At 39.5% G+C, this 280,756-nt stretch overlaps 3 protein-coding genes across 4 annotated transcripts; 1 reads left to right on the forward strand and 2 right to left on the reverse strand.

Annotated features, from left to right (window-relative positions):
- Nucleotides 1-2,916: 2,916 nt before the first annotated feature.
- PAWR (pro-apoptotic WT1 regulator) lies at nt 2,917-60,978 on the reverse strand. Its single transcript, XM_070947145.1, has 6 exons — nt 60,464-60,978; nt 30,510-30,638; nt 24,725-24,759; nt 8,211-8,352; nt 8,017-8,121; nt 2,917-4,145 (listed from the first exon to the last, which is right to left on the reverse strand). The coding sequence occupies exons 1-6, from the start codon at nt 60,923-60,925 to the stop codon at nt 4,059-4,061; spliced, it is 960 nt and encodes a 319-aa protein (XP_070803246.1). The 5' UTR covers nt 60,926-60,978; the 3' UTR covers nt 2,917-4,058.
- Nucleotides 60,979-77,635: 16,657 nt separating this feature from the next.
- PPP1R12A (protein phosphatase 1 regulatory subunit 12A) lies at nt 77,636-227,008 on the reverse strand. 2 transcript variants are annotated; one of them, XM_070947963.1, is made up of 25 exons: nt 226,574-227,008; nt 173,720-173,850; nt 133,483-133,601; nt 130,347-130,506; nt 129,588-129,732; nt 127,406-127,480; nt 120,199-120,287; nt 119,885-120,042; nt 116,569-116,687; nt 112,744-112,956; nt 111,006-111,223; nt 109,826-109,993; nt 107,944-108,117; nt 105,284-105,374; nt 103,131-103,334; nt 102,852-103,005; nt 101,729-101,847; nt 100,445-100,510; nt 90,882-90,898; nt 88,043-88,169; nt 87,519-87,623; nt 85,196-85,243; nt 82,792-82,822; nt 82,092-82,142; nt 79,576-79,660 (listed from the first exon to the last, which is right to left on the reverse strand). In XM_070947963.1, exons 1-24 carry the CDS (start codon nt 226,808-226,810, stop codon nt 82,111-82,113), a joined length of 3,000 nt encoding a protein of 999 aa, XP_070804064.1. In that variant the 5' UTR covers nt 226,811-227,008; the 3' UTR covers nt 79,576-79,660; nt 82,092-82,110. The 2 variants fall into 2 exon arrangements, with proteins under 2 accessions (XP_070804062.1, XP_070804064.1); XM_070947961.1 differs by lacking the exon at nt 82,792-82,822 and having other exon boundaries at nt 77,636-79,660; nt 226,574-227,007.
- Nucleotides 227,009-274,499: 47,491 nt separating this feature from the next.
- Nucleotides 274,500-277,904, forward strand: RPS16 (ribosomal protein S16). The gene is made up of 6 exons (XM_070946652.1): nt 274,500-274,579; nt 274,692-274,744; nt 276,038-276,139; nt 276,817-276,913; nt 277,459-277,506; nt 277,710-277,904. The coding sequence occupies exons 2-6, from the start codon at nt 274,697-274,699 to the stop codon at nt 277,853-277,855; spliced, it is 441 nt and encodes a 146-aa protein (XP_070802753.1). The 5' UTR covers nt 274,500-274,579; nt 274,692-274,696; the 3' UTR covers nt 277,856-277,904.
- The last annotated feature ends 2,852 nt before the right edge of the window (nt 277,905-280,756 follow it).

Raw genomic sequence — 280,756 nt, forward strand, 5'->3', positions numbered from 1 at the left:
AGATTTAACAAAATTTATTAGTCATTGTAGGATTTATACAGACTTTTTTTTGGTGAATTTGTAAATCAGAATAAAAATGTGCATATTTAGCAATAGCATTAGCGTTTAGACTTATACCTTTTAGCCAATGAAATATGCATTTTGAGCTTTCCAGTATTTTGCAGTAACGAAATAAACTTAACAGCAGGATATGACTTTGTTTTTTATGCCGTAATAATTTAAATTTCTTTAGGAATATGGGTAATTCACAGCAAAATACTTTATAAAGGATAGTTGGTGATTTTTTTGCATTTTTGTTTTCAAAAACTTTTATCCAAGGAGACTAATTGGGCATTGAGAACAAAGATATGTACAAAAATTGTACAAACCTGCTTGGAGTCTTTCTAGAAAGATTCTAGTTGATACATTGCAATTTACTGGGATGCAGTGTCACCTGGGGATGATCTTCATGGTAATATCTTGCTGAGTTGTTGAAATTTATTTAAATGAAATTCTATGGCACAGAGAGATGAGATTCCTTTAATCTGAATCCCATATAACCTTCCCAGAGTTTAAGAGACTCTTAAAATAATATGTTATACTTATTACAAACTTTTTATGAGAAGTTGATTAGTTTCCCTTCCTATTAACTTGCCTATTGCAGTTCTTCAAACATGAATCACTATAACTGATGAAATCTACATAGTTTAGGAAGGGATGATTGCACTCAGTTTAAGCTACTGGAAACTACCGTGTTTCCCCGAAAATAAGACTGGGTCCTATTTTCTTTTGGTTTCCAAAATAGGTACTAGGGCTTATTTTCAGGGGGTATCTTATTCCCCCCCCCCACAGGCCCACTTCTTCTGCTTGCTCACGGTGGGGCAGGAGGCTGACTGTGCAGGCACTTAAGTAGAGCTTATATTAGGCACATACATAAAAACCATGCTAGGTCTTATTTTCAGGGAAACAGGATACTATAAACATCTTGCAGAAACGACTTGAGTATCCAACCAGGTTCTTTATTTAACTATTTTAATTGTAAGAGATGCCCATCCCAGAAAACCTAAAAAGTAAGTTTTTCATCTGAATAATTACTTTTTGCAGACTGTAGGGAAGCTAGTTTTTTGAGCAATACATACATTTTATTTGGAGACATATATCTTTAGAATTCTACCAACATCTCAAAATAATACATTTAAAGACTTTTACACTGGGATTTGAACTTATTCTGTCTCATCCTATTTTGTTTTATTAGTTATTTTCCTGATGAGTATCTTAGTTTAGAACTACAGATAGTTCTCAGGCTACAATGGCAATTAGGACCAGAATTATCATTAAACGATGCAGCGGCATAGTGTGATATCATGTGACCATATTGCTTAGTGACGGCAATTCTAGCAGTCCCATTTGCTGTTACTAATCAAGGAGCAACTGGTCTTTAAGGAAGGACTTCACATTATTGGGACTTCTGACTTCCTACCAGCGTTCACATTGATTTTGCTTGTGGGAAGCTTGTCATTGGAAATTGAAATCATGTGATTGTGTGGTTCACTGTGATGCTATTAATTGTAAGCCAGGTGAAATGTGCCTTGAATGCAGTCATGTGAGCGTGGGAATTCTGTGACAACCAAAATTATGAATAAGTACCATTAATTCAGCCCTGTTGTAACTCAGAATGGTTACTGAACAAATGTAATCTTTCCATTTATTCAAATTGGGAAAATTGTGTACGAAAAATTAAAAATGTATTTGATAACTTTGTTAACTTCATTTAATAATTAAAGTTTATGAAAGAAAAGACATGTCTTAATGTGGCTAGAACTGGAGGGGAGGGTAAATCCTTCAGCAGGCTGCAAAAACGGAACTGAAATTGTGAAGACTTCAGCTTTATTCCTGCAGCCCCACAAAGGATTTCCTTTCCATGCTTGGAGGAGAACTGAAATCTTCCAGCCGCATGAAGGAGCATTCAAAAGCAAAAGGGGTATCTGACAGGAAGATTTTGCTCCACCTGCTTAATAACCAGTGAGATCACTTAATGATTGCAACTGGGATTGGCAGGTACTGGGATTGCATCACTGACAAAGCAGCCATGTGGCATTTCACTTAAGGACCGCTTCACAGGAAAGATTAGAGTCTCAATTGTAGTCATAAATCACCTATGTAGCCTTTTAAAATACAAAAGGAAATCTATTTTGAGTAATTGATATAGTTGCTTAGCATTGTGATCTACCAATAGATTATTTCTGGTATGCTGCATCTACAACTGCAGTCATTAAAGAAAAAAAGGTATGGACAAATTGATGCATTTTTTCAAATAGTGTGTCATGGGGGAAAGTTGATTACATTAACTTTGTTCAGTGGAGATTGTCTTTTCAACAATAATACACTTTTGCTACATAAACATTGGTATTAGGGAACAACTAAGGATGCCTAAGCATTCCAGTGCTACTTCTGAGGTCTGGTTGACAAAATATTTTTCAAGGCTATATAGCTGATTTCAAAACAGAAAAGGCTGGGTCATTAAAAACACAATTTTTTCAAGCAAAAAGAAAGGTAGCTGTGTTACTCAAAAGAAAAACATCCAGGATCCCAGAGTAAGACTATCTGAAAAATCAGAAAGAGTCTGTTTGATTTTGAGTTTTTCTGAGCTCTTCATCAGGGGAGTTGATTATTTTTCCACTTTTCCTTCCCTGCTTTTTTTCTATTTTCTATTTGCCCGAGAAAGCAGTGGAGGAATTTTGAAAGCTTAAATGTTATATTTAAGTTTCCCTACTAAAAATTATGCTCTAAAATGCAACTTTGGATTTTTTTAGCTCATACGGAACAGACAATTGTTGTGCAACAGTGACACAGACAACAGACACTAGACTGTAATAGAACATGCAACATACTTTATTTTAACAAGCACTGGTGTTATTCTAGATGTTTTCTATAATACTTTTAGAGGGGTGAACAATCACAAATTTCGTTTGTAAACTATATCAATTAAAACTTTTATCACAATTCAAAAACCATTATGATTCATATAAGAACTTGGTGGATCGTAGTCTTGCAAATTGAACCCATTATACTTATTTTGATGCTAACCTGATAAATGTATCTTGGATGAAGTCCATTCATATAGGCATGGTTTAGATAAACATTTTTGGTCTATAGTCATTTGGCCAAGAACAGTAATATTTCCCAACCAATGCAAAGGTTATATGATTTGTTAAATCATTGTTAAGCAATGATTCCCATTGTATTTAGATCAGAAAACTGCAACTTAATATACAAAATCAGAAAGACTTTTCTTAGTCCAGTAAACTGTGATTGTAATGTTTGAAGTAGTTCACAGTATTTATAAATTTCAAAAAATGGCACCCTCTGAATTCTTCTTCCTGTGGAAACATAAGCTCAGTGTGGTAGTATGCAGCATACACATTTTCTAAAAACTACTTATTAGTTGTGATAATTATTGGTGAGTTATTTATGATTTATAAAACATTTTTATCAAACAGCATCTGTACAGGAAAATACTATCTATTACTGTAAGTACTTCAGATAAAGTATAAAATAAAATCAAAACATACAAGATTTTTGTAGAGTAACACTCTGTAAAATGTTTTATATCAGTAATGCACTTGCACTTTACACCTGTTCAAATAAAAAACAAATATCTCCCAAAATAGTTATTTTGACCCTGTGTAAACAAATTTTATTCCTATTTCTTCTATTCTTAGAGCAGGAAAAAGCCCCTCTCCTACAAGTAATCTCCATATAGACTAACTGTGACCTTTGTAATCAGGAATTATTTAAAAAGTATAACTGGGTCATATATATAGAAAGACCTAATGCATCTCAATGAGCATCATTTGAATCGCTTTGGGAAATTTAAGGGAATGAGCTTAGAAGTAACAGCATCATGTAAAACATTCATCATTTCTCCCTGCTCCTTAATAATAAATACAAAGACAGTTGCTTTGACATATTGCCACAAAGGAAATATCCTAGTCTTGATCCTTAAACATTCAAATCAGTAGTTTCGTATTTCCTTCCTCACTGAGGCTTCCATCTTCTATTTTGGCAGCTTCCATCTTCTACTTTGTCAGCTGTCCAACAACTTTTAACAGTGTCTTATTTTCCTGCTTTAATTGCTCATTTTCGTCTTCTATATCATCTAGATCCTTTGAGAGAGAATAAAACAAGATACTTAATTAATAGAAGTTCTTTTTAGACATTCAGTTAATAATTCACTCTGTAATACATGATATAAATTTTAATCCATAAAAGCAAAAAATGGTGAACTGCAGACTGAGATGGCTAACAAACTGGTTGGGAGCTACTTATCGCAGTAAACTTATAATTTATATTCTGTAACAAAACATTTTACTCTGATAAGAACGCTTTATATAGTTTATTTAACTTTATTGTGGCTGTTAACCAGCACAGGAAAATTGGTATCCAAAATATCCAAAACTAAATTGACATTGTCAGGATAATTAAGAAAAATAAACATAGACAAAACAAATGGGCTAAAACCAATTATTAAATCAAAATATGCTAAAGCACTTGGTCAGGCTACACATATGTAACAAGGAGAAAAAAGATTAAAATTAGCAAGATAAATTTTGAGATAGCAGTATAATGTACAAATATACTATCTATACACAACTACAATAAATAAAAGAATAAAGTTAACAGAAGGGATTTAAGAATTATAAATTCTCTTACAGAAACCAGTCAAACAAGATATGGTACAATAGCTGACATGGCATGTCCACCCCAAACCTAATGGTTAATATAGAGCCTAGCTTCCAGAGGTGCTGCTCTGGAGATAACCAAATATAGGCCTTGGAAATCAGATGGGATTATGGCTAGTGTACCAACCTCCCTGCTGCATAAATACTTTCTTACTGTGCCATTTTGATGGTTATGTGAGATATGATTCTGCCTTCTCCCAGCCTGGGATCAAAAGTAGCTCAAGATATCTTTTGTCACCATGGCAACTGTGAAGCTGATCCAGGGGAGAGATGGTCTGACTCACTGGAAGGGTTTACGCATAAGATCTGTTTTCTCCCCCTCCTGAGGCAGTGGTGACATGATCTAAAGTTAGGGATATTGTCATCAATCCATTCTCACATACATATCACTCTGTACTAGCCTTGATCCCATAGATCTTCTAGAAAGCCTTGAGGATCTGGCTTTTTCCTCACGCCCTGGTATCAGGATGTTAGTAGATCCCTGTACATGTGTTTTGCTCTGGGTTGCAAAGCAGTTTTGTGAAGCCTTGATTATTTTTAACTATGCATCATTTTATGGCTTTACTTTATGCATGTGCATTGTTAGCAACTGTGACTAAGATGGCAACTATTTCAATTCCTAATTTATTGCCCCTTTCTTTTTGAAATGTTATCTCTGGTATTTGCTCTTTGCAGCAGAAATTTTAGGCATCAGGATAAATTAAAAAATCTTATCAAAACTGATTGTGCGAACTCATCTAAGAATACATGTTCAACAGCATTTTATTAAGCAACACTGAACTTGTCAGCAGGATATTGTTTTATTATTTAAGCAATATAGACACTTCTCATTTGAAAAATGAAGTAGCATTATCAGGATACAATTTTGAAGTCCACCATTGTTTTTATTTAATGTCTGAAAAAAGTATGCACCATAACTAGGATTTTCAAATATCAAGAAAGCTACAATTTAATTTTACTTTTGTCTTTCAAGTGGATGTTAAAAGTGTATATCAAAATAATTGTTTTAAAGCAGAGACAGAAACATTAAAAATTTACTCAAGATTATACATAAACACATTCTGGAATGTTTATCTAGCACAACTAACATTCCAAAATGATTAAAAGTATGAGTTACTTGGACTAGGTCCAACCACAACCTCTGGCTGAAATTTAAATATTCAAACAATTAAAAAAAAAACCAAATTAATTGCAAACTGCATTTACGAAGCAATGCCATGTAACATGCAATAAAATTCAAATAAGAAAACATTGGGCACCTAGAACAGCTAGTCTTATTATAATTAAAGAACTCATGCTGCACTTCTCAAGAGTTGTTCTTAGAATCCAACTAGAATTGGCCATTTTTATTTAATATTTCTAACATGTTTCAACTGCCTAACAATAAATCAGTAATGGTTTATCCATTTACATGCATATATTCATACTCGTAATACTACTCCTTCTGACCATAGGAAACCTTTTCCAAAATGCAAAAATTAAGTAAGAGTAATAAGCACAGGAAAAAAGACATTAAAAAAGGAACTGCATCCACAGCTACTTTAAACCAAGAACACTCATTCATTATGTTTCGCCATAACTTTCTATTCTTGCAAACATTCACATTTCCATCACCACTGTGAACAATTCCATATATTGCTTTTTGTTAAATGTTACTTTTGTGGTTCTCATCTCCATCCACAAGTTTCCCACCCTTCCCCTTCTTTTCAATCCATTCACTCTTCTTCTTTGTTACAATTTGACCCTCATTTAATTCCTCTATATAACCTAGCAATCTCAATATACTTCTTTCAGTTTTGTACCAAATTAATTAATTAAAATTAGTTCTATCTGCTCTTGTTTTACTTTACATACTTAAGTATTCCATATCCAATGAGTTCAATTAATGCTTTTTCCTAATAAATTCAATTTTCAAGTTTAGACGACAAAATGGACAAAGCATACTCTTTTATACAGCCATTTACACTTATTTCATCTTTCTTTATTCCCATTATTCTACCTGCATTTTCCCATCTTTGAATTTCTCTACCCATTTCCTTATCTTTGCTAAACCATTTTCCAAAATACAATTTTTCACTACTAACTGTAATTTGCATTCACTCCATTCTTTTGTCAAATACAAGTATTATTTTTCAGAATCATTGTTCTTTCATTGCATTATACAAACTATTTTTTGGTGTAATCTATTCAGTCCCTCAGTCATCAACTCTATATCTGCATGTAAAAGTACACATACATACTTCTAACATTCTATTTATTCTCATTAATTTTTTGCTTATATCACATACCATTTTGATATCATTCAGAAACAACTTTTAACTCTACATTCACAAACAATGTTTACAAATTGTTAATAATTCATCACTATTCACTCTTTTAACCCCACCTCTGCTGCATGCTACAAGTATTGCTCTTTGATGAACTTGCTGTACTTTTTCCTTTATCATTCTGCACTGCTCTCAATTATCTTCTGGTCACCCTGATTCCTTCAATTATTACTTTCATACCATTCCTACTTTCACCTGTACCCACAAAAGTCTAGTTGACATATCTACAACATATATTCCAAACCACAATTAAACTTGCACATTCATCCTTTATATATATTCATCAATGCAACTACATAGGATCTTCTATCAGAACTATTACATCCTTTCCCATTTCTTATCTTCACAATAAACAACACAGATATGTTTTATATTTTCCTTTTAATCCTTAATTCATACTCTTCATCATTTATCCCCATTACAAACTGAGAAGCAATCTTCCACATGCTACGGTCAATACCACGAGTTCATAAATACGGATATCTGACACACATCATGCCTTTGGCTAATTGAAGCCTTCCCATAATGCTTTTTAGAAAAATAGAAAAGGAGTACGATCAGAGCACCAGTCTTAGTTGTCCTTCTGCCACATGCAGGCTTTCTTGTTAAGAATTGTACCAGGTGCTTTTGTCATATTTTAACTTGCGGTACACACACAGCCCAAGCTCAGTTTTACTCCAAGCATACTCAAACTACTTTATTTAAGTTAGGCAAGATCTCTAATTTTGGCAACTGAGTGTTGGCTTGCAAATGTAGTTTAAATTAAACACTGAAGAACAGCAAGTACACTTGTCTCTTGGATTCTTTGAAAAAAGAAAGAATGAATAAAAGAGTGAACAAATAAATGAGCATCCATGTGCTGTATTATGCACAAATGTAAATACAATTTTTGGCGGGGGGCAGGGGCGAGGGAATGTATGACTTGTACAAAATTTTAGGAAACACCGCTAGATTGAAACAGCACTTACCCTATTTAATAAATCAATTTCCTCCTTTAATTTCCCAATCAACTCTTCTTTGTCTTGGGCTATCCTCACAAGCCTCAGGTTTTCTTGGCGCTCCTTTGCTAGATCCTTCAAAAAAACAAAATATAAAATACTTCATTTAAAAACAGTCAAAACAATAGACATTATATTGCAGCTTTTAGATTTATTATGTTTACCTTTTCAAGATCGTCAATCTTCTTTTCCAAAGAATTAGTTGATACAAAGTTTCCAGAAGAATTTGCATCCCTGTTGAATCTGCTATAACCTGTCCTGTCTGTACGTGAACATCTATTAGAAACTTCATCCTCTGGTGTTGTGCTGTGAAAAGTACAACTTACAATTTAACATATTTGATGCATAATAGAATTATCAAAATTATTTCCATGTTTCCCATTTCAGTTGTGGCAATATCAATACTAAATTACTGAAGGCAAATAAATAGCAGCTGGTGTTAAGCTACTTGCAACAAGCCTTTGGAATGGCTGTGCTAAATTATACCCATCTTCTTTATTGTAGCATGCCCATAAAGCAATTCCACATTAGATCTGTTTCAGATCTATTAATGGATCTGAACATCAATTAATCCAAACAGGCTATAAAATATTTCAGTCTTCCAAATGTTCAACAATTTACATAGAAAATTGCTATATTTAGAATGGATAGGTTACATTTGATGCACCTGATTCTTTTATTTTTGTTTGCATTAATTTAAACCAGGATACAGAATACATGTGGCTGTTAAGCCACAGTCTGAATATGGACTTCAAATTCAATATACAACCCCCTGGAATTTTAAAAACACACTTAGTTTTAGGGACTTTATGATGTGAGAAAGTGATTACCTACTCTTTCTACATTTTTTTCCTCCCCCCTCCCCAATGTATTAATTAAAAGATGAGGGTGTGTACTGTGAGGGACAGAATAAATAACTACAGAAGAAAAAAATAAAAATAATGGATAAAAATGGCAGTAAGTAATCATTTTTCTGGATGCAAAAATCATAATTTGAAATTTGATCTCACAATGTTATCTCTCAAACAGAGATAAAACTTATATTAAAATCTTGAATTAAATTCGATTCCTCAAAACTTCATAAATGCATACACACAACGCTATTGGTAACATGTTCGCAGTCAAACAAACAAAAACTTTGTTTCTGTCACTGACCAATAAAAATACATTCAGTAAAACAAAGCAAGCAAAGTTCGCCCCTAATGTCAATGACAACCATTTGTGAGCGAAGCTTACATATAACATAGTGAAACTTTACTCTTTTAGAAAAACAGATTTATCCTGGTTATTTAACAAATACTGCAAATAAAATTTATTGGAGTGCCTAGAATGGACGTTGTCTTACCTGAACGTCCCTTTTCTGGGCGCTGCGTACACTATCCATGGATGGGTTAAATGCTTCAGCCTTTGGCAAACAATTGAGTGTTACTTTAAGAAAAAAGCAGGGACTTCCCTTTCCCCGTTGCCCAGCCACACCCCCAATCCCATGATACCCCAGTCTGAGCGAAGGTGTGGCAAATGACCATCGACAAAAGGGTAACAATAAACATAACTTTATTAACAAACCAATTTCAACTTGGAAAACATGGCCCGAAAACCACAGCCGGGCAGGAAGCCATAGAAACGGGTGGGAATGGATAGTATATGCAGCGCCCAGAAAAGGGACGTTCAGGTAAGACAACGTCCCATTTTCCTGTGCGCTGCTCCCACTATCCATGGATGGGATATACCCAAGCTCAAACCCCATGGGCGGGAGGCTGACTGCCCGCAGAGTCCTCTCCAGCCACGACCCGTTGGAATACCCAGTGGCCAAACGCCGCCTCGGCTGAATTATAAGCGTCTATCTTGTAGTGGCGAAAGAATGGTGACAATGAGGACAAGGTCGCTGCTCTGCAGATGTCTGCTACGGATGCCTGTGTAGCCCAGGCTGCTGATGTGGCTGCACTTTGAGTTGAGTGAGGAAGGATCTTGCCCGGTAGCGGTTTGGAGTTCAGTTCGTAAGCTAGTGCAATGCAGGCCCTGATCCATCTGCTGACCGTGGAGGCCGAGACCTTCTGGCCCATGGAAGCTGAGTTGAACGAAACCAGGAGCGCTTCTGTGTGGCGGAAAGAAGATATTCTGCGTATGTAAAGCCGAAGAGCCCGACGGACGTCCAGGGTGTGCCAGCGCTTCTCCCTGTGGTCCCGAGGTGATGGGCAGAAGTCTGGCAGGATGAGTTCCTGGGCCTGGTGAAACCAGGAGTTCACTTTTGGAATGAAGGCGGGGTCCAGACGGAGAACCACTGAGGAGTCTCTGAATATGCAGAGATCCTTACGAACAGATAGAGCCGCTGTCTCCGATACTCGCCTCACCGAGGTGATTGCTAAGAAAAAGGTCACCTTGAATGATAAGTACTTGAGGGCGGTCGATTCCAATGGTTCGAAAGGGCCCGAAGTACTAGAGATAGATCCCAAGACGGGTATCAGTGAACTATAGATGGATTTAAGTTCGTAGCCCCGTGAAGGAACCCTTTGATGAGTGGATGGTGCGACAGTGCCTGGAATGGTGCGCAGGAGATGACTGTCGATAAAGCTGCAGCCTGATGCCTTAGGGTAGCCAGGGCCAGCCCCCTGTCTAACCTGGCCTGAAGAAACAGTAAAATGTCCTGTATCGTTGCTGTGGTGGGGTCCATATGGTGACGAGCACCCCAGCTGCAGAAGGCCCTCCAGGATGCCTCGTAAATACGGGCTGTTGAAGGTCGCCTGGCCGCTTGAATCGTGCTGACGACGCTATCAGGTAAGTTGTCCTTCAGGATGACCCGCTCAAATGCCAGACGGCTAATTGGAGCCACTGAGGTTCTGGGTGCGTGACCTCGCCCTGGCACAGCACTACCTGGTGCGGTGGGATTACCCACGGTTGCTCTACCAATAAGGCCACCAGGTCGGCGAACCACAGCCTTCGAGGCCAATTTGGGGCCACCAGGAGCAAATTGGCCTTCTCTGCCAACAACTTCCGTACCAGGCGTGGGATCAACGGAATTGGTGGGAACGCATATAGAAGTCCTGCTGGCCACTTGTAGTGCAGGGCATCATGATTTTCTGCCTGTAGTGTCGGGTAGCGTGACACGAAGCAAGTTAGCTGGGCATTGCTTGGAGACCAAACAGGTCCACTACTGGTCTCCCGAATCGAGAGGCGAGCTTCCTGAAGAGGCGGGGGTGGAGCTGCCATTCCATCTGATCTATCGTTGTTCAGCTGAGCCAGTCCGCTCTTACATTGGCTGACCCCGAAATGTGGTCTGCCTTGATCGAGAGCAGGTGCCTTTCCGCCCAAGCGAACAGGGCCTCGGACTCTAGCATCAGGAGGCGAGAACTTGTGCCCCCCTCCCTGTTCACGTGCGCCTTGGCCGAGATGTTGTCCGTCAGGACCAGTACGTGCCAGCCCTGAACCGCGGCTTGGAAGTGGCGCAGGGCTAATCTGATCGCCTGGAGTTCCAGCAGGTTGATGCTGCTGCATTGTTCGCATCTGGACCACTGGCCCTGTGCCACCATGTTGTGCAGGTGTGCTCCCCACCCCCGAAGACTTGCATCCATGGTGAGGATCAGCCTGTCCGGGTCCAGAAATTCTGAGCCCTTGAGGAGTGAATTGGAGGTCCACCATCTGAGGGAGAGTCGCACCATGGGGGTGAGGTAGACCTCGTGCTTTGAGTTGGCCCTCCCTGATCGTTGGAAGGGGAGGAGGAACCATTGGAGTGCTCTCGAGTGTCTGCATGCCCACGGTACGATGCTGAAGCAGGAGACCATTTTCCCCAGAAGGCATGATAGTTACAGGAGAGTGGCCTTCTTCTTTGTCAGGATCTGTAGGGCCAGTTCCTGGAGACTCTGAGTCCTGTCTGGTGACAGGAAAACCTGTCCCTTGGTGGAGTCTATTACTGCCCCCAGATGGAGAATCCGGAAGGAAGGTTGAAGATGGCTTTTCTCGAGGTTGATTGTAAACTCGTGGCTTCGTAACGTTTCGAGAACTAGTTGTAAGTCTCTGACTGCCAGGTCGTGAGCTGATGAGAGAATCAGGATGTCGTTTAAGTAGCAAAGGACTCGGACCGGGATGGCCCGCAGTTTGGCTGCCACCACCGCCACCAGCTTGGTGAAGGTGCGGGGTGCTGACGAGAGTCCGAATGGCATTGCCCGGTACTGAAAGTGTTGGTATTCGAACCTCAGGAACTGTCTGTGATCTGGGTGAATGGGTACGTGTAGGTAGGTCTCTCGGAGGTCGACTGACTGGAGAAGGTCCCCCTGTCTCACCCCTGCTAGAATTGATTGGAGGGAGTGCATCTTGAACTTGTGGTATTGAACAGACAGGTTGAGCTTTTTTAGGTTCAGAATGGCCCTCCATCCACCCGAGTTCTTGGGGACGAGGAATAGGCTTGAATAGAACCCCGAGCCTTGGTGGATCGGTGGTACTGTTTCTATGGCTCTGACCTCCAGAAGATGGGTCAGTTCCTGTGTCATTAAGTCTTGTAGCTCGGTGGACCGTGGGACTGGGCAGCACACGAAGCGATGAGGCAGCGTACCTGCAAATTCTATTGATAGTCCAAATGAAATTGTGCGCCTTACCCACGAGTCCGACATCGACCGGGCCCATTGCTGGTGGAAGAGGAGAAGTCTTCCATCTATGGGCCCCTCGGTCTTGGAGTCACTTCCCCCTCCTGGCGGATTTGAAGCCTGCCCCCCAGAAGGGTCTCCTGGACTGCTGATTCCTGCCTCAGTCATGGAGCTGTTGTCTGTCATGGGATCTGTCGCTGCCCTGGTAATTGGAGCGGTGCAAGAAGGACCCCCTGGGTCCTGAGCTAGGTCGAAAGGGCTGCTGGACCGGATATGGCGAGTATCTCCGCTAGTAGCAGCGATAAGACGATGGAAGCACTTTCCTTTTGTCCTTGTCCTCGACTAGGACTGGTTCCAGGGCCGCTCCAAAAAGATCCGATGCTTTGTATGGGGCTGCGGCCAGCTTCCACTTAGCCTTGAGGTCCGCCTTCCAGGGACGTAGCCAGAATAGTCTCCTAGCCGTGACAGTGTAGGGCTCTCGATGCGAACTTTGCCAAGTTTAGTGAGGCATCTGAGGCATACTCGGTGGCTGCAATAATTTTATTTATATCTTGCTGCAGCCTGGTGTCCTCCGGAGGGAGCCTTTCTTGCATCTGGCGAAGCCAAATGAGGGTAGCTCTGTTGAAAAAGGACGTGGCTGTGGATGTTCTGATTGCCCAGGCCACGGCCTGGTGTGCTTTACGGAAGGCCCACTCCGTCCTTTTATCCTCTGCCTTGAGTCCATACAGTGCCTCTGTGGATACTAGTGAGGGGGATGATAGCGCTGCGACCGGCTGCTCCACTGTCGGTAGAGGCAGCAGGTCCTCCAGTTCTGGGGCCGAACAGTACAGCTTCTTGTCCAGACTACTGGGTGTAGTTAGTGAAGCCGGTTGCCCCCAGGCGTTTTGGATCATGTCAGTAAACAGTTGAGGACAGGGGATGTAGTCCTTTTCCTGTTTGGACGATTTGAAGAGGGCATCGTGGGGCCCCGCGCAGAAGCTGAGGCTGTCCTCACCTCCCCCGGCACTCCCAGGTTAGTTGTGAGCCGCGCCTTGTGAAGTAGCGACTTAAAAAGTGCCGGTCGAAACAGTCCCGTGAAGGCTGGTGTGTCTGGGCTCAGGCCTTTGTCCTTTGAGAATTCGACATCCTCTGGTCTCTCCTCTGCTTGATCTGACTCCTCAGAGGAGGATTCTTGTGCCTGGGGGGTGCGAGTCTGGTTCTGGTGTTGAGACCCCTGGGGCTGTAACGGATGGGGTGGTGGAGCCGCCTGCTGCCAACTGGCAACTAGGAAGGATGATAAAGCCGAGGAGAACATGGCTTGGAAGTCCAAATGTGAAGGCGGCAGTGCCCCCCCCCCCCCCCCGTGCCCTTGCGCTTGGAGTCGGGCTGTGAGTTGGGCCCGCTGGTAACTGACGCAGGGTCCTCCTGAGTAAGGGTAGGAGTTCCATCCAGTTGAAGTCCCCTCTCGGCCAAGACCGGAGTCGCCGGGGTCTGAGCCAGATCCGTCAAGGTAGCGATTGCTGAGTCTGACTCCCTAGATGTAGAAGGAGCAGCGCTTTCTGGTCTTGGCCCCCTGGTGGGTGTCATAGCCAGTGCCTTTTGGGCTTTGGCGCACTGCCTCTCGAGCACCTTATGGCGTCTCTGTGCGTCCTTGTCCTGGAAGGAGGGCCCCTTCCCTGATTTTGGACTTGCGGCTGGAACCTTCAGACCACTTCCGAGAACTCTTTTTGGCTGATTTGGCCCCCTTGCGAGGTGGGCTCAATTCCAGCTCAGGGTCTGAAGAGAACAGGGAGTCAGACATGATATGTTGTCAGAGGAAAACACCGCTCCGCTCGGTGCTTCGACCTGATGTGGGCACTTCGCCCCGTAGGACAAGTAACGGCAGCTAAGAGCCCGGAGGTCTCACCAGCTAACCCCTGTTGCAAAGGCACCGCTGTAAAAGGGGAGTTGGCGCAGCTGAGCCCCCACGAGCCAAAGACCCTGTGCAAATCTGATGCCAGCTGTAGAAAAGAGGGGGCTCCTCAAGTAAACAATGGCTAAGATGGCGGCCCATGGGTCCTTCAAGATGGCGGGCGCCACGTGATGCAGAGATTGGGGAGCCAGTTGTACGCAACGGTCTTATGCTGATGGCCCGACGGTCCGCAACGGTCTTATGCTGATGGCCCTGCCGTGCTTCCCTGCCACTAGACAAAGCCCCTTTTTCCGTAGCGTAGCGGTGGCTGGCAGGGCTAGCCGGGCGAACCGCGGCTGCACGCTGCCTTGTCCTGGCCCGATCGGTGTAAAACCGATCCGATCGCTCTCCTCTTCGCCCCGCGAAGCAGCTGTAGTCTGTTCTGGGTGAGGCTTGCCGGCTCTCAGCAGATTTGAATCAGGCGCCAAGGAAGAAAAACGTCACGTGGGCGGCCCGGAGCTCCGGCCCCGACGCCCAGCTGATTAGCGCTGCCGCTGCTCTCGGCAGCAAAAGCAAAAAGCCGACAAAAGAAGAGAACAAAAGAGAAACAAAAGGAAGGCAACCCCGGGGAAAGGAAATAATCAAAAATAAAATAAAATCCTAAGGATCCTTGAGCAAGGGAAGAAACAAACAGAAACGAAGGGAGCAAATACCTTAAGGACAGGAGCTCCCAAAAAACACTTCAGCATTTGCCAACAACTGAGCGAAGACTGGGGTATCATGGGATTGGAGGTGTGGCTGGGCAACGGGGAAAGGGAAGTCCCTGCTTTTTTCTTAAAGTAACACTCAGTTGTTTGCCAAAGGCTGAAGCATTTAACCCATCCATGGATAGTGGGAGCAGCGCACAGGAAAAAATGTGGATGAAAAAGGATCAATCCACTGAATTCCCTGTAGAACTGGCAGTTCAAAAAAACATGGGCTATGGTTTCTATAACACCTGTGTCCGAGGGACAGGTGTTATACATTAATACACTTATGTATTTTAAAGAAGAAAAAATTGCATAAATAAAATTTTTAAAAAAGAAGTTATCCTATATTTCCCTTCCAAAATGGGGAAAGCATCACACTAAGTTATAGATAAAATTCTCTTGAATTTTGAAACTGTGATTTAATATAAATACGAAGCTGGTATGGAATTAAAATTTATTTATTTATTTTATTTTATTAAATTTCTCTACCGCCCTTCTCCCGAAGGACTCAGGGCAGTGAACAGCCACAAGATAAAACACATAAATACAAAAATTTAAAATAGATTAAAAACAAATTAAATAATTTGGCTGAATTTAAAATACCCCATAATTTAAAACAAATTAAAATTTATATTTAAAAGGGGAGAAGATTTAGGCCAGGCCAGCTTGATGAAATAAAAAAGTCTTAAGCGTGCGACGCTTAAGTAAGATTGAAAATCTAGTTTGAAAGTAAGATTGAAAATCTAGTTATTTTCAAGTGTATTATGAGAGAAAGCAACAATTACTATTTGGCCTTCGATGTATGAAATCCTCTGCCTTAATATTGATCTACCTTGATCTAGCTTTATAAGACAAAACAGCCTCATTGGAAAGCCACAGTGGCTCAGGGTTTTTTTAGATAACTGTTTCCCAAGACAATTTAAAGTTGTTTGTCAATGTTACATAGTCAGTTCACCAGAACTGGGGTATACTTTTTGTCAGTAGAGATATTTATCCAGTGATTGGACTCAGGTTTACTGACTCCTGCTTCCCATGTCCTCAGCTCTAAAAGGGATAGAGCTCTCTGCTCCTTTGCTGCTAGTTACTGGCCTTTGGATTTTTGCAGCTCAAATATGATAGCAGTAATTACATAGTACAAATGATAGCACACTTAAGCTGTCTGCTGCACTTACCTGCAGTTTGCTTCCAATTGCCATATGCTGATATCCTCACCATACATGCCAGAGATTGTGACCACGAGGTGGGGAGGGGGAATCAATTTTTATATTATGCTAGCACTAGCAGTGGTGTAATTTTTACACTGCCAACCTTACCTCTTTTGTTATAACTATCACAAAACATGAATAGTTTTGGTTACAAATTCTACCTAGATGTTTTCTTTTTTTTTCTTCTTTCTTTCTTTTTTAGATTTTTATCCAAAGATTCCCAGATAGCTGAACATTATTTCAAGGATTCCTTCAAGCTAAAGCGTTATGAAGGAGTGTCGTAACATATTCCACAGAGTCTTTTTTATAATGAAAAAAAAATCAAATAAACCATATGTCTGAAGTATTACAGTGAATTGTTTTGTGGATGTAGCAAGCCATGAGTTGCAGGATAAACAAGATTCTTTCAAAGTAGCTTTACACAACTTGGAACTCTTTAACATGGACAACTTTTACTGCCCTCAATCAATAATAGCCAATTCTAGCCAAGCCACCTTGGCTAGAAATAAAGGAAACTGAAGTCAATATATGTATAAGGATGAATGCCTGGGGAAGGGTGTTTTTAAAGCATGATGACAGAACTGTAAGGAATTTTGCAGCTTAATACTATTACCATATTTGGCATTCCTTGTTCTGGACTTTATTATCTACAAACAGGAAGTGTCTGTTGCAACACTAAACAAAAAGTTTGTAATTCAACTTTTTAAAGTTTACTGAATTCATACTTTGTAAAAGACCTGTTCAGTTGTTATATGCACTTCACATGATTTAAGTTTCCCTGTAAAAAGTGTCTTTTGCAGTTCTCCCCACAAGCAGTCACATTTTTGCAATAAACTAACATTCTTGACTCACTGCTATTGACTTGCATTTTGCATAAAACCTAAAAGGGCAATAAGCACCTGAATCATCTAGCAAAATTAATGTTTTGTAAGTAAGTATTCACCGTTATTTAAAGACAGGATTCTTGTATTTTATGCGGGTTCATAATTAGCAAATTATAAGGATAACATCTATTTGAGTAAGTTTTTTATCTGGCCAGAAAAATGAAAGCATATTCAAAATACACAAGGATATGCAGGACTTTCCTATTTATAGGTATTTTTTTAAATCAAATATACATAAGAAAAGTACAATCCTTGGACTAAAGATGGGTCTTTGAAAAGCAAAACTGGTAACTGTGGCAGCATGAAGAGTCAGTGAGTAAATCAGCTCTTCTGTTATTCCTCTTTAGGCAAGGAGAGGACTTGGCATCACCCACCAGTGTTCCAGATAGCTGTTCTTGTGAGGAGACTGCAAGATAGTAGTCTCTGAAAGATTAAGAGCTCTGGGAGATGAGGAATAACCATCTTGCTGAAACCGTGATCAACTCCTCTGAAAGGATACTAGGTTTACATAATTACATTTCTAACTACTTTCAGAAATTGCTTATTAATTGCTTTTCAACTACTGGAAATTTTTATACTGTATTGAGAGATCTGACAGCACTAGATAAATATCCCTTCAATCCTTAGCAAAAGAAATGTTTAACTATAAGTTAATTATTTATTTGAATAAACAGCAAAACGATGCTTAGAACTTTGATTTTAGAAGTTTATAAATGGACTAAGGTTCCGGATAAATTTCAAATGAGATCTTAGAATTGATTATAAAGAATCCTTCCCATGGGAAAATGCTTTTGTTTTGAATTTAAAAAATCACTAAAGGGTAAGATTGTAAAAATTGAACACTAGAGGGAACTAAAGATTACAAGTAAAGGAGAAGAACACTCAAACTGAACTTACAATTATAGAATGAAGCAAAGTATTTTAACATTGGGCATACTGAAGGACATTTTTGAACAATGGATCCAGAAGTTAATTTTAATAATACCTGCCTCTGGCTGATGTCTTAATAAATAAAAAGGATATAGACAAAACAAGAGACAATGACCTGAGTCATTTACCCTATATTGAGTTTAGAAAAAAGGCTTCTTAAAACTTTGAAAATTTTTGTGAAAAGGGACAAAGGAAAAAAATTGAAAAGAAATCAAGTTCCATGATATTATTTGAAGGGGCTAAAGATTAAGATTGTTAGAAATAAAACGAATATAAAGTTGGTGTACTTGATCAAAGTTAAAATTAACTATGGTAACCCTTAATGGACTGTTCGTGACATCAGAACCAAAATGATAATGCTTTATGAATTTGTTCACAGATAAAGAGATAGAATATGGGAAGAGGATATCATTTATTGTATTTTAAGAGAAAATGGTAAATTACTAAAATTGTTTATAGTTGTGATGAATGTGGGAAATCATTTCTTTATAATTTTTTTAATACATTCTTTTCTTTTTTCCTCCTTTTCCTTTTTTTCTATACCTTCTATTCTAGTTTTCTACTTATATTAGTTTTCACTGTTGTAATTAGATTATTTAATAGAATTACTATATAAAAAGGAATTGGCAATTGTATATCAAAAGCCACTACTAATACTAAGAAGGTCACACTTTCCCCATCTAGGTCATGATGCAGGTCATTCAGTACAGTGACCAGTGCAATCTCACAAAATCAGCCCTTAACCCTGACAGAAAAGGGCTCAGATAATCCACTTTTACAGTGCTGAGAATTTGATCCATGCAAAATCTACAACTGAGGTCATTAAAACCTTTATTGATAGGCAATGAGATGATCCGCTTCAGAGTATGGCATAGAACCATGATGGCTGACTGACTGAACTGACTGACTGAACTTTAAATCACTCTCTCCAACCTTGGGACAACCATTGTGGCAACCACTGAGGGGGTCGTTTCTCTTACATCATGAATTCACCACCGGATGGATGGAGCATTTCTATCTCTAGGGCTATTTAAGGGCCTCCCGCCGTGAGAGGGCGGGCTGGATGTCATTCTCCGTTTGGCTGAAACTGTGAAAGACCCCTCAAACTGTCGTGAGAGGACAGTGTATTTACCAGTGGAGCCTCATGGCTGTGTGTTACATCTGATTTTGGGATTACCAAATGGACCCCTGATTACGATCTCCGCCTCCCTCGTTGTAACCTAAGATGTATACTACCTGTGATCTTCTTGCGCTGTGAGATTCCCCCCTCTCGCAGATCTGGCCCTCCACATTATCGAGGGCCTACCTCAAGGACGGGTTTTGGGACCCAGAGAGGTGGCATGTGAAAACCAGGGGGTTGAGGGATTTTTTATCAAATTTTTAATTAAACTTTTAAGGGGTCCCAGGGAGGGGGAGGGTCGAATTAGAACTCGGGTTGTGGGTTTGGAGAAAAACCCACAAGGGGGAGGGTCGGGTCTGGCCTTGAAGTGCAGCGAGGGGGGTGTGGGACCTGGGGTCGAGGGGGGTGTCAGAGCTCATCCGGATAGTGTTTCAAACATCAATACTGTGGGTGGGAGGGGTAGATATGGCGGGAGCAGGGGGCCATATCGTGTTAGGGGAGCGCGCACCCGCTGTTTATGAGCGATGGCGTGCTCCGGCCCCCAAGGCTCCACCCATTCTCCAGGTTGCATAGACCCTCAGGGCCCAAGCCTTCAGCTGATGCTATGCAATGCCAGGTCCATAGTAAATAAAGCCCCCCTCATTTGTGATCTTATTCAGGAGGGGGGTGCGGACCTGGTTGAGCCAGGGGGGGTTCCCCTCATTGAAATGTGCCCACCAGGTTTCCACGCATTCCGTCAGCCAAGGTCACAGGGGAGGGGCGGGGGAGTAGCGGTTATCATTAAAGATGGTCTGAGACCGAGGGAGGCCACTGTTCCTCAGACGGCCGGCTGTGAATCCCTCCTTGTGAAATGGGGTCACGGGGTTCAGAGGGGTTTGCTGATCACGTACCTGGCTCCCTGCCACGTGGCAGCAGCCCTGCCTGAGCTACTCAACGTCATCGCCGCGGTGGAGGTTGATACCCCTAGGCTTATGGTCGTGGGGGATTTCAACCTGCCATCCGTGGGTGAGGCGTTGGAGGTGGCTCAGGAGTTCATGGCTTCCATGACAGCCATGGACCTGACCCAGTTAATTCATGGCCCTACCCACACGGAGGGAAACATGCTGGATCTGGTTTTTGTCTCTGGACAGTGGTTGAGTGATCTCGAGATAGGGGATATAGTCACCGAGCCCTTGTCATGGTCTGATCACTCTCTCCTTCATCTCGACCTTCGAACCGCTACACCCCGGTAAGATGGTTCCACCCCAGGCGCCTGATGGAACCTGACAGGTTCCAGATGGAGCTTGGGCCATTCCCTGAGGCTCTGGCACATGCCTCGACTGGAGACCTAGTGGCCGCCTGGGATAGGGCGGCCGCTGGAGCTCTGGACCGGGTCGTGCCTTTGTGGCCTCTGACCCGGCGCCGATCTCATTTAGCTCCTTGGTTCACTGAGGAGCTGAGGGAGTTGAAGCGCCGGAAAAGACGCCTAGAGAGTAGTTGGAGGGCCAGTCTTTCTGAATCTGACCGGACACTGGTAAGATCTCATATTAGGAATTACCTAGTGGCGATAAAAGCAGCGAAATGTAGCTATTTTGCTGCTCTTATTGCGTCATCAGATAATCACCCGGCCACCCTCTTTAGGGTGACCCGCTCCCTGCTCCACCAGGAAGCGCGGGAGGACCCCTTGGAGGGTAGAGCCGAGGATTTTGTTCAATATCTGTATGACAAAATCACTCAGATTCGGGAAGATCTGGACTCTGACTGGGTAGTCTCAGGGGGAGGGACTGGGGCAGGTCTTGAGAATGTTATCTGGGATGAGCTTGATCCTGTGACCCCTGAGGACGTGGACAGGATTCTGGGTAGACTGAACACGACCACTTGTTTATTGGACCCGTGTCCCTCTTGGTTAGTGCTGGCTTCTCGGGAGGTGACACGAGGCTGGTTCCAGGGGATTATAAATGCTTCGTTGGGTGAGGGTGTCTTTCCTGCCGCCTTGAAAGAGGCGGTGGTGAGGCCTCTCCTCAAGAAGCCTTCCCTGGACCCGGCAATGTTGGTAAATTATCGTCCGGTCTCCAACCTTTGTTTTGTGGCGAAGGTTGTTGAGAGTGTGGTTGCGCAACAGCTCCCCCAGCACCTGGATGAAATGACATATCTGGATCCGTTCCAGTCGGGCTTCAGGCCCGGGTACAGCACAGAAACGGCATTGGTCGCGTTGGTTGATGATCTCTGGAAGGCTCGGGACAGGGGATGCTCCTCTGTCCTGGTCCTGTTAGATCTCTCAGCGGCTTTTGATACCGTCGACCATGGTATCATGCTGCACCAGTTGGAAGAGTTGGGGTGGGAGGCACTGTGTTGCGGTGGTTCTCCTCCTTTCTCTCTGACCGGTCGCAGTCTGTGTTGACAGGGGGACAGAGGTCGACCCCGAGGCCCCTCATATGTGGGGTGCCGCAAGGGTCGGTCCTCTCGCCTCTCCTGTTCAACATTTATGTGAAGCTGCTGGGTGAGATCATCCGTGGTTTCGGGGTGGAGTACCATCAGTACGCTGACGACACCCAGCTGTACATCTCCACCCCGGATCACCCCAACGATGCCCTTGAAGTGATGTCCCGGTGCCTGGAGGCCGTACGGATCTGGATGGGGAGGAACAGGCTCAGGCTCAACCCATCCAATACCGAGTGGCTGTGGTTTCCGGCGTCCCGATATAGTCAGTTGACGCCATCACTGACTATTGGGGGCGAATCATTGGCCCCCACGGAGAGGGCTTGCAACTTGGGCGGCCTCCTGGATTCACGGCTGTCTTTAGAAGAGCACTTGATGGCCGTGACCGGGAGGATTTTTCATCAGGTTCACCTGATTTGCCAGTTGCGTCCCTTTCTGGATCAGGACTCGTTACGCACTGTCACTCATGCCCTCGTCACCTCCCGCCTGGACTATTGCAATGCTTTCTACATGGGGCTCCCCTTGAGGAGCACCCGGAGGCTCCAACTGGCGCAGAGTGCGGCTGCGCGGGTGGTAATGGGAGCGACATGGCGCTCCCATGTAACACCTCTCCTGCGCGAGCTGCACTGGCTCCCGGTGGTCTTCCGGGTGCGCTTCAAGGTTTTGGTTACCACCTTTAAAGCACTCCATGGCTTAGGACCTGGTTATCTACGGGACCGCCTACTACCACCAATAGCCTCCCACCGGCCAGTACGCTCTCATAGAGAGGGACTCCTCCAGGTGCCGTCAGCCAAACAGTGTCGACTGGCGGCCGCTAGCAGGAGAGCCTTCTCTGTGGGGGCACCTACCATCTGGAATGAGCTCCCCCCGGAGATATGGAGGATCCCGGATCTGCGCACCTTCTGCCGCGCTGTGAAGACCTTTTTATTCCATCAGGCGGGCTTGGCCTAATCTCTTCCCTTTTTTAAGTATGTAAATTTTAATCTGTTTTTAAATTATTGGGGTGTTTTAATCTGTCTGGGCCAAAATGATTTAATTTGATTTTATCTGGTTTTTAAATTTTTTGTATCTATGTATTTTATTGTTTGGCTGTTCACCGCCCTGAGTCCTTCGGGAGTGGGGCGGTATACAAATCAAATAAACTAAACTAAACTAAACATGGCGAACTGATGGCACGTGTGCCACCTAGCCATATCAGTGGGCATGCCAGCTCAGCTCTGGCCCGCATGCACGCACCGGCCAACTGATTTTCGGACCTTCTGGCCCCACCAGAAGTAGAGAAACAGGCTGTTTCCTGCCTTCGGAGGGCCTGGGAGGATGGGGAAGGCTCGTTTTTCTTTCTTACCTGGCTCCAGATCCTCTCTATGCATCTGCGGAGGGCAAAAACAGCCTTTCTCACTCCCTCGGAGGCCCTCCGGAGGCCTGAAAGGGCCCATTTCCCAACTCCCAGTGGGACAAGAAGTGACGGTTTTTGCTGTCCCCAGCCTTCAGAGAGGCTCTGTAGGCTGGGGACAGCCACTCCGAGGGAGTGGGAAAGGCTGTTTTCGCCCTTCCCAGACACATAGAGAGGATCTGGAGCCAGGTAAGAAAGAAAAACGGGCCTACTGGGCCATCGCATGTCAGAAGCAGGGGGGAGGGGGAGTTGCACACACATGCGCAGGGCAGGACGCATAGAATTATGGGTGTAGGCACACACACGCGCAAACCTCCCCCGCCCCCCCCCCTTCCTGGCACGCGATGGCAAAAAGGTTAGCCATCACTGGCATAGGATGTTCAACTTTCTAGAGCTAAAGGGAGAATGTTGGATTTTCTGAGAATACTTACTTAAAGTGGAATGAAACAAAAGGAAGACTCAACTTCTGTCATGTTAATGTAATAAAACCATATCTTTACAACCCTGAAAGTTATGTTTCTTGAAGATATTATGGAGTCCTCTTAGGAACGTAATATTGTCATTGTATAATGGCTAAACTTTTCTTTTGCCCTTCCAAATCTTTTGCTTAGATTGGTTATTTTCAGTGTCATAGTTTCTTGGGCATTACCTACCCAAAAAATAGTAGAAAAGGAAGATAAAAGGGTCAGGCTTTATTGCCATCACTTTCTCTTTATGTTTGAAAAAATAAAGTTATGTAACATATTGTGCTAATTTGCTCTCTTTTGGATGTCTTTATGAGATTGTACCCAAGAAACATCTACTCCCATAGAAGCAACATTGCTTTACTCACAATTATTATTCATTACTTTATAATAAAAATAGTTATTGGAATGTTTAGCTTCTTAAAAACTACTAAATATAATTACAGAATTACTGAAAAAATAGTATCAGTAAAAGCAGACTTTTTGTTCCTACATTGATGGGGCTTACAATTTTGATAGAGTGACTGTTGGGTGATAATGTACAAATGAGTACCACTAACTGGGAAACAATAGATTAAGATTGGTTTAGTTGAATAGGAGCACTTAAAAGCAGTAGCATACATATTAGAAAGGTGACCCTGTGTGTCCTGAAGTGGATATGACTAAAAAGCACCTATATATCTAGGGAAAGCTGTGTAATCTATTAGTTCTTAGGTATTTACATCTAATTTCCTACAGAACATGAATTATTTTCTTGAAAATGTCATTTAGTCTCCCATCTTTTCAATTAATTTTTTTTAATGTTAACATTTATTTTCCACTTCTTTCCTCCAGTCCAAAAGGCTATAGCTCAGTAAGCTATAGCCTCCATTAAGTCTATTTTTGGGTCTCACTATGAGGTATACAAAACTAGTTAATAAACAGTCTTAACTTGCAATTCTAGGTTTTATAGAGTTCAAAAGACTTTTATTATTAAACAAAGAGCTTTAGTACCAAATTTGAATGTTTGCTTTCAGTAGAGTTGTAGTTATACTTCACTGATTAAAAATCTACTAAACAATTCCTTACCTTTTGTATCTGTTTCCAATAGTCCTAGAGGTATCCTGTTAAAATATATTTTAAAAACACAATTAAGTACCTAACATTTATAATTGCTGATTTATAATTATAACTCAAAACAATTAGAGATGTGTGCCTGACATGAGTCCAAATACCATTCTTCAGTTAATATAAAAATCCAGCAAAAACCGTTTACAGTGAGAAACTGCTTCACAATCATGAAGGTTTTTACAGTAGGATCCAGTACATTTTGGACCATGGAGCCCAATGGAAATTCTGCTGAGAATTGTATCTACAATTATTTATCCATAGTCAGAGGACTTTATATGGTAGAAATATAGTGAGCAATGAGCATAAATTGTCAGCAGCTTTGAAAAGTGGTGTTAATAAGAAGTGGTATTGCATAAATGAAGAAGGGAATAAATATAACTTATTGTTGTTCATTTATATCCCAGCTTTGCCTTAAATTACACTCAATGCAACTTATGAAAACATCCCCAAATGAAAAATAGATAACAAAAATTAAAACAACAAGGGATATGTCATTTAAATATATCATTTATTATTGATTATAAACAGACTTCCAAATTGTTCAATTTCAAGTCCGATCATCATTCCCCTGCTAACATGACCAGAGGACAAAGCTTCAAGGACTAAAGGAGATCACTATTGCGCCTGATATAAATAATTACAAACCATTTTAGCCACTATGTCACCACTTTACATATGGAAACTCTCTTTCTGGAAATAAAAAAATGGGCAAAGAAGCCGATGTGTCCGGTCACAGACATTCTTGCTAGAACCTGTTTTTTATCTTGCTATACTCCACAGCGCTAAGTACAAGTATTATGAAATCTGAAATTATTCATATATATATATTTATATATATATAATAAACATTAGTGCTGTTCTAATATTATTCACACTTCAGTGACTACCATCTAGTTCTTTGACTTTTGTAATAACAGAATGAAACAGAAGTAGGGAGAAAAAAAGCAAGGAACAGATTTTCTTCTTTGGTATTTTATAAAGCAGAATCCTATACAATTTGTTACAGCTTGTTTGGAAGAAACATTTGAAAATTAACATGCAACCACAAAGATTTTGGGAAACAAATGTCAGGCAAGCTTTCAATTCTGCTTATAATGGGAATTCATCAAATATCTCAGCATTCCCACACAATTAAATAGTCACTTGAGATTTTCATTCTAGCTTTTATGTTGCTGGTACAATATTTTTACTGAAAGTTTCATTATTAGCATCATGGAATGGCTTCTGAGTACACAGACACACATACCCTACTATATGAAACAATGTGATAAATAATGAGCAATGTTTTATTTTGCTGTGCACTTATGTTAAGGTAAAATGTGAAGTATTAAAATTATCTATTAGTTCAGGGATAGGAACTGAATTCTAGATGTCAGAAAAATATTGCAAAATTAGGAATTTTGCATATTTGAATATTACTGAAATAATACCCCATGAAATATTTAACTCTTGCAATGAATAAAATGAACAAGTTTTTTGTTTGAACTGTAAAACCCCAATTTTCATAGTGAAATATTCAATAAAGTTTGTAGCTTTTTATATTAAGAAAATAGCAGATTTCACTTACATAGGACTAAGCCCCTTTGAACCAAAGGGACTTTGAAGGTGCAATGTATTGCAATGAATGCTTACTAGTTCTATTAAACAAAGTCCTTAGTAGTCTAAGTAATTATGAAGAGAATTCTTTCATGGAAGCTGCTTGGGTTAGATTTTTAGCCCCCAAAGATGGCTAAAATTTTTCTAAATGTAATAGTAAATGTAATGTAAATGTAATATATTAAATAAATATGGCAAATACATACTATTGTACATGATAACTAAAATTAATTATGTATAGATATTTTTTTTTTTTAAAAAAAATGAACATTTATTTAAGGGATATCAGTTTTAGGTGTTTTTCTGTAGTATCTGGTAATGAAAAGCCTATGTAATGATAGGGGAACTCCAATACTGCAAATCATTATTTATGGGGGGAAAAATGCTACTGTAGTTAACTAACTAAACCCATCAGAGTTTACTTATTACAAAACTCTTTGAAAGAAATAGTTAAAATTAAAGATCAAAACAATTAACAATATTATCTAGAAGACAATGAAATTGGTTTGGCTGACTGTTTTAATTTCAACAGAACAAATCACTGTCATTGGATATATACTTGGTCAAACTATTTACGGAGAGTCCTCGACTTACAACAGTTTGTTTAGTGACCATTCAAATTTACAATGGCATTGAAAAAAGGAACTTAAGATTGTTTTTCAAACTTATGACCATTGCAGCATGCCATGGTCACATGATCAAGATTCAAATGCAGCTGACTCATATTGTGACAGTTGCAATGCCCGGGGTCATGTTATCACCTTTTTCAAACTTCTGACAAACAAGATGAATGGGGAAGCGAGATTCACTTAATAACCATGCTCCTAACTTAACAACTGCAGTGATTCATTTAACAACTGTGACAAGAAAGGCCGTAAAATGGGCCAAAACTCACTTAACAGCACTCTCACTTAGCCACAGAAATTTGGGCTCAACTGAGGTCCTACCTTGAGGACTACAATATTAACATATAGAAATTCTGAGATTACAAATTGAAATGCAAAATAGTGTATACTGGCAATAAGGGAGGGCTCTAGTAAGGCTGCTGTTCTGGGTTATAACAGTTAACAGTTAACTGATTTGTATTCCTGTGAATTCTGTTAATTCATGTTGGTCTGATTTTAATCAGAATATTTACAGATTGTACTAATAAATGTAATAGTTAAATCCTGGTGTCGAGCCCCGGATGGGTCTTGCCATTGTTGGGGAGGAAGATGAGAAGGGGCCAAGCGGCTGTAAACTCCAGTGACGTGCTCCCAGCTGTTTGGAGGGACTTTGCCGCTCAAGCACAAAAGAAACGAACGCGTTCATTGGAGCTCAGTGGAGCATAAAGCTTGCGAATGGCGCCTCCTTGTGACATAACAGGAAGCGCGCCCTATCATCGAGCAAGCTAGTGGGAAGGGGGGTGTGGTGTTAACTGTTTGATTGCCAAATGGTAAATTACTTGTTACTAAGTATATAAAGAGCGCTACACAGCGGCTGCGTGTAGCACTAACTTTAAACGTCGATGCCGGCTTGTGCCTTACTCCTGCCTGTGTTGCTGTGCTTAACCTGATTAAAGACGCTGCAAACCGCTTCGTTTCCTTCTGGTTGTTGTTTGCTTCCAGAGCGGTTGGGTAGACAAGCCGAGAAAAAGTTAGCGCTCTCCTCAATCACCATCCCACCTTTTCTAGCGGTGTTTTGTGTGTTGGAGGAGTTTTGCTATGGCTGAGGGGACGGCGCCAGGAGCCTCGGAGTTGGAGGTACCTCTACAGGCAGGTGTGGAGGAGATGCTCGTGGAAGCGGAGAAGCTGCAAACCGCACCCCCTGAACAGCCGGTGGTCAGACCCAAACTGCGCCAGCTATGTGAGGAGGATTGTTGTGGGCCGGCTGGTATGCAGAGTCAGGGGTTTGAGCATTCTGGACAGGCTTCCGGTGGAGACTGGTGGCCCAGTTCCACCCACACTGGTTCTAAACTGCCAACTGTTGGGTCCGTCTTTCAGGGGCTGGAGGGAAAGGCGCTGGACAGATGACGAGGAAGCCGATTGGGCATTTGCAGCCAGTGGCTGATCCTAGTTGTCCGTGGGAGGAGGTTGCGATGGACTTTATAGTGGACCTCCCTTCTAGCAATGGATATACCGTCATCTGGACGGTAGTGGACCTATTTTCGAAGCAAGCGTCCTTCATACCCTGTCGAGGTTTGCCGTCTGCTCGACGGTTGACAGACATGTTCATCCAACATATTTACTGTCTTCATGGAGTTCTGAAGCGAATTATATCAGATCGGGGTGTCCAATTCACCGCTCAATTCTGGAGATCTTTCATCCACCAGATAGGATCTACCCAGGGATTAAGTTCAGCCTTCCATCCCAGTACTAACGGGGCCGTAGAACGGACTAATGCCGCAGTGGAACGTTATCTCCGTTGTTATGTTTCTTACCAACAAACTGACTGGTCTGCTTTGATCCCGTTTGCTGAAGTCGCATACAATAACATCAGCCATCGTAGTATGGGCTTTTCTCCTTTCCAAATCATCTACGGGAGAGAATTCCCTGCCATACCTGAAGTAGAACCTCCAGCTACAGATGTAGCTACGCCTTCCGGCTGGGCAGACAAAATCCGACAAACGTGGCCAGAGGTTAAGGCTGCTCTACAAAAAGCAGCGAGTGAATACAAACTGTATATTGACAAAAAAAGAGCAGATCCAAAACCGTTTTCAGTGGGGGATCAAGTTTATTTATCAACCAAATATTTAAAACTACGGTTGCCTAGTAAGAAATTAGGACCCAAATATATAGGTCCTTTCCCTATAACACACGTGATCAACCCCGTCACTGTAGTGCTCAAATTACCTTCACTGTTAGGAAAAGTACACCCTGTTTTTCATAGCAGTCTCCTAAAGCCCGTCAGTGGGGATAGAGCTACGACTCAGCCTGACCCACCAGGACTGAGCCATACCGCCAGTATGAGATAGATAAAGTGTTAGATTCCCGACTACGCAGGGGCAGGCTGCAGTACTTACTACGTTGGAAAGGTTATCTGTTAGCACAAGCGTCTTGGGTGGCAGCTCCAGACGTCCATGCCGACCGGTTAATCTGTCGGTATCATCGCCAACATCCAGATAAACCGGGACCCAGTGGGTAGAGTATCTTCTGTAACTAATGTCTCTGTTTTACCTCCTGCAGGTGGACTCCTGGTAGAGGGGAGCCGCCTGTCGAGCTCTGGATGGCTCTCACCATTGTTGGGGAGGAAGATGAGAAGGGGCCGAGTGGCTGTAAACTCCGGTGACGTGCTCCCAGCTGTTTGGAGGGACCTTGCCGCTCAAGCACAAAAGAAACGAACGCTTTCATTGGAGCTCGGTGGAGCATAAAGCTTGAGAATGGCGCCTCCTTGTGACGTAACAGGAAGCGTGCCCTATCGTCAAGCAAGCTAGTGGGAAGGGGGGTGTGGTGTTAACTGTTTGATTGCCAAATGGTAAATTGCTTGTTACTAAGTGTATAAAGAGCGCTGCACAGCGGCTGCGTGTAGCACTAACTTTAAATGTCGATGCCGGCTTGTGCCTTACTCCTGCCTGTGTTGCTGTCCTTAACCTGATTAAAGATGCTGCAAACCGCTTCGTTTCCTTCTGGTTGTTGTTTGCTTCCAGAGCAGTTGGGTGGACAAGGCGAGACCTGGTCTAAGACCACAATAACATTTTATTTATTCTTTTATTCTATCAGAAAGTAGTTACAAGTCTATGTATCTGTGCATTATTTCCACCTCTACTTACAGTATATTTGAGCCTTGATATCCCGTTCAGTTTATTAGAAATTTCTCTGTCTTAACTTTATCCAAATTGACCTACTCCTTAAAGAATTTGCTTATTGGACATAGCATACTCCAAAAATGGTGCTAGGTATACCTGATTCATCCTATAACTATCGAGTGCTATATACCACTTTATTTTATCCTTCATGATAGTACATAAATGGTTGTTTGGGTTTTTTACAGACAAAGAGTTGCTATAAAATAATCCAGAAGGCAGAGGCAATAGCCAAAGTTATGAGGACAAGTTATGATTTCTGTATCATATTATTGAATGTTAATCAATAATGCCTGATCAATGTAACAGTGCACTAAAATCATAAAAAATTAAAGGTGTTTGTAGATATGTATTACAACATCTCACCTGCAATATATATGAAGTATTTGGATCCGAAACAGTGGATTCATTTTGTATTGTATTTTGTTGTGTGATTGCATCTTCTTTTTTCCGTTCTTTTTGTCCTGCTTCATCATCATCATATTCATCCAAGCTCTAAAACAAAACAAATCAATGTTTTCCAATTTGCACATTAAATCTGAAGTACCACATTCAGCAGACTTTGGCTATTGCAAGATTTATATGGTCTGTTGGGTGTTAACAGACACCATTTGCCCCCTTAAGCTGCGTATAATGAATGAATGTATTGGTTAAAGATTGCCAATTATTTGCTTGGTTAAATGCAATATAATATTTCAAAGGAAAAATGTATATAGATATGTGATCTAGATTCAATGTAAGAAAAGTTCTGAACATATGTTTTAAAAGAAAGGAATTGTTCAAGAGCAGACATTATAGAACCTTTTAATTAAACTTTGATTGTAAATTTAAAAAATCATAACACCAATCCAAAAAAAAAAAAAAAAAGATCAGAGGAAAATCTCAAACTAATAATTAAGTCTTCATACTGGTATTCTGGTTGGATTGTGAAGACATCTAATGCAGTCTTTCTTAAGCTGATGACCTTCATTGTTTATTAAATTTAAGTTATTAAAATTACATAGACTACATAAAGTTATTAAGTTATTAAATTTAAACTGCTAACTCCAACTCCCATCATTTTCACAATAGGATGCATATGTTTCTATCCAACATGCATGAAAAGCACCAGTATAATTGTAATTGTTTTTACATAATGCTGTACCAATAAAATTATAACAAGTATTAAAAATAGATTAAAAGGGCATTGAAACTGACCTATGGTTTTAAAACAGTATTTCTGTAATAGCAAATGTACTTTAAGAACTGTTTGCTTGCTGATCTGCTGGATGTTACTTGCTCCTAACTCCCTGCTGCCAAAGACACATCACTGACAACTATAGATAAAGTGACAAGGATTTAATTTAATAGAGGAATAACCATAGGAAACTTCAGCTGCCAATCAATTTTTTGGCCAAGACAGATGAAATGGAAAACATTCTATCACATGTGTATGTCTTGACCTTTGAGTGCAATATTAATCTGAGATTTCTTTAAAGTGGCGTATCTTTTTTATTTTGCCATTTCTAACAATAGCCTATAGGTAAGTAATGTGCATTTTTTAAAAAATGTCTTGAATTGGTGCTGGGTGCCACCAAGACTTGAAATACAACACCAACACCTATAAGTAATCAATCTCTAAATGATGTGCTGCTGTCTACTAAAAGAGAAAAGAATAATTGACATGACTTAATCTTTATAAGCAGTGGTTCTCAACCTGGGGGTCGTGACCCCTTTGGGGGTCGAACGGCCATTTCACAGGGGTCGCCAAAGCCCTCTCTCACCCCCCCCCACGCCTTCACTCACCCTCACTCTCTGCTCTGTTGGAGCGCTGGCCGTTCGTTTACCCCGCCCACTCTCAATCTATTGCTGCCTCCTGAGTCCCAGCTGATGGCTAGAGGAAAAAAAACTGTTTAAATTCTTGCCGCGGGGTTTCAAAGGGCTGCCTTATAGCCAGTGGTGAGATTCTGCGTTTGTTAAATTGCTAGCTTGCCCCGCCCCTCCGCACCACTATTTATTGCCAATAAATAGTGGTGGGCAAGGGGCGGCCGAGCCAGCAATTTAACAAATGGTTCGGTGTTTTTTTGTAATTTTATTGGCCCGCAGAGCTTCAGCATAGGCTAATTAGCCCTTGATTAGATCAGCTCCCGACTCTCAGCTGATTTGCTCTCAGCTGTTTTGCTCAGGGCTCTGCTGCTTGCTGGAGAGATTTCTTTTCCCCTAGCTCTGCTGAAACACGAAACTGAAAGTAAAGCAGGCTGTTGGCTTTGCTGTTGCTGCAACGTTGGAAAATTAGGCAGGCAGATTTTTCTTTTCTTTTTCCTCACCAAAAAAGGTAGGTGCAAACAATGGGAAATTTAGGGGAAAAGAGGAGAGTTCAAGATTTTAAAACACAAAAGAAAAAAAGCTCTATTTAACTAGGGAATTGTAATAATTGAGATACTATTAATTGTATATTGTGTTGAAAGCAGAAATGGTTAAGTTGTGGTTTGGAGGAATATATGGGGGAAATTATTTGGTTTATTATTATTGGTAAATATAATCAATTGATTTGTAAGAAATTGGATTGCATGGAAATAATTGGAATATTCATGTTCATATTGATTAATATACAAAAAAGGTAGTTATATAACTAATTGATTTATATTAAAATGTTGAATTTATATTAAACAACTGTAATATTACATAATTAACCAATGTGAGGATGGATATAAAAATAGATGACAATGGGAAGGGGTATAATATAGAATAGAAGGGAAAAATTGAATTTGATTAAGATTAGAGATGAGGATGAAGGGTAATATTGGTTTTTTACAAAAATAGATGAGGAATAAATATGGTAAAAAGGAAATATAGAAATTGTAAATTTAATTGAAATGACTAAACACTGTGTTGGAAGAAATATCCTTCTGGGTTCTGCTCCAAGTGGGGAAAAAGACACTGGAAACATGGAGACTGCTTAGAAAGATGGTTTAATGGTGGACAGGATCACATGGCTTGAGTTCCTGAACAGAAAAGGGGAAGATACAGTAAATCCTCGGGTTTTTATGCTCTCTCTGGCTCTGCATTTCTTGGGGCCCCGAAAGAGTATCCTGATTGGTTGTCAGACTCCCAGGGGGTGGGGGTCTTAGCTAGCCTTGCTGGCTGATGGTCACATGTGCTTCCCAGGTCACATGTGGTGAGTTTCTGTTGCTAGATGGGTAGAGGGCTAATCCTATCTTTATTGGATCTTTGGCAATTCCTACTATGGCTCTGCCTGAAGGAGGTAGATCTTTGTTATGTAGAATAGACTGGCCCAGGCCTTAATGGCCCATTGACAAAGGGTGGGGGCAGGAAGATGGGAGCTGCTTCAAAACATGCTTATCCCAGGGAAATATAATATTCTGCCTTTTTCATATTTCCTAAAATATTTCACTCTTCCAGGAAAGGGGTGGGTGCTAACTTCCTACAAAAGAAAATACATTGTATGTTTGTATGTGTGTTTCTAATTATTGCTATTTATTCATATTTGTTCTCTTTTATTCTTTAAAGTTTAACAATTCATTCTTTATCTTAATATCTTTATATTTGTTGGGGTTGGCTTTTTTCCCTTTCATCTTTTTTATTGTACAGCAATCTTTCTCCTCAAACCTACCACCTTTCTCTTTTCTTTCCTTCTTACTTTCTCTTCCCCCCCCTCTTCTTCTCCTCCCTACTTCCTCTTCCTTTCTCCTTCTCCTCCTCTCTTCCTCCCTCTCCTTACCCTCACTCCTACTCTAATTTCCCTTCCCTTCCTTCATCCCTCTCTATTGCTGTATCCTTTTATGCATATGGACTACTCAGAGGGCTGAAAAAGTTATTTCTGACTGGTCCTCGCACTTTTGACCAGTCCTCGAACTTACGACTGTCCTCACATTTTACGTTTTTGCCCTATCTTGTCACCATGGTGAAGAGAAGCAGTTGTGAAATGAGTGACATGGTTGTTAAGAATGCTGCACGGGCATAAATGTGAGGATGGTCATAAGTGTGAGGACCAGTCAAAAGTGCGAGAACCTGTCAGAAATGACTTTTTTCAGCCCTCTGAGTAGTCCCTATACACATAGCCATGGCCACCTGGTCACATGACCAGCTAGCCACGCCCACCCAGTCACATGACCTCCAAGCCATGCCCACAAAATAAGCCACGCCCAAAGAACCGGTAGTAAAAAAATTTAGAACCCACCCCTGGTTGGGGGTCACCACAACATGAGGAACTGTATTAAAGGGTCGTGGCATTAGGAAGGTTGAGAACCACTGTTTATAAGCTACAAGCATTACCCATTATAAATGATCAGCTGCTTGGTTTACCAATATGTCCAGAGGTGAGAAATCTATGATTTGAGAACTTTAGAATAGTTAAATATAGCTTAAATCCCATCTAAAGAAGCAGTTAATTTAACACTGAAAGCAGAATTATTTACTGCCTCCGAGTTGTTAAAAAAATAAGACAATGAAGGATGTTGGTTACAGCTTGTTAACCTCATGGGAAACATGGGTATTTCGTGTAAATCAAGTCATGGCATTTCAGAATTCTGATACTTCTGTATGCTTTGAAGTGTACACAAATTAAGGAACAAAAAACTGCTACATAATGTAAGTTATTTAGGCTCTTACTTTTCCTTTTTTTACATTATTTCTTTAGCAATGAAATATACAGATAGTCCTCAGCCTATGACCACAAAATTTATGTAGCTGAGTGAGAAATTTGTTAAGTGAATTTTGGTCCATTTTACAACTTTTCTTGACACATTTGTGAAGTGAATCACTGTAACTGTTAAATTAGTAACATGGTTGTTAAGTGGAACTGGTTTCCCCATTGACTTTGCTTGTCAGAAGATTGCAAAAGGTGATCACATGATCCCGGGACACTGCAACCGTCATAAACAGTAGTTGTTAAACATCCGAATGTAAATCACGTAACAATGGGGATGCTGCAATGGTCATAAGTGTGAAAAATGGTCATGTCACATTTTTCAGTGCCATTGTAACTTCAAATGGTCACTAAATGAACTGTTGTAAGTCGAGGACTACCTGTAATAAAGTCCTTTCAATTGTCAGCAGGGTGGATAAAAATCAATGATTTTTTTAAAAAAAATCAAATTTTTTTGATTTAAATCGGATTTTTTTGATTTAAATCAGATTTTTTAAAATAAAATGCTTTTTGAGGAAAATATATTACCATCCAAAGGTTATTCCAATATGAAATAAAGATTAGTTTTTTAATTATGTAGAATAAGGCTGTATATGTTTAATTTTTTTGGTAAATAAATTCCATTAATCCATTCACAATGTCATGCTCTTCCAGAGGTTTTTGTAAGATTATTGGGCAGTTTCTCTGCCTACAAGATATTATCACAGATGGTTGGTTTACTTTTGCAGTTCTCAAAACTGAATTTGACTCAGCAGAGATCACATGCCTCTTCTTCACAGCAAAAATGTTATAACATGAACAGAGTTGAGAAAAAGACCTTAATCCTATTGTTCTACAAACCTATGAATACAGAATCAACCCCTTCAGTGCTAAGTTTCAAGAAGTTCAGTGAATAGAATAGAAACAATATTTTTCTGATTGTTTGGAGTGGAATAGATCTGCACAAGAAGAAAGTGAAATTAAGTGTGAGGAGGAAGGGCAAGCAGACAAGCAGTACAAAATGAAAAGTGAAACTTTCTGAGCACAATACTGCACCGCCACAGACAGACAAGTCTTTAGATCTTTTTGTGTGTATGACCTGAGGTTTATCACATTCTTTCCTTGGAGGAAAAAACCTATAATGGCAGCAGGCCGTAAAAGAGACCGAGTTTGGCAATATTTGAATGAAGTTCCTTTACCTATCGGTAAGGCAGGCATGCGTGCAAACTGCAAACACTGCAACAAAGAAATGCAAGGCCTGGTGGCCCAAATGAGGCAACATCATGAGAAGTGCTGTGATGAAGATGACCAAAGAAACACATTTGAACAGGCAGGATCTTCAGGTTGGTAAACATTTTTATTGATTCATATTTCTAAAGACTGCCTTGAACTGTCATGTTTGAGCAAAATTATATTTCTTATTATTACTGCATGTTACTGTCATTTGGTACAGTTATGAAGAAAAGCAAATATTCCTTTTGGGGCAGTGCTGTGTACAATAAGCAGAAATTGTATAAACAATAAAATAACAGCATTGACTTTTTTGTTTAGGGGAATTCATGGATTCTGGTAACTATCCACCTTCAAGATCACCATCCTCCTGTTGTACAGTTTCAGAGTTATCCATTCAGGATAGTGCTTCATTAGCATCATCATCATCAGACACCCACAGCCACATATCACTATCACCTAAAAGAAAGAAAAAACCCTTCCCTCCTGGAACCACCATAGATAAGTTTGTGATAAAAACTAGCAGATTAGAAAAAGAGTTAATTGATGAAAAAATTGCCCAGTTTGTTTATGCAATGAACTCTTCTTTCCATCTGACTGAGAACGCACATTTCATTAATATGGTTCAGTCACTGAGACCAGGATACAGTCCACCCAGCAGAGCAGATGTTGCACGGAAACTGCTGGATAAAGTGTATGACAGAGAAATGGAGCAATGTGCAAGAGCTCTGGAGGGTAGAATTGTTAACCTTAGTATTGATGGGTAATGTCCACAATGATCCTATTGTATGTGCTTGTATAACAACAGAAGAAGGGAAAGTCTTCCTTGCACAAACAATTGATACGTCAGGAAATGCACACACAGCAGAATACTTACAAGAAGTGGCAGTAAAAGCTATAACAACATGTGAACAAAAATTCAAATATCTAGTATGCAGTTTGGTCACAGACAATGCTGCAAATGTATCCAAGATGAGAAGAAATTTAGAAGAGCAGGAAGGGAATACAAAGCTAATAACATATGGTTGCAGTGCTCATTTGCTGCACCTCTTAGCCAAAGACTTAAGTGTTCCAGAAATAAAGACTAATGTTGTTGAAATTGCTAAATACTTCCGTAACAATCATTTTGCTGCTGCAGCTCTGAAAAGGATGGGTGGAACCAAGCTAACGCTCCCACAAGATGCTAGATGGAACTCTGTAGTGGACTGCTTTGAGCAGTATATCAAGAACTGGCCTATTCTGATGACAGTTTGTGAAGAAAATTAAGATAAAATAGATGGCACTGTCACGGCCAAAATCCTAACATTGGGCTTAAGAGAAATGTTGAACATATGCTGAGCATTCTGAAACCCATCTCTGAAGCTTTAAACAAAATACAGAAAAATAGCTGTTTTATTGCTGATGCTGTTGAAATTTGGAAGGAACTGAGTGAACACTTAAAAACAGAACTACACATGGACAGAATTAAATTACAAGCATTAAAAAAACGAATGGGACAAGTACTGTCTCCAGCTCATTTTTTGGCAAATATTGTCAATATCCAGTATCAGGGTCAAAACTTAAGTGCTGATGAAGAGGAGTTAGCTATGACATGGGTATCCAGCAATCATCCATCTGTAATGCCAACTATAATAAACTTCAAAGCTAAGGGGGAACCATTCAAGAAATATATGTTTGCTGAAGATATTTTAAAGAAAGTCACACCAGTGAACTGGTGGAAGTCACTTAAGCACTTGGATTTAGAGACTGTTCAAGTAATGATTTCACTTTTAACAGCAGTAGCTTCTTCTGCAGGCATTGAAAGAATATTCTCTTCCTTTGGACTCATTCATTCTAAATTGAGAAATTGTTTGGGATCCGATAAAGCAGGAAAGCTTGTTTTTCTTTTCCAGATTATTAACAAAGAAGAAGATGAAGATGATGAGTGAGCTACAGAGGACAGTATTTAAGTTTTTCATGTGTAGGCTGGGCTGACAGTCTAAGTTTCTTAAAATATATATATATATATTGTTTAGCCAAATTAGTTAACAAACATGGATGTTTGTTTAAGCAAATAACATATGCTATAATGTTATTGTTTCAGTTGAATAAATCTATTTAAATTGTTATTATTAAGGTAATGATTATTTTTCTCCTTCCTAAGTACAACAGAAAAGTTGTCCAAATATGAATGATTAACCTATTAAACTGGGAATAAAAAAACTAATATGAAAAGTTGTTATTCTAAAAATCTTCATCTACTTGCATATTAAAGTTATACCAGCAAGAATTAGTCTTTATGTAGAAAACTATGATTTAAATCAAGCCTTACTGACTAGTGATTTAAATCATGATTTTTTCCTAGAAAGTTGATGATTTTAAAAGGTCAATAAAAAAGTCAAACTCCATAATTAGGAAGGCTAGTACTGAGGGACCGGGAATATGCACCATCACTTTGGGCAACACCTGTTCATCATGGCTTTGGTGTTTGTATCTTTTTTTTTCTTTTCTATTTTTTTTTTACCTTTTCTTTTAGCTCTCTTTGATTTTTCCAATCCTTGTCTTCCTTATTCTATACAAGGGGCCCGTTTTCCAGGCTTCAATCGTTTTTATGGCTATTTTTCCCGTTTGGCCAATAATCAAGGCAGCTGCAAAATTGAATGTATGGCCTTATTCACTGCAATGTGAGACTACCAATGAATCCAGGTCTCATCTAACTGCTCACTCATGCTCTCGCAATCTGGTGTTTAGCCTCCTCCCCATCTGTCCCACATAATGGCAGGGATACTCTATGCAGGGAATCCAGTAAATTATATTTGAAGTTTCTCCCACCACCAAAAAGTCTTTGTAGTGCATGATTTGTCTTCATACAGTAGAAAGAAGATGGCCGTATACTTAAATATACTTAAATTTCTGAAATTAGCTAATTATCTTGCGAAAGAAGCAAACAACATTTGGCTATGGTTTCTGATATTAGATAAAAGACTGATCTAAATTAGAAATATATGAATTACAGGGAAAGAGACTGTTAGGTTTAATCAATACCAGGTGATCACTAAGCTGCCTTATCCCAGAGAAGAAATAAATACAATTTTAAATACAAGCATTCATACTGGTTGACTTTGCTTAATAACTGCCTTGTTTAGCAACTGTTGAAGTTACAATGGTGCAGAAAAATAACTTTATAACCAGTTCTCACACTTATGACCATCACAGCCTCCTTGTTAAATGATCAACATTAGGGAGCTTCACAACAGTGAAGTATTTACAACTGTTGCAGCACCTTGTGGTCATCCAAGTGTCATTTTCACACTTCACAACCAATTTTGAACAAGCAGAATTTATGGAGAAACTGGCAGAAAATTCATGGTCATGTGATGTTTTGCTTAATGATCAATGTTAGCTCGCCTAATGACCAAATGACAAGGGATATCATAAGTCCATTGGAATCATGTGATGTTTTGCTTAGCAACTGCATCACTTACTGATGAAATTGCCAATTCCAATTGTGATTACTGTATGTGGACTAACTATATGCTATGTGTGCCCCAAATCAGTGCACAGGTAGCAATGTAGTCCAAGATCTCTGTCACATGCCAATTCCAGATTGCAGCCAAGCCTCCAGCCAAACTGTCCTCTAGATCCTTAGAGAAAACCTGAAGTTTCCTCTGGAATCCAACTGAGTTATCTGTAACTCCTCTTGGATTTGAGGCTCCTCATTAAAAAGCCTGTGGCAGTTGTGGCCAGCAAGTATTTTGCACAACTCGATCTAGTGTACAAATTGTGCTCATTCCTGGTCCAGAAATCAACACTCACCGTCATTCATGCTTTAGTCATTTCTTGACTGGACTATAATGCTGTCAAAGACTATCTGGAAATTCCAGTTAATTTAGAATGTAGTGGCATATAGTTAAGGATGCATCTCAGGAAGTTTGCCCAGGTAATACTGTGTGTGCTGCACTAGCTCTACAGAAGGATATCTATTCAGAGCCAGGATATATTATGTCATAATTTGTCAATAAATCAGAATTGATTCATCCAGATAGAATGTAAACAATGATTTACAATAACTGGAGTCATACATCATTCTAAGCCACATCTAAACCACTAGACCAGTGTTGGCTAACCTTTTTGCCATCGCTTGCCAGGAGAGGGGGGGGCGGGGGAGGTTCGCGCACATGAGTGTCCACACCCATAATTCTATGCACCCTGCCCTGCATGCGCAACCCCCCTCCCCCCCCACTCCTGGCACGCGATGGCCCAGTAGGCCCATTTCTCTTTTTTACCTGGCTCCAGATCTTCTCTGTGTATCTGCGGAGGGTGAAAACAGCCTTTCCCACTCCCTCGGAAGCTCTCCAGAGGCCTGAAAGGGCCCATTTCCCAACTTCTGGTGAGACAGGAAGTGACATTTTTTGCTGTCCCCAGCCTCCAGAGCTTCTCTAGAACGGGACTTCCCCCCCCAGGCCCTCCAGAGGCAGGAAACAGCCTGTTTCCCTACTTCTGGTGGGCCCAGAAGGCCCGAAAATCAGCTGTCCAGTGCACACATGAACGCCAGAGCTGAGCTGGCGTGCCCACTGATATGGCTACGCGTGCCACCTGTGGAACACGTGCCATAGGTTCGCCATCATGGCACTAGACCATAGTTAAGATCTATGCCTGTTACTCTAATCACGTTGAATAAAGGATGTGAATTAAACATCTAAAATAAAAGCCAGACTTCAAAGCATGGAGAAATTTGAGCATACAGAATTTTGCTTTACTTATAGTTATTTTGAAAATCACAAGTTGCTTTGTTTTTCTTTTAAAAAAAGATACTTCCAAGAACTTTATATATTTTCCAATTTGACAGGTAGGAAACGTGAGAGAGAAAAAGAAAGAGAAAGCTAGGTGTAATAGGGTCAGTTTTGTTTCCCTAATATTGTGGTGTCTTCAAGTCCTGTACTTTGTTTCCATACCAGCAAACAGAAGCATATATGACAGCTTATTTGAGGAAAACTAAACTATAAGTCAGAAACCTTTTTTAGGAAATGGGTTGCACAGTATTGGACATGCTGAAAGAAATAAACATTAAAGTAAAAATATAACTGAAGCTTTACAAGATTTCATGAAAAAACATATACCCTTCAAATTTTTAATAATTTTAAATAATTGTTAAAACTGATTTTAAAAATTCAGATTCATCCAGGATTGTTGCAGGTACAGTGCTGATTCCCATGCTAAACTCATTCCTAAACTGGTTTTGATCAGCAAGCTCTTCTCAAATTATTTCAAGTTGTTTACTTTTGCTAAGAGCTACTACTAATAGGTATTCCTGTGAATTTTTGTTTATATTAAAGAATTATAAAAAATAAAATTGATTCAACTTGTTTTTATTCCACATGTACAGATTTTTCAGCTGCTCTTTCTCCAAACAATACTAAGTGGTCAAAGTTACATTTCTGGCTTTATACTGGGTTTCTTGACTGCAATAAATGTTCTAGTATTACATTTTTGGTTTGAATCAAACTGATGACATCTGATGGAAAACATTAGCAAAACTATGATACCAAGGAGCATACAGAACCAAATTTCCTACTATTGCTTTTTAATCAGTTACTTTTCATTTTCCTTTCCTACATATTTTTTATGAGATATTTCTGGCTGATCTCCAGGATAAAAGAGCTTGAGGCTTAATGTAGCTTACTAAAAGATTATCATTTACATTGCTGTCTGTATATTAAAAGATAAAACAAATTCAATATCTGCTGTCTTCATGGACACAAACATATAGGGATTTTTTTTTTGTAACACTGAAATGGTTTTCTATTGATTTCTTCCTCCCCCACTTTCCAGTGTTAAAAGGCTTCAAGCTTATAGCCTTGTTATTTTCTGTAGGTTTCTCATCCAAGCACTAACCAGGCCTAAGCCAGCTTAATTTCTGAACACAGATAAAGTTGGCAAGTTGTTGCTACCTGGTCTCTGGTATAATATAGCTAAATTTCAAGGGATTAACTCATTTCTATATACTGCCGACAAAACAATATGAATTTAACTATTGAGTCCAAGGTTCAATACTACTTTACAGCACCCACACCTCTGCAAATAAACATAGTTAATGCAAAACAGTTTTAGAACTGTCACTGTGGTTCTGCAATAATCAAGCACAGTCACATATTCCATAATAGTAAGTGCAATCAATTTTTTCTGTCCAGAGTGCTTAAATTTTTCAAATGTACAGAATATACTGAAATAATTTCTCTTAGAAGAAAGACAGCTGAACCAGCATCTGGGGGTAAAAAGGAATGTTTTCACAGGCAGAGTTAGTAAATACCACTGGTCTTAACATTCTTCCTTAAATGGAAGCTAACACTGACTAAGCTAAAAAAAATATTTTCCTACAATAGATGTTGCAACCCAGTTATTAACCTTTGCAACACCTTCAATCAGAATACATGAAAGCTATACACTTTGTAATTTAAAAAATATATATATATTTCATGTCATTGTTTGAAATATTCTGTCATTTTTCATTTCTATGTGACAAAGAAAAGCTATGGTTTTGCTATACATATGTTATCAAGGCAAAAACAGTACATAAATGAATTTACATAAGCACCAATCTTACATTCCTGTATGTATAGCTATACATACTAAATGTATGAAAGAGAACACACAATCCTTTAAACGTAACATCTCTAAGTGTTAAGATCATTTTCAAGGAATTGGAAATGAAAATTTAGAATGCTAAAACCAGTTTTAATATATATAATCCAGCTGTCTTTTAGCATTAGACTATTTTAGATAGCCATGTAATTCAAACCAGTAAGAGAAGGAGGAGATAAAAGACAGAGGTTTCCAAAACCGGTCTTATTGTTATTGTTTTATATTTTTATATGCTTGAAAGTGCCTTATTTAGGGTGACCCTCTGCTGCTGGAAGGTTCTTTAATCTGGCAATGGTTTATGTCAGTTGAATAGGGTGGGAATCTGCTACACTTTCCAATATGCTATCAAAAAAGCCTGTTCCATTTAGTGGATAGGATTGTGAAAGTTGCATATAAGGTAAGGGAAGTTTAAGCAAAGAGACAATCAACAAACAGGTTTTCCTTCCCCATTTTACTGGGAGAAGCTTCAAAAGGCCTCTCATTAATAATCTCCAGCACCAAGTAGAGTTTATTGCTTTGTATTTCTTTACTGCACTACTAGTGACAAATGGATTAAAATTTAATTGACAGAATTTGGCAAAACATTATTATCTGAGGTTAGTTACAATGGAAATTAACCTAGAATCTCCCTAGCAAGTTCTATCTTGCTAGGTGAAGCAGGAAGATTAATTATAATTTAGCATGTCAACAAAACCAGAAAGTGTTGTTCATCTTACTGTTAGACAAGAAAGGCCAGACTCAACACCAATATTTAAATCCTTGACTTGCACCCACAACTAGGACTGAATTGACATTATTAAATTGAGGCAGTCATAAAGTGAGATACCACATGATCACATTGACTTACAATGGCAATTGTGGCATTCTCCACTGCATTTGGAAGCAAACAAATGTTTGCTGGTTCTTGCTGGGCCAAGCTGGGAATTCATGTGGGGCTGGGGAGAGAAGGCAGCTGAGAGAATGAATGCTCTCTGGCGCTTGCTAGGCCAACTGAGATTTCTCAGGACGTGGCAAGCTAGCCCAGAGCCTCAAGTTCTAGATCTGATTGGAACCCCACAGGGTAGGTTAACAGCAGTGGTGAAATCCAATTTTTTTTACTACCGGTTCTTTAGGCGTGGCTTGGTGGGCGTGGTATGGCTTGGTGGGCGTGGCTTGGTGGGTGTGGCAGGGGAAGGATATTGCAAAATCTCCCCCACTCTGGGGCTAGCCAGTTCTCCGAACTACTCAAAATTTCCGCAACTGGTTCTCCAGAACCTGTCAGAACCTGCTGGATTTCACCCCTGGTTAACAGGCAGTAAAAAGGCATAAATGGGGAGGGGAAGATAGGTGGGTGGGAGTGGAATGTCCCTGTAATTTAAGTATGAACAGGCTGCCAAATGCCTAATTTTAATCATGAGTGTAAGGATGCTACAATGGATGTAACTTTGGGTACAGATTGTAAATCCATTTTTTCATCACCATCGTAACATCGAATTAATGATTGTCACTGAATAAATGACTGTGTAAATTAAGGACTACCTGTAATTTAACCAAAAATTCAAGTAAAGGTAACAAGTCTGGGTAGAGGCTTTGTAACTTTTCATTTTTGTAACTTTCAGTTGCCTTTTAGAAGCAAATCCTTACATGGTGATTTATTTCATATAAATATGTAACAGGAAGTCATGTTTATTTTTAAATAAAGGCATGCTTCTATCACAGAAAACAATAGCCAAAAAAATCCAGTTAAATAGCAATAGCATATCAGTAGTCATCAATTAACAACTGCCCTGTTTAACAACCATTTGAATTTATGACAGCACTGTGTCATGATTTTCTAAAAGGGAGAAAACAGCATTAGATACAATGTATAGAGATAGTAATGGACTTATGACCACTCATTTAGTGGCTGTTTAAAGTTACAGCGGCACTGGAAAAAGTGACTTATTGGTTTTTTACACTTATGGCCATTCCAGCATCCCCATGGTCATGTGATCAAAATTCAAGTGCTTGTTAATTGGCATGTATTTATGACAGTTGCATTCTTCCAGGGACACGTGATCGCCTTTTGTGACCGTCAGAGCAGCAAAGTCAATGGGGAAGCCAGATTCACTTAACAACATTACTAACTTAACAACTGCAGTGAATTCACTTCACAACTGTGGCAAGAAAGGTCATAAAATGGGGCAAAACTTACTTAACTGTCTTGTTTAGCAACAGAAAGTTGCCCTCAATTATGGTCTTAAGTTAATGATTATCTGTATCTGCAATATACTGTGGTAGCAAACAAAATATAGCTGAAATGCTTCATAGTGCACATTTTTAGTGTGCAGATAACATGCTTACAGGGTTTTTTTTCAATTTTGTTTTAATTTTTACTTTAAGACTGTCTTTCATCACTGGGCCTGCCGCACCCAAATGGGACACTTAAGATAATAAATCTGTTTTAGGCATCCAAATTATATTTGCTGATACTGTCTCCTTCCTTTCAGCCAGGATTACAGAAAACAAGACCAAAAGAATGAAAACACTTTTCCCTTTTTGCTTGAATAAAACAAGGGTAACTTAAAACAGGTCAATTTTCACTTATTAAATAGCTTGTAACAAATACAGATTGCCAGCTGGACCTAACCAGGATCCACCTTTATTGCTAGTGAATCCAGTAAGTACTCTGATTTCCCTAGGCAGCGATGGCTAAACTTTTTTCCGTTGTGTGCCAAAAGCGGGGGTTGCACGGGGGTGTGTCATGTGCTTGCGTGCCCACACCCATAATTCAATGCCACACATGTGAGTCCCTTGCGCTTCCCCCGCTTTTGACACATGATGGCACAGTGGGCCCATTTCTCACCCTCCCCAGGCTCCAGAGGCTTTCTTGGAGCCTGGGGAGGGCGAAAACGGCTTTCCCCACCCCCCGGAGGCCAGAAATGGCCTGTTTCCTGACTTCCAGTGGGTCCAGAAGGCCTGAAAATTAGCTGGCGCACTGGAGCTCAGCTAGGGCAACGCTTGCGTGCACACCGATATGGCTCCACATGCCACCTGTGGTACACATGTCATAGGTTCGCCATCATGGCCCTAGGGCATACCTAACTTGAAGTCCCTAAAGACTGGAGCCTTTACCCTACCCTCAGCTCTCCTCGAAAAGCGATACAGGAAGATTCCTTATCCAGAAAGACAATACCCCTGTGACTCTGGACACCCAGAAACAAGGGAGCATGTGCTTCTCCACTGCCAAATACTACTGAGATATCCATACCAGCGTCATCTTATCATTACTGAATAAATACCCACAGCACACAAGACAGTTCTACATCTCCCTGCTGCTTTCAGATATCAACTGTGCTACAACATGCAATGTCGCTACCTGATACCAACATGATACAACATGCAATGTTGCCAAGTTTATTTATTCATTTATTAGATTTGTGTGCCGCCAATCTTATCTAGAGTTCTATACTGCAGTGCTCAAAATTCATCAGATGATGACCTGTAGCCAAAATTAGTCTTAATGAGCACCTAGTTTGGTAGGTGCTACCAAAGGCAGTCCTCAACTTAGAATTGAGCCCAAAATTTATGTTGTTAAATAAGAAATTTGTTAAGTGAGTTTTGCCCCATTTTACGATTGTTCTTGCCAGTTGTTAAGTGAATCACTGCAGTTGTTAAATTAGTAACGCAATTGTTAAGTGAATCTGGTTTCTCATCACTGTTTATTGTTGCTATATGTTCCTCCTGAGCAGTGTTCCTTCTTAAAACAGTATATTAATTGTGCCAGTTTGTGTTCTGGGACTTAAATTCAATGTAGGTATTAGGTAATCTAATTCCATGGCCATAATACTATTAGAGGAAAAATAACAGAGATCAAAACTTAATGTATTATTCATCATACCAACCCACATACTATTCTAATATGATCACTGACTGAAGTAAGTAAAATCTAATCTAATCTACACACTATCACTGTTGGTCTTTTGTTCTGGTGCAATGTAATGGTTTTAATCCCTCAGGTTTAGCAGGAATAGAAATTCATGAGTTGCTGCCCTTTTCTATAGCATGTGATAAGATTTATTTTCAAGGGATCAAGCACTATACAAGAAATGGAAAGCAGAATCAGCCCCACAGTTCTATTGATACCCAACTTCATTTGATGGAACTTTTAAGATCTGGTATCTGAACTTATTTGGAAAATAAAGAAACATGCTGGAGCAGACCAAAGACCTATTTAGAGTGTTTACTGCTCTAGTGTTTCATTTCACAATTAACTAATTTGATATATCGGTACATCAGAAGACCACAAACACTATTTGAACAGTTGGTAATGACTGGAGTGCTGTTTTAGGTTCTTTTTTCATATTAGACATTATTGTAATTAGGAATATCTTCTAAAGTACCCTCAATGTTTTCTCTACTGTACCGATATTCAGTTTAAACTTTCTATCTTTGTTTGGCTTTCTTGGAATCAGTAATCTTTATTGGAATACTTCAGCATGCCATTTCAAGGTTGGAACCTCTTTCTACTGTTTGCTGATCTTGTGTTTTTGTGCCCATTTCCATCTACAATGTTTTTACAGATGTCATTGTAATACTTCTTCATGTCTCTTTTAACAGCTTTCTGAAATTCTTGTTAAGTTGCTTCCTGAAAGCTTTGTCTTTGGCTTCTCTTCTTTTCTTGGCAATTTCTGCCATCAGTTCTTACATCTAGTTTGCTTTCTTGGTCTTTGGCAGCCTCTTTTTTCATTAATCCATAACAATTATTTGATACCATTTAATAGTTCCCCTGGTTCCTTATCAATGAAATTCAGGACTCAGAATAAATCCTGATGTTTTCTTTGAGAATTGTAAATATAAAATGAAGCTCATATTGTGATTGGCTTTCTTCTACTTTATCTTGACTTGAAACTTGCATGATTTCATAATCTGTTCCACAGTCAGCCTCTTTGCTTTATAACTCAGCCCTTCAAACTCCCTGTACCAATAGTATAGTCAATTTAATTTTGGTATACTTCGTCTAGCGATGTCCATATATATAGGCATCGTTTTGCTTTTTTTAGTCATGGACTATTTTTTTTTAGTCATCAATAGGTGGCTTTCCTATACTTCTAAAACTCTATTTCACATGACCTGTGTGAAGTGTGAGTTAATTTGTAATAATCCTTCTAGCCATTAAAGAGGGTATGAAGCAGCAAAATTAATTACTTCAGTTGTTGTCATTATCAAACATCTTTTGGATACTTTATAAAATTGACTAACATTATCTTTTCAATTTTAAATATTTCTTTTTAACTGAATTTCCTGATTTATTCTGCTATACTAATTCATTGCAACTAAACAATCACCAACTGTTTTATACTTTAATAAGTTCCATCAAAGCCTAGGGATTTTTAAAAACCTAAAATATTCATCTAAATAAAAAAGAAGGTGGAAGTACTACTTGTTGCTACAACATGTAGAATTAATTTAAAAAATTACAAAGCCTTGAAAAACAACTTAGTAAAACATACACAAATCAAGAAATGTTTGTTACTGCATTCAAGAACATAATACAGTATTTGCAAGATGACTCAAGACCACATTTGAAATACTGAAATACAGAAAAAATAAAAATTAATATAAATATTCTTCAGTTAGCTTAATCTGAGAAGATATGGCAAGTGCTCTGCAGTTAAACAATTAAGTGTTCATTTGAGATCAACTCTCATGACTTCTGGCAGTGTTTATACATATTTTGCTAGGGTATTTAGCCATGTTGGAAAGAAAAAAAACTGGGTCCTACACGCCTTGTATAGGCAGATGAAACTTACTAATTCAAAGTGAGGAGCAGATGTTTAATAGCTGGCAGTACAGTTAAGAACAAAAAGCTCAATGTGATCCAAATAAACTAAACATTATCCAGTATTTAAAACTTACTCATACAAATTTTATATAAAAACCCAAAAGTTTCCACCAGAAACATTTTAATACAATTGAGGTTACTTGATCTAGAAGTTGATATATTAAGATATAGCCAACATGTAAGAAGTGACTACCAATTTGAAAATCTTTAACCTTTCTTTCATTATACTGCCGTTAGGTTTTTAAGAACAACAATATTTCAACTACAGTGGCAGCAATGACAAAAATATATTTTTCAAGTTGGATATTCTTAAAAAAAAAGATGCAATCAAGTACTTTCCACGTTTATAGTCAGGAGAAAAAATAAAGGTTGTATCAAGTTACCAGATTCCATACACAGATACACTGTATTCTTTCCTCAAGATTTTCACCATGTAGTTAGATCACATTTGAAAACGTACAAAAAATACCTTGTTTTAAGTTCTTCAACCTACAGTGATAAAGTGTGATGTACCTAATATTATAAAGTAGGAATCAATACTATAGGCGGCACTGGAGATGCCTCACTGATATTTCAAACATTAGATAGATACCAGAGTTTTACAAAACCATTTAAAACTAGTAACTTATTTCAGAATCTTAACATTCTGTTAAACATGGCTTTCATTCTAGTCAGAAGTCTAATTTGTAACAACATTCCATTTTCTATTTCAATTTCCAAAATTGACTATTATTATTGTTGGTCCTTTTGTCTTCATGTTCACATAACAATAACAATAACTCAAGAATTCTATTACAGGTAGTCCAATTGGGACCAGTGACATGGTCATTAAGCAAAGCAATTGCTAGGTAAAAAAAAAATCATCAAGACTATACTTACTTTGTATATATTTTCTTCTTTGCTTTACAGCATCAGAAAGATATAATCCTAAACAGCCAGATGAACTCAAATAGTTGGGGACAGTTTCTGGAACTTGAGTCAAAAGGAAGCTAGATAAAAGGGCAAAGCTTATAACTCTTTCCCCACTCTTCCTCCCTTTGGAATGCTTACCCTGGGATAATTAGCAACAAGCAAACTACTCTACATTCTACTCTACAATTGCTCTACATTCATTGTAGAGGAAGGAATTTCAAGAGAGTAAACGCACATGCACAATTGTATTAGCCTAGCCCAGGGGTGGGCAACTGTGGCCCTTTTACAACCTGTGGACTTCAACTCCCAGAATTCCTGAGCCAGCTTGGCTGTCTCAGGGGCCACAGTTGCCCACCCCTGGCCTAGCCACTTAGATGACAAAAATGCCTATAGTGTGAAATTGATTAGGGTTTTGTCATTGTCAGGCAGCAGCACAGCCTGCTGGAGGATTCTAATCAATTAATAAAAGTTACAGAGCACTTTTTAAGATAAGGACAACTCAGGAAGAGATAGGTTGTTTAAGTAAATTCTTCACTCCGTGAGAAGAAAAAACAGATCAGGACCAGGACAACAGGTGCTGATTGTAACTCACTAATGTGATTGAGAGATGCTGCAAAGGTCAGAAATGCATACATTGATCAGAAAGTTACTTTTTCATCACCATCATAACTGCAAACAGTCGCTAAACAAGGACTAGCTTTACTTTATTTGAAAGTTTTCTATAATATCCATCAGTTTAAGGAGTTTTTAGAGCTGTTTACAAGCAAAATAAAATATGGGTGGAAGCCATGACTCACAGGTGTTAAATATAAAGTAGAATAAATATTATGTTAATAAAGCATCAATATTTGTGTAACTTAATGCAGTTTTCCTTACATATACAACTTGTTATTCTGTCCTATTAACAATCTTGTTATACATGCTCTCATCTCTATTTCATCCTAAAAACTTGTAAAATTGTCCATGATTCTCCTGCAAGTTTTATTTCTAGGTGGGAATTTGAGGGTAGGACTTATTATATGTAAACAGCATCTTTTGCTTCTAAACACAAAGAAAAATAGTCAAGTATTTTACAATAGAATTTCATATCCTTTGAGAAGGAAGCACTGAATCATCATTAATAAAACTGGTAACTGATTATCCAAATTTCTAACTTTAAACTAGTCATCACAGGCAGTAAAAACAACTAAGGTAAATAAAGTTGAACTATAAAGTCCATCAGTTAAATATTTTCAAATTAAAATAGTGACCTTTCTTCAATTAATCCCATTAAACAAGAGGACTCATTCTGCAAAATATAAAAAAGATATAGCCTTTCAGAAACTGAATAAACTGATCAATAATACATTGTAATACTGAATCTCTGTAAAATGTCATCACTTCAAATAACTTGCACTGGGCTACAGTTAGAACATGTTTAATTACATTTAAATAAACAAGAGCATTATGACTTTAAAACAATATTTGATTTCATGCTTGAAAGAGAAATATGTCTAGTAAGAAATGTATTTCATTAGTTCATTCTGAATTGTAAGTTTACTTTAAAATGCATTTTCAGGACATATATATTTTAAAAAGTAGCATGGAGGACAGAAAGATGCCTAGCTTTGATTTAGAAGCTCACTGAACTGCTGATAAGGACAATTTCCCCCCCCCTCTCTCCTCAGCTAACAAGTGACCTATGATCATATTGCAATATCTCAGCCTTTTGAAAGGTTGACTATAGAGGGCAATTGGGTAATGTAGGAGCTGACTGGCACAGTATAAAGGATCTTAGTCAAACAGTATTCACAGATTATTGTAACCCTGTTACAATCAAAAGAGACAATTTTCTGAATAAGATTTCTCTAACAGGTCTAGCCAGACTCTGAAATGACTGCAGTCCTACCTAGAACCACTTCTGTGATGACTCAAATTAGGCCTTGAAAGAAGAATGCAGTATCTAATTTCCTCCTCACACAAACTGCTTTGTTATTGCTCTAATTTTTCACTGAGCCTTGAACTAGTAAGTCTACACAGTAGCATGATGGAGGAACTTAGTCTTGAGGCTCAGATTGGATAAATTCTAGATAACTGGCTACTGAGAAGACAGATGATTAAAAAGGGTAATATCTCTGTGGCAATGGTTGGATCTCAACCACTTTAAAAAGAGAATAAAGAAAAACACACAGCCCTAAAAACTTTTAACACTACAGAAAGAATTATCCCTGCAAAAATTGAGCTCAATTTCTTCAGAAATCATATTTCAGGGCAGAAAACAAGCCAGTAAAAGGTATGTGAAGCCAATACAGAACATTTAATTATTATTACAAAGTATTATTAGAGGCCTGAATCTGCCCTTTGAACAAATCAGGCTGTCTCAGTACAGTGCTATGAACTACATTAGACTCATTTTATAACTGAAAAGATCAGTTATATTTTATAAATATTTTGTTCTTACTTACACCTCGTAGTAACCCTACTTGAAAACACAACATTCAGAAGCACGGTAAACAAATAAAGTATAAATAATCCATCTATTGGCCATATTTTCATTTTGCAAAGAATGGATAAGTAGTCAGCATTTTTTAGTTTGGCCTTAATTACAGTAAGCGTAGACCTCTTTTTCAGGCATTATACAAAATGATGCAAGTGCCACAAACCCTTTTTAAATAATTAACTGAATTCTCACAAGAATGGAAGATCCCTCCTGTAAAATAGCTTTACACATCTCTCTAGAGCCATGAGTGACCAACCTTTTGGCTGGGTGAAGAAGAATTGTCTGGGGCTCCATATAAAATATATAATATAATTAATGTATATACAGTAGATCCCATAATAATGTTAAAAGTTTACAATCTTATAGGGCCTGAATTTCTAGCTTTCCAGGACCACATACAATCCATGGCTCACAATTGGCCATGCCAGCTTTAAACCAAATCAAACAACCATATTTAACGATAGCATTGTATATAACACAAACCCATATAAAAATGAGCTGGCCAGTGAGAAAATTGCTTTTATGATGTCCAACAACTGTCTGGGCAATAGCTGTTCTTATCAGCTAAGTCTGTCATTCCTATATTTCACTTCATCTTGACTACACTGTTTCAGCAAGCCCTCAAATACCATAGACACTTACTTCCAACCCCCATCCCTTCATGAAATACAATAATGTGGACTGCAATAAACAAAGGTGTTAAGGATGTCATAAAACAACTGCTTATAATGCAACAGACTAATATGACTATAGCTCTGGAAAACTATTTTTGTGTTGAGTTTGACAGCCATGCATGTTTGTTGACAGTTTTTTGAGGGAACTAATGAAGAGTCTTTTTGCATCTGCTACTTTAGTTCTTAATTCAAAACGCTGGCTTTGATCTCTGAAAAACAGAACAAAACCCATCCATCTTAATAAATAATTATCTGATGTACAGTAGGTGGCTGAATGTGCTTTTGTGATCATTTATCGTGTTGTGATGTTTTTCTGGTAATGTTCAATTGCCTTACAGATCCTTTTGAAAAGAAACACAAGATATAAATATTTAGTTAAGACTGTTTGCCCAAACATTTGTTATAGATAATTTTAGTACAAACGAATAAGCAATAAAAAGAGGGAAAAAGAAGCATGTCCATCCTACCAAAGAAGATGTGACTGAATATTTATTAAAGTTTAGGAAACTAGCAAAATAAAGTAAAAGGTATTAATGCCACCAGAATGAACTTGTTAAAATGATGGATTGCCTCTTGAGTTATTTCTGACATTAAGAAAGCTCAGCTGATTATTTTATTTATTATGCTGCATTGTTATTGAAAGAAAACATTTTCCACTTCTCAGGTGCCAAAATAACCTGGCCAACTTTTAATATTATATTCACTGGGGAAGCCTGAAGGGAAGTTATTTGCTATTGCTCTATTTTTTTCTAAATCTTCCACTATTCTTTCTCTTTTTTAAATTAAATAACAGATATACAATCAAGAACTTCTCCACAAAGATATTAATGTATTCCTTTTCATAAATAAAATGCGGATAGTTCTGAAAAAAAAATCTACATTTTCAATAAGAATTTGGCATTGTTTCATAAGATGTGTTTGATTTTAGGCTTAATTTCTCATCCCTCCTAACAGGGATAATACTAAATGATCTCACATTTGGACAAACTGAGGAATGGACTCTATTCTTATTCATTTAGAAAATGTGACTGCACTTAGTTGGATTCTGCTCTCGTTTTTAAACCTACACTGGTCACCAGTTGTTTCCAAGTGCAATTCAAGGTGATGGTTGTCACCTTTAAAGCGCTACATGTCATAGGGCAGATATTTGAGGGCTCATCAGTCTCCTATGTTTCCTGTAAAAAAAAATTGACTTGCTTTAGGTCCCATCAATTAAGCAATATCATCTAGTGTGAAACGGCCTTTTCTCGGTACATATCCCCCAAATACAGTTTCTTGGGGGGTAGGAGGGGGAATTCATTATTATTCCTGTTTAAGGAGGGCATTAAAAACATGTATCTTTCCCCAGGCCATAACTTAGTATATAAACAGAGGATCTTTTGTTGCTGTGGATTGGAGAGACCGTTGGTTATTGTATTATCACTGATGACACTATATTTGCGACTTTATTTTTTGTATATTTAAAGCTGTCAACAGAATTTGGTGGGCTAGATATATGACTGACTGAAAGACAGTCTGACCCCAGTGGCTGGTTTGCAAATATTAAATCATTATAGATCAGGAGTCTCCAAAGCTAGCTGAGGAATTCTGGGAGTTGAAGTCCAAAAGTCTTAAAGTTGCCAAGGTTGGAGACCCCCGTTATAGATGGCAAAGGACAGAAATACAAATTACTGTTGTATCATATAATCTCTATTTCTTGAAGATACAATACCTTAAGATAGAGTCCTTTAGAATGTTTTGTTCTGGAAATCATTATAACAATTCATTATAAAAGTTATATAAAAAATCAGGTATGCCTCATTAATAATAATTAATTAATAATAATAATTGTATTATGTGTATTAATAAAATCACTATTATTTGCTATATAGCAAAAATCAGTTTAGTGCAAAATAATATTATCAATATTTCCTTCAATTTTCTTTGATAGCTTTTGTAGGATACAATCAGGATCGATCACCGGGACCAGAGGTTTAATCTTCTGAACTTTCGGACTCGTGTTGGAGCCCATCCTCAGGGAACTTCTCTCTACCAGAATGTGTACTTTGGGCTGTTCTATGTGTAGTATTTATGTGGTGCTTGGTTGTGTGTGGCTTTTTTGGGGTGTTGATGGCTAGCTATTATGTCACTGGCTGTTGTTTCCTTGTGCTTGGCTCCTAACTACCTGATAAGCTGGTGGTAAATCAGCACTGTTGAGTGACAAGGGGCCCCATTTCCCAGGCTTTAATCACTTCCCTGGCTATCTTTGTACCCACTCAGCCAACAATGTCATACCTGCTTAGCCAACAAGGCAACAGTTTAATTTTAAAAGAATAAATAAATTTAAAGAATAAGTTTAAATCTATAGTCCCAGAGTTAAGGTTTACATTTTTCAACTAACTTTCTCAAATCATCATCATCATCATTTTAGCCACTGTCTATTCACTGCAGGATGAAGGCCTCTTCCGCATGTTTCCAACCTATACGGTCCTGAGCTCTTTTGTCAATTGGGCCCACAATACTTGCTGATGTCATCGATCCATCTTGTTTTAGGTCTCTTCCATGGACACTTTTTATCAAGTGGGTTCCATTCTATGATTGCCTTGGTTCACTTGCCATCAGTTTTTGCTACGTGACCAGCCCATTTCCATTTCAATTCTTTTACTCTCTTGATGATATTGTATACTTTCCATGGCTCTTTCCACTAATCATAGCTAAAGCTTAAGCTTTCTCAAATATCAAGTGCTAATTTACATATCAAATGTATTTAGTGAGAATATATGGCTTAGCCCTACCTATACTCTTAGTGGTATTTTTATTCACAATAGTGGGGATATATAAAATGAGCAGTTCAAAGTCAACTGTTTTTTTAGTTGTTTTTTAGTTGTAATTTTATAACCAAATTGTTTAATAGAAACAAGCAAACAAATAATCACACATACTTATTATTGAGTTCCTGAATGGTAGTTTTAAATTTTATCAAATTGACAATAACAGAAATCATGTAGCAGCTCATGCCAATATACCGCTAATTATAACTGTTAAATATCTGAAGACTGAATTATTTATTTTATTTATTAAATTTGTATGCCATCCAGCTTTCTAACAAACAACTCTAGGTGACTAATTTGAAACAAATATGCATGATAAAGAGATAGACAACTGAATAGGAATTTATTAAAATCCTTTTTAAAACATTGAAAAAAATAACAATATGTCAGTAGCTATTAGTTGTATACATAGCAAGAATGTATTAATGAAGCTCCCCAACATGCTTGTATTTTCCCAGTCACCTAAACGTTAAGGAATATACCACCTAGTCTCTGCTTAGCTTTAGCAAAAAAAAGTTGATTCATATGTCCTTATACCACACCATTGGATTTTCACATAGAAAACAGGTTGTTTTTTATAGAATTAATTATGTTGTCAAAAATAATCAATAGCAGGTTATTTTAATTCACAAGGTGGAATTTCCCAAAGTGGCTATGAAGGAATGGGTTTTTTTAAAAACATACTTTAATCTATGAACTGTGATCCTGCTTCTCATGTAATAAATTAATACAGGGAAAACTGTACACAAAATATACAATATAGTGTACTTTAAAATTCCATGTTGTCTGTATACAGAACAATATCTAGAAGAATATACTGAAGCTTCTAGAATATCTGGTTAAATCCATAGTTCTTACGTGTAAATTAAGATGTATGCGGATAAAGTGTTTATAATTTACTTGTTAAAACATATTGCACAACATGAATTGCTTCCAAGAAGTGATAATTAAAGTTCTACACAGAATATTTTAGCTTGTAAATATTTCAATCAATATTTTGAAGTTTATTAATACTTCAAATATAAATTATATAGTGAAAAAGTACATATAAACAAATATGCTTAATATGTATAGCTGCCAAGCAAGTTCATCATCCTTTATATATCCAGAATTTACAGACTCAACTCATCTAACACATCCATTATTCATACTACAAGATGCTCTATAAGCAGTCTTCAGCTTTCATCCATTCATTCAGCAACTATTCAAACATACAGTGCTGCTGAAAAGATGAACATACAAACTGATCCTTGAAGTTCTGGCAATCACAGCACCCACACAATCATATGATCACAATCTGGGCACTCAGCTCATGATTATGACATAGCAAGGAGCTATGATCGTCATTTGTAACCTTCCCTGCCAGCTTTCCACAAACAAAGTAATCATTACAGCAATTTGTTCCCACCCATAGCATGCACACACCTGGCCTCCATAGCCTCTGCAGGTCCTCCCTAACCCTCTACTTGTGTACGGTTTGCACTGGGTCTTCCAAATCCTTCCTGGCTTCCCTCGTGGCACCTTTTCACTCATTACCATCCATTGTAACCTAAAAATTATCTGAAATCAGAATCCTTTCTCTGGTTTTCTATACACCTTTTTGTTCAAGATCAAAGTCCTCATTTTACTTCATCAATGCACCTATGTTTTCCTTTTCTAACCTTTACTTTCTATTGTATACATTCCCTTTCATGGCATTCAGTTCACCAATTCTACCTCCCTCAACTATATTAAAGCTTCTGATCTCATTATATAAAAAAGGCTACTTCTCCCCATTAGAGGCTATATTCAGAAGGATATCTTAGTCTTATAAGATTATATATATCTTATACTAAATATGGAAATATTCCATATTTCACCTGTTTTGTTTCAAATTGTCCTGCAAACCTATTTGAAGCCCATAATAACTCCAGTATTTCTGATCTCAAAGGCCACATCTCGGATTGCATCAGGGAGCAGGCATATATCTGTGCATGCACACATAACCTTCTTCATTCAGATTTTGTTCTAAATCTGTTACAATTTTAACAATGAAATAATGCTCTAGATTAGAACAACCCACTAAACAACTAAGTTGGTAATCTGAACAAGTGGAGCCCAGTGTCCAATATTCCATGTTTAGTCAAACCATAAACAATGCAGTGGTGTTGTGGCTCCAAAAACATTAGTAGGAAATAGATTATCAAACCCTTTTTAGTGAGAGATTAGGTCTGTATTTGCTACAGAAAAGCTAAGGTTACCTGTCAGATAAGTTACCTAGAGCAAACTATGACTCTATTGATACCACTAGGTATATCAGTGGCCTTTTTTGCCATTGACAGTGGTATCTTTTTGGAGCACCTGAGTAAGCTGGGAGTAGTATTTTTGTTTCTACCCTTATTTACAGGTAGTCCTCAACTTACAACCACAACTAAGCCCAAAATTTGTGTTAAGTGAGAAATTCGTTAAGTGAGTTTTGTCCTATTTTACGATGTTTCTTGCCACATATGTTAAGTGAATTACTGCAGTTGTTAAAATAGTAACCTGGTTGTTAAGTGAATCTGGCTTCCCCATTGACTTTACTTGTCAGAAAGTGGTAAAAGATGGCCATATGACCCCGGGACACTGCAACCGTCAGAAGTGTGATTCAGTTGTCAAACTTCTGAATGTAAATCACGCGACCATGGGGATGTTGCAATGGTCATAAGTCTGAAAAATGGTCATGTCACTTTTTTCAATGCCATTATAACTTTGAATGGTCACTAAGTGAAAGTTGTAAGTCAAGGACTACCTGTATTTGGGTGCTAACAAGAGGTAATGCCTAACATCTGCCTGGCCTCCAGAATTTTGAGCTGCATTTTGCAAAGTTCTGTCCTGTTTCTTAAGTTATTACTATCTCTATATATACTCTTCTTTAAGGAACAGGGGGTCCTCCTCCTTCCAGAGCTGATACTGAATAAAAGTTCCCCTTACTGCCTCTAGCTTTGACTGATTAACCACCTATTCCTCCATCACTTCCTTTCCAAGCCCAATTCAAAGGGATCATTTTGGTGTATTATGGAACTCATTTTTGGAATAAATTGCTACTGAATGTGAAACTGGCCCTTTTGGGGGCAGGGGTGCACTTAACACTCCTTTTACATAAACCTTTCTCCAATTTTGAAGATTTGGACAATTAATTTTAGAACTGCTTCAAAACTTTACAATGCTGGTAAGATCTATTAAAGTAGGCATAATATGGCATTCCAAATACCAATTTAAACTAATGGAAAGCAGAAGAGAACTAATAAACAGGACAATAACAAAAATTGTTTTACCTAATTCAAGACTGGAAAAACCAGTTAGCGGTAGGCAAGAGAAAGTTATATCTTAGTCTATGTGTTCAAATTATTCATGATTTGTAGTTAATAAAAGACATAATGTAGCTATCTTCTAATTGCCGTATCAGTATTTTCATAATAATGAGGAAACAAAACTCTGATATATCAGACATGCTGAAAAATATACAAAGGAAGGATTGTGAAGTCATATATTCAAAGAAGCCATGCCTTCTATCTTTCAAACTCAAGTCAAATCACATGCTAGAATAAATAACTAAACAAAAATGTCTTTTGGAGGATGGGCAGAAGGTACTGAACAGTATGAGTTATTCAATGGCAAAAAACGAATTGGTTTTCCTTTGAAAGAACTGCAGAAATAAGATGAACTTTGATTATGCCTATTTTCCCAATAGATTTTCTTAAACTAAAGATTCATATAGATATTTTGCCCAAGATTGTTGCAAGTTCCTAAACAGCTGCTCTTAGCAGATGCTAGCATGAATCTCATAAAAAAAGTCAAGACTGTTTTCATCAACAGCATCTTCTAAGAGTCTCATTAAGTAGCTGTGAAATAATTAAGCAGTTGTGAAATGAAGTATTAGGTGATTTCAGATGTTACATTCCAGAAAAAAAGGACAGCAATATTGTTTTACATTATTGAATACTAAAGTGGATTGTTAATATCGTTTTTTCTAAGTTTTCTGCTTTTCCATTTAAAGAGTTATTGTCACATGTTTATAACTTTTGGCAGCATTTTAAATTAATGCCAGAATACATGTAAGTTTTTTAAAAAGACAGCCGTATTAGCTAACCAAAATGTTATTTTCTCCCTTTTAAGCCACTGCATACGTTGGTATTGTAGAGGAAAAAAACTATATTGAACTCTATACCATCTGTTTTTAAATTGTCTTAAAAGATGTCGGTCTCTGTTAAAAACAAGATAATAGAGATGTTATAACCAATACTGTGAAGGGGAAAAAAAGTTCAGTATCCGACAGTAACAATATTGGTTATAACATCTCTATTATCCTGTTGTATTTAACAGAGACTGACATCTTTAAGACAATTTAAAAACAGGTCAACATTTTTGAAACAATTAAAAAATTCAGAGTAGGTTTTTTTTCCTGGAACCTATTAATTCAGAGCACACTATACGGATTTATTTCAATCATATTTTACGACAATTTTCTTTTAGGCCTTTCTTAACACATTATCTTCAGACACATCATATACAAAACTAAGGTCATGTGTTATTCAACAGTTAACTATACTAATCCATAGTGAATTGTTTTAATTTCATTAGAAGTTATTTTCACTTTAAAAAAAAACTCCTATAGACTACCGTGATTTTTTTTTTTTTTTAAATTAACCCAAACTCCACAGATCTACGGTGACAAGCCTGTGAAACCTGCAAGTGGACCAAGTAAGGCTGTTCCGGATCCAAGCGGTTTAAGTAATTTCATATACACAGACTAAAAACCAAGGCTACCTTCTTTAATGGGAAACAACAGCCCCAACTTTACAGGCGCGCTAAGTCCAGTTCGATCCATTTAGTTGGATTCGACTGCACTTCTCAAGCCACAAGGACACAACCACAGAAATGAACGAAGCACTCTGTGGTTTTAGCGCCTCGAGCAGTTTCATTCCAGCGGCCTCCCACTGCCCGCGAAGCAATTTGTAGGCATCCAGCCTCACGCACCACCGAGGCAGCCCAGGCAGGCCCGAGAGAGACGGGGAGGGGCCGCCGTCTCGCAAGCCGCCAGGCTCCTCAGGTGCAGCCGAAGGGAGAGGCGTGGCTCCCCCCCCCCGGGCTGGGCCGCCCCTTCCTCCCCAGCGCCGGCCCTCCTGACCCAGCGCCGACTCACCTCGGTGGCCGGGATGTTCACGACACCTGTCGAGCGTCTTTTCTCCCTCAGCTTCCTTTTCTCGATCTGCCCTTTTCCTTTCCGGGCGCTGGGGCCGGAGGAACCTTTGCCCTTGGGAGCCACTTTCTCCTCCTCGGGAGAAGTTGGCGTCGCGCTGGTTCTGCTCCCTGGGGGCTCCGCGCCTCCTGCTCTGGTTCCGGCTGTCGGCTGGGGCTCCTTCGGGGTGTTTCTGGCCAGAGGGATACAATTCATGCCGCCGCTGCCATTGTTGTTATTAAGTTCGGCGGCGGTGGCGGTGGTGCTGCCGCCAACGCCGCTGGTGGCAGTATTGGTGGCAGCTTTGCCATCACTCACCCCGGCCGGCGGTGTTTGTTTGGCCCGCATCTTCTCCCGCTTAGCTTTCCACTCTTCCAAGAAATCGGTCGTAGCGGCGCCGCTGCCCCGATAGCCCCCGGTGGCCATGTTTCAGGGAAGCTGCCGATTCCTTGGCGCCTTCCCAACGAGCCCCGACGTGGCTGCTGACCTTCCGAGGTTTACTAACCGAGCGGACTGGCAAAAGTTGCTGGCCGACCAAAGGAGAGTCACCGAGCGGGGTGGGGAGGAGGACTCCACGCAACCCTCTGCAGGAAACAAAAGGGAGCGAGTGAGGCGAGCGCGCTGTCTCTAGGGAGGTGCTCCTCCAGATCCCCAGGGCAGCCCCCCGATTGGGTCTCCCGCAGCCCCTCGAGCTCCGCTCCGCTTCTCTTTTGGCCCGCCCCCCATCTCCGTTTACCAGCAAATCTGGATTTTTCTCGGCTACTCAAACCCCAGCCAACTTTACACGCTGGAATGGCTGTAGTTCTCACACTCTCTACGCGCACATCTTGCGAACTCTTTTCTTTCTCACGCGCGAGAAGCGCCTATAAAAGCTGCTCTTCTCGGACCTCTCCTCCCAAACCAATGTGAACGGACGATGGGAAGCCTCGAAGACAGGCAGATACCCCCGTCTTAACCTAACTTTACGGAACACGCGCGTTTCTCGCCTTCCCACGGGGTACATAGCTCCCCCACCGAGCAGTTTCCTTTCTCCAACTCCCGGCGTCGGCGAAGTTTTGCGTTCAGAGCGCCCTAACCAGCGCCGTTAAGCGCCGGCGCAGGCTCCAGCTTACCCTCTGATGCTGCCTAGTAAGGAGGCTGCGGAGGCTGCGGCTTCCCCAGGTGAGTTGCCTGGTTGCGGCGCGGAACTCCCGAAGCGGGTCCCGGAAGACTCAACAGCGCTCCCGAAACTTTCCGACTTTCTCCCATAGGGCGGAGGGTAACCAGGCGAAAGGAGCCGAAGCGAGAGCGGAAACTGCCGAGGTGGCCCTGACAATGGGTAAAGGGGCGTGGAGAAGCCTCCCTAACCCTGAATGCCTGGAGAAGTAACTCCCTCCGAGCCGGTTGTAAGTTGAGCGCAGCGGCGCCTGTTTGTTCGTACGACGCCCGGGATGCCTCCCATGACTGCCCAGGTGACAGGCAGCTAATACCTGCGTTCTTCTAGGATAGCATAATTTCTTCCGCCTGAAGTAAGACCAGTTCGGTAGAAATACATACCAGGCGTACAAATATTAGCGTTGTTTTATTAAGACGTGTACTGTACAAAGCCTGTTTTAGGAAACTGAGGTCTGCCTCTTCCTCCATTTGCAAGTTTAACATTTCAGTATTAACTTTTGGGGACAGGATTCTTATGCGAGCTAAAGTTCTTGAAATTAGGCTTTCAATACAGCAGTTCACAGTAGGGGAACCCAGTCTTCTTTTACACCTAACTTTCTTAATTATGTTTGATACAACTTTTAACAACCGAAAAGCAAAATCTCCCCGAATAAACTATTTGTCACAGGTTGGATACTTATTTTATTGGAAATTGATGAATAAAGGGCATGTTTACAATATTATGTAGCTTGAAACAATATATTCTTCAGTATATTCTTGACACATGTCATTAAGTTTAGAAATGTTACAGTGAAATTAGAATGGATAATTGAGTACTTGTTGGGGGGGGGGGAAATCAGGCCAGACTTCAATAAATGCTGCTCAGCAAAAAGAACCTGATTAGCATTGATGATTGCCTTATGAATAAGAGAAGCAAATAAATGTTTCATTAATTAAAATTGAAATTTTATTTGTAAGAGTCTTCTCTTCTGATTAATGATAGTGTATTATTTGTTTCACAGATGAACTATAACTTTCTCCTATCTCAAAAGTTACATGGGAATTGATACTGAATTGATTTTATAGACATTTACTAAAGTAAGATTGAAAATCCTATAGTCTTTAGATATTCCTCCTTGCTTGATTCTGTGCTGACTCAGAATCTTTTTGTAATTAGAAAACACCCAATGTTCCATCCTTATATTTTCCCCACATTAGCATCCTTGTGATGGAGATTGGGATGAGAGAAAGTACAGGTGGTCCTCTGGTTGTGACTACTCAAAGTTCAGTGACTGTTCAAAGTTACAATAATGCTGAAAGATGAGTTTAGATCCCATTGCGACACTCCATGGTTGCGCAATTGTGATCCAGGTTCCCAGCACCTCAGGTGCTTTTTCACAATTATGATGTTGAAGGAAGTCATATCATATCATCACAATTTCCAGTGTTCCCTGCTGATTTCCCAAAAGGTAGGTCAGTGAGGACGTAAGTTGCTCCTGGTTTGTTTGGGTTTTTTTGCATCTTTCTATAGCTCCTACCCACTGCACCTCCACTGGCCATCAGCATCCATGCACCCATCTATACTTCTAGTGACTGCCTGTGGTACACTCCTGCAGTACCCACACACCTGCAGCTGTACTCCATAGCACCTGTCCACAGCACCCACCCAGTCATAGTGCTTACCTGCAGTTCTCACCTATCAACCTGCTTGCCTGGGACTCCTGCATCTTCCTGCATGGACCTGGGAGTTACAATGGCAACTCAGACTCAGGGATTGACATTGTACTTTATAACTGCATCACTTAGGGACAGAAATTCTAGTTCCAATTGCTGTCATAACTCAAGCATATAATTGGTCTAAGTCACTGGGCCAGGTTTTATCCCTAAGGGAAAATGAGAATTTATGGTTTTCTAGTTTCTGATCCAGCAGTCTAATCAGCACACCAAAGCCAAGCAATCTGTTTGGCCAATCTCATTTTTGAAATTTATTTGGAGAATATAGTGACAAAAGTGTTCCATTCCTGTTTTCCTTTCCTGTTCACAAAATGACTATTGTGTTATTGCGGTATGGCCATACATATAACTTCAGAAATCTATTCTATTGACTAAGTTCACATACCACAGAAGTCCAACAATACAGTATATTGCAACCATGATAGGTATTAATAAAACATTAAGAAATATTTCAATAAGAAAATGCCTAGCAGTATTCAGAAAGAGGAATTGATCATCATCGAGCATAATAATAGTGAGTAAAAACACACACTAGGCAAAATACATTATTCAGCACTTTATTTCCTATTTACGACTTTTGGAGAATAAACGACTAACTCTCCCATTGATAGTCATCAGACTTAAAATTACTTCTTAGCATCAATAGCGTTGAGGTGGCAATAATACATATTCATGGTTTTTTGTGGTGTATTTTAAATGTATGTTCTAAGATATTTATACAATATTTTCTTCAAGGTAATTTTACACAGAACAGGGATGCAAAATGTGTGGCTGCATTTTGCAGTTTGGGAAGATTTAAGGAGAAAAATTGAATCTTCAGCAGCCTGGCTAATGGAGGAGATGAAGCCCAGATACATGTTCTTCCCCACCCCCTAAAATCAGGCTGGTCTTCTGGAATAAGACAGTCCAATTAGTCTCATATGTACTTACCTTTCAGAAACAGCTAAAAACAGCTTTTCCAGAAAATACTTGGAGGCTGCTTACCAGAAGCTAGTAAACTTTGTATTTTTTAATTTTATCATTATGTATTATAAGGCATGAGCTGCCAAGGATCTGCTTACGATTTTGGCATGATGTAAATAAACAAACTCTTCAAAGATGTCAGCAGTAATTTGAATATAAAATTAAAATTACAGTCTCATGACATCCTAGGGGTTTTTTTTAGCCAGTAAACAGGCATTGGATCAGATTTTGTGATTCTTTCCTATATCTGAGTTCCATCATTATATCTGCATCCATCATTGTAGATCTTTCCCAACACTAAAAAACAGCATATTTTAAATTCCAAAAACAGTCACTGACCCCATGGTCTGTTATTGATTAACTCAAGTTCTGTTGTGGTAAGATTGGTGAAGTGCCCATTGCAAAAATGCTGACTTAAGATGTTTGCATTTCAGTAGTGGTATCTCTTAATGGGAGCTTTTGGGGATAACTTTTAAATAAATGTAAATATAGGTTTTCGTGCTCTTTTCACCCACTTCTTAGAATAGTGGAATATATTTCCACTAACTCTTATTATGTTTCCAGTTATAGTAAGAAAACATCTTGCCCATTTCAGAGGGGGATTCATTCCAGAAAAAAGACAGCGCTACAGAGAAGGTGCACTTCCTGGGATTTAAAAGATGGCACTGTTTAATCAAGGAGACTTAGTCTGCCAGATCATACCAAATAGTCATAAACCACAGAAGACAAGAATAAATCTTAAATCTTATCCAAATGCACAGTGGCAACCATAGGTGTACTCTAGCAAGTCCATAACTCCACATTCTGCCACATTCTGGACTAGTTAAATCTTCCAAGTGATCTTCAGAGACAGCAATGTGCAGAGTGGATTGAACCATGAGGTGACAAGGGTGTGAGTCTAGATCGCTAGTGAATGCACAAATTGCATATCACTCCTAATTGGGGAAGTGCAACTCTATCCAGAAGTAATGTCAGAAAGTCCCTGGGTCTGAAAGGTTCCAACAATCTTGGCAGAATTCAACTGGAGGCAGTTTTTCCCCATCTAGGCCTACGCAGCTTTGCAACATAGCGTCAAAAGCCTTATTCAGTCAGCCTGGGAATGAAAAATAAAATTGAGTGTTACTGATGGAGGCTTGTAACTAGAGTCAACTTTGAGCTGTGTTGATTTGAGAGGACAGATTTGATTGTATTTGTCCTCCAAATGGCAGCATTATGTAATCCATATATACTTTATATAATATTGCTATATGCTATTGTTTTCTTAAAAAGATAAATGTAAATCTAAGCCTTTTTCTAAAGACATAAATGATACTAATACAGAAAGTAGTGAGGTGTTTTTTCTGATATTTAAAAGGACTGGATCATTATGATATTGGGTACTTTAATATCTTGCTTATTAGTTCCACATGAATATTGTACAAAACTTGGAATGAAATTTTATATAATTTTCATGGAAATAAACCTCTCTTAAATATACAAAGGATCACATATAAATACTTAATGTTCTTTTTTCTAGCCCTTAAGGCTACAATAGTAAATTTTGACATAAAATATCACAAACAAAAGAACAGGCAAAAAAGGTTGTTATACCCTTGTATTTGATTAGCGAATTAAATTTTATGAATCAATAAATACAGGTAACTTTATTTAATATGCAAAATGCTGATAACTGAAATAATTATCAAAATTCATTACTATTATAATTTCAAGATAGTCTTTTGGACATTTTGAGGGAAAGTTAACATAATATATAACTAAATGAACAAAAGATTCATTATTAGACGTAAATACCACTTTTAAGCAAATTAAAAGTTTTAACCTTTTAATAGTATCAATTCAACTGAACAAAATAACTGTTTTAGGATTAAGAACTCGGTTTCCTAAAAAGTCATTGCTAACTGCATTCCTTCCATTTTGTGTTCCTCCAAATTGTCCAAGACTATTCAAATGGCCTTGCACCTTACAATTTATCAGTGTATAACTACAGGGTCTGAAAACCAAATTCTCCCTTATTAATAGATAATTGCATTTTCTGTGAAGGTATTGTTGGAATTGAAGAACCATATACAAAATTTTTGAAGTGTTTATTTTCTGAAAATATTTTTGAGAAATTTGAACAGAATTCCTTTCAGAATATAAATTCATTTGGGAATAATATTCATTTTGAGAACATTCATCTTTCGAGTTGCTGGTCCCAATTGTAGTTGCTCAGCAAGGACTACCTGTACTTCCTTGCTCAGAAGTGGTCTAGAATTTGGGAGTTCTCTTAGACTCAAGAGTTCCTACTTGAAAAACAGGTGACATTTGTGGCTTGGGACAGGAATTTTGCAATTATATTTCATGTATCAATAGTGATTTTTCCTATATCAAGAAGCCCTTCTCTCAGTCACTCATGCCCTGGTCACATGTAATGTGAAGATCTTTCAGAAGAAGCTTCCATTGGTTTCAGAATTGTAATAGCCCAAGCAATGATGGATTTATTCTGATATACTCTGATGATATTACTGCTTTAGGAGATGCATTGGTTACCAGTAGGCTTCTGGATGCAATTAAAGGTGCTGGTTGTTACCATTAAGTCTGTACAAGTCCTTGTTTAGTGAGTACCTCATTTAGTGACCATTCACAGTTACAGTGATGATGAAAAATTAACTTTACGACCATTTGGGGGAATGGATGCATAACATTAAAGTAACAACAATAATAAATAATAAGCTAATATTCCTATTGTCTTTGCATTCATTTTTAATACACTTTCCTTTGTATCAAGGAACAATAGTATTTTATCAATTGGCAAGAACAGATGTAAACACATGCCTTAAACAAATTTCACAGCCACTGCCTAAGCAAATCACATCCATTTCTGAACCTCATCTATCTATGAGGTTCACCTATGATCATATACATTTTTCTTATGGATTGAACTCATTCAGAATGCTGCAATTTTCCTCAGAACTCATCCCTGAGTTTTCCATTATCATCATTCACTAGGGAATAATGTATCTTATCACTAACCTGGATATTCCTACTTTCAGATATGGTTACAACAATCTAATGATATCAGTTTGTCCTTTCTGATAGCTTTTTCATATTTATATTTAAACCTATATTTTCATTTCCATGCATGTATTTATTAACTCTACAAGATCAGACTATCTTCATTCAGATCCATTACCTTTTTCACAATATTTTTTAGTTTCACAGAAATGTGTTTATTATTCATCAATTCATAGATTTAACTATTTTATCCCTTACATCCCAGATTGTCATTTTCCATATTCCTCAGTTTATATGAGCTAAACCCGTAAGTATTGACATTTTCTACCCATCATGGTATTAGTTAACTAAGGCTTGCATATAGATTTCTTTTAGTAAAATAGAAACATAGGCTTTATACAATAAAAACCACTTTATTGTTTGCTTTATTCATTCCTGATAATTGAGGTTTGGCACAATTTGGGCTAGTATGTTCCTTTCCTGGTGATGCTTGGATTGTTGCAGCATGTTTCTTTCCACAAGTGGTAGGATCCAGTTTAAGTTCATTTGCCCCATTATTGTTTTCAGATAGCTCTGAGAGTTTTTTTTCCTCCCAAATCTGGTAGATCACCTTTTTGCAACTGGGATGAGATTTGAAATAATCAGCATTAGATATTGTGCCTTTTGAGTATTTTGTGTCCCAAAATTAAGCCTGTAGTGCTACATGGCACAAAGAGTTTTTATAAATGATGAAACATAAATCAAGAATCTTGAACCATATCTATGTACACAAGGATGAATATGTCAGGATAGAGTGGAGATACCATTATGAGGCTTATGCTATAACAGTGACAGTAACAGAAAACAAATTCCTCCCTGGTTGCATTCATGGAGAACCATGAAAGGTCTGTTGTGTGGATGAAGTACTGCAAAGCACTTCAATGCTATTTGAGCTCCATTGTGAGGAGTGTGATAGTCATTTTGGAAAAAACCACTTAGTTTTGTCCAGAGTTTTTAATCATATTGGGCAATAATATACTTAGAGTGTATACCATTTAAAGCTTGATTATGAATGATTTAATATTTTATTTTTTACTCAGCTTCCTCAGTGTATTGCTTTCTGTATTTATTTATTTTAAGTGTTTTAATCCCCTTAAAAGAGTTTGGGTTATTCTGAAGAAAGCTACCAGGCAGAAATCTAGGGATTCAATGAGGGTAAAGAAGTATATAGTTTCACCACTATTACTGCTATTAAGTAGGCCTGAACATGGACTATCCAATGAATTCCAAGCCCAGACCACATATAAAATCCAAAAGTTCCTGATGTGAAAAGTTGTGAATAGTGAGAGAGGCACCATACTGACAACAGACCAAACTTGTTCCTGTGGCCCAAATTCATATGTAACCAGTTGCCTTTGAGACTGTGTTACTGATCATTGCTGGAGTGTTCCTATTGGGCACAAATTTTCCTTTTCAGTCTTGGGCTCATGGTTTCTGCAGTACCTGGAACCCAGAACAGATCACCAAAGGGTCAGCCTCCCCATTTCTGCCTGACTAGATCTCAATATTACATGCCAGGTATACTTGTTCCTCTAGCAACGAATTATAGATTCTATCTTACTAGTTACAGACCCAGTGTTCATCAGCAACCTGTGTTTTGTAGCTGTCCTGCTTTCAGTGTTCCAGTATGTAGTTTTACTGCATCTTTATAATATGCCCAAACTCATTAAGAGGGAAGGTGTCATATAGTGGCCTATGAAAGATTTTGGAAATAATATGTTTTTCATCTTGAGTTATTTGTAAAAATAATAAAAGTGAGGTTCAAATAATAAAATAATTTATAAAGTTAGTAACAAAACATCTTCTATAAAAAGAAGTAATTATTTCCATATGTAAGGGTTACATTGTTTCTAATTTGGCGGGTAATTATTTTGCTCTGGATTATAGAACCTAATGCCCTTAAAAGCAATCTAACCACATGTCAGCATCTCATTGCATTGTTTAGTGCCAAAATTAGTGTAGCCCAAATATCTGTTTTTGTGATATAAGTCAATAGCTATTCTTTTTAAAGACAGAACTTTCTAGAAGAATTTGCTTGCCAAATTCCAAGTACCAAGCAAGGGAGCTATTATTTAGGTGTGTTCTAACTTGTTTAATTGCCTCAGCCTTAGACATCACATTCCAGCTGTTGCCACCTTCTAGCTTCAAAGATGAAAATGCCCATGATATTAATATCAATCCAACAGTTATTGGCTCATTTTCAATTTCCATTAGAATCATGTTTTTACAAGTTTGTGAACACTAACTCCTCCATCTCTTTCACCCCCACCCCATTCCAGTTAACTGCTCTTGGAGCTTTCACATTTTTGTATTAATTTTTTGGTAAGTTCCTGAAATTTTTTTTTTATTAAGTTAAAGGAACAGTTAAATTAATCTTGGCTAGATCTACCTTGTAATGCTTAGCCATTAAACAATTTAAGCAAGATTGACTAAAAATGAAAACAGTTTGGGACAAAAACATATAGACATGATCTTAGTCAAATTCATGTTTAAACAAAGCTAAAAATGTATATAGAAATGTGAAAAGCCAGTTAATGTTAGATGCTTAAGTTTAAGTTTGTATCTTTGATAAGAAAGAGTGTCGCTTTATATTAAATAGGAAATTAAGTTCGGTAAGATAATTATTGTTTAAACTTTGCAATTATGGAAATGTGAGCAGTAGAAGAAATATAAATACAAGGTTGCTTTTAGTCTAGCATACCCAAATTTCTTCTCTGAAAACTGATTAAATTACAATGGATAGCTTCATGTAACATTCTAAGCCTACACTACGTAAACTCCATTATAATTTATCATGATATAAGAACCCAGATTCGGTCTCGGTATTATTACTTGATATTAGCAAAAAAGAGTGTTTCTGAGCTTAGAACTATGCCAATTAAATAGATAGGCGTATGTAACCGCTACAATGCACAATCAGTCTCCTACTGAGAAGAAGCCTTCTCAGAAACAAAGTCCAGATTCCATTTTAGACATTTATGGAATGTCATGATTAATTCATTCTTAATGTTTATTTTTACTGAATTACTACTTCTAATACTACTACTTAATTGTGTATAATATGCACATATACACTGTATATGACTGAAAGGTTACAGTAAAACAGGTCCCCTTATTTTAGTCAGCTATTCCTTGCTTGTTATGAATAACTCCCTAATAAATTGGGCTAATTATTGCTTTGTCTTACCATTCACAAGTGAATCTTTTATGTTTGGCTTCAGGGTAATATTTCAAGTGTAGTTATAGGCCTATCTTGTTTGGATTAAGCAAATATTTCCATCTAGATCTGTGGAAATAATCTATTGCCTTAGACATGAAAGGCTAAAATTGAAGTCAGACAGTCCATGTTGGATGTAGACTATTTCATGTAATAGGAAAATTACCTGCTAGCTGTGTAATGTTGTCTATGAACTTACTGAAGAGTTTTTTCTAGATAAATTTCATTAGTTTAAACTGCATTTTGGGAGGGATTCTTTTTCATCTGTGTTGTGCTAAATATTGATTTTAAATAAACATATTACATGAATAAATATTAACTACTTACACTATTCATTGCTCCTGGTTTTATTCATTTGTGGCATAATGGCTCATATAAAGATATGGGATGGGGGAGGATAGCATCTACATGAAGCCATCAGAGCAAAATAAAAATTGTAATGGATCTAAACAACTCAGAGAAGAGTTAATTATACAAGAAGATACAATTCAATCAACATAAAAGTAAGCCAAGAGATAGCTGGAAAAAAAGTAATGACAAAAATTCCCAGACTTGGAAGAATGCACCACAAAGAAGTCCAGTAGGATTAACTTTGTACAGAATAAATATTAGCAAAACTCAGACAGGTAAGGCAAATGAAGTAAAATTCAGTTGCACTACAGATGTACTTCTCAAAATGTGACTAATAATCCCTCTGAGTTGGGGGTGGGGGAGGATTAATTGCAAAACAATGGATGGTGAGAGGTTGCATCTGAATGGTCCTCTAGAGCAGCACTTATCAACCATGGCAACTTTAAGATGTGTGGACTTCAATTCCTAGCATGTTGGCTGGACAATCCTGGGAACTGAAGTCCACGTCTTAAAGATGCCAAGGTTGAGAAACTATGCTCTATTGCAAGCTTACTATTCTGTGTAGGAGTATGCAAAATACGACAAAGTGTAGTGGTAAAGGTATCAGGCTAGAAACTGGGAGGCTGAGAGTTCTAGTCTGCCTTGGGCACAAAATCAGCTGGGTAACCTTGGACTAGCCACTTTCTTTCTGCCCTTGGAAGGAGGCAGTGACAAACCACTTCTGGAAAACCTTGCCATGTAAATTCCAGGGACTTGTCCAGAAAGTCTCCAAGAATCAGACACAATTGGATTGAGAAGAATTTAAAAAAATGGAAATGAAATTTCCATAAATTTAAATGAACACCAAATGTTTGTTTTGGCATTTTAAAATATATTGCACTCACTTTTTAAAAGGAAGACTAATCATGTCTGGAGGGCATGAGGCTCTATGTAATCTCTGATCATCTAATATGACCTTCAGTCTGCAGAGGAACTTCTGATGTAGGAGCTGTAACACTGAAGCAAGCAGGGAATTGCAAAAGTAGGGCTAAAGGTTTGTAATACCAACCTCTAGGCTTAAAGGATTTATCACAAGCATCAGCTCTTCCAGTGCAGCACCAAAAGCAGCTTATCACCTGCCAATGTTTTGCAAATTGCAGCATTTTAACAGCAGTTTAAGTGAAACCAATTTTTCTCATATCCATGGTCCAGGCAAAGAAAGCATTTTTTAATATATTTTTCTCTGACTTTAGGAAGTGAAAATAATTGTTCATACAAATGAATTAGATTTGACTATCACTGACTGGAGTCAGCCACTGCCTATACGTATTTATCTTTTATATAACTACAGCATATAATTCTTGTAAAAATGGCTTTGGCTTTTCTTTTTTGGTATGAAAATAAGGTAACTATCTGCAGAAACATTACGATTGGACAGCGGTGAAAAAAGAAGCTAGTTAAACTAGAAAATGTAGTTTTAAATGTGAATGTTTTTATGAAAAAGTTTAAGGTTCTGTAAGAAGTTAGCATCCACCCCTCTCCTAGAAGGAAATATTCTAGGAAATACTAAAAGGCAGAATATTACACCTCCCTGGATGAGAAAAGGAGAAACATGCTCTTGGAAAGTAGCCCCCACCTTTGGTAATAGCCCCAGAAAGACTGGTGCCAACCTATCTACAAGACAAAAGTCTGGGCCAGCTTATCTACAACACAAAAGTCCTTCACCCTCAGGACATAATAGGATAATCTCACCACATAGCCCCTGGGAAGATTACATCACTGAGCAAGATTCAACCAAGCCTGGGACTCAAGACAACGTACAAAATTATTCCTGCATGGCTCCATGAGAGTCTGACCACCAATCAGAATACATTTCTTTCACAGGAACAGGAAGTAAGTTCAAAGCCCAAGAGAAGGTATAAATATATCTCACTCTCCACTCCATGTGATCCAGGACTTCAAACCATGTGGTCCTGTCCACCATTAAACCATCTTTCCAATCAGTCTCCATGTTTCCAGTGTCTTTCTTCCCACTTGGAACTGAACCCAGATGGACATTTCTTCCAACAATTCTATTGCTATTTTATTTGAAATATAGACTAAAATATGATTAAAAATAAGTGATGTGTGCATCTCATTCCAATCTTAATTTATTTTATTTGTCTTGGTGAGGTGTTGTACAAATTCTTGCAACACCTGGAATCATAGTATCACCCAGTTTGAAAACCAATGGTTTAAAAACCTCATTTGTATTTTCAGTGCAGCATCTAGAATTGTGAGGGTCTTTGCAGAGGAGAAAAAAAATCCATCATCTAGTGCATATCCTCCTACATGTAGTTCCCATATTTTTCCTCTGAACTGTTACAGCAGATCAGAAAATACAAGGTTTCTGGTTTGGAGACATTGGGACACACATGGACTTATCAAAGCTTACTTCAATTGAAATCAGTCATATCGCCATAAAGAACAACACTGTCCTGCCAAAAGAAATATCTACTCCAGAAGTGATATCCAAATGAAAATGCCTCAAGAATGTATAAGCTTATGGCCACATAATCAGCTTTGTAAAGATCAGATGACGCTACATCAGAAGCAGAGGACCAAGTAATGAAAAGTAATGAAAACCAAATACTGACCTTATATTGGCAATCTCTTCTTGGATCTCTCATACCACAAAAATAGATAGGAAGCCTGAACAAATAACTCCACTGTGTATTCTACCTAATCTTTTATAAATCTTCAGTGAATGAAAGACTATTCAAGACAATTAGAAGACAGTAAAAAAGAAACTTCACAGCACTACAGCTAATTGATTCAGCAAGTATTTGGTGGAGGAAAATATATTGTGCTAAAGAACCAGTTTATTACTATAAAATTGTAATATTGATCTGCTTTCAAGGCATATAACTCGTGAGAGAAACAAGCACAGGAGATAAAAGCCTCCAAGAGATTTCCAAAAGTAACTGTAGTCAAAAACCTCAGAATAAATAATAAAGACCAGCATTTAACAAATGGTTATAAGATAGTTGGCTATACAAATGTTTTAAATAAAATACATAATTATAAGTACATATTCAAAATATCTGTACATATGTACAGCAAATCAATGTTAAAAAATAATTTGAATAATAAGAACACATGAATATTTGAATAGCCTTCCCTGCCCCCCTTTCAAGAATGTTATCAATAAGTAAAAAGTAGGAAGTCTGGTGAACTTCAGAACTCACTAGACAACCTCCAGAGGTAACAGGTCTCTAATGACATTCTTCTGGCACCTGTTTGTATGTGGTACACTCATTATATACTGTAGCCAGAGAGATAGCTCAAGGAAAGATAGATTAGATTTAAGAGATGAAATAATCCAATACAGAATCATAGCTGCATTTGGAGTTTGTTAAGCATCTACTGTCAAGCATAGGAAAATGGCAGTTCAAATGAATATAAAGGTTTATTGCAAGCTTATGCTCTCTACAAGAATTTGAACTACTAATGGTCAAAGCAAATTGGCGATAGATAAGAGTCAATGGATTTCAAGGTGGGCTAGGCTTAGAACTCATGGGCATGAAGGGACTCCAGACGGATGACACGTTGGGACCGCTCCTTCGGGCTTGCCCTGCTCATCTCCTAGCTCTTCATGGATACAATAAGTAATTCGCAATTTCTTCTTTGGTTCAAAAAAGAAAATTGCCAGTTAACTTGCCCAATATTGATAGAAGGCAGATATCAGTGTCATAGGTGGAATTACTTTGGATAAGTAAAGCAACATGACATTGTGCTGCATGCTTCACCCCCCTTTAGTTGTTCATGGATTGTTGCAGTGCAGATAGAAAAGGAACAAGGCTAGTGTCACAGCACTGCTTCCATCAGTTTGTCGCCCCCCTCCCCTTTGCGTTCCATGCAGATGCCATTGCTTTGTAAATACACACTACCAATCAGGTAGTTATGGGGGAGGAGGAGGAAAATCATATAAATATCTTCACTGTTGTAGAAAACAGTAACACAAACACCCACATGCAAATACTGTTGCTATAATAGTGGTTTGAACTGAAGCAAGAGGTGAATTCATAGCCAAGAACATGCGCAATGATAACTTCTTACCAAAAAGTTTGTGCAGCACTAGGATTTTTGCTCTGTGCAGGAATGTGTATGAAGCAGCAAGATTATGAACTTGCATGAAATTTGTTAAAATAAATGAACAATAATTAAGTGCATAGTTGAATGAAAGGTGAAGGAGGTGAATGCAGAGTTGAGAGGGATGGAATATTTTCTTAATTTGCCAGTTTCTCTAAATTCTTGTTTCTTTATTCCAACTTTATCCCATATTTCAAACATGTTTGAAATGAAAGTTTGCAGATAAATTGGATTGGAGAAAGGAGGGCAGGGAAGGGTATGGGTAGCCCCTTCTCTAACAGTTCCAACAATGATTTTTCCTTTAAAAAAAAAAAAAGCACAACTTCTGGCTTCCAGAAGACATATTTTCATGTAATGTAGAATTAGGACGAGGGTAAGAAAAACTGCTATTCTGAAAAAAACAAAACAAAAATGTTCTGAGTTTACAGAGACCTAAACTCTCTAGCCAACAAGTCTGCGTCATTAAATGGATTGAGTAGGAGAGAATAACATACACAAGCTGAAATACTACTGGAGATAGCAAATAAATTTTTAGTGAAACACAAGCCATGCCAACTAGCAATTCTGGAAAATGTAGTCTTAACACCAATGGAGAAAGGGTTTTATAATACATTACTAATTATTGCATCTACTGAGTCTGAAAACATACTAAATTTCAGAACATATTATTTATGCTGTAAAAATGAACGGCTGTTTTTGAGAAAAAAAACTATTTTGATAAAGCATACATAAATACATTTGCTTATGGTTACTTTGAAACATCCTTTAGTGATATGTAACTACTTTTAAAAAAGGAAGTTCATGCATGCCACCTGCTGTCCCAGTTTAGAATACCTTTCTCTGCCACGATTTAAAGTTACTGAAGGGAATGTTTGTTAACAGCAGCAGCTACAAGAGCAATTTAATTTAGTTGTATGAAGTGCAGGAACAGAAATGTATCAAAGGCTAAACTACTATATGGAATGTCCAAACTCTTCCAGAAATATTCAACTTCGATTCATTCATATATTTTTAATGATGAATAGTTCTGTTCTTTAAGAACCAATCATTTATTTACGTAAAGACAGATTGTTTCCCTATGTGACTTAGTATCTAAAGCAGAGGAAGAACTCAGTTTTGGCAGGATATGATCCATATTTTAGAATCATATGCTCATAAGAGGAGGAGGGAATTGTTTGTCACTCAAGACCTGATTCACTTTAAAGAAATGTATATAATCATAGGGCATATAGTAAATTGTTAAAAGGCAAAGTCAGGATTATTCCACTTAGTCCATCAATGTCTGACTATAGCTTTCTTCTTTGCTTGGTTAAGGAAGGCTTATAACACAACCATTTAGTTAAGTAAAACTGCTTTTGAACCAGATCAGACTTTATATCAATGACTCAGTTTAGACTGGGGTCATTTATTTAAGAGGATTTAAAAAGTTTGGGTAACAGATGAAATTTATCTCCCATAAGTGTTGCATAAAACAATTCAATAGTAATACTAAAAAAGTTTGTTCATTATTGCCGATTTAACTTTTTGTTGCTGAAAAAAACAGAGGGTTTTTTTTCTTGTTTTGCTTTTTCAAAACAAAAATGCTTTGACTTTACTTAATTAAAAAAGGCCCACTCTGTAGCTTTAGTGTTTTTAGAAGAACAATTTGTTTACTGCATACCACACATGTGCTGCTACACTGGTTTTAAATTATACAGTGCTCACAACTATGTTTTCTCCCCCTACATAAGGACAATTTTCCTCCGAAGCAAAGTTTCTGACCTTGTGTTCCGACTACGGCATTTATCAGCAGGCGTATTGCCCAGCATAACATTCCCACAGCACAGCATTTGAGACTTCTTATCCACTACTGCTTCTTTGCAATACTCCACTCCTTTTAGCTGATATATTAATAAAACCATTTTTTCCACTGAAATGATTATGAAATTCAATTCAATGCAATTGCTATTCAATGTACAAGCTTTTTTTTCTATGTCATACAAGCTTTTTAAATATTAGCCGCATGAAAAGTTTACTATTCACTATGGTTTGGGAAAAATGCTACATAACTTGTGTTTTTATTATTTAAGAAGTAGAGATAACAAAATATTATTTCCTCTGAGAAATCCAATGTAATCATAGATTCGGCCTTTACTGATATGTTGGAATAGAAAGGGTGCTTAGTGTAGATTAAAATAATCTATATAAAGCCTCTAATATATTCAACTACAGAAGAATTCAATAACTTAATCAAGTAGGACTGTACGTTTTTTACCATTAGAAAACATAGAAACTTTTTTGCATGGTAGCTTCTGCATGCAGGCAGAATTATGTAAAATTCTGTACTGTAAACCCTTTCTCCAGTTGCAACAGATTACATAGAAATGGCTTCACCTACATGCTTATGGATGCGCAAATACATACAATCTCTGAAAAGTGAAACAATGAAAAAGATGTCCCCCAATAACTGGTATTATAATAGTAAATAATATTAAACTCACATCTTTCAAATGTATTTTCATTAAAATTCACACATTTGAAATTATTTTATTCATTTTATTTGTATATGTCAAAATACATTTTTTTTTTTGCAAAATAGTGGATTTTGCAAATAGTTTCATGCAGATGCAAGGTCTGCTCAATACTACCAATAAAATCAATGCAACACAGTAGCCAGTTTTGAAAGAATAAATAACCTATATATAAAAACACTAAAATATTAGAGACATATTTAATCATTCACAGGCATCCAAAACATTACCAAATATAATCCACAGTATGCCCAACCAATCCACAACATTTCTCAGTGTGTCACAGTTGCTCAGATGGAACAATTCTCTGCTTGGTTTGTTTATTAGCTTAAGAGCATGAAATACCATGTCCATCTTTAAAGTTATAAAGACCTAACCTGTAACAAGATACCCCAGAACTATCCTCGTACTGTACCTTAGAATCAAGAATCCTGAGCTTGGTAGTAAGAGCAAAATGTTACAACATCTTCAAAAAAAAATCTTCCCATTCTCACCTCTGCCCAGCCCACAAAGGGGACTTAGGTCAACCCGATCCTTCTTCTTTCCACCCCAAAATGAAGTAATTCCCCAAGAAGTAGGCAGTAGAACACAATGACCTTTTAAAATGAAGGGGTACAAATTCACATTTAATATAGTATACAATCAATAATACAATAGCTACTACAAGCTTTACAATGTACAATTTATTTTAGTGGTAGAACTGTTCAGTGATTTTTAGGCATTAGTCTGTAGGCCAATAAGACAGCTGTATTTAATAGTTTTAGAGAACATATAAAAGCTGTTTTTTTCTAAGAAAAGCTATCATCATTGGAATACTTTTTAGAAGGCCACTGAAATGTATAAAATGATCTAACTTGATGATGGTATAAACCGAGGTCCTCTTCACGTGGCAACAGCAGTGCATGTATAAAATAAAAGGCTGGGCTTTCAAATGCCTTTGAAGTTTACTTTGACTAGCACAGCAGGTTTGGATCTACTCAAATAACGATATGTGAAATGTAATGAATATGTTCTATTTAAGTTTTATTAAAGTGAACACTACTCAATTGAAAATTGGGAATGAAAAGGCTTTTGAAGAGTGGCTCCATAACTTATTTTTCTAAACTTTAAATCATAAAAATGAATATATATATTCATTTAATATGGGGCAGCCTAATTTACTATATTTGCAAATAGAGAATTTTTATTCAAGCATATCATGTGGGTCTGAAAAATCCAAACAATATACATTAATATATACAGCATCACTCAGTACCTACTAAAATTAATGTGAAGGTTACAGAACCTAATGTTTTGCACTACAGTCTGTTTTCTTTTCTTTTGAAAAAGTGACCAATTGAGGCTAGAGACAAAAATTTTCAAATAATCTATTTTCAGTTGACTTTTTAAAGCATCTTTCATAGAAATAAATGCATATTGCACAACTGTGAAAGCAAAGGTTCCTTGAAACCATTTTGGGGTGGATGACTGAAAAATACAGGATTAGTTAGTTACACTGTAGTATTTCTAAAGGATGTGTGTCTCTGTATATATAAAGCTGTGAGAATACTGTACAAAGAAAAAATCTGGTACATGAATAATTAGAAGGGAACACACAAATCCAAACTTAGATATTTTTTTTTAAAAAAAAATCAAAATAAGGGGAAAAAACCAGAAACAGTGACGAAACAACAAAATAAAGTAACTGTGATAGCAGAAAGCTTTTTTTAAACATGTTTATGTACAACTAAGGCTTACTGGTTAAATATCTGAGGCTTATCAGGCCTTGAACACTTTCCTTATATGCAGTAGCTGTAAACAAGATTTCTCAGTCATTTTGTCTTCTCAGCAGCTGCTTTAACACATGAAAATATGATCCTGGTTTAAAAAACACACACCCAGGTAAAAGGGCTTTTGGCAGAATATCTGAAAACAACAGTTTCCAAGAAATCTTCCCAGGCATCCAGTGACTTCCATGCTATGGTCCACTGGAGTTACTAATTATGTGCAATCCCATGATTCGCTGATGAGAGTAAACAAATTCTATTTGGAAAGCTTGCTGATCACTCTAATCAAGGCCCCATTTTCATCCTTTAGCCTCTGGTTATCAGCCTTCAGATCTGGTAGCATCTATAAAAGTAAAAAAATAGGACTATGATATTTTTAAAAAAACCTTTTTTTTTTCCAGAAACAAGTATCTTTATAGATAAATATTATATAATCCGATCATCTAATAAAAGTTCAAAGGGCTCCTTGGTGTTCTCTGAGCTTAGTTGTTCTCTTACAGACATTTCATTACCCAAACTAGGTAACATCATCAGTGCTAGTAAGGTTTGGGGTTTATATTCTAATGTGTTGCCTCCCAGTGTTGGTCTTGGAGGTTCTTTGGTTGGGCTGTTTATTATTAGCTTCCTTGACTGTGGTATTGTTCACTTCTTGACTGTTGGCCTGATTATGCTAAATCAGCAGCCCCCAACCGCCAGAGACCAGTTCCATGGAGAAAGGTTCTTCTGTGGATCGGAGGCGGTCTGGTTTTGCGTGCTGCCTGCATAGAGTGGATGTGGCTTTGCTTGTTTGTGCGGACCGGTTGCTAGCATGCCATGGACTGCTGCCGGTCCAGAAACTGGGGATTGGGGACCCCTGTGCTAAATAATCTATGTACAACTTAAAAGGGCATTAGCAAAAGCTATGGTTTCTTAACAAATAGGTAGTTGGATGTCGTGTGAAAAGACAATTTGTTCTTTGGTAGAGTTATTTTGCTCTTTTGTTGAGAAGGCAGGGCTAAGAAGGCTCTGCCTTCTCAGAAATGAGAAGGGCAAGGAAGGGAGCAAGGAAGGAATTAAATAACCAACCTCCTTTATATACCATATGATGGATTTGCTGCACAAATATGGGATTTTGTTTATTCTTAAATTCACTTAATGCATTTTAAATTATTTTCTGATTTTGTCTTATTAATACTGAATTTCATCTACACTGAAAGCTCATTTGGAAGATTATGCCTCAAGCATTCATTCAAATGCACAAGGCAGTAATTCAGATTTTGTGTTTTTGTATAATTTAGATTTTAAGGTTGTTTGAGATAAACTGAAATGCAATATAATTACTGCTAAGTATGGAAAGATATGTATTCATACATTGTTTTTAAATGAACATTACTATTTATAATTTTGAATTCAATGTTGGAGAAATTATAGGAAGGTAACTTTGCCAACTCTTCATACAGCTTCTTTTCAACTTGTGGCCTTGGAGAATGTGAACAGGGTGAATGAAAAAATGAGGGTCCGCCATTTGCTTGCCTGATTCTTGCTTATTGTTGAACAAAAGTATTGAATGTATTCTATCTGCTTAAATAGCCAATTATAAAATCTGGACTGAAAAAGCTTTCTATGGCCATAGAATCTCTATCATTAAAGCTCAATCTTTATCTTAATCAGAAGTTTTATCTGGGATATGGCACTGATAATGCTATGACCACCTTGGCAGATGATTGCTGGTAATTAGATGGGAGTAGGGATGGAATTCTCAGCAGCTTTTAATACCATTGACATGGTATCCTTCATACTGCTTAGTAGGACTGGGTATTACGAGCACTGCTTTACAATGGTTCTTGTCCTTCTTATCAGAGTGTGTCCAGAAAACAGACCTGGAAGACTATTGCTTGATACTCTGATCACTGATCTATGGTGTCTCACAGATTTCTATCTTGTTAATGCTCTTTAATATTTATGTGAAACCACTGAAAAAGAAAGAACTGAAAGAACTGAGGAAGGTCACCGAGGACACTCAGCTTTACTACTTCTTCCCTCTAAGGAAAGGGAATGTTTCCCTTCGAGGAAACATTCCGCATTTTACGCATTGCCTAATGGCAGTACCAGCAGGATAAGGGAGAATGAAATGCTCTCCAACAGGAGATGACTTTGTACTTCCTCTTCTATTATTTAGGAAAATGATAAGGAGGCATCTCTTTAGTCAAGCTTTTAACTGTAATTGATGCTAATGTTATTGATTATAATTTCAATATGTTGTATTTTATATCCTGTTCTATTGTTCTAAATGAGCACTTATATGAGTAGAAAAATGGGGTAAAAGTTTAGTAATAAATATAAAAATAGCTGAAATATGGCTCATTTGTCTCCATGTGGACAAGAGTGAAAGAAAGAGTAATGCAGAGTATTATTTTGAGTTTTCTTGGGAATATCTTTTTTTTTTACAAAGTAAGAAATAAAAATGACTGACAACTGTCAACTAAACTTCCCTTTTTAGTAGCTTTGGATTATATGGGTGATTTAAGTAGAGTCTCAAGGCAATACTCCAAACATAATAGCTTATATTTTTCACAATTGGAATAAAACAAATCATCAGTACTATTTTTAAACTAAGCTACAAGAATACATTTAAGAATTGTAAGTCATAGTGCCATAAATGAATTTGTGTGGTACAATATGTCACTTAGAAAAGCAGAATTATATTGGATTGCACTAATATTAGTTATGATCATGGTATATGGATAATTTTTTTTTTAAATTAAATTTGGAGGAATTTAAGAAAGTACATTTACCTTGAGTTCTTCTTCCATTTCAGATATTCGCCTTTCTAGAGCTCTTCGTTCCTATAGTGAAACATTTGAAATAATGAATGTATAATTTTGATAGATAGGTCTCATTTTATTGTACTACAGTCCAAGATGTTCACATTTAATCAGAAGCATGGTGAGGGGAAATTTGCAAGGCCAGTGATGTGTAAAAAACTAAGTCCACTTTAAAACTAAGAAAATGTAACAAAATATTGATCATATTCTATACATTCTATTCAATAAATTATTTGTATTAATGTATACAAGCAATAATTTTATATTGTAAGTTTACTATTACTCCTTTAGCTAAATTTTAATTTATATTTTAAAATACAATAGAGGTAAGAACTCAGTTAAAAGAAGCACAAAGCATAAGCTATCATAGTCAAGCAAATGTTAGTTCACACACTTTAGTGTACCAGTAATATTGCATGTGAGTCCTTGACTTATTCTATTATAATTGGTACCAAAAACAAAAGCTTTTATAGCTCAAATTTTGGTTGACAGTCTGCCAGAGCTGTGAGCCCAGTTAAAAAGCATATGCTAAAACCTGTGTTTATCATTCATTTCAAATGTGAAAGAGAAAAGCAAGTTATTGCAAAGTGTACATTAACATCTGCATTCTACAGTGTTATGCAAAACAAGCAGCATCAGCTGAGTGTGTAAAACTCTGGTTAGATCATACCGCCCCATGGATACTGACTCTTGTCGGTCACCTTTCAGATACAAATCATTTGAATTTAGTTTAATCATAGTTAAGTGAATTTGCTGGCATATTTTCCCCAGTTTTAGAAAATAACTTAAATAATATAATACAATAATGATTTATTATTGGTTTCTAAATTTGCTGGTTACTTAACAAACTGGTAAAAAATGAGTTACTAAAATATGTTCATGTGTAGCAGTGATAAGTTAAGTAACTGTGAGTTAATTGGCATAAGCCCGAAAAAGCTACAAATTTATAAGGCTTATACTACCCACAGCTATCTTGGAAGGGAAACATAAGCAAATCCATATTATTTATTATTATTAATTTTATTTCTATACCGCCCTTCTGAAAACCAATTCTGCTTCTGTGATTTGGGTACCATAGCTTTTGTATTTAAATCTTTTATTTAAATTTCTGGAGCCCCCTGATAACTTTTAGTTAAGTTAAGTTAAACAATCAAGATACATTTCTTTCTCTAAAAGTAGCAAACTTTTGCTACATAGGATATAAGCTTGGCCCACAAATAGTTGCTAATAAATTGTTGTCAGGGCTAGTTTCTTGTTCGTTTTATTGAATATAATTTTATTGGTCAATGGCTGAAATAAAATTTGTCTTGTCTAGTATTTTCTATATTAATACATATTGCATATCTCTAGGAAGTATAAATGGAAAACATTTTTCTAGGCTAAAAAGCTATCATATCCACCAGGTATATGGAACCTTGCATATTGTACTGGAATTAATTTTTTAAAAGGTTCTATATTGCAATTATCTAATCCAGGATTTTCAAACTGGGTTCAAAGAAAATTTATGGGTTCCACATGAGGCTAAGAGAAAAATATGAAATATATATACCACATATACACCACAAGCATAAGCTCTGCTTTATTGCCAGTTTCTTAACACTGGACACTTGCCAATTGATCATCGGTCCTGTTTTATAACAACAGGTGCTAGAGCCTGAAAAAGTTTTAAAATCCCTGGTCCAGCCCACTGTGCTTTTAAAAATCATGCTGGTGACTGTAACTTCCCTGTATGACCATAGCTGTGGCTCTATATCTGCTGATATTGATTGCTTCATGAGACTTATTAGATGCGAGTTGGCCAAAATCACTGTTCACATTGAATTTTATCCAAGTGTAAGCAAATGCTTATATAGTCTGTAGAACGCAAATGCAATTGACAACTTCTATACATGGAAATCCTACATTAAGCTACGTTCAGAGTATTTCAGCACTCTGTAATTATGGTAAGAAAATACTTCATTGGGAAATAAATATTGTTCACAAAGTTTCTAAAACACTAAATTTTTAGAATTCTGAAATAATAAATTCCTAATTAACATCATCACAAAATTATCTAGTTATGATATCTGAATAATTTCATACTGTTCTCTAGGGAATTGAGCGAAATCGGGGGGGAAAACTGTTTTGAACTTGGAACAAATCACCAGGTTCTTAATGTCTTTCAAATCAGTTCATGATTCAGGAGAAATGAATTATTTGGGATTTCAGACAAAACGAAATCTGGATAGGGTGAATCCTGGTGCTTCATCTTCTCTCTCCCTTCAGAAGCTGCCAAAGTAGCATATACCACAGCCACACTAACTGCAACCCTCTCTTCCTCTCAGCTGTGGCTATTGATGTTCCAGTGCAGCGTATTTTACCAGTTTATCATCATCATCTTCTTGTTATCTTTCCTTCCTTCCCCCCTCCATAAGTTTAGGATGGTATTGGCCATATCACAGAATGCAGTCTATATTCATTTCAGCTAATAATAAAAGTCAGCAGGAACATTCCAGGTTGAGAAGTAGTGTCATGGAAGAGCCTCTTAGTGTGATGGATAGGAGTTCCCAGCATTCAACAGGGTGGAGATGATGAAAAGTGCACTGGAACATCAGTGCTAGCCGAGGGGAGGAAAGGAGGAACAGGAAGTCATTAGGAAAAGTGTGGGTGACCATATCAGTGAAATATTTTACACTGGGGTATCAGTGGTAGTGACAGATAAAGAGAAGGAAAAAGGGAATGCACTGAGAAGATGAGGGAATGGGGAAAAAAGGGGGAAATGTGAGCAGCATGTACTTTGTCTTTTCCCCCTCAAACATCTCAGCACTGCAGCTTGGATTTTTCCTCTCCTTCCATGAACTGCCTCTGCCTGGAACACATGGCGGAACAGCCATGTTCTATTCCATGTATGGACCAAAACACCTAAAACTGCAGGTTTCAGTTCAGTCACAGATCATCCAAAAGCAACTGTTCAGTGTACAGTTGATGAATGGAGCATTTTGTACATCCCTATTCTTTTATAATTCAAATTATTATTTTATAACGTTTACACTATAGCAACAATAAAGATAAAAATTAAAATTAAAAAAGCTTACCCTTTTTTCCATTTCTAACAGAGATCTATCAGCAAATCTTTCCTGTCTCTGAAATACATAAGCGATTGCATGCTTTCACAACAAATTTCAGTTGAAGAGAAATCAGGGAAAATTAAATCAGTTGTTGTATTACTATTATTTTTCACAACTTCTTGTGACCAGTAGCCTGGTCACCAGAATTCCAGGTGGACACTTCCCATATGGCATTAACTGCTGCTTAGGAACCAACATAATGGCTTGCCCTTGGAAGGACAGGTAGGTTCAAATACACTAGCAACAATGAACTTCTCCTTCCAAAGGCCAATGTATGCTTATTTCTGAATGTAGAAACATTCTTATGTATGGTAGGTGAGTATTGAATACTATTCATTCCTGTTAGTTTTGCGCTCTGGAACAAGAGTTATATGCACAATTCTTATATTTTAATATCGTGTCACTTGGAGCCTACAAAGATAAACTCTGTATTTGCTATGAGAATTACAAATGACTATTTTAATGTACTGGTACAACATTTAAAAATATAAAACTTTTTTTTAATTCTCACATACAAAAAGAAGGTAATGCCACCTAAAACCCTTCCCCTATCAACTTCTTAAAGGAAGATACTGAAGAAACAAGATGAACAAGCTCAACTTAGAGAAGATTCTAGAAATACCTGGGAATTAAGCCACATAGGCTTTTACATACAGAACTTATACTTTTCTCCTTCTGAGCTGATGTACAGCTATTCTTTGTTTAGAGGCTACTCATTTAGTGACTGTTTGCAAGTATGATAGTAATAATAATAATAATAATAATATAATAAGCTTAAGAAACTGTGGACAAGAAGACTGCACAGACCGACTACAAACAACAGCATTACAAAGTAGCAATAATGGTGCTTTAGAAGATCTGCAAGAGATACCATCTGCCTGCAAACAAGAAATGATGGCACCATAAAATAAAGAAAGTAATTGAAAATGAAGACACTAAAGTGCTATGGGACTTTAGAATTCAGACAAACACCTCTGCCACATAACACTTCAGATTTAATAATTGTTGATAAGAAAGAAAAAAACGTCTGGATAGTGGCCATGGTAGTATCTGGAGACAGCAGAAGAGTAGAGAAAGAACTGGAGAAGATAACAAAATACAAAGATCTGCAAACGGAAACAGAATGACTGTGGCAAAAGAAAGCAAAGGTAGTAACAATAGTAATAGGCACCTTGGGTGCAATCCCAAAACAACTGGAGCACCACTTGAATTCCACCCGCACTGACAAATTCACCAGCCATCAATTGCAAAAAGCAGCTTCATTCAGAACTTCCATCCTGCAACAATACCTATAACACTATCAAACATCCACATCTGCCTATCTCACATTCTTGGGAAGGACTTGATAGATGGATAAAAATGCCAAATCTAGTCTGACCATCTGGCTGACTGTGAAATGAACCATAATAATAATAGAAATCATTTCCCAAAAGACCAATATGCGTATTAGGACCAAATTTTATGCCTGACAAGAACCTTCAATGTAAAATTCACTAAGGTCTGGTCAGTTTCAGGAAGCAGTACAAGCCCACTGGAGGGTTCTAATCAACTAAGGTCACAGAACTGAACTTATTAACTTGCAGTTGGCAACACTGGGCTGTAGAAAAGAACTGCTCAGGACAAGATAGCTTGTTTAAACAATCTCTCTACCCTGGGAGGGGTAAAAAAATGGGTTAGGTACAGAACACTGCATGAGAGCAGCTTATCTAAATGAAATGGCAGCAACTAGTGATTTTTGCAACATTTCTCTCTGTGAGTCATATATTCCCTTAGCAACCAGTATCTGATTTAAGGAATAAATTGCAGTCACTAAACAAGGAGAGGCTTATTTCTCATCTTGTCTTCCATTTTCCCCCCAACTTGTCCAAAATGGTCTGTCCCAAGGATTCATCACCATGCATCCTCATTAATTCTCTCAATCTTTAATCTGTAATAAACTCAATATATTTTCAGATTTACAAACTTTCTATGCCATGTGAACTTATAAACAGACTTATGAATAAATAACATATACAAAAGTAAAGCCATTTATAAGATTGCCTAATCATAAAAGGTATTTAACTATTTGTGTTTTTTTCTTTCAAATCAAATGTTGATATTCCATGCAAACAGAGTAAAGCTCACTTTAACTTTTCTGATATGTTATATGCAATATACTGAATTACCCCTCCCCACCAAGCAAGCTTAAAGCAATACAGGATTTCATTAAAAATGCTGTTCATTGTACTGGTACTACTCTATATTTGATTCTGCCCAATATATTTACCAATTAAAGTTTAAATGTACAAACCTGGGTTGCCTTTTCCAACTGCAGCTTAAGGTCCGTTAATTCCATGTTTGTATCATGCAACTGTGCTTTCAGTTTTTCATTTTCAGTTATAATCTGTTCGTAAAGCTAAAAAGTACAGATTTTTAAATAAAGTATTGTTTCAAACTTGCAAGCTAATTCTATATTGCCTGAAAGGAAGACTAGAGTTTTTTCTAAAATAATTTACATAATATACATTATTATATAATAATAATATAATTTAAATGGCAAGGACATTTTATATTAAGAGTCCATACTTAGATCATATCATATTTTTTGCAATTCTCTTTATGATAAACAGTATGTGCAATTCTCCCTTGTATCAAGTAAAGTAATGCTATCCCCTCACAAATAACCAAATATCTTTTCTTCCTCCAAATGTCCTTATTTTGATATAGTAATTTACTTTAATTTGGAGACAGAGTATACGTGTATATCAAGCAATATAGAATTATTTCAGAACAATGGAAAAGTTATTGTGTGCTACTACTATCACAATCAAATACCTTTTTAAAGTCAGCTGTATCTTCTTTTTCTAGTTTACTGGTGTATAATTTGCGATCTTCCAAGTAACTGTAACCGGTCCGTCCTAGTACTGAATCATAACGATCTCCAGATGACCCTGTGTCATATCTTTGAAATGAAAAGAGAGACAGTTTTGGTTTAATGGTTAAGACACCAGGCTAGAACCAGGAGACTGTGACTATGGAGATTCTCAGTTATCCAGGTCATGGTTCTTCAGAGCTAAGGAAGCTTCTTGGATGAGAAGCAAAACGTCTCCAAAGAAAAACCAGAAAGTCCAATAGCCTCTTGAAAAAAGCACCTTTGGGACAGGAAACTCTGAGTTCTAGTCCAGACTTATGCATGAAAGATGACTGGGTGACTTTGGATCAGTCATTCTGTCTTAGTCCAATCTAAATCACCAAGTTGTTGTTGTGAGGTAAATAAGAAGAGGAAGGCTCTCTGCCTTGAGTTATTTATAAAATTAATAAAGTAGAAATTTAAAAAGTCTTTTAAAATATCGAAGTATTCACAGCTGAATTCAGGTATCACAAAGACCCGGGGTTTTCTTTATACGAAACACAGTATGTTCAGGTTTTTGTGCTTATTCCTAGCTAGCATGCTGAAATGATACCCAGAAACAAATTACCTTGTTTTATTGCAATTAATACAACGAAGTTGTGTTGCCTTTTGTTAGCAGAAGAATAGCACAGATGCAGATGTACTTCCCATTGCTACCTCTCTTTTTTGGGAGTGTTTTCAGAGAAAATACAAACTGAATAACACCAGAAATGAAAGGTAAAGGGTTATTTCATTCATTCCCAATTCTTTGTCTACTTGAACTCATATCTAAACTGCTTCTATCATCAAAATGTTAAACTATCACCTGAAAAGAAAAGCAACACAAAGGAAACAAATTGATCAGGGAAATTAATAAGGAACATTCTAGTGTTCCTTTCTTTTCTCCTGAAGTAATGTATAGTTATGTTATCTTTAAAAAAATACTATTTTTTTCCTTTGCACTATCTAGATATACTGTATGCATACAATATACTTTATTATCACCAACTTTTAAGAAAGCCATAAAACGCTGCTTGTTTACCCAATATGGCTTTTGAATGTGGCTTCCTATATTTCTTGGGGTCTGAGTCAAAATGGGAATTGATTTTAATTCTTATGTTTTTGCATTTAATTGTGCCAAAATAAAAATATTACGGTAATACCCTCCTCAAGTCCTACAACCAAAAAGCAAAACCAAAAACATTCCTGAATGAATGCAGAATTATAATTATTATTACTCATATTTATATGGCCATCCATCTCATGTGATGCAATTGTGTTGGGTGTACAAACAAACCATAAAAACAATTTAAAAAACATTCAGGAAGTACAAAAATTAATATCATTATAAAAAGGCTAAGACAGAGCAGCAGATTACAAACAACAGAGCCATCTCATCAAATGACGGTTCCCTTCTGATCCTAGACTTGTTAACAAAAGGAACTTAACAGATTTCCAGAAGGTCGGTAGAGATGGGGCTAATCTCTGAGATGCTGAACAGGATGAGTGCCATAGCAGTCTTCTGGGTCCTGCCAGATGTAACTCCTTGTCATACAGAACCCACAACATACTTCTTCTGCTGATGCTGATGAATGTGAAGATGTAATTGGAAAGAGGTGGTCCCTCAAATAACGCCCTATGATGGGCTTTAAAGATTAAAACCAGCACCATGAATTGGACTTGACAACCAATGCAGCAGGCAGAGCAAAGGTGCAATGGGGACGATTCTAGTGGCAGATATAACTGCCAATGAAGGTGTATTTGTATTAGCTAAAGCTTCTGGACACTGTTTAAAGACAGTCCCATTATAATAGTCCACCTGGGAAGTGACCAGGGCATAAGTGATCATGATCAGAGTCTTGTAATCCTGGAACAGGCTCAACTGCTGCATAACACAAATTTTTAGAATGGCCACCTGCTCTTTGAGCAGGAGTTGTGAATCTACAAGGACTATGAAGTTATGCACAGGATCCGTTTTGAGGTACTGCAGCACCATCCAGTATCAAAGATGGCATAGTCCCAGAACTGGCAGGCCCAAATCCAGAGCCACTCAGGCTTGACAGAGTTCAGTTAAAATCTGTTGTTCCCCACTCAGCACCCAAATGCTTCCAGGCATTGGGATAAGCATCAATTGCACTAATTAATTTATGAGGGACAGAGATGTACAAATAAATAGAGTATCATCAACATATTGATAATACCTTATCAATGGCAATAGATGAGCTCATTCGGTAATCTGATGAAGATGTTAAATATGAAAGGACAGAGAATCGATCCTTGTGTGGCACCCCACACAATAAAATGAAACATAGTCAATTGGAAAACACAATTGAAACAAGACCATCTACAAATTTTACAATGCAAAATGCAATCCATTTATTTATTTAATTCATTCTTACCAGGAAATAAGACTAATTAAAGATATACTTTCAGACCAAGTAAGTATGTGTTGTATCAGACAACTATAGGTCTGACCATGTTTGATAGCAATAATTAAAATCTTGATGATTTATGTATAATGAACTACTGTTATCAGATTTAATTAATCATTTTGCTTGGTATTAATAAAACATTTTATAATCCCTTGAAGATTTTGATCCTACAAAGGAAATGTCTGTATTAGAGCATAATAATATTGCCATGTTTAAATTAGATGGATTTATTATATATGCATAATTTAAGTTTGATTGAATATGTTTCCTTAAAGCTTTTATACCATTACAATACAATATAATAATTTTATGATATTATGTAATAAAGAAATCCAAATATGAAAATCCATACCTTGAATGGCTGTCGCTCTGAAAAATGAAGAAATAAAGTAAGTTTAGTACTGTAGAACCAGTTGAAAAAAATATAGATTATATTAAACATATACCATTTAAGTAAGATTAACAACAAGAACTGTTTGAACAGTGGAAGAAAGTCTCTGGGATACCCAGTGATATCTTTTTACTATCTATATCTATATCTATATCTATATCTATATCTATATCTATATCTATATCTATATCTATATCTATATCTATACCTATACCTATACCTATATCTATATCATCTATATCTATATATAATAAAATACTTCTTGACTCAAGGCAAAGCATTTTTTTCAGTTTTCCAATCCAAAGTTAGTTCGTCATATAGCTCAGAAAGTTACTATTTAAAGGATCTAGGCCCAAAGCATCCTTAAAGATCTAGAACTCTAGTGAACATGAACTTCCTGGATAAATTGAACTCTGCATCTATTGTGATTTTTTTCCATGATGGTGCATATTGTAGTACTGAATAGCAATAGACAGGACACATGCCTGGCAGACTCCAGTGAAGACAGGGAAAACCTCTGAAGATGAATTACTGGCATGGATTTCTTACTAAAGATTGAGGGTAATTCCATGGTAGGGTTTGCATTTATAGTGTCTTGCTCCCATGTGCTTGGTATTTGCTCTTGTCCAAATCAATTGAATTAGCAAGCACAGTTGCCACAGCAAAGAGTTACCCCCTGAATTAGTATTATTAGATTTTTATCCTGTCTTTTAAAAATACATATTTTGATCGATTCAAGACAACAAATCTTTTTATTTATCAAATAAAAATTGATAAATTTTCCCTTCTCACAAGAAATGATTCCGGGTAGCAGAGAGAGAGGAGAGAGGAGAGAGGGGGGGGGGGAGAGAGAGGGGAAGAGAAAGAGAGAGACAGACGATATAAAAAAGTAAAAGTATAGGAGAATATTAACTGCAATAGTGAATATTATTAACTGCAATAGTGGAGCCATATCCAAAACTCCCGGCTTTTGTGCAAGTTGGGCTGAGAGAGAGTATCTGGCCCAAAGTCACCCATCTGGTGTGTAAGACAGACCTAGAAGTTATAATGTCCTGGGTTCTAGGCCAACACTTAAACCAAGCTGGCTCTGAATCCTGTGTTAAAAATGTTTTTTTATTTATATTCTTTGGCATCATATATACCGAAATTATACAAATTTGTGATTTTAATTCAAATTTTATTTAAGATTTTTTTGATGCTTTGGTACATTTCTTTCTAGTATGTTCAGAAATACCACATGCCATGGTAACTATGAAAGTTATGATAATAAGCATTTCTACTATGAAGATATATATCCATTAAATGGAACGAAGAGGCATATGCAATATGTTTTGAATTTGAACTATCCACATTTCAGAGCCATCTTAATATTAAAAATGCTTTGAACATGAAATAATTATATTTTTAGTATAAAATACTTCGTTTTAAACTTAAAATATTTTTCCAAGGCTTAAAATATCTCTTTAATTTAAAATTGGGAAGTTTCAATTCAGAAATGGGATATTTTCAATTTCAAGCGATTCAGTTCAGAACATTTTGTACATCCCTAAAACCTCTTCACAATCTGTTCTAAGACACTATAATTCTGGTCCAGATGGTATGATAAGGATTGCCAACAAAAGGAAACAGGATAAAGTATGTGAATTATGCTTAAAAACGAACATTCCTCCTGGGTCTTATATGGCAAAAAAAATATTTCCCAATTTAACTGTTATCCCAAGAAGTGAATCAGATAGTCACATTTGACTACACTATTGACAAAGTACTGTAGAATATATATTTTGGTTGTCTGATATATTTGTTTAATTATCGTTTCCAATTTATGGGATAGTTATAATAATATTTGACCTTAGTTAACTCATTATCTACAATAGTTAGATTAAAGATTAATCAATTAAGAAATCATTCATAGTAAAGTTAGATTAAAAGAGAAACAGAATACACATAGTCCTTGACTTACAATCACAACTGAGCCAAAAATTTATTTTGTTAGTCAGTTTGCCCCATTTTACAATCTTTCTTGCCACAGTTGTTAAGTGAATCACTGCAGTTGTTAATAACATGGTTGTTAAGTGAATCTGGCTTCTCCATTGACTTTGCTTGTCAAAAAGTCACAAAAGATGATCACATGACCCAGTGGTGGGATTCAACTTTTTTAACAACAGGTTCTGTGGGCGTGGCTTATTTGGGGGTGCCGCTTGGCAATCATGTGACTGGGTGGGCGTGGCTAGCTGGTCACGTGACTGTGTAGGCATGGCTAGCTGGTCATGTGACTGTGTAGGCGTGGCTATGTGCATAGGGACTACTCAGAGGGCTGAAAAATGTCATTTCTGACTGGGCCTCGCACTTTTGACAGCTGATCATTTATAATGGGTAATGCTTGTAGCTTATAAACAGTGGTTCTCAACCTTCCTAATGCCACGACCCTTTAATACAGTTCCTCATGTTGTGGTGACCCCCAACCAGGGGTGGGTTCTAAATGTTTTTACTACCGGTTCTTTGGGCGTGGCTTATTTTGTGGGCATGGCTTGGAGGTCATGTGACTGGGTGGGCGTGGCTAGCTGGTCATGTGACCAGGTGGCCATGGCTATGTGTATAGGGACTACTCAGAGGGCTGAAAAAAGTCATTTCTGACAGGTTCTCGCACTTTTGACTGGTCCTCACACTTATGACCATCCTCACATTTATGCCCGTGCAGCATTCTTAACAACCATGTCACTCATTTCACAACTGCTTCTCTTCACCATGGTGACAAGATAGGGCAAAAACGTAAAATGTGAGGACAGTCGTAAGTTCGAGGACTGGTCAAAAGTGCGAGGACCAGTCAAAAATAACTTTTTCAGCCCTATGAGTAGTCCATATGCACAAAAGAACTACCCAGAGGGCTGAAAAAAGTGATTTCTGACAGGTCCTCGCACTTTTGACCGGTCTTCGCACTTATGACTGGTCATCATTTATGCCCATTGTAGCATGGACTTTCTTACCCCGGAGCTTGGGACCTGGCTCTGTCTTTCGTCCTGTCTCCTGGCTGTATGGAGGACAAGGCAGTTACGGGAGGATGGTTGGAGCCAGTTCCAGACTACGTTCGCCGCAGATGGGATGCTCATCTTTCCAGGGCCAGTAGGGCCAAACCACCGTGAGAGGGTGGCTTTGGACTTTTCTGACTTTTTCCATCTTGCCTTGATTAGGATGGCCAACCACCGTGAGAGGGTGATTGGATAATTCCCCCAGCGGGACAGAACGTGTGGACTCCTACCCATTACTGTGAGAGGGTAGTGGTGACTCTTCCGATTAACTTAGTCTTGCTTCCTGGACATTGGAAACCATCATTATAGACCCCTAGGCCATGTCTAGGCCAAACTTGTATTATCACTCTAGTGTTTTAAATGTATTCTAGGGCAAAGCTTCTTGCGCTATGAGATTCCCCCCTCTCGCAGGCCTGGCCCTCTATGTTATCGAGGGCCCACCTTAATGACGGATCTTGGGACCCCGAGAGATGGCATGTCGCAAAAAGGGGATTGAGGGATTTTTTAAAGACATTTTTAAATAGACTTTTAAGGGGTTCTGAGGGGTGGGGAGGTTATGTGGGTTTGGGGGAAAGCCCACGGGGGTTGGAGACTAGTCCGGCTGCTATTAATGGTGCCATAGGGGGTACGGACTCTGGGGGAAAGGGGACTGTTAGAATGCCCTCTAGTGAGGGCTTCTCTATTAATACGCTGAGTGGGAGGGGCAGGTATGGCGGGAGCAGGGGGCCATATCATGTGGTGGGGACACGTGCTCGCTATCTCCGAGCGATTGCGTGCCCCGGTCCCCTTAGCTCTTCCCGTTCCCCAGGCTGCTTAGAATCTCAGGGCCCGAGTCTCCGGCTGATGTTGTGTAATGCCAGGTCCGTAGTAAATAAAGCCCCCCTCATTTGTGATCTTATTCAGGAGGGGGGAGCGGACCTGGCAGGTATCACGGAGACCTGGTTGGGCCATGAGGGGGGAGTTCCCCTCGTGGAGATGTGCCCATCAGGCTTCCGTGCATTTCATCAGCCGAGAGCTCAGGGCAGGGGCGGGGGGGGTGGCGGTCATTCTAAGAGAAGGTCTTAATCCGAGGGAGACCACTGTACCTCAGATAGCCGGATGTGAATCCCTTTTTGTGAAGTGGGGTCGTGGGGTGCAGATGGGTCTGTTGATCACGTACCTGGCTCCCTGCCACGTGGCAACGACCCTGCCCGAACTCCTCAATGTTATAGCCAAGGTGACGGCTGATACCCCCAGACTTGTGGTCATGGGGGATTTCAACCTGCCATCCATCGGTGAAACATCTGAGGTAGCTCGGGAGTTCATGGCTTCCATGACGGCCATGGACCTGACCCAAGTAATTCACGGCCCTACTCATATGTGGGGACACACTCTGGACTTAGTTTTTATCTCTGGTCAGTGGTTGAGTGGCCTTGATATAGGGGATGTAGATATTGAACCCTTGTCATGGTCTGACCACTCGCTCCTTTGACTTTTCTGACCGCCGCACCCCGTCGCAGGGAGGCGGAGCCGACCAGGTGGTTCCGCCCCAGGCGCCTGATGGACCCTGATAGGTTCCAGATGGAGCTTGGGCCATTTCCTGAGATTCTAGCTCATGACTCGGCTGATGACCTGGTGGCCGCCTGGGATAGGGCGGCTGCCGGGGCTTTGGACCGGGTTGTGCCTTTGCGGCCTCTGACCCGGCACCGAACTCACTTAGCTCCTTGGTTCTCCGAGGAGCTGAGAGAGATGAAGTGCCGGAAAAGACGCCTAGAGAGCGGTTGGAGGGCCAGTCGTTCCGAATCTGACTTGACACTGGTAAGGTCTCATATTAAGACCTACCTAGTGGCGATAAAAGCGGCGAAATCTAGCTATTTTGCTGCTCTTATCGCGTCATCAGATAACCGCCCAGCCGCCCTGTTTAGGGTGACCCGCTCCCTTCTCCATCTGGGAGTGCGGGAGGACCCCTTGCAGGGCCGAGCTGAGGATTTTGTACAGTATCTGGATGATAAAATAACTCAGATTCGGGAAGACTTGGCCGCCAACTGGGTTAGTTCAGATGAGATGACTGAGGCAGGCCTTGAGAGTTTTATCTGGGAGGAGTTCGATCCTGTGGCTCCCGAGGACGTGGACAGGATCTTGGGACGGCTGAACGCAACCACATGTTTATTGGACCCGTGTCCCTCCTGGTTGGTGCTGGCTTCCCGGGAGGTTACACGAGGCTGGCTCCAGGGGATTATCAACGCTTCTTTGAGTGAGGGTGTCCTGCCGGCCGCCTTGAAAGAGGCGGTGGTGAGGCCTCTCCTCAAGAAGCCATCCCTGGATCCGGCTGTTTTGGCTAACTATCGTCCAGTCTCCAACCTTCGCTTTATTGCGAGGGTTGTTGAGAGTGTGGTGGCGCGACAGCTTCCCCAGTACCTGGATGAAGCTGTCTATTTGGATCCGCTCCAGTCCGGCTTCAGACCTGGGTACAGCACGGAAACGGCATTGGTCGCGTTGGTGGATGATCTCTGGAGGGCCCGGGATACGGGTTATTCCTCTATCCTGGTCCTATTAGACCTCTCAGCGGCTTTTGATACCATCGACCATGGTATCATGTTGCGCCGGCTGGAGGGACTGGGAGTGGGGGGCACCGTTTTGCGGTGGTTCTCCTCCTATCTCTCCGACCGGTTGCAATCCATGTTGACAGGGGGGCAGAGGTCGACCCCAAGGCGCCTTGTTTGTGGGGTGCCACAAGGGTCGGTCCTCTCGCCCCTCCTGTTCAACATTTATGTGAAGCCGCTGGGTGAGATCATCCGTGGTTTTGGGGTGGAGTTCCATCAGTACGCTGATGATATTCAGCTGTACATTTCCACACCAGACCATCCCAACGATGCCTTGGAAGTGATATCCCAGTGCCTGGAGGCCATGCGGGTCTGGATGGGGAGAAACAGGCTTCGACTCAACCCTTCCAAGACCGAGTGGCTGTGGCTGCTGGCGTCCCGGTATAGCCAGCTGACGCCATCGCTGGTTATTGGGGGCGAATCATTGGCCCCCACGGAGAGGGCCTGCAACTTGGGTGTCCTCCTGGATGCACGGCTGTCTTTAGAAGGGCATATGACGGCCGTGGCCAGGGGGGCTTTTTGTCAGGTTCGCCTGATACGCCAGTTGCGCCCCTTTCTGGACCGGGACTCCCTACGCACGGTCACTCAAGCACTCGTCACCTCTCGTCTGGACTATTGTAATGCTCTCTACATGGGGCTCCCCTTGGGGTACACTCGGAGGCTCCAACTGGTGCAGAATGCGGCAGTGCGGGGGATTATGGGAGCGACGGGGCGCTCCCATGTGACTCCTCTCCTGCGCGAGCTGCATTGGCTTCTAGTGGACTTCCGAGTGCGCTTCAAGGTGTTGGTGATCACCTTTAAAGCGCTCCATGGCTTAGGGCCGGGGTACTTACGGGACCGCCTTCTGCCACCAATAGCCTCCCACGGGCCGGTTCGCTCCCACAGAGAGGGCCTCCTCAGGGTGCCGTCGGCCAGACAATGCCGGCTGGCGACCTCCAGGAGGAGAGCCTTCTCTGTGGTGGCACCTACCCTATGGAACAATCTACCCCCAGAGATACGAGTGATCTCCGACCTCCGGACTTTTCGTCGGGCCCTAAAAACTTACTTTTTTCAGTTAGCCGGTCTGTCTTGATTTTAGGGTTAGTTTTAAAATTTTGATATTGATTTTAAATTGACAAGTTTTAAATTACGGGCCAAATTTATTAATTATTTTAACTCTATTTTTAACTGTAAATGTTATGTATAGATGTTTTTATTTTGGCTGTTCACCGCCCTGAGTCCGAAAGGAGAAGGGCGGTATAGAAGTTTTAATAATAATAATAATAATAATAATAATAATAATAATAATAATAATAATAATAATAACAACAACAACAACAACAACAACAACAACAACAACAACAACGTCACTCATTTCACAACTGTTTCTCTTCACCATGGTGACAAGATAGGGCAAAAATGTAAAATGTGAGGACAGTCGTAAGTTCGAGGACTGGTCAAAAGTGTGAGGACCAGTCAGAAATAACTTTTTCAGCCCTCTGAGTAGTCCATATGCACAAAAGGACTACCCAGAGGGCTGAAAAAAGTGATTTCTGACAGGTCCTCACACTTTTGACCGGTCTTCACACTTATGACTGGTCATCATTTATGCCCATTGTAGCATTCTTAACAACCATGTCACTCATTTCACAACTGCTTCTCTTCGCCATGGTGACAAGATAGGGCAAAAACGTAAAATGTGAGGACAGTCGTAAGTTCGAGGACTGGTCAAAAGTGTGAGGACCAGTCAGAAATAACTTTTTCAGCCCTCTGAGTAGTCCATATGCATAAAAGGATACAGCAATAGAGAGGGATGAAGGAAGGGAAGGGAAATTAGAGTAGGAGTGAGGGTAAGAGAGGGAGGAAGAGAGGAAGAGAAGGAGAAAGGAAGAGGAAGTAGGGAGGAGAAGAAGAGGGGGAGGAGGAAGAGAAAGTAAGAAGGAAAGAAAAGAAGAGAGGTGGTAGGTTTGAGGAGAAAGATTGCTGTACAATAAAAAAGATGAAAGGGAAGAAAGCCAACCCCAAACAAATATAAAGATACTAAGATAAAGAATGAATTGTTAAACTTTAAAGAATAAAAGAGAACAAATATGAATAAATAACAATAATTAGAAACACACATACAAACATACAATGTATTTTCTTTGAACAGAGTATTTGGCCGGTTCACAAATTTAAACAGTGTTTAGTCATTTCAATTAAATTTACAATTTCTATATTTCCTTTTTGCCATATTTATTCCTCATCTATTTTTGTAAAAAAACAATATTACCCTTCATCCTCATCTCTAATCTTAATCAAATTCAATTTTTCCCTTCTATTCTATATTATACCCCTTCCCATTGTCATCTATTTTTATATCCATCCTCATATTGATTAATTATGTAATATTACAGTTGTTTAATATAAATTCAACATTTTAATATAAATCAGTTATATAACTATCTTTTTTGTATATTAATCAATATGAAGATGAATATTTCAATTATTTCCATGCAATCCAATTTCTTACAAATCAATTAATTATATTTACAATAATAATAAACCAAATAATTTCCCCCATATATTCCTCCAAACCACAACTTAACCATTTCTGCTTTCAACACAATATACAATTAATAGTATCTCAATTATTACAATTCCCTAGTTAAAGAGAACTTTTTTTCTTTTGTGTTTTAAAATCTCCTCTTTTTCCCTAAATTTCCCGTTGTTTGCACCTACCTTTTTTGGTGAGGAAAAAGAAATCTGCCTGCCTAATTTTCCAACCTTGCAGCAACAGCAAAGCAGTTTCAGTTTCGTTTCTCAGCATAGCTAGGGGGGGGGAAAAAATGCTCCAGGACTCTTTGCAAAGAAGCAGCAGAGCCCTGAGCAAAACAGCTGAGACAAATCAGCTGAGAGTCGGGAGCCGATCTAAGCAAGAGCTAATTAGCCTATGCTGAAGCTCCGTGGGCCAATAAAATTTCAAAAAAACACCGAACCGTTTGTTAAATTGCTGGCTTGCCCCACCCTCGCCCACCACTATTTATTGACAATAAATAGTGGTGCGGAGGGGCGGGGCAAGCCAGCAATTTAACAAATGGTTCGGCTGCACCACTGGTTCTAGGGCGGCCCTTTGAAGCCCCGCGGCAAGAATTTGAAGTTTTTTTCCCTCTAGCCATCAGCTGGGACTCCGGAGGCAGCAATAGATTGGGAGTGGGCGGGGTAAGCGAACGGCTGGTGATCCAACAGAGCAGAGAGTGAGGGTGAGTGAAGGTGTGGAAGCTGCTTTCTCCATCCTGCTCTCTTGCGTCCGGAGCCGGTGGGGAACCATGTGGCAGCCCACGTGGATCCCAGGCAGCGGAACTCAGGCTAGGGAAGGGGTGGGCAATTGTGGCTCTTTTACAACCTGTAGCCTTCAACTCCCAGAATTCCTGAGACAGTCCACAGGTTGTAAAAGAGCCACAATTGCCTACCCCTGGCTACGGTAGGCTGGCGCCGCGCGGGTGGGAGGCGGGGCGGGGTGACGGGCGGGCGAGCCAGCAATTTAACAAACGGTTCGGTGTGCTGCGGGGCCAATAAATTACAAAAAACACCGAACCGTTTGTTAAATTGCTGGCTCGCTCGCCCCATTTATTGGAACAAATAGTAGTGTGGAGGGGCGGGGCAAGGGGCGGGGCGAGCCAGCAATTTAACAAAGGGTTCGGCTGAACCCCCTAGAACCCCCAGAATCCCACCACTGACATGACCCCAGGAGACTGTAAACATCATAAATATGAGTCAGTTGCCAAGCATGTGAATTTTGATCACATGACCATGGGAATGCTACAATGGTTGCAAGTGTGAAAAACAGTCATGAGTCATCTTTTTCAGTTCTGTTGTAGGAGGCACACTTTTATTTGACAAACACTTTAGGAAAAATTCAGAATCTTATATTTAATGTAAGGAGAATAAAAATTACCTGTGCTTCTTTTTTATTTGTTCCCTCTTCTGAATCAGACAGGTGTTCTTGTTCGTTTTCATCACTCTAACAGAGAAAATTCATTGAGTTTAACTCACATTTTATCAGAGAAGAGGCTACTAAAATGGCCTGTTCTAACCTTACTTGTAACTTGATATTTTTTCTAATACATTTTATTTCTGCAAAAAGTTTAAAATTTTGTCTTTTCTTGCTGGTAAGACAATTTTCAATACAATTTGCAAGCTTTTTTTAAAATCTACATTCCCTTTTATGTACAGGTTATGGATGTATTAGCACTATTCTGTAGTTGCCATCTCACTTTCTTACAACTCATATTTCCCCAGTCTGATCAGAAACAATTTAATAATTTATCCTCATTATTATAACATTTGACATGATTTATTTTATCAGATATATAATCTATAATTTAAATCCATTTTTAATAAAATATACAATGTTATTCACTATTCAGTGAATTCTTATTATTCATATTTCATTAATGCTGGGCTGTACTGTGTTGATTATTAGCAGAATGAACATTTCTGCATGAATAGATTTAATGTTCCATGCAGTTTTCAATGTGTTATTCAAATCTGGTTCAATCTGTTGGAAGACTCTCCAGAGCAGATATTTGAGACATAAGGAAAACACAGCTGAGAAAATTATGACACTTGAATGCAGGATTGATAGAACTCATGATAAATGTATATAAATGTTAAGGTGATCCAATCTTGTATTTAGAATTTTAGTTAATACATTAATATCTAAGCAGCTCAGTTTTGTCAAAAAATTCTTACAACTGAGGATTTTCTATTGCACATAAATTTACTATACAACGTATAATCCATAATGAAAAAAAATATATGTTCTGCCTAAACTTCAATCCTATAATTTGCAGCAATTCACTCTTATCACATTATGTTACAACTAATACCACATCTTTTAGAATAACTTTTTATATTGTAAACAATGTTTTAAAGTCACACTTATTTAAGGCAATGGCTACCAACCAAATTAAACGTTACTTGAAAAATTGTACAATTTACTGTGTTGCTGATATAAGAACTATCACTTGCAAGTAGATTGATGATCAATAGCTAAACTACTCTATAGATAGAAAATTGATCACTAGACATAACCATCTTACTCTGAATATGGACATGACAAGCATAATGCATATTATATACCATATATCATGTTGTAACATTTACTAGAAAACATCTTACTAAGTCTTTTAAATTGTTTCAAAATGCATATTTAGGGATAAGCTTAATATAATCTCACATCTTGAGTCCAAAAAGAAACTCCTGTTGATCTTCGTTTTTCTCTTGGCCGCCTTCTTTCTCTTATTGATTTTGTTTGTGATTTATCTTCTTCCTTTTCTTCTTCCTTCTTGTCTGCTTCTGCATAAGTAGTAAATGTTAATGATTTAAAGACGTTCTGAAAGCATTTGGATATAACATATAATCTTCAATTGCAGTTCCTGAAACCAAGACAGCATCCAATTTTATGAAAGAATTTTAAATGTTTTTGATAAATATATAGTTTTTGACACCCCATTATTCTCATTATTTATAATTATTCATTTCAGCCAATTCTATCTTCACCTCAGTGAAATAATGTATATATTTAACCTTGGATATCAAAGTCTAACATGTTTGCATACATCATGACATTTACAAACACAAATTCATTAAAGCATCCAGAGCACACTTATTTAGATAAGTATTTGTTTAGCCAGAAGCATCAAGATTTAGCGTGCAACAGACTCTTTGGAGAAAGATTTGCATTTAAGCTAGTTAGATCTGCTTTCTTTTCTATGCAGTTTTCACAAAATAATAAATATCCATTGATACAAATAAATTTAAGATAATAACAAAATCAAATCTTAACTTTCAAACTGATTGTTCAGCTTCAAAATGCTTTTATTAACTTTTACAATAATTATTAAGCATGGCTGCACAAAGCACATTACATTCCTTTGCCATCATGCATTTTATAAGTGTCTTTACCCTTGAATTAATTTAAGAAATGATAAACATCCAGGTACTTGTTTATTTCAGTGTTCCAGTCTTCAGGGCTGAAAAATGAATCTATGTTAAGGTGACACAATATTTAGCTTCAGCCACAATCTAAAATGCTTTTTTTAAAAAAAGTTCCCACCACTCGCCTGAATTAAAGTATGAAGCGTATGGCACTGATAATAGGAATAAAGTTATATTTGAGCTATTGGATGCAATTAAAAATATTTTAATGAAAAGAAGTATCCTAGCCTGTAATGCTGCAAGAAGATTTCTGTATGTTTTGTTAGTTAGTTATTCATTAACCTCTCCAATAATCTTTTGAAGGACAGTTATTTTATTGGTAATGAAAAGAAAGCAAGGAAAAGAAATCCGAGAAAATTTACCTCTCTCATTTTCTTTTGCTGCACTTCTTGAGTAAGCAGAAGTTATACCTATAATGCTATTTGGTCTATTCAATTGACTTGAAGAATTAGAAGAAGTAGCTAGTGAAGAAGTTGATGAAGCAGTTGAAGATGTAGTTCTATAACGATGATATGGCTTGTCAATAAAAAAAATCAACATCAGTTTTGAAATATCAGAATAGATGCATTTATCAAAATCATTCTCATACTGTTTTAGAAGCATCACAATATTTATTCACACATTTTTAAAATATAAAATACCTCCTCTAATGTCCGTGCATATCTTTGCCTGTAATCATCATCTTTAGTTTCAGATTCTTTCTTTTCCTCCTGTTTTTCTTTGTCTTGTTTTTCTTTTTCTTTTTCTTCTTTTTCTTTTTCTTCATTCTCTTGTTCTCTAGTTCGTGTAGGACGATTTCTACCAATTGTTTTTTCAGCTTCCTGGAGATCAGTTAATGTTACACCCTAGAAAAGAATGATTCTAATGTTAACTTATCATTATCCTATTTAACGTATTTTGATTTTCAAGCACAATTATGAAGTTTTTTAATTAATTAGTGACATTCCAGGGATCGCTCTCTGATATAAATACTAGACACACCTATATTGCATAACAATTAAGGATAGGCATTTCTGAAAAATAGTAGAATGCCATTAATGACACAAGATTAAAATCCTTTTCATTTTAATATAATTCATATATTTTCATCATTTATGTTAATTCTATATTTTGTGCACAGGTATATATAGCTAAATTCAAAGAAACACTAATATGAATATGAATAATGTTATTTAATTAGAACATCATGACTGATTTTACGTGGCTTTTGTGATGTTTTATATTTTAATCCATTGTATTTACACTGCTCATAAAGTCCAACAATCATAGACTAGACTAGACTAGACTAGACTAGACTAGACTAGACTAGACTAGACTAGACGTAGACGTAGACGTAGACGTAGAGTAGAGTAGAGTAGAGTAGAGTAGAGTAGAGTAGAATAGAATAGAATAGAATAGAATAGAATAGAATAGAATAGAATAGAATAGAATAGAATAGAATAGAATAGAATAGAATAGAATAGAATAGAATAGAATAGAATAGAATTCCTTATTGGCCAAGTGTGATTGGACACACAAGGAATTTGTCTTGGTGCATAAGCTCTCGGTGTACATAAAAGAAAAGAATGCAAATCAATTAAAAGAGAGATGTATGTTCCTAATCTAATTTTATGAAGAAAAATCCAAGGAAAGTGAAAAAAGTGAGTAGAAACTATGGAGGGATCCCAATGAAAGAAGGAAATATGCTTCTATTCAAACAATAGGCTTAATAAGATTAATAATATTTAATTATGACTAATGGAGAGCCAGTTTGGTCTAGTGGTATCAGGCTAAAAAAACGCCTTCGACATGAAAACAAGTTGTGTGACTTTGGGCCAGTCTCTTTCACTTAGCCCCTTATTTATTATGGGGAAAATAAGAGGAGAAAGGAGTATTAGATATGTTTGCCATCTTGAGTTATTTATAAAAAATAATGAAAATGGGATAAAAACAAGCAAACAAATAAACCTGAACTTATGCCTTAAGAGAAAAATATTGCTTGTCTCTGTGCTAAATCATGTGTAACTTTTTCCCCTCTTCCATAGCCTGTTTGCTGACTGGTAAGCAAAGAGAAGAGGTACATAAAACTTGGAGACTTAGGCCTTGGTAGTTACCACTAATCTTTTTCATGGCAAAGCTCCCTTTAGACTTCTAATATGGGGAGGACTTCTAATACGGGGAGCAAAAGGCAACGTCCCTCCTCTGCCTCATCTTCTAAAACAATTATAACAATTTACTCTAGCTATTCCCTCCTGTTCCAAATTTCATTATGGAGGGCTTTTTTTTTTAACCACCTCAGTACTAGCCGATTTCATCATTTTTCAACTTTTATTTTGCAAATGCATTCTTTTCTGTAACTGGGAAAATCTCAGCAACTATTCATTGAATGCAACAATTGAAACTAAGGCAAAGTTTAGAAAAAAGATGATTAAATTTTTGTTTAAAAAACCTGATTAATATGGTAAGACAAATACACTAGGAGAGAATAAATGTAGCTCAAACTTGAACTGTGGAGTCCTTGATGCTTTCCGAGCTTGTTTGTTTGCTTGCAGACTTTTCTGTGATCAGTCTGGACAATATCTTCAGTGCTATGCAGTGCAATGAACATATTATCTATTCTGATAATGAAATGTCTATGGGCAAACAACCAAGTCAAGACAGCATCAAGGACTCCACAAACAGCACATTTCCAGATCACTATAAAATTCCATCATTTCTTTATATACCATATATTTTTGGCAGGATCTAAAAAAATGCAAAGCACACAATACCACCATTTTGTGAGATGGTTATAAGATACCAAAGATTGCTATACCTGTGTGGATCTTCTGGATTGCCTCGCTTGTCTTGATCTAGCTTTTCTTTGGGATTCTGATTCTTCATCCCGAACTGGAGTGAGGTATGACCTGGAATGAAAGATCTGGTAGGTAATACTCAGCATAAAATAATTGAACTTTTAGATAACACACACAAACACACACACACACACACACTTCCTTAAGTTTCTTGGTTAAATAATGCTAAGGCTGAAAATGCCTATGTTGCATTTCTAATTCTTTAATTAGACTTGAAAGGATGTTTCCATGATAATTAACTACACATGCTTAGCTCAACACACTATTTTTATCCCTAAGTACTATGAAAATAATTCACAAATCTTCAGCTTACAACCACAATTGAGACCAGAATTTCTATTGTTAAGACAACTGTTAAGTGAGTCACACTCAATTTTATAACCTTTTTGCCATAGTTGTTAAATGAGTCACCTGCAGTTAAAGTTAGTAACAAGGTTGTTAAGCGAATCTGATTCTCCATTGACTTTGCTTGTTGGAAACTGACTGGGAAAGTCACAAATGGCGATCACCTGACCCTGTGACACTGCAACCATCATAAATACATGCCAATTGCCAAAGACCTGAATTTTGAACATATAACCGTGGGGAAGCTGCAATAGTTGTAAGTATGTGTACCAGTTTTAAATCATTTTTTCCAGTGCTGTTCTAACTTCAAACAGTTGTTAAATGAATGGTTATAAGTCAAGGACTACCCATATATAATTACCAGATAATTTTAAATACTTGCTATTTTGTATGAATGTGATATCAAGTCTTATAAGAAGATACCTGCAACACATATTTTTTAAAAAAAATAAAAAATACTTTGAAAATTAGAAACTTAAATTTGTTATTTGATTCTGTGAAATGTTCATATGCATCTTGACATGCTAGTCAAGATGCGTATGAACGATGATGAACAAACCAAATGCCTAAATTTTGAACTTACTTGCTTTTTAAACCTTTCTTTTACATTAACTAGCTTTTTACATATAAAAAGCTTGGAACAGAAAGAGTCATTATATGCATCATGCACCTAATCTTACATATATATTACATAAAAACTGAGTTTCCATTACCTTTTTTAAATGAAAGTTATTTCTTTGTAAGCTTTGTGTTGAAAAGGTCAAAAAACCTTAAGAATATTTATATTTAATTTATTGGTTACTTCATCATTTTACATTCTTTTGTAGAATCTTAAAAGTTAATTGTAGCTCCGAATCTGCATTTGAAGTGTGTTTCAGCACATGCACACTTAACACAATTTATATGCATACATGTATTTTTGTTGTACTTCAGAATGGTTCCACAGACTCATTGGATTGGAAGGAACCTTAGAGATCGCCTTGGCTAACCTCTTAACACAGAGCAGCAATTGTATGAAGATGACTGACTGCCCCATCCCAGGGGAAAGCTCTGGGAAAGGGAGCTTTTCCTAGGCTGAAGCTTTTTAAATTTAAAAACAAGGAAACCGAGTTCCCTAAGTTCGTATGATTCTCCTGGGGTAGGAAGAGTTCCAGAATCACCCAACAAGATCCTGCAGTCTGCAAGAAGACTTGGGGAGCAACACTCCAAACGGTGTTCCAGGTGAACCGTTCAGCTAGAGGATGGGGCTACCATCTTCAAGATACTTAACATAGAAAAAAGATTGCTTGTGGACAAATAACTTTTCAACCATAAGAAAATTTACCATCAGTTTCAAACATGATGGAAAATTGCTTAAGTAGCAACTATAGAGTTTATTAGATTTTAAAATTAATGTCTATTAATTAACACTACTTATTTAAAAAGATACTATGAACTTAACTATTTAAACAGAATTCTTCCTATAAACTTTACTAATTCTAATATTCTTATACAATGTACCAAGTTAGCTTTGTAAAGCTACCATGACACTTTATGTCTTTTATTAGAAATCACACACACACACACACACTTTCATTTTAAATGGATAGCAAACTAAGTAACCATCATTGTCAAAAATCACAACATATTTTAAGAACAAGGCTGTGATACAATTTAATTCAACTTGAAAACCATTTATAAATAATAAAATATTATGATAGAAATTTATGCTTATAGTTTATTCTGACTTATTATTCATAATTTACTGGCCACTAGAATTAACTTTTGAACTTTGATTTGATATTAATAATAGTTTAAAAATCTCAAATAGCGTGTTTCCCTGAAAATAAGACCTATCCCCAAAATAAGACCTAGCATGTTTTTGTAGTAGGATTGATTTAATACTACCTTAAAATGTTAGTTCAATTTATTATAGCTGGAGAATCTCTTATTTTCTTTTTGTTTTTCTATTCTATTTTATTTTTTGCATTTCTATTTAGTAGTTTTTAAATAACTACTAAATCAATCTTCGCTTATAAAGAAAAAATAAATTCTTCTCAAGAAAATTCTTCTCAAAAATCTACAAATAATGAAAGACCATGACAATGAAAACATTAAATACCACTCATTATCTTAAATTTAAAATATGCAAGGAGTTACAGAAAGCACAAATACCATAGACCTTATTTTAGAAAAGTACAATATAACTGAACCGTGGTTTGAATGTATATTTAGCAAGAAGCATACTAATATCTATCTATACAAGAAAAGTAATATTTTTATAATGTTTACACACCTGCGTCTCTCCCTGACTTCTGAAGATGACACAGTACCAGTAGTAGTTGTAGTCAAGGCAGTAGTAGTAACCCCAGTATTTACAACTGAGGGTGCAACAGGAACAGTCAGTGCTGTAGAAACATTGTCTTTGTCTTTCTCAGTGCTATCGTCAGCCCATAAACGATTTGAGGTACTACAGGATCCCAGCAAAAGCAACAAAAGAAAAATGGCTAAGCAATAAAAGCAGTTCACTAAAAGAGTGTGATACAAAGAAATGATTTTTTTCCCCTTTTTAAAAAAAATATGCAATTTTGCTAAGCTCTGCTTTAAAATTATCCAAATGTTCCAAGTGAATTTTTCTGGATTATCTTTTCACTTTATTTCTCAAGTACTGATGTTATTATAATGCAATGACGCATAGCTATTCTTTTTATGTGAATATTATTTGGATTTTGGGCCGGGGTCATATGTAAAATGACAAAATGCATTGAAATTTAAACATAATATGGCTAAAATAATACACTGAAAGAAATGTCAAATTATATTAACATGTAGTAATACTCTGCCAGTTAGAGATGCTTTAGGCTAGAGGTGGTTGGTGCAATGACAGAGAAGACACCATCCGTCACGCTGCTTGAGTCTGTGATTTTTAGTCTTAATCCTTGTAATTTTAATTGTTCTTAAATTTATAATTGTTTTTATATTTCTATTTTTATTATATTGTAAGATACCCAGAGTTGCTTTGCATAGCAAAATGGGTGTCATATTTAATAGTTAAATAAATACTCCAATTGAAGCTATGTTTATATTCTATCATCCTCAGTGCAAAGAACCCAGATAAACTACCCAACATTTCCACTTCTTGATCAGTGAATAAATGTTAATTATTCTCAATAATACCTCAATAATATTATAATAATTGGATATACACACAAATAATGCTATGAAATTGGCAGAACAGTATATAATCCATGGTCTGATTTCTACCTAATCACACGCACATAGATACAAGGACCTCCTTTGAATTACATTTACTCATCCTATTGGGAAAGTAAATGCAGGAGAGGCATGCTCTGAGTTCCATTGACCAAGAAATGTCACCTGAAAGAACATTTTTTCTATCATGTCTTTGGAACATGATCACCCCCGCCCCACCACGGAAATCAGAATGGCTTTGACCCTGCTGACTTTTCATAGTCCTGAAAACATGGTTTTGCCATCAGAAGCGAGGAGTTAGAAGTGGGAAGAGCCTGTGCAGTAGCCATATTGACTGTTTTTGGTGGCTATGAGAACACCTCTGCTATGGATTTTGTTGGATGGCCTTTTAAAAATATTTTATGACTCTGAAATTGTAGTTACAATTTCAGAGCCATAAATGTTTTAAATGTTTTGGTGGGGGGGGGGGGGTTGTTTTTATATTTTGTGAGCCAACAAATGTGAAGAGATAGGAGATGGGAAGCAATATAAATGGACTAATTAAATACATACACACACAAGGTTTTTTTTTAGGAATGTTGCCCTCCAAAAAAGCAAATATGGGAATTAAAATGGATCAATCTAAAATATTTTTTCTGGTCTCTCTGGGATAAAGTAAGGTGGAGTCTGTCAGAAATCATTCTGGAGATCAATATCTCCGGCAACTTACTTAAGGAATGTTCAAAATGCACAGAAATCAGTGTATGAAATCCATAATATCTTAAGGTACAAATAAGTGAATTACGCCAAGAAAAAAGGAATTTATCTTAGAATCAGAGCACTACTACAACTTGAGTTGAAAATTAATTTAAGCGCACATGTGGTATTACTCTGGCCTCAAATGCTTTTAATCCACCTGTAGGCACAAAATCAGCACAAAACTGCAGGCCCAGTACCTTATGCACAAAAGTTCACATTAATCTTACCTGCTTTGCATGGCTGATGTTGCTGAACCTGTTGTGGCCTTTGCAGCAGTGCTTGTACTAGAAAGCAGATTTTTCTGAAGACCAGTGAGAGAGGTAACAGTTGATATAGATGTAGTATTTGGAACACTAGTATTAATCAAGTCATCTTGTCTTCTACCAAAGGAACTGCTACCAAATAAAAAAAAATTGAAATATTTTTACACTGATGATTTTTTGACCAAATGCCAATTAAATCCACTAAAAGGAAAAATGATAATTATAATACATGAGTACTACTTTTCCCCTTTTCTAGATATGATTACACCGCCTTAACCCAGTAAAACAATATGCTTGCGTATATCCATGTAATACTATGGTATATTTATCAAACGGTAATTATGTAATTATTAATACTATTTTATATATTTAATAACAACTATAATTACAACTATGCAGATAAAAGCAAGCAAATGAAATCCATTAAAAATGCATGTTTTAAGAAACCAAAAACTAGTAACTTACATACTGGTTATAAAGTAATAAAAATTATAAAGCAAACTCATTAGTGAAGAACTGATACCTACCTAAAACATTCATATCAATGAAAGGCAATCCTATTTCTATTGTTGCTTCCAGTAACAGGAAAGAAAATATTCTTACATTTATTTAGTTCATTACATTATGGAAGACGTAAAAAAAACCCAGTGAATTACATAAAATGTGCCTTTTAATCATGCTAAACTCTATATTTAGCATGATTCCTTTAAAAAAGAAAAGGAGATAGAAAAAAATTACAAGACCAGAGAAACATCTTAGAGAATAATACCCCGCCCCAACATTTCATATGTGAATATGCTCGTACCAAAAGATGGCGGGATAAGACCAAAATCAACTTTCCCGTCAAACAAGTACAGAAATCATTGTAGTAAAGAAGTAATTGTTATTTTTCATTTATGGAAAACTATTATTTTTATGTATTCAGTATAAATTACATATACTAAATATTATTCAACTGTGTATTGAACTATATTAAAATAGTTAAATGTTGCTGTTCTTTAAATTTCTCTTTGATTAAATTATACTCAGAATCAAGGACTTACTATATAGCTGAAAGAAAAAAAATGTTAATATTCTTTTACACTCTTGCTTTTTGCTAATCATTCTGGAAAATACCTCATGTTATGAAGGGTTATTTATTTACCTTTTCTGATAGCTTGAATTTAGTGATGCAGTTCCTTCATTTGAGATATTTTTCTTTGCATCGTCTTCCCATTTTCTTCTAGTATAAGAACCACTACCACGTATTATACTGGCTGAAGAATCCCTATTTTCTTTCTCTTCAATATCTGATGTACTGGCCAGCCGTCTTGGTATTGTAGGTGCCACATATGCAAGCCTAGTTGTTTTTGTATCTCTCTCCTGAAAGAATTTTTAAAATAATATTTCAGCTACAACCAATTTAAAGTTTTATTTTTTAAATAACCAATTTCCTCCGTGGAATAAGTATATTTATTCTTGATATATTCCATGATAAATTTACAATTTCCTCCAATCAATTTTACAGAACAGTAAGCTAAGGGCTTCATGAAATTAATCTAAGGACTGTGTATCTCATGCTCTTCCCCTAAAGTATCATCATCACCTGTCCATGCTTCTAAATTGGATATATCAAGCCAGATTTTGCACAACAGAATTAATGTAGCTAAATTTGACATCAGGTCCCAGAATAACGAAAAATAATATCAAAGTATTTCAACCTTCTGGGACACTCCATTACAGATTTTCAAAGAAGCTATTTTGTAACAAAGAAACTTACTCAGCACAAATGAGTGCAAAACTGCTAAACTCAAAAACTTCCGGACTGTGTGTGCATGTCTGTCTGTCTGCCTGTCTTGTCTATCATATTTATATGACTATCTCAGAAGATCTCAATAAACACAATGAGTTTTAAACAAATTACAACAGTTGATAAGATAACGTGTTTCCCCGAAAATAAGACCCTGTCTTATATTTTTTTGAACCCCAAAATAAGTGGTTGGTCTTATTTTCGGGGATGTCTTATTATTTTGGGCACATGGAGCAAGACGGGGCTCCTCTTGCCGTCTTATCTGATTTCCAGATCTGTCTCCCTAACCCTAACTAGAGGAAATGGTGGGGACCAGCTGTGCATGCATTTAAATATTTTTGGGGAGGGCTTATTTTAGCACATGCACTTAAAAGCCTGATTGGGCTTATTATCAGGGGATGTCTTATTTTAGGGGAAACAGGGTACTTGTTTTCTGCATCTGCATAACTAATCTGTTTCTTTTCCCCTACTGCCATCCTAATTTAAATGCTACATCAATTTAGCTATTCCAGGTATTAGAGTAAGTGAGCTGTACTTTAGAAAAGCTTATGCCTTTTCATAGAATTTATTAATGTGAAAAGATAGTACCAGACTCCTTCCGATTTATACTTTAAAATACTTACAAAATTAAAATCTAGAAAGCTGATTAGTTGCTAAACCCGAACTAAAATACAGAAAGGGCAAATAACAAGATAATTTCACAGAATTACTTTCCTTCCACAAAGCATTACGGTAACAGATATATGCTGCACCCTCAAACTTATTAGTAACAGATATCTGGGGAGAGATGGAAGAGATGCCATAATCTTTCTGCAAGATACTAGTTCGCATATACTAATCAAGAATCAAAGAAAAATACACAAAAAGACACTTGAACCCTTGCTCCTCACTGAGCTTTAATATTTCAAACTGACTTTACCATTCATGCGAGTAAAGACCTTAACCCATAAATTATGGACATAAAAATCTGATCTGCATTTTCATAATCTGGTTGTCATTCAAACATGTACTGCTTTGGTTTGAAATCAATACCAAGAGTAACTTAATTAACAATAACTTAATTATGTTGCAAATTTTGGAGGAAAACAGTTACCTTGTCTTTGTTATCTAATGAAGATGACAATCTAGGGCTTGAAGCTGAACGTATAACACCTGTTGAATCTTTTTCTTTTTGAGTTTCTTTGCTAGCTGTAATTTCTGCCAGAGCCCCGTAACTGCCAGTCTTTCGAAGACCCAATCTCCAAGAAGCAGGAGACTCATCTTTTCGTTCTTCTTCTTTGGGAGATATCTTAGTTGAAGCTGGAAACTGCAAAACACAGAGTTGCTTTTTTATAAGCTTGCTTCCAAGCATCCACCGTGCAGTCAAACATTTAAGAAAGGACATGCACAGACCAGAAAACAAGAAATTCTAGAATCTCAACAACAATAACAGGTTTTCTGCTCTGTTCACTGACAAGTATACATAAATCACAGAAATAGCATCATTCTGCTTAATTACATTGCAACCATCTTTAATACCAAAACGAAGAATATTGGCTAAATATAAGTTTCTGTGTTACAGAATGAAGGTATGATACATAATCACACAATGCACATTTAGAGAACAGAAGTTCAGGCAAGCAACTCTATTTTTTGCTTTGTGGAGATTGTGAAGGTTAGAACTCTACCTTGTTCAAACCACATTTACACAACATGGATGCTATATTTAAGGAATATAGCAATTAATCTTTGCATTCTTCCATTTATCTTTATAAAACCTTAAAAATGCAAAAATAAACATTACAGAAGACTTCAACAGAGGGTCATACACAGCAACTATGTGAAGCCTGATTCAAAATTAAATAGATTATTTGGAAACTAATTCTAGCAAGCCTCCTTTAAAAAATCTCTTAAAAATATTCTGCTACTCAAGATAACTGTCCCCCCCACCCAAGGAATACTTTCCAAATAAAGCAATAGTGAAAAATATATTATCTTTAAAAGTATTGCTTTGTTAATACTCTTATCCTCTCTCCAAAAATGAAAGGCAGGGTTCCTTCCTAGCCAATCAGCAGCAATGAAAAAGTTTAATAATTAAAGTATAACTATGAAGATGCTGGATTTCTTATGTGCAATAATGAACTGTGATTATGATGTATCATGGTTCGTCAATAAGATGCAATGGTCTGGACTGCAACAGTGCAAAACACTAAACCATTAATGTGGCTTTGTATAACGTATGAATGCAATATTTCTGGTAGTCCATAGAATAATTTGTTTGGTGCTTTATTTTATAACAGAAATATTTATTTAAGCTGAGAAAATAAGGTCAAATAATGGGGATGAATGCAAACAATAATTGCTTCTGTCAAACTTCAAGATTTTGAGCTTTTCTTTGGGTTTATAAACAGATCACATAAGACACTCTAATTTTCCATCATTTTAATTCTAGAATTCCATGCTTTATGAGGTTTTCTTCAAATATATATTTTATATTTCTGGAGAAGAAAGAAAAGCTTCATACCATTTCCTGAGCAAGTTAAAATTTCAAAAAAAACTAATTTTTTTTCAAAGGTTAGCTTTAAATGTTGCACTATGAATACATACTTGCCATGATGCAAAAATAACACTGTTTAAAATCATGCAATTACGATGCCAACATTGGAATTAGCAGTTGTTATTTGGTAACCTGGAAAAAGAAGCTAAAGATACAATGCCCTCACCAGACACTTTTCACCTTTACTTGGCACAAGAATAATGCCAGTTCTATGTAAGCCCTGTCTCCATGATGCAGGATCTACAGAGTCCATCACAGGCATGAGAGGAGAGGGAGAATCATACTAAAGCCAATTGGGACAAGACACATAAAAGATATAAAGATTGAAGAAAAAAATGGGTGTTTGCCTTTAAAAGCTTCATGCGTTTGTACCCTATTTTTCACAAAAATGCACAAGACACTTGGTTTAAATTTATTCCATCAAAAGTCCCTAATGACAATAGAATTAATTATTGAAATATAGAATTAAAATATATTAAAATGTTGATGTAAGGATTCACAAAACGTTCTCCTCATCCCTTGACTCTAGACATATTCTTGAATGAAGATTCCACTTTAGTACTTGTAATGTTGAAAGACCCCCAACCATATACGAAAAGAAAATAAAGAAGAGGGGGGGTGAGAAAAGTAATAAAGGAAAGTCAGAAGAAAAAGAGTTGTAGAATAAAATTGATATTCATTTTCTATTTTCTTTTTCACTAAAGATCACCACTACTTGATCAAGTTAACAGAGACATGGATAAAAGTTCCCTTAGTATTGCAACGAGATGTGGAAATAGTTGAAACCTACTGCTATGTTATGAATTAATTGGTGCTTCTCCATATTCACATAATATATAGAAAAGTACAGATGTGCTATGTTCTGAATCTAAACCCAAAAGATGCTTCAGGTTATACATATCAGCACCTCATTAAGGAATACACAATAGCTGTGCTTCCCAAGAAAATAAGTGTTTGGTGTAAGAAAGTGACAAACAGTGTTAAGTTTCAGAAAAGGTGTGAGCATGCTATTGGCACTTCCTTAGCTTAAAAGTCTTTTTTTCTTGGACTGCAAAGTTATAATGCAAGTGCAGATAGACACATCTTTTTTATAGATGAGCCAAGAGATGCAGTAAGCACACTAAGAAATGCTCTGAAGCATCTTTTCAGCTTCAAATCTGAAGCACACCATATCCCTCGAGATTTGCTGAGACCATTGGTAAAGGGTATCAGGAATTCTTACTCTTTAGGGTTTTTGTTTTAGGGTGTTCTCAAATCTACTGGCAAATTGACAGTTTTAACTAATTGACAGAACTCTAAATTGAAAAGACTGAGAACTGACACAGTAGTTTTCCATACCCAGCATCTAACAAATATTGAAAACTACACAGTATTTGGATAAAAGACCATTAAGGAAAACCAATGATTATATGTTAAGACTGGGAAACAAAAAAAAATTCTAGAAAGAAATAGTAAACATTTCTTAATTATTGCCAATGTAGCTATATTGCACAGTAAACACAAGTGTTCAGTTCAATTTGTAGAATTTAAGATTTCATGAAGGTATTTTTTATAGTTGGTAAGTAATTAAAATCCTTTTTTTCAACATATAAGCAATACAAAAGCTACATATTTGTTTATGGCAAGAGTATGTGAACCTCCAGGATTATAAATTAGTTTATAGGGAAAATTAGAATCAAAGTCAGATCTTTACAATACAGCTATGTGGAAATGTGTCATGCTTAAACAAAAGTGATTTCAGGACCTCCAAAATATAGTCGTTAATGAGAGCCTCTCAACACTAGAAAAGTTTAAAGTCCCACAGTCCACTGTCAGGCAGACTGTAAAAATGGAAAGAATTCAGCAGCACTGTCACCCTCTTCTAGAGTGGTTGATCAATCAAGATCACACCAAGAGTAAGGTCTTAAAGGTAATATCTAAGGAACTAATAGCTTCTCTTGCATTGGCAAACATTAGTGTTTGTGAGACCACTATCAGGAGTATACTGAGCAACAATAATGTGCATGGTAAGATTGCAAGGAGAAAGTTACTACTCTCCAAAAAGCACATGGCTGCCTATTTACACTTTGCGAAAGAACACATGGATGAGCCAAATGGCTATTGGAAGAATGCTATATGGATGGATGAAACCAAAATAAAATTCTCGGCTTGAATGAAGTGTTACATTTGGCAAAAGACAAACCACTGCATTCCAACATAAGATACTTATCCCATGTGTCAAACACATAGTACTAGTGGTATCATAATTTGGGACAGCTTTTTTGCCTCTGGACCAGGGCAACTTATCTTCAATGATTAAATTAAAATTTTGCTTTTTAAATAGATATGCAATTATATACAATTAAATGTTAGTACTAGTAAATGAATAAAAGCATCTTTTACCTTTTTAAGAGGGGATGTAGGTGTCACTTGACCAGTAGGAACAGATGGTGTTGTTACAACAATCGAAGAAGCTTGCACATTGGTAGTACTTGAATTATTGGCTATAGATTTGTTCTTTTCTATTAAAAAAAAATCAGTCACAGTTTATATAATATAAATGTCTGTAACTATCCCATTCTCTCAAAAGGTGTTAATTTAAACCTCAAAACTAAAGAACTAATTTTGTTAAGAAATATTTCTAATTATTGTAACTACTCGCAAAATTATTAACAAATACTACTTATGACGAATCCTCATAGTTCTGGCCATCCCTGCCATCACAAAATCATAATCCAGTGCTTGGTGCCCATCTCACAATTATGATGTTGCAACAAGCCATGGTCACATGATCATTATTTATGTTCTCTGCCGGCTTTGCACAAAAACAAGAAAAGGCAACAGGAATCTAGAAGCTGTGGTCATGTTGGTTCTTACTTAACAACCTGCATAAACCTTGTTAAAGACAGCCACCGGGACTACTGGAATTGCTGCCATTAAACAACATGGTCAGTGATATTGTACTTTTATAAAAAAATACAATGTCATAAGCTGTCATAAGTCACAGACTACTTGTAGTGGCTACTTTAAAACACAAAACAAGATTCCATCTTTCTTGCAAATTGGAGAAGGGGAAGGGAAGGAAAAATTATGAGAGGAATACTTCCCACATTATATTCTCATAGCAGATATACTGTATATAGCAGATATACTATATTTTGCTATTAAAAACTGATCAAATTATTATAACATTCCTGGTACTAATTAACAGTAGGATACAACAAAAAAATGGTGTTGTTTTAATTAATGTATTCATATGCTATCAATGTGTTCTGAGTAATGCAGGGATGTTTACAATAAACATTTAAGATAATAATACAAATATGATAAAACACTTAAAACAAGATGAAACCAAAACTAAGAATAGTGCAAACGTCTAAAATCACAAGAATAGCTCCTAAATGGCTAGAAACATATTAGGATAATGGTGATGAATAGGATTATTTTCTTCCAGTCAAAATTTACAGGGGACACAGCCTTAATAAAGAAAATGATACAGAATTTCAGAACATTTTTAATTTTTGCAGTCTATTAGAATCTTGATGTACCATTTTAATGCTTCTTTTTAATAATCTCCAGATACCATCAAATATCAGTAATAGAATTCATAATTTTCATGAGCTGCAAAAACATGACTGGGAAACACTTTATGCTCCACAGATCATGGTTGTCAGTCTCTGATGTAAGAGTCAGGCAAAGTGGAATGTAGCTCTCAATCCCAAATGCAACAGTTAAGAAAGCACTCTTTCATGTTTTATAACTCTTAGCAAAGGCACCCAGAAAAATAATTGACTACATGGGATATAATTATATACAATATGTCAATATTTAACAGTAAATATAGACTGCTCAAAAAAATAAAGGGAACACAAGCAGAAGACATCCGAGATCTGAATGAATGAAATAGCCTTATTAAATACTTTGTTCGTTACCTACAGTAGTTTTGTGTTCCCTTTAGTTGTTTGAGGAGTGTATAAACTACTGTATGTAAAGAACAAAGTATTTAATAAGGCTATTTCATTCATTCAGATCTCGGATGTCTTCTGCTTGTGTTCCCTTTATTTTTTTGAGCAGTATATTTTAATAACCAAGCAAGTATTCAACAAATTGAAGTACAATGTAGTCTCAGTGAATGGATACTGAATCATTAAAGGAGGGTGAAAACCAGACAATTATGGAATTTACCTTTTCATGTTCTACACATTTAAAAATAACTAATATTCCCAGTGCTTTTCATTAAAAAATGAAATACTGATGTATGGAGTTGAATCCTGTCTATAAACATATTATGCAAAAGAGGTATTATAGTAGGCCTTTAATCCATCTAGAATCTTTTTCCAAGTACCAGTACTTATAGTAGACCTCTGAATCTACCTTATAATGAATAATTGGAGAAAAATGAAAGTACAAATTTGGAGCATAGAGATTCAGCTTCAGGGAAAAGTTAAGTTCTCTAGCATGCCAAATAAAGTATGATGAAAGTCCTGTTGATATTTTAAAATCTCCAAGTTTACATGAATTAATTCTTGTGTCACAGTCATATTTTCCTGGCACAAGATTGCATAGTAGGAACAAAGAAAACACAGCAATGAAAGTCATGTAACTCAAGAAATGCTGAAGTGATGAGTCTGAACCTTTAAGTCATTCTTGGAAGACATATATTGTACACTGCAGCAAGATTTTCAATATTGCATTACTATAATTAAGTGAACTAAAAGTATATCTTTTTGGTTTGTTATTTTAAAATTAATCATATTATGCTATATAGCAAAACCATAAAGCCTATAGGAAAAGAAAGCAAGAAAAGAAGGAAATGAATTTTGTAGAAGTTTACAAGGCTGAAATTGTTCTGCTACAACAAAAGTTAATCTGAAAAGCCAATTTATGCATTACTTTTTTTAATTTTCTAGCTATAGATTAATTACTAAACTGTTGGAAATAATTTTCTAAGCTAAGCTTTCAGTAAATTAACTGCTTGTGTATTTTTTTAAAAATAGCACATCCAGTATTTTGTGTATAAATTTGATAGATTATTCTTCGTTACTAAGATTAAAAACAAGTAATCAAGTTATTAGTGTACAAAATAGAGAAGTGGCCAATGTAATTTGCATAAATAGAGTACTTTGAAGCATATATTTAATTTTCCCACATCCATTTGTTGAGACTTTCAACAAAATAATCTTAACATGCATCACCATTGCTCACTTACTTTTCAGGACACACTTGACCTTAAGTGATGGAGACAGCAATTTTAAACAAGCTAACTTTAGCAATGCTGCATGTTTTTGCAAAATCAATACAACCCATTACCACAGAAGTTTCTTTTGATAATATAAGTGAAATGTAAGTGCATGTAATACTTGATTTTTCAACTCTTGCTGCAAGACTTCTTACTCGTTGTTTTCAGGTAATATAGCACCTTGTTTCTCATAGTTACCCAATTACCTATTTGTGAAGCTAATTGAACTGTTCAAAAATTATGTATAGATGTTTTAAGAACATGTAAAACATGGTAAGAGATAAAAATTGATCCAATGCATTATGAGCTTTCTCTAAAAAATTAAAAATACTTAATGCCTTCCATCTGTCCCTCCACATCAACTCATGCTATTTTTAAGGCAGCAGCAAACATAAAACAAGGAAGAAACAAAAATCAAAGAATAAATTAAAATGAAGTGAAAATAAATAAAAAGGTAACCGAAGTATTTTTCCACATTACCTGTTTCTGCTTCGGATTCTGAATCTTCTTCCTCATCTTCTTCACTAGAACAACTGGATTCATCTTTTTTTCCTTCTTCCTCCTCATCACCTTTTTCTTGTTCTAAAGACTCAATGTTTGATGGATTCTTGTCTTGCTCAATGATCAAAGTATCTTTACTGGAATATTGATATTATAAATATTTATTTATTATTTTAGTGGAAAAAATGAATATCAAGGTGGACTGTTTGTTCCACAGCATATTCTAGTCCAAATTTGTGTAATCTTAATCTCTTTGCCCCCCTCCCTAACTTAATTTCAGTTTAGCTACTTACTTTTTAAATGATTTTTGAGACTGATTATTGTCCATGTTGGCTGTTGTTTCAATTAAAGGTGATTTCTTCTCCTTCTTCTCACTATGAAGCTTTAAGAAAAGTTAAAATACTTAATTAGATTTTTAATTATTATATGTAAAATTTACTAAGAAAGTTGCAGTATTAATAATTCAAAAAGTACAATCCTTTAATCTTTCAAAACTAATTTTCAGAATAAAAAGCAACCCTGGCCTGGAGCAAACAAACTGTCTAAAACCATCCCCATTTCTCATATCTGAAGATCATATAAAATTTCCATAAATACAAAGGCAGGATAAAAATAAATAAAATAGATAAAAAGTAAAATAACGCTAGTTCACAACCAATAAATTATTTTATTAGGCACTGCTTTCAGAAAATATCTGGAAGTATTGTAAGAGAAACTACTATGAAAATGAAGTTTCTATGTTTGGTAGCAATAGTAATATAAGGATCTTTGGAACTTCAAAATAGCTAAGAACTGGCAGTTATTAGCAAATAGAGCCTTGGGAGTTAATACCAAACTCCCTGAGCAGAAATGGATTCCCATCAGATTATATGTTGCTGTAGCTTAATATGGAGAAGGCAGTTTCTTACTCACAGTGGTATATCATGACAACTTATAATATGGGGCCACAAGCTCTAGCTGGCAGCGGAATAAAGCTTTGGAAATAAGATGGACTAATTCTACTATGTTTAAACTTCTTCCCAACATCGTATAAAGCTAAAGGACCAAGCAGTGTTTCTCATTTGGGAACAAGGAATAAATACAAAACTTTCCATGCTGCTCGAAATAGGAAGTAAATGTGGCTTCAGAAAGAACAATATAGAAATGGGGTGTTGGTCCTACCTGAGACGCACCTTCTCGTTGGGTGGAGACAGCAGCCAAGATGGGTTGTGCTCGTCTGTTCAGGTTGATAGACTGAGCCTGTCAAAGCTGTTAAGTCCCGCCCTTGTTACTGGGTAGACCCAGCTTTTAGCGAAGACAAGCTCGACGTGTGGGAGACCAAACCAAGAAGGAAAGAAAGGTAAGACATAGAGACCAGACTGGTGAAGGGAGGGTCTGGCTGCTGTCTCCACCTAACGAGAAGGTGCGTCTCAGGTAGGATCAACGCCCCTTCTCCATTGTGGGTGGGACATACCAAAGATCACAGTCTTTACAGTTGGGGGGGACCAGGCTGGTCCAAAGAACCGTCCTCCGAGAGAACCTGCTGCAGCACCCTACGACCAAACGCGGCATCTGCTGAAGCAAACTTGTCCAGTTTATAGTGCTGGATAAATGGAGAAGGTGAAGTCCACGTCGCCGCCCTGCAGATTTCGAGTAGTGAGGCCTGTGTGGCCCAAGCCGCCAATGTCGCAGCGCTGCGGATAGAATGCGCAGCCAGTCGAGGTGGTCTCAGTAAGGAACGTAGGTTGTAGGCCGTGGCAATCGTCTGCCGGATCCAACGTCCAATGGTCGTTAACGACACCTTGCATCCTAAGGAAACCGGCAGGAGGGAGACAAATAGAGATTCGGTTTTGCGGAAGTCCGCAGTCTGCTTAATGTAAATACGGAGTGCCCGCCGGACATCCAGAGAGTGCCACCGTCATTCGAGCCGGTGAACCGGGCGAGGATAAAAGTTGGGCAGGACCAGTTCCTGCATGCGGTGGAAGGTCGTATTGACCTTGGGCACAAAGGTAGGATCAAGATGGAATACTACACGATCCTCGTGGAAAACACAGAGGTCATTACGGATGGAGAGGGCAGCCATCTCCGAGATGTGGTGGGCTGAAGTAATAGCTACCAAAAAGGCAACTTTACAAGTTAAAAGTCACAGGCTAGTCGTCCACAGGGACTCGTACAGGGCACCCGTAAGAAAATTAAGAACTACAGAAAGATCCCAGGTTGGGTATCGATGCAGCACTGGCGGGCATAAATTGGTGGCGCCCCGCAGGAACTGGCGAATCAAGGGGTGCTGTGCCAAGGAAGACAACGATCCTAAGATAAGTATTGACGAGATCGCCGCCATCTGCCTTCTCAATGTATTAGGAGAAAACCCCTTGGAAAGGCCCTCTTGAAAAAACACCAGAATGTCGACAACTGAGGCCTGGAGGGGTAGAACCCCGTTCTGATCGCACCATGTACAAAAGGCCCGCCAGGTGGCTGAGTAAATTTGGTCCGTAGAAGGCTGTCATGAAGCCTGAATGGTGCGTATCACCTCTGCCAGGATGTTGGCTTCTCCTAGGGCGCACCGCTCAACCGCCAAGCGGTCAGACGTAGCCACAGGTCCGGGTGCCTCACCGCCCCTTGGGTCAGGGCATCCTCCGGTTGAGGTAGCTGCCAAGGCGGGGCTACTGACAACGACACTAGGTACGCAAACCAAGGCCTGCGCGGCCAATGCGGAGCCAGAAGGATGATGTCCGCTCGCTCCAACAACAGCTTGCGAATCACATGGGAAAGTAGGGAGACCGGCGGGAACGCACAGAGTAGCCCCGGGGGCCTCCGCCTGCGGCGACTGGTACCACGAGATGAAGCGCGGAAGCTGAGCATTGTCCAACATGGCAAAGAGGTCGATCACCGGCATCCCGAAACATGCAGCAATTTGGCAGAAAATGTGCGGGTGAAGGCACCACTCCGCGTGATCCAGTCGTTGGCAGCTTAGCCAGTCTGCTTGAACATTGGTGATGCCAGAAATGTGTTCCGCCCGCAACGAGGCGAGATGTGTCTCCGACCAGACCCCAATCTCAAGGCCACCGACATCAGGGATAGGGACCGTGTGCCCCTTAGGCGATTGATATGGGCTTTCGCCGTAATATTGTCCGTTAGGACCAGGACGTGAGAGTTGGAGATGAGATGGCGAAAGGCTTGAAGCGCCAGGTAGACAGCCCGCTGTTCCAGCCAGTTGATGGGGCGACGGGCATCGGTGCTGTTCCAGGTGCCCTGTGTCACTTGGCCCAGACAATGAGCATCCCAACCCAGAAGGCTGGCATCCATTGTCACCACCACTCTCCGCGGGTCGAAGAAGAGACAACCTCGGGATATTGCAGGTGACCGCCACCACCCCAGGGACCTGATCACCTTTCTGGGGACGGGAACGTTTATGGTGGAAGTGTCTCTGTCCGCCTTCTGCAACAGCAAAAGAAACCATTGAAGTTCCCTCGAGTGCAACTGGGCCCAGGGAACTATCGCGATGGCAGAGATCATTTTGCCCAGGAGCTGTGACAGTACATGGGGAGACACCGACCTAACCTGTTCAACTTTAGAAACCAGGGACCTCAAGCTATCCTGCCATTCACGCGAAAGGAAGACCCTCCCTGCCACCGAATCTATCAGGGCCCCCAGGTGGAGCAGACAAATGGTAGGGACAAGGTGGCTCTTCCAAAGTTAATGGAGAAGCCATGGGCAGCCAGGGTCTGGAGGGTCAGCTGAATATCAGAGGAAGCTCGTTACAGGGTAGAAGACAGAATCAAAATATCGTCTAAGTAGCATTGTAGACAAACAGATTTAGCCCTAAGGAATGCTGCCAATACAGCCAATACCTTGATAAAGGTACGAGGGGCAGACGAAAGGCCAAAGGGCAAGGCCCGATACTGGAAATGGCGCCCCCCATAGCAGAACCGAAGGAACCTCCTGTGGGAGGGAAGGATGTGAATGTGGAGATAGGCCTCGGTGAGGTCTATGGAAGAGAGGAGATCGCCCCTCCTAACACCGTTGAGTATTGATCTTAAGGACTGCATCTTGAATTTCCAGTATACGACATATCAGTTCAAACGCTTAAGGTCCAGAACAGGTCTCCACCTCCCCGATGACTTTGGTACAAGAAAAACACGGGAATAAAATCCCGTCCCCTGTTCAACCTCAGGAACAGGCTGAATAGCCCTGATTGAAAGGAGATGCTGAACCGGGCAGCAGACAAAAGACATCAGAGGAGGAGGAGACGAATTCAATGGCCAACCCAGATCGTAACGTGGCTAGGACCCATTTATCGGAGGTGGAACCTTCCCAAACAGGGGCAAAGAGGCCCAATCTGCCCCCTATGGGAGGGTCCGGGATGCAGTTAACAATTGCGCCTGGAGAAACGACCTCCTCCCCCTCGAAAGGGCCATTTGGAAACAAATGTCCTACCTCTGGGTGCTCTGTCCTGAACACACCGCTGTCTAGGCTGAAAAATTCCCTTGCAGTCTGGCAGAGGGAACGGAAAAGGAAGACCCCTCATAGGAACGAGACTGGGGACGGGACGAGTAAGGGTGGAACCTTGCGTCTCCCCTACGGAAGACCGCCGGAAAGACCTTCTTTTTGTCCTTGGTCTCTGTGAGGAAAGCGTCAAGGGGGTTCCTAAAAAGCTTGGAACCAGAAAAGGGGACCGAAGCCAGATGCCTTTTATCCCTGGCATCAGCTTGCCAGTGGTGAAGCCAGACTAAGCGCCAGGCGGTAACAGAGGAGGCGAGGGACTTGGCCGCATTAAGGGTAGCGTCCGCAGAGTACTGTGTGGCAGCAATGAACTTGTTCAGTTCCTGTCGGACGCGGACATCCTCAGTGGCCAAACTCTCTTGTAGATGACGGAGCCATAGGAGCATAGTGCGGTTAAAGAATGACACTGTCGATGCAGAACGGATGGCCCAGGCAGCCCCTTAGTGTGCCCGTTGCAAAACCTGCTCTGCCCGACGTTCCTCAGGGCGGAGGCCTTCATCTGAAGCACCAGGGACTAGGGCGTGCGGCAAGAGTGCAGTCACTGGGGCATCTACGGATGGAACCTGGAGAAGGTCGGCCAGATCCGGTGCCACGCAGTAATTCTGTCGGTCCGTAGAAGTGGGAGTTGGGGCCGATTCGGGGGAGGACCATTGTTTCCGGATGACCTCAAGTAACAGAGGGGGGGGGGGTAGGAATTATGTCCACAGGCCTGGATGGTTCAGCAAAGAGAGAATTCAGAGCCCCTTTTGACGTCGTAGGGCCAGTCTGCGCCGGAGGCGGGGAGCCCAGCTGAGCTGTAAGGACAGCTTTGTGCAGTAACAATTTGAACAAAGTTTGGGGAAACAAGCCCGTGAACACGGGCTGGTCCGGAGGGAGCCCCTCGTCCTCTGACAGGTCCAAATCATGAGAAACATCCTCGGTCAGCGACAATGCACGGCTCAAAACGGACAAAACGGGAGAATCCGGTGCTTCTATGGAAAAAGCGTCCTCTTGTGAGACATCCACCCGAGAGGTAGAGAGACCAGAGCGGACCGAGGCAGCAGAGCGGGCAGAACTTGGGACGCCAATGACTGTTGCACCGCTGCTGCAATTAACTGTTGGATTTGTTCTGGTGAGAGAAAATTATGTTGTGCTGCACCAGAGCCAGATTCAATTGGGGGAGGTGCTGACACTGTCTCAGATGAGACCTGCAACGCGGGTGGAGGCGTGCCAGAATCTGCTATTGGACCAGGATCCGGAACTGCGGGGGAGCCCCACAGATCGGCCGGTTGAATCACCGCAGGACAGTCCTGGAGGGAAAGTTGATCCACTTGTACCCCAGGGTCAGATGCTGTGGCTGCATGCGGAGAGATCATAGTCGTCTCCTTGGCAGATTGCTGGTGCCCACTGGCCTTGGCACCCAGCTTTTGAAGTACCTTATCCCGGAGAGCTTCCGCACGGGAAGGGTGAGAGTGCGAGGAGGATTTGATGGGGCCGGGGATGGTCTGAACCCGATGGCCTAGAAAGGGATCCAGAAGTTACCTCCTTACTGCTTGAAGAGGCCCCTGGATGCAGTGGATCCTCAGAGCATCCCACTTTGTGACCGTGCTTCGATTTGTGCGAAGTCTTGGGCATGTTTGTAGGCGGGGAGCAGCCAATGGACAGAGGTTGTTGCAAAAAAAGGGTAATCTGCCCAGGAGGCACAGGCTAAAGCCTGGAGGCCTCAATCAATAGTACTTGGCAAGGGCAGGAGAGCTCAGGCGCTGGAAGCGAGCCAAACAAGCCAAACAAACAGAAGCACAAAAAGCTCCACTTGAAATGATAAGGCACAGTGCCTTGCAGGTTCAAAGTATAGCCCTTTAATAGCGGCAAGCGCAAAAGCGCAAGCGAGGAGGGGGGAGCGCAAAGCTCCAATGATAACCTCTGCAATGGAGGAACGGCTGTGCTGTCAAAACAAGGGGGCGCAAAAACTCCTCCAAAGCCGTATAGATAGCTGCTGCAAGGTCCCAAAAGCTGCGGATAGGCGGCGCGCCAAACACGCTGACAGGAAAAAATTGTGAGAGCCGACAGAGCGGCTAGGCAGTTTTCGCGCCCAAAATCTCGAGAGGTTCGGGCGTCGCAACAGCAGAGAGCCGAAACTACAGTACTGCAGCGTTCCCTGAAAGGCAGCTGGGGTGCGAGACTCCACAAACAATAGCTGGGGGTGCGAGGCTCCACTAGACGGCTCCGAAAAAGCAATCAAAGCAAAAGGAGCCGAAAGGCAAGCCGAGGAATAACGGGCTGCGAAGTGATCCAAAATGGCCGCCGGGAGATACTGAAGGGGAGCGCGAAGCTCCACAAACCGCAAATTAGCCTCCGAAGCCTTGGAAAAGAAAATGGGAGCACGAAACTCCACCAGTCCCAAAAACTTAGCCAAATAAAAGGAATATGAATCCCAGGAAAGAGGGAAAGAGTAACAGCCCCCCAGATAACCAGCTAAGGGGGAAAGTCTTACTGTGAAATCGAAATCCAAAGAAGTCCAGCAACAATCCAGATCCAAACCAATAAGATCAACAATAGTCTAATTGTGAAATTGAAATCCAAAGAGGTCCAGTAACAATTCAGGTCAAAACCAATAAAGCCAACAATAATATGCGATCAGGAAAAGATAGAAATAGCAAGAGGAACAGTCCCACACGCCTGTCTAGGCTGACAGACTGAGCCAAAAGCTGGGTCTACCCAGTAACAAGGGCGGGACTTAACAGCTTTGACAGGCTCAGTCTATCAACCTGAACAGACGAGCACAACCCATCCTGGCAGCTGTCTCCACCCACAATGGAGAACCGGATTTTTTTTTTTAGTAGTGTGCTCAAAAGCCCAAAATTTAGCAAGATCTAAGTTTAGTATATGCAAAACACTGGCTATTAAAATATTCTATTTGAACAGCTATTAATTTGAACTAAATATGAACGTGTATGTCCTTTTGTGTTAGTTCTATATATTCTAATAGGAAGCTTCATATTGGTTCACATTTTGTTCTTGCACACTAAAAGAGCTTACCATGTTTTGTTTCTTTTGAAGCTCTTCTAAATAACCTAAAATGTCTTCATCTGCTACATCAAATGCTGTTTGACCCTACAGAAGAGAAAAAAAAACAGATTATGGTGCAATTAAACTAATAACCATAACGAACAAGAATTTGCCAGCAGGAAATCTATTAAACCTGCTGGCTGTAGATACTAATGTATCTCAACTGCTTCTTGAAGTACCTGTCAAATTCCCTCCCACAATTTTTTTTGGGGGTGAGGGGGGAACAGTGAAAATCATGTTAGCTGTAGCTCTAAATCTTACAAAAACCCTGAATACATTCTAAAGAAATTAAAATCAGAGCTGCAGCTTAAAGTTTTGTTCTGAAACAACGTCAGTTTTCCCATCCTCCCCAAAAAAGAATATATTGGCATAATCTGGAGATTCTTCTGGACTTGTGATGCCTGCTTGAGGAGCAGGTGGCAGTCATGGCCAGGATAACCTTTGCACTACTTCAAGTTGTTCACCAATTTCACTCATTCCTGGACCAACATGCCCTTCACACCTATGCCTTGGTCACCTCCTATCTGGATTACTGTAATGTACTCTACATGGGGCTGTTCTTGAAGAATATCCAGAAGTTTGAGTTGATTCACAATGCCACGGTCCAAACAGTTTTGTGCAAACCTAGACTTGCACATGTGTCACGTCTTTTGCGGGAGCTACACTGGCTGCCAATCTGCTTTCAAGTACACTTCAAAATGCTGGTCATCACCTTTAAAACCCTACATGGCTTTGGGCCAGGCTATTTGAAGGACTGCCTCTCCCCTCAAATCAAAACTTCATTATGGCCATAGACCACCATAGGAAGAGTAAAATACAAAGAGTAATTTTAAAAGCTAAAATTCTAAAAAAAAAAATCATGTAAAAACATCAAAATCAATATATGAATAACTAAATCTATGAATTCCTAATACAAAACTTAATTGCCTCTCCCCTATTATATACACCCAGCCCACCAGGATGGGAAAGCAGGTTATGTCCCATTGATTGGGGATGTACATCTGGGGGGTCCACGAAAAAGCGCCTTCTCAGTGACAGCATGTTCTCTATGGAACATCGTTCACCTGAGATACAGTTGGCCCCCATCCTCTTGATTTTCAAACAGCCCTAAAAGCATGGCTTTGTCTGCAGTCCTGGAGACTACAAATAAAGATGTAGATGATAAAGTGACTGGTTTGCTTGTGTTGTTGCTTCTATGTGGGTCGAATAGAGATTTTTATGAGTTTTTATTATGTGGTGGATTTGATGCAAGCCTCCCAGAGTCACCTACGTGTGAGTTGGGCAGCTATATAAATTTGTTAAACAAACAAACAAACTCTGGTGCACTCACAGAGTTATTTCCTGATCCCACCCATATATTGTACCTGATCGTTGTTAGGTAACACTAATGAATAAGAAATAAAATGAGAGAATACAGTAAAATTAAATGGCCTATTTGATCCAATAATAAATGAGAATAGGAAATATCTGGTTAGTAAAAAAGGTTTGTTTTGAATATCTGGTTAAAACACAGATGGCCAAGGAACGAATAAAAAACATGATTTCATTGTTTATGATGAAATAATTTTAGTGAAAGATACAAGAATAAAAGACACTAAATTTAAGAAGACTATTATTTGGGAGCCCAACATCTTTGGAAGCAAGACCATACAAGAAAAGAATAGAAAGCAATAAGAGTGAGAGTATAAAATGAGTGCAGGAAGAAAAACTACAGAGGTATTTCTTCCACTAGAATGAATGAAAGGTGGATGTAAGAAAAAAGGATGTCAAAACTACATTGACCAAGATGAAAAGAGTATTATAGAATGTCACTGAAGCATTGAAAGTTTTCCTAAGAGGCAACGTGAACAAGAATTCTTGTTGGAATGATAAAATGAAAGAAAATGATGAAGCGAAAGACTTCTTGAAAAAACAATTTATATATAATTTTAGTTGGGACTGTAGCAAAGTCACAAGTGAAAACTTAAAGTGTGGTAAAGCAAATACCATAAAATATTTGCACAAGCTTTAAGTTGCTTTAAAACCTTTTTTAAAAAATAACACAGGCTCAGCTTATTGTAATTCAGATATACAGTTCAAATGTTAAGGACAGCATTAAAGAATATCTTTGTTACAGTTAGAAGCTGTGAATTAAATCAAATGGAAATCTTACCACTTTATTGACAGTTTCCATGTCACACAAGTTTTCAACTAGTATTCGACATGCTTCTTCTTTTCCCCAATGAGCAGCTGCATGAAGTGGTGTCCATCCATCATAATCTTTAATATTTACATCATACCCAGCTTGTATTAACAGCCTATTAAGTTAGAACAGATAATGTGATTGAATTAAAAGATTTTAAGTGTTTCAAGAAACCTTACAAAGAGGACAATATTTGCAGATCACTTTACATTCATATTCAGAATTGTGCCAAAAGCTGCTCTCTCAGTCACTTAGTGTCATCATCATCACTATTGCTTTCATTATTATCATTAATACTTTCATCACAATTATCATACCGTACATTGTTTTTATTATGAATACAGATAGGTCTCATTTAGTGACTGGCAACTTCATCACTGGGAATAAGCCTCCCCTGAAAATAAGCCCTCCCCAAAAATATTTAAACACATGAACAGCCGATCCCCACCATTTCCTCTGGTTTCCTCCACGCGTCCCAAATAATAAGACCTCCCCAAAAATAAAGCTAAGCACTTATTTTGGGGTTCAAAAAAATATAAGACAGGTTCTTATTTTTTGGGAAACATGGTAAATATATTTTTCCTTAGCTTGGATAGGTGGTTAATATTTCAGTAATGACTGATTATTTATAATGATTAGGAAGACATTTATGAAACAATATATGTAAATCTATGCATTCATAGTAAATTTTAAATGTCAAATCTGAATTCATTCAGAAGCTGAACTTACTTTAAGACTTCCGTATACCCTTTAGCAGCAGCTACATGAAGAGCTGTACCACCAGATTTTGCATGCCGAACATCATTTATATGACCACTATTAAGCCACTGTCTAGCATCCCTAAGCATTATACGCTCTTCTTCTTTCCGAGCTGCCTCTATATCAACCCCTAAAAGAACAGAAATATATTCATTTTAAAACCTATATATTTATTGTTTAAACTAAATGAAATTCATCAATTTCTAAAAAAGACATTGGACAATTCCCATCCAGTTCTATCTATTATGTAGAAGTAATTATCCTCAACATTTCAGTTACAGTTTGAGGCAGAAGACAAAGCTTGCATGTCATGTACTGGCACAAATATCATTCTCTAAAAATTCAGGTATTATATAGATAATTACATTTTTAAAATGCAATATAGGATCTTGTTCAACAAGCTGGACTGAGTCAAGGTAATTACAAGGTGAGGCAGAATTGCAGACTGGAGATACAAGCTGAGGTCAATTTTCTAACACACAGTCCAGACAAATATGCATTTAATGCAGGTTACAAGACTTGTACAGTCTAAGATCCAAAGTAAGATTTGCAATGTCAGTAGTTTCCATGTTAGTTATTAGTTTCTTATAGATCTGTTTTCCAAGATCTTAATTTGGAAAATTAAGGAAACTTAGAAACTTTTCCTTTTTTGTACTCTATGGCAACCACCATGAGCTTATTATTTCTGAAGCTAAAATTTTAAAAACTAATAGCAATAGCCTATGCCTCCCATGTCACCCACTTTTTTCCAAACATGCATTTTCTTTCTAAACTTCTTTTTATTAAACATTGGACATTACTGAAGATCTATATAAAGCATTGAATTAGCTTTTTGATCCTGCATCAATACATCCATCTAATTATCATGTTTACAGGTAAAATACAAATGTGTAATAAATATCACATTTAAAATTACCTAATTACCTCATAAAGATTAAAAAGCCAGAACAGAACAGCAGTCAATCTTAGGATATAAAGGAAGAATAGCTAGAAAAATGCACATAAATAGACATTGCAGCTTCAAAAATAAATCAAACCATTGAATATTGCTAAGTTTCTTCATGTATTTATTATGTCGCAGAACTAAATAAAAACAATTAAAAGAAAATACTTTTTCCAATGGTCCACATATGGCAACATTGTATGTTAATTTGGTAGTCAGCTTAATCTTTCTTGCTGTGGACTAAAATAAGAAACCAATTCAGATTGTATCCAATGGTACTTTATCGTTTTAATTGGAAGGATGTTAAAACATCACTTTAATATATCAAAATGCAATTCACAGTGACATTACCTTTTTACCTCAGATCAAAACATGTGTTGTCTCATATATTAAATCATAAAAGACTATAATGTTCTCCACTATTTCAAGCACCATTATTCTATTTATATATAAGATGTATTTAAACAAGCAAAAATAAGCAAGACTTTAAAATCCCACCTACTTGTAATAACAGCATTGACTCTTATGGATTATATGTGTGAAACTGGCATGTTTTAATATCTCAATCTAAAGTTCAAAGATTTCTCAAACTGACATGTTTTATTAAACTATTTTAAATGAAATTATGCTTATAATATATTTGTCACGTCTTCAAAACAGTTGTTTGGTTTCCACTTATTATATTTGGATGGACATTATGGAAATGTGATATTGGGAATGCTGCTAGCAAACATGCTACGCTGCCTTCAGAGCTGAAGTGGTTGTTTTGCTATGATTCGGATTAGAAGCGCGCAGCTAAAGCCCCAGCATTATAGTTCTTCCTTCCAGAAAATCTTCAGTTTGGCCATAACAGAGTTCTGTAAGTTATTATCAGAGTAATTTTTAATCTGACAGAAAGGAATATTTTAAATTATTAAATTTTAATTAAATGATCAGATTAATGCTCCAAACACTAAGCACAGACTCAATCATTAAAGAATTATATACAGTTCTATTTTACTCAATACAAACATGTATTGTAATGTCAATAACCAATCTGAAATACTATGTATTTTTTCTCAGTGTTTTATCTTAAAAAATACTGACTGAAATTCAATCATTTTTTTTAATGTTAAAATTTTTTGATGTCAGTAGTTGGGCTCCCATCTTATCAGTCAAGCTGGGGGGAAATCCTTTAATTTCCAAATTTTAAAATACTTTGCTAGCTGGAACATGAATATAGTTTTTCAAAATATTTTTCTTACACACTGTTATATCCCAAAGGGAAAAGAAGCCTACATTCAGCATCACCTTTCATTTCTTCTTCTCCTCCACCAAAATATACAGATAAAAATGTAACTCACAGTTCCTCTACATTGTTAAAATAAGCTGAAAATAATTGCGGATTCCCTCACCTCCAGAAAGGATGTCCAAATGATACACTTGTACTGTATTTCCCTGAAAACAAGACCCTGTCTTATATTTTTTAGAACCTTGAAATAAGCGCTTGGACTTATTGCCATGCGCTCAAGAGCCTGATTGGGCTTATTATCAGGGGATGTCTTATTTTGGGGGAAACAGGGTATGTATATGTATTTTATATGTATATGTATATATTATAGATAAGTATATATTATATGTATATGTATATATTATATTATATGTACATGTATATGTATATGTTATATGTATATGTGTGTATATGTATGTAATTGTATATGTATAAGAACCCATTGGATACAAACAAGATTCCAATAAAGACCACCATCTGGGCAAAGAAAAAATTGTCAGTTTTCATAAAACTAATTTCTATCAAATGAGCACCCGATTTGCAAAAATTAATTCATCCCATCTGGTTTATAACTACATGCCATTTTGTCTCCTATTCCTGCTCCCAGCAAAAACAGAGGAAAGAAACAGAATGGAAATGGGGGGGGGGGGAGGGGACCAATACTGGGAAGAATAGGAAAACAAGTCAGAAGAAAGAGCTGCAGAGAAAAAGACAAAATAAAATTGTTTACAGAAAACTCATCAATCATCAGTGCTAGTACAAAATGAATGAATGCTGTTATATGGATTTTGTTTAGTGTTCTATAGTTAATTTTCTTGTATCATTAATTTTCTTTACAATATGGAATTTCCTAACCATTACACATAGTTATTGCACTAAATCTTTATGTTTACCTTGTCGATTCACTTCATTTTGAAGCAATTCTTCCATTGCTTCTTCCTCAGCAATATCTAATGGAGTGTTTCCTTCACTGTTTACAGCTCCTACATATGCTCCTTGACTAATCAAGTATCTGTTAATGGAAAGAAGAAAAAATGACAAATATGCTGAATAGTTTTAATGTAAGTATAGATTACTTTTCATAAAATAGTAAAAGCATAATCTGTGCATATAGGGAAAATCTGTAAAAGTTTTTAATAAGATTATCTCAATGTGGTTGGGTCCTTAATAAGATCCCTTAAATTAAATTCTCTACTATGGTTACAATTCTTCTATATCCTGTAGATTCTGGTCCTGAAAGTGGTGACAGTAAACAGCACACTTGGTGTCTCTGCTGCACTATGCTTTGCCTGATATTTTTTAAAGTATTGTTATACTTAAAAATAAACACATGGAAAGCTGGCATAATGCAAACTGGAAAGCCTGAAATATGGCTTTCTTTTTTAAAATGTTTCATAAATTCTTAAAAGAATCCTTAGAAAGCAAAATGGTACAAGTGTGTATATTTCCCTAGAAAAGGTAAAAGATTTGTTGAAGTATTAAAGGGCATTTGGGGAGATTACAGGGAGCAATCTCACTCATTTACTAGGTTGATGTAAAGAGGCTTTGAGTAATGGTTTACTTGCCAGGGGACAGCATTCATTTTGTGAGAATGACCATTATATGATGTTATATGGTTTCCGTTCAGATCATATTATTTTTGCCTATATGAATTAAAAATCCTTAATGTGCTCACCAACCCAAAAAGCTTGAAGACCCCTGCTGTAATCATTCCATTAATATTAATCAGAAGTAAAGCATAATCTTATTTTCTTACAATTTGCACATCATAAAACGTATTAACTAAAAAAATCTTACAGGTCATTGTTTTATCCCTTCTTCTTAGTCAGAAATTTAAGGGACCACTTCATGCAGATGGCCATTTATCTCCATTAGAAAATGAAGGAAGAAGAGGGGTTTATCACTGTTTTAAAAAAATATTCCACTGTTTCTTATGGCCAGATAATTCATTCTAACCTATAAATTAAAATTGCACCTGACAATCTTTTAGAGAATTGTAGACCAGTCTTAGCTCCCATTAGTCTTCTCGTATTATCTAAGTACATAAAAAAAAAAATACTATAAAGACCTTTGTTTCCAGGCCTCTATCATCCATCTATTCACCCATACACATCTATTTATTTACCAAATTTATACAATCATCTAGCAAAACAATTAAAACAAGTCTTAAAAATAATTAAACATAGATATAAATAAGACCACGGGACAATGCATGAAAATCTCACAAATAATACAATCACTTTGTAGACTCCCTGTTCCAAGAGATTGCCAAACCTTTTGAAAAAAGATAGATTTCCAGAAGTACGGGCCTGGTGGCTCAGCAGACTGATAGCACTGTGATTAACACCAGCTGCCTACAATTACTGTAATTTCGAATCTCACCAGGCTCAAGGTTCCATCCTTTCTAAGGTAGGTAAATTGAGGACCCAGTTTGTGGGGGCAATAAGCTGACTTTGTATAAATATACAAAAGTATGAAGTCTATTGCTTAACGCATTGTAAGCCGCCCTGAGTCTCCGGAGAAGGGCAGCATATGAATCAAATTTAAAAAAAAAAGTTCCAAAGAATAGATGCTACAGCAGAAAAGGCTCATCTTCTAGATCCCATCAGAGTGCACACCTTTTTGAATCACATACATATTTCTTGGCAATTTAGTATTTTGTCCACTATAGATTTAAAACTGTATGGCATGTACTTTCCTGGGACCTCAATCTACCTTGTCAATACGTGATATTATCCAACTGACCAGATGCTTATAAGCTTCATCCTGATGACTCTTGATAGTTTGGCCATTCGGCATTTCAATTCCATTACTGTTGGTGATTTTATCTGGATTTATTGCTACTACAGGTAATCCTCAACTTACAACCATTCATTTAGTGACCATTCAAAGTTGTAACAACACTGAAAAAGTGACTTATCACCATTTTTCACATTTACAACAATTGCAGTATCCCATGCTTATATGATCAAAATTCAGTGATTTACTTAACGACTCTCTTGCTTAGTAATGGAAATTTTGGGCTCAATTTTGATAGTAAGTCAAGACTACCTGTAAAGCACACATCTCCAAGTCCCATTTTAAACAGGCAATTAAGGATACCTCAGACATTGGAATTAAAAGAGTTCAAAGGCTTTATGGTTGCTCTTATAGTACTGCCACATAAGATTTTACACACACACACACACACACACACACACACAGCTAAAATAATAAACAAATATTTTCATATTTCTCTCTCATTGAATATGTGCAGTCCTCAAGACTAACTACCAAGAATTAGAGTTAATTTCAAGTTCTCTTCTCCCCCCCCCCCCGGCCAATAATTTTACCTGTTTCCAAATGAGTTAGCAAGTTTTATTTTTAAAACCTTCAAGTCCTACCTGATACGCTCCTTCTCGTTGAGTGGAGACAGCAGCCAGGATGGATAGCAGCAGCCAATCAGCATGAAGGACTGAGTCTATCAATAATATCAAGTCCCGCCCTTGTTGCCGGGCAGACCCGCTTTGACGAAGGACTTAAGGGATAGACTCGGCGTGTGGGAGACGAAGAAAGCAAGTTCCAGAAGAAAACAAGGAGATACAACCAGACTGGTGAAACATAAAGGGAAGGGTCTGGCTGCTGTCTCCATTCAACGAGAAGGAGCGTATCAGGTAGGACCAACGCCCCTTCTCCATTGAGAGTGCAGACAGCAGCCAGGATGGGACATACCCCAGTTCACTGTCCCGAAGGTAGGGTGGGGCCAGACTGGTGTGAAACGTCCTCCCCAGCAACCACCTGTTGCAACACCTGTCTACCAAACGCAGCCTCAGCGGAGGCAAATGTATCAATCTTGTAGTGCCGAATGAATGGAACAGGTGAAGGCCACGTAGCCGCCCGGCATATTTCCAATAGCGAAGCTTGAGTAGACCAGGCCGCCGACGTGGACGCACTGCGAGTAGAATGCGCTGTCACACGAGCCGGTCGCGGGAGAGAACGGAAGTCGTAGGCCGATGCAATGGTTTGACGGATCCAACGACCAATTGTAGATGCTGTCACCCGGAGACTCAGGGAAACGGGCAAGAAGGATACAAACAATGACTCCGAACGGAGGACCCCAGCCGTTCTCTTCAGGTAAATTCACAGCGCTCGACGAACGTCCAAGGTGTGCCAACGGCGTTCCCGAGGATGAGATGGCCTGGGACAGAAATTAGGTAGTATGAGTTCCTGGGATCGATGAAACACCGAATTGACCTTCGGGAGGAAGGTGGGATCCAGACAGAGAACCACACGGTCGGCATGAAAAACACACAGATCCGAGCGAATCGACAAAGCAGCTATCTCTGAGATACGGGCCAAAGTTATGGCCACTAAGAAGGCGACTTTGCAGGATAACAACCGGAGACTCGTTGTCCGCAACGGTTCATAAGGAGGGCCCATAAGCGAGTTCAACACCAACGGCAAGTCCCAGGTTGGATAACGATGTAATACCGGGGGAGATATGTTAGCAGCACCCCTGAGGAAGCGTCGAATCAGAGGATGTTGGGCCAAGGATGAGAGAGAACCACAGCGAAGTACTGATGAGATAGCCACTACCTGGCGCCTCAAGGTGTTAGAAGAAAGGCCCTCCGAGAAACCCTTCCGAAGGAACACCAACACGTCCACAATAGATGCCTGAACGGGTGACACATCATGATTGGCACAATACGAGCAGAAGGCCCGCCAGGTAGCCGAGTAAATTCGGTCTGTCGAAGGACGACGAGAGGCTTGGATAATCTGGATCACATCGCCAGGAATATTTGCGGCACTCAGACATTGCCGCTCAACCGCCAGGCGGTCAAACTGAGCCAAGGCAAGTCTGGATGAAATAGGGCACCTTGAGTGAGAACGTCCTGATCGAACGGGAGATGCCAAGGAGGGGCGACTGAAAGAGACACAAGGTCCGCAAACCAAGGCCTCTGAGGCCAGTGAGGGGCCAACAATATCACCTCCGCCCGCTCTGTCAGGATTCTGCGAATGACCTTGGGAATCAGAGAGGTCGGAGGAAAGGCATACAATAGGCCCCGAGGCCAAGGGGATCACACAGCATCTGCGGCAACGGCTTGAGGCTCTGGGTAACGGGCGATGAAGAGAGGTAGCTGAGCATTCAGGTGAGTGGCGAAGAGATCGATCACAGGAGAGCCGAACCGAAGAATCAGATCTCGAAAAATGCGAGGATGAAGCCGCCACTCCGCAGCGTCCACCTGTTGACGACTCAGCCAATCCGCCTGAGTATTGCTGGTCCCTGATATGTGTTCTGCGCGAAGGGAGCTGAGATGACGTTCCGCCCAGAGACCTATCTTCAGAGCCACGGACAGCAGAGACTTCGACCTGGTGCCTCCCAATTTGTTGAGGTGTGCCTTGGCAGTGACATTGTCTGTGAGCACCAGAACGTGTGCCCCAGACATAAGTCGACGGAATGCTCGGAGGGCCAGGAAGACAGCCTGCAGTTCCAGCCAGTTGATCAGGCGGGAGGCGTCCCGGCCAGTCCAAGTTCCTTGAGCTATCTGCCCTTGACAATGAGCCCCCCAACCGTGGAGACTGGCATCCGAGGTGACCACTACCCGTTGAGGTTCGAGGAAGAGGGAGCCGGCTGACAGAGCTGGTGATTTCCACCACCTGAGGGACCTGCGAACTGCTGGGGGAACAGGAATCGGCCTTGCTGAGGTGGCTCTTCCCGCCTTCTGCAAAGGTAAAAGAAACCATTGAAGCTCCCGGGCGTGGAGCTGAGCTCAGGGAACAATGGCTATAGCAGAAATCATTTTCCCTAGGAGTTGGGAAAGAACATAAGGGGACACAGCACGACACCTTCCAATCCTAGCAATCAGGTCTTGGAGGCTATCCTGTCTCTCTGATGATAGAAAAACTCTCCCCTGGACGGAATCAATAAGGGCCCCTAAATGGACCAGGGAGGTACAGGGGACCAATTGGCTCTTCTCAAGATTAATCGAAAAGCCATGAGAAGCCAAAGTCTCCAGAGTTAGCTGGAGATCCCGGACAGCTTGTTGGGGAGAAGAGGACAAAACAAGGATATCGTCCAGATAACAAAGTAACCTCACTGAATGAACCCTGAGGGAGGCAGCCAAGGCCGCTAACACTTTAGTAAAGGTACGGAAGGCAGAGGAAAGACCAAAGGGCAAGGCCCTGTACTGATAATGGATCCCCCCGTAACAAAATCTCAAATAACATCTAAGAGAAGAACAAATCGGAACGTGTAAATAGGCCTCAGTCAGATCAATTGAAGATAGGAGATCGGCCCTCCTAACGCCATCGAGGATGGATTTTAAAGATTGCATCTTGAATTTCCGGTATACAACATACCGATTTAACCGTTTAAGGTCCAGAATGGGTCTCCACCCCCCCGAGGATTTAGGCACCAGAAAAACCCGGGAATAGAAACCCGTACCCCGTTGATCAGGGGGAACAAGTTGGATAGCCCTGATGGAAAGGAGATGCTGAACCGCAGAGTCCATAAGGACCCGTTTTTCCGGATTACGAGAAGTCGGACAGCAAACAAAGGTACTCGGAGGAGGGGAAAGAAATTCGATGGCCAAACCCGATTTTAAAGTGGCCAGGACCCATTTATCAGAGGTAGATCTCTCCCAGGAAGCAGCAAAGAGGGCCAACCTGCCGCCTATGGGAGGATCTGAGATGCAACTAACGATGGCACCGGTAGGGACGACCTCCTCCCCCCCGAAAGGGCCGTTTTGAGACAAAGGACCGACCCCGAACCGATCTATCCTGCACACTCCGGAACCTATTAAGGTTAGGAGGAGGCTGAGAGGGTCCAAAGGAGGAAGACCCACCCACATCGTTACCTCTAAATTGAGAACGAGGGGCATAAGGGGAAAAACGGGACTCCCCCTGCAGAAGATAGGGGCCAAGATCTTCTTTTTGTCTCTCGTTTCCGTGAGAAACGGGTCCAAGGCATCCCCAAATAATTTAGCACCCCCAAAGGGAACGGATGCCATTTATGTCTGGCATCAGCCTGCCAGTGACATAACCATACTAAATGGCGGGCGGCCACAGAGGAAGCCAGAGCCTTGGAAGCGAAGCGGGCGGCGATTAGGGAAGAGTCCGCTGAAAACTGCAGGGCAGCAACAATTTTGTTCAGGTCCTGCTTGATCCGCAAATCCTCCGGTGATAATTTCTCCTGCAACTGCCGTAACCAAAGCAGAGTAGTCCGGTTAAAAAAGGAGGCAGTAGTTGCGGCTCGAATAGCCCAGGCGGACCCTTGATGTGCTCGTTGCAGGACTAAGTCTGATCGCCGTTCATCAGGACGTAAAGCTTCGTCCGGTTCCCCTGGAACGTTGACATTGGGCAACAAGGCGGCAATAGGAGCGTCGACAGCGGGCATTTGGAGGATTGAGTCCAATTCCATAGTCACATTAAAATTCCGTCGATCGTTGGCCAAAGGCAGGGCAGCCAAAGTTGGAGAGGACCACTGCCGTTTAACTGTATCTAAGAAGAGGGGCGGAGTAGGCACCGATGTAGTTGGTCTAGCCAGTTCAGCAAACATGGGGTTCAACGAGTCAGCTGAAGAGGAAGGCACCAGATCTACAATTGGAGAAGACATGCGAGCCGTGGAAACAGCTTTAAACAGTAATGATTTGAATAATGACTGCGGAAACAACCCCGTAAAAGAAGGCTGGTCCGGCGGAAGGTTGTCATCGTCGGAAAGGCCCGAATCGCTGAGCTCAGCATCCGTCATAGTCGAAAAATGACTAGAGTGGGAGCAGGAAGGAGAGCCAGAAGCCCTGTGATGGACCCTCTCAGGGGTAGGACGTTCCGGCGAGCCCGGAGAAACCGACCTCACTGATCCTGCGCGGCTGGAAATACAGGACCGGGTGTCCAGAGACCTCTGCACCGCAGCCTCAATCATACGTTGAATTTGCTCCGGGGAAAGTTGGCCAGGAATCTGTCCGGGCACCGACTGAGGCTCAGAGGCTGCAGGAGGAGGAGGCAATGACGAAGGCTCAGGAGCAGAGGCAGCCGGAGGGTCAGGCACAGAAGAACTTTGTACAGGCACCGGCTGAGAGGAAACAGGCTGGGCAGAGGCATCAGATCCCCAGAGATCCGTAGTAGATATGGTTACAGGACAGTCCTGGAGTGACAGCTGGTCCGGAGTGATGGAACGAGGGACAGTTGCTTGGCTTGAAGTCTCGCCCGTTGAAGAAGCCTGATTGCCAGCACAGGTAAGATTAGCGCAGGCCTTGTCGCATAATTTCTTTAACACTCTGTCCCTTCTTCGCTCAGCTTTGGATATATGGCCATGTTTGTCAGGCCTATTACGGGCGCAAGGCACATGTGAGACTGGGGATGGCTCCTGAGAGGCCTCCCGAGCCAAAGGTTGAGCAGCAGGCAGAGAGTCTGAGCCATGATTGCCATGGGGAACCGGCCCTGCAGCCGTGTTTTGATTTTGCAAGCGCTTTGGGCATAATGCTGGCAAAGGTCACCTTAAGGGAGCACAGATGAGCTTAACAAGCCCACAAGTTCAAATGCTCAGGTTAACAACAATATGGGAGCGCTAGACTCCACTCAACAGCCCCTAGGAAGTCCACAGTTCAGATGGGGCAGGGGGCGCGAAAGCTCCACAAAGCCTGCTGTGCTGGGCGAAAGAGCTCCACAATGCCTGCTGTGCTGGACGAAAGGACAGTAAGACCAACTGAACAGTCAATAGGGCAACGTGGAAACTGCCAAGAGCCTCAAAGGTGACTGGCCACAAAGGATAATAAAGGTTCCAATATTCCTGAGGCTCAGATACAAATAGTAGAGGGCAATGCTGTCTTGTCAGAAGCAGAAACAGATAGGACATACAACAGGGTCCATAGTTCTTAACGCAACGGAGGTAGAACTTAATCCACGATGAAAAAAGGGCAAACAAAATGTCCGCCGCCCAAAAGCTGAAGCCAAAGCCTGCTAAGGGCAGAGAGTTCTCCGATTGCAACAACGTTGAAGCACAAGAGTTGAAATTAGTATTCAAAATGGCTGCCACCCTCACAACCAAGCCAAACCTCTTGAAGGCAGGCAAAATGGCCATTCGCTAGTCCCAAGGCTACAAAGGGCGGCAAGCAATCTAAATTGAGGAAAATGGCCACCGCGACTTGAAACGGGCAATCCAAGCCGAACCCAGCCAACGGAGACAAATTAAGCAGATCGAAGCAGTCCTTTGGAAACCGCTCAGCGCCAAACAGCCAGCAGAAAATTATCGCCCCCCCCCCCAGGGGCGAACGGGAGCGAAGCAAACAGCCCGTGAATGGGGGAAATGTTAAATACCACAAGAAAACGTTGTAAGCAGTCCGAGAGTCAGTCAACCGATCAGGGATGCAATCAATGCCTTGATAGTACAAGGGTTTAGTGCACCCTGTTATTAACACAGCTGCCTGCAATTTCTGCTGGTTCGAATCTCTCCAAGGCTCAAGGTTGACTCAGCCTTCCATCCTTTCTAAGGTAGGTGAAATGAGGACCCAGTTTGTGGGGGCAATAAGCTGACTTTGTATAAAATATACAAAAGAATGAAGGCTATTGCTTAAAAAGCATTGTAAGCCGCCCTGAGTCTCCGGAGAAGGGCGGCATATAAATCAAATTAAAAAAAAAAAAAAATAATTCGTAGTCGAGGAATCCGAAGTCAAAGAACCAGAATAAACCATGCAGACAGAGCCAGAAAGCCAGAAAAGGTAGGAGCTGAAGACCCACATGCCAGATCAAACTGAAGGACTGAGTCTAAAGCGGGTCTGCCCGGCAACAAGGGCGGGACTTGATATTATTGATAGACTCAGTCCTTCATGCTGATTGGCTGCTGCTACCCATCCTGGCTGCTGTCTCCACTCTCAATGGAGAATAATGGAACATACATATTACAGCAAACCTTCCCTCATGAAATCTATGTATATGATTGCTAATATATTGTGCTACCTCTTCCAAGAAAAAACAAAGGCCTCCCTTCTGTTGCTTTCTCACAAAGAAAAGAGTTCCCAAAAGTTTAGAAACAAATAATTGCTGGAAAAAATTGGGGAACAATGAAAAAGGCTAAAATTTGTCTTGAACTCTGGATTAATCTGAAAAGTCAACACATTCCAGAACTCATTTAAGAATCTATGTGAACTTGCACAGGTGTTGAGAACATGTAGTATCAGAGAACTCAAAGTCACAGGCTGTATGTGACCTCCTCAAGTTATTTTCTACAGCTCATGACCATACTTGGGCAAAAATAAGATGGGGAGGTGGAGCATCCGTCTCTTGGCCGGTAACTATTAGCTCAAAGAAGTCAGAATTTCTTCCTCGTCATTTCCATGGGTATAACAAATGAGGTGAAGGCAAACTAGGTGGCTGGACTAAAGGAAGGATGATGGGGAAAATAAAGTGCCAGCTCATTGGTAGCAGAAAATAAAAACTGCCTCATGTGTATGTATACTCTACAGAAAAATACTTTTGCAGTCAGCCAATCTCTGTTGAGCTCATCTTAGAAATAGCTCCACACCTAGGTATAAAGACGGCTATATCTCTAAATACACAGCTAGCTAGCTATATAGATAGATCTATCTCACAATGTGAAGCTAAGTTTACAACTGCACCCTTCTTCTCTCTCCAGGCATGGTGATGCCATTCCTTCTCATGATGACAAGATGACAATCATCTCTTTGCACAGGGAAAATTTATATTTGGTAATACAGAAAATAAGTGAAATTTTGTTGCTGATGAACTTATTACAGATTCTGAGTCTAAAATGAATCAGTTGATCAGGATGTTGTGAGGCATTTTATGAGTGAATTTTAGAAGTTATTTTTCTACGCAAGAGAAATGTTGGGCCCTGCCATACAAGAAGAATTACAATTAAGCATTAATGTATTAATATTACTAAGACAGCTGCAAGCAATTAAATTTCAGGTTAGCAAATATCTTTAATACAGCACATAAATTATCTATTAGTTTCTACGTAATGGGAGTTCCTGTACACAAAAAACATACAGAACTGTTTTGATTTGCCAACTAAAATAATGCTGTTATAATCCTAAAGACAGAATATGAATTTTTCATCAACCCAGGAGTCTACGGGAAGGAAAGGTTTGCATTTTACATTAACAATTTGACTTTTAATTATAAGCTATATTTCATTTAGCCTCACCATGAGGTCAGTATATATACATGTTGCAAACATCTTTCACAAGATGATATATGCAAATTAATAATAAAGATGGGAGATAAGACATGAATTAGCAAATATTTCAAAGGCATTAGTTTCCCAATGTGTACTGGATTCCAGAGAATTGTGCCTTGGAATTCTATTCTTAAAATACCTTCATCATAATGGTTCATCAAAACATGGTAAGATACAAAAGACAATTTCAGGAAATCAGGCATTGTTGGATTTGACAAAAATTACATTATCTGGATTTCTCCCCTAGCAAATAACCTAAAAGTATGACTTTTTCAGTTGCCCATTTACATCAAAAAGCTCTATGCAATTTTATTACAATATCCTATACTCTAGGATGCTACAGGGAAAAAACACTGTTACTATAGGAAGACAAGGTTATCAATGGAGAATGCATGTAACAATCAGAAGGCAAGATAAAATTTGCTTTTCATCAAAGAAATCACTTCCTAAGCTGGCAATCCCCATGAGATCTATAAAACTACAAATAATGGCCTTCTGTAGTACTGTATTTCTGGTCTAGATAAATTACTGAAGGTTTTACAGGTTTGAAACTTATAAAGAATCCTAAACTTCTCATTTAGGGAAGAAAAGCTTATTGTCTTCTATTAACAACTCTCCAAGATGACATTAGCCTATGGAGAAATATATACACCATATCTATACAGGTTCCCATCTGCAAGGAAAGAAAGCAACACTGATGCAATACAACTGAATAATCACTCCAGTCAATAATATAAAAGCCAAGAAAAATATCAAGTATTTGTTTTAACTATATAATAAAGTATAAAGATTAAAATACTCTCTCATAGCAATGATGATTTTCTTATTCATATGGATATTAACAAATATAGTTACCATTAAGAATGTCCAACAAATTTTATTAGTCAAAAATACATTTAGCTGACCTAGAAATGTAAAACTTCTGTAAATTCTAAAAATGAGGAAAAAAATGAGTGTTTTTTCCAGACAATTGGGAAAGAAGGGGTGTTGGTCTTACGTGATACGCTCCTTCTTGTTGGGTGGAGATAGCATCCAAATAGAGTCTCGGTGGTGCAGCGGACTAAGTGCTGTTAAGTTCTAGCACTTACCTACAGCTGCCTGCAATTAGTGTGAGTTCAAATTTCACCAGACTCAAGGTTGACTCAGCCTTCCATCCTTTCGAGGTAGGTAAATTGAGGACCCGGATTGTGGGGGCAATAAGCCAGCTTTGTATAGAACACCGCCGCTTAGGGGGGGCTGAAAGCCCTAATAAGCAGGTATATACATAAAGTATGCAGACTATTGTTATAATGCATTGTAAGCTGCCCTGAGTCTACGGAGAAGGGTGGCATATAAATTGGATAAATTGGATAAATAAATAAATAAATAAATAAATAAATAAATAAATAAATAAATAAATAAAAAATCAATCAATCAATCAATCAATCAATCAATCAATCAATCCAGGAATGGGTTGACCTCGTCTGCTAGCTGGTTGGACTGAGTCTGTCCAACCAGCTAGCAGATGAGGTCAACCCTCGTTTGTCAGAGCTGTGAGGACATGCCTCCCTTACCAACGGTCCCCAGCTTTTGGCAAAGACTTATTGACAGACTTGATGTGTCTTATGCTAAGGTTCTCTCCCTCTGGGGCGAACCAGATGGTCTTCAGGGTGGGCCTGGATGCTATCTCCACCCAATGAGAAGGAGCATGTCAGATAAGACCAACACCCATTCTCTATTGTGGTGGAGATAGCATCCATGAATGGGACATACCAAAGCTGGCCGATGGGTGGGCCGCAGTCTGATCTGAAGTTCCCTGTTCAGATTGGACCATCTGCAGGACTTGCCTGCCAAAGGCCCTTCAGTCGCAGCGAAGGTGTCCAGCTTGTAAAATTTGATGAAAGGGAACAGAGAGGACCATGTAGCTGCTTGACTAATCTCAATAGAGGCTTGCGTTGCCCACACCTCTGTCATGGCCGCCCTCCTGGTGGAATGGGCTGTTACCCGTTGATGCAAAGGAAGAGCCTGTAGGCCTTGCACGCCTGAATTCAGCAGCCCGTCGATGGAGTGACCTTGTTGCCCAGGGTAGAGGGCTGGAAGGACACAAAGAGGGACTCTGTCTTCCTGAAGGAGGAAGTCCTCTTAATGTACATGCGAAGGTCCTCCTTACATCCAAGGTGTGCCACTTTTTCTCCAGGGCATGTACTGGGCCCGGGCAGAAGTCGGGTAGTATAAGTTCCTGAGCCCTGTGGAACCATGAATCTACCCTGGGGACAAAGGAAGGGTCCAATAACAAGACCACCCTATTGGGATGGAAGATACAGAGGTCCTTCCTGACAGAGAGGGCCGTCAATTCTGAAATTTGTCTAGGTTTGTTGCGCTCCTAATGAACCTGCGCACAGCTGGGTGTTGAGCAAGGGACTCCAGATCCCTGCAAGAGAGGACCAAGGACAGGGTACACCTGTCGACGGATAGTGTTGGGCGATAGCCCCTTGTCTAGTCCTTCCTGGAAGAACTCCAGTATCTGGCCATGGATACTGATGGAGAGTTCAATCCCGACCTGGAACACCAGGTGCAAAAGATTTTCCAGGCCATATCACATATCCGATTAGTGGAAGGCCTCCTGGAGGCCTGTATAGTCTGGATTACTCTGAAGGAGTAATTGTCCTGGCTCAGAAGTCTCCACTCAAACACCAGATGATCAGTTGGAGCCACTTTGAGTCCAGGTGGACCAAGGCCCCCTGGCTGACAGAGATTCTGTCCGGCGGTTTCCTCCAAGGTCTGGTCACTCGCCGGCTGACCTGATCAGTAAACCATGGCTTCTGGGTCAGAAGTAGGACCTCCACCTTTTCCACCAATACCTTCCAGATCACCTTCTGAATGAGGGGAAGTAGAGGGAAGGCGTAGAGGAGTCCTCGGGCCAAGGACTACGAAGAGCATTGACTCCCTCCGCTCCCAATACCGCAAACCTTGCGAAGAATCTGGGCAGCTGTGTTTTGTCCTGAGTGAACAGATCCACAGCTGGAAGTCAGAAGTGAGCCGTCAGCTCCTGAAATAAAGCCTGATGCAGGCACCACCCCGAGTGGTCAACTGTGGCCCTGCTGAGCCAGTCCGCCTGCACATTCTTCACTCCAGAAATATATTCTGCCTGAGGGACAGAAGGTGTCTCTCCACCCATGGGCCTAGTTGTTCTGCCTCTTGCATGAGATACCTGGAATGGGTACTCTCTTGGTGGTTTTTTTTTTTTTATTAAAGAGTTTTATAAAAATTTTTCCAAATACTTCCCCATCCCCCCCTTTCCTTCCCCCCCCCCGAACTTCCCAGAACAAAATATAGGGTATAACAATTAACAATCATATGCTAAACTAAGCTAACTATCTATGGACTCCTATCCCCCCCTTCACACTTTAACTCCCCTTTTACTACTAAATATGAATACTCTTAATTTTTCTATTCATTCATAAGCTATTTGATACTTTTTAGTCCGATATTTGTTTTGAATATAATCCATCTTCTCCATTCCGATATATATCTTTATTGTGAATGATCTTTCAAATATGCTGAAATTTTTGCCATTTCTGCTAAATTCGCTACTTTTAATGTCCATTCTTCAATAGTAGGCAGATCTTCCTTCTTCCAATATTGCGCCACCAAAAGTCTAGCTGCAGTTATTAAATTTAAGATCAATTTAGTCTCTATAACCATACAACCTGTGATTATACCCAACAAAAACAACTGTGGAGTAAACCTTATCTTTTTTTTAAGAATATTTTGGATAATCCACCATATTTTAATCCAAAATGCTTTTTTACAAGTCCACCATATATGATGATGGTGAGGACGGGTTTTGGAACCCTGAGAGGTGGTTTGCAAAAAACCGACGGCTTTGGGGTTTTTTAGATAAATCTAAAAAGTTCTATTTTAAGGGGTTCTGGGAGGGATTGTGGGAATGGATCTGGGGGGATCCATAAATCCACTGAAAGGGGTAATGGGTCTGATAATCATGGTGGGGAGGATGGGGACAGAAATCTGACAAGGATGCAGGGGGATGAAGCGATGGGCATTAGTATAGTAAGTGGGAGGGGCAGATATGACGGCTGCAGGGGGCCATATTATGTTTCGGGAGTGCGCACTCGTTGTTTACGAGCGATTGCCCACTCCGACCCCCAAAGCACTGCTCGTTTCCCGGGTTGTTCAGAGTCTCAGACCCTGGGTCTACGGCTGATGTTATGTAATGCCAGGTCAGTGGTAAATAAAGCCCCCCTCATTCATGATCTTATTTCAGAGGGGGATGCTGACCTGGCAGAGATTACGGAGACCTGGTTAGGCCAGGAGGGAGGAGTTCCCCTTGTGGAAATGTGCCCGCCAGGTTTCCGTGCATTCCATCAGCCAAAGACTCAGGGAAGGGGTGGGGGAGTGGCAGCAATCATTAGAGAAAGTCTTTGCCCGAGGGAGGCCACTGTTCCTCAGATAGACGGATGTGAGTCCCTCCTTGTGAAGTGGGGTCGGGGGATTCAGATGGGCCTACTGATTGTGTACCTGGCTCCCTGCCACGTAACAGCGGTCCTGCCTGAGCTGCTCGACATTATAGCCAGGGTGGTGGTGGAAACCCCCAGACTTATTGTTATGGGGGATTTTAACCTGCCATCCGCTGGTGAGATGTCGGAGATGGCTCGGGAGTTCATGGCTTCCATGACGGCCATGGACCTGACCCAGGTAGTTCAAGGCCCCATCCACTTGGGGAATCACACTCTTGTCTCTGATCAGTGGCTGAATTATCTAAGAATAGGGGATATAGACATCAAGCCCTTGTCATGGTCTGATCATTTTCTCCTTCACATGGACTTTCAAGTCACTTCCACCCACTGCAGGGAGACGGAACCAACCAAATGGTTCCGTCCCAGGTGCCTGATAGACCCCAAAAGGTTCCTGATGGAGCTTGGGCCATTTCTTGAGACTCTGGCTCACGACTCGACTGAGGACCTGGTGGTCGCCTGGGACAGGGCGGCTACTGGGGCCTTGGACCGCGTTGTGCCTTTGCGGCCTCTGACCCGATGCCGATCTCGTCTAGCTCCTTGGTTTTCCGAGGAGCTGAGAGAGATGAAGCGTCGGAAAAGACGCCTGGAGAGCGATTGGAGGACAAGCCGATCTGAATCTGACCGAACACAGGTGAGATCTTATATTAAGACCTACCTAGTGGCGATAAGAGCGGCGAAGTCTAGCTACTTCTCCGCTCTTATTGCATCTGCAGAGAACCGCCCAGCTGCGCTGTTTAGGGTGACCCGCTCCCTACTTCAGGTGGGGGTACGGGAAGATCCCTTAAAGGGTCGAGCTGAGGATTTTGTACAATTCCTGCATGATAAAGTCGCTCAGATTCGGGAAGGCCTGGACTCCAATTGGGTAGATCCAGGGGAGGAGACGGGGGCAGGTCTTGAGAGCGTTATCTGGGAAAAGTTTGACTCTGTGGCTCCTGAGGACGTGGACAGGATTCTGGGCAAGCTTAACGCTGCCACATGTTTATTGGACCCGTGTCCCTCCTGGTTGGTACTGGCCTCCCGGGAGGTTACACGAGGCTGGCTCCAGGGGATTATAAATGCTTCTCTGAGTGAGGGTGTCTTTCCCGCCGCCTTGAAAGAGGCGGTTGTGAAGCCCCTCCTCAAGAAGCCTTCCCTCGACCCGGCTATATTATCAAATTATCGTCCAGTCTCCAATCTTCGCTTTGTTGCGAAGGTTGTTGAGAGTGTGGTGGCGCGACAACTACCCCGATACCTGGATGAAGTTGTCTATCTGGATCCGTTCCAATCAGGCTTCAGGTCATGATACAGCACGGAAACGGCATGGGTCGCATTGGTGGATGACTTCTGGAGGACTCGGGACAGAGGTTGCTCCTCTATCCTGGTCCTATTAGATCTCTCAGCGGCTTTTGATACCATCGACCATGGTATCTTACTGCACCGGCTGGAGGGGTTAGGAATAGGGGGCACCGTGCTTTGGTGGTTCTCCTCCTTCCTCTCTGACCGTTCGCAGTTTGTGTTGGCAAGGGGGCAGAGGTCGACCTCGAGGCACCTTATTTGTGGGGTGCCGCAAGGGTCAGTCCTCTCACCCCTTTTGTTCAATATTTATGTAAAACCGCTAGGTGAGATCATCCGTGGTTTTGGGGTGAGTGTTCATCAGTATGCTGATGACACACAGCTATACATCTCCACCCCAGACCACCCCAATGATGCCCTTGCTGTGATGTCCCGTTGCCTGGAGGCCGTGCGGATCTGGATGGGGAGAAACAAGCTCAGACTCAACCCCTCCAAGACTGAGTGGCTGTGGCTTCCGGCGTCCCGGTATAGTCAGCTAGTACCATCACTGACAATACGGGATGAGATCTTGCTCCCCACAGAGAGGGCCCGCAACTTGGGTGTCCTCCTGGATTCACGGTTATCTTTAGAAGATCATTTGACGGCCGTGGCCAGGGGTGCCTTTTATCAGGTTCGCCTGATCTGCCAGTTGCCTCCCTTTCTGGATCGGGATGCCTTGCGCACGGTCACTCATGCCCTAGTTACCTCCCGTATGGACTACTGTAATGCTCTCTACATGGGGCTCCCCTTGAAAAGCACCCGGAGGCTCCAACTGGTCCAGAACGTAGCCGCGCGGGTGATTATGCGCGCAGCTCGTTACACCCATGTAACACCTCTCCTACACGAGCTGCACTGGCTCCCGGTGGTCTTCCGGGTGTGATTCAAGGTGTTAGTTATCACCTTTAAAGCGCTCCATGGCTTAGGACCTGGGTACCTACGAGACCGTCTTTTGCCACCAATAGCCTCCCACCGACCAGTTCGTTCTCACAGGGAGGGACTACTCAGGGTACCGTCAGTCAAATTATGTCGACTGGCGACTCCCAGGGGGAGGGCCTTCTCTGTGGGGGCTCCAACCCTTTGGAATGAACTGCCCCCGGAGATACGGAATATCCCTGATCTCCGTGCTTTCCGCCGTGCCCTCAAGACCCTGATGTTCCAACAGGCGGGGCTAAACATACGAACATGTGAATGATTTTTTAAATGTTATCTAATTCTGGGTTTTATTTGATTGACCAAACTAAGTAATAATTTTAATTAGCAATTTTATGATGTTTGTGTGTCTATATTTTTCTTGACTGTACACCGCCTTGAGTCCTACGGGAGAAAGGCAGTATAGAAATATAATTAATAAATAAATAAATAAATAAATAAATAAATAAATAAATAAATAATAGGTGGCTATTATCTCTTGGCGGTTTATGTGGGCCTTGGTGGCTACATTGTCTGTCATGACTAGGATGTCTCCAACACCATGTCTTAGAACCGCCTGAGGGCCAGGTGAACTGCCCTGAGTTCCAGCCAGTTTATTTTGTGGCCTCCACTTACAGCCTCCAGCGGGGTTGAGCTAAGCTCTTCACACTGGGCTGGCGTGGAAAGGGAGCAATTACTGAGCTCCTGGGGTTAGCAGTGTGGAGGCAGGCTCATTCACGTTACCCCGCAATCACAAAACGGACATTGACTTACCTGAACATCCCTTTTAGGAGTGCTGCGACTACTGTCCATAGCTGGGATCTTCCCTCAGATTTTGACAGTAACTGAGTGAGAGCTGATCAAACTCTCCCTATTAAGGCACACCTCCAATCCCATGATCCTCCAGTCTATCACGAAGACACAGCAAGACTCAACATAGAAGTCCAACGGTAAGTCCATAAGAAACAGTTCTCCAGTTAGGAACGAAGGCAGACAGTCTGAAAGAAACTACAACACCAGAACATAAACAGAAACAAGGGGGGGAAATGGACAGTGGTCGCAGCACTCCTAAAAGGGACATTCAGGTAAGTCAACGTCCGTTTTCCAGAGTGCTGCTCCCACTGTCCATAGCTGGAACATACCCAAGCTCAAAGCACTAGGGCGGGAAACTGGCTGCCTCCGAACCCTTGTCCAAAATGACGCTCTGCAGGACTCACCGACCAAAGGAGGCGTCCGAGGAAGCATAAGAATCAATCCTATAGTGACGTATGAACTGCGACACTGAGGACCAGGTGGCAGCGCGGCAGATGTCCTCCACCGAGGCCTGTGTCGCCCACGCAGCAGATGTAACCGCGCTGCAGGTGGAGTGCAGCAGAATGCGCCCCGGAACAGGTTTCGCCGACAACTCATACGCCAAGGAGATACACGTCTTGAGGCCCCTGCCGACCACGGCCGCGGATATCTTCTGGCCCATGGAGGCCGGGTGGAATGAGACCAGCAGAGCCTCCGTCCGATGAAAGGTGGCAGTCCGGCGGATGTATATACGAAGTGCCCGTTTAACGTCTAATTTATACCATTGTCGTTCGGTAGAGTTCCGTGGAGACGGACAGAAGTCCGGCAAAGAGAGTTCCTGCGCCCGGTGAAATAGAGAATTCACCTTTGGGACAAACGTAGGATCACCATGCTATCTCGGAAAATACAAAAGTCCTCTCGAATCGAAAGGGCCAAGAGCTCTGACACCCTCCGGGCGGAGGTGATAGCTAAAAGGAACGCCACCTTAAGCGACAAATGTTTCAGAGTAGTCGACACCAGAGGCTCAAAGGGTGGGGATGTCAGAGCCTGAAGGACGAGAGGCAGGTCCCACGTAGGGTACCTGTGGACCTGAGGTGGGCACAAGTTCGTTGCGCCGTGAAGAAATCCTCTGATAAGGGGATGGTGTGAAAGAGAGTCATAGGGAGGACACTTTAAGACGGTGGATAAGGCCGCTCTTTGACGCTGCGATGTCGCGGGAGCCAGACCTTTCTTAAGTCCCGTATGTAGAAACTCCAAGACTTCTTCCACTTTCGCCGAGGTGGGGTCCACATGCCTCGAAGCCCAAGCACAGAAGGCCCTCCAGGAAGCCTCATAAATACAGCACGTGGAAGGACGTCTGGCTGCTTGTATAATCTCGACAACGCTGTCTGACAAATGTGACTTCTTCAGGATGACGCGTTCAAATGCCAAACGGCCAAGTGGAGCCACTGGGGCTCCGGATGACAAATGGCCCCTTGGTGAAGCGATACCTGGTGGGCTGGGATCACCCAGGGCGGTGTCACGGAGAGGGCGACGAGGTCTGCATACCAGGCCCTGCGAGGCCAGTTGGGAGCAACCAGGATTAGATCCGCCTTTTCCCCCAGCAATTTCCTCACGACCCGGGACAGCAGAGGGATGAGAGGGAATGCATAGAGAAGGCCCCTCGGCCATTGACACCTCAGGGCGTCGCGATCCTCCGCCAATGGATCCGGATACCGGGACACAAATCGGGGCAGTTGAGAATTCTTCCGAGAGGCGAACAAGTCTATCACCAGTGTCCCGAACCTGCGGCAAATCTCGTGAAACAGACGAGGGTGGAGCTGCCACTCCGCCGGGTCGATCTGCTCCCGGCTGAGCCAGTCGGCCCGTATGTTGTCCACCCCCGAAATGTGGTCCGCCTTTATCAATCGCAGATGACGCTCCACCCAGTTGAAGAGATGTTCCGCTTCGAACATTAGCGACCTGGACCTTGTGCCGCCTTTCTTGTTTACGTGCGCTTTGGCTGCTGTATTGTCTGTAAGGACTAGGATGTGGCGCCCTTCCACCGAAGTCCTGAAATGCCAAAGCGCCGACCTGACCGCTCGCAGCTCGAGCAGATTTATGCTGCAGAGGCGTTCCGTCAGGGACCACTGACCTTGCGCCACAAGGTTGCTGAGGTGCGCCCCCCAACCCCATAGACTGGCGTCCAACGTTAAGGTCAGCCTCTCCAGCTCCAGAAAGTCGCAGCCCTCTAGAATCGCCGGTGACATCCACCAGGCCAGCGACAGACAGGTCTGAGAAGGTAAGTACACCTGGTGACTCGGAGAGGAGCGGCCCGACCGTTGGAAGGGAAGAAGGAACCACTGCAATGCTCGGGAGTGTCTGCGTGCCCATGGAACGATGTTGTAACAGGACACCATTTTCCTGAGCAGTTGGGCAAGAAGCGACAGTGGCACCTTCTCCAGGACTTGAATTCGAAGAATCAGGTCGGTGATACTTTGAGCTCTGTCTGGGGAGAGGAAAACCTGCCCCCTGACCGAGTCTATCAAGGCTCCAAGATGAATCAGTCTCGTACTTGGAACCAGGTGGCTCTTCTCGAGGTTTATCGAGAACCTGTGGCGTTGGAAAGTGTCCAGAACGAGACTCCGGTCGCGCGATGCCTGATCTGGAGAGGATGAGAGGATCAGGACATCGTCGAGATAGCACATCACTCGTACCGGATGTTGACGGAGTGAGGCTGCCACCACCGCCACGAGCTTCGTGAATGTGCGAGGCGCGGAGGACAGGCCAAATGGCATCGCCCGGTACTGGAAATGCCATCCGTCGTACTCGAACCTCAGAAATTGTCTGTGAGAGGGGCGTACCAGAACATGCAGGTATGCTTCTCTTAAATCCACCAATTGAAATAAGTCCCCTCGTCGCACACCCGCCAGGATCTATCGAAGGGAGTGCATTTTGAACCTGCGATACAATACCGACAGGTTCAAGAGCTTTAAATTCAGGATACCCCACCAGCCCCCCCGAACTTTTGGGGACCAGAAAAAAGGTTGAATAAAAACCTGATCTCCGCTGTGTAGAGGGGACCGGTTCTATTGCCTCGATGTGTAGCAGATGGGCAATCTCCTGCAGCATCAAGCAGTGATGATCCACAGATGATGGTACCGGGCAGGGAACGAAGCGACACGGTGGAGTTCCAACAAATTCGATAGAGAGACCTGAAGAAATGGTGCGCAGCACCCAAGAGTCCATGGTCGAACGGGCCCACTGGCAATGAAAAAGTTGAAATCTCCCACCGATGGAACCCGTGAGTAGCGAGTCATTTGCCTCTGCGGGACTGTCTGTAGTTGGAGCCACGAAAGGGGCGTTTAGATTGTGGTCGGAACCTGCTTCGGTCGTGAAAGGTATCCCGTCCTTGTGAACGGTCGGGGCCCGAGAACGAGGATTTGCGGGAGAAGGAGCCGCCTGAGCCTTGAAAGGAACGAAAGGACAGACGCTGGCTGTATGGAGTGTATCTCCTGTCGGTACGGCGGTACAAAGTCGGAAGGATCTTTCGCTTGTCACGATCCTCTATCAGGAGTGGTTCCAAGGCAGGCCCGAACAGGTTCGGCGCTTTATAGGAGGCGGATGCCAGCCTCTATTTAGCCTTAAGGTCGGCCTTCCAATAGCGAAGCCAGAACAAACGCCTGGAAGAGACGGTGGATGCTAAGGCCCGGGATGCGAACATCACCGAATTTAAAGAAGCATCCGCCGAGTATTCGGTGGCAGCCACAATCTTATTTATATCCTGGCGTAATCTAGTCTCTTCCGGAGGCAACCTCTGTTGGAGTTGTTTCAACCATATAAGCGAGGCTCTATTAAAGAAAGAAGTTGCGGTCGCCATCCTGATCGCCCAGGAGACCGCCTGATGTGACCTGCGAAAGGCCAGTTCCGCTCTGCGGTCCTCCGACTTTAGACCATCTAAAGAGTCAGTAGAAATTACAGAGTTGGAGGCCAAGGAAGCCACCGGAGGATCCACAGTGGGAAGGACCAAGAGATCTTCGAGGTCCGGTGCAGCGCAGTACAGCTTCCTGTCAAGGGTGCTGGGTGATGTCAAAGATCCAGGTTGCCCCCAAGGAGACTGTAGCACGTCCAGGAACAGGCGGGGGCAAGGGATCACCTCTTTGTCTGGCTTAGCCAAATGGAACAAGGCATCATGGGGTCCCGTGGAGGAGGAAGCGCCAGACGGGTCAAGGCCTGGGAAGCTCAAATTGGTGGCAAGCCGGGCCTTGTGCAATAACGATTTGAACATGGACGGGCGAAACAACCCCATAAAGGCTGGGGAGTCCGGTGGTAAGTCCTCATCGTCCGAAAATTCGATGTCTTCGGGGCATTCCTCACCCTGGTCAGATGATGGCCCTCCATGGTCAGCCCGGGAGGAAGAGGAGGACGGCTTCCTGGCGACCTGGGCGAAGTGGACTGATGAAGCAGTTGAACAGGCTGCCCCGTCGAATGAAGGGGTGGAATCTGAGATGCTTGATGAAGCCCGGCAGCCAGGAACGAGGAAAAGGCTGATGAGAAAAAAGCTTGTAGATCCAGAGGCACCAGAGGAATCGTCCCATCAGGACCACGAAGGCCAGCCGCAGTTGGGGTAAACGTGGCCTCAGGTAGATGGCGAGAAGGTCTCTACGAAGAGGCCAACCCCGCTCTAGAGACATCCGGCAAGGACTGGGACACACCTTTGGACAGACTTAAATGCTGATCCTGTTGAACTGCTGGCGGGACATTCCGCTCTGGTGATGAGGCTGGGGACCCTGAAGACGAGACCCCCCGCCGCGGATACTGATGCAGTGCGTTGAGTGGTGCTTGTGTCAAGCACTTTTGCCACGGCCGCCAGCCGTGCCTTGTCCCACTCTCAAGGGCGTTATGGCGGCGCTGGGCATCTCTGTCCAAACCCTTGGAAACTTTAGTCTTATGAGATGTGCGGCTGGAAGACGCAGACCGCTTCCTCGAAGACTTCTTAGCCTGCTTAGATGGACTGTGTGCTGGGCTATGTTCGGGCTCAAGGTCGGACGAGAGAGCATGGTCCGCCATGCTACCAGGGAAACGCCAAGCCCGACCAACGAAGGCACGGAATAGGCGAGTATGAGAGATAGCACTCGTTCACCAGATGCGGTCCTTATTTGTCTATTTTTTAAAATTAATTATTTATTGTTTTTTTTAAAAAAATAAGGCAACTATATACAGAAAAGTCCAGCAAGATGTGATTGAAAGGCCTCTTAGGTGAAAGGACTGTCACGGCAATCAAATGCTGTAAAAGGGGGTTCCCGTCACAGTGCAGAGGCAGCAACGTCCTGCTGCAATTACCAAACCCCGCCCCTTGGCCTCCTAGAAATGGCGGGCTCTAGCCGTTCTGGTAAAATGGCGGGTGCTCCAACACGGTCAACAAAATGGCGCCCGCTGCCGCCGCCAGACCCCAATAATTGAAATAAGCGACTCACACCACTGGGGATCAGCTGGAACGGCGCTGTGTTCTCGCCGGTAGAATGGAGGCTGAGGCCGAAACGGAGGGCTCACCTCTATGATGACGCTCCTCTGAAGCAAGCTACCACAACAGCGGTTCAAATTGGCGGCAAGCCTGCGCGCCAAATCTGCCGATTCCAGCACCGCCGCCCAGCAATTGAAGAGCGCGGGGAGCGCACCGTCAGCGTGACGCTACCCAGAAGCCGCCGCTGATAGCGTGGGGAGAGAAGCGGGGATAGCGGCAAGCCTGCGCGCTCATCCCCCTCTCGTGGCCAAGTTTAACGAGCCGGATCCGCCCCGAAGAGTCGGAATCCGGCGGCTGCAATCCTTAAAGCGTGGGCGGCCCGGGAGCCCAGACACACCACACGCGTCCAGCAGTCCTGTCAGGAATCCAATATCCACACGCACAAAAAGAGTAATCAAAAATAACAAAAGGCCTAAACGAGTGAAAAGAAACATAGGGAGAGGAGTCAGAATTAGAAATATAAGGAAAATTATATTCAAAATACCACAGCTCTGAAATTCACTTCAGCTCTTGTCAGTAACTGACTGATAGAATGGAGGATCATGGGATTGGAGGCGTGCCTTAACAGGGAGAGTTTGATCAGCTCTCACTCAGTTACTGTCAAGATCTGAGGGAAGATCCCAGCTATGGACAATGGGAGCAGCACTCTGGAAAATACCTTTCTGTGATTATGCCGATCGATCAGCATTCAGCGGGCTCAAGCTGAAGCTCTTCACGCTGGGATCAGTCCGGCAGCTCCACCGGGAGCCAGTCAAACAGGTGTCAATCTCCCCCTAAGGGTCTTTGATGTGAAGAATCCAGAAATAGCAAGTTATCCAAAACCCGCTGTTACAGGCACGGCAAATGTCCGGTGCCAAAGAGTATGCTCGGAGACTGAGCAGGGACTCAAGATGCCTCCGCAAACTGCTAGAGGCTAAAGGCTTGGAAGAGCTGTTTGAAGGGGGTTCACCTGAAGTCCACCTGAATAAGTACGGCTGCTGCCCACTCCCTCGGCTTATAGTGGGCTTGGGGTTATCCATTCACGCTTGTAAGGAATCCACAGCTCCACGGGCCGAGACCAGAAGCCAGCTGGGTGGTAGTTTGTTCAATGATCTCTGTTGTGAAGAGAATCCTGGAGATTTGTAAGGAGTAATTGTAAACATGTTTTCCAGAATGGACTGGAGTGACTGCATCTTGAACCGCCTATAAATTAGTAGGCAATTTAGCCTTTTCAGGTCCAAAATTGCCCTCCACCCACCCACCCACCCACCCCGAGGCCTTTGGGATTACAGAGAGGATGGAATAGAATCCCAGCCCGTTAGTCCTCAGAAACGAGTTGGATTGCCTGAATGTCCAACAGATGTTGAATAGAGGTTTCCATGAGGACATTCTTCGGTTTGTCCCTTGAGATGGGACAACAAATGAAAAACCTCAGGGTTGTGGTGAGGAGCTCTAGGGAGAGGCCTGATCTTACCGTATCCAGGCATCTGTGGTGATGTCCTCCCAACACTTGGCAAATAGTGCCAGGCAACCTCCAATGGAAGGTCCTGCCGTCACTTTGAGAGAGATAGCATTCCTGGATTCTCCACCACTATGGAGAATTAAATACACATTATATACAGTAAAATATATGTTTATGTTATCTTGGACTGAGTTAAATTCATTTTGTTCTTTTAAGAACTTAGTAATACGGTACCATATTAAAACTTGGTTTATTTAGATCATTATGTCTGGCATGTTAAATATAAAAGTATAATTTAGTTATGGAATAATTATAGTCAGTGATTAATTTCATTTTTAATCTATCTTGTGGCATCATTTTGAGATCTTTGAGACATTTTATAATTGTACAGCTTAGCAATAAAGGTTCTGGTCTCAACTGTAATCTAGCTAGTAGTACAGTCAGCTGTGAGATCCTCAAATGCTTCTAAGCACTTTTTTTTTATTTAACATAAATGGAGGTCAACCAATTACTGTGGCAAGTCTTTGAGACCAAATTGTTAGCTCAAAATCCTCTGGAACACACAAGTGAGAATTTACACAAAGAATGTCCAGGAATCAGTCCAAACAAAAATTCTCGGATCAATTCTCGCTGCATCCAGTGTAACTGCAAATGCCATGCTAAGATTTGAAAAATAAATTATTGCAATCCTGATAAGGGCCTGGAAGATGGTGATGAATTAGTCAGCTGAAAAATCAATGTTTTATAGCTTTACCCATTTAAGTTGCACAGATAGCCTGCATTGCAAAAGTTTGCATTCTGTTGGCTCTCAGCACCATTCCTAATATTTCAAGTTAAACACCTACTCAGTCAAAGAATAAAATATGTGGAGTTTCAAGCTAAAGTTAACAATCAATGTCTACATCGCAAAAAATAGATAAACAAGAGCATCTGAGAACCAGCAAAATATTTAGAGAACCTTTCTCTCCAGAGGCCAAGGACAACCTTCTTCAAAGCCAGACACAATAGTTTACCATCTGCTTTGCTAAAAGGCAGATATTCTAAAATCCATTAATCAAGCTCACCTGCCTGTATAGTGGCAATGAGATCATAACTATTTCACATGGATTATTACATTGTAAATTTTACAGTAGTATTATGTCTATTTATATTCTGCCCCTGATAAATAAATTTCCAGGAAGATAAGATAATTTTTACATAAATATTCTATCAGAAGACACAAAGCCCACTACTACCTGTATGGCAGCCAAATGTTGCATTACTGCAATGAATATAAGATATAATCATCTTCAAGGCTAATTAGGTTTCACTTATTTCTTATTTAAGATATTAATATGTACATCTGCAATCCTTTATATAACTTGTTTTAAAGAGCATATATTTTTACTTTACATAATGTAATACAAAGATCACATCTGCAGAGGTTATTATTATACATAAAAACTCCCTTTATATGATCCTGTAAGCCCTTAATTTGGAGTCAGTGTGACTGAATGGAGCTGAACATTTACTGGCCAGATGCCCTTCCTGATGCCATGCACAGTTCACAGCAGATATTTTTTTTCTTTGTGCTCTAGAAGAGAAACATCTGCTGCTACCTAAGATTGAATTCTCAATCTTCCAAGAGGGAGCTGAGTGTTCTCACCACTAGGCCACCATGCCGCTCATATTACTACAATGCATCATTATAGTAATTTATACAACATTTTATGTTGGTATTTTACCTTAATTCATTTTGATTTGATTTCTTGGATTGTATCTATTTTGTTCTTCTACTGATCATTGAGAGAATAAATTACTGATTCAACAATCCTAAATTGATCAGATTCAAGGGAAAAACTGAAAATTTGTGTCATTCCATCTATCACAGCCACTGAAAACAAATTATTCAGCTATTACACAGCACAGGAGGCAAGAAATAAATTCCAGAGCACACCATTCGGCAAAGCAGTAAATGTTAACATCAGCAAACAAATCATGAGTGAAACTTCCTAACTAGGGCAACATATCTAAAACTACTGCATAATTAAAGCTTCAAAGCCCATCAAGAGGTCCAAGAAAATTAAAAGGTCTTTATTTTTCCTATGTTGTTTTAAGTCATAATGCCAAAGGCACTTCTGGTACTCAAACCAATCCTTATACCTGATAGTGTGTCATCACCAGTGAATATCACAAAAAAGATCAGCAAAGTTCTATGCCTTTCAAATTTCATTTAGTATTCACTTAGAGATTATTCCTTATACTTTTCATAAAATCAAGGAACAGCAAATGTATTTGAAACTGAAGCTCAATGTAACCTGAAAAGCAGCTAATACATGCAATTTGAAACAACTAAAAAAAGTAATTTTACTTTTCCAAATTAATACTTGGTTTTATTAGTACAATGAACTTTGTAGTTAAGCTACATAAACAGAACAAATAATTTAAAGCATAGAATTAGTGTATTATAAAAAATACTTATACATAAGCAAATGCAGGCTTGTATTTTAGTGATGAAAACCGTCCAAGCAAAGTATTTATTAATAAACTAATGTAATCTAAATTTATTTATTTACAGTCCAAGACCAAGTCATAGAAGTTAAAAATGCAGTTCAGCATTAATACATCTTAAGTAACAGTGCATACAGACATAAAAGGAAGAAGTCCTATAGTTAATGATTCATTGAAGGCACTAGATTATTTTATAAACAAAGGTTATGAATAAAAAAATCTGCTACTGCCTTCGAAACACTCTCAAAATGCCTCAATCTCTTCATTACAAGTGGAGTTTATCAAATTCAGAAGTTAAGTGTAGCTCTGATTACCAATGTTAAGTACAGTGGTTACTTTAAAAAAATGTGTGAAACAGACTCAAATTCATATGGAAGGTTGGCATGTTAGCTGACTATCACTCTAGTAGGGTATAATGGAATATGTGGATGACTTTGGAGAATGAAGGGAAGAAATGCTGACTGGAAACAATTAGGCAAGAACGGTAGAAGTCCCTAATGGCTTAATGGTCAGAGAAAAATTTAGGAAGGACCTGCCCTAATGGATCAAGAGGTTAAAAGTGGAAGCAGGAAACAGACTGTACTTTCAGACTTGCCAGATTCTGTTACAATAAAGTAGAATTAGTTCACGGCTGATATACATATAGAACATCTATATGGGCTAGGGAAAAGTCCCTTCTTTATGAGGTATATAGAATTTTATAGTAGTAGTTGTGGTCTATCTAGTAGGAGAGAGCAATTCATCTGTATGGAAGATAGGAAAGTTTGGCTTTGCCTATTTGAAAGTTTAATTCCTATGCATTCTGCTTAAGTTCTACCAGTGTTTTTTCTAGGCCTAAGATAAGTAGGGTTGGTAGGAGTCTAAACTTTGATCCTGAAAAAAAATGTTTATGAGGGAAAATTGCACTATAATAGTAAAATTATGGAGTAAATATTTAAGAGAATCTCTTTCCATAGTTCTGTATGGTATTTTTTTAGACTTATTTTAAATTTAAAACAAAACAAAACATTACAATCTGATGCAGACAGTGAAACATATCCAACTTCTCTGATGCTGCTCAGTTATCTTTCCCCCCCCCCCCCATTTATCCGCTTCAAGGTGCTGGTGCTCACCTATAAAGCCCTTCATGGCATGGGCCCGGGGTACTTGCAGGACTACCTCCTACCGGCCTCCCACCGCCCAGAGCGCTCACATAGGACTGCCCTCCTCCAGGTCCCATCGACCAGACAGTGTCGGCTGGCGGCCCCCAGGATGAGGGTGTTCTCTGTGGTCGCACCGACCCTCTGGAATGGTTTACCCACTGGGCTCCAGACAGCCCCCGACCTCCGCACCTTCCGTGCCGACCTAAAGACATGGCTTTTTCAGCAAATTCCCTGATCTGCCATGCATTTTAATTTGGAGGATTTGGGGTTTTTAAATCGGATTTTAACATTTTAATTCTATTTATTGTTGGGTTGTTTTATTCTGTGAGCTGCCCCAAGTCCCTCGGGAGAAGGACAGCATATAAATATGACAATAAATAAATAAAATAAATTTACTACTTTATTAAATTTATATGCCTCTCAGTGGATAAGGTAACTTTGGGTGATTTACAAACAGTAAAAAAAATAAATATACAAACAATTACAATTTTTAAAAGCTATATAACAGCTAGAAATAAGGCAATGGACGGCAGGGGAATGTGATCTTCTTACCCCATCAACTATCTCCAGCGATGAGTGCCCCTGCTTCTTCCTCCTAGACTTAGAAGATTAAACTAGTCTGAACTGTGCTAAACTGGGTTGTTTTCTCAACTATCAAATCAATTTCAAAACCTAGATTTTTGGGTAGTATAATATTGACTTTTAAACACTTTAAATTCTGACCAGAAACATATATTATGTTAATCTTGTGTTTGCGGAGAAGTAAAGGCAATGTTTAATTTTTCCATGAAATGTCTAAAAAGGCTATTTAGATTATTTTTTCTAGATTTTTAAAAAATTGTATAACAGGCAGACTTCCAGTTGTTAGGTTAAAAATGGAAGCACAATTTATAACAGCTTACAGGCACTAGTTTGTATTCTATTAGATTACAAAAATATGTAAAAGCAATATAATGTGAATACTCATACTAAAAATATTAAATACACAATTAAAAATTAATGCAAATATTAAAAAGTAAAACCAACACTCATTAAAATAATTCACAGTTAAAGAAGCATACTGTGGATTGTACATTGTCCATGAATTTGTTTCAGAGTGTCACCAATGTTATTTGCATAACAATAGAAGTACTGAGTGCCCTTTATTCCTCAGTGCTAATACATAATAAGGGGACACTATTTCTAATAGTTTGCTAAATGTATTTCATTGCTTTCTGAAAGACTAAGCATAAATTCTAAATAAGATTCAAGCACTAGGTCCTTATAAGAAAAAAATTAATGAGATATCTCCTTTCATGAGAATTCCCCTTCCTGCTTCTTCTAGAATTTCCTCTTCACACAGCATCCATGCCTTATCACTAATCAGCATCTCACCAGAAATAATCACTATCCAGAAACATTGTTTCTGAATGCTGAGAATTTTTCCCATGCATTATTTTTTCCACTCACTGCTGAAAGGAGAAAAGACTGTGTTCCTTCTTAACATGGAAAGGGTTGGAAATGGTTCTTCCTTCTCCCTTCATGTTTCAAGAGAAATTTTGATTCAAAATTGTGAGCCTAATAGGAAGTAATTCTTACTGTTCTCAGCATTATTTAATCCAACATAATCTAGTTTCACAAAAAACTCACGATGCCTAGTTTTTAAATTATATTAAATCCAAGCCTTTTCAGTATACAAACCCAACTCATTAAATTCCCCAATATAAAGAGTCTTAATTTTGAAATAAACTTGAAGCTTCATGTACTAAACTAATATTTTGTCAAAGTCCAGATCAAAAATAATTCCCAGACAAAGTGATAAATAAAATGATTGCACTATTTATCGCTAGAGATCTGAGATTAAGACTGAGTCATCAAAAATGTATTTAGGGCATTTTGGATTACCCCAAAGAATGTATGGTATTTGATTTGATGAAATTTTCTATATTGTAAATGTACAAAATTTTCTGGTTCATTTACCATATGGTCCTATGATCGTTTTATATCTTCTTGGCATAGTACATTAATATAAATAAACATACATATATGGAAAATTAATTTAATGTTAAACATTTTGATCTGATGTTGAAATATATGTACTTTGGAATCTGCTAATCAGGAATTATAGTTGTATCAAACAAAAGTAATAGTATTGAGAAATTGGAAAAAGTGTTTTGATACATTAAGGAGTGTTGTTGGAAATCTGTGATTTATCTGTTTTGGAAAAGGCGTTATTTGCTTATTAACAAGAGATTTTAATAATATATGTTACTGTGGTAGTTATTTTGCGATATTTCACAATAATATTTTGTGCTGATGTTATTATATTAATGCATCTAAGCAATGACTTGTGAAATTATGAAACATAAATTTTTTCCTCCTTTTTCTTATTTTTTTATAGGGGATGCTATTTTTTTTCTTTCGTTTTGCATGGTATTTGTTTTCCTTAAGTTTAAAGACTGCTTTGATAATTGTGTATGCTAAATAAATATTTTTTTAAATCCCAAAAAATCTGTGCAACACACCTCTTTTATACTTTCTCATCTGCCTTAGAAACTTCTTCCATTTCCTTACAGCACCATTTTACTGTACTAAGCAGTTTTAAGGACAGAAAAACTGGTGCTAAAGATATAAAGCCAGCATAAAATATATCCACTGAAATGCTGAGAGAAAAGAGAGCACTAAAATGTTTGGGAGGAGATTATAGGTCATATCATACTAGGTGAGACCAGTCCATGACAGAAAAAAAAAACACCATAGGCATTGGTCAGGATACTGGCCATGGTGGCCATGGCTAGAAAAAAGGGGAAAGTACTGGAGTATCAGGAGATAGACAAACTGGTGGGGTTCACCATGGCACCAAGGCATTCATAGATAAATGGAGCTTGCAATATTCTCAGGCAGAAAGAGTGAACAGTTTAAACAAAATGCAGTGTAAGAAACTGTGAATAGATATGGTGGAAGAAAAGGATGTCTTTTAACTTATTTTTCATACTATATATTTTCTGCACTTTCCATAATGTGACTCATCCTGAAATGGAAGATTATGATGGGTACGTATAATCTGTTGTAGAGACAGTCCCGGAGGAATATCCAACAAAAATAACTGCTAGGTAAGAACAGGCTGCTTACTGTATTACTAAAATGGCATTTTTTTTTCAAGGTGATGAAATGCTGAAGCCACACAATGTTTTCAGGAAACAGAGAAGCCATGTGTTTTTACTATACAGCCTGTTCTCTGCCATTTTCAATGCCTCCTGAAAGCACTGCATGGCTTCAACACTTTGGTCAACTCAAGAACGCCATCTACCATTTTTAGTAATGGCAGTCCATTTGTCAGTACAAGTTCCGACTTAAATGAAGTACTCCTTGACTTATGACCATTCATTTAGTTACAATGATGCTATAAACAATCTAGTCTTTGCACTTGTAACTGGTGTGCCACCCCCATGGACACATGATTGCAATTTGGGCACTTGGAAACTGGCTTGCATTTATGACCAGTTGCAGTGTTCTGCAGTCACATGATCATGACTTGCACCCTTTTTGGCCAGCTTCCAACAATAAACGCCCCTTTGGAAGAATGAGTTACCACTTACAACTGCAACATTTGCTTAATGACTAAGGTGATTCAGTTAATGGCCATTGTAAACATGGTCATAAAATTGAGTATGACATACCTTACCACCGTGGTGATTTATGATGGAAACTCTGACCCAAACTATAGTCATAAATTGAGGACTAGCCATACAAATTCAAATTAAAGACAGAGTTAGGGACTGGAACTCATTCTTAACCTGGGGATTCCTCTACTTGACAATTTCAAATGTCCCAAAGGTGCTTTTTCAAGAGGCAATTGGACTTTCTTGTTTTTCTTTGAAGAAATTTCACTTCTCATCCAAGAAGTTTCTTCAGTTCTGACTGGATGGTGGGGAATGGAAGGATTTATACTCCTTGCAGACAGCTGGGCATTTGCATTCTTTTACAGAGTCATTGAGGCCACCATGCTGATCCCTTTTATTTCCAGTGCTGATGCATATATACCACCTTTATCATCCTTTGCTAAAACAACTCCTTCCTTCTAATTGTTATGGTACATATTTAGACATAACCTAAGTATAGGATTGAATTGAGAAAAATCTATTTCTGTTCTGGGCATCCAAAATTTCTCCTACATCACACATGTGATGTTATACACATGTATAACAGATGGCAAAGGGATAGCAAGACTAGACAGAACCCTTGAAAATACCAATTTGGAAATCTGGCTCATGAACCAAGATTCCCCACTTCATTGAATAATTCCAGCACCATTAAAAAGCATGCTTATGGAAATTTATTTCAAGCCTCAGTTGGAAGAAAGTGTACAAAAAGTAATAAGGGCAGTCAAAATTGAATAAAGTAAGTAAAGTAAGTAAACTAGTAAGTAAAGCAGAAGTTATTATGTCCTACCAGATAAAGCAAGCTCAGGAATTTAACATTTCAAGACCTATGAAAAGAACATTTCTATAGCATGACAGAAATGCAACAAAAAGGGAACCTATTCCCTGTAGAGTTCCTTTATCACTAAACTAGAGATACAAAGTTTCCAGAAATTTTAAACCATTATGAAATCTCTGATGATGTTACTGATGCAAGGAAACAACCAAGTTCAGAGAACACCAAGGGTCCCTTATTTCAACCTTGACTTACAAATATTCTCCTCTATCTGTTTTAAATCTCTGGTTATCAACTGTGAAAACATCCCACTAAACATAGCAATCTTCTGCATCTCTAAAATACGAAACACTGATATCACAAGGATTTAAAGGAATTTCTTTATTATTCTTTGCCCCTACTAGATTATAAAACATTGGAAGATTTATAAAATTAACGTCAACTAGGGTAACATAACCCCAAGCATTCCTATTTTTTTGTTTTTGCATTTGTTTGTATCTTTCCAAGCAGTTTTCTCTAGTGCACAAGTAACAGACATATTTTTCAACTGTAACAAAAAAGAGATAAATCTGAATCTTTTTCGGAAAGTACCCAATATGAATCAATACTCAGTAATTAGGATCAAATGTTTAGTTTTAATACATTAAAAGGGGCATTGGTCTTACCCGATACGCTCCTTCTTGGTGCGCTGAGAGAGAATCCAAGGAATGGGTTAACTCTGCCTTTCTGCCCAGAGACTAGTCTGTCAATCTTCTGGTCACACTTCCTTTGCCTGTGTGTCTCCCCAGTTTTGATGAAGGCGTAGCGATTGACTTGACATATCCTAGCCACTCCTGGACTCTGGACCAGACGGTCGCCAGGGTGGGGTTGGATTCTCTCTCAGCACACCGAGAAGGAGTGTATCAGGTAAGACCAATGCCCCTTCTCCAGTGTGCTGAGTAGAGAATCCAAGGAATGGGACATACCAAAGCTGGCAGTCCTAAGGGAGGGCAGTGATCTGCTCCTGAGTCCCCTAGTCTATATGCACCCCTTGGAGTACCCGTCTGCTGAAGGCCGCTTCGGCTGAAGTAAAGGCGTCCAGTTTGTAGTGCCTTATGAATGGGGATGAAGAAGACCATGTTGCTGCTCAACAGATTTCGTCAATGGGGGACTGTGTCACCCACACAGCCATCGTGGCTGCACTTCTGGTGGAGTGGGCTGTCACTCGCCGAGGTAATGGAAGAGCCTGGAGCTCGTATGCCTTTGTAATGCATGCTCAAGTCCACCAGCCCATGGTCGATGGTGTGACCTTGTTGCCCAGTGTAGAGGGCTGGAAGGACACAAACAGGGACTCTGTCTTCCTGAGAGAGGAAGTCCTCTTAATGTAAATGCGGAGGGCCCTCCTAAAGTCCAATGTGTGCCACTTCTTCTCCAGGGCGTGGATGGGGCCCGGGCAGAAGTCTGGCAAAATTATTTCCTGTGCTCTATGGAACAAGGAATTCACCTTGGGAACAAAGTGGGATCCAGCTGCAGGATCACCCTATTTGAGTGGAACATGCACAGGTCCTCCCTTATAGAGAGGACTGCTAGTTCAGAAATCTGTCTAGGCGACGTGATGGCCACAAGGAAGGCTACCTTGCAATTAAGGAAGTACAAGCTGGCCGAACAAAGCGATTCAAAGGGCATAGAGTTAAGAGCTTGCAGGACTTTGGGCAGGTTCCATATAGGGTACCTATGTACCACTGGGGGTTTTAAATTAGTTGCACCCCTAATGAAGCTGCACACAATCGGGTGTTGAGCGAGGGACTCCAAGTCCCCGCATGATAACACTGAGGACAAAGCTGCCACTTGCCTGCGTATGGTATTGGGGGACAGGCCCTTGTCCAGTCCTTCCGGGAGGAACTCCAGAATCTGGGCCACCGACACAGAGGTGGAGTCAATGCCAGCCTTGGAACACCAGCTGCAAAAGGCTTTCCAAGTTGTGTCATAAATCCTGTTGGTGGATGGCCTCCTAGAGGCCTGAATGGTTCATATTATTCTGGAGGAGAAATTGTCGTGGCTCAGAACTCTCCTCTCAAATGCCAGATGGTCAGTTGGAGCCATTGTGGTTCCGGATGGACCAGGGCCCCCTGGCTGAGGGAGATTCTGTCCTGAGGAATCCTCCATGGCCGGGACACTGACGGATTGACCAGATCAGCAAACCATGGTCTTCTGGGCCAGTGGGGGACCAGGAGCAAGATCTCTGCTCTCTCCGCCAGCACTTTCCTGATTACCCCTGGAATGAGGGGAAGAGGTGGAAAGGTGTAGTAGACCTCGGGGGCCCGGACTGCAAAGTGCATTGACCCCCTCCGCCCCCGCTACCACAAACCTGGTATAAAACCTGGATAGCTGGCTGTTGGACAGAGTTGCAAACAGGTCCAGGACTGGGAGACCAAACCATTCTGATAGTTCCTTGAATAGGTTGGGATGCAGGCGCCACTCTGAGTGGTCTACTGTGGTTCAGCTGAGCCAGTCCTTCTGCACATTTTTCACTCCCAAGATGTCTTCTGCCCTCAGGGACAGAAGATGCCTTTCCACCCAGAGGCCCAATTGTTTGGCCTCTTGCATAAGGGGCCTGGAATGGGTACCCCCTTGGCAGTTGATATGGGCCTTGGTGGCCATGTTGTCCGTAAGAATGAGGACAAGCCGGCCTGATACCATGTCCTGGAACTGTTTTAGGGCCAGATGGGCTGCCCTGAGCTCCAGCCAGTTGATGTTGTGCTCCAGGTCTGCCTAAATCCACTGCCCTTGTGTCATCAGGGACTGGAGGTGGGCATCCCAGCCAAAGAGGCTGGCCTTGGTCTCCACCAGAATGGGCTCCAGAGCCTCTCCAAAAAGTTTGCCACCCTTGAAGGGAGCAGAGGCTAGCTTCCATTTATATCTCATATCTGCCTGCCAGTGGCAAAGCCACAGCAGGCGGCAGGCTGTCACCAAGGAGGCAATGGCCCTGGAAGCAAACTTGGCAGCATTCAAGGTGGCATCAGCCAAGAATTCCATCACCACCACCAGCTTGTTAATGGCAATGTGGGAGTGGGGGTCAACAGGTGGAACTCTTGCCTGCATCTGGTGAAGCCAGAGCAAGGAGGTTCTATTAAAATAGGAGGCGGCAGTTGCTGTCTTGACAACCCAGGTCGTCGCCTGATGTGCCTAAACTTTCCTGTTCTCTGTTTTCAGAAAGTCCTCTGTGTTATTGGACAGTATGGTGGAGGATGTTAAGGCCACTACCAGGCCGTCTACTGTTGGTAGTTGTAGTGCCTCAGAGAGGTCCAGGGCCACATTGTAGAATTTTTTCTCACTCCCACGTAGGGGAGGATACACTCCTGAGTTGGTCTACTGTCTCTGGACCATGTCCAGGAATAGTTTAGGTGAGGGAATCTCCTCACTCTCCATAGTCGGTTCTGAGAAGAGTAGCTCTGTCAGGCCTAAAGGTGACTCCGATGTCACTGGGTCAGCCCCCAAGTGGGCTGTGGCTTTTGCTTTGTGTAGTAGTGGCTTAAAAAGGTCCGGGCGAAAAAGCCCTGTGAAGCTGGAGGGTCCGGGGCCATTCCCTCATCCTCTGACAGCATCAGATTCTTTAGATCTTCATCAATGGAGAGGGATTCCCTGCTCTGGATGGATGGAGTCTATGAGTGAGGGTCTTGGAAGGCCGTTCAGTCCCTTTGGGTCAGGGGTGCTAGATGTTAGCTTTGATGAAGGGGGGTGCCAGATGTCACAGAGGCAGTCTGCCATCCTTTCTGCAAGCCTGCAGCAATCCCCTGCACTATGGCCTCTTAGATGAGAGTTCTCATTTGTTCAGAAATTTCGGGCCCCTGGTCTTCCCTTGGGTGGAGTCCTGCCGCTGTGGGAGTAAAGGTAGCTTCGGGCACAGAATATGACCTCTTTGGAGGTGGGTGTCAACCTTTTTCTGATGAAAGCAGATTAGGTATTGGAGCAGAAAATGCCTCATCTCTGTCTAATATTGCCATTAGGGGTTGGGAGGCTTGTTCTCTGGCGCCATCTGGCGACCAGGCTCAGTAGCTGAGAGAGTGCAATTGCTTTGTCTCATTGAGAGGTTCCAACATCTGCATTTCCAAAGCACGGGAAGTGACAGCTTCTCCCCTGGGGGAGCTTCCCTGTCCCTGGCACTTCGCAGCTTTCTCAGCCTTGGCCATCTCTCTGTCTATGGCCTTCTGAGGCTTTCTGGCGTCCTTCTCTTCGGCCTTAGAGACCTTCTTGGCCAATACGGCTTTCACCCTAATTCAGGCTGCTGCTCCTTTAACGGCTGATTTTTGGCCTGAGGAGCTTCCTCTGCTCATCTGGGACTTGACAGGGATACCCCTGTCTTCCCCACTTATGCCCGGCACCTCCTAACTGCTTGAAGGCGCAGGAGCCACCATTTTCAAATTCTGGGCGTTTGTGATAACAAGGCAGGCTTGTTCTGAAAGAACCCTGCTGCTATGGCTTGTATTGCACTAGTTTGCACTTGCCAATAAACAGTATGCCCAGGATTAACTGGGCGACCTAGGCTTCTTGAGTCAGTAAATAGTCACGAATAGTCCCAAAAACCGGTTTTATTTTAAGAGCTATGAATTCTGTTCATTCACAGATAAGTCCCAAATAGTTGTAAAGAGTCCTTTAGGATAAGGCTGATAATGATCCATCTTTATCTCCCTTGACATGCTGCTAAAGACCTAATTGGCAAAGCCACATGGAGTCCAGAATCAAACAGAGTTTCACTTTAAACTGCACAGAATTAACAACATTGCTTCCTGCAAAGACCCACATGCCTTTGCTCTTCTTTTAAGTCTTATGGGAGGGGCCAATCATCTCCAAATCCTACTCCCGAGTCATCCCTTTGGTTTTAATTGTTTTTGCCTTCTGGCAGCTCTGTGCATGCGTGCACTGGGAACAGGCTCCCCATTCCTCTGCCTCGCTGAGGTCCGACTCTGGAGGCTCCAGAAGCAACATATACCTCCCAGATGGCCCTTTCTCTGCCTCCGACACAGAGCCCTCGTGTGAGCCTTCCCCAGATTCCAGGACTGGCCGATGTTCCTCCCAATCCTCCTCACTGTCTGACTCTGCTGCCAGCTCCGCAGGCTGCTGGCGGACCACAACAGGCGCGGGACGGTGCCAGGGACCTCGGCTCTGTCGGTTCTGAGCCGGATTAAGTTTTAGCCCCCTCCGCTTAAATGCGGGAATGGCAAAGACCTTGGCTCTCCATTCGAGCCAGCTAGGTGGCTGTGCCAGATGGACTGGGAAGCCAGCCACTAGTTCGCTCTCCTAGCGAACACTACATGAATCCACTATCTTACTGAGGCTGTTTGAGAATCCAAGGAATTATAGATTGACAGTTGCCTGAAGCCGTTTCACTCAAGCATCTCTGCTGGGCGAAGACTAGGGAGACACATAGGCAAAGGAGGAGTGACCAGAAGATTGACAGACTCAGTCTCCAGGCAGAAAGGCAGAGTTAACCCATTCCTTGGATTCTCTACTCAGCTTACTGGAGAATTAGCATTTAAGTAACATATAACCATCTGAAATTAATGGAGTTTGACAGATATGAGGAAGTTTCTCATATTAGATCCCTACATCTTTCTCCATGGAGCTCCTGTCCATGTTTAAAAATGTTTGCCTTTGCTATCCTTTAATAAAACTGATAACATCCTTAAAAGAAACATGGTCTGTCCAAAACACAAGTACAGAATTAGGTCGTGAGAGTAGTAAAAAAAAAAAAAAACTATTTAATACCAAATTAGTTAAGAATAGATATGATTTCATCACATTTTCCATGCTAAAGTTTCAAGGAAGGAAAACTGAAGACATGCATCCCCATTTCTTATCAATTCTAGAAATGCTTTCAAGAGATGGGATTTCCCCATGCAATTCCTGTTGTCAACAGATGTCAACGTATCAATGTCATATTTTATTTCCCACCCAGGGTGAACAGGAATTATTTACTTGCATAAGATCCTAAATCAGTTTTTCTTCACAACTGTGCTCCAGATTTCCAATTATAATAGAATTAGCTTATATTACTAGGGCCTCACATTACTGTAGAACATATGGCATATTTCTAAATGTGACATAGTTCCAAATTTACAAATGAATTTATCTATATTTTCTATTTGTATCCAAATTAAATGAAACTATAATATGGTATTCATTCACTCCATTACAGCAATCGTTTAGAACACATATGCTAATTGAAGCATGTTAAACCAGTTAAAGAGCTTTATTCTCTTTTGTCAAGCAGCATGAAATAAATACAGATAGTCTTCAACTTACAACTACAATTAGGACTGGAACTAAGCAAGGCGAGTTAGTCACATCCAATTTTATGGGCTTTCTGCCACAGTTGTTATGTGAACTTCATTAAGCAAATCTGCCTTCCCTCATGGCCTTTGGTTGTCATAAACCAGCTGGGAAGATTGCAAATATCAATCATGTGACCCTAAGATGTTCCGTCCAAATTTTGATAATGTGATTGCAAGGACACTGTGATAGATCATTGACATAAGTGTGAAGACTGGTTGGAAATTACTTTTTTTAGCACCATCTTAACTTCAAACACTTGCTAAAATAATGGTCTACCTATATCACCAAAATCAAAGCAAGAAATGAGAGCAGCCCCAATTCCAACTGTTTTAATCAAAATAAATATTATGGGCCTATTTCAAAGTGATAATTGGGAAAAGAAATAATTTAGAATATCTTTATCTGTAAGTTTCAATATTTTCCAATGCAATATTTTCCAATGCTGAACTTTCCAGCTGCTAAAATGCCATCCTTATAAATATGCTTGCTCAAACACTATTCTGACACATAAAGTAGAGAATGAAAAAGAAAACTGCTAGGACCAATTCCTTTTAAGGACAAACAGGTTTATAGCTAACTGTATGAAATATAAGAGGCCAAGGTGCTTAGAAACTTTGTCCTTCTCAAATCCATTATTCTTCTTCATATGGATAGCCAACGCAATACAACATAGAAACTTAAACCTTGTGCAAAGCTATTTCAGACACCACATTCCTTGTCTGTGCAATTAATAGCTTCTTCCTTAAATCTAGTTATAATCAGATTCCATCTACATAAGAATTTATAGCAGTATCTTCTTAGTGTACAGTATAAGAGAAACAAAGAGCATAAAATTCATTTCTATAATACAAAATTCATCAGATATAGGAAACTATTATATCTGGTTATTCATTGCAAACATAGAAATATAAATTTTATCCTCTATGCTGGGGGGGGGGGAGATGCTGTATTTCCTTGCTATAAAGACTATAAAGAAAGTATAGTATAAACTATAAAGTATAAATTTTCTACCTGACAGACTGCTGGGACTATTTTTGTGTTAACTCTTAACTGGCATTTGCTGTTTTAAAAGTCCACTAGACATTTAGAAAGTTGTATCAAATAAAGATAAACATTCTTACTCTGCTATATCAAGATATCCACAGGAAGCAGCCGCATGTAGAGGTATCCAGCCTTCATTGTCAGGTTGATTAATGCTGGCTCCATTTTCCACAAGAAATTTCACCATATCTATGTTATCATCTATGCAAGCCTATAAACAGAGAAAAATGGTTAAAGTTTATACAAGAGATTTGCCAAATATCACTCTAAAAACAGAGAAAAATTAGTTTTGGCTGTCACCAAAGAAGTGAAACAAGCAGTCCTTTACACCTATAGCATATTGATGCATGATGCATGAATTAATCTATGCTTCCTTAATTTGTCCTGATTTTTTAAAAAAGGCATTGCTAGTTCCTGTTGTTTGAAACCTGCCACTTATTTTATATATAACTGACTGGTAATTTCCGTGTTAACTCAATAGCAACTTTAGAAATTTAAAATATCCTGGAAAAAGTCTTCACTTTGTAATATACATGAGAGAGTAAGATTAAATTATCTAAATCCAGACATAAATAAGCTTTATTAATCTATCCATTATGTCTTCTCCTAATATTCTTCACTCTTTGACAAGTTTGCAAGAAACAAAAACCAGATTCTATAACTAATTTTTATTTATTTATTAAATTCACAAAACCCCATCTCACTATCTAAGTAACTCTGGGAGATTCACAGATTTTAAAAGAAAGACATTCGGGTTCAAACCATCACTGAGTAAGAGAAAGCAACACATACTAAAGGACATCATACCAAATCAGTGGCACCCAAGGAAAACAATAAATCTGTGTTCTGAGTCAATTTTCCTCAGGGAATTTAAATCAAATTTAAATTTTAAAGTGAATAAAAAACTTAACTAGCTTTTAAATTTGAATTAGATAATACAATTTAAGGTATTGTTGTGTCTTGTCTTAAAATTTCATCTCTGAAAACCTTCTACTTATGCACCAATGTATTCAGAAAATTCTGAAATTCTATTTTACTTTTTTCCCCTTTATTTGTAAAGAAGATCAACAATATGAGTGTTTGGCAAGTACTTCACCCTATTTTCTAAATTGTTCCAAATCTAAAAAGATTACCAGCTTCCAATGGATTTGGCATTTTTGATTTTTTTGTAAAACAAAACTAATGATTTTGTAGATTTCAGCACAGATATTTAAATATTTTAATGTTAGAGATCTGTGCCCAGACTCTGGTCAACACAATTCTCCAACAATAGCTGCATGTTCCAACTTCTACTACTGTTGGCATTTTCACTGTACTGTGAAATGCACTGATAGACAGATAAACAGGCAGACACAGACTTTCCAAAGGAATTCTTTAACATAACAGACTTATGGCTATCAAAATCAATGCCTGCATAATACATAGCTTAAAAACACACTAAATGAAATTATTTGTTCTTTAGCCCTTCAGTTAAAGGATGTATCCAACAATGCTTTATGCTAAACTGTTATCTTCTAATTGTAATGCCTTTAGGACCCCCCATAAACAGCCTAAAATCAATGGCACACAAACGAACCTATTGCCTCTAGCAATCTCAATGCTTGATTTAGGGAATGAGCAATTCTTTTGAAATAATAACAAAAACTGCTTGTGAAGAAACTATACAATTAATTTACTCAGAGAGAAAAAAAGGCATCAATTTTTTTGCAATTATGCACCCAGAGTTCGTTCTGATAGATGGACAACTATTTTAATTTGCTTGATAAATATTTCATGTTTATTGCCGACTTTTGTTAAAATCAATAAGCTACAGTTTAAAAATTAAGTCATAAGTTCATAAGGCTCCTTACCTTTAAACCATCAATTCAAGACTCAAACTAAACTATATTTTTAATAAACATAGATTTATATTTCACACAACTGACATGTAATTCTTTAGACCAATTTCCCTAATTTTGTTTTCTATTTGTTTGTTTTAAAAGTCTGTAAAAATATCTTTGTCAACATAGCCCAGAAGCTCAGTATGACAATACCTAGTCTTGAAAATCAAAATATGCAAATCTCATTTTAAACACAACTTTCTGGTTTGTTTGGATAATGAAAAACTATGAAGTAATTCTAATCATATCACAAACATGATTTGTATGATGTTCAAATTAAGCTTAGACATCAGGTATTCTGTACATGTAGTCCTCAACTTAAAACCATTCACTTAGCGACCGCTTGAAGCTACAAAGGCATTCAGAAAGTGACTTATGATCTTTTTGCACACTTTTCACATTTACAACCATTGCAACATCCCCATGATCATGTGATCAAAATTTGGACATATGGCAACTGGCATATATTTATGAGGGTTGCTGTGCCTCAGTGTCATGTGATCACCTTTTGTGACCTTCTGGGAAGCAAAGTGAATGGGGAAGGCCGGCTTAATTTAACAATCATGTTACTAACAACTGCAGTGATTCACTTAACAACTGTGGCAAGAATGGCCATAAAATGGAGGAAAACTCACTTAACAACTGTCTTGCTTAGCAACAGAAATTTTGGGTTCAATTGTGGTTGTAAGTTAAGGACTGCCTGTATGTACAGGTAGAAACAAAACTAGGAACATACTTTTAAAGTGGTTCCAAAAAAATCAAGAGATTACATCTATTTAGAAGAAAATACACTATGGTTTTTGCTGTAAGAGGCAGCTGAGTAAATGTCAAAAAAATCCTATTAGAACACTTGAACTTTATATGGGCTTGATCAGAGTCACTTTAATTAATAGCAGGTGTGTACAGACTATTATTTAACATCATTTTGAATGTGATTGGTTAATTCTGAGTACAACCACATCCCTATTTATAAGAGGGTGTGCACTCTTATGCAGCCACATTATTGTATGTTTTTAATTGTTATTTTACCCTTAAAAGATTTCAGTTTGTTTTTCAGCTGATTTGTACATCTTATATGTTATATAAAAGGTGGAAAAAATTCTGAATTGATTTATTTTGGTTTGACCTTTTTACATCTCAAACAACTAGCATTTTAATAAGGGTGTGTAGAGTGTGTAAGGTGTGTTTATATTATCCACTGTAAGCAGAATATTAACTTTTTAAAGGAAGACAAATCTCATCTCACATTATATTGTATTTTAAAATAGAATCCTGATTTAAAGCAAATCTTACTAAATTTCTAAATACTGTACATCCCACATCGAGTAATACGTTGAGAGTCTACTTTGTTTAATCAACATTGTTTATTTTAAATCCTGAAATACTCTGAAAATGAGATTAAAAATCCTGAAGAGGGGGAGAATTAGAAGGCAGGGGGGTAGTATTTTACTAGGCTCACCAAAGTCAACTTTCCACTAAGCAATGACTTAGTTGCACATGAATATAAATGGTCATTCAGTTTGCTATTGGCAGGCCAAAATCACAAAGTTGGAGTTGAGATAAATGGATTAAAAGTCTCCATGCAAAGTGATGTCATTTTCCAAAACTTGGTACTGTGCAGAAACTTTGATACACAACAGTATTATGCATTTAATGTTTATGTGCAATCATAAAATTCTATGTATCTTTATGCCTACATTTTAAATTCTAAACTGCTGGCTGCAGTTCTAATGCAGAAGATTAGAAAACAGATATTATATGGTTAAAGGCAACTGTAATTTCTCCCATTTTGGATGGGTGCCTTCAGTTCACTGCAGTGCAAACTAAGTTGACCATATAAGGCTCTGGGATTCCCATGTAAAATGCTCAAATACATTAACTATATATTTGCTAAAACAAAGTGTGCAGTACGAAAATAGTAATATAATTTAAAAATTTCCAATTTAAAGAACATTTGGAAGTGATCAAAGATGGATAGGGAGCATTAGATTTAAAAGTAGAGGAAGACCCTGTTTCTACATAATACTGTAACAGCAGTACCAGTTTTATCTTATTTTGTGTTCCTTCACTGATGTAGAATTATCTTAATTTAAGGCTTTCTACAGTAAGACTAACTATGAAAGAGAGGTCCATACAGGAAAGGAAAACAGAACTAATCCGCTTAATGCAAAGAACAGGGGACCTGCGGCTGTAAGTCATACAATTTTCCAAACCCTATTACAAGCATTCAATTCAGACCTTGGATAAAAGCTATCTATCTCCCCTAATACCAAATGCCTTAGGAGGGAGGGAGGGAGGGAGGGAGAGAGAAAGAAAGAAAGAAAGAAAGAAAGAAAGAAAGAAAGAAAGAAAGAAAGAAAGAAAGAAAGAAAGAAAGAAAGAAAGAAAGAAAGAAAGAAAGAAAGAAAGAAAGAAAGAAAGAAGGATTTTAGATAGGGAAAAAATCATAATCCCATCTACTGCTTGTTTCAACCTACATATTAGTTAACAGTTAACAAGTTAAATAGGTACAGAAAAATAGAAAAATTTTCTATCACTGACTGTTATTGAATCCTTATATACACTCTCTCAGAAGTTTCTTAAATTGAGACAGGAAATTTTAAAGTTGCAATAATTGAGAAAGTATAAGCCCTTTATATAATGTTCAAAAATTCTGAAAAGCACTAAGTAAATAGAAACTTCTTTCAAAAAAAATTGCCTTGAACTTTAGAATCCTATATTCTTACTAAACATAATCATAACAAAAGTAAGTCTCATGTCACTTAACAGATGACATGCATATTAGGCCTGTGCAGTACATCACTTCTATTTGTGGAACTTCTACAGTTGAATTGAAAGAGCAATTCAATTTAATGCTTGACTCAAAAAAGTGAGGCACTCCACCTCCAACACCACCAATCAAAGTACTGATGCAGGTCACTTCTCTTCAGCGGCTTCTTAACGTGCTGTTAGCTTCTGTAAACATGAATATATGAGAAAAAAATTGGTAAAAACTTGGAAATAGCTGCTTGAATATGTTTGGCTACACCAAGCTATTGGCAAGTATCAGATACTTCGACATTTTATGGAACAACCTCAAAAGACACTGAGATCAAGGTTTCAATCAAATATTCCCCCAAGACTGCACTCAATTTGTATTTATGTCATAAATATACTCCATTCGATTAAATGAAAATCCATTGGGATCCCCCCCACCCCAATCATCTTAGTTGTGGTTAAGTCTTTTGTAGCCATGATGACAAAGAGTATTGTTCTTCAACAGTTAATAATCACAGAAGCTTTACAGAATGCTATCCCACTTCTTGCTATATTTGATAGTGTGCAAGTTTTAGATTCCATACCAATAGTGTAATCGTGACAGCTTTATGCAGATAGTTTTATATATCAAATAGCAAGTTGTGGTTGCAAATGGCCTATATAGTTTGAAATCTGAAGCTGTTGTCAATGTTGTCTTAGAATTTAAGTTGATATTTTGTCAAAATGACCCCATGTTCATCATGTTAATGCAAATGATAAAACACACTTAACAGTGCAAGACACTTTAAAAAATAGGATCAGAAGTCAAAAATCCTATACAAGACTCCACTAGGTTCACAAAGATTACTGTGTGTGAACCAGGAAATATAAGGATTCTATTTTTCAATCCCAAAAGATAAAAGTCTTCAGTGTTGGCAGATGCAATGGTACATAATGTAGCACAGAAGTATTCAGCGATATAACACTGAATCCACCTATATGGATACAGAACTATGGATTCTGTAACAACTGTTTATCCAGTTTATTTCATATTCTATCTCTAGAGCTTTTAGATATTTTTATAACTTTTTATATTTTCTGGGTCATGGGCAGTTTGAGAGAAAATATCAATGGTATCACAAAATGCCAACAATTTATAAAAACTGCCATGAAGACATGATTGTCACAAATAAGTTATAATTATGCTAAAAGCCTAGAAACCAGAAATAAAAGGCTAAAGGAGGGGTATAAAACCCACAAATCAAACTGACCCTTTGAACTCAGTTTTCGCTTTTATTCAGAATAAATTTTACAAACATCTCTCTTTTCCAATAATAAAATTGCACACTAAGCACATATGTCCAGCTATTTTCTTAAACAAAACTTTTTACACACAGTACCATAAGTATTCCTCTCACATCAAGAACGTAGCAATAGCACATAGTTTTAGGTACCATTCCATAATGTTTTACAGGACCCTCTGAGCAGTTAGAATGTCAGCATATTGCCCCCAACAATCTGTGTCCTCATTTTATTGACCCTGGAAGGATGGATTGAATTGAATCAACCTTGAGGCAGTCAGGATTGAACTGGCTGTGGGCAGAGTCAGCCTGCAATACTGCATTCTAACCACTGAGCCACCAGTGGGGGGGAAAGAGATCTGTCTTTTTTTTCCCTATTACCAGTATTAGGCATAGGCAAAATGATTTACCTCTTATATCTCCATTCCTGCAGCTATAAATATTTTAAAAGAAAGGATCAGGTTTTTGTCATATTTGTTTGTCATATTTGCCTTATTTGTTAGGGGCATATAAATCCAGAGATATTCAAATATTCAAAGAAAGAATGCAGCCTGCTAAAGTCTAGTACTAAAGGCACTAGACTTTACAGTTTACAGGGATCAAAGAGTTGCCCTTTGGACTACCATCCTAGGAAAAGCCTCATTGGATTAAAGAGCTACAAACACATAGACACATGCTTCATTTTCATACACCTGATCTGAAGCAATGCATAGACTTATTCTACTTCCAAAAGATTTTTTTATAATGAAATTAAAATCTGACTTGTCAAAAAGTAGCATGAAATCATTCATTCATTCATTCATTCATTCTTTCATTCATTCATTCATTCAGCAATCAAATTTATATGGCCACCTATCTCATAAAGTGATTCTGGGTGGCATATAACAATTGGATTAAACAATAAATATATGAAACCAATCATTGAAAAGTCATAATTAAAAATATAATCATCAGATATAGAATGGAATAAATGAAACACTATGATAGAACCATCTTATAATTAATTCTAAATAACTCTAAATGTTGAATATAATGAATGTTATCAATAAAATTGTTTTCAGCTCCATTAGTGAATTTATTTAGATCAGGCCTGTCAAACTGGCGGCCCGCAGGCCAGATGCATGACGCACAGGCCACACCCATTCCAGCTCCGCAAAGGCAAAAAAATGTCACAATATGTGACGCAATCAAGTTTGATACTCGTAATTTAGATCAATGCTTTTTTAAAAAATTGCTAATTGTTCCCTAGCAGAATTTTAAAACTAGAAAATATACACTTATTTTGTGTACCTTAATCAAGAGTTCAGGAGTACTTTTACATTATGAATTTGCTAAAATATATTCTATGCATAGTGATGCAAAAGTGGACACGGCTGAATCAAAAAAATTACTTCCAACTCATAAAAGCAAGCTTTTTGATTGTTTGTTTGTTTCAGCTTACATAAATGTATTATTCATAATAAATGTCTTTCGCTAATGTCATCAATCAGTGCAGATTTAATAATATTTTCATTATTAAGAGTCACTTTGTTTGGGAATCTGAAACTGCACCTAGCAGAGTGATAATGCAAAATATTTGACTGAAGACTATGTCAAATACGTGACTATTTATTTATTTATTTATTTATTGGTTCGATTTATATTCCGCCCTTCTCTGGAGACTCAGGGCGGTTTACAATGTGTTAAACAATAGTCTTCATACTTTTTGTATATACCTGCTTAGTAGGGCTTTCACCCCCCTCCCCCAGTGGTGTTCTTTTTTATACAAAGTCAGCTTATTGCCCCCACAAACCAGGTCCTCATTTTACCTACCTTGAAAGGATAGAAGGCTGAGTCAACCTTGATCCTGGTGAGATTTGAACTTCCAATAATTGCAGGCAGCTGGTGCTATTTAACAGCACTTTAGTCTGCTGCACCACCAAGGCTTTTGACTAGAGCCAAACTTGCCTACTTTTCTTTGTATTTGCTTTATTTGTTAGACGCTGCAGTTCTCATAGGTTTCCCCACTGAAATGATGGCAAAAAGCATGTGCTTATTTTCAGGAACAAACATACAAGAAAATTCTGAAGACTGGGGGGGCGGAGGGCAACCAACCCTGACCCATAATTTTGTAATCATCTTGTTTTCTTCATTTTACGTTATATTAATTAATTAATTAATTAATTAATTAATTACATGTATTTATATGCCGCCATTCTCCCAAAGGACTCAGGGCAGCGAACACAAGTTAAGAAACAAGTACAATAAAATCATAATTTAATCCAAATAATTAATTAGTATAAATAATAAAGCCCGGAATCAGTCTCAGCCTATTTGTTTGAAAAGCCAAGTCTTCAAGTCCCGACGGAAGGAGCGGAGATCAGGAGCCATCCGGAGCTCAGTAGGTAATTCATTCCAGCACCCACAGAGAACGCCCTACCCTGGGCACAGCAAGGTGACATTGGCTCGCCGTGGGAACCCTGAGGAGAGCGGCCCTATGTGAGCAAACAGGACGGTGAGAGGCAGGCAGGAGAAGGTCATGCAAATATCCCGGACCTAAGTCATGAAGGGCCTTATAGGTGAGGACCAGCACCTTAAAGCGGACCCGGAGAACCACTGGTAACCAGTGCAGCTCACGCAGGAGGGGTGTTATATGGGAGTAACGAGGGGCTCCCATAACAACCCGTGCAGCTGCATTCTGGATCAGCTGGAGTCTCCGGGTGCATCTCAGGGGCAGGCCCATGTAGAGGAAATTGCAGTAATCCAAGCGGGAAGTAACCAGGCATGAGTGACTGTGCGAAGGTCATCTCAGTCCAGGAAAGGGAGCAACTGGTGCACCAGGTGAACCTGTGTGAAGGCCCCCCTAGTCACGGCCGTTAGATGGTCTTCTAGGGATAGCCGAGCATCCAGGAGGACACCCAAGTTGCGAGCCCTATCAACGGGTGCAAGTTTTTCCCCATCTATCAAAAGTGATGGAGCCTCTGAAACCCGAGATGCCGGCATCCACAGCCACTCAGTTTTAGAGGGATTGAGTTTGAGTCTGTTTCTGCCCATCCAGGCCCGTACCTCCTCCAGGCAACAGGACATCACGGAAAGGGCATCTCTGGGGTGGTCTGGGGTGGAGATGTATAATTGGGTATCATCAGCATATTGATAATATCTCACCCCAAAGCAATGAATGATCTCACCCAGTGGCTTCATATAGATGTTAAAGAGCAGGGGGGAGAGAACCGACCCCTGAGGCACCCCACAATTAAGGGGCCTCGGGGTGGATCTCTGCCCTCCTGCCCATACAAACTGAAAGCAACCCGAGAGGTAGGAGGAAAACCACTGTAAGACAGTGCCCCCCACCCCTAACCCCACAAGTCGCTGCAGTAGAATACCATGGTTGATGGTATCAAAAGCCGCTGAGAGGTCAAGTTGGACCAGGATGGAGGAACAAACCCCATCCCGAGCCCGCCAGAGATCATTCACCAGAGCGACCAATGCCGTTTCTGTGCTGTGACCGTGTCGGAAGCATGATTGGTACGGGTCAAGGTATTCCGTTTCCTCCAGGAATTGTGGGAGCTGTTGAGCCACTACAGTCTCAACAACCTTTGCGATGAAGCCACTGTATATACAACCACTGTAATGTGGTTAGTTAAAAATAATTCACTAAATGTAATGGCATGCTGGCAAAAATAGGTTAAGAGCAAATTAAAGGTGTTTCTTCTTTTTACTATATTACACTACCATTATCTGTAAGACTACATTATTGAACAATTTCACTGATTTATATATAATTATGCTATTATTTGAATGCAGTTACTATGTTGATTTATCTATTTATTGATATCCATGCTATTTTACAGACTATATATATTACATAATTATTTAACTCAGAAAAAATAGAGTATTAGCCTTACCTGAACGCTTCTTCTCATCGTGCTAAAGGATAATACAATTCATGGGTGGTTCCTCTACTTCCTTGCTTGAAGCTGGGTCAATCATTTCTTTAGTCCCGCCTCCTTCTACTGCACCTCCCCAGTTTTGACGAAGGCTGATTGATTGACTTTCGGAGTTCTTTGGTTCTATTACTGATCACTTCCAGACCAAGGATCTGACTGTCTTCAGGGTGGGATTGTATTATCCTTCAGCACGACAAGAAGCAGTGTTCAAGAAAGACCAATGCTCTTTCTCCATCGTGCTGATTGGATAATACAATTCATGGGACATACCAAAGCTGGCTGTCCTAAGGGTGGGGCAAAGTCTGGTCCTGGGTCCCTACCACCGTATGTACTCACTGAAGTACTCTTCTGGCAAAGGCTGCCTCTGCTGATGCGAAAGCGCCCAGCTTGTAGTGTCTGATGAATGGTGATGGAGAAGACCACGTTGCCGCTTTACAGATGTCCTTGATGGAAGTCTGAGTATTCCACGCCACCGTTGTAGCCGCGCTCCTCATTGAGTGGGCCGTCACTCATCCGGGCAGTGGCAATGACTGCAGTTCATAGGTCTTAGTGATGCATGCTCGAATCCACCAACCTATTGTAGATGGTGAAATCTTGTTGCCCAATGAGCTTGGCCTAATTGAAACGAACATTGATTCTGTCTTCTTCATAGAAGCCGTTTTCTTTAGATAGATGCGTATCGTCCTTCTAACGTCCAAGAAGTGCCACTTCTTTTCTAACTTATGTCCCGGCTTAGGACAGAAATCCGGTAGTACTATCTCCTGTGCCCTGTGGAAAGTGGAGTTCACCTTCGGTAGGAAAGTGGGATCTAGTCGTAACGCTACCCTATTTGGATGAAAAATACATAGATCCTCTTTTATGGACAGGGCTGCCAGTTCAGATATTTGTCTGGCGGAAATAATTGCCACAAGGAAGACTACTTTCCAGGTGAGGACGTTTAAGCTGGTGGAGCTTAATGGTTCGAATGGTTCTACCATTAATCTTATCAGGACCTTTGTCAGGTCCCATGTTGGATATCTATGAACCATTGGGGGTTTTAGATTAGTTGCTCCTCTGAGGAAGCTGCGCACAAGTGGGTGCTGGGTGATGGACCCCAACCTCCCGCTGCCCAAGACTGATGCTATCGCCGCTACCTGTCTACGTAAGGTATTGGGAGACAGGCCTTTGTCCAGGCCTTCCTGTAGGAATACTAGAATTTGTATCACTGATGCTGTGGTTGGTTCGATATGTATCTTATCACACCAATCACAGAATTCTCTCCATGTGGCATCGTAGACCCTGTTGGTTGAAGGCCTTCTAGAGGCCTGTATTGTCTGAATAACCTTGGTGGGGCACTTGAACTGACCCAATCTAGCCCGTTCAAGTGCCAGATGGTCAGTTGAAGCCACTGCTGTTGTGGGTGTAGTAGATCCCCCTGGATGAGAGATACTCTGTCCATGGGGATCCTCCATGGCCATCAACAGGTTGACCAGATCTGCGAACCACGGCCGTCTGGGCCAGTGTGGCACTATGAGCAGGACCTCTGCCCTCTCCTCCATTACCTTCCTGATCACTTTCAGAATCAATGGTAGTGGTGGAAATGCATATAACAGTCCCCTTGGCCATGGGCTGTGGAGAGCATTGGCTCTTTCTGCTCCTGATGTTGGGAATCTTGTGTAGAACCTTGGTAGCTGCATGTTCGTTTTGGATGCAAAAAGATCCAGGACTGGACTCCCAAAACTTTCCGCCAACTCCTTGAAAGGTCGGGATGTAGGCGCCACTCTGAGCGGTCGAGTCTTGTTCTGCTGAGCCAGTCTGCCTGCATGTTTGCTGACCCCGAGATGTGTTCTGCTCTGAGCGAAAGGATATGCTTTTCCATCCAGAGGCCCAGATGTTCTGCTTCTTGCATGACAGCCTTGGAATGTGTCACCCCGATAGTTTATGTGGGCCTTTGTGGCCACGTTGTCTATCAAGATGAGGATGTGCCGACCGATTGCAACCCTCTGGAATCGTTTTAGTGCCAGGTGAGTCGCCCTGAGTTCCAGCCAGTTGATGTTGTTCTTGAGGTCCACTGGGGACTACTGACCCTGTGCTATCTGGCACTGGCAATGTGCCCCCCAACTGAATAGGCCGGTGTCTGTTGTGATGGTCAGGCAATTCGGCTCCTTGAAGCCACACTCCCTGGTTATGGCCTGTGACCTCCACCACCAAAGTGATTGCTTCACCCTTGGTGGGACCCACACCCTAATCCTGGTGTTGCTCCTGCCTGATCTCTGATGTGGTAGGAGGAACCATCGCAATGACCTTGCATGCAAGCAAGCCCAGGGCACGATTGCTATGAAAGACACTATTTTGCCTAGGAGCTGCAGGAGCAGATCCAAAGACACTGTTCGGCTGTTAGGATCTGATCCGCCAGTGCTTTTATGCTGGTTTGGCGATCCTGTGACAAATACATCTTGCCTGAGGTGGTATCTATGACTGCTCCCAAATGTAGCAGTCACTTGGTTGAAGTCAGTTGGCTCTTGTCGAAGTTGACGTTGATTCTATGGACTTGCCAAATAGCTTGTCCCCCTTGACTGGGGCAGAAGCCAGCTTCCACTTATGTTTTATATCTGCCTGCCAATGGCGGAGCCAAACCAAGCATCTTACAGCTACCTACTCTGCGATGGCTTTGGAAGCGTACTTAGCGCCATTGAGAGTGGCATCTGCTATAAGTTCCAGTGTTCGTATGGGAAGGAAAAAAGGCAAGAATTAAATTAAGTATACTGCAGGATGATAGGACCAGAGGTGGATTTGGATTACCAGCATGGAAACATATTATAAAGCAACAAGTTTGACATGGATTAGGGAATGGGTGAATTTGAAAAATCAAAGATTGCTAACCTTGGAGGGACACAATTTGATGATGGGGTGGCACGCCTTCTTATGGAACACCAGGAACAAAACACATAGGTATTTTTGTAATCATATTTTAAGAGATTCATTAATTCATACATGGCAAGAAATCAAAAGTAAACACTATATGAAAGTTCCTGGATGATTATCCACAATGGAGGCAATGACACACCCCAATACCATGGCAATTCAAAAAATGGTAAGATATAATGAAATATTAGATCCCCAGGGAATATTTAAAACACAAGAAGAACTCAGAGAGCAAGGAATTCAGATAGACTGGTGGCCCTATTTACAGAAAAAAAAACAAGATACAAAAAAGACCAAGAGGAAGGAGGAATTGAATTAAAACCAAATTGATTGGATAAACTTTTAGAAGCCACGGAGGAAAAATTGATTTCAAAAATTTATAAATATTTATTGGAATTTGATTTGGCAGAAGAATTAGTAAAGGGACAAATGATAGCATGGGCAAGAAACATCAGACATAACATAGAACTGGAGGACTGGGAAAGAGTGTGGAAAAATAATTATATTATGACAAAATCAGTGGTCTATAAAGAGAACCAGTATAAAATATGGTATAGATGATATCTGGCCCCTTCGAGGTTAGCAAAAATGTATTTGAACTTAAGTCCAACTTGCTGGAAATGCAAGCAGGCACAGGGCACTTTTTTTCATGTTTGGTGGCTTTGCCCAAAAATTAGGAAGTATTGGGGAAAAATAAGGATTTGGCTAATAGAAATAACATCAGAAAAAATAGAACTTAAACCAGAAATTTTTTTATTAGGGATGATTAAAGAAAATTATAAGAAAGAAATAAAGTATTTAATACTACATATAGCCACTGCAGCCAGATTGGTGCTAGCTCAATTTTGGAAAACTGATCAACTGCCAACAGATCAACTAATAATTCAAAAAATCTATAATTGTGTAGAAATGGATAAATTAACATTCGAATTGAAAGATAAGGCAGACTCAAAATATTGTACAGTATGGAATATATGGTATGATTGGATAACTAGGAGAAATGAGGGTAAATGCAAAATTCTGAATGATAACAAAAATTTTTAAAAAAACGCACCGTCAATAAGATAACGGATATGTGACTAGTCACTTTTTCTTTTTATGTAGTGTTGTTTATATTGATATAGATGTTTTGTATACACATGGTGTATTATTTTGCTTTTATGTTTAATAGAGTTTGTTTTTTAAAATTAAAAAAAAGTTCCAGTGTCACTATTACTTTGTTAAAGTCCTGTTGTGATCGGAGATCACCAGGTGGTGCCTTGTCCTGCATCTCCTGAAGCCATATCAAAGCAGCTCTGCTGAAAAATGAGGCAGTTGTGGTAGCTTTGACTGCCCATGCTGCTGCTTGGTGAACCTTATGAAGGGTCTGCTCCGCCTTCTTGTCCTCTCTTTTCAAGCTCTCCTCTGCCTCATTGGCTAGGATAGTTGAGAATGTTGAGGCAGCCACTGGGCCACCAATTGTTGGAGGTTGTAGAGACTGCAAATTCCGGCTCTACGTTATACATCTTTTCGTTCCCACTTGGCATTGGGAAAATCACTGGTTGGACCATTTGCCCATGCACCACCTCTCTGAACAGATCAGGAGAAGGAACAGTCTCACATTCCACCATTGGGCTTGCAAAAAGCCTATCCTTTGGATCTGTCATGGATGGTTTTACCCTAGATGCCATCGGGTCAGTGCCCATGCCAGTTATTGCCTTGACCTTGCTTAGCAATAGCTTAAACAGACTTGTTCGAAACACACCATTAAATGTTGTGGCATCTTCCAGTTTCCTCTTCATCAGAGAATTCTGTCTCCTTTTGTTCCTCCTTTCCTGAAATTTAAGCTTCACTAGGAGTGGATGAGATGCAGGAGTTAAATCTTTGTAACGCCAGGCCCCCTTTTTGCCTCCCTGCTGGCAAGGGGTGATCCTGTTCTGATATTCTCTCCACATTTATATGGCTGGTCTGATCCTCCTGCTCAGACATGACCTGCGTTAAAGCCTCTGATATTAGATTAGATCTGATATCTTATTCATAAGTGCAGGAGATCTAGCTCCTGCAGTTGTGGGAGTGTATGTTGCCTCTGGTGCCAGTCTCATCCTCTTTGGATGAGGTTGCCACTGATTTCCAAAATCCTGAAACTTTCCTTGCAATCCAATGATTCATCCTCTCCCAAACAAAGGATTGTTTGGTTTGATTGCTCACCAGCTCCCTCTGGTGTTGCCGTTCTGGGACTAATGCCTTGCTGCTCTATCTCTATTGGCTGAAATACTGAAGAGCGGGAAATCCCATTTCGCTCCACCTCCTTTTCAGCTCTTGCAAAACTTTTCTCAATGGCTTTATGCCTCCTTAAAGCCTCTTTTTCCTCAGCTTTGGAGTACTTACTGGAAAACAGAAGTTTTCCTCTTATCTCTAGTGTAGCTACTTTTGCAGCCACTCTGGGCCCTTCTGAGCTCATTTCTTGGGCTGGGCTTAGAGCAGGGAATCCTTGCTCCTCCCCACTTACCCCTGTGTTGTGGCCCATCAGTGGCTGGTGCAGCTGGTGGCTGATTCCGACAGTGAGGAGGCTGGTGTGGTGCTGCGCCAGCAGCCTGTGCAGCTGGCACTTGAGTCGGACAATGAGGAGACTGGAGAAGATCTGGTGCCAGGGGCGGGGATTCAGCCAGGGCCTTCAGAACCTCCAGAAGCTCCCTTAAGTGAAGAGGACGAAGAGAAGGAGCCTCTTCTTGATGCACGGGCACGCAGATCTGCCAAAAATGCAGGAGTGGCTCCTCAGGAGGAGGTCTCCTCGAGAGTAAGGCTTAGGGCTAATTGGCCACTCCCTTAGCCTATTTAAGGAGGAACGCCGACTGAAGCAATTTGCAGGGAACAACTCCGTTCACATACCTTTGTGTCTTGTCTTGCTTATCATATCAGCTTCCTGCAAATTGCTTCTGGGCATTCTGCCAACCACAGTAAGCTTTCAGTATTATTCTTTGAATTCTTGGCGGCTGTTAATGCAGTTAATTAACAGCCGTTGTTGTAAAAAACTGGTTTATTTAGTAAACTAAGGTTTGAACAGACTTTGTGTGTGCTGCGTTCTTTGGGGTCCATAGCTGGGGCAGAACACCCTGTCTCAAAGTAATCCTCCATGTTTGTCCCCTTTGTTCCTGAGAGACAAGCAGATTCACCCACGCAGGAGCTTTGCTGCACCGTCCTTGTTTCTATGGCTGTTAACAAATGTACTCAGCCTAAACTGAGCAGCGACTCTAGGTCCTTTATTATTCAAATGATGTCCTGGGGCCTCAGCTTTTCAGTTTAAAGCTGTAGTAGACAGAGCTGATGCTTTTAAGGGATCGCTGCCGGACAGCTCCCCCACCCCCATGGCTGCAGAGACAGCCCGGTCTTTTTACTCACAGTTCTGCTACCATTAATTTTGCTTCTATTAGTTGGATCCTGGTCTAAAACTTTTTTTTACCTCTGAAGCACTTCTCCTTGCTGCTTCTTGCATGAAAGCTGAGTCAAAAAACTGGGGAGGAGCAGTAGAAGGAGGTGGGACTAAAGAAATGATTGACTCAACTTCAAGCAAGGAAGTAGAGGAACAACCTATGAATTGTATTATCCAATCAGCACGAGGGAAAATAATAGTTTCTCAGGAAATGGCTCCATCTCTTTAGCTGCTCTACTCCTATTACAGGGTCTCATATTATTTCATGAATTACTATGTAAAATCATAATTATTATGCTTGAGGTTTGCAAAAAAAAAAACCTTTCTTAAAGGAGTTTAATTACGATCCCCACCCCAACTGCAAAAAATGCAACACTGGATTAGAAAAGTATATGAATGTCACAGGTCAGAAATTATAAATTTCTGATATAAATTTCTAGTACTGGAAAAGATGAAAAAGATGTGAAAGCTGAGTGCTCACACAATCAAGTAAGAATTCATTTTTGATTTTATATGTTTAGAATTCATTTTGCCTATCAAACTTCATTTTTACATGTCTACAGTGCTTCCAATGGTACAATGTGCATTTTAATAATCTTTCTTTCCTTCCTTCCTTCCAAATAATCTCTACACCTTACTCATTTTAAAAAATAAGAAACAGCTGGGAACTGTTCTTCCAGTGTATAAAACAAACCCATATGTAAGTTTGGCTAGAAATGAACATACCAATTAACTAGCCAAAAGTTTAGTTGATGATCTTATTTAAAAAGTGCTTATTCATAAATTTTGAATATCAAATACTTATTAGAATTTAGACAGACTTCTATAAAACAATTCCAAGTTAAATATATCTTATCTCTAAATTGGTAAAGTACTAAGTATCTGTTAGTGAAACTGTCGTTTAAAAAAAAAAAAATCCCAAAAGGTGACAATGGCAAACCACTTCCACATCACTGCCAAAAAGCCTAAATGGATATGTCCATAAACCATCCGGTTGAAGATGACTTGGAGTCATTATCATTTCATGTCTTTAATATAAACAAGATAAAGACAATCAAATGAATATTAAATTACCTTTACATTTAAATTAGTTACATCCCTTCAGAATAAAACTATCTTATTCTGAGAACTATAATTGCAACAATATGTGTGGCATCACTGAGAAAGCCTGGACTAGTCAGGTTGTATCAGCCAATTCACACTAGAAGCATACTATAAATATATACTGTAGTTTGAAGCACTTGTAAATCAGCATTCCTTAGTTTGCGTGCCCTCTAGAAGTGTTGGATTGTAATTCCAATCATCCTCCACCATGTGCTTGAGAATCTATCTCTTAATTGATAAAATGGCTGGAGTGAATGTACTGTATCGTAGTAGCCTCATTACTATCCAAATATAGTCTTAAGAATTTATAATAAGTCTTGACATCTTCAGCATGCCATGTAATATTTTTTTAAAAATAAGAGAAGAGCTCCCAATGACTTGAAGGTCAGGGAAACTTAGGATAGATCCTCCCAAGTTGACCAGGCTGTTGTAGTGGTAGGAAGTCTGGCTTGCAAGATTCTGTTAATATAGCCTTAGAAATTAGCTCATCTAGTCGTATTTCCTATCTGGTTTACCAGGGATGGCTGGACAACCAGAGAAGCAAATCCATTTGTAAGCAGTGTTTAAAGCACTGGACATTATCTAAGAATCCCTACAAAGTTAATTACATGAGAAACTTCCTTTTAAATCTTAGTTTCATCACTGTAGGTAATCCTCAACTTGTGACCATTGAATGTTACAACAGATCTCGAAAAGGAGACTTATGAGCCAGATTTGAAGTTCTCATGTCCAGGGACCAACCATATTGCATTTATGACCATTTGCAGCATGTTGTAAGCAGATGGATGCAGTTTCCAGCAAAAAAACTCCCATAGCGAACAATGAGTTTACTTAATGATCATTGCCTTCACTTAATGATTTCTATAAAATCATTGTAAAATTGGGCATGATTAGGGTTAGGGTCACATAGTCACACATTTTACAAATGTCACAACTTACTACCAAAATGGCGGGCTCACTTACAGTAGTAAGTCAAGGACAACTTGTTTCTCAACCTTGGAACACCCTTCCAGGAAAGACAGCATCACAGATGGTAAAGACTGTTTGGCTAGATAAGTCAGCATGATGAACATTTAATTGGTTGTTTATGGCGTGCTTAATTTATAGGTGGTTGTCTTAAAGAGTAGCTGAGTTTCTGAATTAATTTGCCCACATCTGAGAATGTATGCTGAAGACATTTTCAGAAAATGTATTTAATATTGCATATATCAGAATTAAGAATCCAAACACATTAAGTTTCTTTGACAATTGACTCAGTATTTGTTTTATATAAATTGCTTCATTTATTCCAATATTCAATAAAATAAATGATTTATTTCTTTATGACTGGACTGATGTTCAAAAACAAATAATTACTTGCAGCAAGACTGATGATCAGGTCCTCACCTTGTTATTCTGACATATATTGAAGCAACTACTAAATGAGGTATTTTAGAGTTCTTTTCAGTGACTGATCCTTTAAAATATGGATTTCACCTGTTTAAAAAACTTCAATAATGTATAAGGATTAAAAGTCTATTATGAATTCCAATTGAAATTATTGACTAGACAAATAAAAGGCAATGGCATCTCAATTTTTACTTTACCATCATAAATATTGAGCTACATTGTTGATGTTAGATGACAGAGCAGTATTTTGTTTTTCATCACCAGTAAAATTTTAACCAAATATTAGCGCCTGATTTTACACTACTTTACGTAGCATTAAATAACACAAAAATGGAAAGAACATTGAATAATATGAATACTAAAAAGATAAGAATAAGATACATTTTCAGGTATAAATAAAGTCTATACTCTCAGACAGAATTTTTTTTTTGTTTGCCACCTTGAATGATAAGATCACTTTAGCAGCCTGCATGCTAGGGTTAAAACTACTACTACAAAAGTAATACCAAATTCACTGGAGAGGGAAATCAGCTCAAAATACATTTTAACAATCAAAAACAGCCGTAAAGCCAAATTTTTACATCTCGATGAAAGCTCCAAAAAGACACAACCATATGAACCTCAAGGCAACACGGTTCCAAATAGAAGGCACAGCTACAGAGATGGACTTCATGGATAAGACCTAAAGCAGACCAACTCTTCTAGACTTTATTGGACAAGCAGGAATAACATGAAAACGGACGTTATCTTACCTGAATGTCCCTTCTATGCACACTGCTGGAGAATCCAAAGCGTGGGTTATTCAATGTCTATTAGCCAGAGACTGAGTGAGTGTTTCTTTAAATTTCTTCGGCCACGCCTCCCACGCTCGGCTGAGCCTCAGTTTTGTTCATGAAGGCGCAGATCCTGGAGAACATGCAGAAAAAGGCCATCCGGAAAGGAGAAAAAGCCTGACCTGGTAGGGTTGGATTCTCCAGCAGCGCGCATAGAAGGGATGTTCAGGTAAGACAACATCCGTTCTCCAGTGCTCTGTTTGGAGAATCCAAAGCGTGGGATATACCCAAGCAAGTTCTAAAAAGGGAGAGAAGCTGGCGGGGTGGCCTCCCGGGTGGCCGAAGCAGAGCGGACCGCTTACAGCACACATCGTCCGAAGGATGCCTCAGCCGAGGCAAAGGAGTCGACCTTGTAATGGTGGATGAACGGTGTCAACGAAGTCCAGATGGCCGCCCTGCAAATGTCAGTCACAGAAGCTTGGGTGCCCCATGCCGCTGTGGTAGAAGCACTCCTCATCGAGTGGGGTCAAATTCATCCTGGTAGAGGTTTGTTCTTAAGGGCATAAACCTTGCAAATACACGCCTTTAGCCAGTGGCCGATTGTAGAGGAAGAAACTTTCCTGCCCATTGATGCAGGGAGGAAGGAGACAAAGAGCACCTCAGATTTTCGAAAAGGCGCGGTCCGTTTAATGTACCTGCGGAGGGCCCTCCTAACGTCCACGATATGTCATTGGGCTTCCAGATGATGCCTCAGGCCCGGGCAGAAATCAGGTAACACCAGTTCCTGGGTGTGATGATAGAAGGTGTTGACCTTGGGCAGAAAGGAGGGATCCATCTGCAGGATAACTCTGTTCGAATGGAAGATATAGAGATCGTCTCTGACAGACAGGGCAGCAATCTCAGAAATGCGTTGTGCAGAGGTGATCGCCACCAGAAAGGTGACTTTGAGTGTCAAGAGGCGAAGGCTGATGGCCCCCAACGGTTCAAAGGGGGGGGAAACATGAGTGCTTGAAGGACCGGGGAAAGGTCCCTTGTCAGGTAGCGATGGACAACAGGAGGACACAGGTTGGCTGCCGCTTTCAGGAAGCCTCGAATCTTCGAGTCTTGGGAGAGGGGACGATCGTCGTCATCGGACCGGACAGTGTTCAAGGCCGCAACCTGCCTGCGAAGCGTGTTCAGGGCGAGACCCTTGTCCAAACCGTCTTGAAGAAATTTGAGCACCTCAGACACAGAAGCCGAAATTGGGTCGATGTGCACTCTAGAACACCAAAAACAGAACGACCTCCAGGTGGCGTTATAGATCCGGTTCATAGAGGCGTGTCTAGAAGCTTGAATCGTGCATATCACCCAACCCGAGAGATTGTCCTTCCTTAGGAGGATCCTCTCAAATGCCAGACAGTCAACTGGAACCACTGAGGCTCTGGATGCAGTATGACCCCCTGGCTAAGAGTAATCCTGTCCCATGGATCCTCCAGGGATGTGCGACAGATTCACCAGATCCACATACCAGGGTCGCCACAGCCAATGGGGGTGACCAGCAGGACATCCGCTCTCTCCGCCAAGATCTTGTGAATCAGTCTCGGGATGAGCGGAAGAGGCGAAAAGGCATAGAGCAGCCCCGGAGGCCAGGGGCTGCGGAGAGCATCGACCCCTTCTGCTTCCGGGCATGGGAACTGGGAAAGGGAGGCGGTTGAGTGTTGTTGGGGTGTGCAAAAAGATCGAGAATCGGATGTCCGAAGCAGTTCGCAGAAGAGGGCAGGATGGAAATGCCATTCTGATTGATCTATTCGGGTTCTGCTCAGCCAATCGGCCCCGGACATTGGTTGATCAGGAGATGTGTTGTGCCGTGAGAGATGATGTGTCTCTCCGCCCAGGTTAGTAGCTTCGCTGACTTGTTCATAAGTGGTTTGGACCGAGTGCCCCCTTCACGGTTCACATGTGCTTTCGTGGTCACATTGTCTGTCAGGACAAGCACTTGGTGGCTTGCCATGGCGGACTGGAAATGGCGCAGGGCAAGGTGGACTGCCCGCAGGTCCAGCCAATTGATATTGTTCTGGAGATCTGGAGACCAATGACCTTGAGCTACGCGGGAGAGAAGATGTGCGCCCCAACCCAACAAGCTCGCATCTGTTGTCATGGTGATACGTTGTGGTTCTTGGAAAATGCATCCCTTCCTTAAGGCCGCCGAGGTCCACCAGCAGAATGACAGGCGGACCGCCGCCGGAAGCTGTACCTGGATTCTGGAGTTGCTGTGACAGGACTTCTGCTATGGGAGCAGGTACCGTTGCAATGGTCAGGCATGAAAACGAGCCCACAGGACTACTGAAATGCACGAAATCATTTTCCCGAGCAACCGAGACAGGAGAAGCAGAGGGACCAACCTGAGGGAGAGAATCTGGGATATTAAGGTCGTTATGCTGAGACACCGATCCGGAGACAGGAAAACCTGACCTTTTCTAGAGCCTATCACGGCTCCCAGATGGAGAATGCAAGTCGTGGATCGCAGATGGCTTTTCTCCAGGTTCAAGGAAAACCCGTGTTGAATGGTTTGACACACCGTCACCAGGTCCCGCGTAGCTTGCATCTGGTATGGCCCGGTATTGAAAATGCCAATTGGCATACGTGAAACACAGGAACCTTCGATGGGATGTCCGAATTGTGACGTGAAGGTAGGGCTCCTTGAGGTCTACTGAAGTCATCAAGTCCGCCTCCCGTATGCAACCCAAGATTGACTTGAGGGATTGCATCTTGAACGGGTGGTACAAAATAAACTTGTTTAGTTCCTTGAGATCCAAGATCCCTCCTCAACCTCCGGAACTTTTGGGAACAAGGAAAAAGATTGAATAGAAACTGGTCCCACGGTCTCTGCTCTATGGCGCAGATTTCTAGGAGATGCTATATCTCTGCATCCATCAATTGTCTTTTGGTCGGGTTCGCCAACACTGGGCATGGGATGAAGCGGTTGGGGGGGCTGGAGCAGAATTCTAAGGTAGGGCCCAGCCACACCATATGGAGAACCCAGGCGTCTGTCATTGACAGTTCCCATTGGCGTCTGAAATGATGGAGACAGCCGCCAATGGGAAAGGTAGATTGGCAGTCACTTGCCTCGCCTGAAGGGCCGATTGCCTGTCCCTCTAAACAGCCGCTTGGCCGGAGGTTGGTGTCTGCCGCGATCTCTAAAGGCGGACCTGACAGAAGAGTGGTCGAAGCTCTGGGAGTAAGGGCTGTTAGTGTAGGACCCACTGGGTCTGGTCTCAGTCCGAAAGGACTGCCATGGAGCGTACGGTGAATAACAGCGATCAGCCCGCCTGTAGGAAGGCATGATCTTGCGTTTATCCTTGTCCTCAATCAATATTGGGTCCAGAGCCTCCCCAAAAAGGCGGGATCCCTTGTAGGGCACTGGTGCAAGCTTCCACTTAGATTTCATATCTGCCCTCCAATGCCGTAACCAAAGGAGGCATCAAGATGCCACAGTGGAGACTAGGGCATGAGAAGCAAATTTCGTGGTGTTCAAGGAAGTGTCTGCGGAATATTCTGTGGCTGCCACCAGCTTATTGATGTCCTGGTGGAGCCTCGTGTCCTCAGATGGCAGCCATTCCTGAAGCTGGCACAGACAGATCAGCAATGCTCGATTAAAGAAGGACGCCATGTAGCGGCTTTGATGGCCCAGGCAGCTGCTGAGTTTTGTGGAAGGCGAGTTCCATTGGATAGGACAGTGGAGGAGGTCAAGTTGGCCACTGGCGCATCTACCGAGGGCAACTGAAGCAAATCCTGAAGACAAGAAGCTGAACAGTAGTTTGTTATCAAGGTGCCGCTAGAGAACCAGGTTGGTTCCAAGGCCATTGAACTATCTCCATGAAAAGTTGTGGACAAGGAATAAATTTTGTTCCGTGTTGGGAAATGTGAACAGCGCGTCATGTAGATGAGAGGCGCCCTGTTGGTCAAGTCGACCTTCTGATGCAGCCAACTGAGTTGTTACAATGGCCTTATGCAATAAAGATTTAAAAAGAGGGCCAAAAAAGACCCATAAATGTTGGCCTATCCGGTAACATCCCCTCGTCCATGTCTCTGTGGTCCTCATGATCTAGCAAGGAATCCTCACTGTGGACGGAATCCTGCAGAGAGAAATCATCCGGGTCAATATTGACATGGAAGGCAACTGCACCCCCTGGTGAACTCCAGCCGCCAGCATTCTGGAGATTGTCTCAGAAATAAGAGTCTGACTGTCACACGACAGACCTGGTTGCTGTCCCTCCCCAGAGCGGAGCCCCGCATCTGTGGAGGTAAAGGTCACCTCAGAGGCAGAATGTCGCATTGAAAGTTGGCCTTGAATGTCAACCCCAGGCCGCGCAGGCAAGGAGACCGGATCCCCATGCAAACCTCCACTGTCGGGTCGTTGAAAGGGAGCAACAGTGGAGGGCATACTCTGGGACTCTGTAGACACTGGCAGAGGACCAATATTAGGCTCAGGAACAGGAGGTTCAAATGTAGAGGACTGTTGATGTCCAGAAGGCCAGGCCTTCTGTTGCGCCAAGGCAAATTGTCGTTCTAAGGTCTTATGCCTTCTACTAGCGTCCTTGTCATCTGCAGACAAGCACTTAGAGCCTCGGGAAGATGAAGGCTGGACCACGGTTGAAGCATGCCTGGTGCGCTTCTTGGCTCCTTTGCACGCAGACTTTGCGTGAGTTTGGGCCTTCGGAGGGGCTATAGGCCTGTTCAAGGTCCGAAGAAAGGTCAGAATCAGCCATAAGGTCTGTACTCCAAAAAAAACAGAGAGAGGAAACAGCTGGAACTAACTCGAAATGCTGAAGTAATTTAAAAAAAAAATTTATGGGGGGGGCGCGAGTCAGGTGGTAGGATTGTGCTCACAGCGCTGCCCCAGCTTGCCCCAACACAGACCTTGGCAGTAACTCTGGTTCACAAACAGCAAAGCATCCACAGACCGCCCAAAGAGCTGAGGCAGAATTGACAGATTCTGAGTCAAAAGCACTGGAACAGTTGCTGTTTACAAGGCGCAGGGGCAAATGACTCTCCACGTGCTGCTTCGCAAGTCGCTCCCAAGGAGTGCACAAGAACGATCCCATTCTTCCCTGCTGCTGCAGCTCAAATTGCAAGCAAAACATTAGGCAAGAGTTTTCAAACCGTCCCTCAGCACCGCCATGGCTGTCAGTTTGCAAGAAAATGGTGCGAAAAAGGACGTTGTCTCACCTGAACGTCCATTTTCGATGTGCTGCGACTCCAATCCATGGACGGGTAGCTTCTCCTTAGTTGCTGGGCAGAACTGAGTGCTGATCTCCTTCCTTCAAACTGGCCACGCCCACGCTGTCCAATCAGCTCCAGTCTTTCCTCACGAAGGCGCCAGAACTCAAACTTAAATAATTCAAACTGGAATAACAAACACAACTGTCACAAGTCCAAACCTAGCAGAAGCCCAAGGGAGGGTATGGATTGGAGTCGCAGCACATCGAAAATGGACGTTCAGGTGAGACAACGTCCTTTTTCCACTGTGCTGCTCCTCCAATCCATGGACGGGATGTACCCAAGTTCACTGCTCAGGGAGGGGGCTGTCTGCTCTCAGAGTCCTGGGCTGTGGCCACCTGTTGTAAAACCCTGCGACCAAAGGCAGCTTCAGCAGAAGCATACGAATCAATTTTATAATGTCGAATAAACGACGAAGCGGAGGACCATGAAGCCGCCCGACAAATCTCCAGAACCGAAGCCTGTGTAGTCCAAGCTGCCGTGGCGGCCGCACTCCTAGTAGAGTGAGCATAAATATGTGAAGGACGAGGCCGGTCTTGCACGTCGTAGGCAGTCGCTATGCAGGCCTTAATCCAGCGAGCTACGGTAGCTGTCGATACTTTCCGTCCCATGGAAGAAGGATGAAAGGAAACAAACAATGCCTCGGTTTGTCTGAAGGATTCTGTACGCCTGATATAGCGACGAAGTGCGCGACGCACGTCCAGAGTGTGCCATAGAGTCTCTGACGGGTGATGAGGATTCGGACAAAAATCGGGTATTATCACCTCCTGGGTTCTGTGAAACAGCGAATTAACTTTTGGTGTAAACGCTGGGTCTAACCTCAGGACGACCCTGTCGCTGTGAAAGATACAGAGTTCTTTGCGTATGGATAGAGCGGTGAGTTCCGACACCCGCCGCGCGGATGTAATCGCCAGAACAAAGGCGACTTTGAAGGTAAGAAATTTCAGAGATATAGATGCTAAAGGTTCAAACGGTGTTGAAGTTAGAGCTTTAAGAACTAGAGGAAGATCCCATGACGGGTACCTATGCACCACTGGTGGTGAGATGTTAGTGGCACCGTGCAAAAACGCCCGGATTCTGGGATTCAAAGAAAGAGTACGGTGGCGCTCGCAGACAATAACAGTGGAAAGTGCAGCCACCTGGCGTCTCAACGTCGCTGGGGCGAGTCCTTTGGAGAGGCCATCATGTAAAAAGTCCAACACATCTGGGATATCTGGAGCGGTCGGGTCCACATGGTGTCCTAGGCACCAAGTTGTAAAGGCACACCACGAAGCCTCATAAATTCGTGTCGTGGAGGGACGCCTGGCTGATTGAATCACAGAGATGACCCCAACGGACAGTCTGTCCTTCTGTAACTGGAGCCGCTCAAACGCCAGGCGGTTAATCGGAGCCATTGCGGATCTGGGTGGACGACGACCCCCTGGCTTAGCAAGTCCGTCTGGACCGGTAACATCCAAGGCGGAACGATTGAGAGTTCCAGTAGATCCGCATACCAGGGTCTCCGAGGCCACAGCGGGGCTATCAGCAACAGCTCTGCACCTTCTCGGATCAGTTTCCGAATTAAGCGAGGGATTAAAGGAATTGGGGGAAAGGGATAGAGGAGTCCGGTGGGCCACTGGCAACGTAGCGCGTCGCTGCCCTCTGATCGTGCGCTTGGATAGCGTGAGTAGAAGCGGGGTAGTTGGGCGTTCTGGGCTGTGGCAAACATGTCTACCTGAGGTCGGCCGAAGCTGTGTGTCAGCTGCTCGAAGACGGTATGGTTCAGGCTCCACTCCGCAGGGTCGATGTGCTCCCTGCTGAGCCAGTCTGCCATCACGTTGGACTGTCCCGAAATGTGGTCTGCCACCAGAGATGCTGTGTGGAGCTCCGCCCAGGCTAACAGTCTCTCGGACTCCATCATCAAGGCCCTGGAACGTGTGCCCCCCTCCCGATTTATGTGTGCCTTGGTGGTGATGTTGTCCGTTCGGACCAGCACATGTTGTCCCTCTAGGACGTGACGGAAGTGGCGTAATGCTAGACGAACAGCCCTCAATTCCAGCCAATTGATGCTGTTCGCCCGCTCCGCCTGAGACCACTGACCTTGCACCACTGCGTCCTGAAGGTGAGCACCCCAACCCCGAAGACTTGCGTCTGATGTCAGGACCAGTCGGTTGGGTTCGAGAAACAGACATCCCTTCTGAAGTGCGGGAGACCTCCACCACCGAAGAGATAGGCGAACCTGAGGAGGCAAGACAATCGGAAAACTGGAGGTGCTGCGGCCCTGTCTCTGGAAGGGAAGTAGTCGCCACTGCAGGGGGCGGGCATGCCTGCGAGCCCACGGCACGATGGATATGCAGGACACCATCTTCCCTAGCAGTTGAGATAAAAGGAGTAGAGGCACTTTCCTCTGATCCTGTACCTGTCTGACCATCGCTCTGAGGTCCTGAATGCGAGTTGGGGACAAAAAGACCTGGCCCAGTTGCGAATCGATTATCGCTCCTAAATGTTGGAGACGGGTCGTTGGGGACATATGGCTCTTTTGACGGTTGATGGAAAAACCGTGGGCCTGGAATATCTCCAACACCAACTCCATGTCCTTCCTTGCTTGATCCGGGGAAGGCGACATGACGATGATATCGTCCAGGTAACACATTAAGCGGATTGCGTGAGTCCTGACCGCCGCTGCCACTACCTCCACCAGTTTGGTGAAGGTCCTGGGTGCCGATGATAACCCGAAAGGCATCGCGCGGTATTGATAGTGGTGGTTGTTGTAGGCAAACCTCAGGTAACGACGGTGGGCCGGATGTATTGGGACATGTAAGTAGGCCTCGCGCAGGTCCACAGATTGTAGAAAGTCGTTGGGTCTGACAGCCGTCAGAATCGAACGAAGAGACTGCATCTTGAACCTGCGATACCGAACATATCGGTTGAGTCCTTTTAGGTTCAAGATGGCTCTGTGACCCCCCGATGACTTGGGCACCAGAAACAAGGTAGCGTAAAATCCAGTGCATTCCTGTCCCTGGGGCACTGGCTCTATCGCTTTGATTGAGAGAAGGTAGAATATCTCCGAGTCCATGAGTTTCCTCTTTAGGGAACAATGTGGGACAGGACAGGTGCGAAACCTGATCCGTGGAGTGGAGTGGAATTCGATGCGAAGGCCCTGCTGGATCGTGGACCTGATCCAGGCATCCGATGTTGAAAGGTCCCACTGGAGGTGGAAGTGCTGGAGTCGACCCACAATAGGACCTGACTCGGGGGCGTCACTTGCCCCTGCGAGCCTGTCGGTAACTGGATCCTCGGAAGGGGCGCTTTGGCTGGGACTGGCCCCTGGACCTGTCTCGGAATTGATGCCTGTCGGTGGTCCTATCCGAAGACTGGAAATATGGTCGAGACGAGTAGGGTCCGCCTGACCCTGAGTAGGCCCGAAAGGGCTGACGCTGAGAATAAGGGGTGTATCTCCTCTCAGGTCTACGAAAGGAGGACGGGAGGACTTTGCGTTTATCCTTGTCCTCTATCAAGATAGGTTCGAGTGCGGCACCAAAGAGAGAAGGAGCTGAGTAGGGGGCCGACGCCAACTTCCATTTAGCTCTGGCATCCGCCCTCCAGTTACGGAGCCAAAACAAACGGCGATTTGTCACAGATGCTGCCATGGATCTGGAGGCGAATTTGGCCGCTGTGAGCGAGGCGTCGGCCGAATACTCCGTTGTGGCCACTAACTTATTAATGTCCTGATGTAGCCGTGTATCATCAGGAGGTAATCTCTCCTGCAATTGCCTGAGCCAGATTAAAGCAGCGCGGTTAAAAAATGATGTTGCTGTGGCCGCCTTTATTGCCCAAGCCGCCGCTTGGTGCGCTTTCCGAAATCCGAGCTCCATTTTACGGTCTTCAGCCCTGAGACCATCCACAATGTCTGAAGTCAATAAAGAAGAGGTGGACAGACTAGCCACCGGGGAATCCACCAAAGGTAAGGCCAATGTATCTTCTAGCTCTTTTGCGGAAGCATAAAGCCGTTTGTCAATGCCACTGGGTGAAGATAAGGAGCCAGGCTGGCCGAAGGCAGAATTGATAACATTTGAGAATAACGGTGGGTAAGGAATGAAGTCTTGATCCGGTTTTGACACGTGAAAAAGAGCATCATGTGGTGTCGATGATGATGATTGAGAAGTACTGTCTGGTTGCTCCGAAATGCCAAACTTTGTGGTAATTTTGGCTTTGTGGAGCAATGATTTAAATACAGAAGGACGGAAGAGACTAGTGAAGACCGGTTTATCCGGTGGAAGTCCCTCGTCCTCCGAAAATTCAACGTCCTCCGGGCAAATCTCTCCCGATTCAAATTCATCCGAAGAATCATCATCCTTCTGGTGAGTAGCAACATGTACAGGTCTGGGTTCAGCACGAGCTGGAACCGGTGGATCAAGTGGCTGAGGAGTGGCACCCACTGCTCCCTGCTGTATTCCAGCTGCAAGAATCTTAGCTAACGCATCCGACAAGGCTGCTTGAAAATTAACTGGATTGTCCGATGTTTCAGGTCGAAGACCAGCAGCCGTCGGTGTAAAGGTCGCTTCAGGTAGACGACGTTGAGCAGAAGAACAGGCTGGTAGGGATTGGTGTGACACATCAGGCAGTGACATAGACACGCCCCTGGAGTGGCAAAGATTGGAAGGGGGTTGCAAAGCCTCTCTGCCTGAATTGGATCTCACTTGAGAGGCTCTGGAAGGACCTGCTCCATCATCCATGGTGGAGGGCTGTCCCTGAGTCGATAACTCCTGTCGTGCCCTTTCAAACTGTTTCTCCAAAATTTGATGTCTGCGTTGCTCAGCCCTTGTAGACCCTTTGCGCTGTCTGGTCTTGGCCCTGTTTGCACGAGCCTGCTGTTGAGGTCGTGGAGGGGAGCAGTCTAACTCAGAGTCAGAGGATAGAGGAATATCCGCCATATTGATTGACAGGAGGGCGAAATAAGTCAACTGACCAGGACTCTCAACAGTTGAGTGTGTGTGTCCCGCAGATTAAGCAGCACTAGGCTCAGCAGTCGCTGAGCTCGGGCTTTAGGGCAGATAGGCCTCAACACAGGGTGGTAGAGGTTGGAAATCCCACCCTGAATAAGCCCCTGGAGAAGTGGGTCAAAGGCTCAGAAGTCGCTGAGCTCAAGCCCGTAATAATTTTAGCCTTGAAATAATTTCTATCCACTAAAGCGATCCCTCAGTTTTGTAAGGGCCCGCAATCGCTCACAAAATGGCCGCCGCCTCTGTAATGGCGGCCGTCGCTCCGATGTCTGCCCTGGCGGGAAACGCTGACAGAAGGCAAAGGGCGCCCTAGCGCCTAATCGCTGGTCACTCCTCTTCGTAGCCAAGCCAACACAGCCGCGATCGTGCCCGCGTAGCAACGCCTCTCCGCCTTGCGATCCGGCGAGAAGCGGCTATAGGGACGCTGGGTGCGCGAAGCGCCTCTCAGCTGTTCGCTCCTCTCCCGGGCAATTTGAATTGAGTCCAATGCAAAACGAAGCGGCTATAAGGACGCCGGGCGCGCGAAGCGTCTCTCAGCTGTTCGCTCCTCTCCCGGCCAAGTTAAACTGAGCCCAATGCAAACAGAGTCGCCAGTGACTCGTGTTGTGGCGACTCCTGACCTACCGCCTCGATGACAATGGCGGCGACCAACGGCGTCCACGCGGATTCGCCCAGCCGGGTCAAATCCGGAGGTCTCTGGCCTAATCAAATAGGCAGGGCCTACGGCCTGGAGCCCCAGGCTCGCGCGCGCCCCAACAGCCTCAGATCAATTGGTGGTTTCAATAAACGAAGGAATGAAGGGGAAGGAGACAAAAATAATAAACCAAAATAATAAAGAAGGAATTAAATTTAGCTTAAACTGTAGAGCACTCAGAAAAACCAGTTCTCACAGCAACTGAGTGAGAAAGACTGGAGCTGATTGGACAGCGTGGGCGTGGCCAGTTTGAAGGAAGGAGATCAGCACTCAGTTCTGCCCAGCAACTAAGGAGAAGCTACCCGTCCATGGATTGGAGGAGCAGCACAGTGGAAAACGGAAAACCGCTCTCCAGTGCCTCCGCAGTCCTTGACAGCAAACCTAATTGCGCAAACACTAAAAAGTGCTCCAAACGCAGCAAAGCAATGAAGAATCAACAGAGTATGCCACGACGTACCGGGCAGTGACTCCGGAGCTGCCTGTGAACACATGTGGAGCTGAAATGGCAGTGGTGGTTGTGCCAGCAAGCTGGGGAACTAGCACACACACCAGCGGCAGTCACAACACATGGAGATGTCCTGGAAAGGACAGAGCTCCACGACACTGCAGAGAGAATCCTGAGTGGTGGCAGTCAGCCTGGAGCCCCAGGAGCGACTCACCACCGTCAGCAGCTGAGAAGGAAAAGATCGCATGCAGGAGATACAGTTCAAGAACTCCTCAATACACAAAGAACGTTGCAGTTCCAGCCAAAGAGAAAAGGTGAAGAATCCAAATCGTGGGTCAAGAAATGTCCATTAATTGTCCAGAGCGATAAATAAGCAGTCTCTCTAGTTCGACTGAGTGAATAAAACTGAGGCTCAGCCGAGTGAGGGAGGCGTGGCTGAAGAAATTTAAAGAAACACTCACTCAGTCTCTGGCTAATAGACATTGAATAACCCACGCTTTGGATTCTCCAAGCAGCGCGCTGGAGAATAGGTAAGCCTTATAGGTAAACAGAATCCTTATTTTCACATGTTAGCAAAATAATTCTTAGGATCATCCAGTGCAGAGTCCTGAATGGAAAAAGAGATACCAAATGTTCGTGCTGGTTTAGAACATGAACATAAAGACATTATTGTCGATGCCTGCTGGATAATTAAGGAAATCAAAGAATATAAAAAAGAAGTCACAATGTGCTTCATAGATTATAGAAAGGCTTTAGATTATGTTGATCATGTCAAGCTGTGGAGGGAAGTCAGAAAAAGTGAATCCCAGAACATTTAATTGCCTGAATGAGAAACTTACATGTCAGCCTATACAAATCAGGAAGCAACTGTATGGACCAAACATGATAAAATCGACTGACTCCAGGCTGGCAAAAGAGTGCCATTCCATTACTTGTAAAAGTGAAGGAAGTTTTAACTTTGCACTAATCAAAACTATATTCTTTATTTTCATTTTATTTATCTAAAACATTTGTGTAGCCACCCATCTTTAACCAAATCTGGACATCTCTCTTTACAGTGTTGCCCCCCTGTTTCGACTTACAGTTTATAAAAATAATTCTTTCGTGCTATATTTTCAATCTATATTTTATTATTCAATTGCATCTAACCTCCTTGAACATTTATGTCATTGTTCTTTCAGAAGATAAAAGTTCAACTCATTATGATTATTTGAAGTTTTCTTGGCAGCAATATAGAAGTGGTTTGCCACTGCCTTCTTCCTTTCAGATGATGGGTATTTAAAGCATCAGTTGTAACCCAAGGATATTTATGAGCCACAATTTTATAGCAACTGGATACTGATCCAAAGTATGATTATGAACATTTTTTCACAAGACAGAATAAAAATCATCAAATGAAAAGAGAAACTGAAATAAAAGTTTTGTCAACTAGTATACCAAAGATACAAGCTGAGCACATTGTGCTTAACCATAATTTTGTGAGAATGGTTTTGACTCATATTTCCCATTAAGTCATAATTTACAATTTATCAGCAATAATGTCTGCAACTAATAATAAAAAAGGATTTATGTTTTTTCACTGCAGTTACTGCCTTAAAGTCCTCTATAGTGCAGCATGAGAAATTGTAAACTGCTCAGAGTCATTGATTGAGATAGGCAGTTATAGAAATTGAATAACTATCGGACAGCACACTGCCAAAATCATATATGCCCATCAGAAGTCATCTATAGAAAACTATTACAGATCCCGCTCTTGTGAGGTTGATGGAACATTCTTAATGGAGACACTGAGGGAAAGCTGAGGATGAATTGATTAAAAGATTGTATCAGGCCAGGCTTTCAGAGCTCTGGGAAAAAGTCCCTCAAAAAGACTCTGCCTTAATTAATTCACAATAACTGCAGCTGGGAAATTTCTATTTAGTTTCCAAGATTCTGTATGAACTCTAGACCAGCATTCAGTAAAATATTCTAGTGGAATACTTGTCGTTCTTGTTTCATTAGTCTGCCAGCTATCTGGGGCATGAACACCCCTATTTTATGGAACATCCTTCTTCGGGATATACTGAAGCTCCTTACTCTATAGATTTTCTGAAAACAGGTCAAAGTATCATTTGTCTTAGGTTAAATGAATGCCCCCTTATAATTATTATTATTTGTTATTTGCTTTTAATATATGGAATGCTGATGCACTTTGCCAAGTTAGAATTGAGACAGACTATAATTATTATTAAAATAAATTATTATAAGAATGGAGCCATATTAATGATATTTGGTTTCACAAATCTACATATATTTATAAATGCAATTTAATTTCCAGAATCAAACAGTTCTAACTAGCTCAAGAATGACTTTTAAACCATTTTAAAATATACAGATAATCTTGAACTAGACCACAACTGGGAGCGAAAGTTAAGTGAATCATCCCCAATATTATGAACTTTTTTGTGATGATCGTCAAACAAATTGCTGCAGTTGTTAAGTGAATCATATGGTTGTTAAGAGAATCTAGCTTCCTCCACAGACTTTGCATATTGGGAGCTGGCTGGGAAGGTTGCAAATAGCAATCACATGACTCCAGGACACTGCATCTATCATAAATCCATGCCAGTTGCCATTAAGGAAAATATTATATAAGTTATGTTTAAGATTTGGAATAGAATTCTAATAACAATAGACTAGTATTTTATCACTGCAGGTGAAGGACTAAGACTCAAAACAATACTTGCCCAAGATTATGTAAGGAAGGAATTGAACCACAGATATCCTGAATCACACCTTAGTTTCATTTTCTATTGTGGAAAAATAACATCAAATACCCAACCAAACCTATGATCAAAGGAAACAGATCTCATTTAAGCTTGGATATATACATCTACTGAATAAAAATTCCACTTTACTGATACAGTTCAGTCTGCAGTTCAGTACTTTTTCTCTATTATAGCCAGGGTGGATTTGATTTAAATCAAGTCGATTTAAATCACAATTTAAATCATGATTTAAATCACTAATAAAAAGGCTTGATTTAAATCAACTCAATTTAAATCATAATTTTTAAAGAGCAACTGTCATCTCTGTCCCACAGCAGCTACTCCTCTGACCCCGCTGACTCACCGGCAGTCCCAATATTGCAGAATATGCTACATAATTAATGCTCCATTTATGCTGAATAAACTAAATTATTAATATATCTTAAATAGAAAACTATCTTTAGATAGATTTTACTCCAAAAGCATTTTATTAAAATTTAATAAAAATAAAAAAAAATCCAATTAAAATTTAAAAAATCCAATTTTTTTTTTAAAATCATCGATTTTTATCCATCCTGATTATAGCTACTGCCCTTTGGAACTGTATTCCCTTTGAGATTCAGTTAGCCTTGAGCAATGGCATTTCAATGAGGCCTTGAAAACCTGTCCCCTCCCCAGCAAAAGTATTGGATGACCTTGTCCTGAAATGATTTGAATTATGTTATGGTTTGCCCCAGGGGTGAAATCTATTTATCTTCCTTACTGGTTCGGAAGTGAACGCACCCCGCGCACACGGCACATGCGTGCGTAGAACCTCTGCGCATGTACAAAACCTTCTGCGCATGCGCAGAGGGTAAAAACACATTTCCTGGTTAAAGCTAGGAAGTAACGACACTCAGGCGGGTGGGCGGAGCCTCATGCTGCCATCGCTACCGGTTCTCCGAAACAACTGCCACAATCATTACCGGATCACTTGATCTGGTCCGAACCGGGAGCATTTCACCCCTGGTTTGCCCTCAATTACCCTGTATTGTGGTGTTTTGGTTTTTATGTTTTTAATCATTTGCAAGCTACCCAATGTCAGTATTTGTAAGTTGGGTGGCCATATAAATTGCCTATATAGATTAAGAAATAGCAAGAAAAACATATTCTAAATCTTCTCTTGTCCCATAAATAGCTATTTTACACCCAACAACTGAATTCATTGTCCCTCCACTAACGCTAAATGACAATATATATCAAACTCTCCCTCGGTGATACTCAACATCTGTATTGGATTATAACTTCCTTAATTTCCAAACTGGCTATCCAATAGTTGTAAAAGATTAAAATGATGTATTTTAACAGATTGGAGATGATTAGTATCCATCTTCCCAAACGATTAGGAATTTAATTTTTGTGAGTTCATTTCATAACACTGTGCTTCCTTGGAAGCTATTCAAGAACTTTTTCCTTAAGTTCATCAAAAATTGCAAAATTAATACACATTCATACATATATATGTTATGAAATTCTACACTGCAGCTGATAAAATTTTGAATTATGAAATGAAAGCATATTAATAATTATTGTTCAATAAAGTAAAAAAAAAATAAATGTACTTCACAAATGAACACAAAAAACCCAGCGGTTATTTAGTTACATTCATATTCAAATAATGAGTGTGTTACTATTCTGGCAACATTATTAATCCTTAAAACCTAAACAGACATAGTTATACCAGATGAAATCCCCCCAGAAAAAATGAGTCATAAAGCTGTATTTAACATAGAATTTACTTTATTAGAAAATACAAAACAAAAGAAACCAATCATATGAAAAAGTACACCCTAGTAAAACCTTTTGACATTTTCAATGTATTTAACATACAGATACTTGATCTGTATTCATTTCAACAATACAGGAGGTATGCGGGTATAATAAGAGTCAGTTTTGTCTAGTGCAGCAGTTCTCAACCTGGGGGTCGTGATCCCTTTGGGGGTCGAATGGCCATTTCACAGGGGTCGCCAAAGCCCTCTCTCGCCCCCCCCACGCCTTCACTCACCCTCACCCTCTGCCTCTGTTGGATCGCCCGGTCGCCGTTCGCTTACCCCGCCCACTCCCAATCTATTGCTGCCTCCGGAGTCCCAGCTGATGGCTAGAGGGAAAAAAAACTTTAAATTCTTGCCGCGAGGCTTCAAAGAGCTAGCTGCAAAGAGGTAAATTCCTGGAGCAAGTTTTTTTCCCCCTAGCTATGCTGAAAAGAGAAAGTGAAAGCAGGGTCTTAGCTGCAACGTGACAAAATGAGGCAGAGAGATTTCTTTTTCTTTTTCCTCACCAAAAAAGGTAGGTACAAAACTGCAAACAATGGGAAATTTAGGACAAGAGGAGGTTCAAGATTTTAAAACACAAAAGAAAAAAAGCTCTATTTAACTAGGGAATTGTAATAATTGAGATACTATTAATTGTATATTGTATTGAAAGCAGAAACAGTTAAGTTGTGGTTTGGAGGAATATATGGGGGAAATTATTTGGTTTATTATTATTGGTAAATATAATTAATTGATTTGTAAGAAATTGGATTGCATGGAAATAATTGGAATATTCATGTTCATATTGATTAATATACAAAAAAAGATAGTTATATAACTAATTGATTTATATTAAAATGTTGAATTTGTATTAAACAACTGTATTACATAATTAACCAATGTGAGGATGGATATGAAAATAGATGACAATGCGAAGGGGTATAATATAGAATAGAAGGGAAAAATTGAATTTGATTAAGATTAGAGATGAGGAGGAAGGGTAATATTGGTTTGTTTAAAAAATAGATGAGGAATAAATATGGTAAAAAGGAAATATAGAAATTGTAAATTTAATTGAAATGACTAAATACTGTGTTGGAAGAAATATCCTTCTGGGTTCTGCTCCAAGTGGGGAAAAAGACACTGGAAACATGGAGACTATTTAGAAAGATGTTTTAATGGTGGACAGGATCACATGGCTTGATGGGGCCCATTGTTTCTGTTGCTATTGTGTTGCAAATGTCCTTTGACAAAGGATTGACTTTCTGCCTCTGGCCCATTAACAAAGGGTGGGGGGCAGGAAGGTGGGAGCTGCTTTGTCTGTAAAATATGCTTCTCCATCTCTCATCCAGGGAAATATAAGATTCTGCCTTTTTAATATTTCCCAAAATATTTCATTCTTCTAGGAAAGGGGTGGGTGCTAACCTCCTACAACTGTTTAAATTTGTGGACCGGCCAAATACTCTATTCAAAGAAAATACGTTGTATGTTTGTATGTGTGTTTCTAATTATTGCTATTTATTCCTATTTGTTCTCTTTTATTCTTTAAAGTTTAACAATTCATTCTTTATCTTAATATCTTTATATTTGCTTGGGGTTGGCTTTCTTCCCTTTCATCTTTTTTATTGTACAGCACTCTTTCTCCTCAAACCTACCACCTCTGTCTTTTCTTTCCTTCTTACTTTCTCTTCCCCCCCTTCTTCTTCTCCCTACTTCCTCTTCCTTTCTCCTTCCCCTCCTCTCTTCCCCTCACTCCTACTCTAATTTCCCTTCCCTTCCTTTATCCCTCTCTATTGCTGTATCCTTTTAGGCATATGGACTACTCAGAGGGCTGAAAAAGTTATTTTTGACTGGTCCTCGCACCTTTGATCAGTCCTCGAACTTACGACTGTCCTCACAATTTATGTTTTTGCCCTATCTTGTCACCATGGTGAAGAGAAGCAATTGTGAAATGAGTGACACGGTTGTTAAGAATAGTATAATGGGCATAAATGATGACCAGTCATAACTGCGAAGACCGGTCAAAAGTGTGAGGACCTGTCAGAAATCACTTTTTTCAGCCCTCTGGGTAGTCCTTTTGTGCATATGGACTACTCAGAGGGCTGAAAAAGTTATTTTTGACTGGTCCTCGCACTTTTGACCAGTCCTCGAATTTACGACTGTCCTCACATTTTACGTTTTTTGCCCTATCTTATACCATGTTGAAGAGAAGCAGTTGTGAAATAAGTGACATGGTTGTTAAGAATGCTGCACAGGCATAAATGTGAGGATGGTCATAAGTGTGAGGACCAGTCAAAAGTGTGAGGACCTGTCAGAAATGACTTTTTTCAGCCCTCTTAGTCCCTATACACATAGCCATGGCCACCAGGTCACATGACCAGCTAGCCATGCCCACCCAGTCACATGACCGCCAAGCCACGCCCACAAAATAAGCCACGCCCACAGAACCAGTAGTAAAAAAAATTTAGAACCCACCCCTGGTTGGGGATCACCACAACATGAGGAACTGTATTAAAGGGTCGCGGCATTAGGAAGTTTGAGAACCACTGGTCTAGTGGTTAAGGTGGTGGCCTAGAAACCAGGGGACTAGACCTTCCTTAGGCATGCAATTTGGTTGTAGGATTTTGTGCTGATCACTCTCTCTCAGCCAAACCAATGTCACAGGGTTGTTGTGGGGAAAATAGGATAAAGGAGTATTAGCTATGTTTATGGCCTACACACACACAGGGGGGTGGGGGAGTCATACAAACCCAGGTAATTTTCTTATTTAAAAATTATATGCACTATTTTAATCCATTGTGTAATTTAAATTTTTTAAAAATTATTTTTTTCATGTGGAAAAAGTACACACCTACATTTATCACTATCTCAAATACCTAAAATTAGATTTGGATGTACTGAGTCAAATGCAAATGGTTAGAGCATTGTTAGAGTCTGAGAGGAGCTTTTCTTATTTAAACCTCCAGGAACTTAGTTTGGTTTGCTCTTTGTTCTTGAAATGTGTAGTATCTAGACGGCAAGTACTCTCTGAGGCCTCCAGAAAGATAGTTATAGATGTTGATGCCTACAAATCTAGTAAGTTATTTAGAAAGATTGCCAAACAGATGGACATTAATCATTGAGTGGAAAAGATTTCAACTTCCAACTTGCCTAGGCCAAGCCATTTCAGTTTAGCTTAAGAGGAGAACACTAAATACTGAAAGAAGTTTTTGAAAACCCCAAAATTTCATCATGTGACTTGTAAGTAATTTCACCACTATTGCTGTTGAAGTGCATTAGTCTACAAATAAACAAAATTAGCATAAGTTAGATCTAAATGGCATTTGTGCCAGGTCAACCTTTGCTGACTTTAAAGAAATCAAGGTAAAATTAAAGTTTGCTCACAAACACCTAGGCAAAAAACAGGCCTTTTGGATGTAGGGACAGGGATGTAAAAGCCATTTCCAGTATGGTTGGAAAAAGAATCATATTGCAGTAGTTCTTTTCCTGAAACACCCATTCCAGTCAGTGTTGAGGAGACAGGTCACTTCTTGTATGTCAGTTGTATCCCTTTGTAGATTGGACACCTATCCAGACTGTCACCCATGCCTTTGTCACACTACAGCTCAATTTTACAATGTTCTCCACATGAGGCTACTCTTGACTTGGAAACTGCAACTGGTTCAGAATGCAGCAATGCAAGCAATAGTGGGCCTGCCTTGTCATGCTCAAATGACACCCCTGCTTCATAAACTGCTCTGGTTGCCCGTATGCTTCCAGATGAAATTCAAGGTGTTGATCATCATAAATAAAGCCCTAGATCAGCAGTCAGCAACCTGCGGCTCTGGAGCTGCATGTGGCTCTTTCACCCCTCTGCTGCGGCTCCCTGTCACTCAAAATATGCGTCACAACCGCCAGTGTGCAACATCTGCTGGCACACGATTTATTGAGTTTTTCAACCCCCAGTAGGCCAACCATGGATAAATCCAAGAAAAGAAGTTTCAAAAGAAAACAGAACGTTTAATTCAATTACATATGCTAGTTTTATGGCTGCTCAAGAAATAGTCAGGCACAGGAAGGGTTTTGTGGCTCCCGGTGTTTTCTTTTCTGTGGGAAATGGGTCCAAATGGCTCATTGAGTGTTTAAGGTTGCAAATCCCTGCCCTAGATAGAAGAGGGGCTGTTTATTTGAAACTATCTCTTACAATTTTCTGCCTGGACTTCCTTGCTTAGTTTGATGTTTGGAAGTATACCATTAAGGTTTGGGGCAGTTATGTAGGAAACAAAAGCAAAAGCACAAGATTAGAGAATCAACTTAGATACGACAAGAAATTACAGTACAAAGCCAGTTCCCTCAACACTGTCAAACTATTCACTAAGACTGCATTACTATTACTATTAGTCTTCTCATCATTCCTATCACCCATCTCCTCCCACTTATGACTGCATGACTGTAACTTTGTTGCTTGTATCCTTACGATTTATATTGATTGTTTCCTAGTATGATTTGATTGCTTATTTGTATCCTATGACTATCATTAAGTGTTGTACCTTATGATTCTTGACGAATGTATCTTGACTTTTTATGTACACCAAGAGCATATGCACCAAAGACAAATTCCTTGTGTGTCCAATCACACTTGGCCAATAAAGAATTCTATTCTAATTATTTATACGGTTTAAGAAACTACAACACTAAAGCCATTCACACTTTCAATGTTTCTACGTAAGTACACAAAATATGGGAAACAAACAGAATGAATCTGAAATCCTAACAAAGATGAAGAAATGTGATGTCATAGGCATTATTGAAACTTACCAGGATAACATGTATTATTGGTAGCTCTTGAAGGTTATAATTTAATCAAAAGGAACCAAGCAGCAGGAGTTGTGTTTAATGTAATGAAACATATACCAAAACAGAAGTCTAGGAATCATAGCATGGATAAACTGAGTATGTTTATAAGAATTTAAACAAAATTGATAAGTGATAAACAAAAGTGGCATTGTTATTAGTGTTATTATAGATTAGCTGAACAGCAAAAATATGGATGAGGATGTTTTGATGATATCAGGAATATATTATAGTGACAACTACCCTAACATGAACTGGAAACTAAACAGGTCAAAAATCAGACGTCTAAAAAATTCCTCTACTCTTGCTGATAACTTTGTTAGCAACAAAGGAGTGTTCTATTATGGAGCTAATCCTTACTAATAAGGCAGAATTGATGGAAAAAGTAAAGATTTCTGGAACATTGGATAAAATGATTATGTTATTCCTGAGATCAGGTCATCAAGGGTAGGAGGAAGAGAGAAAAATTAGATTCAAATACTGAATTACAGAACAGATTTTAATGAATTCAGAGAAAGTGAGTAAAAGCCAACTAATTTAAATCCTGAAGGAGAAAAGACCCTTAAGGATGGGAAATCCTGCAAAACAAGGTATTGAAAGTGCAATATAAACAATTCCTACTCGAATGAAAAATGGAAGACATTAAAAAAAACTAGCATGGATACATACATACAGAGCTATCTAAAATAGTAAAACAAATGAATATGTAAAAAATGTAGAAGCAGAGGCATATAACTAAAAGGAACAGCTGCAAGAAAGTATAGATTTTATTGCAGGATAAACTGCAGATTGTGTTAAGCCTGTCAAAAATGCTCAAAGAAGTAAGATAAAAGTCATTTATAAGACAGATTTGCACCTATATACATACTATGGAGTTGTTGGTGCTCTCCGAGTTTGATGGCTTGCTTGCATACATTTCATTACTTGACCACATAATTTCATCAGCATTAGCACAAGTTACATGATGGGGTAACTTCTGAAAGTGAACAACCAAGCTCAGAGAGCACCAACTCCACAGTTCAAACTTGAGTTACTTATGTTCTCTTTTGTTTGTAGATACTGTCTGTATTTTATACAAGGCAAAGAGGCTGTAGATCTGTTGAGAGATGGAAAGGCTGAACTGATAGCAGGTGATGGTGAGAAAGAAGAATGTCTTTAAGTTTTACTGCCACTTCAAAGTGAAACAAAGCTCTGACTGTTATCTTGTTACTAGTGGAATGATAGAACTACTGCTTAGAAGAAACAAGAAGGGAAAAATAACAGGTGGGAGCCGTGGTGGCACAGTGGTTAGAATGCAGTATTGCAGGCTAACTCTGCCTACTGCCAGCAATTCAATCCTGATCGGCTCAAGGTTAACTCAGCTTCCATCCTTCCGAGGTTGGTAAAATGAGGACCCAGATTGTTGGGGGACAATATGCTGATTAGGTAAACTGTTTAGAGTGCTATAAAGCACTATGAAGTGGTATATAAGTCTAAGTGCTATTGCTATTGCTAGTTGGTTTAAGTGAATTCAAGTCTCCAGAATCAAATGAAATATATCATGTACTTACTGATCAGTACTGAATGAACTAGCAGAGGTGATAAGAAAACTACTACCAACCTTTCAGATCAGGAGTCAGACATTTCAAAGGCTACAATGATTCCACTTTATTTTGTACAGTAGAGCAGAAACTTGACAGCCTATCAGAGATTCCCTGAAATTAAAGTGAAGAATCAAGATGGGATCATCTTGACTTTCTTTCTTACCCACTCTTCCTTCCCAAGGCTAAATTATTTACTTCATGATTCTTGCATTCCTTTTCAAGGTAATTTCCATACTTCTCACAACCATTAACTATAATCTTTGGAAATTCAAGGACAACTGGTGAAATTCCAATAAATGTTATATTTAAAAATTGGAAGGAGAATAATTCAGGAAACTACAGATTCATCAAGTTGATATCTTTACTAGGCAAGGTTCTTGAGCAGATTATTATAAATTATGTATGAATATTTGAATAGGAATACAATTCATAAAATTTAATTGACATTAAATTTATGAGAAGTGAATACCAGACTAACCTTATATCCTTTTTTGACTGCTACCTTAATAGACTGAGAAAATGCTGTTGTCGTAATATACATCAACGAAGTATCTGACAGAGTCTGTCATGAAGTTGTTAATAAAGTGGTAAATTATGGCTTAAATGACCCAACTGTTAGATGAATTTATAATTGGCTAACTGACCATAGTCATAGTTCAACACTATTTTTAATTATTCCACAAAGGGATAGATGATAGAAAGCTGTGAAGGGTGACTAACATTTTAGAAGATGCAAATATTCAAGAAATACACACCTGAACACTGGAATGAAATATTAGTAGTCCATGATTTACAACCATTCAAAGTTACGACAGTGTTGAAAAAAGTGACGTACAACCTTGTATTTATGGCTGTTGCAGCATATCTGTATTCACGTAATCAAAATTTGGGCACTTGGCAACTGGCATTTGTTTACAACAGTGACAGAATCCCAGGGGTCATGCAATCGCCATTTGCAATAGGGAAGCCAGGTTCACTTAACCACTGTGATTCACTTAACAACTGGGGCAAAAAGGTCATAAAATTGAGCATGAGTTACTTATCAACCACATCAATTAATAACGGAAGGTCAAGTCCCAACTGTGGTCATAAGTCGAGGGCTTTTTGTAGGTTGAAATTTTGTCTGAAGAAAAAATAAGCATAGAAAGGCGGTGACCTGGATTTGTAGAAGTGCATTTGAAAACATCTAGACATTCTATTACAATACAAACTGAGTATACCATGCTGCTGCTAAAGAGTCCAATGCTATTTTTAACAGAAGCACGGAGTCCAGATCATTGGAAGTAATTGTTCTACTGTACTCTGCCAGTACAGTTCTTGGTTCCTTCCTCAGTCCATGAATCTATCACCAGTTTGTTTCCATTTGGATGCTCTGCACAAACAGAAGACCCTTTCCACTAGATTAATAAAAGTAAGTTTCATGAAATCAGTCTGCTTCAATACAGAATAGGCAATGTTTCTAAAACAGCTGTTTTTCACAAGCTAATGGCTGAATTTGGATGCCACACAATTTTTTCTACCTAGTATGTGTGAAGCTAGCCATTTGTAATTTGATGTTTGTGATTTAAAATGCAATGTGTGAATGTAGCAAATTATGACATATTTAATAAAATATATTAAATAGTGACTTAGCCTAATATGTGAGTCTACTTGTTTTATATGTGAAAACCTAATCATGTTTTGAAAGCAATTTGTTTTATATTTAATAAATATAATATAAAGCAATAAATAATATGCTTTCCAAAGTACAGTTTTTATAGATTTTTGAAGAAAGCTTCTATAAATCGGATGTTTAATAAAAGAAGAAACAACATAATGCTTCTCTATATAAAACACCAACACAAGGGAAAAAAGAACATAAGATTGATACAATACTGAACAATTAGGCAATTATTTCCGGTTACGTTTTAACTGCTAACCGAACCACTCTGTACTCATTGCTTAACTACTGAGAACAAAAACAGAAAGATCAAGGAAATCTTGTTTGGCTAGCTAATATCAACAGTGTTGATGTTAAGGATTGAACCTAGTAATTCAAACTTAATGAAGATGAAAAGCATCCAACAAGTATGAGAATTTAGTCTGCAAATTATTCTCAAAAATCTGAACTATTTTGCTCCTGAGTATAAAAACAATATATTTAAAGCTTCTGACTAGACAGTGTAAAAGGGGAACTACATACAAAAAGCAAGAGATAGAGCATCCTTTCTGTTTTTGTCTTCCTGCTTTTATTACTTCACAAAATTTAAATTGATATAGTTAGTGTTAGACTTAGTTTCCTAAATCCACTTAATGACCATAGTTCTGTGACAGATTACAAATTTCTTTTAAAAGCACAGAGATATATAAACAATTGATGCAATTAGAAAAAAAATCAAAACTCTACTTAAAGAGATAGTGTAAGATAAAATTTTACCATCTTTCAGTCTTAGGCATGATTAAACTACCTGTTCAAAGAATGACTAAAAATCCTATTTATCTATTCAAAAGCAAGCTCCACTAATTTCAGTTGGACTTTCAGGTTAATCACGTATACTATAAAATAGTACTATGTTAGCAGAATATGATAAATACATGTTTCTACTGAGACCATGTGGAACTCATCTTCTCTTCTATTAATTTTTCCCAGTCTGTGTTTCCATGTTTGCTATGAATTTCAAAATCTGAAGTATGGCAAACTAGAATTACTGTGTACTCAATCTTCTTTTACAGGTTAAATTTGTAATTTGGGTGAATTATAATCTCACTCTTTCACATTGTATGGATTCTAATACTGATCCCCCAAAATTTAAATTTCATATATAGCCAAATTCCTTTGGCTTTCATATAAAAGCCAAATTCCATGCTTGGTATAATTAAGAATGGAATTAAAAATAGAAATGATGATATAATAATGCCCTTGCATAAATCTATTGTCATAGCACAATTGGGGTACTTCATATAGTTCTGATCACCCATCTTCAAGTTATTACAGAGCTGATTAAAGTGGCAAATATGAAGCTAAAATTATTTTGAGACTGGGACAGGTTTCTTGAAAGATTAGAGAAATTAGGATTTTATAAAAGCATGCATGATAGATAACATAGATAACTTGAAATGAGAACAATGTTTTTCTCCCATTCTCATAACAATAGATTTTGAGGTCATTCATTGAAACATAAAACAGGAAGATTAAGAACTCAAAAGAAGAAATCTTTTTATATAGCACATACTTAAATCATGGAATTCTTTACTAATACTTGTAGCAATGACATCCAGTTTAAAAGGAATGGAACAAATTCATGAAGGATAAGACCAACAATAGATGCTAATAATGATGGTTGCTTAGTACCTCCTAAATCAAAAGCAGTAAGTTTTAAAAGCTGGCTGCTGGGAAGAAGGTTACTGACAGCAGAAGGTTACTGCCCTCCCGTGCAAGTTTATGAATTTCCCAGCAATTACATATACAGAACTTTAGTTCAAGTTGAACTAGACTGGCCTATGGCCTGATGCATGAGAGCTCTTTTTATATTCTTATGAATGTGTTTGAAAATATGAGTCTACAGCAGATGAGCAATAATATTATTTTCATTTTGTGGCTTGTTGTTCTTTAGGGCATGAAAACTTTGAAATGTAAACATACTTATCAACATTTTACCAACATATCTTTTACCAATATATGATCTGTATTACAAAGCACTGAATTTAGTGTTCCACTATCCAAAACAATTTTACTTCCTTCAGCTGAAAAAATAATTACAAGAGTGTAATCATAACCACTTAAACATTAATACAAGCAACATCATCTTCTTGGTCGAGTAGTTGCATGGAATTGGAACTTTTCTATGCCCAAGGCAACTTTACAGTTTTTATTTGTCCAGAAACCATTTGGCCCTGTCTGCTTTGGCTTTAATTGTGGATGGGGAGAATTCTTCTTCAAGTTTAAGTCTGTGGCCTGGGCTTCTTTTTGGACTCACAGCTACTGCTAGATTTGCATACAGATGTTATGGCCATGGGTTCTTTTGTCTCATTTTGGCTGAAATGCCAGCTGTTGCCTATATGGGTGGAAGATCTAGTAACATTACTTCAATCCCTTATTTGCATGAGGCTGCTCAACTATATCATCTGCTGGTAAATAAAAGCTGCAACAAATGTATTACCAATATACTGCAGGTATTGCATTGGCTTCCAGATTCAAAGGCCAATATGGTTTGGCTTCCAGATATCTTCACTACTGCCTCCTCACAGTGAAACTGGATATGGATGGTCACTGTTTGCCACATATGTGAGAACCTAATGGAGCCTGGGTACATGGTTGCCTCCTGTGGACAACTGTCTACCCAAATTTTCAGTTGGCATTGTATTTTGGATTTATTTGTATTGTAAATGGCAGTGAATGTGTTCGATGTGATAGTATATACTTATAATCAATCAATCAATATTTACTCATAGCAGTTTGTTTAATTGACTTAGGCCACAACTGCCCATGTATTTTTCTAGGACAAAGCCTCAACGAATGCAAATAGAACTTAACCACTGACACACAGAAGAATCATTAGATTCTAGAACTGCAGTGTTATACTTATTTTATGAGACATGTTACATGAAAAATCTCCAATACAGTGAAACTTTCATTAATGCATTTTTATAGAAACTGGTGGTATAACAAGTTTGTGTTTTGTTCCCCTTCTTTCACAAAGGCTAACTGATTTTTTTTCTAATCTTATACACAGGATCTCCCAACGGACTTCTCAGAACATAAGAAACTACATTTGTTGATGATGCTCAGAATTAACATTACTTTCTTGCTATTCAAGGATAATACTTGGCCACAAATACAAATGAGATATATTTCCTTATTGTTCTAACAATATACTGACATGCTACTAAAGATGGTGACAGCTGAGGAAAACCTCTATTCTATGCCAGAGTTTCCACTGACTGTCATTTCAGGAATGTATCTAGCAATACATGACAACTTGGAATGTCTCCGCCTACCAGATAACATCAGAACATGCACTGCTTACTACAAGTCCTACTGCTTTGTAACTCTCTTAGAGTTGCCTTTTTATGGTTAATAAAATCAGCAAAGCAGTTATGGTAATAAAGATTTTGAATATTTGAATGCAATAGTGTGGCATATATGCAAAGATTGCAAAGAAAATTGTGAACCTTTAAATTAGCAGTGTTACATTTAGAATTTACATTTCTTGAAATAATTTGGAAGATTCATTTACACTGAACTAATAAACTACACTGCTTCTTAAGTTAGTATTAATGAACACAACGAAACTGTTAACACTACACTGATTATTATTTATGATGAAATGTGTTTTCTTTTGAATTTTCTCTTTCTTCATAGTTTTTCATCTACATTTCACATATATTCTATATATAAGATTTGGTGAATAAGAATAGTATGTGAAGTTAATTTAATTTTATCTCCAAACAAAAAAGGATATATCAGCTGTTTCACCAAGAAACAATTTTTCTGAAACAAAACAATATTACATTTGTATAGAAGAAAAATGTACATATACTTGTTTGTCCACCCTGATTATACAGTATATACTTATAATCTCAAGAACACTTTGTAGTGTGTCTCTTTTTATATAAGAATCAAGATACACATTTGTGCTAACTTGATGTATCAGCCTACAGTTATCACTATTCTATAGGCCTGTATGAGTATAGTATGAAAACAGTGGGCACTTTAATAACTGATTCAATTTGTTTCCTAAAGTGTACTACTTTTATCAGTCATACTATGAGCTTATTATACTTCAATTTTCATTGTATATATTCCCTGAAATATCCATCTTAAAATCTTCCATTATGAATATGAAATCAAATTACTTGCTTTTCTTGAGCAGCTATTCAATTTTCAACATGAAATAATTTTGGAGTTAATGTAAATGTTGAAGTAATTGTTTGAAGTTGCGAGAGTCTGGAATTAGGGAGACTTACGATAGCTTGTAGTTGCAGCCATTGCAGTGTCTCTGCAGTCACATGACCATGATTCATATGCTTGGCAACTACTGGTAGTTCACAATTACAACATCACAGCATCCCATGGCCACAAAGTTGCCATTTCAAAACTTTTTTGCTGGCTTCTGACAAGCAAAGTCAATGGGAACCCAGAAAGAGGTTGTGAATGACAATCATGTGTCCACAGGATGCTGTGACTAGGCGGGATTTGCCTAATGACAGCAACTGGGACTGCTGCAACTACAGAGTTAATTATCCCAATTACCGCCATTAAGCAAGGACTATCAGTATTCTTGCAGATCAGCTAGTCCTACTATATACATACTGAGATGCAGACTTATAGTCATTTGGCCCACCCCAAATATGCATAGATACAGATAAGTATTTTTATTTTATTTTAATATTGTCTATAGCCATAGTATATTTCTTATTGGTTTTAGCTTAGCATAACATATGAACACAGCCACTGCACATAGTAAAGCATGGTTTACAATATAGTCTTTTGAAAGCATCCAATTCTGGCTATTTTTTTCAATGAATGATTGCTTAGGTTAATGTGGGTTTCCAGTTATTTTGTGGTTGTAGAAGCCACAACATTCATATATTTTTCCTTTAAATTGTTTAACAGAAAGACCTTTCTTATATCATCTTCTTATAAAAGGCTGATATTTTTCCCTCAAAGAACCTGCTTTTTTACCTTACAACTTTAGTATACTTAAGAGTTTTTGGAACATCCAAACTACCTTGTCTTCTCCATTCCAGATCATGAAAAAGCAGCTCCGAGTTGCTTGATGAGAGATGGGCATACAAATTTAATCAATCAATCAATAAAACAAAAAAAGCAAAAAGTGCATAATTTGTGACTCCTGAAGTCTTAGTTGTGGCACAATAAACATTCCAAAATATGTTTGGATACACACAGAAAGAGCACTTCCAACACTAACACCATTCCTTTTTTTCTCCTGAACTTCTCTGTTATTCCTATCCTTTCTTATGTAAAACAGATGTTATTGAAATAAAAGAACTAAGTAATTAATAGGAACACTGTATAGGATTCTTGATATAGTTAATAGCACTTAGATTTATATACTGCTTCACAGTGTTTTACGGCCCTCTCTAAGCAGTCCTCTTTAAGCGGTTTTTTTTATTTGATTTATATGCCGCCCTTCTCCGAAGACTCAGGGCGGCTTACAATGCGTTAAGCAATAGCCTTCATACTTTTGTATATTTATACAGTCATCTTATTGCCCCCACAATCTGGGTCCTCATTTTACCTACCTTAGAAAGGATGGAAGGCTGAGTCAATCTTGAGCCTGGTGAGATTTGAACTTGCAGTAATTGCAGGCAGCTGATGTTAATAACAGTGCTTTAGTCTGCTGCGCTACCATATTGCCCCCAACAAGCTGGCTCCTCATTTTATGGATCTTAGAAGGATGGAAGGCTGAGTCAACCTTGAGATGTAATGCTGTAGTTATCAGACTCAACTGAACTACATATAAGTTCATATTTAACAGAATTTGATATGAAGGCTATTGATTAGTGATAAGCTTTATTGAGTCTTTGTAACAGATATTTTATACTAGATATCTTGTAGAGTTATCTAGTATAAAATGAAATAATTGCATGGGTGATATATTTTTCATTAAGTATTCAAAAATTGAAAAAAATGTAATCAGTGGGATTCTGTGATTTCTTATCACAACATACAAAATCTAAATTTTATTTGAGATGGACAGCTATATAAATTTAATGAATAAAAACAGAGCTTGATCTGTTAATTATAAAGCAAGTTATACAAACTATGAATTGTTATTTTACTGTTTCATGCCCAAATGTTTCAAAACATCACTCTAATTTGTTCCATTTCTACTGCCTCAACATTGCTATCTGTACAATGTAAGTCCCAAATTGGAATGAATATAAATAAAACTATTATCTATCTTGCCATTGAACATGGTTTAGTTCATAAATAATGTTCAAGCTCCAATATGGTTTATTTGCTTTTGGCTTAGTAGGTTTGCAAGCCTACTTGAAATAGATAACCATGGATAAGCACAGTTACTTAGCAATGTATGTGAACAAAGTCTCATGTGGCCTTATGCATTGGGGCACAGAGAAGATCAAAAAGGGAAATATTTAATATAATATTGAATATTATATATGAATATATAATTCATTTACATTTTTCTCAGAATCTAACCTATTGGATAGTCATGTTCATGTCTAATCAGAATCTCAGCTGAATTTCCAAACCCAGAACACTTTTTCAAGAAATAGGTTACAATCATTGCACAATACACTCCCAAAACATTCTTTGCTTCTGTAACTTCCAGCCTAGTGACTAGTATAACACAATGCTCTTAAAGAGAACTTCAACTGGGACAAATATAATAGTTGTTTTCTAAGCAAGCATTATAATACATGCCTTTATACCATCAACACTTTGCTTCAAGGCACAATTCACAACATTTTTTACCACTGAATGTGCTAAATTGTTTAAACACATATGCATAAATGGCTATCTCCCTGAATATATGTCTATCTCAATTGCAGTCATGTATCATTTTCTTAATCACTATGTCTTCTATATGCCATCTTATAATTGAGCTTGAAAATAGTAAATCACTTATACTTGAATCCCTTACATTCTGAAATCCTTTGTCTGAGAAAGTAGAGCTTAACAAAGTTCATGTGATTTAAAAAAAAAATTAAAAAAGACTAGATCAAGTTAACATTTGGATGGAAGATTGCCGACTATTCTAGGAAGTCAAAAAATAACCCAGAAGGAAACAGCAAACCAGTTCTATACTGTTGTAAAAAAAAACAAATGTACACGTGTGTTTAGTCATGTAGCCAAATTGACTTGAATGACTCTGCCTTTTGAATGAGATCTTCTTTATCCCTCTTTTGCAAGATAGCAGAAATTCTCTGTTATGCTAGGCCAATTTCTATAATGTATGTCACCATTACTTTAATTTAATAAAGTAATGTACATCATTCATGAAATTCCAAATGTACTGAACTGTGCTACCAAAGGATACGATATAATGCAAAGACAGAAAAAAAGCTATCTTAACAAAAGCCTGCCAAGTTCATGCCACCATGTCACAAAAGGGGAGAAAAGATTTTTCCACTTTTTTTTCCTCTTATGGGTCTTCACATAACACAATTTATGTCCCTCAGCCTTAAGGTTTGCATACATTTGCCTAATTTCTGGAGAATGCTTGAGGAATAAGAATGATATAGGTCCTAAGGATTGTAGGGTTTTTTTTAGTCTTCTTCATATTCACAAAACTTTTTTCTTCTATCATGTAATGAGAGAATATACTACCTTCCCACCCACAAACTCCATGAGTTATTGTCTTTGGAGGAGCTTGTAGAAAGAGACAATGAGTACCTGTTTTGGAAGGGGGATATCTGTAACATTTTTACAATCTAGAATACCATTCCAGGGATCACAGGATTATAGGTTAAAAAGCTATTTTAAACATATCTAGTACCTCAAAAAGGTATGTACTAACACTATTTTAGACCTTATTCAACCCTAAAGTTCTCTCAGTTTGAAGTGCGAAACATAATTTTCTCAATAAAATCCTAACTAGCAAGAAAGACCAAATATGAAATTCTATTACAATGTATACCCTACAGTGGGCTTTCTCTCAGTACTGCGTAAACTAATAAAGTCTAACATTACTAATAAAGTCTAACATTACTAAGTAATGATGTTCAATGAGAACATCATTACTTAGCTTTAAAACAAAAGTGGCAATCTATAATACTGTTCAATTCATTTTGTAAATAAGACATGTATTTTTAAACTAATTAAATTATATCGGAAGAATAGAAGATTTAATTCAAAAGACAAATTCCATTATAAATCTTGCATAATACTAAGGACACAACACATATGTGTTCAACTATCTTGAATCAACTTATTCATGAAAGCTTTCTTCTTCCCGGTGTCATCATCAAGAATTTTAAGAATAGACTAAATTGAAATCTGTTTCATAGCTTAATAAAGCATTACTTGTTAGTATACTGCAAAAAGCACTTCTTCTAGATATCCTAATTACTATACCTTTAAGGAACTACCAAGACTACCACCATGCAAAATAAAAATCAAGCTGTCCAAGTAATTACACTTGTTTTTTAAAGTATAAATACATATATACACAAAGTGAGTTTATAATGTTGTTATTGCTCCTGGTCTGTTAATAAAATCTACATCAACTCAAGTATCCAACATTATCTAGGGATTGCCACAGTCTTTCCTTATTTGGCTAACATTTGAGATTCCTATCAGACTCCTATAAAACTTAAACGTCCACAAAGCATCCATTTTGAGAACATTTCAGAATCAGTTGATTTCTCATCCTTCCTCAACTGTCATTTTTGGAACTCTTGCAAGCAAAACCAATTTTAATTTGTACTAATAATTGTATGACTTTCTATAAATGATAGAAAGGGCTGCAGTAATGGGTCCGAGTTCATATTCCATAATGTAGAGCCACCAACCAAGGAAAAAGAAAAAAAACCCAAGCAGCAACTTTAACAAATTAAGAACAGCATTTAGTACGGATGTGTTTAGGCGTTCAACTCATCTGCAAAACAGCCAGCCAGCCATTAAGGACAACCCCTAAATGTTCCCATTCTGGCAATGGTAATCACCCCATCACTTCACGAAGTTACCTCCTTCGTGAAAGGACTCGCCTCGTCCTCCTTGCCCTATTAAAAAAATAAAACAAATAAAAAGCTCGGGGGAGTTCTCCATTCTTCATCTGTCCCCCTCCCCAGAAGAACTAAGTCTCTCTGAAGCCCCAGGGCAGCGAAGGAAAGAAAAGACGACCACCAAATGCTCCTGTCTCTCGGGAGGGGGGGGGAAGGCAAGACCCGGCCTTATCAGCAGGTACAGCTTAGCCAGCAGAACCCAACATCCCTGGGACCCAAACAAGGATGTTCACAGACGGGCTACCTCCCCACTAAAAGTCGGAAGAAGGGGTGGGGGGGAGGAAGGCAGGTTCCGACGCCGAAGGGCCACAGCCCTCCTCAAGGCGCCCAAAGGCAAGAAGTTCCGGAAGCAGCACCCTAGCCAGACTATCCTAGGTGGAAGAAAGAAGCAGGCCTCAATCTCATCCCGGGCGGCAGAGCCTCCTCCTTCCCAGCAGAAGCTCCTGAAGCCCTGCCCGGAGAAATGGGAGAAGGAGACACAGACCTGGTGCAGTGCCGCGAAGCCGTCCACATTCGCGTAGTTGATGTCGGCGCCGCGCTCCAGCAGACGCAGCACTTCCTCGGTGTCGCCGCTCGAACAGGCAGCCAGGAAGACGGCGCTGTCGTCGAACTTCACCTTGGTCTTCTTGCGCTTGACCACGGGCGGCTCCTGGTCCGTCTCGGAGCCGATCCAGCGCTTCAGCTGTTCATTCCGTTTCTGCTTGGCGTCCGCCATCTTCATGCCCTAGTCGGGTCTCGTCCCTTTTCTCCCTGCCTTTCGCTTGCTCGTTTGCTTCAGCGGAGCCGCTCCGCACCCAGCAGGAGGCGGAGAAGCAGAGCACCGCCTGTATCCCACAGAACCTCGCGCGGCCGAATGCTCGCTCCTTTGCTCCCCCGCCCCACTCCCAGCGCACCAAAACGCCGCCCTGCGCGGCCCGCGCGCCTATCTCGCGCTCGGCCGGCTAGCGGAGCTAAGAGGAAAGAGAGGGAAAAGTGAAGCGCCCGGCTTCCTTAACGTAATCTCGCGATATTTTGGAAGAGACGCGGCGGCCGCGGGTGAAGTTTACTTTTAACGGACCGTTGGCGATGAGGTCTCGAGGGGGGCTGCTGAGCGCAGCCTCGCAGAACCTTTTACCGACTGGGATAGCGCGTTGCTCTCGGATAGCAAAGCAGTGGACAGTCTCGAGGTATCTTAAAGGTCACCAGGATAAGGCAGACACTTTCGGATCCCTGAACTATGCGACGTTAGATCTGAAGAAAAACCTTAGGAACCTTAACCCCGCAAGCCCCTCGTTGAATATAAAGGCTCAACAATCCGTGGGATAAATTCATGTATAAGGATGTGCTATAAATTTAATCATCCGCGTTGTACTTTCTCTTTATCTACAGAGCTACGTAAAAAAAGACGCAAAGCAGGAAGTTTCTTCTGGAAAGCTGATGGGACCTTTTTATTTCGCGGGTTTCCTTTTATAGCAATAATGTTTCATGGTGTCTTTTCTCTGACAGCCTGGAGTAGAATGAGGCTTTTTCCACCCATATAGTTGCCACAATAAATTATCTTATAAATGTATCCCTGCATTTTATTTTAAAAGAAAGTGGCACTCATCACCCCAAAATAAAGGCGGCAATGGATGGACAAATTAATATATCACATTTGGAAACAAAAACAGATAACCTGCAGACGAGGGAGGTGCAATTCTATTTACAACAGGAGGAAATACATGTGATTGGGGTGCCCGGAATTACCAGTTACAGTAATGTTCAAAGTTTGCTGCTTGAAACTGCATATTTTTCAAAAGTCGTGTAAGATTAGGGTTAGGATTTTCTTCCTTGTTGGTGTACAAGTCCTTGTTGCTTTAGAAATTGTTCTTCTCTAAGATGTAATATTAACGAGTATTATTATCTTGTATTTTGACATTAAATTTAAACTTTTAAGATTAAGTCTCCAACCTTCCAGTATGTTGTTTGTGAGAATGTAGCTTTTACAAAGAACAATAAAAATACCTTAATCAAAATAAAAACAGGCTTCTGATTTAATATAGATCATATGATTAAGTAATTGAGAGTTATACTGAAAGTAAACAGCACATTGGTTGAAATAAATATACATAGGATTGGTCTGTTAATCCTATATATAAAAATACATTTTCTGTAATGTTTAGTATTTTTAAAATAAAATCTGCAAAAGTTATCTCAACAAGTCATCCCAAATTTTCTATAGAGTAAAGTTCTAGCTATTTCTTCAAAACATTTGATAGTTACATTTCTTTATAGAAGATATTTCATTGTATCTGGGTTGTAGAAAATGTTTTCTTGTTTTCTTGCATTTGTTGAAAACGAGGGAAGTTGGCATCACAACTAGAAGACGTGTGAAAAGAACTGAGGAAGGTAAAGTGCTAATGGTAAGGGCAAATGGCTGCATGGCAGTACACTAGTAACCAGAAGGAAGGCGATATCCCTGCATCAGTCTGAAACATACAATATATATTTAGGCACAATTATTAACAGTCACAGAATTTCACCCCCAAGATAACAGATGATAAAACAATTTTGTGCAACTTGAGGCTGTGGACAGAAAAAAATACTACATATTGGTATAATACTTATGGGGAGGGGACAAGGGTAATTTCATGCCATGAACAATAGATGAAAATTGATGTTGGGATGTCTAGTTCCATACAATAGTATTATATAAATTTGGAGCATCTTAAGATGCTCCAAATGACACAAAATGCCTCATAGAGAAATCATTTCTTTGTTGTTAAATAAATTGAGATCTGTATGGCATAAAGCAAGTCAAATTTTGATTTTCAGTCCTAATACTACATAATTATACCTGTTAAATTGTTTGAATCTAACTTACATATTTAGTTCTAAGTATACAATTAAGCAAAATTGTGTTTAGGCACTTTGCTATTTTGTACTAACATGTACAATTTGAAGCCTCAGGGCTGTATAGATTTATCCCAGTATACTTGGGTGAATGGAGTCCTTCCAAATTATCACTAAATAGCATGACAGAAAGAGGAATTATTAACTAGATTAGCAAACACACGGTTAATCATTATTTAATTTTATAATGAAATGTATTTATCCAATTTATACAGCTACCCATTTCCCCCAAAGGGACTGGCCAGTCAATAGCAATAAATGAAACAGCCATGCTAAAACAAATAAAAATCTAAAAGCCTCAGTAATAAATAACATTAAAAAAAATGCAACCCTGTGTGAGAGGAGGGTAAAAATGGCCTACTCATCAATGGATCCAATGGAACAAATCATGATTTATTCTTGTGCAATCTTCAATTTTTCACTTCAGTAGGCATAAAATATGTCACAGGGCAGACATCCATACATGTTCCACATGAACATTTGCTTTTTGAACTTCGCTAGACTTCTATCAAGCAGATGGTTTTACTAATGTCTGAATCATTCTTATTTAGTATTCTAGATAATTTGTTAACTAGCCAAAATATATTTATGTATTTGTATTTCATATTTCTAAACTGCCCATCTCCATCAAATTAATAATGGATTTAAAACTGGCTGACCAACTGCACACAATGTGCAGTCCTCAATGGAACTGCATCTATATGGAGGGAAGTATGCAGTGGGATACCCCAAGGTTCTGTCAGGCCCAATACTTTTCAATATCTTTATCAATGATTTAGATGATAAATGGGGAACTCATCAAATCTGCAGATGACACCAAACTGGCAGGAATAGCCAACACTCAAGAAAATAGGTTTAAGATACAGGAGGACTTGGTGGACTTCAACATTAGACCCTATCTAACAAAATGAAATTCAATGGTGAGAAAAGTAAAGTTCTAGAAAAAGCAAATGCACAGGTATAGTATATGTGGTACCTGGCTCAATAGTAATTGTGAGAAAGATCTTGGAGTCCTAGTGGACAATCACTTTGAAATACTGTATGAGCCAGCAGTGTGCTGCAACTGCCAAGAAAGCCAACACAGTCCTAGGCTGCATTAAAAGCAGGATAGATTAAGTTGACATTAAGTGTTAATAACACTTTATAATGCCTTGGTAAAGCCACACTTAGACTTGGAATACTGCATCCAGTTTTGATTGCCATATTGTGAAAAGGATGTTGAGACTCTAGAAAGAGTGCAGAGAAGAGCAACAAAGATGATTGGGGACTAGAGGCTAAAACATAAAAGAACGTTTGCCGGAATTGAATATGTCTAGTTTAATGAAAATAAGGACTAGGGGTGACATGTTAGTGTTGCAATATCTAGAGGGTTGCCACAAAGAAGAGGGAGTCAACCCATTCTCCAAAGCACCTGAGGGCAGGACAAGAAGCAATGGATGGACACTAATCAAGCAGAACTAAAGAGAAATTTCCTGACAGAACAATAAATCAGTGGAACAACTTGTCTCCAGAAGTTGTGAATGCTCCAACACTGAAAGTTTTTAAGAAGAGATTGGACAACCATTTGTCTGAAAAGATAAAGGGCTTTCAGCCTGAGCAGGGGGTGGGACTAGAAGACCTTCCAACTCTGTGATTCTGTTATAAAATATTTAAGAGAGTTCCATGTACATCAATGATTCCATAGTTAAAGAGTTTGTGGGCTTCAACAGTCCTTTGATAACATTTTGTCTGGTTTCAAACGTTTTGAGACAAAAATGTAACATTCAGTAGATATGTATATTCATATTTCTGCAATAGTCTCTAATTGGAATGTGCAGATCTTTCAGAGAATTCTTTGCTTTTAATAAAGATTTGAAAGAATGCCTTTCCCCAAACAGCCCTTTGCCTTCTAAAACGGAAACAGTCATGTTTTTCTGCTTTACAGTTCTCTGAGGTTTCTCACACAGTTTCCTCTATGTTTGCAAGAAGTGTTGCTTGGGTGTGCTATGCATGTGCAGAAGTTTCTCCTATCTAGTACAAGTGGCAGACACGATTTGTTAGCAGCATGAACGGCCTCATCAAAGCAAATTGTATTGCTTCTTTATCTTGGTGAGATGCATTGTATTACTTCTTGTATCTTGCACATTGTATCATCTTTGCACCACAAAGTGCTACACTGAGGCATATCAAAGTCACCCCACACAACCTAGTTTCAAAGAAATGTTGATCATGTCTGTAATATTAAATCAGTCCAGAGGAATATTTTATGTATAAAATCTATAATCAGTTATAACACATGTAGGAGAGATGTCTTAGAAATCTTCCCTTAGTTCAGAATAAGACAGCCAATAAGACTGCAATGCATTTGTACTGTGTGTTCAAGAATCCAGTTTTTCCAAGAATGGTACATAATGCTAGTTCTTCATGTTAAAGTCCTAAGAGCCATAACATAAGGTCAGCCAATTTTGAAGGTTTTTCTGTAACTGCTCTTATTACAAATTCAGATTGTTTCTTTTGTTTTGCCTCAAATCAAGAGGGTGTATGAGGAGTTATCCAAAAAAGTCCAGATGTTGCAACTACACAACTGAAGCCCAATTCCTTTTATGTGCATTAGGGGTGGGGTTTCATACAGTGCAGTAGCCATTTTGATTTTCTCCCTGGCCCAAATAGACAACTCACTGCCAAGATACATTGTCTTAGCTTGGCTTCAGTTTGAAATCCATTTGGCACTTTATATTGAGGGATGGGTATTTTCATTTTGCGTGAGTTGATCCTCTCATACACTCTTTGTGTTTGCCCTAAGATTTAACACTATAGCTGCTACAGAGGCCTTCTTCCATTTGCTCAATAACTTATTGGAACTTCTGCATGCCAGTTACAATTTCTCATGTCAGTGATTTGGCAACTCTTTTCTTTCCCTAGTTTACATCACACTTAGACAAGTGTGACATATTTTTGAAAAGCAAATACAGTGGGAGAAGTATTACCCTACTAACATATTGTATTGATCTTATATTGGTCCTGTATTGAAAGAACTGCAGTGCTTACCAAGTATATTCTGGTTAAATTCAAGATAACTAATATCAACTTTAATGTCCCAAACATACATCAAATCAAATACATAAGCTGTATATAAGGAAATATTGGCTTGTTATGAAATTATCTAGTTATTAAAACTTGCTGAAGTTCATCTTCTGATTTTAAGAACAGAAAGGCCCGTTTGTCTTTTTGTTCATAAAAGGGTTTTTTCTCATGCACTTTTCTGAAGTACAATTAACTTCTTACTCTCAAATTTTGAGAAGGGTTTTTAAACTATATTTTAACTGATCTTTGAAATAGTTTTTTATGGAATTATTTTATTAAAAGTTTTGTGTTCATTGTATGCTTTTATGGCTGCATTATTGTTATTTGTTAAGTCTTAAAGTTCTGAGAAAAGTGGTATATAACAAATAAATTATTGAGTAATTGTATAGAGAGATAATTTGTATTTTTAAATGTTGGCTTGAATGATTTCAATTCCTTTCTGTCCTCTTTTGAAGATAATATTTTAAACAAATAACAATGTTATGATGTGTGTTCAGAGGAGTTGTCTTTATACAAAAGAAAAATATAAATATTTACCAACATGTGTTTTCCAAATAATGAACTTGTTGGATTTATTAAAAAGATGGTTTTATTAAGCACTTCTATCCAGGGCTGATGAAATTTGCCAAATTTGTAAAAATGAAATTCCATCAAATTGAAAAAAGTTGAATGATTCCTTTATGCTACTCAAGCCAAGAATTATTTATTTGTGAAGCACTAATCATATTATTGATGCTTAACTTATAATAGAACATGCTTTAATGCAGGAATGTATACATGTGTTTCCATTTTGTAATAACAAAAGTAATAGAAATAATTAAAAAACATCTCTAATATTTCTGTTTTGGAATGCAGATTTGCCATTTTAAAGTAATACATACTTTAAATAAATACATCAGTAAATAAAATAATAAATACTGTAATAAATAAAGTGATAAAACTGCATATAATATTATATTATTTTTATAGTAACAACACTGTTCTGTCCTAAAATAAATCATGTTTTAAAAAATTAAGAATAGTACATTCCAGTTAGTTAAGGGAAAAACAGACAAGATGTTGTAAATAATATTAACTAATAAGGATTTCTAAATTTACTATTGCAAATTTGCAAAATGCATCTTGTTTGAATATGTCTTCTGCCCTCAGACCTGTTTAAACCTACCTTCAGCTGAAAAATCTACTCCATTTTGTCCAAGTGCTGAAAATAGGATATGTGATGGGGAAAAAACTCTAACCACCAACTTTGAGGCCATAAAGTTATATCAAGACAAGAATTGTCAATATATACATGAAAGGAAAACTGTTTTCCCTCATATAATTTAAAAAGGATTATCTTAGCTAGGGGGCAGATGGGGAGATCTTTTTATGTCTAATCCTTTTTTTTTTTTTGAGGGTGATCCTCTTAAATTTGGGCATTATTCCTTTGGAGTAAATACAGTTAAATTCCATCTCACTGATGTCAGTGACAGAAAAATAAATTCTAAAAATTAGCATAAATTATGTAACATTACTCAGCATCCAGTCAGAATAATTAATGTATAATTATCCATGGATAATAAGTAAGATGATGTGATACACAGGATGAAGCTATTTCTCTTTGGCTGCATGGTGCTCACTTCCATAGTTCAAAACACAGATCTTTGGTAACAGGATCATAAAGGAAAGATCACTTTACAAGAATAGTGAGACTGCCAAATCACTCTGCCTCATCTTATACTAAACAAAATTGAGGCAGTTATTTTGACTTTCTTTCTCAGGCCTGGACTGAATAATTTTTTCTGAAACATCCTCGTTGATACTTTGCTAATTCCTTCTCCATTACTAAGCCAGGAACATAGGAACAATCCACAGTCATGCTTTATAAATGATAAAAATATGGGTCTGCCTATTATATTACTTTATTTCCATTAATTTCCCTTTACCTTACCTCTCTCTTCCACCCTCCTCCCTCTCTCTCTGATTCTGATGGTAATGAAAGTATCCTTGTTTTAATACTTTGGATCACCAGGTATGAAGGTAATACTAATCATAATGTCATACACATCTTCAAATTATATTTTATTCTATATAATAATAGCACAAAGAAAATATCCATCCTGGTTATTCTGAAAAAAATACAATGTGTCATTATTTCATCTAACATGCTACATTGTGTTTGGTGAGATTTATCCTATTAGATGTGTGTTATCCAATGTCTTTCACCTCATTTCAATCTACCACCTAGAAATTATGGTTCTATTTGAATATAATTTGCGAGAGTTCTAATTTCAAAAATCAAATAAGCTCTCAATAGAATCTTTACTGGATCTATTGTCACCAGGTGTAGATCGTATTGGTTAAGGTCTATTGCTCAGTACTATAGCATATATTTTGCATTCAGATCATCCTATTTAAAAATTTAGAGCATCTAGTTATAAAGATAATAAATATTGGAAATACTTCCTTCTGAGATTTTGCAGTTGTTGAGCTGGATTAAGTAGTCCTAAAAAGATACTGCCTTATCTGGATTCTTCACTTTTCTTATAAAATCTCTACAGCACTATGTCAAAATCATGCTGACTAAGGATCTTAGCATATTGACTAAAAATGAAATATGTTATAGTCTATGCAGCTGACTGATGCCAGATACCTAAGGCTGCTGTTGGATTTCTGAATTGATATAAAATGCATAGATGTTATTTTTGTGAGTCCCTATACATGTCAAAAATTTATCCAAAATATACCACTATTCCTTTGTCATACTAGCCTCTTATCCTAATTCATATTTTTATGAATTTTATGAATTCATATTTTTATTTCATTAACATACTGTGCACCTTTAACTGAAACTGTATATATAATTGATATATTATATATCAATTATATATATATATGCACACGTGTGTGTGTTTGTGTGTGTATCAATCACACACACACACATATGCTGCTACCGACGACCTCCCATCGACCCGTGCGCTCCCACAGAGAGGGCCTCCTCGGGGTGCCATCAGCCAAACAGTGCAGGCTGGTGACCCCCAGGGGGAGGGCCTTCTCTGTGGGGACACCTACCCTCTGGAATCAGCTGCCCCCAGAGATAAGGAGAATCCAAGACCTCAGTGCCTTCCGTCGTGCCCTTAAAACCCATTTTTTCAAGCAAGCTGAGCTGGCTTAAGAAGAAATTTTTAAATGTTTTAATTGGTAGTGAGTTTTAATTGGGCCAAATTTATATATCTTTTAATTGTTTTTTTTAATATTTGTACTGCATGTTTTTTAATTTTGGCTGTACACCGCCCTGAGTCCTCAGGGAGAAGGGCGGTATAGAAATTTAATAATAAATAAATAAATAAATAAATAAATAAATAAATAAATAAATAAATAAATAAATATATACAGATATACAGATATACAGATATATCAATTATATATACCCAGATTATAGATTATAGACACAGATTATTTATCTAAAAGATAGCATGAAATAGATATAGCATCATGTGTTGAAATGTATTCGTCTACATCAGCAAAATGTTCAGTGCATTCAAATGTGAATCAAAATACCATTGCCCAAATGAAAAATTACAGAGCATGGTGATCTCACTGATTTCGATAAGAATTATGCAGCTACAATTTGAATTACACTGTAGACTTATTGAGATATTTCTAATGCAACTACATGCTGCCTAAGGTGGGTGTAAACTTGTAGATGCTGCATAAAAATGAGTCATCATTAGAACTGTAACTTGTATCATAGCAACAGTTTTATAAATTATAAGGCTTTGAACTAGACTAGCAGCAAACAATATTCAGATTTATCAAGCATGCTCACTTTTGAGTAACCCTCTTGAAGGAACTTTTTAATTTAAAGTCTGCCGCAGCAAAAATCTTGCACAAGGTTTGAAACAAAACTACTTATACAGTTTTGATCTTAAAGTCAAAGCAGTTTTATTCTAAAGACTAGCTGATGACCCGGCGCTGTCCAGGTATTTTTTCATCCTAATACCCCCGCCTCCTACGCATGTGTGCACAATCCCTCCTGGGGCCTGTTTTGGGCCTAGTAGGCCTCCCTGCAGCCTCCTGTGAGCCAAAACAGGCCGCAGGGGGCTTGCACCACATCCCTCTGCGCTCCCCTGCCCCCCCGCACATGTGTGGCAGAGACCCAAATATCAGCTGGACGGCGGGAAGGGCACACATACATGATGGAGCTGAGCTTGTGGCTCTGTGTGCCACCTGTGTGCCAGGACACACACACACACACATACAAACACCCTGAGGGGTGTTAGGGGTTTCTTACCCCCACAGTGTTTTTTTTCCAGAGAGTAAGTCATCTGTGTACCAAGTTTGTTGAAGTTGCTCAAGGTGTTCCATAGTTATGCTGGAACACACACACACACACACACACACACACACACACAGAGATACAGACACACACACACAGATGGGTGTTAGGGTGTCTTACCCCCACAATATTTTTTTCCAGAGAGTAAATCATTAGTGTACCAAATTTGGTTGGAATTGCTCAAGGCGTTCCAGAATTATGCTTAAACATACATACATACATACATCCTTTTTATATGTATACATAAGAAGGAGGAGGAGGAGGAGGAGGAGGAGGAGGAGGAGAAAAATACTCATTTATACATCTCTTCTAACTAATGTTTAACACTCAAAACAATACTTTCAGCCAGGGCCGGATTTTCCTATAGGCTAACTAGGCTTCAGCCTAGGGCCTCAAGATCAAGAGAGGGCCTCAAGATCAAGAGGGGCCTACATTCAAATTGTTAGCAAAATTAAAATTACACTTTCACTATAGGTGAAAGGGCCTCATAAGTGGAATAGCCTAGGACCTCTTTTCATCTAAATCCGGCCCTGCTTTCAGCTTTTTCAGTGCCAGGGTTATAATAATTTTTAGTTCTGAATATAGACTTCTTCAAATGGGACCAAGGCACTTTGGGGTGGGGTTTCTTCTGGGACAGACATCTTCTGCTCAAAGACCAGGTGACCACCATGGCTAGGATTCATCTGGTATGTCAGTTGTGCTCTTTCTTGATCAAGGAGTCCCTTCTCACAATCACTCAATCAACTTGTGTCTGGACTACTGTTTTTGTGCAATTATTATCATATAGTAAAAATTACAACTGTAATAATTTTCCACATACTCCACTAGTCCATAAACTATTTAGTCTAATGCGATGGTTGGGTTCACATAGCATGGCAAGACAATTTATGACTTACATACTATAAAGTGTGCATACGCAGTCATGGAATATATTTTTGAAGTCCACTTGTTTCATTTTTTCCAATCTGTTATGCTTTCTGACACTTATTGGAAAACATGTGCTTTTATTAACATTTTCATGGATAACTTTAAATCATTTATTGCAAATAGGAACAGTCTATTTCTAGAGCTGCTGCTCATTAGTAACATCCTGCTCTTCACTGTGTAACTTGGACATAATATAGATTTTCTACTAGAAAGTAGATATGTCAGTTTTCTCTATAAATTATCAACTTTTATAATTGATACAGTAATATTATTTTTTCTCTTTTGTCTTTTTTAAAGGCACTTAAATGTTTAAACTTACCATGCAGGTTCCATAAGTTTAATTTCATTGTTTAATTGTTGCATAGTTTTCCAACTATGTAGCTATTAGGGAAAAAAACAGACTGAACTGTATTTGTGTATGTGCTGCCGCTTTCATGACAGGCTAAAATATAAATTGTTCCTGTTATATTGCTGAAGATGTGTGTTAAAATGCATAGTACAATGACAAACACACCTTTTATGGAACACCTTAGGACTCAGAAAAGACACTGAAAATATTCTAGAATATTTAATTTTATTTCATAATTATTTCAGTTTCTATAGAAGATTACTAGGATTTTAGTTTTACTTGGGAATTAAAATTTCAGGCTTGCTGCAAATCTGTTCTTCCTGATAATAGTAGTTAAGAAGAGTCAACAGCAGTTTCTCAATATCCTTTCTAAATGTTGAGCATTGTCTGAGCATTTGAATAACATAACTACTGGTCTTTAAGTGGAACAGAATGTATAGTGGAATGACGGATAGCTGTGGATTATGGCCACATACATCTAGAGCAGGGATGTCAAACTCGCAGCCCGCAGGCCAGGTGCATCATGTGTGGCCACGCCCACCCCAGTTTAGCAAAGGGGGAAAAAGTAGCGATACATCACATGATACGTGAGTTTAAACACCCCTGCCCTAGAGGCACCATTTTTGCCTCTAAAGTACCTCACAATAATGACATCCAAATATAGTGTCAAATCATGATTTTATAAGCAAAAGGTTTAGCATTTTGGAGGATAAGAAGGTAAGGTCTTTAAGTTTCTGTTAATACATTTCTTTTTTAAAAAAAAAAATCCCCAAAGGAGACAAAACAAATGCTTTGGTTTTTGTGATATCATTTTTATTGCATAAGCTCCCCATATCCTTGGAGGACTAAATGAATGAATAAATGAATGAAAACATGGAAATCTGGAAAAGACAATGCTTCTCATTCCTATTTATTGCATGATATTTTCTAGAATATCAGATGGTGGTGGAATTTGTAACATAAAATTCTACTCAGGGTAAAGAAATAAGAGGAAGTAAAGAAGGAAATCATGTATAGTTCTTTCAGTGAAACTTTTCATTTATTTTCAAATTGAATTAATAACATGTTGTATATACTATATGTTTGTTTCTTTTTTTCTTTTTCTCTGTAAATGGTTACAGAAGAAAAGGTTACTATAAACATAACCTGTTAGTGATTCTTTTTTTAAAAAATTTCCATACCATCTTCACTGAAGTACTTCTAGATATCAAAGGCCTAAAAGGTTTTTTTGGAGATGTTATCTCACTTTTATTTATTTATTTAAATAACTCAAGGTGGGTAATGAGCTCCTCCTTTTTTCCCCACCAACAACAGCCCTGTGAAATAGAGAGAGCTGGTAGGTGGAGAGAGAATGACTGGCCCCAATTCACCAGCCAGCTTTCATACATTAAGGTGGCACTAGAATTCACAATCCCTTGATATTTAGCCTAGTGCAGGGGTGTCAAACTTGCATCATCACGGCAGTGTCACATGATGTATCACAACTTTCCCCTCTTTGCTAAACCAGGTGTGGGTGTGACCAGCGTGTGACGCATCTGGCCTGTGGGCCACAAGTTTGACAGCCCTGGCCTAGTACCTTAACTATTAGACCAGACTGATTCTCAGTCATCATAAAAGTGATGATCTTTAAGGTTATATGGTTTGCCTACACTATGCCTATAACATACCAATACAATAGAGTAACCCTTATGGAAAGCTTGCATTAAGTTCAACACTGCTCTAAATTCTGGTTTATTATAACCAAAGTTAGTTGACTACAGGAATCTACTTGTATAATAGCACAAGCTGTGTCCCACTGAGATACAAAATACAGCATTGGTTTTTGGCTGCTAGTCAGAATACAAGTGTGTATCAGTTTGGCACTATTTCTACCTTCATACGCAAGAGTGAAAGCTGCCTTAATTCTAGAATTTAGCTTCAGCAACAGGAGAACATTTGCAAATCATTCTATTAAAGGGTATGTTCAGAAAGAGACGTAAATAGAGACTGGAATGTCATTACTGAGGTTCTCATGGTTAATGTCAGCAGAAGAGCCCCTATATGGAACGACTGCCTTCTTATGTACAGTTTATCTGAGGACAACTAGCAATCTCCATTCCCTAAGGAAGGCCTAATTACTAAGTCTATTAGAGAATTTCTAAAGGGTTTGATAGAAACAAATGCAAAGTTTGAATTTCGGTTTAGGCAGAACAATTTTTTGTTTTTACAGTTTTTACATACTGGCTATGCATGTAAAAAACAAGGAGCAACGAACTCTTTAAATTGATTAAAAATAATTTTAATCATTTCCTAAATACATATACATATCCATCTAGTCACCAGGAGATAGCCTTCTCTTGAGAGACACTTTACTGTTTTTATCTCAAGTGACACAGACTACTTCCACAATTTAAGGAGTGTAATTCAGTTTGTAAAACCAGTTCTGTACTAAATGTGATATATAGAGGATTGGATTGGATTGGTGTGTCAGACTGATAGAAATTTAATGTACTATATAAAGAAAAAAAAACCCTGTATTTTGAGGAAAAAACCAAGGTAAATCAGCAATATGCTATGTATACATACCATAAATATAACAAAAAATTTTCAGACTGAAGTTCAGGCATATTACAAATGAACATTCAGTCATTATTTCAGCATTACAATTAGCAGCAGAGATCTGTTTTGGGGATAATATGCATTCAACTTATGCAAGACAGCTAAGCATCTCCTCAATGCCATGGTGATGATGAAGTGCTCCCCATCACTATGATAAAGCAAAATGATATTCCTTGCCAAGGTGCTGTTGCACTGAGGTCTCACCCATCAGTTCCTTTAACCAGGAGAGTTGAAATTATAGTGTGCATGTACACAGCTTCTTCTAAATACTTGAATAACTGTCTGAAAAGCTAGAAAAGGCATGATGCAAAGTGACCTCATATCACAATTTAGAAATTTTTATTTATTTGTTTTCTGCCTTTATTTTTATAAATCATTCAAGATGGCAAATATACCCAATACTCCTTTCTCCTGTTGCCTCAGCAATTTAGAAATGTCCATCTGAACCTTGAGCAGCCCTATTATATGTATTTTGAAAATGATGGGAAATATTGATTTTAAGAAATGAAAAAAAAAAAAACACCCTCCACAGCATTACAATACTTGCCATTCAAAACCTGCCAAGTAGTTTCATGTAACTCTCTTCCCTGAACATGAATTAAAACAGAATGCAAAAGAAAGTAATGACACTTTTTGATAATACAGATTAGATTCAAAGCACATATTTTGGTTTTGGATTGCTGTATCGTTTGATCTCATGTTTTAATGGTTATGGATGGTTCATGACTTAGTATACCATGTGAACACTGCCAAATGTAGACACTCCATAAACCATAATTAAATAAACAATAGCTTAATATGATGTGTGAACACCAAAGCTACCATATCTGGGCTATAGAATTCTGAAGAATTCTAATTCTTTGCTGCCATTTAGTGGTTATATGGATTTTCACAGACACAATAATTGGGGCAAAGATATGCTAGAATTCTAAGTTAGAAATATTTTTTCATTTTTGTACAATGCCTATAGTACTTATACTGCTTTACCAAAAATTGTTTTAAAGAACTTTCACTCTTCTAGACAAATAGCTCTTCAAAGCTTCATTTTGTCTGTGACAAGAAAGATAATGTCTTGTTTTCTTTAATACTGTATGTCCTGGTACTACTTTAAAATGACTGGAAACAAAATTAAAGGTAATATGTTGCCAAGCAACATTGAGAAACAAACATTTTATTGTTTTCTTATAGTTCATCAAGTTGCACACTGTATGCAAGTAAATCAACCCTACTGCAAAGATAAATTAATTGTCTCTCTGAGAACATGCTTTAAGTTTGACTTTTGGAATCAAGCCAGTCCTTTTCAAAGCCACCTGAGATCCATTAATTCCTTATGGAGCAGTAGACTCAGCAAGCTCCCTCAGTTTACCCTCCACGGGTAAAACTAATCTGCTTGCTGAGAAAGATTTCATGGCTTTCTTCTTTTGAGTCATCTTTATTAACTATTACCATATGTGGGCTACTTTATTACTAAAGCTACTGGGATCCAGAGTACATTAGCAGATCAGAAGCTCTGCATAAAGTGATGCAAATAGTTGAGACAGCTTGAAGGAAATGGAATAGATTATTATCTGGTACTTGAATCTAAGATCATTCTGTATTCAATAAGTATTTATATTTGCAATAAATCCTGTAAATATATTTTGCTACACAGATGCTTACAGGCTCAATAATTTGCCATCATTCTCATTAAAGAGAGTACTTTATGTATGTTTTGTGAAAAATATTTAACTGATATGGGTGCAAAGATCAGGAAATTTCTTTTAAGTTTGATAGTTCATTCTTTACAGCCAAATAGCCTATCCCAGGATCTTAGGAAGGACTTGATGATGAATAAAAATGCCAAATCTAATCTAAACAGCTGGCTCATTGTGTAATGAAATACAAATTATTAAATTTATATATCACCCAACTCTCAGCATTGGGGTCTGACAAAACTATGCAAGAGGTTAAGCTATGCAAGAGGTCCTGGATTTAGCTTTGCAGAAGTAGTAAAGAAGAAGGATTGATAACAGCTTTTCAGTTCTTCAGTTCTTATCTATCTATATAGATCAACTCTGTTATGTCCTTATAAGGACATCTGCCCGGATTGGCTGCTAGCCATCAAGCGGGAAAGTTTGAATCACTGTCAGGGGCGGTGCGACTGCCGGAGCGAATATAAAGAGAGCTCCGGCAGCGCGCAGCCAGTCTTGCTACTGTTTCCAAATAAAGTTACTTATGTAACGAGCTGGTCGCGTCTTCCATTTCCTGCGCCGATCTAACAAACTCAATTTTTCCTAAAATAATATTATACTCACCAAGCTTACTGTCTTCCCATGAGTGGTTCTGAGTAAAGGTATGGCTATATCTCTTTCCAAGATTATCTGCCACTGTGTCAAGAGTATAATAGAATATGCACTGCACATTTTATTAAACTGCCTATTGTACCAGACTATATTAATATTTCTCCTTGTTAATCACTTAGGCGACTTTATGGGAGAGAATATGTTATCTTTATTAGAAAACAATTCTACATAAATTAAAAAGATCCAATATCTTTTATTTAGCCATATAAATATGAGTTGAGTAGATTCTATAAGATACTTGGATCCAAAATCATGTTTCTTTTCTATCATGCAAAGTGCCTCATTAACCAACAGTACACTGCATAACAGCAAACCATGACTTTTCAACTAGGTTTGTCGAATAAAACAATGCCTGCAATCACAAAGCCACTAAATCATGATTTTTGTCAACTATGATGTATTAACAAATCACAATGGTCAGTTTCATACATAACCCACAAATAAACATAATGTAACTGAAGGAATAAAAAATGATAATCACTTGCCCACATTTTTTCACTACTCTGATTTTTTTCTTCTTCAAGTATGTCTGATTCTGGGAGATTGCCTGGACAAGTCCCTGACAAGGTTTTCATAAGTGGCTTGCCATTTTCTTCCTATAGTTGAAAGTATGTGACTCTCAATTGGTTTTGTGCCTAAAGTGGGATTAGAACTCACCGTCTTCCCAGTTTCTAGTCTGATACTTTAACCATTTCAGCATTAGGTCAGACTATAGTAGACTATTTTATAAATAGACACTTGATTCAATAGTGCAAAAATGACGACAAGTTGCAGTCTTTTGTTCTCATTTGTACCCCTGGGGGCAATTTGTTCCAATTAGTGCCTCAGCAAGCAATCATTGCTGTACAGAACTCTGCTTGTATTCCTTCCCAAGCCAGCTGACTCAAAATAATACTATCCCATGAGTACTGGATCATGTACAGCAGTCTGTATCCTTTCAACAAAGATCTATTGTTAAGGCTTATTTTCTGTTGTTTTTTAAATAAAGCCTTTTTTACAGATTCAGAAACATTTGACTTTTTCCAACAATGCTTGTGATATTTTAAAGACAGTCTTTCTCATGATGAAATAAGAATCTGTATGGCAGAGTCAATTCTATTCACTTCAGTTGAAATAACCACCAAGTGTGTTCTATGACATATTCTCCCCGAGAAGAAAATAACCCCCAATGTATTTTGTTGTCATCATCAGTTTATTATGTAAAATGCTCTATTGTGCAATCGTTTTGCCAATGTTATATTTCCTCTCAATTTTAGCAAGCATCACTTCTTTACTCTTACTTGCACCATCTAGATAGAAATTTATTCATTTGCTTGCTAGAGGTATATCCTGTCCAGAAGCAAAAAGCACTTTTAAACCCATAACAAGAGACAAATAATGTTAAGGAAAACAAATTGATTCAAAATCGGCAGTAGGCTTCCATACCTGAAATGTGAATGTAAAACTAGAGTTAAAATTGCTGGGAACTGCAGGCCTTGTCTATATATTATGCTGTATCTATTAAACAAGTGTTTTGTGTAATGTTAGATTACTATATCAGGTTAATCAAGGCACTGTAGTTTGTAAACCATGTTTTATGGTTTACCATGAGATGTGAACTCAGACAACTATGATTTTTTCAATAATCCACAGTCAGGTAAACCATTATTTAGTACAATGTAGGAATTAGGTCATAATAAACTCATATCTAGAGTGTAAAAAGTTTAGGAAAGCTGCTTTACATCCAGAATGACAGCAACTATGATTTCTTCAAGGCCACCCATGGTGTACTTGACTAAGGTCAAACAGGTCTTCAGTCTTAATTTGCCAATATGCAATGAAAAAAGACAATGTAAGAATATTCATAGAGAACTTGTCCTCTATATTTTTAATAAAGTTGTAACACTGAGCAGAAGCTGGTTATTTGGGGAAAGGAAAGAATAGCTTCTGAATATAAAACTTTAATATGATAAAGCTTAAAGGGAAAAATAATCCTGCTTTTTTTTAAGCATTTCATTTTGCTGACAGCATACAACTATTTAAGTCAGTTCAGTGAGATTTATTGCATTAGTAACCACTATTATGACTTCCATACATCTTTTTCCCATGCAAATAGTCAAAGAAACAGAACCACAAAAACATTAACTTTCTCTCATTTTAACAACTGAAATGAAATATAGCAATAGGATTTAATTTCATAATCTATCATTTTTTCCTGTTCTTTCTGTCACTCTCCAAAGTTTTCACCCCAATTATATAATAATACAAAAGTCCAGGCCAGGAATAATATACTGTACAGAAGCAGTGTTGTAAGTTTGTAACATTATATTTAAAGCAGAAAGCCAGTTTGGTGTAATGGTTAAGGCATGAGGCTACAAACTGAGAGACCATTAGTTCCGCCTTAGGTAGATTGAAAGACTGCGAGTTCTAGTCCTGCCTTGAACACAAAGCCATCTGGGTGATCCTGGGCCAGTCACTTTCTTCCATCCTAGGAAGGAGAAAATGGCAAACCACTTCTGAAAAACCTTGCCAAGAAAACTGCAGGGATTTGTCCAGGCGGTCTCTGTGAATTAGATACAATTGAGCTGAAGAAAAAAAATGTAAACAAAAAAAGCTGGTACCTCTTTAGGCTGAAGGGGAAGAAACTGAATTTAGATGCATACAGTAAATAGCGTAAACATTTTGTTTTACTTCTGCAGAAAAATCTCCCATTCTTGGAGACATATCTGGATATACAAGATTCACAAAAAATGGCAGAAATACTGTGTAACCATATTAAATCTCCAATTTACGGTAATAAAGCAACTACCAAAGAAAAATCAAAACATTTAGCATACAGTAAAAGATAATTCTACATAACATGAATGTGGTGGCAAACTGACATTATTTTGGCTTAATGTTCTCGGGACATAATAAGTTAGCTCAGTTATTATGTTTATGAATTATATTTTCTTTTATGTACACCGAGAGCGTATGTACCAAGACAAATTCCTTGTGTCCAGTCACACTTGGCCAATAAAGAATTCCATGTTCTATGTTCTATATTTTTGTGTTGTCCCTCTGTAATACCTGGAAATTGTATCTGAAGTGGTTCCATGCATCATTGCCAATTTGTGTTACATGTTAATATTAAAATACTTCGTTTTAAGATGCTGGAGATCCTTAAAAATAATAATAATGTCATATTCTAGCTTCCATGCGTCGGCTTCTTGGGATTTAGGCAAATTTATTTATTTATTTATTTATTTATTTATTTATTTATTTATTTATTTATTTATTTAATTAATTAAACTTGTATGCCGCCCTCTCTCCCAAAGGACTCAGAGCGGCTCACAACAATAGAAAAAACACATAAAATTCAGTATTCAAATATAAAAACCAATAAACTCCCCTTTAAAAAACCCCTTAAATCCAATCCGGCCAGGCCAAATAACCATGTTTTGAGGTCACGGCGGAAAGAGCGAAGGTCAGGGGCCATCTGGAGCCCCAGGGGGAGCTGATTCCACAGAATAGGCGCGCCCACAGAGAAGGCCCCACCCTGGGAGTTGCCAGCCGACACTGTCTGGCCGATGGGACCCCAAGGAGGCCCTCCCTGTGAGAGCGCACTGGGCGATGGGGAGCTGTTGCTGTCTGCAGATGGTCCGCCAGGTACCCCAGGCCTAAGCCATGTAGGGCTTTATAGGTAATTACCAGCACCTTGAATCTCACCCGGAGGGCAACTGGTAGGCAATGCAGGTGCCGCAGGAGGAGTGTAACATGAGAATGTCGGGACACCCCCATCACTACCTGCGCGGACTCATTCTGCATTCTGCTGAAGCCTCCAGGTGGTCTTCAAGGGCAGCCCCATGTAGAGAGCATTGCAGTAGTTGATCCGGGAGGTGACAAGCACATGAGTGACTATGCACAGGTCATCACGGTCCAGGTAGGGGTGCAACTGGCACAACTGGAGATAATAATAAATATTATCTTTGTGTGTAGAAGCCATTGCAAATTGAACATATGAAAAATATAGATCAATACTTTCATGCATTGCAACAAGAAGAGATTGGCAGCAGACATTTTTCTCATCTGGGCCTCTTCTAACTTTGTACTAGGCCTGACAGTAATCACATAGTTTTCACTTATTTACATTCCAACCACTCTCAGTGTCTGGAAGTATTATCTGCTGACCAAAAGTAACTCATGAAGCTTCTATATACACTGGCTATATATTATGATCCTGGGCTACATAAAAGGGCTTGGAGCTCAAAATAGCTCACCTTCACATAAAGAAGGATAGGATTACATATATATAGATGAGATCTTGCTCTATTGCATTTAGTGGTGTTTATTGAGATATATTCTCAACTTTTTATCTGTTTAAAATGTGTAGTATTTACCAAATTTATACACTGCCCATCTTATTATCTAAGTAAGTGGCTTATAAATTATTTACCTTGAGACATACTGAAATTAAAATTCTACAGAAAATAATTCAAAATAACGTTAATTCAGTTGTTTTGATTAAAAATTCTTGCTTCATTGTGGGATTAATTTTGCTTACAGACTATGCTGATTCTGTTTGGAATTATATTGAGATCATAATTAAGAGCAAATTATGAATTAATATGCTCTTTCTAGAATTACTTTTTCTGCTTATAAAATCAAGGCTAAAGAAATCCAATGTTTTAGCCTATATCCAAAACTTTATTTCACAACTGATATGACTTTTAAAAATTTACTTTATTGGCTATTTCCAGATCAGATTTTTAAAAGATTTGTCTCATATCTGTATATGTATTTGTTGTCTAAAGTATAAACAAGATTGTTTACTTTCAGCTTTTATAACAAGGATAGTTTTGTTCTCTGGAATCCGTAGACTTGGTCAAGGTAGCCGATGGAATATGGCTGGGTAAAATAGAAGAGTGGATCTTGTTTTCTCAATAGAACGATGAATGAAGCCTGACATAACATTTAAAATTCTTTCCTTCTATATACAATGAAATATAATGGCTTTCTATCAGCCCTTTGAGATAGGCCCATATAAGGAAACTAACTACAACGTTGACTGGAAATATATTTATTGATACAGGCTATAGCAATAGATTTATGAAAGCTTAATTGCATTTTCTCCTGCTTATACCCCAGGAAGTTAAGACAGGGTCAGTCTGAATTTTTTCCTAATGTTTTCTTTGTTTCTGAGACTTAAAGTATGTTTTGTAACCATCTCTGCATAGTTTCTCCAAATAAATCTTTGTGTCTCTATACACTGAAAGCAAGACTTTTTCCCCCTCTAAGTTTGTTCCCTACATTTTATGGTATAATTCAATCATGAAGAATTATAGAATAGTATCAAACTCTTTTGATCCGTCAGACTCAGTTCTGAATATTTTGCCCTGTAAATCTTAAATTACTTTGCAAATCAGTTAATCAAAATTTGTAGTTTGGAAAACAGTTTTACTTTTAGCCAGAAAAATGACGATTACATTTTATTGTGTGTTTGTGGTACATCCTTCATCAAATGCTGCAATGCATCCAGACAGTGCCTTTTTCCAGTAGCAATCCTCTATCTTTTTGTAAAAAAAACCCAAAACACCACTTTGGCGAAATATAGAAACAATTAACATTCCTGATAAGTATTGATAAATTGCCTTACCAGAGAGACTGTAAAAAAGTCAGGTTTTTAAAGCTTTCCTAACAGATTGGAATGCTATTCCAGAAAGCAGATGTGATCCCAAAGTCTCAGAAAGGCATAATTGGTTTATAAAAAGGGAATTATGCAAAAGTTCTCTTGCCCATAGCTGCCACTTGCTCATTGAAGAACAGTGGCAAGTTCAGAAGGACTTCCAATACCATTTGGGGAAGTATAACCCCATCAAAAACTGAAATTTGAAGCTTACCAGAAACAGAGTCCTTGAATCCATAACCTCTAATTTGTGCTAAGATTGTACTAAGTCTAGCCCTTACCTCTCACTCCATCCAGATCCTAACAACTTCCTCAATACCATAACTTTGTTGGTCAAAGATCAAGACTTATGATTGAATATTATCCCTATATCAATATCTCAGCCCCTACGATTGCATATAACCTGGCCCAGCACAATTATGTGGAGGCAAAGCAAAGGCCTGAGATTGAGTCACTGATCATGAAGAAAAAAACTGAAATCCAATTCCTCCAACTTCCAACCTTCAAGAGAGTCAAGGATATCATGACTGATTATATCAAAATCCATAAGAGATCAAGAAGGTGCAATGAGTTTTCCATTGGAAAGAATGTGTCTATCATTATTATCTTATTATAGAGTTGCCATATCAAAAAGATGTACAGCATATAAATTTGATCAATAAATACATTTCCTGTTTATTTTGCTTTTGTTTGCATTTCATAGAAGAAACAGGGCTGCTGTAGGCTGAAGTTTTCAGTTAAGGGTGGAATTCCAAAAAAATATATAGAGTTTTATAATAATTTATGCAGATCAATAGAACTATGTTGCTGGGAAGAGAGCAGACATAATATTCTATGGAGCTGGTAATATCTGAGTCAAAAATAAAATCAGGAACATATGATAACTAATTAGGCCCATTGGTTTGTAAAGCTTCATTTTCTCCTGAATCTTTTGCAAAACAGAAAGCAGCTAAATTTGGCAAAATGCAATAGTTGTCTGGTTGACATCTAGGAAGAATTCCAGATCCGTGGCTGTGGAGTGAGCTCCTATAAACATACTCACTTCAAGCACAGGAACAAATGGGAAGGTACATTTAGCAAATTTCCAGTTTCATTCCAGAAATGCTATGTTTTCCTTCCTTAGATGTATTCAAAAATCTTGATTTTTAATGGGAAAAGGTACTTGTACACTTAGTTAAAAAGTCTGCACTTTACAAGCAGACATATATACTGGGAAAAAATATCTTTTTTAAAAAAATTACAAACAAGAATCAAAATGTTTGCTTTCATGATCTTGAAAGAATACGTAATCTTTCTGGTTCCCTAGCTAGGCCTCCCATTAATATCTACGCCACTTAACAGGATGTTTGTTACAAAGCTGCCAGGTGGGAAGGAATTGCATAAAGAAAAAGGATTGCAAATGTTGATTCTTAGAAAATCCCATTAGCCTTATTTTAAAATACATGGCTAAAATAGGTAATGACATAATGATAGGAGATAATTCACTGAAAATGCTAGCCTGATGGGCAGGAGTGCACTGAAGGCTTATCTGTGGAATGCCATCAGGGATTAAGTTCTGGAGGCAAATACCAAGCGGGAGAGAAAAAAAGACTTATTGTTAAATATGAATGTAAAACAGCTGCTTCTATAATGAGTCTTTTGGAATATCATGAGCATATTTCTATGCAAGCAGGTTGCCTGGAAGACAGAAACAAAATATTTGGGATCATAGGTTACCCAAGATTATCAAATTTCTAAGAATGCCAAGAACATGAAGACTTTCTTATTCAAATTGAATTAAATCCACCTGCCTTTGAACAATTAATGAACCTGACTGGCTCTCTTGTAGAGCAATTTTTTACAACATGATGAATTATATTGAAGATTCCCATCTTAAAGACCTCCTAAAAAATAAAATCCTAACTTAGCATTGAGTGGCATTTTAAGGCTTTGAATCAGAACAGAATCACAATGTTCAAAACTTTATAGCTTGTTTCTAGACATAAAAAGGCTGTAAGAATACATCCATGTACAATGGAATTATGTTATGAGTTTATGACACATATTTTGCAAATCAGAAATTTTTCATCCAGTGCATTGGGATCCATTGAAATAGAGTTCCTATAGGCCTGTGATGATGAACCTATGGCACACATGCCAGAGGTGGCACACTGCGCCCTCTCTGTAGGCACACGAGCCGTCGCCCCAGTTCAGCTCCACTGCGCACGTGCGCATGCCTCCCACCAGCCAGCTGGTCTTTGGGTCTTTGCTGTGCATGCGCGTGGGCCATGCGGGGGGGCGTGCACACATGCGCATGAGGTGGGACGCATACAGGGGGACCGCACATGCGTGGGGTACGTGCGCGGAGTGCATGCACATGTACGGGAGCAGGATGCATGTGCAGGGACCGCACACGCATTGTATTTTGGGGGTTCGGGCACACACACATGCATGCACTTTGGGCACTTGGTCTAGAAAAGGTTAGCCATCACTGCTATAGGCTCTGCTGTCTGGAAATAATGGAAATGTTAGTCTACACTGGAACAGCATCAAGTAGGATGGTTTGATAAGTTACTACACATACTCCTTGACTTTCCTCTCCTTGAAAATTCATTATCAGATACTAAGGAAAGTACTTTTGTCTTTAGAGTAATATATTGCTGGAAGAAATGTCCATCTGGGTTCAGTTTCAAGTGGGGAAAAAGACACTGGAAACATGGAGACTGCTTGGAAAGATGGTTTAATGGTGGACAGGAATCACATGGCTTGAGTTCCTGAACAGGAGCACATGGCTTGAGCTCCTGAGCAGAATCACATGGCTTGAGTTCCTGGGTAGAAAACAAAGAAGCCCCAGATGCTGGCAGTGCCTTGGTTTTTATGCCCTCTGTTGGGCCCCACCTCTGAGTTTCTTGTTCCTGTATAAGAAAAGTATCCTGATTGGTTGTCAAACTCCCAGGTGGTCTAGGGGTCTTCGCTAACTTTGTAGGTTGTCTCTCAAGCTTGCTTGAGTCTTGCCATGTGGTGAGTTTCTGTTGCTAGATGGGTCCTATTGTGTTGCAGATGATGGCCCATTGACAAAGGTGTGGGGCCCTTTGGCAGGAAGCTGCTTTGACTTTAAAACATGATGCTCCATTTCTCATCCAGGGAAATGGCTTCTGCCTTTTTAAATATTTCCTAAAATATTTCATTCTTCTAGGAGAGGGGCGAGTGCTAACTTCCTACAATACCATAACCAAAATCCTAAACTCACCTAAGAAGTATTCTTCAGCCCCATTGATTAATCTACTCCCAACTTGAGACCCATCTCTCTCTTGTTAAATTATATACACTACATGTAAGTAAAATTAAAACAGTAACCTAAAAAGATTGTGATGATAATCTAGTAAAGTAAATTTTGCAGCTCCAGAAACAAATATTTAACAAAGTAGTGATCTTTAACAAAGATGGGACAGCTTTACTAGATTATCATCACAATCTTTTTAGGTTACTGTTTTAATTTTCTTGTGACCAGATTTGTTCTTCTTCTCAAGCTTCCTGCAGTTTTTGCTGCTGTTGTTGTTAGCACTGACTCCAAAGTTTCTTTTTAAGAGCTGCTGAAAATGGCACTTTGGTGGAAACAGATGGATTGAGTGTGGCTGTGAGATGCTGTTTGTCACCACAAATGTATTTCCATGACAACTAGAGAAATGCCAGATAACTGATTTATCCTCCTCCTGTAGGGAAGATGCTTCTTCATAAAACTGGTAGGCATGAAAAGGCTTGCCTATATCCATCCCTTCCTAACTCCCCACCCATTTTAAAAAATTATTTGTAAATAACATCTATATTCATCCATGTGCCATAGGCAACTTGGCTATTGTGTCTCTTGGCTATTTTTTATGAATTATCAGGCTCTGCATCTTATGACTGGGCATTCACTTACTTGGTATACTTATGGGACTTATGCAATGCATTCTTGCTATGAGTTGGGCAGCCATATAAAAAATATAAACAAACAAAATCGGAGGTTCACAATAGAAAATCATAGCATTCTTCATTTTTTGCTACCCAGATTTTATTCACCTTGTAAATTTAAATAAATAAAAAAATTAAGGAAACATATAAATTATTGCAATACATGGAATGGTAGTTCAAACTTGATCAGTTAACAGCTACATTTCCTAGTCCAGCATAAAACCTTCTTTACTTTGGGAACAGAAGGTCTTTTTTCCACAATGAATGATGAGCTCTTAGAGCTCTTTGGAGAAATGCTACCTGTTAATAACTCCAAGTATTATAGTATACACTGTACACTGAGGTGCAAAAGAAGAGACAATAGAACTGTAAACATTTGTTTCCTTTAAATACCATCAATAATTCAACAGTCTAAAATCTGAAGCAAATAAGCTTCTCCCTCATGAACAGAACATTTCTTCTTGTTTATCTAGGAAGGTTGGGAAGAGCCATGATTAGAGCTATGAAACTGGCATTTCTAATGAGTTTGTGAAGTGAGATACCTATATAGAGTGAAACAATACAGAAGTTTTAGCTAACCAATATCATTAAGATACATCTTCTTCACCTCCATTTTGTTGAGAATTCCCCTCCCCCAAGTCCTACCATCTATTGAAATGTAGTGACTGATAATCTATGAAGTATTTTCTTGTCACTGAGCCTCATGTCATCCAGTTTACTATCCTTTCAGCTTCAAACTGTTGGTCACTTATTCAAGCTTTTAAATTGTGATAGTCAAAATAGTTTTAATTTGCTCATTGTTTTTATCATTCTGTTTTATATGGCATTATGTACTGTTACTTTTTCTTTTTGTTAGCTTTTCAGATAATTTATCTGAAGAGAACACAGGATATATATCAGGTACTTAAAAACAAAGAAATGCAATCCTTTTAAAAACCCTTGTAGTGTTTATTAAAGTGTGCTCATAATTATGCAGCCCTCTGGACAGTGGATTATTATAGTCTTATCATTCTCATGTTGCTATGTAATTGTATTAACTGCCTGAAGTCAATACTGTACTTAGCTTTGTCCACTGAACCGTGTGGTGTGATCATCTGCTAAATTTATCATGTTATACTTTGTTGTAATTCAGGAGGAAATAAGTGTCCATAGTTCTTCATTTTTGTCAGTGAGAATGTTATCATTCATGTCAACTGAGATAACACAATGGATTGTTGAAATACCTTTGAATTTGATACTGCTTCCCTGTTATGCACTATCTCTGACTCGTTCCTCTGATGATGGTATTTTTCAGGCAATACCAGAGGAATGGAATAACTCTGGCATTTTGCTAACACAACTCTAGCATATTTCAATTCACTCTCTTTTCTGAACATAAATTGGATTTGAGGTTTGTTGGTTTTAGTGTTTTTGCTTATGTTGGGTGGAACAGGTTTGCTCCATATTCTATACACTCTTCTTTTACTGCAATGATGTTCTTTGATGATGTACAGTTTCTACAATAGTCTCAAAGAAATGATGGCATAGAATCAATAAAGGAAGGATGGAAAAGCAGGGACAGAGTGAAATGTAAATGACAAAAATTAAAATATTTTTATTTATTTTAAATGATTAAACTGACTTGTTAAATTGTCCTGTGGCATGTTGTCCTGTAGTGCGTTGGCCACAGCGAGTTGGCTCTGGCAAGTTGTCCCATTCCGATTCCACCGTTAACTGGATTTACTGAAATCTTGCTTGGCCCATACTATAGCGAAGCAACAGAAGGGGACACATTATCAATCTATAAAAAAACTCAAGAACATTTAACCCAGGTAAGAAGGGTTAAATGTGAGAATTCTACTAATCTTTGCACCACTTCTTCAGGGACTCTCAGAGAAGATCTTCTTTGATACATAATATAAATATTGATCATTATCTTGTTCTGTTATTGTCTACTTCTGGATAAATTTTACCTTCTCACTACTTTCAGGTATTATAAATCATTACCACACATAACTTTTGTTAGAAGAATATAATATTGGGCCACTTAGTTTCTTTGCCTACCAAAATGTTTTATGAATTCTGTGTGTGAAAGTTCAATATACCACTTAGTTCAAAGATCTACCATGTATGTTTACAAGCATCTGAAAAATAGGCCTTACAGTTGTTTTGCATGATTTTTAAAAAATTGTTACATTTGTAACAGCTTGCTAAAAAGGGAAGGAATGTAGTAAAATGTGGTTTGAGCAGCTATTATTGTAAACGGCAGCACTCCCTTCTCTACTAGGATTCAAGTGTTGTAGAGCCAGGAAATGACTTAGCACTGTATCTCCCTGCAGACTTCACTGCTATCCAGGCAATAACTGCTATTTGGAATAAATTTCTATCAAAATACTTACTGCCAGTCTGGAAATACTACACAAATATATATGTATAAAGTTCTAACTTTATGGAAATATTAACAGAATTTTTAAAAGTTACAAGTTATTTTAAAAAGTTATTAAGTACACAAGTTGTTACAACACTTTTCAAAGGAGAATGTCTTAATTCAATGTTACTCAAATTTTCTGCAATCATGACTACTGAATAAACATGTAGAAAATGCAAGACCCTCCTAATAAATAAATGTCCCCTCCCAACATTTTCATTTTTAAGAACACAGGAGTTCACATTTTTAGTAACTAATATTACTTCAATTTTGTCCATTTGTAAAGATACTTTAAAATAAGCTTTGTATCAAAATTGAATTCAAAAACGATTTACCACTTGAATTATTGTATGTGCTTGATGCCACAGTAACAACTACTTTTGTCATAAACTTGCAAGTCAAGAATATTCTTCAAGAAAAATCTCTTGAGAACTAAGGAGCTACTGATAACTGATGCACAGCCCAATGAAATCACATGTTAAATATGCTTATATTTCCTATTTGCTCATTTCTTCTTCAGCTGCTTGTCAGAAATCACATTTAGTTGAGCACAGACAGACCGAAGGTGGTTACTGTGCTCTTTCCAGATGGTTATTGGCAGAAATAGAAAAGTAATGCTGAGGCAGTGACTGGGCTCCTGCCAGGTGATTGTTAGTACACATCAAGTTTCTTCATAACTAACCTATGCTAGCAATGATTAATTACAAAAGCCAATCTCTTTATGTTCTGGTTAGTAAGATTTACTAAGAAGAATGTTAAAGTAGAATGGAAGAATTCCAGAAAATTCTCTACTTTCAGGTAAGAAAACTATAAGTGGGGAAATTAGTACAGGAAGGGTTCTGGATCTTCTGCTTTCAGTGTAAAAGGGAAGGAAGTCTGTCCTTTTCATGAAGGAGGGGCAGGCTGCATTTGTTGATTGTTTTAGAAAAGTTATTAAGAGGTTTCATCAGGGTGAGAATTGGTTCTTATAGCAAAGACAGATGTTCAGGTTGATTCTTGGTGCATGATAGGGAAGCAATCTGAGATAGCAAGTAGACTCTAAGAGCTATGAATGTAGTTGCTGCAGCAAATTACCTAATGGATCACCAAAGTCCTCACTTTGAGAATTACTGAGGATTATTTTAAGTTAATATGTAAATTAAAATTTACAAGAGCGGCCAGTGCATTAGAACCTCTTCAGCTTTTAGGATCTTTTTGAGAAAGGAGGTAATTTTATAATAACTTTTCACCAACTTTTTCTCTAATAGAATGAAGAGGAAATCTACGCATCTATATAACTGCAGGTATAGTTGCAGATAAGTCATAAACTCGGAGAATGAATCTCCGAGTGATTTATGATTATGAATCATAAATCATTATCTTGCACATTTTGGCAGAATGATAGCTTTTTCCCTTGGTGATTTCAGTGGACCCATTACTGTCAAGTTGAAGTAATGAATTGCTGACCTGGATTTACCCCAATAATACTCCTTCTATAAATATAACATAATGAATTGTATATCTCAGGATATACAATTATGTTCTAAATTGTTCCAAATACTAATATACCAAAGTACCCTTTTTAATCTTAATAATGTGAGCCAATGCTCAGAAATAGGTACATATTTCATGTTTGCCCATTACATTTTCTTTTACTCTGTATGCAAGCTCTTATTTTCCTATTGTTGCTTTCTTAGGTCAGTATAATATTGGATTGATTCACAAAAGATTTTGAGATCTCATCTAATGAAAGTATTAGTTCCTCCTTTACTAAGTTTGCGAATCTTTCTTCAGGCTTTTAATGCCAATGGAATCCTTTCTTTTAAAAGGCTTGTCTGCCTACGCAACTGTGTCTGCCATGGGAATACAATAATATATTCTCTGATGTATTGTGTGTATTTTTCCTTGTAAAAGGCAAAAATGAAAGTTCCTCAAAGGTTTTGCATCAGTCTAAGCAAGGCAGAGAAGCAGCAGAACCACCACTTCATCTGACACTTTAGTTCAAACTCGTGGCCCATGGACTGGATGCGTCATGTGTTGCCCCCCCCAGCCTGGTTTAGCGAAGAGGAAAAAAGTCCAGATACATCACGATACACCACGGTGACAACGTGAGTTTGACACCCCTGCTTTAGTTCATTCATCTGAGAAGGTAGATACACTGAAATTTGTAGTTTAAGATGTTGGGAGGACAGTGAGCATTCTTCTAGGTAAAACAGACCAAAGCCTATAAGCAGTTTATATAGTTTTGCTACACTAATTAAGCTAGGTGGCTGTTATTTATCTAAAATCTCAAGACCATTTCATAAAATAATTTGAGGATCAGAATGCTATTTCCAACCCATTTATCATTCCTGCTCATGGCAGAGGAAACAAAATTCCTTTGTATAATTAAGATTTCCTTAAGATCTCTCCACTAAAATAGCACGGTTTTAAAATATCAAGAAAAGTCTTCACAGAGAGAGAACAGGCAACTTTGCAGGTACCTTTCTTATATATAAAAAGCTTATTGAGAATGGTATATGAGGTGATAAGAGTATCTAATGGTATCTAACACATAATAGAAAGCCAGATAAATAAGTAGTTCTTAGGGCTTTTTTGCCATGTCAGAAACTGTAATGGTATGTGGGAATGACTTGAGAAATGGGGAAGAGCTGCGGACTACACAACCATAATGTCCACAGAAACAAAAGAGGAATGGAGAAAGTGTCTCAGAAAGGACCATCTATGGTTTTCTGTACAGTAAAAGTAAAGGACGAGAGAGAGGTGCTTACAATTTTGCAAGATTCTGTTAATGGTGACCTTATAATAAAGGTAGTGTTACTATTCATGGCTTGTGCTTTTTGTTTGGACTACCTCAAAGAGTTAACAGAAGCATTCTAACAACAACTGGGAACAGAATCAGTAATTAGCCAGAGAACACCCAAAACTTCACAAAGGCCATAATTTGAGCCATGACAATATGTGAACAGAGAGAAGCAGATTCAGAACCACAAGACTTGTTTGTAACAGTTCAGAGAATTCCATGAATAGGTCCAAATGCAGTAAGAGTGGCAAAAATGCCAACCTAGAGTCAGAGTTGTTTCCGAGAGGAGCAAAAGCCTAGATTGCTGTCCTCTCAAAGAGGTATGCCGAGGTCCTTTGCCCAGCTTTCCATAGCTGCACAGATACATTTGGGCTATGCTCCCTGCCAATAAGTAGCCCTTTATTATCTGAATCTGCTCTCATCTGCAGAAGCTCATTGCCTCCTGGAGTGTGTATGTATCTACTGGTCCTTCAGGCTGCTGGTTTGTGAGGTTTGTCTTTTTAATTTCTGATGTAGGGAATTCACACGAGCCTATTACACAATAGGCTGCTTCTGTAGCTTCACATCCTGTAGAACAGCTTTCCCCTGAGACTGTTACGTTGAGTTTTCATTTGAAAATTTGGCAGCAGACCCTAAGTGCAGTAGAGTGATGTGTTTCCTGGTAGTCTATTTTCTCTGTTATAACTATGGAATTGATTATTCTCCTTGAAATGTATGTATTATGATCTGGTTTTGCATTTTGTCCTATTATTCCTAAACCTGTTTTAATTCTAATATTAAGTAACCTCAGTGAATGGTGCAGGAGAGAGATAACACAGCGGTTACTTACAGACAAGTATGTGACTGAGTAGATTTTCTGAGTACAGTTCTATTGCACTGGGTTGCATACATTTATTTTATAAGATTTATGGGATTTAATCTGGAAAGGAGAGGAACGTTACTTTCTGCCTTGCTTAAAATCAAAGAAATGGACACACATTAAATTATCTGAAAATAAAGGAATTATGATTTATGCTAAGGGTGTCAAACTGGCAGCCCGTGGAACAGATGCATCATCACGCCCACCCCAGCTCCGCAATAGGGAAAAACATTGTGAAACATCACGTGATGGCAATGTGACGTGGTGAGTTTGATTGGGATGAAGAAAATTTCTAGGCTCTAGAAATGACAGGGCTATCGTATTTTAATGCATTTCATCCATACATTTATACACTACAGCATAATAACAATGTAACTATAAAAGGTAAAGTATGTTGGTAAAATATTATATCAGGTTATTTAATAGGGTATATAACAATTCAACTAAGCTGCTGTCTGCATCTAATCATTTTGCCATCAACCTGGCATGCAAATTGGGAACAACTTCTTCCAGGATAAATAAATACATGTAAGTAGTAAAGCCTAATAGGTGCAGGAAAAGAATGAGAGAAGATCTCATAGAGTTATAATCAATATCAAGTAGCAAAGTCATGCCTTTCCCAAATACCTTATACGGCTATAGCCAGCCTTAGTCACTTCTTGCCAATTTATTTTCCCTTTGTGTTGGTGCCATGGTAACTCCTCTCAGTTTATTGTTGGCATACTTGACAGAGAAGTTCTCAGAGGATGAATTCCTTGACCTTCCCAGATGCTGCTTATTTGGAGTTCAGAAGCTTGTTTCTTTTTATAGGCAGCAAGTTATATTGGGATTTTCTTACATATGCAAATAAATCAGCTTGTCACTGATCAAGCAAGAAGCAACCTGCTTTTTAGCATCTGTTGCTACTTTATGTAGCTTCTTTTTAAATATTTCCTAAAATATTTTAATTCTATGACTTAAAGCAGAAGTAATGTTAAAATGTCAATTGTGCTCCAATGACAAATAAAATAGGCAAGCTGAGCTAATTAAAGTGCTGAATGTAGCAGTGTTGAGGCAAATGTTACAGTTAAAAAAATAGAATACAAGAGTTTTGAAAAAAAGCATTTGGAGATTATCTAACCCAGGATTTCTTGACCAGAGTTGCATAGAACCCTAAGGTTCTCTGAGGCGTTACCAAGAATTCTTTGGGAGATTATGATTTATTTTTAAAAAAAGCAGAAACCAAATAAAACCCTCCAAAAATGGGTTGGACAGCCAGAGCATGCGGAGGCCCTGGGCGGGGTTGGGATTACACATGTGCATACAAGCGGGGAGGAGAGCAAAGCACAAACCAAAGAGGAGTAAATGACAAGGAGAGGAAGGAGGAGCAGCAGATAGTGAAATTGCACATGTGCAAGAGATGGTGCCAGAGCCTGAATACTGGAGATCTCCTTGCCAGCGCGGGCCTTTCTCCAGGTGCAGTGGCCTGGGGGGCTCCATCTTAAAGTGAGTGCAGAAGATCTGGGGTTGGGCTGGCCCAGACATCACATGCAGCAGAAACTGCCCAAAGAGGGGGAGGGGAGGGAAGAAACACTTTAGTTTAAAAACACTGTTAATTCATAAATATAAGCCTACATGAAACAATGTATTTTTTGTAATTTCTGGTCTATATTTGAGCCAGAATAGGGGTTCCTATTAGGGGTTCCCTAAGACCTGAAAAATATTTCAAGGGTCCTCTAGGCTAAGGATCTGTAGCCCAATGCTGTGCCGCAGCAAATTGGGAACTGGGCCATGCAAGTGGCAGACAAAAATGCAGGTACCCGAAGCTGCATTTGTGCAAGTGGAGTGCTCACGTGAAAAACCACCCTCACCCACCCACCCCATCGCCAACAGCGCCAGTAGATCCAGAAAGGTTGAGGACCGCTGCTTTAGGCTAAAAAGTTTGAGAAAGACTGATCTAATCCAATCTCCTGCTAATTTTAAGAACCTACTATTATGGCATCCTTGAGAGATGAATATTCAGTTTTCACTTAAATCCTTGCAGCAGAGGAAGTAGTTTGTTCCGCTGCTGATACAGTATGTCTCTAATCATTTAGGTGCTCAATTCAAAAGATCTGGATAAGGCAGCTTTAAAAAGGAACATTCAGTAACAAGGTTTTTTTGTTGTTGTTGTTGGGAGACAGCAATAGTTCTAGAATCTAAAGTTTATTTAAAGTTTATTCTATGAGATCATCAAATTCTCAGGCTTATCATGTTAAATATCCCAAACTACCTGAAATTTTCACTCTTGGCCAATAATGACCTAGACATTTTATATAATTTGGATTTATGTATCATGCTGCATCATTATAAAATAAAAATAAAAGCACAAGATGAGTCAAGAATCAGTTAAGTCCAACATTCTATGTTATTTGTTGGCTAAGCATTTGTGTGAATCCTACCAATTGTGACTTGTTCAGGAAATCATAGTTAAGTAAACATAGTTTTGCACTTGTTTGAGCCCATGGAATGTCAGACATGTAAGCAGGCTTATTCAAAGCCCAAACCCAACCAAATATCTCACAACTTAGCATGAAACGTATCTGCTGCTAATCAATACAAATAATGCCTGTCTTATTACAACATGCTTAACTTGAAGAATAAATGAATAATAAACAACCAAATAGCTGGAATTCACATGATAAACTAAAAAAAACCCAAAACACTTACAAAATGATGGAAAATATCAAGAATAAAATTTATGGTAGAATTTAAAATATGGTAGAAATTCTAAAGGAGTTTAAAATGTTGACTTTAAAATGCCTTGGAGAAAGGCTATGTAAAGGAATAGTACCTCATGGATGTAAAAATTGGTTTTGACAAAATTTCTGACCCTAAGATCTCCTCAGGAAAAGGTCCATTAGATGCCATGGTATTTGGGGTCATGGGGCTCCCCTTGAGGAGCACTCGGAGGCTCCAACTGGTGCAGAATGCGGCCGCACGGGTACCTATGGGGGCGACATGGCGCTCCCACGTGACACCTCTCCTGCGCGAGCTGCATTGGCTTCCAGTGGTCTTCCAGGTGCGCTTCAAGGTATTGGTTCTCATCTTCAAAGCGCTCCATGGCTTAGGGCCCGGTTATTTACGAGACCACCTTCTGCCTCCGATAACCTCCCACAGGCCAACACGCTCCCACAGAGAGGACCTCCTCAGGGTGCCGTCCGTCAGGCAATGTCGGCTGGCGACCCCCCGGGAAAGAGCCTTCTCTGTGGGGGCACCCGCCCTCTGGAATGAGCTACCCCCAGGGATACGACTGATCCCAGACCTCCATACCTTCCCCCGGGCCCTGAAGACTTTTTTATTTCAGCAAGCCAGGCTGGGTTAAAAATCTTTTAATTGGGGAATTTTATGGGTAAGGGGTTTTAAATTGGGGAAGCCAAAGATAAATTTAATTTCGTTTTAAAGTATTTTAATATTTGTATTGTGTGTTTTTAATTTTGGCTGTTCACCGCCCCGAGTCCTTCGGGAGAGGGGGCAGTATAAAAATTTAATAAATAAATAAATAAATAAATAAATAAATAAATAAATAAATAAATAAATAAATAAATAAATAAATAATTTATTTCTAGGAAAACAGATAGGCTAAATTAAATGTAGCTGTTTTTCTATTGTTTGAGTTGGATGGGACTCTGTTCTCCTATTAGGTGTCTTATCACTCAGATATTCCTTTCCCTTTTTCCTCTTCACAACCTCGGAAAGCCCCAACTGCCCCTCCTCCCTGCAGTTCTGATCAGCTTCTTACCCTAAATCCGTGATGGCGAACCCATGGCACATGTGACAGAGGTGGCACGCAGCACCCTCTGTGGGCACATGAGCTGTTGCCCCAGTTCAGCTCTGCTATGCATGCACGCGCACCTCCCACCAGCCGGCTGGTCTTCAGGTCTCTGCCGTGCATGCGTGGGGATGGGGTGCATGTGGGGTGCATGCATGCACGGGGGCCACATGTGGGGGACCGCATGTGCAGGAGGCGTGTGAGGGGGCTGCATGTGCATACATGGGGGCGCATGCAGGGCTGCGCGTGCATGCGCAGGGAGGCGGGGTGTGTGGAGTACACGCATGCACGGGGCACGTACAGGGGGCGTGTGCACATGGGTCAGGGTGCATGCAGGGTGGCTACACATGCATGCACAGGGGTGGGGCACATGCACAGGGGCTGTGCACACATTGGATTTTGGGGGTTCAGGCACGCACGCTTTGGACACTTGATCTGGAAAAGGTTAGCCAATATTGCCCTACATCAGGTGAAACTCAAGGCCTGGGGGCTGGATCCAGCCCATGGGGTGCTTAGATCTGGCCCACGGGACTGCCCTGTAAACAGTGAAGGACTGGCCCTGCGGTGCCTCTGCCAGCAAAAATGGAACTCGGGAGGGCTGCTGGCAGAGGGTTGGCAGGAGGCCATGCTAGGCGAAAACAGAGCTCAGGAGCCAGTTTTCACTCGGGTCATCACAGGCACTACCAACACAAGTGGTGTCAAGCTGGCCATGCCCACCCTGGCCAAGGCCAACCTGCCCCCCCCGAGGTCAAACACAACCCTGATTTGGCCCACCCCTGCCCTAGATTATCTAGCTTCTAGGCTAGAAGCTCAATGCAAGATAAGTTACAATATACATGTACTCAAAGGAGGAACACAAGGGCATAAAAGAACATAGGGAGACCTAAACTGCTGGTTCCCATTAAGCCCCAGGCCTGGATAGGAAATAAATCCACTCTCTCCTTGTATTAAGTGATTGTCAAGCTCTTGCAGTTGATTAGGAACTGAAAATATTTTTCTCCTTTCCCAGGTCAGAGCACCCTTGGCTTGTTTTTCCCAACTCACCTTCTCATCCTGGCAATTAAATGTTATTAGCTTACTTTTCTAAATAACTAGTGCATATGAGACAACTATAGATATGCACTACACAGCAAACAAGCAAATGAATTATGATGTCATGATGCAGATCTAACTTTCATATTTGCATAGTGACATTGAGGATATGTACATAAGTCACAAAGCTTATTTATAAGCAAGCTCTCTACTTATGACACCCAGCAATGCCTATCTGGTGCCTACATTATCATGCTTTCAGTATTAACTGAACATATTTGTTTGTTTTCTCAGAGATTTTTTAAAAAATATTTGTTTTTCAAAAATTCTTTTGACAGCTGTTAGAACTGCCGATCTATTACTAATAATAGTAATATATTACTATTTTGTTAATAATTTTACTTTTAATGATTTTAATAAAGTGCAATTTTATTTGCTGATAATTCAACTATACTGTTGCTATATTTGCTCTTACATTATTATATAATATACTTTCAATATATCTTTATGTTAGCCATAAAATTGTGGTTTTGGCACAATTTAGAAATATAATATATAAATAGTATTACAAGGCTGGGGAAGCCCACTAAGCCTGCCATGAAATCACTACAAAGAGGGGAGGGGAAAGAGGCAAAAATGGTGATCTGGACAATTTCATTTTGACAGCACTAATTCCACACTGTGCATTTTGCATCCCCTAAAAAAGACTTTATTTAGAGTAAATCCTGGAAGGCCTTGAATTTTAACCTCAGGTGGAAAGATTACAAGTCTAAATGTCTTTAATAGTCCTAAGAATATTGACAAACCTCTTCATAGCTCCTTTTAAAAGCTTTAAGAAGAATTTTGCAGTTTGAAATTGATGGTGAAGAGAAATGAGGATCTTGGTTGCATTTGGTAAAAGACAATTTCTTTCTAAAAACTGTTCTATCGGTTTTCCTTGATTTTTCTAATAAACATGCATCAATAAACTTTTCTACAAATACCATAACTGTTACATAAAGGATTCTTATAATGTGTTTCTGTGTGTGTGTGTGTTTTAAGAACAACAATTCTGCTGTACAGACTAAAGCACTGAATCATTTGGAGATTTAGCATCTTTCTTCAGCATTCAAGGCCCTCTAGTGCCAGCGTCAGAAGTTGCAGTTTATTTGTATAAACCAGAGCCCAATGATTCTTATGCACTAGAATTACATTTTGATCAAGCAGAAGCAATTATCGAGCTTCGTTCAGATAATTATAGGTACCACACTGTCATTTCCTTCTTTGGCTTTTAATGTTTTTTCTTTAATTTCTGACAGCATATTGCAATGTTTTATTTTCTTGGATTTTTTCATTTGTACTTACACAGAACTACCAAGTTACTTTATCGTTCAATCCTATTGTGTTGACGTTGATACATGTTGCAAATGCAAAGCGGCTTATTCCCAAATAAGTATGAAATGTATTTTAATATTATCCTTTCACTGCTCAATTGTCTGGCAACCATAGAACACGTCATCAGTTAAACTCTGCATCCCTAGTCAGAATTTAAACAGAAACCCCCTTTCTTTCTCAGTTCCATATTTCCTTACAATGAATTATCAGTGCTGATTCTTAGCTTTTTCCATTCATCCTTATCTGCTGTCCAATCTCTACATATGACCTAACACCGGACGTATTATGTTACAGCTCACCATTCACCCTCCTAACTCTTACATGTTTACTAGACTAGGTGAGTCTACTGAGACAACTAGGTGAGACAACAATTAGCCTTTCAAGAACACAATAAATGTTGCTTCTTGTAGACACAGTAGTTAAAGAAAAGAAGCAACATTTCTCTTTTAGTCTTCACACTAGCAAAGAATAAACATAGAAAAGCCCAGTCCAAATGCTACTTCGTATTCATTTTTAAAAAATGGCTAAGTTCCGCTTAACAAACAGAAGATACAGAAGCTATTCATAAGTAATGTATTTAAGCAATTAGATTTGTGAAGCATCTAATTGCATGTGACATAGGCCAACTTTTTTTTTTTTGTCCCGCTTTCAAAGTCTTCGCTGGCAAGTTCTCAAGAGACCACCACTTCCCATCATTACTTTACAAACAGCTCATCCTTTAATGGTTTCTTTTTCATGCTGACTAAAGATGTGGCAGGAAGCCACTGTTACTAAATATATTCATCTCTCTATCTGACAGTCCTGACAGTACAAAGCAACTTGTATGACAAGGAACCATGGTAAATGCAAACAGCTAATATAAGCAAAAAGATATTCCTAATCATTAGCCTGATGGCAAACAAATGATTTTTAAAAACCCTGTATAATTGTAAAACAGAAGCTTACTTTGAGCTTCTAAGTATAAGCTGAAAATTCAATTTTTTGATTATCATGGTTAAATGGAATATAATTTTTTTTAGCATGAATGGGGAAGGCTAAGTTTTAGGAATGCTTTTGTCCAGATGAAAGCTTGTACTTTTTAAGTGTTGAGCTAGAACAGGAGTGCCCAACCTGCAGGATATATGGCCCTAGACAGCTAGTAATGCAGCCCCATAAGATTGTAAACTTTTAACATTATTATGTGATTTGTATACATTAACTGTATTACTTGTTTTATATGTGGCCCAAGGTAACTCCTCTTCACTCAATATGGCCCAGGCAAGCCAAAAGTTTGGACATCCATGATCTAGAGACAAAACAAACCACTCAGGTTTTATAGATATTTCTGTATATTTCAAGTCTACATCTTCACACAGCACCTAGTATCATGGCTACTTTGAGATTTTGACCATTTTAAAAGAATTAATGTCCTGAACCTCTTCTTCATCTGAATACTCACATTATACAATTAGAGTTAGTGCCTTTGTTGAATATATTGCTTCTGGTACATACTCATTGACTTAAAAACAAAATAAATGGTGTTATTGCAGAATGAAAAACCCAATTTGCTTTACAGTAGTTCCCAAAAACCAAAAAAGAGGTTTGTACATGAACACTATGGCTAATATAACAATACGTAACACCTAGAAAAAATGTAGGATCCTCTCCATCATACATAGATACAACATATATAGGAAATAGACTACATGTGATGCCAAAATTTTACTAGTAATGTCCAAAATGTCATGTGAAAGAACATGCTACGATATAAAAGTATGATTTTTAAGATCCTTTTTTGATACCACTTTCTATATCTTAGTTATTGTTTGGCACACATACAGAATGCAAGTTATTCTTTTTGTATCATTTGATTATTTCAATAAGGTTTAACAAGAATAAAGGAAAATATTTTATTTCATTTATATCTTTTCTTCTAAGACCTTATTTCTTTTAAAATATGGGGATTTCATTTTACAGTGCCTTATGATTACTTTGCGCCAGTGGTGGGTTTCAAATTTTTTTACTACCGGTTCTATGGCTTGGTGGGCATAGCTTGGTAGGCGTGGCAGGGGAAGGATACTGTAAAATCTCCATTCCCTCCCCACTCCAGGGGAAGGTTATTGCAAAATCCCCATTTCCTCCCGATCAGCTGGGACTCGGGAGGCAGAGAATAGATCGGGGCGGGGCCAGTCAGAATTTTTACTACCGGTTTTCCGAACTACTCAAACTTTCTACTACCGGTTCTCCAGAACTGGTCAGAACCTGCTGAAACCCACCTCTGCTTTGCGCTGAGTGTATGACTGGCCCAACATTATCCAGTCAGTTTCCAAAAATGTAAATGGACTTGACCCTTGCTCTCTGCACTCCTAGTCTAAAACTTAGCCATTCTGTCTTGCTCTATAAAACATTCCCATTCCTATTGTTAATATTCAGAAATGCCTTTTTTAATATTATTATAAGTCGAAAAACGTTTTGCTTGCACAAATAAAATCTTTGATTAAAGATTTGAGTCTTTGGAATATTCTCATGTGGGCCCACATATGACCATTTATTTACAGATTTTGCAATTGTGTAGCATCAGTCTCATAACAATCTGGATTTAACTCATGTTTCTAAACTTGTTGTAAGGCTCTCCAATTTAACATACTTCCAAATATTTTGCATTTGTATAATTGTTTTTGATTTCTCCTGTCACAAGCAGATGAAATGGGTAACACGATAGCAAGAATCATCTCAGTAATACTGAACTGGTTTTAGAACAAAAGGATGTTATACCCATAGAGGACTATTCATTCTCTTGAAATAGGCATTGTAGGCAAATGGACTATAATGGAACATACATCTTAAAAGAAAAATTGTGCTGGAAAAATGATATGATGATATCCTCAACCAAGTTTCATATATCTATATATTCATTCCAAATTTCTTTTGAAAAAACATTACAGTGGCCTCACCTGCCAAACAAACAACTCTATCCTCACTGTATAGTCTGTGAATCACACTCTGGACTTAGTTTTTGTCTCTGGTCAGTGGTTGAGTGGCCTTGATATAGGGGATATAGCCATCGAACCCTTGTCATGGACTGACCACTCGCTCCTTCGACTGGACTTTCTAACCGCTGCACCCCACCACAGGGAGGCGGGACCGACCAGGTGGTTCCGCCCCAGGCGCCTGATGGACCCTGATAGGTTCCAGATGGAGCTTGGGCCATTTCCTGAGATTCTGGCTCATGACTCGGCTGAGGACCTGGTGGCCGCCTGGGATAGCGCGGCTGCCAGGGCCTTGGACCGAGTCGTGCCTTTGCGGCCTCTGACCCGGCACCGAACTCACCTGGCTCCTTGGTTCTCTGAGGAGCTTAGGGAGATGAAGCGCCGGAAAAGACGCCTGGAGAGTAGTTGGAGGACCAGCCGCTCCGAATCTGACCGAACACTGGTGAGGTCTCATATTAAGACCTACCTAGTGGCGATAAAAGCGGTGAAAACTAGCTATTTTGCCGCTCTTATCGCGTCATCAGATAATCGCCCGGCCGCCCTGTTTAGGGTGACCCGCTCCCTCCTCCATCTGGAAGTGCGGGATGACCCCTTGCAGGGTCGAGCTGAGGATTTTGTGCAGTATCTGTATGACAAAATCGCTCAGATTCGGGAAGGGCTGGCCTCTGACTGGGTATGTCCGGACGGGATGACTGAGGCAGGTCTTGAGAGCGTTATCTGGGGGGAGTTCGATCCTGTGGCTCCCGAGGGCATGGACAGGGTCCTGGGACGGCTGAACGCGACCACATGTTTATTGGACCCGTGTCCCTCCTGGTTGGTACTGGCTTCCCGGGAGGTGACACGAGGCTGGCTCCAGAAGATTGTTAACGCTTCTTTGAGTGAGGGGGTCCTGCCGGCCGCTTTGAAAGAAGCGGTTGTGAGGCCCCTCCTCAAGAAGCCCTCTCTGGATCCGGCTGTTTTGGCTAACTATCGTCCAGTCTCCAAACTTCGCTTTGTTGCGAAGGTTGTTGAGAGTGTGGTGGCGCAACAGCTTCCCTGGTACCTGGATGAAGCTGTCTATCTAGACCCGCTCCAGTCCGGCTTCCGGCCTGGGCACAGCACGGAAACGGCATTGGTCGCATTGGTGGATGATCTCTGGAGGGCCCGGGATAGGGGTTGCTCCTCTATCCTGGTCCTGTTAGACCTCTCAGCAGCTTTTGATACCATCGACCATGGTATCATGTTGCACCGGTTGGCGGGGTTGGGGGTGGGAGGCACCGTTCTGCGGTGGTTCTCCTCTTACCTCTCTGACCGGTCGCAATCTGTGTTGACAGGGGGGCAGCGGTCGACCCCGAAGCACCTTGCTTGTGGGGTGCCACAAGGGTCGGTCCTCTCGCCCCTTCTGTTCAACATTTATGTAAAGCCGCTGGGTGAGATCATCCGTGGCTTCGGGGTGGAGTTCCATCAGTACGCTGATGACACCCAGCTGTACATCTCCACCCCAGGCCACCCCAATGATGCCCTTGAAGTGATGTCCCAGTGCCTGGAGGCCGTGCGGGCCTGGATGGGGAGAAACAGGCTCCGACTCAACCCCTCCAAGACCGAGTGGCTGTGGCTTCCGGCATCCCGATATAGCCAGCTGATGCCATCGCTGGCTATTGGGGGTGAATCACTCGCCCCCACGGAGAGGGCTCGTAACTTGGGCGTCCTCCTGGACGCACGGCTGTCTTTAGAAGATCATTTGGCGGCCGTGGCCAGGGGGGCTTTCTATCAGGTTCGCCTGATACACCAGTTGCGCCCCTTTCTAGATCGGGACTCCTTACGCACAGTCACTCAGGCACTCGTCACTTCCCGCCTGGACTACTGCAACGCTCTCTACATGGGGCTCCCCCTGGGGTGCACCCGGAGGCTCCAGCTGGTCCAGAACGCGGCCGCGTGGGGGATTATGGGGGCGACGAGGCGCTCCCATGTGACACCTCTCCTGCGCGAGCTGCACTGGCTCCCGGTGGTCTTCCGGGTGCGCTTCAAGGTGTTGGTGACCACCTTTAAAGCGCTCCATGGCTTAGGGCCGGGGTACTTACGAGACCGCCTTCTGCCACCAATAGCCTCCCACCGGCCAGTACGCTCACACAGAGTAGGCCTCCTCAGGGTGCCGTCCGCCAGACAATGTCGGCTGGCGACCCCCAGGGGGAGAGCCTTCTCTGTGGTGGCGCCCACCCTCTGGAACAACCTCCCCCCAGAGTTACGTACAATAACAGACCTCCGGATTTTTCGTCGGGCCCTGAAAACCCATTTATTTCAACTAGCTGGGCTGGCTTGAGTCAAATTTTAAATTGATTTTAAATTGGAACAGTTTTAATTATGGCCAAGATATTTAATTATTTTAATCAGTTTTTTAGATTTTGTATGTTTTGTATGTATGTCTTGTTTTTACTTTGGCTGTTCACCGCCCTGAGTCCTATATTGGAGAAGGGCGGTATAGAAATTTAAACAAATAAATAAATAAATAAATGTTCCCCCAACAGTAGATAATTTGTTAATCCAGTATTATTATACTCCAATCCAGGCTCTTTTTTCAATGCCTTTTAAAGCTTGAAATGATGTTAAGGGGTAAATTTGGTATCAACTAATGAGTCTCCTATGTCTCATTTCCTAAAACCTAATTCTACACAAGAAAAGAAACCCAATATATTTGGACCACATAGCACTACTACTTTGAAGATGCTTCAGTAACCTCTGGGAATAATTAGAACTGCAAAATATAAACAATGTAAATATTAAGAGCCAAGTCACTAAATTAAAATAATTAGTGCATAAGATGCAGATGCATATAAACATGTAATCATGTCCATGTTTTTCAGTCATTTTTTTTTTTTTAATTTGATTTATATGCCGCCCTTCTCCGAAGACTCAGGGCGGCTTACAATGTGCTCAGCAATAGCCTTCATCCTTTTTGTATATATTTATACAAAGTCAGCTTATTGCCCCCACAACTGGGTTCTCATTTCACCTACCTTAGAAAGGATGGAAGGCTGAGTCAACCTTGAGCCTTGGCGAGATTCGAACCCTGCAGTAATTGCAGGCAGCTGGTCTTAATAAGCTTAATAACAGGGTGCCTTAAACCCCTGTACTACCAAGTCATTGTGGTTGCTCCAACAACTGCAGCTTGATTTATACAATATTTCTGATATAACTGCATACAGTAATTATAGATTCTGTTCAGTTGGTTGTCCTTGAAAGTATTTAGTGGCCTTTTCAAAAATCATTTATTGTGACTGACTCATGACATTTTTTTATAACATATGAAAAAAATAAACTCAATTATTAATGACTAGTATAAACAGAACATTCAAGTTCCCGTATAATTGCAAACAGTCCATAGTTCACCTAACATACAGATTTATGTACCATATATACATTTGACTATCTGCATCTTAATGTTACAAACACAAAATTTGTGACATCAACATTATTTCTGACAGAAATATAAAAGTCATAACATTTTTAAAAGCAAGAATAATAGAGAAATATAATAATATATAGTACAGAGTCCATTCTTTCAAACATTTCAGGAAGGGGGAGAGACATTCAACAGACTGTTCATGCAGGTTTTCCTTATAGTGCAGCAGAAGACATCAAAATGAGTCAGATTAAAGGTTCCCTTATATATAAAGATTGTAACATTTATTTATTGATTGATTGATTGATTTATCAATCAATCAATCAAATTTACATGGTCACCTATCTCACAAGAAGTGATTCTGGACAGTGTATAATAACAATAAAAATAAACATGGCAAACAGTCATATTTAATATATACACACAGATACATAAAGTTCCCAGTTGAAACAATAGCATAAAACAGGGGTCCCCAACACCTGGGCTGCAGCCCAGTACTAGGCATTGAGCCTTTTGGAACTAGGCCATGGAAATGGCAGGTGAGCACATGCATGCATCCCCACTCGTGGGAGCAGTGGGTGAGCGCATGTGCATTTGCATGAATGGCGTGTGTGTGTGGAACCATCTCTTTTGCTCCCCCCACCCCCCACCAGTCCACAAAGTTGAAAAGGTTGGGGAACTCTGTCAAAGAATAAAGGTTCTGTTCCTCTGGCTGTCTACATCTAAACTCTCTGATAATCTCAAACAGAGAATGAAGAGTATGAGGCATATATAAATCTGAGGGTTTTTCATTTAGCATTTCCATCAAAGGGAGACAATCTCCACAAGGCAGAACATAAAACTAAGCTAGAACTTGATTGTGTGAAATCAGGTTTGAGCCTCTAGAGCAGGGGTGTCAAACTCGCGTCGTCACATTGTCATCATGTGACATATCACAACTTTTTCCACCTTGGTTAACACAAGGGTGGCCAGCGCATGATGCATCCGGCCTGAGGGCCGTGAGTTTGACAACCTGCTCTAGAGATTACACCCAACACATGCAGCATTCAGACTCAGAGCACAATGTGACGTTCAAAAAGTGACTATATTCAATTAGGGTTCTATTAACTCCAAAGATAAGAAGTCTTACATGCACACAACTGGGTTATATGTTATCAACTGGGATACCATCAAGTCCTAACTGTAAATATTATTTAGACTCCACCTTGAATAGAAAGGATAAAGAATTGATGTAATGATGTAATCTTCACTGCATTTATTATATGTGCCCTTCAGGAAGTAGTATTTTGAAAAATAACTTCAAAGTATTTGTACATCCTTACCTGTTCAATATTATGACAGCTGATTTGCCACTTACGTTTGATTTTCCTTCTAATAGAATCCTCCTTAATTCAAGTGTTTTAAAGAACAAAATAGCACCACTGTTTATGTAGAGCCCAAGGAAGGGCAATTTTGGAAGGTAAAACATAGGATCAGAAATAGTTTGGATATATTTTAAAGTTCAACAGACAAGCTATAGCACAGTTTAGCATTAGCTTTCTGGAGTTCTCTTTAATAATATACCATTATGTAGCCAAACCATTGAGCTTGTATGTCTGAACTGTTTCCAATCTTTCCTTTGGGTATCCTTCTTCCTTACTTCTGCCTTGCATTGACTCTTTCCAAGATTTCAAATGAAAAATAACCAGGGTGGATTTGATTTAAATCGAGTTGATTTAAATCACAATTTAAATCATGATTTAAATCACTAGTAAAAAGGCTTGATTTAAATCAACTCGATTTAAATCATAATTTTTAAAGAACAACTGTCATCTCTGTTACTCCTTTGACCCACTGTTGACTCACCGATAGTCCTGGTGTTGCAGAATATACAGCCTCATGCTACGTAACTAAGCTCCATTTCATGCTGAATAAACTAAATTATTTATGTATCTTAAATAGAAAACTATCTTATGATAGATTTTTACCCCAAAAAATTTTTATTAAAATAAATTCGATAAAAATAAAAAAAATCCGATTTAAATAAAAAAAATCCGATTTAAATAAAAAAATATCTTTGATTTTTATCCACCCTGAAAATAACTGATAATCATCCATTTAAGACAATTTGAATTGAACTACAAAATACTTATTTAACTAGTCTTGATGTTATTAGGACTTTGACTGAAGATAATCCTCTCTTTAAAGGCCTTAGCAAACTGAATAAACTTATTTCTGGCAAATCTTCAATTCAAATGGAAAAGCAGAACTGAAAAGCATTTATTATGCTAAGACACTACAGGTAGTCCTTAACTTACAACCACAGTGGAGACCAAAATTTCCATTGCTAAGCAAGATAGTTGTTAAATGAGTTGTGCCCTAGTTTACCTTCTTTGCCGCAGTTAAACAAATTACTGCAGTTGTTAAGTAAATCATCTGGTTCTTAAGTGAATCCTGCTAAATTACTGTATTTATCATATCTTTAAGTCAGGCAAATAATAGATGATCATCTCCCTTGCCTAATGGAGGGAGATAAGACAAATCCTGAATACAAGATTCCATTTACAGGCTAACTTAAGTTACCTGTTACCACCAATGTGGCACCAGGTTAGATTATTGCAACACGCTCTACATGGGGCTACCCTTGAAGAGTGTTCGGAGACTACAGTTGGTCCAGAATGCAGCTGCGTGAGCTGTCGTGGGTGCACCTAGATACACCCACATTACACCAATTCTCCGCGAGCTGCACTGGCTTCCTACTGGTCTCCGGGCACAATTCAAGGTGTTGGTTATTACCTTTAAAGCCCTACATGGCTCAGGGCCAGACTATCTTCAAGACCGCCTTCTACCGCATAGCTCCCAGTGACCGGTAAGATCCCACAGAGTTGGTCTCCTCCGGATCCCATCAGCTAAACAATGCCGGCTGGTGGGCCCACGGGAGAGGGCCCTCTCTGTGGCTGCCCCAGCTCTCTGGAACCAGTTACCTCCTGAGATCCGGACTACCCACAACCCTACTGGCCTTCCGTAAAACGGTGAAGACCTGACTTTTCCGGCAGGTCTGGGGCTGTTGATCTCGCTGTTGCAATCTTGTGAGATCCGGCCATGAATGGTGTGCATAGGCTTTTAATGTTTTTTAAATGTTTTTTAATAATTTTCCAATGTTCTTTGTTGTATTATTTTTTGCTGTAAGCCGCCCAGAGTCCCTTGGGAGTTGGTCGGCATAGAAATTTGATAAATTCGATTCGACACTCTATTATTAAATATAGGAAATACTCCTCCAGTTTATACTAAATATCTTGAATCCAAAGTTGAAGCTCCAGAGAAAACAAATAAATTGATAATCTTACTGCAACAATGACTAAATTTAACAGAACAAGCCAAAGATTAACTGGTCTGATGGCTTTAATTTGGCAATACTGGTCTTCCAACATTCACCTAGATTGAAGGGTCTGCATAAGACACCGAAATTAAGCTAAGCATACCCGATTGGTTTCCCACAGCATAATATACTGAAGCGTAACTACACGTGAATACAATCTATCCATATCTTTGACAATCTATCCATATCTTCATGTTTAAAATGCGTGGATAGAAACCATACTTTAATCGGGGTGTGTGAAAAAAACCGCCAATAGGAGGAATGAATGAGTCCCATTCGGTCACTGAAAGACACCGCCGAAACCACCTGCGCATTCCGACAAGGAGCCCCACCCACAGAAACGAGAGCTGGAAGACAAAACAGAAGCCAGAGCGGCTGCCGGAAAGCGCGGCATCGCGCTTCCGGAAATGACGGTAGCCTTTTTCGGCCGAGCCGGCCCCTGGGAAAGTTAGTTGGGAAACCCTGTTCTTTCTTTCGCTGCTGCTTTTGCAGAAGGTGGGTGGGAGTCGCTCTCGCTCGTCCAAGCTTTGCCGGTGGGGGGGGGGGGGGGAGAGTGTCGGTCTGGTCACTCACTTCCTTTGTCGGTTTATCTTTCTGTCTCCTTCAGGCACCATGCCGGCTAAGGGGCCCCTCCAGAGCGTTCAGGTTTTCGGCAGGAAGGTGAGGCTCGCGTGGTTGTTCGAACGGGCCTAACTCGTCTCCTCTTCCGCCATAAAAAGGCGAGAAATTGAGGGGGCAACGGGAATGTTCTTGTTGCCCGAAAGTTGCCTTGGCCCGCCCGGCTTTCCGGCGCTGAAAAGTATCCCTCGTTTCTCATTTTCTGTGCGCGCAATGCCACTCCTCCACAGCCACGTTTTCTTTCCACTTGGGATTTGGCCTAAACCTGGGCGAAGGAAAACGGGCTTCCTTGGCGCTTTCTCTACTCCTCGTGCGGGGCTTTAACTGCGGCACGTGCGCTGGAAGGGCGGATAAGCGGTTCGACGTGTTCTGGGGATGGGGCTGCGTGGGGGGTATAGGGTTGAAAGAGGGTACCGCAATTCCCGCCATCCTTTGCCGTTAACCAAAATGACTGCTACCATAGGAATTGGTTGCTTATCTTTCGTGAAGACCCATTCTAACCAGCTCCCAGATTAGGTAGGTAGGTAGGTAGAAAGAAAGAAAGAAAAAGAAAGAAAGAAAGAATTAATTAATTCTTTATTGGCCAAGTGTGATTGGACACACAAGGAATTTGGTGTATAGGCTCTCAGTGTACATAAAAACAAAAGATACATTCGTCAAGAATCATAAAGTACAACACTTAACGATAGTGATAGGGTACAAATAAGCAATTGAATCATACTAGGAAACAATATAAATCGTAAGGATACAGCAACAAGTTAACAGTCATAAGTGGGAGGAGATGGGTGATAGGAACGATGAGAAGATTAATAGTAATGCAGATTTAGTGAATAGTTTGACAGTGTTGAGGGAATTATTTGCTTAGTGGAGTGATGCCATTTGGGAAAAAACTATTCCTGTGTCTAGTGGATCTGGTGTGCACCAATTCATGTTCAAATACCCAGTGTCGCCCAAAGGCATAATGGATGGCAAACACATTTAACAAATAATACATAAATGTTTGGCATAAGCTCAGTGGCTTTGCAATAGAATGTACTTATCTCAAAAATTTCTCATTTCATCTTGTAATCACTGGATTCCTTTTTTTTTTTAGTTTCCTATCAGTTGATTGACAATTGCATCTATAATTTAGGTTTCTTGCTTCATGGCAACAAAAAGTGGGATAGATAAAACTTTCCGTTGATTGGTTTCAATAGCAAGATATATATACAGTGATAATTAACAGTGATGTATGTAGTGGAATATTCTGGTTGTTTATATTTTTTGCAGTGCTGATCTGTCTTAAATGCTATAACTTTGCCTAATATTTTTATTACCAAACCAACCCTCATTTAGAAAACTGCTACTGCAGTTGCTCACTGCAAAAGAGGAAATGGGCTTATTAAGGTGAATGGAAGGCCTCTGGAAATGATTGAACCCAGAACTCTCCAATACAAAGTAAGTGATTTTCTATGTAAATATAATATATTTTGTGACTATGTATAAAGTAATAACTGTTTCCTATAGTTTTTTTCCCCTCTTCTCTTTAAAGACATAGTTCTGGTAAAAGGAGAGTGAAATTCAAGTGGGTTTGAATTGTTCCTTGATAAATATAGTTAACGTTTTTGTAAAACTCTTTTATCTATGTTATTCAGAATCACCTGCCTTGTCATTAAAGTTCCAATGTTTTACATGCATTTTTGGAGAACTAGGCAAGAGTTATATTGATGTTTGCTTGAATGATTTCTGTCAATAGTACTGTTTAATCCTGGTATTCAGTACTTTTGTGCTGGAATACAGTAATTGAAAGCTGTAAAGATTGAAAGCAAATGAAATGGTTCTATTTGTTTCTGTGTCATTGCATGCAAGTTAGTTGTAACTCTTGGAGGAGTTATTTAAGGATACTCTGTTGAAATATAATGAAATCATTGGGTGAATTGTTAAGATAGCAAGATATAAGTTTCTTGGATGAAAACAGAATATTTACTATAATTTCACTTGGTGATGTAAAAATAGTAAATTCAAAGAATACTGATAGCTTGTATTCTATAAATCTAATGTATGTTTACTCAGACATTTCTGCCTTAAATGGGAAGCTTGTCTAGGACTATAACTAAATGCTTTTTCTTTCCCAGCTGCTTGAACCAGTACTTCTTTTGGGCAAAGAGCGCTTTGCAGGAGTTGACATAAGAGTCCGTGTGAAGGGTGGTGGTCATGTGGCCCAAATATATGGTATGAGCAGCTCATTTCACAGCAGAAAAGTATATTATTAAATGTATCAGCTATCCAAATATAACAACATGTATACTTGTAAAATCTGTTATCGCCTGTATTAATCAGTTTCTAATCGGATATTTCTAGATGTATTTTACTGATTGATAGTCCACCTGATTTACAAGTTTAGAAAAGTCTGCTATATTGTATTTGGTGTTTTGCTCTGTAGCAGATTATTGCTGTTTATCATTGTTTATACATATGTATAGATACCAGAGAGCCAGTTTGATCTAGAGATTAAACCAGGAGACTATGACTTCTGCTTGAAACTTTAGCCATGAAAGCCAGCTGGTCACTTTAGACCAGGCACTCTCCACCCAACCCACTAGTAGTTGTGGGGAAAAGAAGGTGGGTTGGAAAAGTGAGATACAAATAAATACTAATGTAAATCTGAAGTATTGCTCCAAAGACTCCATAGTTAAAATACCTGATTTAACTTTTACCAGCAACATGCAGCATTTTTGTTTCAACTTAATATTTTATTTTACTTATTTCTTCTACAGCAATTCGGCAATCTATTTCCAAAGCGCTGGTGGCTTATTATCAGAAATGTAAGTTTTCATTAACTTTATTTTTTGCTGCTTTTTATCCCATTCATGTATACTTAAACCAATATTGACCATATAAATTAAGTGCTTCTTGAAAGATTTTATTTCTGGATGCTTCCTATAAATTACCATTTCTGAGCAATATTAGAGGACTAATTATAAACAATAGCTTCAAAGTCTAATACAGATGTTTCATTTTTCTCAAGATGTTGATGAAGCTTCTAAGAAGGAAATAAAGGATATCCTCATCCAGTATGATAGGACCTTGTTAGTTGCTGATCCTCGGCGTTGTGAGTCCAAGAAGTTTGGTGGACCTGGTGCTCGTGCACGTTACCAAAAATCCTATCGTTAAAAGGAAACTTTTTGTCTATTTGAAATAAAGGATAAAATTTAATAAATAACTTGTGTTTCTGAGAACTATATTTCAATCTGTTTTTGTGAGGTTTAAAGGGAATGCTTCATATGTATGATACAGAATGCATCCATGATTAGAGTCAGTGTCAAAATTATATTAGTTTATTTCAACTTCTGTCTTAGTGCAGTCTTAAGGGTTTACTCAACATGAATTATAACTTAATTAGACATAAAAAAATACAGTTCCATAAAAAAATACAGTAAATTGGGCTAGCACTTAATACTATCTGGTGTGAATAAGAAATATGTCCTATTTCAGTTTCTTTGGCTTCACTTCAGCTACATTGCAGACATTTCAGAACAAAGTCCTCCATTCAGTGGATGCTGTAGATTGTGATCCTAAACTCAATAGTAAATATTTTTACCACAGTGTAACAAAGCATATATGGAATTCTGGACAGTAGTAAAATAGTAATTAACTTATAATTAGAATTACTAGGTTTTGTTTAATTTTGTTAATTTTGTATAATTTATTTTCAAATTACAGAAACGTCTAATGTCTTCCATACAATCTCCCATGTATTGCAAGATTCTATATCTACCAGATACTAGTTTGTAGTGTTAACAGATTTGCACACAAAGTTCTCAGTCCTGCCTATAATTCCCTCTATAATGAAAAAATAATATTTAAATACACGGGAAATAGTAGAAAAATAGGGACCACCTTTGGTGGGAAGGTAACAGCGTTCTGTGTGCCTTTGGCGTTTAGTCATGCCAACCACATGACCACGGAGATATCTTCAGACAGCATTGGCTCTTCGGCTTTGAAACAGAGATGAGCACCGCCCCCTAGAGTCGGGAACGACTAGCACATATAATAACTCCAATTGGGCTTTTGAGCACATAGCAATAAGGTCAAGTGCTTATACAAAACGGGGTCTTATTTTCAGGGAAATACGGTGTATATATATATATATATAAAATATATTTTAAAGGACATTCCAAACACCATTTTTATCATATTCTCCATAATTCCTTTGATAGCCTAACTATTGTAAAGGACTCTGATTTTGAAAAGTTAAATGGGGTTAGGGCCTGTTTAATATTAGAATGAGACCATCAAGAAATCCCTGAACTGAAAACTATTCGAAGTAGAAAAAATCCTGGAAGAAAGCAATAGAAAAATGCTTCAATTTTACTAACAGAACAACACAGATGTGCCAAGTCATTCGAGCTTGGGGAAGATTGTGATATTTAAGAGAATTCTTAGGTGGAGACAAAAGCTTTATACATACATCTATAATTAAAGATTTTTGATTTCTCAACCATCCTAGTTTATTGTAAAAGGGAGGATCATTTCCTGTTTGAGAATTACTAGTGATGACTACGAAACTAAAGTGCCTCATTTACTTGGTTTCACATTTTCCTAAATAATTTTGTATCTTAAGCAGTGGGTTTCTCTGCTTCCATATTGTTTCCTAACTACTGATAATAGAATTCTGCCACATTCCAGAACATTTCTTATCAGTCTGAAAAGAATAATTGTTCATAATCTCCGTGTACTGGGAATATTTATGTGTACATATTTGTATGGTCTATGTGTCAACTCTCAAAACAACTAGCTGAAGACAACATTCAGCTGGAGTCTGAGGAAGCCAAGGCCTCAGAGTCGAATTGGTTGAGAGCATTTCTCGGAACCATGAGAGTATGCTTATATATGCTTCTTGTTAAAAGGATGCTTTTAAGTGTGTAATGGAACAGAAGGTAGAAGATTTCAGCTGCTTAAGTTACACCGTTGTTCAGTAGTTCCAGGTTTTTCCAAGCATACTTAATGTCCTATCAGCAGATACTTGTATGTAAGAGACCATCCTGTTCCAGTTTTATTCCCATGGAAGATACTCTGTTTATATTAAAAAAAAAATACTGTTTTTGTTCCAGTTCTAAATAAAATGGATATGAAGGACTTCCAGACACAAAGGGTTTCCTTGGTGCCCATTGTTTTCTTTACTGTTTTTACTTGATGTAAGGTGCCCCAAATACTACTGAGTCAGTTGGCCTCTAAATCTTGGGAACAGTTTCCTTAATTGCTGGCATAAAACATTTTAAAGTACAGGAACAGAATGGGTTTTTATTTCCACACAAATGAGTTAGGAACATAAAATGCTGCTCTTTGCTCATCTTTTTGAACAATTTTTCAATCTTCTGTCAAAAAAAATCAGCTAACATTTCTGCTATTGCTGACTAGTGAAGAAGGAATAGGAGAAACCAGAAAATGAGCTGAAGGAGCAAAATAAAAGATTTGGTACTATATTCCAAGTGTTAACAGAATCATATTTCTGAGTGAAGGAGCATCCTGTAATGTCAACATAGAAGGCTTTCTAATGCTCTTGTCAGATAGTAAAATATATTCCTATGTACTAAATTGATTCACTATTGAATTTGTCCGCCTTCTTTCCATTTGAGTGTTGCCTTATAGTTTGTCAATGAAATGTATCAAATGATGTCAAGTAATTGATAAGGATTTTCCACCAGAACTGATTTAAGCTTGATATCAGTTTAAAACAAAATTGATCTAAACTTTATTCTATTTGTATATGGTCAAATTAATGAAAACCATAGTAGTTTTTTGCAATGTAGTAAAAACATTCAACTAAAATGTCCATGGTAAATACAATTAAACTGGAAAATGAATAATGAAATTACACACACACACACACACACACACAATGGAATGCAACAATTTTTAAAAAGCATCAACAGTTAACTAGTCATCAAATGCCCAGAAGTGGATTTGGGTGTGAATCTTGAATCCAAGGAAGGCTCTTCCCTAGGGGAACATTGACTAGAAAAGCACCAAAATGTGATCGGTAGTAGTCAGAAAGCTCTATAAAATAGCTAA

This window comes from Pituophis catenifer, unplaced genomic scaffold (genome assembly GCF_029215685.1).
Source record: "Pituophis catenifer annectens isolate HBS135680 unplaced genomic scaffold, rPitCat1.0.hap2 SCAF_7, whole genome shotgun sequence".
Lineage (NCBI taxonomy): Eukaryota > Metazoa > Chordata > Lepidosauria > Squamata > Colubridae > Pituophis > Pituophis catenifer.

Bases quoted from the DNA above. Each gene is read 5' to 3' on its own strand.
- PAWR (XM_070947145.1), bottom strand. From the start codon at position 60,925: ATGGCCACCGGGGGCTATCGGGGCAGCGGCGCCGCTACGACCGATTTC. The intron at 24,760-30,509 runs GTGAGATGTTGT...ATATTTTAACAG, and splicing joins ATACTTCATATATATTGCAG to GATACCTCTAGGACTATTGG. The intron at 4,146-8,016 runs GTAAGTGCTGTT...TCTCTCTCAAAG, and splicing joins AAATTGATTTATTAAATAGG to GATCTAGATGATATAGAAGA.
- PPP1R12A (XM_070947961.1), bottom strand. From the start codon at position 226,810: ATGAAGATGGCGGACGCCAAGCAGAAACGGAATGAACAGCTGAAGCGC. The intron at 127,481-129,587 runs GTAAGATTTCCA...TCTCTTCTGTAG, and splicing joins TGGAAACTGTCAATAAAGTG to GGTCAAACAGCATTTGATGT. The intron at 120,043-120,198 runs GTAAGTAGCTAA...TCAATATTCCAG, and splicing joins TCTCAAAAATCATTTAAAAA to TAAAGATACTTTGATCATTG.
- RPS16 (XM_070946652.1), top strand. From the start codon at position 274,697: ATGCCGGCTAAGGGGCCCCTCCAGAGCGTTCAGGTTTTCGGCAGGAAG. The intron at 276,914-277,458 runs GTATGAGCAGCT...TTTCTTCTACAG, and splicing joins TCATGTGGCCCAAATATATG to CAATTCGGCAATCTATTTCC. The intron at 277,507-277,709 runs GTAAGTTTTCAT...ATTTTTCTCAAG, and splicing joins GGTGGCTTATTATCAGAAAT to ATGTTGATGAAGCTTCTAAG.